The sequence below is a fragment of the Patagioenas fasciata genome, chromosome 2 (genome assembly GCF_037038585.1).
Source record: "Patagioenas fasciata isolate bPatFas1 chromosome 2, bPatFas1.hap1, whole genome shotgun sequence".
In the NCBI taxonomy this organism is placed as follows: Eukaryota; Metazoa; Chordata; class Aves; order Columbiformes; family Columbidae; genus Patagioenas; species Patagioenas fasciata.
In genome coordinates, this window is record NC_092521.1 from 163224236 (window position 1) to 163512593 (window position 288358).

Below are 288358 nucleotides of genomic sequence, written 5' to 3' on the forward strand. Positions count from 1 at the left end.
GATATTTCAGTATGACGTATTCAGCCAAAGCTGCCCTTAATAAATATACATGTACTTTTGATTCAGTCAAAATGTTTAATATAAAGTTGACCAAAACATTTGAATTTGGGACTTCATTCAGCTATTGAAAGAAAAGCATCTGATGGCTGGGCTTCTCTCATTAAAAATCAGGGAAAGTGAATCATTGTTAGCCAGCAATGAGCTGGAGACCTCCATGCTGAGAGATGGGGATGGAAAGAGAACAGGAGCCACAGCGTTTCTGGAGGGGACATCAACACGGCTGATAGCCCTGGACTGCCATGTCGCCTCTTCTGAAGCTTCCTGTGTCCTTTTGAGCCTAAAACACCAGTCATGAGCAACGCAGGACAGACTGCATCTGCCCCATGGCCAGAGGACATCAGTCGTCAGTGCTCTTTGGAAGGCATCTTGCAAAGAAAGGGGGAATCCTTGGCTGATTTCTCCCTCTTGGAGAGCTGGTTCTTGCCGAGCATGCAATCTTTATAGATACTCCAAGCGTCAGCAGAAAGCTAACTCCTGGAACTCACCCACTGCTTCTCACGCTGATTTGTGGCAGAAGATTACATTTGCTCTACATAAAAGCCTTTGCTTGTGCACAGCTGAATGATTACCCATTTTTAATGTGCTATGACAAGGACGACTGGGTCTTGAACCTTTTGGCCCTGCTGCAAGATCACTTTTAGCCTGCAGTGCAGTTTGAGTTTTCCTGCTGAGTGTGTCAGGAGACATACCAAGATTTCTTAGATGCCTCTTTGCTCTGAACAGAGGGACAGCTGCTGTTACGAGAGATGCCCAGAGCATCCTTTATGGATCAGCAGTAGTCATGCTGCACGCGGGGAGACAAGGAAAGCTGATTTACTGCTGAGTCAGATGCATTTGTCTCACTTTGGCCTTGGGTCCTGGGATGATGTTGCTGTCACTAGCAAGATGAGTTGTCACTAGCACAAGGAGCCTCCTGCCTCCCTCTGTGATCCCTTACAAACAAAAAGGAAAGAGATTTAGCAAGCAGGAAGCAAAGATAACAGCAAACCGCAATTATATCTTGGGTCACCAGCTGCTTGGGGCAGGTTTCTAGCCCAGCAGGTTTTCTCCCCAGGAGTGGCGACAGCAGTAGCCAGACCATGCTTTGCATTCCTTGTGGTCATCTTCTTGCAAGACAGCAGACATTTGAACTTCATCAATATTAGATTTTGTGGTCACCTTGTAATGCAAGTGTAATTGAGCCCTTTTGTGGTTTTGGCTTTATTAATGTTGCACTCATTTTTAGCGTATAAAACAACCTACCTTTTCCATCCTCTGAAAATGAAAACCATATTTTGGCTCAGACATGTATCGTCAGAAGCCCAGGATGGAGCTGTGGAGTCCTCTCCAGGTAAATCACTCTCAGAAATTCCTCCTGCAGCCCCGTGTTTCCATATACACACACACCCATACAGATTTGTTTTTCTGCTTTTATGTTTTACAGTATGATGAGATTGGTTAAACTTAGACCGAAAAAAAAAAAAACAGAAAACCCCAGACATTCATTCCACAAAGCCCTCAGTTCCTAGAAGCCTGCCAAGGAGAATGTATTCTCAAATGAGAATTTACCACACATTTTGGTGACTTGACAAGTCAACCAGGTTTCTCATCGGGACTGAACAGATGGAGAAGCAGCCTGTCTGGGAAAGTTCCTGGGTTGCTCTCCAGGTGTGTGAGCCCTTCGTCAGAGTGATTATTCCTATACCACCAAGTGAGAGACAGCCAGGCGCAGACCTCACTGCTGGCACACTATCTTCCAGAGTACAAAATTGCTCTTAAGTGCTGCACCACTTGCTCCCTGTGTGGTTTCTGGTAGTGGTAGCAGCTTGGTGGTGTCCTCAGGTCATCCCATGCCACCCATATTTAACCCCATGCACCATAACACAGCGCCCAATTTCTCATTGATTGTCTCCCATCAGCAACTGCCTGTTCTACCCACATTTCATTTCCCGACAGCTGTTTCCTCTCTCATAAGGTCTTGAAGCTTTAGTGGAGGCCGGTCTACCAGCAAGCCCTGATAGGTGAACAGTGGAAGATCCCTGTTCAAATCTGGGTTAATTTGCATCTCCCAAACATGTTTTTTAGGATTTAGACTGTCTAAGGACTGCTGCAGCTAACTGGGTTGGAAGGTGAGACCCTGCTCAGGCAGGTCAGAGTTTAGTCCTGCCATCCTAGTGAGCCTCTGGACAAGAAGAACAACCTTGGATTAATTTTGGTTGCCAGCGTGGGTGTAACCTGTATGAGTTGGAAACACTGCCCAAGATGTGGCCCATGCAGGTGAACAGACCTGCCTGGCTCACTGCTCCAAAAATAATGATGTCTGAGGTTTCATTGTGCTTACCTAAATCCTATAGCCAAAGTCAAACCAAACCAAACCAAACCAAACCAAACCAAACCAAACCAAACCAAACCAAACCACAACAGTCAGAAGTTAATGTGTATCTATATAAACAGGGAAATCAGTAGAAAACTAGCACTAGGAACCAGTGCAGGGAACCTCAGCAATTTTGCAGGGCTGAGGGAATGAAGCGTGTCTCATGCTGGATGTGAGGCAATGACTTGTACACAGTTGTATGGCAAGTGCTGTAAGCCAAGGGACGCTGGATTAATATCAAAGGAACTACCTTCTCATATCTTTTGTCAGTGACATGATGCCCTTAAGAAAATCTGCGTCTTGCAGGCAGGCCTGTCTGACCCCATTAGCTTGGGAGGGAGGTGAGCGTTTGGAATGGAAACTCTCATCCTGACTCTTTCGTAGACCAATAAGACAGAGCACCAAGGTGCAAACATCAGAGTGACTCATAGCAAGCTGAGCTGAAATACAGATGATATTGAAGCATTAATAACAGAATCTTTGCGCTGTGGCGTTTAGAAAACCAGCTTTAGTGACGGCAAAGCAGTGTAGAAAGCAGATTTAGAAGGTAAAGAAGCTGCTTTGTAGGACTGGAGAGCATGAAGTCTCTCTCCTTCAGTAAAGGGATTTATTTGCTGAGTAGGTGATAACATCAAACTGACATCCCTGGAGAGAGAGCATCCCTATTTAGGAGAGCGTCACGAGTATGTTTTGTCAGTCACTATGAAGGTATTTACATGCATTTAAGCCATGCAGTCAGCTGGTGTGAGAGTCAAAGCTCTCAAATTAGAGCTGGGTAAGGACCTTAAGCTTCAGGCTCCAGGGATTTGGACACAGCTCTGAGACCAGAACCATGGTACTTGCAACCATCAACTACTTACACCAAGAACAGAGAGAATTACAAAAGCTTATATTGCTAATTGCAAACATCATCAGATAAAGAGGTTACTACAGGTTTATGTTTTATCTCATTCTTTGCTCCCAGAAGCTGCCTTTAAATTTAGTTGGAGTTTGCTCCAGGACTGATTGCTAAGGAAGACACACCCTGGTTGCCTTCATGGAGGTGATAACATGTTTTTACTGAAAATACCCTGTTTTGCCCCACACTGGTTCTGAGCATGTGGACTAAATTCCTTTTGGAGGAAACTAAGTGGGGAGCATAAAGGGGTGTACTTTGCTCACCTTTCCCAATACATATTGCAACACTGAACTGATTTGAGAGGTGCAAGTCAGTGAGTCACCCCTCACTCCCCACGTCACGTACAACCTTATAAAGCAACAGCCCTACTACCCCGTTAGATTTGGACAGGGGCCACGTTTACCACCTTCTGTGGCCGGGGTAGCTCTTCACCTTCCCCCTGTCAGTGTCCAGGAGTGTTTCTATGCCAGACACTCCAAGAATGTCAAGGCCGACTAATCTTCAGGCTGATCTTCCCACCCTTCTGAGGGAGGCTGAGGTGTGAGGAGATCACAGCTGCTGGGTAGCAGGTTCGTGCTCTGGCCCCTGAAGCTGTTAAGTCCTTGAGACCCTACCCAAAAATAAGCTCCGCAGCCTTTGTGGATTATGATTCTCAGTGAATGCATACCATATGTGAAATGCAAGACCTCCTCATGGTACAAGAGCATGGGTCAACAGCGAGGTGACAGACTGGGGCTTTATCCTTGGTGGTCACACCTGACAGGCTTCCCCTTGCACCGTGTAATCCTGTTTCACTGAGGATGACTTCTCTTCAGCTACATCAAGGCAGCCCAATGACAGGCTTTGAATAGGATCAGAATCATAGAGTCGTTGAATCATAGAACAGTTTGGGTTGGAAGGCACCTTCAAAGCTCATCTAGTCCAACCCCCTGCAATGAGCAGGGACATCTTCACCCAGATGAGGTTGCTCAGAGCCCCATCCAGCCTGGCCTGGGATGTCTCAAAGGATGGGGCATCCACCAGCTCTCTGGGCAACTTGGGCCAGTGTGTACCATTCAGTGTAAAAAATTTCTTCCTTATGCCTAGCCTGAATCTCCCCTCCTTTAGTTTAAAATGGTCACCTCTTGTTCTATCGCAACAGGTCTCATCTTTCTTACAGGCCCCTTTTAAGTATGGAAAGGCAACAATAAGGTCTCCCTGGAACCTTCTCGTCTCCAGGCTGAACACCCCAACTCTCTCAGCCTGTCCTCATAGGAAATCCCACTTCACCCAGCTGAGCATTTCTTTTTCTGGTTAGCCACTAAAAGCTTGCAACGAAATGAAGACCTCTTCCCCAGAGCCCAGCAAGCCTCCATCTGTGAGAAGCTGGTTGGTTTCTCTGCTGGTCGCTGTTGTCTTCCCAGTGGAGAAAGTGGGATGAACTCATTTAGCCAGGCTCTATTGCAAATGCTGTTGCAAGGAACTCCATTTATATATATATATTGTTTTTGCCAGGCACACACTTCTGGAAAAAGGAATTCCACTATGGCAAAAACTTAGGCCTTAAACCAGGGCATTTTGGTTGTGGGTTTGGTATGGTATGGTTTGGTTTGGCTTGGCTTGGCTTGTTTAGTTTGTTTGTTTATTTTGGCTTTTTGTTTGTTTTTGTGTTTTGTTTTGGTTCTTTTAATCCTATACCACCATCCAGCTGTGCAGTGTGCCCTGTCATATGGAAAAGACAGAAACAGCCTGGCTGTTGAATATTACAGATTTAATATTACAGGCTCTGACAATGGGGAGAAAGAGGATTGAATCCAAGTCTCCCAGCACAGCACTGAGTTAAAAAAAGAAAAAGAAAAAAAAAAGAAGGGGGATCTTATTTCCTGTGGACATTTTTTAGCCCACCTCACCTTCTCTTTTGCCTTACTGCATCACAGTACTTTGTGATGCACTTTCTCGGGCGTGAATCCAACCGCTGGGGCCCCATGTGCAGGAGCACATCCAGATTGCTGCCCCTGCACCTCCCCGCTGAAGAGCCTGCCCAGCTAAACCCTGCAACATTTCTTTGGGGATAAAGGAATACCAGAGCTCCAGCCATGCAGGTGGGCAGTTGTCTGTGCTGTGCACACACGGAGGCATCTGTCATAGCCCTCTGAGCTGCTTGCATCTCTGCATCGCTGCTGATGCTATTGAGATGAACATCACCTATTGCAAGCAATTTACACTAATGTCACCACCACTGTGACACTGCTTAGCTTACCCTGTCGCCCACCCACTATTCAATAACTGCTCTTACCAAAGCAAATCAAATGTCTTGTGTACTCCTATCCCCTCACCTTGCTTCTCTCCTTTATTTTCTCAACTCTTTAAACTTTTGATGAGAAGCACTTAACAAAAGTGAGGTGAGGGAGAGAGGTACATGGGCCTCTTAGTCCTAAGGTGCATAGCCATTCTCCCAGCTCCTCATGGAAAGCAAGAAATACAATAACTTCAGCCTTGAGCATCTTCCCATTTGTTAGCAAAGGCTATCCAACAAAAATCCAGACAAATCTTGAAGCACCAGAACTAACAGCATCTGTTTTTTCTGTGTTTCATGCCATGGAATTGATGGTCCCTGGTGGTTAACAGGTGCAAATTAATTGTTCCCTCTACAAATTGAAGCAATTATAAGATCTGCCCTCTCTGTGAAAATGGTTTTTCTCTCCTTAAGATTCTTTTATAAAACATTTCCTTGTTGCTGAAGCCTAACAGTGGATATCTCCTCAGCCATTTTTTTCACAAAACTCATAGGAATTCAGTTATTTTTGAGACTCTCACCCCTCCATCAAAAAAGACTGAAACAGGACAGGGGGAAAGACACAGGCAGATGCCCATGGATGCTCTGAGCATGTAGCTTGTCTCCACAGAAAGCCAGACAAATCACAGAATCACAGAGTGGTTGGGGTTGGAAGGGACCTCTGGAGATCATCCAGTCCAACCCACCTGCTAAAGCAGGGTCACCAGAGCAGATCACACAGGAAGGTGTCCAGGTGGGTTTGAATGTCTGCAGAGAAGGAGACTCCACAGCCTCTCTGGGCAGCCTGGTCCAGGCTCTGGCACCTCAAAGGAAAGAAGTTTCTCCTCATATTCAGATGGAACCTCCCATGGTTCAGTCTGTGCCCATTGCCCCTCATCCTGTCATTGGGCACCACAGAACAGAGTCTGGTCCATGCTCTTGACACCCACCCTGAGATATTTATAAACATTGATGAGATCCCCTCTCAGCTTCTCTTCTCCAGGCTGAAGAGACTCAGCTCTCTCAGTATCTCCTCATAAGAAAGGTGCTCTAGGTCTCTCATCATCTTCATAGCCCTCCACTGGATTCTCTCTACTAATTCCTTGTCTTTCTTAAACTGGGGAGCCCAGAACTGGACATAGTGCCACCTTCCCTCCTTTGAGGGCTGATGCCACCATCCATCTTCCCCTTCTGGGCAAGGGACTTCTGTCTCCTAATGCTCAAGGAAAACAGTTATCTTCACCCTGTTTCAACCACAGCCTTCAGCGAAGGCCCTGCACATCTGCAGCACCTCAGCACAGCCCTTCTGAAGTACTTGTCATGGCTACAAAGCTCCCCCTGTGACATCCAGAACAACCCACCTTCAAACTGCAGCCAGTAAAAAAATAATATATTCCCAAAAAAGCACCTTTTAGAAATACTAGCTGTGCCACCCAAGCACTGCCATGCTCCACTGTGAGAAGATGAAAGTCCTTTACTCCTTGTTTTGTCTAGAAAAGGGCCTGGATATAGGAGACAACTTTGGGCATAGGGTCCACTTTTCCTTGTGTCTGGGCTGCAATTGCACAAATATTTTCTAAAAAGCCATGCCTGCCTGATGTAATGAGCTTTTCTCCTTCTCAGACATCACCAAGACAAACCGTGCTCCTGGTTTTATCCCGTAGGATTTAGTTGGTCCTCAAAAACAACCAAAATATTTCTTTGCACTCCAAGATGTCACTGAGGCCACCAAGGGCTGAATTTTCCTGTGTAGCACTGGGGCCCATGATTCCAGGTTTGTGTCCTCAGCATAAATCATTGTCAACTGCACTACTTGTCCCTGAGGTAAAACTCAAAATTATCTTGTGCTTGGTATGCAGGTGTGGGAAGATTAAAAATTAAGACAAATGTGAGAAACTGGAACACTTTATGAACAGTTTATGAAAAAAGGGTTGGCGACCTGTCTCCTGTAAGGGTAACTGCTAAATTCCCTTTGGCTTTAGAGTAACTGGGATTTCACAGAACACCCAGGTATTTTAAAACACAGGTACAAAGTTCAACTCACTTTTTCAGCACAGTAGAGCATTTTAACTCCTTTTAGGGCCTCTTTGCATGGTTTTATCATAACCGTCTCAGTCTTTGGTCTTTTTCTTTTAAAGCCCCACGTTTTATCCTAACATAGTTGTTAGAAAAACAGAAAGCTTGAAAATATGACCAGGACATACTATTGAAGTTTTGGGGAAATAAAATAAGAAACCCCCAAACAAGATACATTCCTTTCAAAATTAAAATCTTACTTTTTAGGCCTCTCTGGTGAAGTTTGAGCACCGTGCTGTGATTTACGGTGTTGTGTGGCATTCAATATAGTTATTTTCTAGGGGAAAAAGACCCCCCCGATGCCCTGGACTGGCAGGCATTCATGACCTGACATAAAGCCATGAGATTCCAGGGACAACAACGGTCTCAGAAACTTTGCGGCAGCAAAAGCACATGGGCCAGGAGCCGCTTGAAGTCCTGTTTGTCAGCTGGCTAAAATAGCTCGAGCGGAGGTGCTGACAAACCCATCCCCACACTGCAGCCCAACACCTCCAGCCCTCGCGGGGTTATCAGTGACGTTTGACTCCGAAGCATTTTTTTGCTCGCTGCCAATAGCTATTCCCTTTAGACTATGTGCTTTTGCATGCTTTCCCTTTGACACGGCTGCTATTTCTTTGCAATATGTAAACACTCAGAAGGATTTCCATGTTTGTTCTTTACCCAGCGCAGATGGACTTTCACAGCTCGCTGGGAGAATTGACGTGAAGAAGCAGCCGTTCCGCAAGCATTTGATTTGTTAACTTTTCTTTGGTGCTGTTCTCCTCTTTTCTCATGTTTTAAATCCGGTTGCACTCTTGTCGCAGCAACCCAGTACACAGCAGAAAAATGCGTTGCTGTTGTCAGAAACATGACACTTACTGTCATCCTACATGGGTGTCCTTTTAATACTGGAGCCCAGCGGAGGCTTCGCACTGCATAGCATTTATTTTTCATTTCTCCTCTCCCTACGGCAACTTTTGATGATGAATAAAATCCTCTCTGGATCTAAAGCGAGCTCCAATGTGTGGCTTTTTCTAAGAAAGCTGCCTGAGTTTGCCCGTGCTTCTGGAACTGTCTGTGCTAACTCGGACTTATTTCCAAAATGATCCTAGTGTTTAGTAAGACAGTTTGCATCAGAAGTAGAAAGGAACTGAACCCACTGAAAAAACCTCAAGATGAATCTGGAAATTGCAGGACCTGACTCTGAACTCACAGATTTCACACGGGTTTGATTTAATAGATCTGTGGCTTTGTAAAATCAACATAATTTGACTGATTTAAAAAAAACCCAAACCTATAAAAATTCGCATTAACTGAGGAGCCAGTCCTCCAGGTTCCTTGCCAAGGGCTGGAAAACAAGAAATTCCTTTGGCAAAAATGGTCAATATTATTTGATATATCATCTTGAAAAATGTGAAATCTGAAAGCCTGTAGAAACTTCCTCAGGATCTACATGAAAATAATGAAAGGTCTATAACCCAAAGCAGGCCCTAGCACAGTAATGGGAACACATGCATAGGAGTTAAGTTATTCTGACAAAAATCCACATGTAGAAATTCTCATAGTGCGGATTATGACCCAGGAATTCCTTCCCATGGGAATTCTGAACACAAATTCTAACAAGGAATTTCCTTAACTAACCTGAACAAGTCTCTATAGAGTTCTCTTTTCACCAAACTGCGCCTTCCAACCAAAAATATCTTGCTGAAAATTTTCCAGACAGATTTTTTCTATACACACAATTACTCAGAAGTCATATTATTATACGACACATCTTAGCAAATGCTAATTAAAAAAAAAAAAGTCTTTTGCACAAGTTGGACTTCCTCAGGTTAATGTAAAACATGACTATAAATTGATTTTAATAAATTAATTCAAAGGACTGAGTGGATTTTTTCAGTGCACTTAAAACCAGCTCGATTTTGTTCCATTTTAATATGATTAGGAACCTGCCATGTTTAAACAGAAATCAGAGCAATGAAATAGAGTAACAAAATTGGTGCTACCAGGGGTGAAGATAAGGACAATTCATTCAATGCTGATAAGAGCTAAGGGTTGTCTGCGTCCCTTCTGAAGCTCCTTCCTGGATTAAGACATGGTATGTGTTGAGAAGGATGCTACACTTTGTTTAATACGAATTTTAACAAATGACTAATATAATAATTAGTAGAAAGCAAATCAATATAATTAAACTGGAAAGACATTCATATTAGCATTAAGAAAATATCATTTATATATATATTTTTTATATATATATATATTTAGTCTCTAGGTGGGATCCCATTTTTCCAGTAAAACCCTTCCTCCTCCAGCTAATTCTGCTAGGCAAGTTGGGTTGAAATATCAATGCTGGGCTCATCCTGTAAGTTACTCTCTTTGAAGAGAAGCTTTAGAATCTGCTTCAAATCCGTCTGAAGTACCCCAAAATTATCCATCGATTTCAACAAGCTTTGGCTCAAGTCTTTAATGCCCTGTCGTTAGTCTTACAATGCAAGATGAACTGGAAGGGCTTTCATTGACAAACCTTCTAACAGAAGTTACCACGAATTTCCCAATCAAATGTGCTGAAAAAGAGTCAGACATATAATAACATAGATGTTGATAAAATAACCCCCCAAAAAAGGCACAGGAAATATTTGTTATCCTTATTTATTTAATAAAGAAACATAATAAACTTGAATTTTTCCAGGTACAAACAACTTAATATCTCCTATGATATTGGCTGATATTTTCCTTGCTCTTTTTGTAGCTTGAGTGATTCATGTGGTAGCCTTTATTGAACAAATCAGCAGAAAAAATGGTAGCACTCACCATGCTTATAGACAACGTGGGCCAACTATTGAGTTCGTGTCTTTAACTAGATCACTGCATTGGGAGGTTGTACCATTGCTTGATTCAGATCGGCATCTTCATTAATAAAGATCTGCAAGTGGGGTTATTTGACGTTTTTGAGGGGAGTTCTGCGCACCACACCAAGATACCATTCCCTCTTCAGCTCTAAAGAAATGTACCACAAAACAACAGAAAACCCAATAGAAACCCAACCTTACAGTTACAAAGGTTTTGAAAGTAATTTACAATTCAGTTTTAGAAAGTTGCTCTGTAAACATCTATAGTTAAGACCCTCTTTCAGGTTTTGGTTTTTTGGTTTTTTTTTTTCGTTTTTTTTTTTTTTTGCATCGTGGTTACTTTTTTCTTACAGGTTTTGGGTAGAAGACAGAATGGTTTGTAATTGCATCAGTACTATAGGGTCTCACAGCAATGATAACAAGATATTCAACACAAGGGTGAAACGACCAGAGGAAGAGCTCTTCTCTAATATAATCAGTGACCAGCTAATCATCCCATTACATCCTGTTCATTACTGGGTCTGACTTTTAGTATCACTCAAATATTTTCTAATACAAGTTGCAAATAATTAAAATATTCAAAACAGCATGATCAACACCACACTGCTGAGCACTGGCTGGCTTTTTCCAAGGGTTTTGAACAGTTTATATTGTATGTGGAAAAAATCAGATAAATGCCTTTTTTGTAGTATTTTTTCCCTCTTCTTTTATTCTAAAGCTTTGAAAGGAAAATAATGTTACCAGTTGTCAGCCAATAAATGCTTGTTCAGCAAGTAATGAATGTACTATTTTCTAATTAAACAGTTTCATTATAGGCAGCAGCTCAATGCTAATGTTCAATAAATCCCATTGAGAAGAAAACATTTTAATCAGTAAGTCGTGTCCTCTGAGTGTCAGCCACTCTATAAACTCACAAGATACATATATATGTATAGGTATAAGTATGTGTGTGTATATATATATATGCATATAAATATAAAAATCGCATACTCTTTCTGGGTGATATGTACAGTCAGAATAACATTACAGCATAAATACACAGGGAATCTGTATAAAGTTTCTCTAATTTGAGAAGCCTTGAGCATTTTTTTGGTGGGGTTAGGGGTGGGGAGGGAGGACAGAATAGTGTTTTCACTTTAAGGAACGAACAGCAGTTCCCTTAAGTTAGAATCTAATTACATACAAGATTTAAAGGCAACAAAATCCCTGGAGGAACAGCCCTATGTTATATACCATAGACATGGGGTTAAAAGGGCAAGAGAGCATGATCATAATAATACTTATATAGTACGTTTCATTCCCTTATAGCACTTTGCAACCAGAAAGTCTTACAACACTCCTGTGAGGTAGGTAAGTATTATTATTCCCATTTTACAGATGGGTAAACTGAGGCACAGATAGGTTAAATTATTTGCCTAAAAATCATGTAGTAAGAATTAGGAATAGACCCCAGGAATCCTGATGGCAAATCCTCTGAATTAACTGACAGACCACTCTCAAGTGAATGCCTGAGACACCTCTCAATGAATGGAGAGAATATATTAGCCCATATTTACACAGATACATCGTCATCCTTTTGACATGTTGCATTTACATATTCTGACTCGTTTAGAGGACAGATTAACAATGGCCATGGATAAACTTCACTGTAACATATAGCTTTAATTCTTGTTGTCAACTCCATGAGGATTTTGACTCCTTTACAACCTGGGATGTAACTAAATGTCCATGACAATACCCCTTAAATACATTCTCGATATCCTTGCTTCTCCAAGGTGAAAAGCACAATTATTCTTCCTTAAAGTGCAATGGCTCATTATAGAAATCTCAAGATTTTCTACAAAGTCCAACCAAACCCAAATACAGTCAGTCTAAAAGTGAAAAAGAACTTGTGTGTAATTACGGACTTGTCTCTGTATTCCAGAAATGCTTTCTCACATTTGATTGAGGCTGAAACTTTAAAAATAAATAATAACCTATGTTAGCACGTAAAGCCTCTAATACTTTCCTACAGCCACACACTCATCTTTCACCCCATTCTCATTTCTTTGGCCTGAAGCTGATGGATACATCAGCTGTAAATATTCCTTTGCCTTCAGGAATGAGGATACTTCCTTTTTCTACTAAATACTCTTTATTGGTTCCTGTATTTCTTCTCCTTCCCCAGTAATCTAACTATACTGTCTGAGAAAACAAATGGTGGACACCGAGTAGAAAGGATTCAAAACCTCAAAATTTACATATGGATCCAGAGGCAATTCCCCTCCCACCTTCTTGATCTCACTGTCGCAGCCGTTCTGCACAGCCCAGTCGGTGTTGTTTATATTATTACCATTAGTAGCAGTAGTATTTCTGGAGTAACGTTGATGCACAGTTTCCAATAAGGCTGCTTAGCTCAGTGTTCCTGGGGAAAATGTAACCTATCCCACTACCTTAACAGAAACTTTGCCAGTGTAGATGGTGCTTAGGAGCACGACACACAAACGTGATGCGCTATTTCTATGGTGAGTTTGATTGCGGTATTCAAAGCAGATTCTTGAAACATACTAAAAAATTAGTGCTTTTATTAACAGTTTTACAAACAGAATCCATTATTGTCTAGTTTCCTGAAGAACAAGCCATTTCTCTCATTATTTTGACATAATTTCCTTTTTTTTTAATTTTATTTTTTGTATTTCTGCTGATGAGCAGTTGCAAGTCCCAAGAGGGAGGGCTTACTGTAATAAACAGTTAAAATGTTGCTAATTTGATAATTTACTTTGCAAAAACTTTCTTCTTCAAATGATGGGGATCCCGCAAGTTCCTATTACCTTGACTCAGAGTTCATCATGAAGAATGTGAGGATCATTAATCTCCATGGAAAAAGAGACATCTTTTTTTATAAGTAAAAAAATATCAAATATAATAAATTTATGAAAGACCATTCACAACATACACAGTAAGTGTTACATTTTGCTACAGCAGCTGTGATATTTCTTTTTTCTTTAGAACGCAAGGTCATACATTGCCATAAGTAAACACACTAATATGAGTAAGACCTTAAATGAATGTATACAGCCAGGCTTTATCTGTGGATAGATATACACTGTGTTTACTGTTTTAAAGTCTAGCATATTCTTATTCACACCATTGATATAACAGCTATGACCCTGCAAAGATTCTTCCTGTGCATATGTAAATATAAATATTGAGCCAAGTCAAAAAGAGCAGAGTCAAAGGTTATATGACTTATTAGACTCCTGTAGGTAAGGGTAAAAACTCCGTTATTTCTTTTGCAACTAATGTTTAATAAGAAGGCTGCTTCAATCGTTGTGTAGTTACAGCATTACATTCTGTAAACAGTATTTTAAAGCATTCTAAACAAACATTTAAACAATTGATTCTTTATCCCTGTCTGGTGAGAGCAGACAGTCGATAGCCTCATCACTTTTGCTCGAGTCTGTCATCTTCAGCTGCAGATTATCACTTGTACCTCTGGTGACGCTGTCATAGGATGGAGGGAAAGATGTGGAGGACAGAGTTTCTGATTTGTCTATTGGCCTGCCATAGTTTTCGTTCATCATGAACGCAATGAGACCCTCCTTCTCGGGTGCATCATCCTCAAGGATGCTGCCGTCAAAAGTTCTGTGCCGGTACAAGTAAGATGCTTGCTTCATGGAGCGCCGAAACAAATGTCTCCTGTAGGCCCGTTGGATGACGATGGCAGAGACCTCTTCTTGTTTCCGTCTGAGAGTTGTTGTAATAGGTTCGTAAGAGATCTTAGACGGATTCGCTGCCATGAACTTTTCTTCCATCTGTATTTTAAGGGCATCCATCTCTCCAGATTCTCCTAGCACCCGTTTTGTAAAAGCAAACAAAATATCCAAGCAATGGATCCTATCTCCACTGACCATGGGCAAGTCCATTGCTATGAGTTTGATTTTGTTTGGTTTTGCTATGCGCAAAGGTTCTGACAGTGCATCTGCAAAGTCTGAAAGTGCAGAATACTCAATAAACTGAGTGGCTTCAGGGTCAAACTTCTCCCAGATTTCATAGAACATATCAAAATCATCCTCACTTAGAGGCTCTGTACTTTCCTCAGTGGCTACACTGAAGTTCTCTAAAATAATGGCTATATACATGTTTACAACAATGAGAAATGATATAATGATATAAGTAACAAAGAATAAAATCCCTATGGCAGGGCTCCCACAGTCTCCCTTCGAACCATTTGCATTCGGAAGGTTTGGGTCACAATACGGTGGTCCAGTGTTTAAAATAGGGTTGAGAAGACCATCCCAGCCAGCTGATGTTGTGATTTGGAAGAGACAGAGCATGCTGTTAGCAAAGGTTTGGAAGTTGAACATGTCATCAATCCCATGCTCCTTCTTAACATAGGCAAAGTTAGCCATGCCAAAAATGGCATAAATGAACATGACGAGAAAAAGCAAGAGTCCAATATTGAACAGAGCAGGTAGGGACATCATTAAGGCAAACAGGAGAGTTCGAATTCCTTTGGCTCCCCGGATGAGTCTTAAGATCCGGCCAATCCGAGCCAAGCGAATGACTCTGAAGAGTGTGGGAGAGAAGAAATATTTCTGGATGATGTCAGAAAGTACGGTGCCTTGAAAAGAGGCAAACAGAGAGTTAGTACAGGGAAAATAATCATAGAATGGTTTTGGTTGGATGGGACCTTAAAGATCATCTAGTTCCACCCCCCCTGCCATCGGCAGGGACACCTTTCACTAGATCGGGTTGCTCAAAGCCCCATCCAACCGGGCCTTGAACACTTCCAGGGATGGGGCACCCACAACTTATCTGGGCAGCCTGTTCCAGTGCCTTAGCAAGAATATCTTCCTTGTATCTAACCTAAATCTTATTTCTTTCAGTATGAAGACATTACCCCTTGTCCTGTCACTACATGCCCACTCATCTATTCCCTCCTTCAGAATAGGAACTGTATTGGAAGAGCCACATTTCCGAGTTCCTTCTGCTCACTGGATCAGTTGATCATCTTCCAGTTGCTACTTCAATGAAAACTCTTTTGGCAGGATTCAGATTCACATTTGACATGCATTTCTGTAACATCTAACATGTGATCTAGCGTTGGAGCTGCAGGACAGCATAAAGCACAAATTGACAATAAAACTACATGTCTCTGTTTCTTCCCTTGGCTGGATGAGGCTTCAGAGCTCCAGAGGCAACAGGACTGAAAACAGCCAGGCTCACTGCATCTGCCCAAACCTGCCCTGAAGGGCTGTTTCACACTGATGTAATAAAAAGTAAATAGCAAAACAACAGCAGTCTGCATGTGCCCTTTTCATGTGGCTTTTTTACTTCTCTTTGGCTGTTATGCAGAACTGGGGTTAAGTGCATGGTACCGGTTCTGGACAATGTTTTATCATTAGGAACCATTAAGTGTATGGTGAAATTAATAGTGTGGTATGATAAACCTCATAATTTCACTGATCACTCAAGTTATTGTTAGGCAGTATTATGTTTTATTATTTAAATATTAAAAAAAATATGGCTAGGATCTAATTCTCTGAGTTGAAAGTGTGTTTTATTGCATGAAGCCTTCAACTTTGTCTAATTAAATTTATGTCTGCCTTTTTAACTTCAGAGTTTGAGGGAAAATCTGGATTCGCCTACCTACGATAGACAGAATCACGACGACAAAGTCAAATATGTTCCAGCCATTGGTGAAGTAGTAGTGTCGCAGGGCCAGCATCTTGATGATGCACTCCCCAGTGAAGATGGCAACAAAAAGCATGTTGATTTTATGGAGGATGTTCACTTTTTCTTGACTTTGGTCATCTGTTTCCACCATCATGGTAACCATGTTAAGGCAGATGAGAATCATGATGGAGACATCAAAGATTTGTTTTGAGACGACATCAAAAAGAAAACCTTGATATTTGTTCTGGAGGAAAGGAGAAGATTCAGTTAGGAAATTTGAACGATGTCAAAATGATGACATTATTGTCTCCTGATTGATCAAAAAGTAGAAGAAAACAGGCAATGTACTGCTTCTGAATAGAACTTAATAAACATAGAGATGATGAGGAATGGTTGGATGATAGAGTTTTCAAGCCCATTTGATCCTAATGCTTCTTGAAACTACTGAAAAAAGACCTTGGACTGTGGCCATAAATTAATTCAATGCAGCCATGTGGCCACAGCCATGACTACGTATGTAAATTGGACTTTTAGTCAATATAGGAGAACAATTGAAATTTTGTACCACAGAGGTCACTGGACTTGCAAGCACTGTCGAAAATCAAAACATCTAAATACTAGGTGGCTTTCACCTGGAAACAGTCACTCTTCCTACGCTGGAAAGCTGAATTGCATTCATTCTATTAAATTAATATTCAGCTATTACACAGAGTTCAACTGAATGATGTCATTCTTACCAGTGGCCTTGGGATTGGCTTTTGAGGTTTCTTAGATCCCAGCTTCTTCATTGCATTATAATACTTTTTCTGTTCTTCTGTCATAAAGATATCCTGGCCACCTAAGTACAGGGTGAGAACAAAGCTATTATTTTTGATGAAAAGAGGTACACTGCCTCCATCCAAAATTCAGGGCTGTATCCTCTTCTGTTTTCTTATTTCCCTTTTCATGTAGCTTTCATCAAAATATCTAAGAAGGGTTTGATGAGATGCAGTGGTGGGAGCTGCTTTTTGCATGGAGGTGAAGAGCAGGAGACACAGAGCAGTTCAGGCACCGACAAGGAGCAAGACTCAGATTCTGTCGGTGCTCGAGGTAAGTCCAGTGTGAAAGGGGAAAATGTAAGAAGCTCAGTCCTTTGTTTAGAGCCTACAAAGCAGAGAGAAACACAGCTCTAAGGCCAGGTTGCTCCTCCGTGACCATGGCTACACCTTGGGGCAGGGAGGTGATGGGCTGAGAACAGGTTCCACTGCTTTTTGTGCAGAATCATAGAACAGTTTGGGTTGGAAGGGACCTCCAAAGCTCATCCAGTGCCACCCCTGCCATGAGCAGGGACATCTGCACCCAGATCAGGTTGCTCAGAGCCCCGTCAGCCTGGCCTGGGATGTCTCCAGGGATGGTTCATCCACCACCTCTCTGGGTAACCTGGGCCAGTGTTTCACCACCCTCAGTGTAAAAAATTTCTTCCTGTCTGGCCTGAATCTCCCCTCCTTTGGTTTAAAACCATCACCACTTGTACTATTGCAACAGGCCCTGCTGAAAAGTCTGTCCCCATCTTTCTTACAGGCCCCTTTGAAGCTCTGAAAGGCCACAATAATGTCTCCTCGGAGCCTTCTCTTCTCCAGGCTGAACATCGAACTCTCTCAGCCTGTCCTCATAGCAGAGCGGTTCCAGCCCTCTCATCACTTTTGTGGCCTGCTCTGGACCGGAGTATAATCCCCTGGCCTGGATCTTCAGGATGTTCATCCTGTGCAGGCATCAGCATCTGCTACAACTGTGCTTTTGCAAAAGCCCTGCAAGGCAGTTTCTGAGGCTGTTCTGTCAATGATAATCTCAAGGCTAATGTGGCAAAGCCACTGCTTATAAATCTATCCCTTGCCCTTATCTCTCCAGCAATCACAAAGTCATGTGTAGCATATGCTCTACTTATCTTTTTCTTTTGTTGGTTAAAATTGTCAATGATGACACCAATGAAGAGGTTCAATGTGAAGAAAGACCCGAAGATGATGAAAATCACAAAGTACAGGTACATGTATAAATTAGACTCCCATTCAGGCTGCTCCTCACACTGCAAAGGGAAAAGGCAAAATGCAAAAATGAGACCATCTCTGCAAATATCACAACATTAATGCAGTTTAAAGAAAACTGTCCATCAGCAATAAAGATTATGGAACAGGCTAAATAGTGTAACTCCCACTAGCAGTAGCAGAGTCAGCGCTCCATGGTCTCTGTTTGAAGTTTACTACTGGTATCTGTGATGCCACGGTCATTTCAGCTGCATTTCACAACACTGTCACAGAGATCACACTGTTTCCGAAAGTGCAGCTTCACAGTAAATCCTGTAAAATGTTCTCAGTCTGAACCCAGAACAGGAAGATAATTTTCTGATTATCCCTAACGTTATGTGAAGCGATAGTACTTATAAAAAGGGAAAGTACGATCACAGTATAATTAAATGCTACTTAAAAACTCTATATTGAGAGTCAGTGTGTTTAGAATTACAATTTTTCTTTTATGAAGGATGGAAATGAATAAAATTTTTTGTGGAAGGGCTGAGCAATGAAGTCCGGTAGCCTCAGATCACATAGACCACACTTGGCAAAAATGCTCAGATTTGCCCCACCAGCTCCAGGAATCTATCCAAGATGCTAGAAGTTCGCATTTCCCTGAATACCGTATTTTCTCATGGGTACCCATGTGTTCAGTTAGTAGCAGGGAGGATACACACACGTGTACATGTAGCACAAGAATACATCAACATCATGAGCCATGATACACAATGGTACTTCTTAGCTCCATGGGTGTCATGTGTGTTTTTCACCCCTTATTCCTCAATTTATGGCTTGCCTCCCTGTTATTCAATTCAGACTGCCTAATTCTCAATACCCAATGTAAGCTTGTTCCTTTAATATTACTAAAAGAGCCACAACACCTTCATCAATCAAGAAATAAAAAAACCAAACCAAACAAGAAAAACCCCAGAACAGAATTATGCATGATCTTGCAAGGGAAAAGCTCTTAATTTCAGGAAACTTGAAAGCTGAATGGAATGTAGAGTAGGAACCGGTTGTTAGCACAGGGCAGTCATCAGTACCCAGAGGTCCAGCACGTTTCAAGCCAGAGCTCAAGTTCACACCAGCCTCTTTCCCTGCCAGGAGATCCTCCACCCTCCTTGACTAGAGCTGATGGTTATGGACCAATGAGTTGCTGAAGGAGAAGATATAGTGGGGGTTGAGGGTGGAGATTATAAGAGAATGTAATTTAAACCCAGTGCTTTTAAAGAGGTTCTGGTTATCACAAATTAGATCCATGGAAAATACGGCAGTCAGTGGGGAAAGTGGAAGAAAGAGAGAGGACAATTCAGGTTTTTGACAGACTCAGTTTCACTCTGGAGGGGCCTCTTTGCTGGGAGTTTCGCAGTACAAATAGATAAATCAGCTGTGTAGAACTGAGAGCTGCATTTGTTTTAATCCCAGAGTCAGGATGCTTGAGTACCACCCGCTAACAAGGAAGATCCACAACTGCCTCAACAAGAGTAAGACGGGGACCGGGAACCTGCCTATATTTGGTTGCTGTTGTTAAACACGATGAGTGCTGCAAAAGTCAATGAAAAAGGAAATTACTAATTTCCTTGTAGTTACCTACCTCTCGTGAATCCACTGCTGCATACATAATGTCCATCCAACCTTTAAATGTGGCCTGAAAAACACCCCACAAAACACATAATTAAATATATTAAATAAGCATATATTGAAATTATGATATCACCTTTGCGACTAGTTTTCAAAATGCACTGTTGAGCATTTTCTTCACAGCTAATGAATTGCCTCTCTTTTAAAGCAACATGTATCCATGAGTTTATGTTCATTTAGACATTTAAAATCATTCCAGAATGGTTTTCTCTTAGATTCTCTCATTCATGTTTTCTGATTTTCTGCAGTTGTAGGGATAAACCAGAGCTTTTTAAAAGAGATTTTAAAAAGGAGAGAAAACATGGAAATTAAATCTTTGGAAGCTTCCACCTTAAGAAATTCAAATAATGAAGAAATACAGTTACATAAAACAACACAGATCACTGTCCTGCACAAGTCTCAGACCAGGTGAGATGGGTCCTATCCACATTGGGTGTTCACACTGATGGGCAGTGACCACACTGTAGGATCCCCCTGAAGCTTGGAACCTTCCCTCTTCTAAAAAGGGATTAATCAAGGCAATGATGTCAAAACCCAGGGAGATGCATAAATCTCAGCTGACTTGAAAGGAGCGAAGGCAATCAACACCTGCTGTGAGCCTGGCCCCGGAAACTCCGTCTGCTTTACTGTTCAGATTTCCTGAAATCAGGGTTTCTAATTATCATTTTTTAAATTGTTTAAACACGATGGGACTCCATAGAAGCCAGTGCCTTTTACTGGAACCTGCACTGGAGAAAGGTTAGTTTCTCCTAGGAGAAACATGCAGAAGTGATTTTTACTGTTCTGTAGCAAAACCATGACTCATTGGTCTCAATGTGTGTCTCTAATTAGACACAGCCTGATGCTCAACACACCTGGCATTAGGTTGGAATTTGGTCTAAGCCACATTACCTTTATATTAGTCCTCTGGGGTTGTTTCTTATTTGACTTCTGACCCATTTAGACTCATCCTGGGTTTAAAATCAGTGTGAGGAGATAATGTGGCATTTCTTAGATTTATTTATTTAATTGGATTTACACTAGCAGGCAGGAAAGATCCACGCCCAATTTTATTTTGAATCCTACTGACACTGAAGTTGAATTTTGTTGATTGTGTGCAGACATGCAATTCCAGATAAAGCTAATAGGAATTTGGCCAGTGGTTCCCAGGAGAAACCCAGGAATTTATGTTGAGCTTGGTACATCCAGCAGTTTTAGAAATGCTTCATTATACACTCTCTATTATTAAACTGAATCCTGGATGTAATGCTGCCTTCCCATTTCCCTCTGAATGCTACTGAGCCAAAGGGAAATATTGTATGAGAGGTCAACCGTCTTTCTCATGAAAATATTTATAAAATAAGGTTTGAAATGTTGCACTCATTTTTATCTACTGAGTAAAACAGATGAAGCCCTCAAAATCAGAACCTTTTGGAAAATCTGTTCCATGGTACTGTGTGTTAGGAAACACTTCAGATGTGAAGTGTTTACAGGAATGACCAGCAGTTTTATTGAAACAAACCATTATTTGAACCTGTTATACTGATCCTCCTTAATTGTTCTAATGTTTTCCTTTTTTCACTGTTCTCTTTCTGATGTGATTCAAGATTTTCTGATGTCATTACATTCGCTTGCAGCTTCCAGCTCAAAGTGCCATTCAGGAAGGGTGGACGGGATGAAACAAGAAATCCTTTTCCCTGTTCAGCAAAACAATATGATCCTACCCTGTACTCTTCTCCCACTTGGGAGGAAATCTTTTCTCTTGAGTAGCTATTTTACCCCTCGATATGTACGACAGACACAAGAGACTACTGCAAGGCACAGTGGTTTATAGCAATAACAGATGATGAAGTAATCTGACAAAAATAGATATTAAGAGAAGGAAGTATTGTGATTTTCTGTTTTTCCCAGTTGTCCAGAAGTAAGAGAATTAAAAATCCACTGGGCTTCTGGAAAGCTTCCCTAAGCACTTCATCTGCGGAGAGTAAAAGATACTGAGAATGAAAGAAATATAACACTAGGAAAAGAAATTATTTATCTGGAATTAGTAACCACTTACACTCTGGATAAGGAAGTGACAAAATCTTCATGGGAGTGTTCGTGATATTATCCAGCCTGGAAGCTAGCCAGAGAAACACCATTTTCTACTGAAATTGTCATGTGATGAGATTATCTACTGATAAACTCATCTCGGGATGGGATTACATTTTGTTATTTGACTGGTGGTTATAGCTGCAATGCAGTAAATTAGTGGGGAGGAGGACAGGTGGGATGGCACTAGCTACCCTCAAACTATTTATTGTATAACCAAGTGGTGCCTTAAAATTAAAAAAAAAAAAAAGCCTTTAAATCTACGAAGGGTTTTGTTTTGTTTTGTTTTCTAGAAAGGTACTGCAATAGTGCAATAAAAATGGCTGGTTATGATGGCATAAATACTTGTCTTTGCACTTCTGAAATTCTTCTTTAAGCATTACTATTGGTGACAGAAACTTCTAAAAGTTACGACAGAGCCACAACAGTACAGCCAAACTACACGTCTTCAAGTTGGCTGTGCTAACTCTACTGTCTGCCGGCCCTTCTGCTGAATTTTCACACTGAACATTTGTTTATTGTTTATTTTGCGTTAAGATGATTTGCGGGTGAGTGTTGGACCCACCGGAGACTCCAGAGGTCTGTGCTGTGCTGGGCATTGCCTCTGCTCCCCTGCATTTCCACCAGTAATTCCCCATGGAAATACTGCTTACTCCTGATCTTTGGACACATGGAGAAATCTACCCTGTTGCAATAATTTATCGTTTGTTCAGAAGCACAGATTTTTTACACATTTTGCATACACGGTGAAAGTAAAATCTAGCATTACACTTTAGAGAAGTGCAAGAGATCGTGTAACTCAGTAACCTTAGACACACACCGCTGTCTCATGACCATTTTGTAGCTGATTTATGAGCTCCATCATGACTTTGAACCTGGCATGAAAGGCTGATTTAACTCCACAGCTCCTGGTTGCTGTACTGGTCTACGAGATCTTCTGTTATCTTCCCATTCTTCATCTGGAATCTCAAACTTCCATTACATAGGACATATTAGATGTAAGTCTGTTCCTGGTTAAGGAGAACTCTTCCAAGCAAGCCAGATGCTGCATGAAGAGACCACTTGTTTTCTTGGTGTTCTTCAATAAATTGTAGAAATTTCGAGACATGTTGCAAAAAAAGTATGTGGAGGTAATCATAATGTGAAGGGAAGGATTACACAAGGGAAATGTGAAACTCCTACTGGAAATTTAAGATAATTGTTTGTTCAGCTCAAATACAGATTTATAGAACATAGGTGCTGTGATCTGCAAAGCAATTCTGGGAATATAGAAAAAGCATTACTGAAGCACTGGGTCGTAGCAATCATATTTTTCCTATCAGATTAGGGTGTTAAGGGTGTTAAATCCCCGGAAGAGTGAACCATCCTTCTTGCAAATTAAAAAGTCGTGATACTAAAGATATTTTCCTCCCTGTGAGTGAGGCATTTTTCATGCTCATAGAGTGGGCAGAGACTATGTCCTATTTCAGTAACCTGTTGAGAGGCAGCGCTTTTGTTAGTTGGACAAGCTTTAAACTTGACTGACCACTTCACAGGAATGTTTTTGCACACTCATTAATTCAAAGTGGCATCTTCAGAACAACGTGATGGATCCTAAACATGGTAGGAAAAGAGCACAGGGTATTTGGGGAAAGTTTCCTGCAGTTCTCAAACACGTTGTCAGAAAGTTTGCCTCTGGATAGTTGTAAGCCTTAAAGTTTCCACAGTACCAACTGTTCATTTATTTAAAGGATGCTGCTGAAGTGAAGACAGAACATTAGGTAGAAAAATTCATTTTATGTATTTCCGTTTAGACTTCCAGACGCATTCAGGCATCCAGAGGTAACTTCAGAGTCACTTAAAAAGTGTGTTGCACAGCAGCTGGAAATGTCAACAGTCAAAAGACAAGTCCCACTTAAGAGCTCATATTTTGGATCCTGGAGGGTTTTAACCAAAATGCTCATTTCATCACTGCTCTGTGCTGTTTCAATGTGCACGAAGATGCATCGATGTGTCTGTCTCTTTAGGAGAGCTGAGCTGTTAACTGATCCCCTGCAGTTCCTATGGTAGTTTGCTCATGAAACACGACTCCATATGGAGGACATTTGGCAAGGAGCACCGGTAACCAACACCCCTTGGCTGGAGTCTTGCAAAAGAGATCCAGATGTTTGGGCCCCTTCTCTGTGGGTGTCATCTTTACCCTTTATTGCCTAAGACTGTCGTTAGCAGCAGACATTAGAGCTCCAGGTGCAGGATGAAAGTTAAAATCAATCCTCTAATGACATTTGGCTTCTGCTCTTCCTCCTGGAAGAAGCCAGCACCTGCCATAGGAACTGAGCAAGGTTTTAGGAATCCCTCGTTTCCTGCCATCGTCAGTTTGTCCAGCCTGCACAGACTCTACATTTATGGCACTTATTTTGTACTTCTGCAGCTGGAAAACTGCTTCTTTGCTGCAGAATACAGAATCGCAAGTTTGAATGAAACCTGCAGGGCCATCAAGTCCATTTTCAGCTGGAAAACAGCAGCACTAGACCATCTATTCATAAACGTGCCATGATCCACCTTACAACCAGTTATGTTTCTGCTGCCACTACTGAACCCACCAGAAGGCAGTCCCACCTGTTGAACCAGCCAGTGTCACCTGTGTCAAGTGCCCAGGAACTGATGCTGCAGAACAGTAGAAGAGAGCACTTCAGGATACTCCTTAGACAACGCCAATTTAGGAAATGTTGCAGCTTTTCAGAAAGCTAGAGCGAGTCTTACAAAAGAAATGGTGATGGAATAAATACTACTCTGATGGAGTTTTTCCAGCAAACACACCAGGCATCTGTTATGCAGTAAGGGAGGAGATAAGAAGGTTCAGGTAAGGCGTGATAATTTAAACCTGGAAATTTTTGCTCAGCTAGATTGGATGTATAAATAAAAGACAAAGAAAGCACTATATAGAACAGGAAATCTAATTAAGGACATTCACAGTGAATTAATGTACCCTGCATGGGTGAGCTGAATACCATAATTACATGCAAAAGATAAAAGTCTTGCTCTCAGCAAGTTCAGCTTTGTGTCATGGAAAGAATGAAAAGTGATTGTGCCCATTCTAACCTTTCTGCTTTCCAGAGGGTATAAAAGCAAAGACTCAAAGGACAGTAGTCAGAAGATCTCAAACTCAAGTGTATGTATACCAGGAAAAGAATATATAGTGATAAGCATTTCTACAAGAAAGGAAAACTACTTGATGGAGCTATTTCCTGAGTCTGTGACAGAGGAAAAAAGATCTGGGAGAAAGCAAATTTGCATCACGGGAAGGAGAAGGGCCAGCAGATCTGATGGGGGACTGGTGGGAGGCTCATGCCCTCTTGGAAGGGCAGGCAAGGGTTTGGGGCAGTACCCTGCTGCATTGCAAGAGGTGGATGTCTATATGTGACAAGAGAATTGATCTCCCACCACGCAAGTTTTTATCTCAGAACCAAGGAATGCCATCACAGATGCTTCAAAAGAGTAGGTTTCCTGTCCAAGGATGTAGGACTTGTTTCACTCTGCGTACATAAAATCCAACACAGCAAACACTCCTAGAGCATATCCAGCCCTTGCCATCACCAGGTTTCAAAGCAAATTAGGCACAAAGGAAGCAAGCATAATCACCACTATTTTACATGAGGGCTCCATGGAACTGAAACACAATTTGTCTAAAAGCACTCAGCAGGCCAGCAACAGAGCCTGGTTGAGAAGATGGAGTCTCCTGTGGTTCCATCCATTAGGTTGTGCTGCATCATAAGTAAATATCAATGTATACAACCCGTTTATCCACATTTGCTGCTGAAAGAGGTTGTAAAAGTGGCTTTCTTCTGTCTTTATAGAACAATTATTGCTATCATCTTCATCCTCAACAGTCACTTCTCTGATACGCTCTCATGACCTTTCCAGAGAGACCAGGCTTTACAGAGTAACACCACTCTGATCACCACTATGTTTCATAGTTAGGTTCAAAATGACTAATTATGTTTAGCAGGTAGAAATCAGGTGAGGAACCATGAGAAGCACCAGTGTCCTTCCCAAACATCTCCGAGGAAGGTGAGCACAGGACTGTAAATTAAGATTCCTCTGTGATTCCAGCTTTAAGTAATAACTTCAGCTGAGTTACTGAAGATACAGTAACTTCACTTTTTCCCAGCAGGGTATAGTGAAATCCTGGCCAGTTCAGGAAGGCCAGTGCACTCTTTCTGCATGAACTGGATCATGACTTTTTGTTCCTGGAACTGAACTTTGCTCTGGATTACAATATTGACCAAATGATCTTTAATTCACTTCAATAGTCCAATTACCTCCCAGAGGACTACATTAGTGATGCACCAGAAACTCAAAACCAGAAGCTGCCATCAATATCTCTAGGCCAAATTGATATGCCAAATATGACTCTTTTACCCTGATGGGTAAGGCTGAAAAACCCAGACAAGCACAGAGGTTAACCTGAGCCTATAAGCTGATTATTTCAATTGGAACAAGCAACATTTGCCTATTAGTTCCCGGTGGTCACACTTACCACTTGTAGCAGAGCCAGGTACCCAGCACCAACATTATCAAAGTTAACTTTAACTTTCGTCCAGTAAAATGTGCCTGACACATTATAGAGTATACAGTCACTCATGTTGTTAATAATTTTAGGGTCTAAAGGCATATCTCCTTCTGTCTTATTAATGCACTTCCCAAACTTCCCAGCGAAGAGGTTCACTCCCATGATGCTAAAGATGAGCCAGAAGATGAGGCAGACAAGCAGAACATTCATGATGGAAGGGATGGCTCCCACGAGGGCATTGACAACCACCTGGGGTGAATCAGGAGAGAAAAAACAGAATTAATGTCAGCACTTACACAGACACTTCGCTAATGAGCTGTTGTGCACCCTCGATTAACTGGGCTGAACCCTCACATGGTGACAGGTGGATAAGTACTAACACTACCTTAGGAGCCAGACCACCATTAAAGGCTTCACACTTGATTATTTTTTCACTCTTGTAATTGAAGAGCTAATCTGTTGGCATCCCACCTATGGGATGATGTTTTTTCAAGTGGAATCTTTTAATGCAGGAGCAATCTGCGAAATCATCATGACCTCTCAGATCCTACTAGATAATACACTTCAGTAAAACCATCTCTAATAATCATATGATTAATTGGAAATGGCTGGGATTCATCACAGTGTCTCAAAATAGAGAAAAAGATTTCTGAAATCTTTTACTGAACTCAAGCTCTGTAGTTTTTGGGATGTGAACTCTAGCGGCGATAAATTTTGCTTATTTAAATAATAACTGATTGAAACATACTGTACTAAACCAACTTTGACTTTCTGTTTATTACACATGATTAAAAAAGTGAAGCCATTCGAATTTAACAACAAAAGCATTATTTTTCTCCATTACATCCTCTGCAGCTCCTACAGACCAACCCAGCAAGGGCTGTAAACCCCTGTGTAAAACCACAGATTTTCTGAGTGAAGAACGCTATGACAAAATGTAGTTTTCCCCTTTCTATGTCAGCCACTTGTTCTTGGGATTCACAGCTTTTGGAGATGCTGCCATTGCACACAGCCCAGGCAAAACTGCCCAGCAGCATTGCTGCAGACATGAGCCCCACTACATGGATTGCTCTCCATCTCTATCTCATGCTTGGAGATTAAAATCATAGGCAGACGCTAAGCTCTTCTCCTTCTACATTTCTGAAACGGAGACAAGGTGATATTGATCCATAAAAATTAAATTTTATTCAATTGTGAATGTGATTATGGAAAATGTCAGCTCTTGTTTTCTCTCGCATTAGTGTCCAATTTTCTGACAAGATAATAATGCAGCATTTGTTTCCCCATAATTTTTTTGCATTGCTGAGGAAGAAAAATACCCGGAAGAGTAAAATGGTTTTCATGCATGTAGAGCAGCAGCTTCATCTACAATATGTAATACAAAATTATGTAGATCTTTCAAAAGCCAGATTTATATTTTGTGCATTTATGAATGAAGCTAATTTTCACACAGGAAAAGCTCTTGACCATTTTTTTCTGTATAATCTTGTTCCTGATGACTTTTCAGTTTGTTTAAAGTTTGGTGGGGTTTTGTTTGTTTTGTTTTGGGTTTTTGTGTGTGTTTTGTTGTTTTTGTTTGTTTGGTTTTTGCTAATTTTATCTTTCAGTTCTGGATGTTAATAAATTCCTAACTTCGTTTTAAGACTGAATTTACAGTGTTAACCAAAATGCCACATCATTTCTAAATCAAGGGGTTATTTAGATATAGCCTCGGTCCTTGTCAAAGGGGGTTTTGCTTGCTGCTGTATGGGACAGTATTTTTGTTCCACTTTAATCCATGCAGCACAAAACCACTGCACTTATATTAGATTTGCCACTGAACTCAGTTCCAACCCGCAAGCCCTGTGACAGGACACAGACATCCAGGTTTCAGCACGGCCGTGCCCGCATCCTGCTTTTTTTCCTCCTGCTGAATTATGTTCAATGGCTTGTAGATAACAAAACACGACATGAGGCTGGAGCAAATCCTGTAACACTTCTCCGAATGAATTATTAACAGGGGGTTTCATTCTTCTCTCACTGCTTCTGCTCTTACACCAGCAGGATGCCATTTGGTCTGCTGGAAGGACTCTCGATTTTGCACTGAGACACGTGACAGGACTTAAAGACCTGAATACATAAAGGTAAGTTGTTATCATAAATTCATGTTAAAGTTCAGCTGCAAACCTTGCCAAGGAAAGAGCTGAATTTCTGCTGCATTTAGGAAAAGCAACATATATAGCCATGTAGAATAAAAGGTTTCATGCCTTTTGATTTCCACCCATGCCTTTATAGGTGAAACCATCTTCCAGGTGATTTCTTTAAGCATAGCTTAGAAACTGAGCCACACTTTACACTAATCCACAATGATGCAAACCTAGAGCTTGTGGCCCAAGTATAGATTTGGTGGCCTAGCTCTCCTGATCTCATGGGCCACTTTCTCAGCTAAACCTGATTCAGATTTTAAATCCAGAAATAGACTCTCACAATGTGTTAATCCTCCCTTGCTACAGCACAGCCCACCAGACTTTCCGCAGTAATGCCAGGCTGTACCTCCTAACCAAGCCTGGACATACCTTCTGCAAAAACATCTAATTTACATTGTCAAGATTCCAAATAACAGGCAAAAATTATTATTACTAGATAATCTATTCCTGGTTTCCTTTGCTCTCAGTGTTAGAAACAGGTGCTGTGTTTTTAGGCTGGATTTGTTGAACCTGAGGTACTACTTGTCTGGTGTTAGACCATCTTCTCCTATCATCCCTGTCTGCACTTTGTGTGAGTTACCACTGAACATTGCGTTGGGTAATTAAAAAACTAGAATTTCTTTCTAATGGTCATGGTTCCTTCAGATTTCTGATTAATGCTCATAGATCCCTGCAGAGACTTTCCCATTTGTAATACCCCAATTCCAGCAGTTTTGTGGAATTCCAGTATTGAAGCATTGCCCTCTCTCTCCGCTTGCTGAGTTACTTCCCTGCATATTGAGGGATTATATTAGTCGCCTCATTTATCAGAACTTCCCAAAAAACCTTCTGTCCTGTTGAACAGTCATTCCAACCCCTAAATCCTTCTCAGCTGCTGTTTTCCAAGAAACATCCCCCAGAGTGACCTACTTTCCTCCTCCTGAGGTGTACAGTGTCTGTGGTTTTATTAAAATGCATGTTGTACGATTGATCAATTTTTCACTGTGATCCACATCAGTCCGTATAAATCCCTTATCTGCAATACCACTTAGTACTCTGCTCGCTTTGTGTGCTGTCAGCAAAGATCTTACATTTTCTTCCAGATCCTGTTAAAGTCCAGATTAAGGACAGTTCTTATTCTGAAGAATCCCTTGCCCTGACACACTCATCACCAAATTTACAGTGTCATCACTGTTTACAATTACTTTTTGAGATCTATCACCCATTTTAAATTAAACTATTTTGGCTTGGTACAAAGCTCATGTTTTCATCACAGTGTTCTGTGGTATCAGATTCTTCTCTGAAATCTGAGGCTATTTTATCAGCACAGTTACCGTCATCAGCATAATTTGTAATCAAATCAAAGGACCATATCAGTTTTACAAGAACTATTCCCCTGAAATCATGCTAGCTAGCATTAATTATGCTATTTCTTCCCTGCATTTATCTTGTGGCAGCCTCACCATGACTTTGCCTGGGATCATTTTCACATTAAATGGTCTATCATCATCCCACTCCTCCTTTTGAAACACTCCAACAACCTCCCTTGTTGGGAAGAAACTTGCAGGGAAGTGGCACCTCTGAAATAATTCCCTGATGGACAACAAATGAGGAGACGTGGGAGATTTCATGATTTGGGACAGGCAGACCTAAGTTAATTTACTCTGGGCTCTAATATGGCCTGGGAAGTGGTGAGTGACACAGGGTGGTGGCACATGCATGGCACCCCCAGGCTCTACAGTAACTGTCAGGTGGGAGACTGGTCTTATGGGAGTATTTTTTTGGGACAGAAGGGCAGGAAGGCAACAGCTTAGATGTTTTTCGTAAAATTCTCATGGGATGGGAGCTGCTGAGACTTGTGTCAAACTCAGACAGGTCCAAGCTGGTTTGAAGACAGGGAAAGGACCAAATTCTGATGGTAAAAGGTCCTCTTGGTCATCCAAGCACAACTCTGTGCCTTTGCCTCAGGACCAGTCGTTTCCAAAATTTAGGTATGGCGTCAATGAAGTAAGTCTCTTACTGCAGTATAAATGAGAACTTTCTTGCCCATGTTTTAGCCATGCAGAGATCTTTCAGTTATTCAAGAAAAAGACATTATAATAGAGCAAACTATTATAATTTTCTTACTGTCAGTGTTTGCTTCTCGACATTATCATTATATAATCCATCACTGCGCTAGCGATTTTCCTGTGCATTTTGGAGCATATGAGCTCCTAATAATGAAAGGTCTAACTGTCCCTAGTTGTGTTATGTGTGGTTAGACAAACTAAAAATAAAATGATTTGATTTTCCAATAGCACGTATTCTCAATTACACTTTATCATGGTTTACAAGCTAATTCACTACCTCCAGTAGCTCAGAAAGACTGAATATATTTCAGCTGCAGCAAAGGTACAGGGAAGGAAAGGGGTGTTGAGTCAGGGACCAGGGAGACATACAAGTATGACCATGTTAGGAAGGAAATTTGCTGGGCTGATGTGTGTGTCTACACCACGTAGGATCTCCTCCAAGACATCCTCTTGCTATTCTCAGACAGGGATGGGGAATTTTCAGGCTATTTCTTTCCTATTTCAGCTTCACTTTTCTGATATGTTGTAGTAGTCTGCCCACTGCGTTTCAGGTTTGAATCCAATTTAGTTAAACTGATGCAAAGTCACGAGTGAACATTCTTATGTCATCTTAGAATACGTTAAAGGGTTTTCGCTTGAACTTGCAAATCCACCAGTAGAAGCTAAGCCTTCATAAGCCAGATTTAAATTGATTTGAGAGAGTCTGTGCACAAATCACTCTGGTAGTTAAACTAGTGCTGCTTTTGCCGATATCAACGTTTGCTCAATTTATGTATGTTTAATAAAGACTTGGAGTGAGGTCATAGAATCATTTTGGTTAGAAAAGACCTTTAAGATCATTGAGTCCAATCATTAACCTAACACTGACAAGTCTACCTCTAAACCATGTCCCTGAGAACCTCATCAGATGACATAGTGAGAGTGAGAGCTTTAATTAATGTCAGTAGTAAAACATCACCTTGTGCCAGCTGAGGATCTGCAGAGTTTTTTTTGTTTGTTGGGTTTTTTTTGTTTGTTTGTTTTTTTTTGGTGAATAATATTTGAAATATTTCCTGTGTTTACTGAAAAAGAGTGTGGTGAACAAAACAATTAAGTTTTGGTTGCCCAGATGAACAGAGCCTCTTGAATCTTTTTGTCTTAGTCTTAACACAGAGGAGAGCGGTCTGCAACTAGATTTGTTTGATCTTCATCCACAAAAATAATATGACTTAGATAATCACAAGGTCTGCGGGACAAAGACATAGATCCCTAATTCTGGTCATCCACACAACAGGGAAAGTATGGGTACAGGGTTTTCATAAGTTGCTCTATCAACATATTTCCTGGGTTATCACAGTTAAGCTCTTCTGCCTTTGGTCTGTCGTACTACAAGGGTACTGCAATAGACCAGTGACTTACTAGGAGCTCAGTGCATGAACTACACATTATAGTCGCTGATGATTCAGACAAAAATTTTGTCTACAGGAAATCTTTACCCTCAATATACTTCAATATGAAAGCTGTAGCATTTTTTATTGCCCTAGTAGAGAGATTTGGGATCATCATGTTTTATGTGCTTTATCTTGCTACACAATCTGCACAATTAGCATTAACCTCGGTTTGTACAGAACACAGTTGTCATCTGCAAGTCATGCATGGTGCAAGGAGTTAAATAAAGTGCTTAACTAAACCATAACTGATTAGTGTACCAGGTAGGTTTAACAAATAAACTTGTATGCTGTGTGAATACAGTCACGCCGGCAAAGGAATGAAGAAGGGAAAGAGGTGGGTGCCCAAGATGGAGCAACAAACACGAGCTACATGGCTTTAATGTAAATCCTGACATTCTGTATTAAAAATGCAATCTGTTCAAAGGAAAGATTTTATATAATCATTCATTTGCTTTCCCTATCTTTAGCATTTCTCATTTTTGCTTCAATTATTAGTGAAAAAGTCCTTAAGAACTTTCCTAGTCAGTGTCATTTTAATACATGTTGAAAGCAAGGAGCAAACTTGTAGCTTGGTTATTCCCCTGATACGCCTTATAATTGAGAAGTAATTGTTATTCAGATGCTTCCTCAGCCAAAAATCTGTTTTTTAAAGCACAATGTGACAAGTTAGGCAGCAGGATTAGTTTATCATTAAATCCACCAGAGGATAAAGCTCTAATGATACAATTGCAATCAAGACAAAGGAGGGATTTCTGATTTTGTTGTTTTGATACAGCATTATCATCCATTTCCTTTGGCAGACAGAATGAAGACAAAACCATGTGCAACTGTTCCCTGTTACATGCTTGATGTCACACAGTTGAGCTTTGATTGATGCTTTATCTGTTCTTACCCTCATCCCTTCGAATCGTGACAATGCTCTCAGAGGTCGCAGGGCTCGGAGGGTCCTGAGGGATTTAATGGGACCCATCTCAGAGTATCCAAGTGTATTGGCTATGAGGCTTATTAAAGAGACCTAGATGGAGACACAAAGAAAAATCCAATCTGTTAGTACAGTCCTGCCATTTGCGTTCCCTTCTGACTTTCCCTCCTGAAAAGAAACAGCTGGACAGTTGGAAACAGCTGGAACAGTGGGGGGAAAAAAAAAGGCGCCTTAAATGGAAACCATTAAATTAGACCAACACAGAAAAATAGGAAGTTTTTACATCTACACATACACAGAACTCTTACCAACTCATGAAATCTTTGTTACCACTTTAGCGTAAACTTTATAGAAAAAGAGACTTTCAAAGATGTTTTTCTTTTAACTAAGCACACAGAAATCCTCTTAATGTCAGGTTACACAAGGTGGGTGAGAAAAGAGATCACCATTACAAAACCCCCCTCGATGATGCTCTTGCTGTAGGTTTCCTGTACGCTCCTCAAGGTCTGTGTATCTTCCACTATTGAAAATATGATGATTCACGTAAGTGTTACAATTTAGGGCTTTCTGGCTAAAAGCATCTGTAAGATCTAACCACTTCCAGCAGAGATAAAAACAAGTAGGATTACCATTCAGTTACCAATATTAAACTTAGTGATTAGAAAGAAGTCTTCTAGATTGCTGATAGACATGACTTTGTACCATAGACTCTAAAAGAATGACGTGCATGACTCTCTGATTCTGAACTTTTTCACTTTTTCTGGTTTCTGCACAGCCTCCAAGGCAGAAAGAAATTTGACGGGTGTTCAACGTTGAGGTTCATACCTCTTAAAGACTATTTCTGTGAAATAAACTATCCATGTCCAAAACTGGAGGAAGCACGGAGGGGTTCCAATGCTCTTCCTGTTCTCAGAGCTTTTGTAGCTCCCAGCTGGTCAGAAATGTTAATGCCACCAGGCACAGGACTGCAGTCTGGATGAACTGAACGGCAGTGGAGGTTACAGGTGAGATTAAAAAACCCACAGAGCAATTGGGTTTTTCACGCCCAAATCTGTGTTCACAGCCTGAATTCTTATAGAACAGGGAGTGAGAGACAAACAGCTCTCGTGCCAATATGAATGTATTAAAAAGGGAACCAAAATAAATCACCACTTGTTATAAAATGTTATTTTCTTAGAAGAGAGAGACCTATGCATATTGCTCATCACAGATCCCTTACTCCCATCTTACTTTGGCTGTTTTCACAGTCTCGGTACTGGATTATCTCACACCTACTAATCATAGAATCATTTTGGTTGGAAGAGACCCTCAAGATCATTGAGTCCAACCATTAACCAACTTTGGCATTAAACCATGTCCCTAAGAACCTCTTCTACACATCTTTTAAATCCCTCCAGGGATGGTGACTCCAGCACTGCCCTGGGCAGCCTGTTCCAGTGCTTCACAATATGAGTGTGCAAACTTTGCCTGCAAGGAATGTGCTTTATTGACATTTTAAAGATAGAAACGAAGTCTAAACCTGGGGATTCTTCTACACTATAGAAAAAAGAGCTGCTTAATGTAGAAGGAAATTCCAGGCTCCCCCCATAAAGATAGTTAGCTCTAGTGGAAAATCTTCCTATTTATTTTAGGGTAGAATGATATTTCCTCTGAACCCCACTGTTGGCTGACCAGCCCAGTTTCACCCAGGAGGTTTGTGATAAAGCAGGATAAGATGAGCCTGGTTCCTAAGTCACAAGCTAATGTCCTCTATGGAGCGACCTTTCTCTTGAATATGCATTCATGTATGTACCAGCGCTGTCTGCACAGCTAAGCATCTTTGTAAATCTTGCTCAATTTGTTAAATTATTTACCTATTGATGGCTTTATTGTGGCATGTGGGTGACAGCAAGCCTAAGGGCAGGAGGTCTCAGAGACACCAGGCCTGGGCTGGACGCAGCGGGATGGATATCTGCTGGGATAGGACAGCCCGGATTGGCGGATGACAAAGTGGCGCAGAGGCTGACTGTCACATTTCAACATGTCACTCTTTAACAAGGTGTGACACAAACTCACCTCCCACATACAGACCCAGTAGCTGATGTGGAAGGAAGGTCTTAATAAACACTTCCATGTTTTAGTGGTGAATGTGCTATAAAAACGTCACAGTGGACAGGCAGACCAGAATTCAAGGTCTGATGTCTTAGGACCTTCAGACACTGGGCAGGTAAAAGTCACCAGTGAGGCCTTCACTTCCATCTCTAAAAGAACAGATCTGAACACATGACATGAGCACACCTAAGAAGTTATTTTAGCATAAGTAATGGTATAGGTGTGACATACATATATTCACTAGTAATGCTTCTTTCACCTAAATCCTGCTCAGTCAATGCTCACAGTTAAACATGAAAATTTGGGTTTGACTTCAAAACCATTTTAAACTCACTGATGCTTCCAAACCGAGGCAGCACCCATTTTCTGTCTTCCCTATTTCTTACCAGCCTTGATTATACCCTGTACTCTGAAGCTGCATTAACATGTAGTCCAAGGCCTTATCCTCTCATTCCCTCGCCCCATTGACTTGATGTTGCCTAAGTAAGGAGAAAGAGCTGATGCACTTGTCTAATAACAGCAAGCAAATGTGCAGCATACTTCTATACTAAAGCCATTCAATGAAGTAATCTTAAAACTGTAATATAATTGGCGCTATTGAGATATCATGATAGGAGTAACACTGTGGCACATACTTCTGTCTTTGGTAGAAAGTTTACTGCAGAAAATGGCCTTACCCCCTCAAAGCCTTGGAGCTCCCTATCCAGAAAGGCTGGAGGTATAGGAAAACCAGCTCTAAGATGGCATGCTCAGTGACAGGAACCAAGATCTCTACACTCATACATTTCAAGGGAAACTCATCATCTCTAAAATGAATGTAGAGATTTAAAAGAAAATTAATGAAATACAGAGCACCCAACACCCTTATTTGGTAGGTGTACCCACAATGACCGAAAGTCAGATGTTCTCAAGGTCTTCAGACTGCCTTGGTTCATGCATCTGCGTGCTTCCTCCCTCATCCCAGATTTATATTCTATAAATTGCCTTTCTCCCAAGGCAAAGGATGTTCTCTTCAAATCCTGGAAGGCCAGACTTCGGATCTGAGCGGGTTACCGTTTTCTTTAGAGTGTCGTGTCACCCTGAAACACATCACAGGTGCTCTTGTCCTCCTGACACAGATTTACACAGCATTAGATATCTCTTCAGAGGATTAGGACGCGAAGCTGTGTAATACTTGGCAATGATTTACAAGGCTGGAGTCAGAGCTGAGCTTAGGACAACTTGTTTAAATGCTCGGCTGTTGGTTTTGAAGGTATATCCGTCAAATTTTATTCATAGGAGATTTACTAACGCAGAGACTTGGCCATTTGGACTTGATTAAAAGTGACCCGGAAGGCTATTTTTAGGAAAAAAATCAAGCAGTTTTCAAAATCGGTGCTGACTGCCCCACATAACCACAGCAAAAGGTGAAGTCAGCTGTTTCTGTTATGTTCTTTTTCCCTGTTACAAGGCTGTGCAGCCCAGAGCTGCTCTGAGGTTCTACTTGGTGCTCTGCTTGGTATCAAAAACTTGCTGGCACCCAGAAAACACCTCCGGGGTCAAAATAACCTCCAGATTCTTAATATGGCACACGTTTCCAATCTTCTCTTTGTGAATAGTTTTTTAGGTTTTTAAGGAAAAAAACACCCCTAAAGACCAGGCAGCACTGGAACATTGTGGAAAGCAGGAGAATCCTAAGGATTCCTAAGCAGCTTTCAGAGGTTTCCATCTAAACTTTCCTTAATTAAGTAATAATGTCCTTTGTATTAGTTCGAGACTGTTCCTTATCCCCCTGACTTGCTGTTCAGTTGGTGCCTCTGAAGTGCCCGGCATGATGTCAATCACTGCGATTTGCCACCTAGCGTGAACCCCGGTGTACAATCTGGCCAGCAATGAGGGTCCCTAAGGTGGGGAGTGATTCTCATAAATCAGTGTAGTCAATCCCACCTCCACAGACATTGACGGCAAAATTCTCACCAATTGCACGGGTCAGGATTCCATTCACATGGCAGCTCTTCCCTTTTGCTTTACTCGGATCACGTCAGCACAGCCCAACAAGAGCTCAGCCTTAGCCTCTCAGTGACTTCCCAAAATTTATTCCACCCTGAAAGAGTGGAAACCCTGAAACAGTCAGGACTTGGTGCCCAGCTCAATGGTACAATTTCCCAGCAAAACTCAGGCTCCAGGCAAAGCCACATTGATGTTACCTACACCCCTTCCCTTCTTCTTGCTATCATAGACAGGCAGGGAGCGTTGAGTTCTCTCTGATCCTGGCATTTAGAGAAGTTTGTTGCCCCTGTTCCTTACTTTGTTTGCCCAGAAATAGTTTTTCTATAAATTTATATTTATCCATATATACCTAGATCCATCTATATAGATAATATATATAAAATATTCTATCTATACACTTGCATTTCTGGATTTCTATATTCCTACATGCAAGTTTATCTGTATAGATTTTACAGCGGTTTGTATGGCAGCTGGGTAAAGGGAGAGATAAAGGAAACCCACAGCTTTCATTTTAGCTTTTTCCATGTTATGCTCAGGAAAAAAACGTGATATTTTACATCTTATGAGTGCATTGAGCACTAGAAATCCCAATCATGGGGTTTACCAGGCCTGTGGCTGGTGTTCTGAAACCTCCTGTCATCTATGTGGTTTAGTGGCATTAGCAGCTCGGGTCTAGAGCGCTCCATTGCAAGATATTCATATGTGTTTCCAGGGCAAAATCAAGAAGAATCAATGAATTTAGATGACTAGAACACAGGCAATGCTCTCTGAAGAGAGGACAGCCTCACTGATAACTGTTCAGAGTTATCGCCTAATTTATTCTAGTGAGATTAATGCCTGAATTTCTGAATTATTTTGACAATCCACCACTACATTATATTTGACAAAAAAAATAATGTCTTCTCCAGGCAACAGGAACTTCTTTATCAGTAACTGCCACTTTTTTGTTTTACTAGTGGAAGATTGTCACTCTTGAGATGAGAAATAGGACTCATTTATTTGTACTCAGGTGTCACCCATCTAGTGTGAGGTCCCCAGTGTGCTCACGTGGGTGCTCACAGTAATTAATCAGTTAAGAGATGATACACAGCATTTTTTAACAATTAAAATTGTTCATTAAGAGCACACAGGGATAAAGTTATACAATAACTATATATGTTTTCGTTATCTGACAGTGACTTAAGAAATCCGGGTTGTAAACCAACAGAAACCCCAGTAAAGCTGTCAGAAGGGAATTTTAAGGCTGTAGAAAAACAGTTACAAAGTAGGAAGTGCAATAATGCAGCTCCCTTTCAGTACACACAGGGGAAATGGTCTTTAATCAAAAGATGACAGACTCCTTCTCACAAGGAGGTGTTGCATTTACAACTGTAGTGGGGTCCCTTCCTATATGCATGCATCCTAAAAGCATATCAGTAGCACGCATAGGCTCCCTGGCCATGAAATTATGCTGGCGGCATAATCCGAAGGGCACAGTTTTGGGGCAGTGCTTCACTTCAGGCTGACAGCGTTTCTCATAGCAAGGAGGTGGGTCTGAGCTGGAATTGAGGCCATTCCTCTCCTTTTTGTCTTTCTTTCCACCAGCCTAAAAGCACATCACAGTGAGCATCCGCTGGACTGAGCTGGAAGCAGACCTGAGCAGCACCATTCCAAGGCAGATGCTGCTCGGCATCAACATTTTGAATTAACCCCAGATTTCCACTGAGATGAATTAACAGCAGAGCCCAGAGAACAAGAAGTTCCACCGGGGCAATGGTAAAAAACCTCCTTGGCTGGTCATATAAATCCTAAAACCCATGAGAAAAATGAGAACAGCTCCTAAATGTCTGCCTGGTGTAGCAGACAGCTGTGAGCGATACCCTGCAAGCTGCTGTCTCTGGGAGAAGAAGAGACCTTCCCAGTTTGGGCAACAGCATATGCTTTATGCAGCTAGGGATTTCATCAAATTAACCTGCTTGTTCAAATTGGAGGGGATGGAGGCGGGGAAAAAAAAAAAGGACATTTGAAAAGGAACACAGCAGTTGGGTTGAAAGCTCTGGCCACTTATTAAAATAAGCAGTTTCTGCTAATGCAGGTCCCCGGTGCTTTCAAAAAGCTTTTTGTGTGCCCCAGGAACCACAGTCTCCCCCTCTCTAACTGTACTTTTTAAAAAAAAAAAATGAATAGTAAAAGAAAGAGAGCTTGGATCACTGTGGGTGCCTCTTCAGGCTGGTTTCTCCTATCCATTGCTGCCAAGGACAGCGTTACCCAAAGAGCTGATCTGCACAGCCGGAACAGCAGCCCGGCGTCTGTAAAAGCCAGGCCTGTGGTCCCAAGTTGCTCCCTTGATTTGAAAAGGAACAAAATTAGGTCTATACCCCAAATGCAAACTGGAAAAAACTACAGGGAAAGTGAAATCTGCAAATAAATTGAAATACATGGAACTTACTGCCACTCTGATATACTGTTGGGTGAAAAGGACTGGTAGGAAGGTTAGTATTCCCTTTAGCATCCACCATTTCTGAGCAGAGGTTTACTATAACGTTATTTTTAGAAAATATCTCTTTACCCTTTCACTCTGACATTGTATTTTCTGCCATATAGATGCCTCACTGTGTGATTGCACCTGCCAACCCAGAAATAAAGTTAAAGGAAGTTAAAGGAAGAGAGAGACTAAGGTGACCTAAACCAAATTCCCACCTCTGCTACCTATTTCCTTGAATCACAACCCTCATGTTCAGGTAAAGACTCCACACTGCTCTGGAGTTAGTCCATGGCATGGAGATGAAAGAGCGTCTGCAAATGAGTTAATGAAGAGCTTCCCTCACCGGCAGCCGAGTTCATTACTGCATGTGGAGCGCTCTTGTGTATTATAATACGATGGGCTACACGAGTGCCTACATTAATTATAAACAAAAATTATCTCCTGATGCTACTTCTTGTAACTCCGGTTAAAAAAGGCTTTTACATCATCCACTTATTTTTTTTTTCCTAGAACATTTCCTCTTGTTTTTATTTATTTATTTATTTATTTCCCCCATCTACTACTCAAACTAAGGCTGTGAAACTCTGTTAGTATTCCATCTTCTCAGCTTGTTTCCTGGTCCTCATGTCCATGCTTTTTGAGGCGGCGTTTCCTTTTCAGAGGGCAGCCTTGATGCAAACAGCATGTGCCACTCCTGTTGGCTTAAATGCTTTTGAATAAATCATTCCTGCATCCTAATTGCTTCCTGGCGGTTTCCAGAAGAACCTCTTTACGTCTTGCTGTTCTCTTAATCTGTCACCTCCTTTACACCTGCTCAGGCTTTTCTAACAACTCCAGTCAAATCCCAAGGCGGTTGGCTGCAAGTCAAGAATTAAACTTCAGCTAATTTCTGAGGGTGAGTCGAACGACCTGCTGCTGCGAGCTTACATCCAGCGAGACGGCAAACTGACTTATTGATTTGCAGCTTTCCCACCCCTACCCTTTCCAAATGGATTTTCAGCCTGTCTCAATTCACCTTTTCACTGCAAACAGACACCTTCACCAGACATCCGGGTCCCATTTATCAGCTCTGGGTAGGGATGGCAGAAGGATTGACTTTTGGGGAACACGTGACACTCCGTGATCAGCCAAATCTTGGCCAAGACCCGAAGTCTTTCTCCTTCTTGCAGTGGTGGCTGTGTGGGTGCAGCTGCCTTGAAAAGTCTGGTTTTTCTACTGAGATTTGGAGCAAAAGGATTTCTTCATCATCAACTACGTTCTGCTTCTCATCCAGATGCTGTGAGGAGATACCCTTGATTTAGGGCAGCTGAAGAGGAAAGATATTGTAGCCTTAAAAAGATCTCCAAACCCACCACACAATTCATCCCAGGGTACCTTCTTGATGCTGAATGCTGTTGCCAGGAGTAGATGGGAACATACTTGATTATAATTTATTATTTGAAGGTAGTGTTACAATGCCAGGGGTCTGCATAGTAATTACTGAGAGCACATTTCCCTGGGAGCTCAGCCCCATCGACTCTGCGCTTGTTTGGTTTCCACAAGGTGCTGTTCTGGATTGGGTCAGTTCCCTAAAGCATTGACTTAATCAGATGTTCCTAATCAATATGAAAAATACCAAGTCGATGTGGGAAATATGACAGCCTTAGCCTGAAAATCATCTCTGTTTAGTTGGATTTTTGAAGCTGATTGATCCTGGTGTTGTATTGCTAGGATGGAGAGGGACTCCAAATAATTATAGGTTCTGTGATTTCTGCCAGAAAGGACAATAGTACAAGCAGGAGTCCTACATACTACAAGTCCTCATCTTCATTTGCCTTAGCAGACCAAAGCCAGTCACACTAGGGCAAGAGGGCAGCAAAAAGTCTCTGCACCACTGGAGCTTTCAAGTTTCAACACAATTCCTTTGATCTCTCACTCCCCTAACAAAGAAACCCTGAACCCTCTACAAGCTGTATCCCTCCCTTCACTTCTTTCTTCCTCCTGCCACCAGTCTCTTGAGCAGCCCATGGCCATCCTGGACAGAGCTATAAGGGTGGTGGGAAGAGGTTTTGCTGTCTGCAACTGTTGGGGTTGCAAAGGTGCTGGTCATCAGGCAGAGCAATCATAGAACCATAGAATAGTTTGGGTTGAAGGGACATGCAAAGCTCATCCAGTGCCACCCCTGCCATGAGCAGGGACATCTTCACCAGCTCAGGTTGCTCAGAGCCCCGTCCAGCCTGGCCTGGGATGTCTGCAGGGATGGGGCATCCAACACCTCTCTGGGCAACCTGGGTCAGCGTTTCACCACCCTCGTTGTAAAAAATCTCTTTTTCATGTCCAGCCTGAATCTCCCCTCCTTTAGTTCAAAACTACTACCCCAGGAATTGTAGGACAACCCTTCTCTGTCCTTGCAGAGAGTGTGGGACTTTGTCTCCACTGTTAAAGAGAGCCTCCATCTCTGTCCCAGCTTTGGTCCTCCATGGAAGGAAGAACATCTCTGTATAAGGAATTTGGCTACTCCACTCACAGCAATGGAAAAGGTCAAGCAAACTACATGCAAGAGCTCAAGGTTTTATTCTTTATATTCTTTCCAAGCATATTCTACTAAAAATGGACATCGAAATGTGCTCTGTTGTCAAATAATAACTTCAAGAAATAAAAATGATTGGTAAACCTAGTTCAGCACAATCTGAGTTGAGAAGGGTTTTTTACATCACTTTTTAAAGTTGAAGTTCTCCCTCAGTAATTGAAATTCTTCAGTAATTGCTGTAATTCTTCATATTGCAACTGTTTAACAAGGTGTAGGCAAGCAATGAGCCACACTTACTGCTGGACTTTTCTCCTCACCTTCATTTACTGTCCCTTTTCCTCCAGCTCCAGCATGTTTTGTCCTGCTGTGCCTTGTCTGAAACTGAGCTTGCGTTTCCTCTTGGCAAAGCCCAGTTGCTCCTTTTAGCATCTATGCGGTAACTAACATGAGGTGCAAACCAAGATAAGACAAGACATTTGGATGTTTTTGCATGTGTTATGTTGAGATAAAGCATGGGGAGGCAGAGGGGAGATTTACGGCCTGCACTGACCTGCTAACACACAGTAAAACCACTTATCTTCATGTGGATTATTTTTTCCCGCTTATCCTGAATTAGGCAACATGTATTAAATGAGCTTTTTGTTTTTCTTTCTTTCTTTTCCCCAAACCAGGCTCTCTGACTTCTTGAGAGGGATTCTCTTTCCTATTAATTCTCTGAGAGGTTTCTGCCATCAGCACAGGCTCAGAAGACTGTGCACTGAAAATCTTCAAAAATCCCACATGAGCATTTGCTTCGAGGAACTGGAAGAAAACCAGTCAAAAAACGAGCTCTGAATTAATAGTATCCTGTCGTAACCTGCGGGTTTTTGATAACTTGCAGAGAGCACTAATAAATTCTCTCATAAGATGCTCCTGCAAGTGACAAGCTATATTATTTTTACTTTGCCTTGGCTGCATTTTTGTCATTCTGTTCCTGTGCACTTTTCTGAACAGAAAATTCGCATGCTTTTAGGATAATTTCCCAAGAATACAAATTGGATTTCAGTGCTGTTTGAGAACAACTCATTACAGCAGATTGTGTAATTACTGGTAAAGCAAACAGAAATCACCTTGCTAATCAACAGGGAATACAGATGGAAAAAACAATTAGCATAATCATAAGCCATCAATATTTACTTCACACAGCGAGTTTTTAATTGTCACTTAAAGACAATCCGACACAAAGGCATAATTTAATTCAATTCAATTTTCAACTGGGGATGGAAAGACTGGTTTAAATTGTTCATCTCAAACTCAAATATTATTATCTGCTTTTTAACTTGTCTAGCAGTGAAGTTTCCAAAGCAGAAATCTTAGAGCAAGTGCTTTCCAGGAAACTCTCTTGGAAAACATAATATCTGTATTTTTTAAGCATTCTTTGAGAGTGATGATGCGTGTAATGACTGAACATCCATGAGCAGTTCTCAAAGGACCAACAGGAATTTGGCAGCGGACAAGAAATTTGGCAAGCTGCTCAATGGGGAATACGGAGCTCTAGGTACAAACTCAGCCGCTCCAGGCAAACAGCAGAAACATGTTCTAACCATTCACAAGAGGTATGTGGGGGGAAACCTACGTATTATTCTACTTCCACAAAAGCATCTACAAGATCCTGCCTGCTGGACTTGTTGAATAACTCATCTGAGATGTCTGGTCTCCAAATCCATGGCTGAGCCTTGCTTGAACTATTTTGCAGACAGGTATGTTGCTTCAAGCTGTTGTGAGTCCCTGCCTCCAGGGCCACAGAGGTAAATGGAAAAATCTTTCTCCGTGGTGACTCAGCTGGAGAGAAACTGTTGGGGACATCAGGGCAAAAACTGAGAACTCGAGGTGACCGTCCCCTCCTCGCTGCAGCACGTAGCGTTAGGGCCCATTGCTGGAGATGGCTGAAGGGAAGGAGGCTGCCAGCATCTTTAAAAGAGCTTAAAATTGCTTAAAAAACCCACAGTTTTCACAGTTATCAAATCTTGAAAGATGAGACAATATTAGAGGGAACCTCATCTCCCTTCATCTCAAGTCAGTAAACAACAATCAGTTTTTATTAAGCCTGGATTGGGACTAACTTTTGGTCAATTAAACTGAACCCAAAAGCTGCAATGGAGATGGAGGATTTGTGATAATGGACTTTTATAAGCAGATGACATTAGTGCCCGCTTAAGAGGATTTTTCTGTGTATGCCACATGCAATGAAATTGGCTGTGACTTTTTTTCCTGAGCGTTCTTACTAACGAGTTAGAGACTTTACATCCCTTTCCTGAGAGCTTTCTCGTGACAGCTTCTGTAGGGTACCGGTCTCTCCCCTCTGCCTTCACTGCATGATCAGCAAGCGAAGAAGCTGTTGACTGCAACACCTCCAGTCTTTAAATGATGCTAAGCTCGAGATTGATGCCTTTCCCGAACTGACCACTGCGATGGAACAATCCATCCGCTGTCGGCAGAGACTGGGACATAGCTCAGGATTAATTGGCTGAAGCTCAAACTAGATAAGCTGAAGATAATGTTTATAGGTCAGAAGAAACAATTGAAAGGAACATCAAACACAACACCAGCATGCATGACTAGTGGAATTTATCTGTCTGTTGTTTTAAAACCCTGTCGCAGGACACGCCTGGTTGAAAGCAGCTTTCATAAACATTCATTCTGAATGCCATGTGCCTCCATCTCTGGCCAAGTTCAGGCTCCTTGTTTAATCTGCTTTGTACGGAGAGGTTTTGATCGCATGAACGCTTGGAAAATATCTGTTCTTTGTGAAAATATTTGCCTGTGCATCTTAGCAAAGAGGATTGTGCATAAACACCACTCCTGAAGGTGATATTGACGTCTGTCTACACTTCAGACACACTACACTCTCTGCTTTTCCCTCATTTTAAAAGAGTCATGGACTGGCTGCCCAGCACTCCAATTCACTTGCGTAGAGAAGATATAGTTGCAGTGTAGAAGGGGGTTACTTTTAGCAGTATATTTGCTATTCGCAGGGAGGTATCGTATAGATGTACATTAATGCTTTTTGTTCAGTATATCCAAGGTTCAACAGACATCTAAAGCATCTTTTCCAGGTGCCCTCAGTTGAAATGTGTTTTGTGGTTTGATTACTCTCAAAGAAATCTGTTGCGGTGTTGCTGGTAGGACTTTATTGTATTGAAACGTATTTAAAAGCACTCTCTTATGGTTTTGCTATACTAACACACTTCTATGAGATGCAGAGAAGCCCATTATGAGAGATCATCCTTTAGAGACTCTACATCCAGCAAAAATAGCTCCCAGTTTGTGGGTTACTGTGCATTTTGATGTTCAGGTTTTACAAGACAGAATCTTCATGGGTAATCCACAGTTGTGAGAAGGAGCCTTTGCTGTTCCACAGGCCAAAATCAGCGTCAAAGGTCTATCACCAGGCAGGGTAAGTACAAAAAACCAAACCAAGCAACAAAATCTGCAGCAATACACTCATACCCTCTCTGGGTTCACTTTCCATTTAGAAATAGTGAATACTTGCAAATTTGAGCTAGTTTTATGAATTATTCACAACAGAAAAAGGATTCTGAGTTGCATTTGTGCAATGAGAAAACACAGATGATAGATGGTTTCGCATGTCCAATAAAAAATCAACCATCGCAGCTTGAATTTTGAATACCGATACCAAACTCCTAATGAATAATTTGCAGATCAGGAATTTTTAAGTGAATAATTTTAAACAAATAAATTTTACAGAATCAGACAAGTGGTTCATCTGCTTCTTTTGGAGCAGCTAATTCACCCATTCACTCCCTTCTGCAGCTCAGTTGCAGTGATTTGGTTCTCAAAGGACCAAAAAGAAAATGTAAATTGAAGTAAAAAGTGTGCTGGAAAAAAGAAAGCATGTCACTTTGACAATTCAGAGTGGCAGGGTGTGTGAGCAATAGGGTTGGAGATCATCTGCTAAACCCACTAAAAATACAGTACTGGGTTCTCATAATCCGCACTGGGAGTGGGGCACAGGGAAAAGCTTTATTCATTGAGAACACTAAAAGGCAAGTGATTTCCTAGAGTCAGTTAATAAGTAAAATAACTCAAGGATGGAGCAACTTTTTGGCAAGATTGGGAGCCTGCAAAAACAACATTTAAATGTGGGTTAAGAAAATAAAAAACTGTAGGTCATTAAGAAGGCTCTGGGGTGGATTTGCTGGGGATAAGGGGAGAACCAGGGGCTTCTCGACCCCTTTCCCCGTAACGCTGCTTTATGTCATATGTGCTCGGGATGGGTGGCAGGGGAGGTGAAGCCCCTTTCCCCAGCCAACCTGTGGCTGCCTCTGAAATCCATCATCATACTCACAAACTTCACCATTAAAAAGCAAAGGTGGCTTAATTTGGGGGTTACACATTGACTTTGCATTCTCACATAGCGCCTGTTCCAAGGGGGTTTTTCACATGCAGGATAGGATTTAGTTTAGTTTCTGTTTTACTCTCTTTGCTATTAATTACATGTCATGCTATAAAGTACGTATTTCTAACAAGTGTGGAACTCATTTTGAACTGTGAATGATACAGCAGGGCTCCAAACTGTTTCACTGAATTCATAGTGCAAACTCTTGTTCCTATCAGGAAGACCCCTGCTTATAGTTGTAACAGTATCTGTCCCTCATCCAGCCCTTCTAGTCTTCAGAAGCTTATTAAAACAATAACTCCAATAACAAATACCTGAAAGTCAATATCCTACTTTAGGGGAGTCCTATTAGTCCCGTTCTACAGACTGAGAAACCAGGAAAGAAAAGCTATGTCACTCGACCTAAGCCACAGGGAGCACTGTTTTCAGGGTTGGGCTATAACTTAGGAACCAGTGGTTTCAAATTCTGTGGTTAGATAATTAAAACAGGCCTTCCTCTTCTGTTGAAGCTGATCTGTGAAAAATGAGTGCCTTCCCTTTAAGAGGTTTCCAAGCATGTATGCAAAGAAGAATTTATGACTTACAATTTATGTAAAGAACTTCCTTGTCATAAATCAATTTATTAAAGCTCTGGAGAAGCTTCCAAAGGCTCTGATCCAGCAGTGCACTTAAGACATGTCCATAACTTCAAACAAGTAAATCGTCCCATTGAAGTGCTTTCCTGGACTAGGGCCAAAGAAAGTGTAGCTGTCCCCTGAGTCTAGGTTCAGATGTAAAATGGGGAAAAATAATTTATCAAAAGTTTAAAAAGTTACAGTCATGGCAGAGCTCTGCGAGCCTTCCACATTAATACCTCAAGCTTATAAGAAATGGCCTCAGGGAGATAATTGCTTCCTTAGTGATAGGCTGTGATGAAATGTTAAACCCCGTCTGGATGGGGCTTGTCCAGGCTTTTGGCTGGCTTGTTTTTAGCCGGTTTTTCCTGAATTGGGCAGATCCCACATCCAGGCAATGTGAAACTTCAGAGGGGACACGCCTGGTACCAGCAACACTCAGAATCACAGTATGGTTGGGGTTGGAAGGGACCTCTGGAGATCATCCAGTCCAACCCACCTGCTAAAGCAGGTTCACCAGAGCAGGTCACACAGGAAGGTGTCCAGGTGGGTTTGAATATCTCCAGAGCAGGAGACTCCACAACCTCTCTGGGCAGCCTGGTCCAGGCTCTGGCACCTCACAGGAAAGAAGTTTCTCCTCATATTCAGCTGGAACCTCCTGTGTTTGTGCCCATTGCACCTCATCCTGTCATTGGGCACCACTGAACAGAGTCTGGCCCCTCCTCTTGACACCCACCCTGGAGATATTTATCAGCGTCCCCTCTCAGCTTCTCTTCTCCAGGCTGAAGAGACTCAGCTCTCTCAGTCTTTCGTGATAAGAAAGATGCTCCAGACTCCTCAACATCTTGTAGCTCTCTGCTGGACAATCCTGACACTCCTGGGGCATAAGCTCCCTTTTGTTGAACTATTATTCACTTTTAAGAACTACCCTCACAGAAGAGCTAAGCATTGTGATATTTCAAGGATTCAGAGTATTTTGTAAGGTTTTGTAATAGTGAAATCACTTGGACAAGAGGACTATTCACACCTTCTTCTGGACTCCTTCACTGATAAATACTTGGGAGACAGGACTGAACATACTGTTACGTGCCCCTGGCAGCCTCGCTGGGAAACTCCGCCAAGGACAGCTTCTCTAATCTGCTGAACGACTTGTGTGTCGAGGTCATGTGCGGAGCAGTCGGGCGAAATCGGACCTCATGCTGGCCGTGAGTGTGGAAGGAGATGTCAAATGCTAAAAGAGAGAGCGAGTTCCTCAGGACAAGAAGGGAATGTGACTCAAATTAGCAGGGTGACACCTCTGCATAAACAACACACAGTGATCTCTGCTCTGGCACGCTGACTTTTGGTGATGCATGGTTATATATCAATTCTGCAGATCTCCTTGGAGGTTTGCCTAAGGTTGTTGCTCAGAATGAGTGACAGCTGTCATTTTGCAAAAACAAAGCTGACGAACAACAGCTCGTTCCTATGCATTACAATAACCCAACACAAGAAGCATCATAGTTCCAAAATGATACTTACATCTACAATTAGGAAGTCAAGCCAGCACCAGGCATTGGTGAAATACTTCTTGAAGCCGTAAGCCACCCATTTCAGGAGCATTTCCAAGACAAAGATGTAAGTGAATATCTTGTCAGCATAATCCAGCATAGTTTTTATGTTCTTTCTGTCTTCAAGGTAAATATCTTCAAAAGCCTGGAAGTACAAAGAATTGATTAAAACCATCTTCTAAGCTGTGTTAGAAAGCATCAGTGCTGCACTTCAGGTGTACAGTATTATTTGATGGGACATCACATGCTGTCTGTGATTTCTGATATATCTTAATGTTACCATCAGAATGAGTGCATAGGCACAAATAGGACTGACCCTAACCTGAAAGAGACCTGTTCAGCTTTCCATTATAGTAGATCTATGCTCAGCTGTCTCTCTCTCCAACCTCTACTGATCCTTTGGGTGTAAGGGTTGCTCAAGCATCTTAAATTTGAAAACATGAATCTGTGAGCAGGGGCCACCCCAAGCAGCCCAAGGACATCCTGCCTCAGGTCCTGTCAGCTGTGCCACTGCTATTGGGACACCTCAGATGTCCCAGGTCATAGGACACCTGCTTTTAGGAGGCAGAACCCAACCTTTACATTTAGACAAATACATCATATTGCTAATGATAACAAATTGGGTTATTAACCTGCTTACGCCTGTGTTATAGAGGACCAGAGTTCCCTGGCTTCTGCTCAGCCATCACATTTCAGGTTGCTACAAATCTTCCTCAAGAAATGCTCATCATTATTCACTTAACATAACAATTATATTTTAAAGGTCAAGGGATCTATCTACCCATCTCATCTGTCTTTCTAATCTTATGCAGGGCATCATCAAAGGAAGTTCAGTATCTGTATCAAGTACAAGCAACTTAATAACCCCTTTAAAATATTAAAGTTATAAAACAATATGCCTACTAAAAGAAAACAAATATAATTGCCTCATATTTAGCTTTCACTTTATCATGTACATCAAATAAAATGCAGAATCCTAGTGTCAGGGTTGCATATATACATCCCGTTGCGGGGTTTCTAAGTCGAGCAGTGGTTATGATCTGCGTCCCCAGCTACTCCCGCGACTGTCATCACACAAACTGCTCTCATATCCCTGTAACCTGGATAACCCAAGCTTCGATATCTTACTCTCATCCCATTGCGTGACCCAGAGCACTTGGCAGCCAGAAACAACATAATTTGAGAGGGTCTGTGCTAATCGTCTTGATTATCTGTATTTACATATTTCAAGATCTGTAGCTACTTTCTGAGGAACTTCAAAAAGTTAGCAAACACCCAGTGCCTGGAGATAGAAGCAGCGTGTTACTTGTCACTCAAGCAGTCACACTGCTCTTTTGCCTGCCAAGGAACAGTAATTAAACTGACAAGAAAAGCTCTGGCAGCCCGTGCCAAAGCTTGTCCATTTGTCCCCACACTTTGGGGTGACGTTCTCACTGCAACTCGGTCTCCTATCTTGCCTTCAAAAATGATATTTCAAGAGTGTGAAAGAGCTGTTGGAGAAAGCCACATAAAACAATACACAGAGAGACTGGAGTTTATCACTTCTTGTAGGGGCTCACTCACTTTGTCAGATGACTTGCTGTACTTTGCAATTACTGCAAAAATAACAACAAACTTATTTATAGTGATTTCCTCCTCTCCCTCCTTTGCTCTCCCTATTTTCTTCTAGCTTGTCAAAAAGTACATAGTGTTTTGTCTACTAAAAGCACACTGTGAGTCAGAAAGCAGCTTAACAAAGGATGAAAATGATGCTACCTGCATGCCCCAGGTGCACTGTACTTATTACCCACACGACAAAGCTCTGACACTTTGCATATTTTGCATGGCGGCAACAGATGAAATCTTTGCATTACAAAACATCATTAAGGGTTATTTCTTCTGCTTTGTTTTGTGTGTTAAAAACGAATTAAACTGGATACCTGGAGTGTTATCTACAATTACTATTAAAACACAGGCTCCCAGTTTGGTTGCTTATTGGTTAAATGCAAAAGAAGGGGCTTTGGATTGTTTGCAGTAAACTATAGATATATTCTGGTGGTTAAACTACCACAGATGAATATATATTGGCTTTTAAACTCCCTTAAGAACTTAGCATGTCCCAGGGATGTAGACAGGTAAGCTCAGTTTTTGGAAGAGCTCATCGCAGAATAACAGAAAAAAACCCCATTGTGTGTTGCCTCTAATATCTCCAGTTAAAATACTGAAGCGCAGTGCTGGTATGTGAGAAAATGCAGCACAATTTACCATTATACAGAATTGCACTGGCTAAATTGAAAATTGCAATAAGTAAATGAAAGCATGCAATGAAAATTAAATGAGATTTATATAGCAGTGTTCAGTATCTAAGGCACTTCTAATTACACATGTAAAGAAATGTATTCATCTAAAGCATATTATAGCAAGCGACGTGCCCCCTTTAAAATGTGTTAAAAAATTAACATGCTGATTCTCAAGCTGGTGCAAGAACTGTCAAACTCCATTGATTTCAGCAAAGCTATGACAATTTTAAGCAGCCTATTATTTACCCAAGTTTTTCAGCCTCTTATTTTTCACAATAAAATAAAATCCCCTGGGAGAAATTTCAGCCCGTCCCTGGTGGACCTGGTGAACAGTCCATGCCTTTCCTTTTTGCATCAACATTTATGTATTTCCACCTTCTCGTCTCCCTGCAGAGACTTTATTTAAACTACATAAACTCAGTACTTGTGTGTTTTCCTCTCTTTTTTTAGGCCACTGGTAATTCGTGTTGCTCTCCTCTGGAGCTTCTTCAATTAGCCCTTGTCTTTCCCAAAGTGCAATGCCCAGAGCTGAAGCCAGTGCTCCAGCTGAGGCCTCCTTGATGCCAACTGGAGTGGAAGAACATGCTTATTTGTACAGCCCAGTGGGGTGTTTGGCTTTTGTGCGGTGCTGCGGTGTAGTTTACTCTATCCTGTTTGCTGCCTGTTCTCTCTCCAGCTCTTTTTAGTTAATCTGCTGCCTTAACAATCACCCTGCACCATGCCTTTCTGCCTGTGATTATTCCTGATGAGGTGAAGCAGGCATCTTTCTAAGATGATGTTCCTCTCACTGAGGGAGATTGATCTGTTTCGCTCAAGTTAACCCTGACCTCCAGAAATACATGGATAACCTGTCCAAATGTGGCACTGTCTGCAAATTTTGTAGGTGTCTTTCTTACTCCATCACAGACGAGAAGATCGGTGACCACCAGACCAAAGCCTGGAGAACTCTTGGTGTATCCCTTTGCCCCACGCCTGGATAAAAACCTGGGAGAAATCCCACCAACTAAGTGACATTCCTGACATGTAAATGAACAACATAAATACACACTGCCATTGCTACAAAGAGTTCAGGGCTGATGATACAGAGAGGGCGATCCCAGGACACAGTGGGGTCTCAGGAAGAGAGGATCCTTTATCAGAGTCCCGGGCAATGACCAACCAGCCTCCATACATACACACTCATAGGTGCAAGGAAGGTACGGTGTTTTAACCTAAGGTGTATTCAAAATATGACAGGCACCCACTAAATCGATGGGTAGCACTGATTCAGTGCCCCCTGCAACTTTATGATTTTGCTCTGCTGGTTACAAAATGCTCGAAAGGAAAAGAGCAAAGAAAAGAAAAGAAAAGCCATCCCTGGAGCATAATACAAGTCTCCAGATGAGAACTACCATGGTGCAGTCATGGGATGCTGCAGAAGTAACTCTGTGATACTTCCTCACACAGACTTCCTTAAGGATTTGCTTTTTAAAATGTGCACGTCATAATGTTACGTTATAACAAAAGGAAGTTTCCCAACCATATGGTAAAGCAGGTAAAGTCAGAAAAGCAGAAAACTCATTTTAGCCCTAAACATGCTTTGCTTTGAGAAATGATCAGTAAGAGCTCATAAGATCTTGGAGACAGCTAACTAGAGAACACTGTCTATGAGACCCATGTCCACTTCCAACCAGCTAGGAAATCGTGTTGTATTTACCAGCGCTCCGCTGCTCAGCAGGATCATGAATATGATAAACGTTTCAAACCAGTTGTGTTCCACGATTCTGTAGCAGGTTTTCCGCAGCCTCCACCAAATTTTGCCTGGAAATTTCGTGATGTCCACTAAACAGCACGGGAAGAATCGCACACACACTGAAAAGGAGAAAAACACAAACAAAGCAATTGTTAAAAAAGCCCTTTTAATGCACATAGCTGCAGTAAGGAGCTGCTAAATGACATTTCTTCTAGCAACAAACTATTGCATGGAGTCTTTCCTCCCCTGTTTTTCTCACCCATCTCTTCTAGTCTGCCTTCCATTTTCCCCCCTTACTCCTCTATTAAAAGACAGAAAATGACTTAAAATGTGTCCCAGTGATTTCTTCCAATGTTTTAATGATACAGAATACCTTGGCCATGAGTCACCAGTGCCCCAGGTTGATCACATTGTGTTAGCTGAGCTCAGGCAACACCCTTGATCAGGACTAATGACTCTAGCAGGGCATTACCAATAGTTTCCACACCCTTTTGAACGGAGGAAGGGTATTTTCTTGGTACTACAATACCACTACAAATACTGATTAAAAGTGGCAATCTTATGAAAGCAACATGAAGGGAAGATGTGTGACAGTGCGGATGGGACCAGTGTGCTGAAGAGACTCAAACAGCAAAAGTGGGAGCAGATTTTGATCTCTTGGACTCTCATGAGCTTAAACGAGGCATTAGAACAACTTTGGAAATATATTTAGACTGCTAAATTCTCTTTGGTGTCAGCAGAAATTTAGTTATCCAGTCCACAGCAGGTTTCCCAATGATGCTTCACAGCATTTTTTGACCTTGGTGACAAATACTGTGTAATAGCTGAATCTTGTGGTGGTAATGGAGACCACACAAGGATTTCTGATAGGCAAAACCATGGCCATTTTTAGTTTCCTTAGCAACACTTATTTAGTATAGTAAAAGCATATTGTCACTGGTAATAGACAGATCCATCTTTCCCATTTAAAAAAGCACCATGTGCATTGCCTTGTGCTGGGTAAGAACCTAAAATTGTGTGAGAGGACACCCTGGTAACCAGGACGTGTTCTTTTCCAGGCTGGCCATTCAGCCTTCTATTAGATATTTTGACTCAAATTTCACAACATTTACTGGTAAGAATGACCCTCAGGAAGTAGTTTATTTCTAAAAAGTAAGCTTATTGCCCAACATTCAATCCATGTATTTTATAGAAAGAGGCTTAGCTCTGGAGGTTTATCAGTCTCACCATGAGAAAAAAAATAATCACAGTCCAACTGCTTCCACAGCTGAAAGGTGTCCAAGATCACTGACATGTCTTGAAGCACACAACAGCTGTTTGGAAGCTACAGGAGAGGACATCTCACTATGGTGATGTAATGCAATGTTATTGCAAGTAGAAATAATGTTTAGGCGAGGAAGCTGGGGAAGGAAAGAGGGTGAGTGCCAAGGTTACGCTGGCAGTAGATGCTGCTAATTCAAGGTGGCGTAACTGAGGCTCTTGAGCTGCATGTGATATGTAAGGAGATAAACTGCTGCTCCTGGGATGCCGGGATTCCCAAGCAGCTGGACGTGGGGTTATGCTGGCAACAGGCTCTGCCAGGAGGAACAGACCTGGTAAGTCTGCTCTGGTCCTCCTGGTGTTTTCTGTTAGTTTTTATTATCCCAGATCCCTGTTATGGAGCAGCAGAACTGTAGGATGTTTCAAATGTCAACCACTCCCAGAGCTTCCCTTTCCCTCTCATTTCTGAGATTCTGTTTAGGTGTAGGCTCCTGGCTGTATGAGGTTTTTGTATGGGACTAACAGGACACTAAAATCAATTATGCAAAGGTAATGGGACAGCGACACATGTAACTAACTACCTGTTCCCTACATGCCTGTATCACACAGACCAACACCGGTTCTCAGTTTGCCATGGTATTCTGGAATTCAGAGAAATTCTGGGCTCAGCTGAAATATACTGAATTAATCGAAGTATTTGAGAAGAACATAATAGTAGGAGAAGATAGAAATGTAAGAATGAGCTCTCTGCCTCTTTGTAGGTCAGGTGCCACTCTGGCAAAGGCAAGTCTTATCCTTCCAAGCACTTCAATCCTAAACGCCAAAGAATCACGTCAAGTGATAAAAGGATATCATATTAATCACTACATTTTGCTAAAACCAGTACACTGCTCATAGATGGTCACATGTGTGATTTGGATATATTTTAGGAAATTGGTAAATGGAATAGACATTGGGGATGCAATACTGCATGGTACCAGGATCCCTGAGCCATAATAACATCATATGAGCTAACACATACAGCAGCTCTGTTTAGAGATGCCCATGCAGTACAGTCCCACCAGCATGACATGACTGAGGGGGTTATTAGTTGCATCTCTTAGCAGAGCTACCAGAAAACTCTTCCACTACTTCCCACCCCAGAACTTGTACGGTCATTACCTTCTTTCAGGTGTCTCGTCCACACTCTGTGCTGTCACACAGGTACGCTGGCCACCTCCTTGTCAACTCAGCTCTGATCAGGAAGACCAAAGTCTTGAGCTCACATCCCTCATTTGTCAATTCTAATGAGCAGGTTTTTCACTATGTAAGTGTGGATTTGTCCTGTTAGGCAGAAATCCCCCTTTTTACTGGAAGCTGGAAGGGCTATGATGTTGGTCAGGGCTACGAAGTTGGTGAAGGGTTTGGAGAAGAAGCCGTATGAGGAGCGGCTAAAATCACCTGGTTTGTTCAGCCTGGAGGAGACTGAGGGGAGAGCTCATGGTGGCTCCAGCTCCTCACAAGGGGAGGAGGAGGGGCAGGACTGAGCTCTTCTCTTTAGCGACCAATGACAGAATCCAAGGGAATGGCAGGAAGATGTGCTGGGGAGGTTTAGGTTGGACATGAGGAAAAGGTTCTTCACGCAGAGGGTGCTGGACACTGGAACAGGCTCCCCAGGGAGGTGTCACGGCCCCAAGCCTGACAGCGTTCAAGAAGAGACCGGACAACATCCTCAGATACATGGTGTGAACTGTGGGGTTGTCCTGTGCAGGGACAGGAGTTGGACTCCACGATCCTTGTAGGTCCCTTTGAACTCAGGACATTCTATGATTCTCTGATGATATGATATGATTCAGTTTTAGGTAGTCCTGCAAGGGACAGGGAGTTGTGCTCAATGATCCTTTCAACTTGAAATATTCTATGATTTTTCAATTCTGTGTTAGGTATCTGGTCTGCATCACTAACAGCCCTGACTTTAATCTAGCTGCAAGATACTAAACCCAAGCTGGCCTAGGCTTCAGTAGGCACCACCAGAGACGGTTCAGCTCTTCAGCATCTCCTGGGATGCTAGACTATCTCCATCATCTACAGACATCCTACGAAAAGTCCTCCAGCTTAAGCACCTCGGGGGGGCACCTGACATTAGGCTGGGTGAATCTGTTCCTTTGTGCCTTATAACTGCATAACCAGTGTCTGGGCTCAGCTAGTAACAGGCATGACGTGCTCTGTCATGCTCTTACAGAGTAGAAATGCTCTGTAAGTACAGTTGGAAAAGGTTAGGGTCTTCAGGGAAGTGGGTTTTCCCCATTGTAAGACAGCTGGATGAATCACTCCCCAGAGGAATCTGCCTCTTTCTTTCTGCTACACAGGGAGCCTATGTGACTACCTGAGCTCAGTCACAGCTAAAATTGGGGGATCACCTTCAAGTTAAACACTAATGAGCAGGGCACCGTGAGTTCCAAAGTCGCTTCATTTGTGACAGAAAATACTTAAAAATTATATAAACAGGCTATTGCTGATTCAGTCAGCTTCCATCTGATAATCTACAGGTATTTTTAAAGACAGAAAGCCAACTAGGACCACTAATGATATTTTTTTAATGCTCTTTGATGGCTTTCATGCAATTCCGATCTAAAAAAAAAGTAGTCCTGGTTACTGACAGTAATACCTTGAAAAATCCAAAATAGCTTCTCAGATGAGTCAGCCCAAAATCACAGCGCTATTAAATCCCATGCTTGTGATTGGTCTCAATTCAGAAATGTTTAGATCAGATTCTGATACAATTACTAATGTCAAGTAGTACTTTCGTGAATAATCATGCTGGTTGCATTTCAGATGAAATGCTATTTTTAACTATTCATAAATCAAACAGGAAAAAAAAAGAGAACTAAAAGAAAAAAAAGAAAACTGACCACAAATGAGACTTTTAATGTATTAGTAAAGATCTATTTCCATTTCAAATTTTCTGATTTCCCTCACTGACTGTTATTTCATATCTGTGCTTTTCTGGACTCTCTCGTAGCTCTGGTAGCCTACTGTTCTGGTAAGACTGACCCAAGCTTAAATGCTGAATTCGAGTTTCACAGAAGAAGTTTACCTGACCTTTGTCAGCATTCTAATAGTGGTTTTTTTCACTATTTTTTCCATTTCTGTGGAATTAGAATGTCAAAAACATTCCAATGTGTCTAAGGCATGATCTGGTGAGGGTCTGAGGAATCACAGCTCCAACTGGCTTCTATAACAAGACAGGTGGTCAGCAGAGCCTGGCTTCAGGTTTTGAAATCTACTTTATCCACATGAAGAAGACTATTCATTAACACCTATTAGCACAGCAAGTGTCAGGGCAGGAATAAACCCTTTGGCATTTCCTCTAAAAGCATTACTCACACTGCTTTGTCTAATAGGTTTGTGTTATCCCCCTGAAATCAATGGTAATAGGGAACGGGTTGTGCAGAAGAAGCTGACCGCCCTGTGATTTAGTCAGGACTTAGTTTTGCCACTGTAATTCATGTTGGGCTACATCTTTTTTGAGAGCGCACAGACTAATGTCCACCATGGCCTTTTGGGTAGTAGGTTACTGCTCAACAGAAACACAGAACAGCAGAAAAAGTCAATCCAAAAGGCTGAGTTATTTGCTGGTAAATCAGCGAAGCTGCATCAGTGGTCAACTTGGTCAAGAACAATGTCTGTTTTCAATTCTCATTTGAACATTATATACCATTTGTCATGAAACAGACATGTTTACCAATAAACCTTTCTAAATGCTTCCGTTTACCATTACATTATTTACCTTTTGTTTGTTTTTCATAACAAGGGACTTATTCCCTTCAGTCACTGGGGTGTCCTATAGGACAATCACAAATTACAGATTAAAATGTGTCCACTGCAGGTATGACACAGAAATCTCTTACTTGAGCATCTGCCTCAATGATAAGCAAGTCACTAGGAAAAAACAAAAAAGAGCCAAGAAGAGTTTAATTTACAGTGCATTTTGTGTAAATATTCCTTGGTTCCACATTCACAGTTTCTAGCCTGGTGCATCATTATAATCATGGAGTTGTTAGACTGGATTGCATTACCTTGGTGCATTGGGAAAAAAATTTCTTTGTAAATGTGGGAGCTATAATGCAAAACCTTCATCCTGCATGCATGATAGCCAAGACTATTGATTTCAGAATTATGACTAAAGACTTTACAAATGCTCTGCTTGGTCACACAAATACATACATTTACATTTACATAAAATTATTAAATATGTTTTGGATGGATTGGGCTGCTGATTCTCTTCAGTAAACCAGAAACATCAATTAATTTCTTCTGTACTGTGGTCCAGTAGATCTGGTACCTTACGCTCAAACTGCGGTAACTTTTTTACTACCTTTAAACAGGAGTTCTCAATTATTGGAACTTTCATTTTTAGAACAAAACAGTATTTTGCTTAGCTCTAAATGCTGCTTACAGCATTGCTTGGTTTGACACAAATACAGCTTCCTCAGCATAAACTCAAGCAGGTAGGTATTCATAATATGGTTTTAATATATATACACCTGCCAAGCTGGGTTTCTAATGACCAGTCTGGTTAGCTGTGTATGCTGAAGCAATAAAGCAAGCCTGGCTGTAGTCCCTTTGTAAGACCCTGGCTGTCTCCCCATGCTGGAGGGAACATTATTTCTGCAGACTCTCCTTATTTAACCCTTTTCTTGTCTTCTGGCCCCATTAACCCATTGACATGCATGGCTGCAGCTCTAAGGCGAACATGTAAAAGATTTGCCACCGCTTTCCCCAGAATTCAGGTACCTGAGACACACATGAAGATTTGAGCCTTTTCTTGTGTCATACAACCAGGTGCTGCCTAGAGAAAATCTGACAAATCCACAGTCTGCCAAGTGTTTTTACTCTTCCAAGGGCTTTGCAAAGGTACATTTCTTGTTTATTTGCTGCTCCTCAGAACACATCCTCTTGGAGGGCACTACAAATGACGGTGTGATGCCCTGAAGCAAAGGCAGTGGGCAACCTGGCCTGTCACCGATGTCAACCCTGCTTTGAGTAAGGGGGTGGACGAGTTGAAATGTGGAGGTCCTGGCCAACCTGAATCAACTTAATTGTGTACATGCAATAGGACTGTAGAAGTCTTCTGATGTCTGAAAATTGTATACAACAAAATACTAGCATGCCCTTCCTGTCGCAAAAATACAACCTATCTCAGGTACTATGGCTACAAGAAAAAGATACTTTTAAACTTGGTTTTGTTCCGTGATTTCTCTCTAGATGACAATTAACACACTTTGTTGGGTTGGGTTTGGTTTTACTCAGCTTTTAAACATCATCTGGTGATCGTCCCTGTAGCTTAGTTTAGATTTGTTCAGTTTAACGGTCTATTTTTGCCCCTCTTCACTTTTTTATTTCTAAGCAGCCGCTAAGTGTGGTTGGGGAGGGCATGACGCAGATCCCATCATTAATCAGAGTAACTTCACTTTAGCACATGGCATTTTCCAGCTGCGATAATTGCTCTTACACAGTCACATGAAAAATGGGTTTTGGGCGTCCTTTGTGTCACGAGTTGCGATCAACCGCGCGTTGAGCAAGGTAGCTCATTCTCGCACGAACATCTGATGATACTCCTTTGAAACCTTTGCCAGCGGGCTGTGTCCGGGGAATTACGCTTGAGGACATGGTGAAAACTTTCTCCTATTAGGGTCTGGGAGAGAGGAGCATGCTGGGGCCAGGGGGTTCTCTTTGGATGACCTTCTGTGAGACACAGAAGATAATGTCCAAACAGATAGCAAATTTTGATGGAGAGAACGCATACCAATAGAGGTAACAGGACTGGAGTGTTGCAAGGCATCTGGAGGAAAAAATACCCAAATAGCTTTCATTGGCTAGATGTTGCCTTCCCATCAAGTGGCAACAAGAATGATCTCTCCATTTCTATCAGTTTTTTTCCCAGCAATTACTTGCTAGCTGCCAGACCCATGACCCTACCTTGGCTTCACATTTCCCGACCAAAGAATATTCCCCGTTGACCCTAATCAAAGCTATTTTGAGATGATAACGAATTAATAAGTCTCCCCAAGAAAAAACAACCTATGGCTTATCTGGGTCACCCAAGTCCTGGAAAACTGTGACCTCAGCAAACTTTCAGTAACTATTTCAAGAACATGCATTATCTTCATTGCCTTTGTTATCTGAAAAAGGGGGCTGAATCCGGAACATATTTGTTCAGGACATAACCTGTGCTGGATGTGTTTAGAAATGTCATAGTTTGAATTTAGATAGCTGGTGACCTAATGGGGTGAAAACTTAACCCTTCCTCTCTCATTCCTCCTCTTCATCTCACCTAATCTCCTTCTTTCACAAATATTAGCTGGTTGTTCTCCCAAATATACAAAATATTGTTGTATCTATAAAAGGCCAGTAAAGGCAGCACTAGATAAACTTGCCCAGTGCATGCCCTTCAAAACTTCCATTTTACTATTGTATAAACTTGTCATATCTTTGCTAACTAGACTGTTTTTTCTTGGCTTGCTTGTTTTTTAACTAGACTGAACTTCATCAGGTTTAATTGCAATGGTGAGTTTGGCTAAAAAATACAGGAAAACACTTTGTTTCCTTGCATAAATAAAAACAAATATTAATGTCGTTTCAGTAAGAACCACCTGGACTTTCAGTTTATGGCACTTTGACTTGAAATTTTATGAGTGAACATTTGCATGTTAAGTTTACACATTTTTGCCAAATCCATGAGTAATGTGATCACATTTAGCCTACACGGTAGCCTCTGAAAAATCTGCACTGATATGTGCTGCACAAGAAGGCAGAGCAGATATGTTGGGGAGGACATCACCTGCAACTGCATCCCCAGTGCCCTGGGACACCCCACACTGAGCCAAGGGCTGGGAGCAGGTTTGCCTTCCATCCCTGGTCAAAGCTCAAGGCTCAGCTGGTCGTACCCCTGGAGAAAAAGAGAATACCCCGACTTGAATACACATCAGTGTAGAACCAGGAGAGATGAGGAATAAAGGGTGAAAGAGAGGAGATGCTCAGGGCGAAGGAAGCAGGAGCCAGCAGGGTGGGTGTAACCCAGGACAAACGTGGGGTTCAGCCCACACCACCTTTGTTTCTACATTTCTCTGATGTCAGGATGACGGGTGGCCTTCAAAACTGGCTTAATGCTTCCAGTGACCCATCTGGAAAAGCAGTGCTTGCTACCCTCTGTCCCACTGACAGCAGTGGAGAAGATCTGGAAAACTGGGTTGGTACTGATGTGGTCCTGCAGGATGGAGTTTCAGGCAGTTCTGGTTATTTTAAGACAGAGCAAATTACCGAGTGCTACTCCTCTGGGAATGAATCAGGGCCATGCACTGAATGAAGTGATGGGTTGCGGGATGTCTGCTTGTTTCTTTTAAAAATTGGAAGGTGATCATCTCCAAGCACAGTTTCACAATTTGTAAACTGGCATCTGTCTAGCATCAGTCTTACAGCACTGGCTTGTTTAAGCAATTATAATATAATTTCTCACTTTGCAGTGCACAACATAGATTGCTGCTCAGTAGCCTCATTAACAAATATATTGTGAAAGAATGAAAACACCAGATCTAATTTCTAAATGTTATTGTATGGGCCAGAATAGATATTCTATGCTTTCTTGCATCAACTGCCTTAATTTCTGGCTGCTGCTTTTAAGCAGAGCTGCCAAAAAAATGTTTAGATCCTAGGGACATTTGTAAGCCCTGCAGGGCTCCCTTACCTCATTCAATCATCTTTCTCACACATATAGAGATGCACATTTTTGCTGACTTCAGGGGCATTCATATACCCAGCAAATCATCTCTGTCTGATCTCATCTGAGCAGCTCTGTTTTTATTTATAATAATACTTGAATTTTCAAGGGAATATACTAACATTCAGCTAACCCTGTTTTTCCTAACCCAGATTTAAAGGAAAATGAGGGAACTGACTGAAATAATAGTTGGAATAAAACTCACTCTGAGAAGAAATAACTTAGGATGTTATTTACCTTATGGATTAAAATAGATCTTCTGATGCAGCTGTGTTTTAAACCTGTGTTTTGGAGCAGGTTGGTGTTAACAAATTGATAAAATTATGGTGTATTTCAGCATTAAGAGTGTTACGTAAATGTGAACTGATATCTAAAGTAAGTAAAATACCCTTTACATAGCACATCCCTGGTCAGATGAAAGTTACTGGACGTGCTAATCTTAACAGCCTTTAAAATAAATGGAAGACAGTCCCTGGGACCCATGAATGCTCCAGACAGTTTCTGCTAACTGTATATATACACTTAAGCAACAGAAACTTCCTGATCTAGTCAGTTCTCTACCAAATTTGACCATGCACACATATTAACAGGCAAAAATCTTCATTGGCCAAGTGAGAAAAATCAACACTTAAAAAAACCCAAACCCTTTATGGCACAAATTACGATTACAAAAAGCCCAGCACTTTAGAAGCTGCATAGCCTTTTGAGCATGCTTTTGGCGTATCTCACCTTGGAAATTCAAAGACTAATGATAGCAAGTGATTCTGAGTGTGCATTTGGAATATTACAGTATCTAAGTGCACCCCGTGAAATGCTACTGCAAGCAGGCAGAGCAATGTGGGGTGAAGGTGGAGAAATGTTCACTAAGAGGAGGCTTCTTGCCTCAGCACTGCAGTGAAATACAGAGGCCCTTACCTTCGGGGAAGCATTCTTCAGGCTCCATCAGCTCCTCAGCAAACTCAGGGATCTGCTCCAGCAGTTCTGCAGGATTTGTCAAATCCACTGTGCTGCCTTCAGAAAGACTGATTTCATCAAGCTTGTCGTCAACAAGAGCAAAGATGAGGAAAACAAATTGATCAATTGCCCCCAAGGAAGTAGCTGAGTTTTTATTCCACTAACCAATATCCCAGCTAAAGCCACCACAACAGAGACATCGCCATGCATTCCACATGATGCCCACTCCTTGAGTGACAGCTCTGCCTACGCTGCGGTGAGCTAACAGTTCAACAAGAACAACAAAACGTTAACACGTAAAACTTACTTTTTAGAACAAAAGAGAAGCAAACCGTATAAAGAGACTAAACAGCCATTGAATATTAATGGTAGGTGGAAGCTTGGAATGATGGAACCACTCACGATTTTAAGGCTTGTGCATCCTGAAGGCTCATACCTTCAGATGGGTTTGACCAGAAGTGAGACCTAGCTCCTGAAACGCTGAAGGATGAATCTGATGACCTGTGTTGTGTTCCTGTCCCTGGATCCTCATTCTTGAAGCTCCTCACCCATAGCTGATGGGTGAAACCTGCATCTTGTCAGCCAGGACCATACTCTGCTCCCTGCTGCCACAGCTTCTCCTCTGAGATGAACAGAAGTCCCTCTGTCACCAGGGCTTGGTCACACAATGCTACAGGCATAAATATTTGAGAGGGCTCTTCCACCTTCCTGACTTGTTCCCACCACATGATGTGACCCCTTGCCTTTTGGTCACACGCATCTGCTGTCAAGGTGACACAGCAGGAGGGACATGTGGCTTTTGAAAGCCTTCCAGAGGCTCTATCACTTGCCTGAAATATTTGATACCACCATCTTAGGTGCATTGTTTAAATTCAGTGTTTCTCGGATCCTCTGCAAAACGGGAACAAGAATATTCATGCTCCCCGAAGCATGGGTTGTCTTATCTATTTAGAGCAGGAACACTCAAGTAGATGTGGGTAAACATTTCTGGGAAATATATTATTCTAAAATTTTTTTAGCGGTTGAATTTGCTCTTAGAAGAGAAATGATGCATGATTAAATAACTCACCCAAATATGAAACAGAAAATTCATTTCAGGCCAAAACTTTCTTTTGAGAGAATCAAAACATTTTCTTTAGAAGAAAGTAGGATTTTTTCCCCATATTTTATTTTACTAGTCAAAATAAAATATTTCTATTTTATGTTAATCCAAAATTATATTTTACTTGATTATTCAGCTTGGCCACTGAAGTGAAAGATTTGCCGAGCCGTGCTCAGAGTTTGTTTCTGACTGTACTGGAGCACTATCTGGCATAACTGAACAACACCAAAGCTGGTATCTTCTATTGGCCATATTTGTTAACTGTCTTATTCTGTTCTCTGAGTACCTATCGGAATATTTTTGTGCTTTATCTTGCAATACTATTGTCTTCATTAAAAAAAAAAAAAAAAGGACAATAATACTTACCCATGCTTTTAAACACCCTGTGAGAGTTATATGAGAGATAGCATGTACACATAAAATATTGTTTTCATGAGGATGATGGTGATGGAGCTGGAGAATAGGTATATAGCTTTATATATTTATTATTAATGTGAAAATGGGCCCTCTGTTTTCCAGTATATACAGTCAATGCAAAATTTATAGCTGATTTCAGAGAAATGCTGAACCTGGGGTAAAATGGGAAAGATTGACCATTCCAGCAATGCTTGCAAGCAGGGATGGAAGCTACTTGTTTGCAATTAGCTGCAGCATCCAGAAGGTCATAGTCTTGGCTAGGGTTTTTAATGCTCTACTCAAAAGGACTGCAAACAATTGAGAAGAGACCTTTTAAAAACAGAGTTAGAACAGAAAGCACAGGTCAAAGTCATGGATAAAGCTTCTAAAAAATCCATATTCAGAGTGCAACTGCTGAACAGAGCCCATTTTCTACAGACTACCAACTGTATATGATGGCAGAAAAAAATGTCATACCAAGTTTTAGCACAGTCAGAACTTTCTGATACTGTTCATTAGAGAATGCATTTAGTCATTATCTGCTCTGTTATGAAGACGTCAAAACACAGATCACCAAAATAGTCCTAAATCATACACAGCTGTAGGATGTAGAAAATAGAGGTTCCAATGAGAAAAGAAGCCTTGTTGGATATAATTCTTACCAACAGACGGAAATGAAAGAAAAGTGTGAGAACAATGTCAGTTCAACAGCATTGTCAATGAGAGAGTTGAATTTAGCAGAGACAGGTTAGGAAATTCACAGAACACAGTATGGTGCAATTGTAATAGACTATGGGGAAAACATCTTAAAGAATCGAGAATTTTTGAGAGTTATTTATTGGGAAGAGTTTTCAGAAGATATTAGAATCCATTAGCATCAAAAGGGAGAGGAGGAACATGCAAGACAAAACAGGATTTCTTCTGGAAAGCTTTCAAGGAAGAAGAGGCAGCAAACATGGATTAGGAAAACACAGGACAAAGGTTTGAGGGTTCAAACTTAGACTAAAAAATGAACCATACATGTGAGAGGGGAGAGAAAGATTAGGAAAGCTTGTAGGTAAGAAGCAAAGGTTATTCTTTGCCAGAAAAGTTACAGGGATTAAGAAGGTTTTCATGAAATCAGTAATGGAAAGAAAAGAGCTAGAGACATAGTAACAATAGATGAGGGAGATGTAATTAATCAAAATTCAGTTGCCTGAGAAAATAAACTCTTTTTAAAAGAATCCCACAAGGCAATCAATAAAAAGAGGCACGGGGAAACCTGTTAGAATTCATACAAACTTAGGTAGGAAAAATATCTAGAAAGCCTGAAATGTGCAAATCAGCAGATCCAGACAAGGCACATTGCAGGGCAGAAAGGGATCCCATACACCAAGTTAACACACAATTAGCAATCAATAGTGAGTGCTCATGGAAAACTGGAAACAGCCCAGGAGAGCAGCAATAAGTAAACTGAGCTTAGAGAAGAGGAAAAAGGAACAATCATGGGAATCACAGATCACTAAATGCTCACTGTAGCCTGTGATTAAAGTAAATTAAATAAAGACTCAGAGGAGAAAAGGAGAGTGTTTGCTCAGAGTGAAACCTCATAGAGACGTAAAGGCAGCAAGGTTTTCCTGTATGCTAGGGGTACTGTGCGCAAATGGGGTGCAAAGAGGCCAAAAGAAAGCAAAAAAGGACAAATACTGAATCTCCAGTTTCTTGGAATGAGTGGAGGAAGTGTGCTAGGCAAAGATGACAGGATCTATCACAAGCCCCTTTGGGAGACCTCCCACTAGTACATAAATTCATGCTGCAAATAGTAGTTTTTTATGAGTTTCTGGGTGAAGTGGCTGTTTGAAGTACCCGGACAGGGCTTCCACAGCCACTGTTTGTGTCCGTAATAGTCGCAAATTGATTGAATTTTGGGGTTGTCATATGCAGGAGCAGGAGTTGGGCTCAGTGATCCTTGTGGGTCCCTTCTAAATCAGAATATTCTATGATTCTATCTGAATGGGTTTTTCAAAAATCCTTTAGTGGTGAGATACTGAAATCTCATTGAAAGTTGATGTTTGCTCAGGATTTAACTTTTATCACCCTTCCCCTCTCCCTCACCTCTGAAGATCACAGCCTTAAACTATCAAATTGACATATGATATATAAACCTTGAGAAAATATCTGGATATTACAGAAAAGACTACTTTTAAAATAAGTTGCAATTGGCTTGGATTCATCTGTTGCTGTGTGGAGAAAAGCCATCCTAAGGACCCAAATGTAACACAAAATCCGTCTTCAGAGGAGGAAATCTGTAAGGATTAAAGTCAGCAATACGTTGAGTAAAGATATGGGAGCACTGGCCGATATAATTCTCATGTTAGCTGATAATATTAGATCTGAGAGAGTATTGAAACTGAAGAAGCAGAAAGGAACAGAGAGGGGAAACATGGAGAGAATACAGCAAAATGCGACTTGACTCAAAACAGTGCAAATGAGAGAGTTCCAGGGAAATTTCAATAGAAATCCTGGGAAGTTAGAGTGATATTAAAAAATCAGACATGATTTTGTAGTGGATATGACATCACAGAAAACCTATATGAAAGCATCATGTCTAGGTAATGAGATACTATTTCCGCTCTTTACAGTTCTGTGGAAGTTGTATTTGGAATATTGTGCCTACTTCTTGGCAAAACAACTCCAGAAAGGAACAGTTGAGGGAGTTGCAAAGAAAGAGGTAAAAAAAAGTCAGACAAAGGGCACAGAGATACTCATTTAGAAGAAATAATGAAAGAAAAATGGTATGTGACTTCAAGGGGTAAGCCAGAGACAAAACAAAGCAAACAATATTCTGTTAAATTAAGTGATATCAACTCATAAAAATAAAAATATGGGTAAAATTGGTAAATGAGAGTAATGAAGTGGTACTTTAGAAGGGAAAAGAAGACAAAAGTGGGGGGCTGGTTATGAAGGCAACATACCTAGCCATGAGGTGTTTTTTTCTAAGCAAATGAACCGTTCCCTTTGGTAAATGGAGAAATCTAAGTTGCCTGATACATTTCAAGGTAGATTCCACAAAGCTGTACAAAATATTTTGTGGGGCATTGTTTTGGCAGTGCAATCAACCAGTTTGTCCTCTGAGGTCTTATCCACTCGTGACATCAAGGATTTTATTTCTACGGTGTCTTTCTGGTGATCTATATAGGATGAATTTTTAATCATATAATGTATCCTTTACTGACATCAACAGTGTTTTATTCAGAACAGATTCAATGCTTCCAGTTATCGACTGAATCACTCACAGCCCTGCCTCTTGGGCATACCAGATCTGTTAAGTTACTTCCTCGCAGTTGCTGGCTTTATTTGGCTAGTCGCAAGTTCTTGGGACATTCATCAAAAAGATGATTAGCATGTCCTCGTATGCCGGCACAAAGATTACTTCTCAATAGGAGGAGTGTAAGTATGTAACGTCCACACAAGATTTGGCCTTCAAAAATAGCATCCTTTGGCCTTTGCTCTTTCATGTTGGCATTCATAGCCTCATGCGAACTTCCGTTTGACTTCAAGTCATCCCTGGATTATTGCCATATTCCTCCACCTCTTTCTAAGCAGCCGCAAATAGAATCAATTATACTCTACTATAGAAAGGTGACACTTGTGTTCCAGGACCCTTTGAAAGTTGAGGGAGGAAATGAGGATTATTTCTTTATCACGATGTTGCTGAATATATCAAGGCTAGAATGTTCCTGATTTATCATGACATTTTGTTATAGCACTGAAAAAGGACATAGTTTTCCAGTCTCCATGTTAGGATCACAGGGTTTATTTATCTCAACAAGACACTTAAACGTGAAGGATACCTAATATCCTGAGAGAAAAATTCCTGAAATGGTCTTCTAATTCCTCCTATTTATAATGCTTTATCTCATTCTTGTAAAGTTTTGAGGTTCTTTGGTAAATGTATATACATTTTTTCCGCTGATACTGGGATATCAAATATTTGAGTCTCCTTCCTCTAAAGTTCAGGATCTTTTCTTGCTGAAGACGAAGTTCAATATGCCAAGAAGTATTTTGGCAAGGACAATTGCTCGTTAAAGAAATACTTCATGGCTTAGGGGATTTCTGGTTGCTATGGGTGGAATTTAGCTCACCTAAGTGAACAACTCATCTAGTTACCTTGGGTTCCCTTTGTAGTCAATGGCGAGAAAGAGGCACTTTTAGAAGATGATTCATCTGACCTAGTTTAAATGTTGCTTTCAGCCGGAGATGGGACACATTTGCCTAACTTCGTCGGCTGCAGATCCCCATTGACTATAAAGGGACCTCAGATGACAAGTTCAGATGCAGATGTCCACATTTAGTTCAGTAAATTCCACCCCATATGACAATATGAATCAGCAGGCCTGGAGAAGATGAGCTCTGGCTCTGTGATGTTTTCTGTGGTCCTGTCAAGATTTCTCCCCAGGATTGTTCCTGCTGGGCACAATCTTGCCACCAGTTTTATAGCAGAATTGGGAGAGGTGTGATGCATGTAAATACTATGTCACCCTTTCTCCTTAATTAGTTCAGTCCCCCAAAACCACAACTGGTTCCAATCTCAAGGAGCTATGGAGTTCCCCAAACTCCCAGGACATCACCCAAAACCTCCCGTTCCTACTTTCAAAATGAGAATCTGTGACTCTCTAATAACAAAAGGCAATCTTATGCCAATAGAACTCTAAATTTGGAAAAAAACCCAACAATTGATCAAGAAGGATACATGGAATTTAAAGTCTGGAGTCACTCAGTGTATGGTACAAAGATATGTAGTTTTGATATTCATGTTTATAAGGACAGCATAATATTACAAATCGAAAATAAATGTCAATGTGCAGACATTGAGAACCAGTGAGTGAATTGCACTTTGTCCATCATTGGCTGAATGATACCAAGGCTCAGTATTTAGTGTCTTCATGCCAGACACTTAAATTGTGGCACATTTCTTGGTTCTACGTGCTAACAGGAAAATAAATGGTAATCTGCAACAGACAGCAGATGCCCTCCAGTGAACTCGGTCAGCAGATGTCATTCTTAGAGCTACTTTACAGTGGAAAAACACATACATATTGGCTCCTAAAATAAGACAGTAACATTATAGAAGCTTTTGTGTTTTTTCAAAGTGTCTTGTCATCCCATCTCAATTTTCCAAGCTTTTCAATTATTTTTATGACAACAGAATCCTCTCTTTTCTTTACTAAAACTGTAATACCTACTACATACTATTGCTTTCCTACCACGGGACAAACATGTATTTTTTTTACAAGCTATAAATGCAACATAAATCAGTGACATGCACTACGGAGCTGGTGCAACAGATTGCATGCAGTATCAGGTAGGAAAGTTGTTTCTGTTACCTCTGTTTTCCCTACTGGAGGTGGTGGCTCAGCCTTCAACTGCTTATCCATGTGCAACTCATTGAACTCTTCACAAATCTCAGAGTTCTGACTCCGGACGCCTGGGCTTTGGCATCGCTGCCCCCTCAGCTGCAGCTGTTTGTCCTGCTGGAAATAATCCTAGATGGGTTTATTTTCTTTTTCTTTGGTAGCATGCTTATTTCTTAAGGAGATCTCCTCAGATAGAAGAGAAATAACCTGGACTATACTTGTCAGTGGATGACATCTTAAGGAAAATGGTAAGGAATAAGATAACACAGGCTTATGCTGTAACTGTTCAGCTTTAGCAATTGGATATGTCAAAATACCTGGCTGTACAAAATGGAAATACAGATAGGCCAACTTTTTTTTTCTTCTGAGCTCCTATTCAGCAAAACACTTAAGACTACTTTGCATCCACTGATGCCAACAGGACTTAACCACAGGTTGGAAGAAGAGCACATCCTTAAGTACTTCACTAAAAAGGGGAGAACTCTGGAATCAGAGCAATATTCTTTTTTTCCTGCAAACATGTCTAACTAGACCCAGTGCTTCCTAGTACAAATGGTGCCATTAAGTCCAGCTGCTTCTTCCTGGGGGGGTGATTATTGCTGCTGAACTCTCCAGAAGGACTAATGGCAGTAGAAAGAACGTTTGCAGGGTTGGTCCCTACATCTGGAGGCCCAGGTTCTCTGCTGGTGTAAATCAGTGTGGCTTTATTGATTCACCTAAGACAGGGATTTCTCTGAAAACTCCATAGCTCATCACAGCACTACAGTCGTTCATGCCATTACTAATGCTGCTACTAAAATATTGATAAAACCCAAGCCAGTTTCAAAGGGTTGTGCTGAATTGCTTACAGAAGGACTTCCATGCTGAGAAAAAAATTACAAGCATAACAGGATTTCAACAGTAATTATTTAAACCTATTTATCTTTGACTTGTCCACCCTTTTTTTTCTTCCCCCCCCCGGCTTGACCAGCATTTGACGTTACTAATGTATCAAGCGAGTTTCCCTTCCCCAGGGAGCAGCAGCCTACCTGCCTCACTTTTAGAGCCACATCACCACAGGAAGTCCCTCAAGAGCTACCAGGAGCAGAAAAACACTTTATTCCAAATATAACTATCCGAAAGAACAGATGACACAAAGGAAGCAGTTGGTTAAGCAAATTGCTCTCCGTGTAAATACTTTCAGGCTGTCAGGTTCGTACCAGTCCTTTCAAATGTCGTTCTGTGTTTCTAGCAAATTAATTTAAAATCAAATTACTTGTTTCCTGCTTCAGAGGGCATGTGGTCTAAAATATATTCTAACTTTAATAAATGAAATTATGCGTGTCCAAGCCTGTACTACCCTCCGCATAAGAATGTATTGCATACAATTTCTAGGCACAGTTTAGCACTGATCTTCGCAGGCCAGAGATTGCTCCATAATCATTAAGTTGCAGTTCTGTCCCTGTCAAGAAGCAACACTCTCTCAGGCATATCTTTGAAAACAGTGTAATATTCAGGAGAGAAGCTAACGTGGAAGGTACAGTATATACAAGTAAGGAGTAAAGTTCCCAGCCTTAAAAAGTCTTTTTTTTTTATTAAATGAAATGTGAATACAGCTTAGTACCAAGTAACCTTAATGGCATGATAGTGGTTGTAACACTAAAACAACAGAAACAATTGTTTCATCTTAAAAATGCAATGCAGTCTGAGGTGACATCTCAAATTCATTAATGCAGAAAGGTTGTACACTCAGAATTATTAGAAACTATGTAGTGTATGAGAACAGACTCTGTAACTCAGCTGATCTGACGAATATTCAAGTATAGTGCAAATTATTGCACTACACTTGAGTCAAATGTCAAACCTACAATAATTCTTTATTTACTAACCCTCTGTGTGGCACCTAGACTTAGCAACACTTTCCTAGAGCCTAAACTCCAAGAAACATGGACCCATCTGCTTCCCAGAAATCACAATTGCACAAGCTATCTGATAAGTTAACATTAATTAGAACTGATTAAATATATCCTGGTAGATTATCCAACGGGGATAACGTGCCTGTGCTCAGACGATGTGGTTCATCACCACGTGTTTTCAGACTTGTCCTTCAAATTTCTAAGGTGGGAGAAAATCTCTAAGACATATAAACGTTTCAAAAGGATCTGATTGCATAGATTGATCCCCAAAGGAGTGTTCGGGCATCAACTGCTGAGTTTTTTTCAAACAACTGAGGGCAGCCTTGGTAAGTCACTCTCATGGGATGCAACAGTCTAATTTGCAGCACATAGCACCTGAAGAACAGCACAGACCTGTCTGGGAAAAGGTGCATTTGTTTCATTTTGTTTAACTTTGGACTGTTTGCTTTTGTTCTGATTCCAGATGATTCATTCTTCTGGCAGCAATGGCAGCAGGTTTATCTCCTGTAAAGCTCCCCACCGTGGGTGGTTTATATAATTTGTTTTTAATTTTTGTATCAAGTGCCATGTTGCCAAGGTAATACACATTATGTTAATATTTATTGATTCAGTTGTTTTCATAATTTATAAAGTAAAATCATTCAGTGATACAAAAACTTCTTTGTGCATGCAAATGGAGGGTTGGGAGCCTGGGATAGACATCAGCTCCTTTAGACCACAAGCCAAAAGTTTGCTTCTCTCTCCTCTGATTTGGGCCTTAAAAAGAACTGATCTGCCAACATTGGACCAGCAATTAGCACATGGAGGAGGATGGACATGGTGTTGTCCCCTTGCATGCTGCAGGTCAGTTGTAGCAGCAGAAAAACAGCAACCAGATTGAAAATAGAGCATAATCTGGGTGACATCTCAAGTGTGTTTGTGCACGGACCCACGTACTTGTTTGCTGACACAAATAAGTACAAAGGCTCCACGCTGCGTTCTGCCTCTGAAAAGCACGGATCGGCTAATTGTTTCAGGCTCAAATGGGGATTAGTGCAAATGCCACTCGTTTGGAAAGAGGACTTGCTGTTGGCAAAACAAGACAAATGCCTGTCATCAGCACGGATTCACTTTATTCCTTCCCCATGGAAATACCATTTTTTTCCATCCTGTGCAAACAAATTTAGCAAGAGGATCCCAGGACCTGCCTTTTGGATGGCGAGAGCTCAAATGGGTTCTCCTGCTGCTTCATTCACTCTCTAGTTCATGACCCTGGCTTGTAACATTTGTTCCCTGATTCCCTGGCCACGGCTGTTGTGGGAAAGAAGATGTGCAAAGCCTTTGATACCAGGAAGCTTCCTCCCCAAAGCAGGTGGGGAGGCAAGGAATGGGAATTGGCCCTGGAGCCCTCCCTGCCTTGCAACTGTCACTGCAGAGCCAGCAAGCAAGGATGCAGCAGGATACATTCATTTTATGAGGTGGACAGGGCATCCCCTGCCTGTGGTGAGACGGTGCAAATGCAAACTGTCCCTTCCTAAATCCACGGTGCAATGGCAAGCTTCAATCCTATGTATCTTCTCTGCTTCCCACCACACTCGTGTACTTCTGTCTCCTTGAAAACCAATTTTGAGGCACTAATGGGATTTCAGGGATGTTCTGCAGTCACTTTCCAGGAATGAGGTGGTCAGGACATTTCCAGGTGCAGACTGAAAGGGTGGAGGCTTGTCCTGGTCCCCTCACATACAAGTCTGCACATACTTGGTCATACAGGTGGGACCCTGCTTTACCATGGGACGCTACCCATCAGAGGAAGCATCATCATCAGCAAGAATGCTGCAACAGAAATATTTCTGGTTTAGCCACTCAGAGATAACTGACACTATGAAACTGAGCCTCCTCAAAAAACGCAGCTCAAAAGAGCAGCAGTTAGTCTTTTAATAGATGACAACATATTTTAACCTGCAAATCTAGTTACAGCCAGTTTTCGGATGTCATAGTAGGAGTCTGAGGAGCTTTTCATGTAGAACAAACCCAGTTGAGCAGTGTGACACACACAGCTATTTGAGGCCTATTTACTCCGTAAAGGAATTGTTGATGTTTGTGTTCCTCCTTGCAGACAGCTATGGATTTAATAAAATTACCGTGCCTGGCAGCAACTGGCATCCTTTCTCAGCAACAGTTTGCATCTAGTAACTGGCACCCTTCCTCTGCGAAGAAGCCAAGAAGTAAATGATTGTGAAAACCGAACTGTTTATATCCTACCTCTACAGAAGTGGAGAAGCGAGCAGATTGCAATGCTGCTGAAATGCAGGGAACTTGCATTACTGCCTGGGTGGCACCTGTTTTGTGTGTAAACAGGAGACTACAGTCTGCAGAGCTGTTGGGCTGACAACTCTCAGATGTGCTGAATTGAGTCTTTCTGAGAAGCCTTGAAAAAATGTGGGCTAAAATGGGAGAGAAATTAATAACCATGAACCAGGGAAATGAACCATGGGTTCTTACTGCCAGAATAGATCATTTATGATCTTGTTTCTCCTCTTCCACAAATGAATGTAAAGCCTTGTAGCACCGATAAAAACAGTGGATTTATCTAGCTGCACATTAAGCACGAGAAGAGAAGTCACCAAATACACCAGGAAAATCCCCTTGCTTCCTCAATACAAGAAGTGGAAGATTTATATGACTTATTCTGCTAGGAATAAAAGAGGGCTGGTGTGCAGCTGTCAACTTTAAGTGTGCACATTTGAGAATCTCTCTATCCTGCTTTGAAGAATTGCTTCTGCAAAGCAGAGTTACTACTCCTGGGTTTAATAAGAAATCAGAGGAAGACCCGGAGCAATATCACATCACAGCACTAGGATCGCAGCTAAGACGTGGAGACTACTCACACCACACTACATTCCTTTACAAATCCATTTTATTAGCAGACTACAGCGTTTCCAAAACCGATATAAAGCACATGAAGCCCTACCTTAAGTCTGCAACACAGGAAGCATGTACATAAATCTGTAGATTCCTCAAAGAGGGTATGAAAACAGGCAAGGGAAAGTCTAAACCTGATTATTTGAGACTGGGCATTCCCACTCTCCATCCTGTGCCACCTAGTCCGCTATTCCACTTCAGCAGAAACAACCAGACATCAGACCAGAAATAGCCTGTAGATTTTCAGTTTTGCTCCTCTTAGCTACTCCTGCCAGCCTTTTCTCTTGCCATTCATCTGTGCAAAAGCCAGAAACAACCTGGTGCAAAGGGAGTAGTAAAAGGCAAGAATTAGAAAGTGCTGCTCACATTTGCTGTGTGACTACATCTGGATTTTTTTCTCTTTCTTGATGACCCAGACTTTATTGGGACCCAATTTGTTAAAGTACAAATCACTAACACATGCATGCAGAAGAGCAATGTTTGCAAAACAGGTTAAACACAATAGTCTCTGGGTCCAGAAACAGCACAAGCCTGTTCTCCATCTCCTGGTGAAGGCACCAGTAGATGAAATTATGCCCCTAACCTGGATGTCCAGAGGTCCCCAGGGAGTTTCCACTTAAGCTGTCAGAGTTAATGCCACTGTAGTTTGAACTTACACCTGTTTAGCCAAACACGGAACTTGGCCTCCTGATGGACTTCAGAAACACATTTTTTTCCCCTGAAAGCTGTAAGGTATTTGGAAGCAAAGTGCAGTACTTCTTATAAAATAAAATTGTGCACCTGTGAGTACTTAGCTGGATAAAAACACCAATATGTGGCCCTTAAAATTCAGAATGGCCAAAGCTAAGGCTGGCCAGAAACCAGAGCTGCTCAGCAGAGGCTGTTAAGAACAAAAACTCCCCTGGAACCAACCCTGGTATTTTTTTCCATTTTGAATAAAGGTGAACTGAAACTTTGCCTGACAAACATCATCACAGCCACTAACTGCTGGTCGCTGCACAAGGCCTGGATGCTTTGCCAAACATCATCCCTCAAGGAGGGAAACAGCAGTTCGGCGGTGCTACTTCTTGCATTAATCCAGAACATTATAAGCATTGAAACTCTGGCCACAGAGGAGCAAGGAACATTATTACTAATGCCCTCTGCCTTGCTGGCCTAAGATCTTTTCCCACACCAGGCAAACACACTGCCCATAATAAAACACAGATTCATTATTCCAAGGGTTGACTCTTAAAATTAGTCTAAGTGGGAAAACTTGGCAAAAAAGATGGACTGTCAAAGTTAATTTAGCCCGTTATCAATTCAATAGGCTTAAACAGGCAGTGCAAGTATTTCATAAGTGTTCATTGTTCAGAGTTCAAGCTAATACCTTCTGCTAAATTGCATTTTGAAGTTTAATCACACTCTGCTTTATGTTTCTTTTGGTAATTGGGATCTCTCCACAGTATAATGTGAAGAACTCAAACTAACGGGCTCCTCCGATATAAGTTTAAATTCTGGAAGTTTGCCTCAAAGTGCAGTGAGCGTGCCTGAAATAACCCGTTACCTTTCACCCAAATAAGGCATTAATATTTTGATCCTTAAGGAAATCTATTATTATAGGCAGTAGCAACAAAATAACCATTATTTTAAATTTTGTTATTTCAGACCATAATTAACAGGAATAATTTCAACCCCCCCAACACACACACACGCACTCACTGTCTCACTCAGCACAGGAGCTGCTGGGGAACTGGTTGCTGTTCATTTTGTCTAAAAATTTTAAATGTCGGCATTTTCTTTACCAAAGGGAGAAACAGTAAGAAATGCTCATTTCTAGGCAGCGTTTTGCTGCAGGGAGGGACATGGATACTGGGAAATGGCATCCACTAGGCTGTGACTGACGCGTAGGTCCCGGTCTGGGCACTTGTCCAAATGCATGTTGTCAAGTCTGCTATGCCTGATATCGGCTCTTTCAATGCCAGGCTTTTTTGTGTGTGTGTGTTAAATTCTCCCCCCTCTTTCTCTCCTCCATCAGCTCCCTGTGTTTCCTGCACCTCAGGCGTTATGCTATGGACAAATATATTTCCCTGCCACCGCGTCCTGAATAAGCATCCTAAAAACCTTTGTTCGCAGTGTGACTGTTCTAATCATGTCAGCAGGGACCTGACACAGTCTTCTCCTTCTGCCCCATCGTACTGAAATAAAACAAATGCGAGTATCTTTCTATGTGTAAACCCAAAGATTAAGACATTCAAATCTGGATAAAAATACAAGAATCTGTCCCTTCAGATTCAGAATGGCTAAGACTGGACAGACACCACAGCTGCTCAGCAGGGGCTGTTAACAGCAAAAACTCCCCAGGAACCATCCTGCCTTGGTCTTTTCTTTCATTTTGGATAAAAACGAACTAAAAACTTCACCAGACAAACATCATCACGGTCACTAACTGTGGCTTTAAATCTGCTGCTGTGGCTTACAGTCCTTTTTCTAATGGCTTTGCTGCTCTTCTTCTGAAAATGATAAATACAGAAATACTCTATTTTATTGCCCAAAACAAATAGAAAATAATTGAGTTCTACACAGTTTTCAGGAAACGCAAAGCAAAACATACAGTTTGAGAAGCAAGGAATCCAGGCAAGCCACATACCTAATAATAATGAAAAAGAACCCTGCTATCTTACTTCATGATCATAAAATATGGGCCCAAATAAAGCTGACAAAAAGGATGTTGTAAGATTTATTGCATGCTGCATGCATGTATACACATGGGCTCACTCTCCTGCCAGTAAGAACTGGGGAGTCATCAACTGACTTCAGAGGTATTTTATCCAGTTGCACTAAAAGAGAACGTGTCCCACAGACTGGAACTGAAAGCACATGGAATATAAATACTGTCTGAAAGGGCATTATGGTTCCTGACAATAAAGTATATTTCCTGCAGTAAAAGGTTGAAATTAATGTGCCCTGTCAAATAAACACATGACTTCATAGTATCGCTGATTTATAGACATCAGAATTATTGGGAGCATAAGACACTGCCACAAAAAATTTTATATCAAAATCTTTAAGCACTGCCATTTTCATAGCAATTTTCAATAATTTCAGCTACAGTTATGTCAACCTGGAATAATTCTATTGACTTTTACAGGATCACTTCAGGTTTAGGAGCAGGTCAGTAATGCACAGAAATTGTACAGTGAAATTTCCACTGTATACAAAGGAAACAGATGTGGGTCCAGATGCAGATGGTGAACTCTCTGTTACCTGAGACATTTCATCTTTTCTCTGCCTTACAAATGATGTATCACAGCTAAAATAAACTTAACAAGCTCTGTGCAGAAATTACTGGCTTTGACTCAGTGTTATGAGAGAGCTAAACCATGAAGATCCTAATGTTCCTCTCTGATCTCAAAATTATGAATCTCTTGCTGGTAGAAACATGCAAAACAAAAAAAGCCTATCAGAAATAGTTTTACCTTGTCAAATGAAATAAAATGAGTGGGTAATTCTGAAGTAAATATGGGGAAGAACAGAATAAAAGCTTGGGGGTTTGATTCAGTTTAGAGCAATATAGAAACTGTACCACTGAACAGAGACTGTGGTGGCAGTCAGCTCTGTCATTGACATGTACAGAGGCAGTCACTCCTTTAAAGTCTGGAAAACCGATTTTCGTGGCAAATGTAGTGGTGGAGCCCATGCAAGGGTATACATGAGGGAAGAACTGCCAACTGAGGATAAATTAAAAAATGGAATACGACTGAGAATGCATGGCGTGCTCTACAGCAATGAATAATCGCCCTGGGTGCAAAATCCAGGCAACTTGCACCCCTTGGGTCCTCTGTGCAGACCCAAACCTCTTGAAAAATCACAGCAGAGGTGCTGCTCTGCCTTGGGGGGATCTAGGAAGAGCACAGAGAAGTGCAGCTGTGCAGGTGGGAAACCCCGAGAGACGACAAAAGGCGTTATCCCCTTCCCACAGGCAATGTTCCCTGTCAGGTCACGGGAAGGCACAGCAGGCACAGCAACAACTCTCTGGTATTTAAGGATTTCAACAGCCATGGGTAAGCCTCGGGCAAGAGAGTGGGCAAGCCCTCCACCAGCTCTGAGGTCTCGGGATGGCACAAATGAGCCAGCTGGGGCTTGGCGGCTGCACACGGAAAGTCAGATCTCCCGTGGTGTGCGTGCCTGGTGCCGAGGATGGGGTAAGAAGCTGCAAAACGCTCCGTCCTACAGCAGGCAGCCAGCACTTTCCATATGACCCAATTAGCCACTCCGTCGGAACAAATCAATAATGGCATTTTCTGGAGACAAGCAGGCAAGTGCTGCTGGCTCGGCACTGCGCCGCATGTGAAAATACAAAGGTGTTATCTCTGCGGAAAGCAGCATCCGTGCCTGGCTTTGACACGGCAGAGATGGCGAATGCGAGATGTGACCAAGAGCCATCAGCCACCACAGCATGGATTTTCTTTTCTGTGGCACACTACAGTCAGCTCAACTCAAGGGCAGTGGTTCGAGTAAGGCAGAAGATGCAGTAATTAAATATAAGAAAGGGGAGAAAGCAATAACCACCCTGCTGGGCTGACTCAAACAACAAGGAAAATGTAGAGCCATTTTATGAGGTTGTACTAATGCATTTTGCAAACTGTAGGAACTCGTCAATGCAGGAAAGGATCCAGATCCCATGCATAAAGACCTGGACATTGTTGAAGCCTGCGGTAATAGAAATGAGACAGATTTCAATGGCAGAAGTGCAGGACACTGTACTTTGGAAACTCTTTGAGGACACCCGGAGTTACTCATTTGGAACCTCTTTTTAGTCTGTCACAGGATACCTCTGAATCACAAAGTGATGTTAGTGTGAAAAAGGCATACACTATTCTGGGCTAGACCTCTGGACACCTAGAAGGTTAAGCAATATTAAAGTAGGAATTTTGAAGATTTAAGCTTTGGACTTATATATCAAATGTAAATAGTGCAAACCCTTCTGATGTCTGAAATTTTCAACATAAATAAAGTGCAGGTAAACTCTGGTAGGATCCACTGCATCAGGTGGACTGGACTATGAGCAATGAATCATTCCATCACCTTACTGTCCCCATTATTTGTTTCTTACTCCTTCAGGAGACTGAAAGTTGATGTCACATACAAAAAGATGGTCTTTATAAGCAATTACAAGACACTCTACGGAGGTTCAAAAAATAAATTTGCACATTATAATCATCTAGGAAGCCACAATGAGAACCCAAAAGAGTCCTGAGAAGATGCAACATGCTGCTGTGGTTTCTGCTGAGATTTTGGGAGCTTTATTCCTGGTAGGACAACCCATATATAGGATGATACCTCTCAAAGACAAAGTAAAAAGGAAGACAGTTTTCATGTAATAGAAAGTTATTTGGACACTATGTCCAAAGTATGATCAGGTGGATGATAATTTTTGTTATGATTATTCTTGTTCTCATTCTACTGTTAAACTTCTCTTCAAATACTGAAAAAATCTTGTGTACTGACAGGGAAACACTTTCCATCACTACAAGCAGGGCAAGGAAGGGCTTTAGGTAAAGCCCTAAGTCATAATGTTGCAGTGACTGGCATCGACACCTGTCACACAATAGAGATTAATTAATGAAGTTCAAGGTGGTCCTTTCTCATCCTCACTCCTCTTCTGCCAGCTTCTTGCACCTGTCCTGACTTCTATTGTTCAGCTTTTTTCTGATCCTTTCACCATATGTGTGGGCTACAGGCACGTGCCTCCTGCCTCTCTGAGTCGGAAGAGCATCTCACTTGCATCTCAGTAATCAAAGGAGATTTAGAAGCTATCAGGTGGTCTCACTCCTTCGAGTGATGTGCCAATGACAGTGCCACAAATTGGGAGCTTTCAGGAAGACGGCTGCTGCCAGTGTAAGCTTTGATAATAGAAATGGCAGCTGAAATTTAAACTTAGACATTTCTATTACTCAGAGGAAACTGTGCAGTCACAAAAGGTTTTCTCATAATCTGAAATTTCAAACTGCTGCGTATAACACTGTGGAGCCCATTTCTCATAGCCACAATGGCTTAGAGTAGTTTTGTGACTTTCTGAGAAGAGCACAGCACTGGTACAGGACCTGTAAACTGAGCTGATCACCACCCTAAAATCCATCATTGGGATCAACAACTTCATGATTTTGCTTGAGAGCAGCCTCCCTTTATCCTCCTGAACACAACAGATGAGTCTGGACTGATGTGAGTGCATGATGAACAGAATATGGTCCAGGATCTTCAACTGACAGAGAAAGTGTAAAGGATGTGTAGGGACTGAGTAGATTTACCTAGCCTTGCACTTGCAAGGCATGAATACATAAACTCCCTATATATGCATCTCCTTTCTCCTCCTCTCTATCGCACCAAATCTCCTTGCAGGAGGAGGAAGGCAGGTTCTGGCAATGCTGCCAAAGGGCTGCAAAATTCTAGGTCAGCCAACAACTATAAAGTGAAGCAGGGTACATTGTCTTCTCCTGAGAAGTAAATATACATATCACACTCTCTTTGTACATGCTAAAATATTTAAATATGTAAAAATATGGATTATAATTAGGGGGAAGTTAGAATAGATTTGAATGTTTAGTGTAGCCTCGATAGTCCTTGTTTCGTTTCTGTGTGATGCCCTCCACACAAAAAGATACTTCACCGTAATTGTGCCCTTTCAGAGCAATCATGTAAATTTTGCTCTTGTTCATGTTGTTCTTCCTTTGCGAGCTCTGCCGTGGTTATTGTGGCCATCATGGAGGGAAGGAGGTGAGAACCCCCTCAGATTTGGGGCTTGCAGGGTTAAAGTGAGTGAATGGGGAAGTTTATTGCTCAGAGTCCCACAGGGCTGCCCTTGATACAAAGGTCAGCACGCTGTAATTCTCACAACTTGACATCCAGGGAACTGGGATTTCATGCTGACCTCCAGGTGCAATAACTTCTGCAGTAACCTTGACCAAGAGAGGGTTTTATTTTGTGGGTCCAGAGATCATAGATCATTGGAACGGGCACCATTAAAAATTGTAGATCTTCGAATCATTCAGGATTTGCTTTCTCATGGCTCTGCTCCTTATGGAGACTTTTACAGCTGTGCAAGTTTACCAGGGTTTTGCAGGAAAGCAAATGCAAAGCTCATCATGCAATTATAATTTCTGCTGTTATGCATCTTCCTATTTTTATTTAGTTATTATGCCAATGTATTTTGAGTCTTTGAGTTAGAACCCCCCCACATACACACATTTTCCTCTCTAGAAATTTGCACAGGGGAACAGCAGTGACCTGCAGCAGCTGTTTGTCAAAGCCTGGAAAACACTAGTGACAAAGCTAATTAATACATTCCACAACTCCACGCCTTCTATTTAATGCACACATTAGCAGTGAACTACATTATTTCACTTGCAATCCAAACATCTGGTGAAAATGTGACAATGTTAACCTAGCGCTTATTGAAAATTTTGTGAAAAGGTACAGCGTGAAGATGGAGTATTTTGGTTTACTTCTCCTACTTGGTTTAATTCTGAATCCTCAATGGTTGTATCATATATGATAATATTTCAATATTATAGAAATAATTTGAAGAACTTTTCTTAATATTTTAAAATCAACTTTTATTTACAATGTTCCATTTCACTAGAATGCCTACATTTCTACATCAGTTCTCTCCCTCATGACTCCAACAGATCTCACTAAAGGCCTAATTCCACACTTACTGTACAGAATAAAATAGATGACTACCTGTCCCATCTACTAGTATACATGCCAGCACCTGCATGGACACATTATGCAGCTAAATAGAAATCCACATCTCTATACTTTTAAGGTACCGTAAACTGTAAAAATCCCAAACCCTCCATGCTTTATGTTGCAGCTTAGCTTGCAATTGTGAACATTGCTATGTGAATACAGTGATACAACATACACACCTGTGCATACACACACTGACACACACATACAAGCGTCCAGACCTCACGGACACTTATGTGCAAAGTTTCAACAAACTTTTGCTTTGTACTGTGAAAGGAAAGCCTGAGAAATTTAAAGATTGTGACCCTCTGTCAGATGTAGCAGAAAGGTATAGATACCTTTAAAAGAAAAAACAAAAAAAGGAAAAAATAACCTCCAGAATTAAACACATTTACATGCTATTATACTCATTTACGCTACTCAGTATTTGCAGACCAGTTAATACTAAGAAACCCATCTGCTATATTTATGTTTCACTTTTCAAGTGTACGCTGCTTGTAGGTTTAATACAACGCTGGGAAAAGAAAATTACTTCAAGGAAAAAACAGGTATTAACCATGCTACCCACATTGATCCGCAGGTCATTTCAATAGAACTGTTCCTCAAATACGATACAAAACATCTCCTACAAGCATTTACCAAAACTTTTAGACTTCTTTTTTTGTTACCTAGGTGTCCATTTGGACAGCGGGACTTGATCATAGAGTTTTCTGACGCCTTACCCTTCAGCTCCCCAAGGAGATGGTCAATGTGTAAGACTTGCTGGTGAGCAGACAAATAAACACTGAAAGTATTTCCACCAAGAAGCAGGAGAAATTAACATTTATCAGTCAATTTGTGCCCATCTCCTGACAGAGACTCCTTCCTCAGGGTTTTTTTAGGACAGTTCTTAAGGACAGCTTTGCTTCAAAACTGTCTTCCCCTCAACCAAGAGATTGGGGATCCCTCCTGACAGCTGGATCCAAACAGCGGCTTTGATCCAGTGCCTGCTGAGCTCCACAGGTCTCAGCTGGACTCAGAGGATGCTGGATCAAGGCTGGAAAACATTAACTACCTACGGTGCATGAAGACGAGAGAAAAAGCTGTTAGAATGGGGAGAGGAGGAGAAGAAGAAAAAGAAAAGTGTGCCCATGAAGATTTTTCTTCTGCGCTTTACACCAATACTCTGAACCATACAGAATTTTTCAGCCTTTACTACTGAGTGCTCTGGGGAATATGAAAATCTGCAACGTCATACCAAAAAAAAAAGGCAAATAACTAATTTTTCTGTCTGAATACATACAATTACATATCTTCTCTCTTTCTCTGGTGTCTTGTCATATCAGCCTCCACTTCGCTCTATTTTTAAGAGAACTACCTGGCCCTCAACTCTTGCTGCACAAATCAAACAAAGCCATTGCCTATTTTTGCGCACTGAGAAAATTCCGTCATAGTCAGAGGACCTAAGATTTGTTCTGTAACATTCCCATGATTCAGCTGAAAATAAAAACACAGGCTCCTGTGTGGGAAAGGGTTTAATTGTTCTGGTTAGAAGATTTCATCTAGACAAGCACAAAGAATACCAAGGGAATGCCTCTTGTTGGAGACAGAATTTTGCTCTTAGATATGCACGTGTAACTTCTTCTGAAGTTAACAACATATCAAAGGCAGGATTAGGCCATAGGACATTTGCATCATGAGCCATGGATCCAGAGCAAGGGAGGGAACAAAAGCCATCTTAATAAGCTGCAACCAGCAAACATTTTAGTTGCCTACCTGCTCCATTTCCGTAAAGGTGCTTTGCTCCTCATCTTCCTCCTCAATATCCGACTCTCCCACAGCAATAGGAACACAAATTGAAAGGTCAGGATTGGTCATAAAATCATCGTTGTCTGTAATTCCTAGGTGTTTCTCCCCACTTTTAGTCATCCCATCCTCAGCGTGGTTCTCTTTGTGATTCTCCATGTCTTTGCCGAGCTCAGCAGTTGTGTGACTGTTCATGCAATTGTTAAGGGCACCTGTGTTCTGGGCAGCAAGCTTCATCATTGCCTTCTTTTCAGCCGTCGTCTTGGGGTGCCGGAGAACACTGCAGCAAAAATTCCATGTCGTGCGTTTCACATACTGAAGACCCCTGTTGATCCGAGCAAAAGCAAGCTGCAGGTTGTTCATCTCCCCATCCTCATCTGGTGCTGAGAGGTTGTCAGCGCTGAAAGAGCTTAGCAGCAAGGCCAGGAACAGGTTGAGCACCTGCAATGAATAAAGTTAAAAGGAAATCAATGACCCTTAATAAAGAAGGGCGAATGTTTGGTCTTGGAAGCAGAAGGGTCTGAGTCTCATCTCATCTGTGCCACTGTACCACCAGCATTTGTGGAACTATCTCTGATAACAGGTGGTTTCAGTAGGAAGAGGAGGTCTGCAGACATTTCTGAACACATTAATTTCAGGTGCAGAAATATAGCATAGGCAATAACACACTCTGACATTCCCTTTCCCCCTCCAAACTCCCAAAATATGAAAAAGGCCAAGCTTAGAAACAGAGTATGTGATAAAATTTTCATTGGAAGTTACATAGTAAAAATATTCTCATAAGCAGTGGTATTATGATTTTCCTGTAATTGCCAGTATTCCATCTTGGGAGAAAATCACTAATTGCAACATCAATTGACATTCAGAAAGGTACTGCTTACATGTAGAAAAGGACTGCAGGAAGAATGTTTCCGGCACCTTTTTGTTTTTTACTCAGTGTAAATCTTGTTATTTACATTTCATAGCATATAATATATATAGGGATCTGGACAAGCTCCAGAAGTGGACCCATGCAAACCTTATGATGTTCAATGAGGCCAAGTGCAAGGTCCTGCACATGGGTTGGGGCAAACTCTGGTATCAATACAGGTTGGGGATGAAGGGATTGAGAGCAGCCCTGTGGAGAAGGACTTGGGGGTTCTGGGGAATGAAAGACTGGACATGAGTTGGCAACTTCAGAACTGTTGACTGTTATTGGTAGTGCATGGCAAGATTAGACACAGCTACACATTTGGGTGACATATTTGATGATTTAAACCTCCTTCCCCGCCGCCCCCCTCATCCCCGCCCAGTAAATGTAATTATATCCAATAAATAAAAACAGCTTCTTCTAGAAGGCTATTCCTAGTAATACATCTTGAAGGCTGATCACCAGTTGCTGTCTATGGGACATTACACCTGCTCGTGGGCTGTGAAGGAATGAATTACAGCATTTGTGCTGGACAGACAAGGGCAAGAAGCTCACACTGGAGGTAGATGCCTGGAATGACGGGAATGAGGCAAAGGTGACTCAAACCCATATTAACTAAAATATATTTACTGAAAATGAACCAGGGCCAAATTGACTGGTATCAGCTCATCTTCTGCCTGTTCAAGGTGGGTGGGTGCCAGCTCTGTGATCTCCTGATACTACTAGAAATACTTGTTAGTCTCCTGGTTTCTGTCTTTCTGATAGTATTTTAAATGGATACAGTCTGTTAGATCAAAATAAATGGTATAAGTACTGCACCTTACCAAAGAGACAGAAGCTTTTGCTATCATCCCCCCACCCTGTTCTTCCTTACTTCAAATATTCAAAATACATGAGATGGAACTTTGAAAACCAGTCTGCTCTTAATCACTCTGGTGACAATGCATTTGAAGTGTCTTGTCAGTGCTGTTTAGTAAAGTACTCTTTGCAATCACCATGATTATAAATGAAAGCAGTTGGTAGCACAGCAGATGCCTGTGTCCGCTATGAACTACTGAATTACCTATTGCTGCACTGAGTACCACCCTGCTCTGAAGTACAGTGAGATTAAAGCTAATTGTTTCTTCGATGGTCCATCATACTGGAGTGTCACTGACAGCTTGTGTGGGTCTCCTCTTGATCATTGTGGTGGTCTGGGGTGAACCGATCTTTCATATCCCACTCGGAGGTATTGTACGTGGTGTTGTGTGATAGGTAGTTGAAAACCAGAGTAGTGGATATGCTACCAAGGAGGTGGGAGCCCATCGGTGAAGAAGTCACTGGTACAATCAGTTTAGCCATTTTCAACCAAGCTTGATAGAAGGATGGGCCCTCAGAGATAACCACATTGCTACAAGTGTCCTGAAAATCACCACGTGTGTATTGAAGAGACACTGCCCATGTCACCAGTACAGACAGAGCTTGCACTAAGCCACAGTGTGTGTCTCCTTCCCAGTAGCAACCTAGGGACATGGGAAGCAGCTGGAAGAAGGGAGATGAAAAATAAATCCAGAATAAATATCTTCTGAACTTTATAAGTTCAATTCAGTTACCTTAACAAAGGTGCCTATTGTTGTCTGAGGTTATCTGAGGCATCTGCACCAGACCTACAGGAGATGTATGTCCTCCTGTATCCCCAGCCATCATCCAACCAGGGCACAACAGGGTATTGCAGCAGGCAACAGACTGGCAGTGTTCAGGGAACTCAGTGACGTTTCAAGGATGGTACCTGCCTCCAGACTTCAACACCAAAGCTTGAGGGTCTAATGAGGAACTTAAGCCCTATTTTCATTAAAAGAAATTAAACATGTAGACAGTGGAGCCTGACCAAATACAGGTGGCTACGTTCAGGCTATGTACAGTTGCCAAAATGTAGTTATCGAGTGCTCACTGACCCAAGCATGTCCAAGTCATCCTGAGGAAACTGGCCCACACAACATAGTATTATGGGAGGTCAGTGCCTGCTGGGGAAACAGGATGGACACCTTATATTATCCCCAGTAGTGCTAGACAGAACTGAATCAAGCCCTAGACCTCTTCAGACTGTAGTGGTAACTCAGGCATCTCCTCCATTCATTAATACCTCCATGTGGACATCGAAATTCTGTTATCAGAAGCCGAATTTCATCCTGTATTTCATTAATTCTGCCATCCCCAGAATAACTTCTTTGCAGTTTCTTGATTTACTTTTCCATATTTATTTTGGATGTCAAACTACAGTTACATAAGTCTATCTAGATACACCTGCAGGTGTATATAATGGGTAGTAACATTCTTAGTGTTGTTATTTACCATGGATTATTAAAGCAATGTTGTTTGCTTCCCAGAAATGCAGCTGACATTTTGCACAAAAAGCTATTTGCACTTCATGCTTTTAGCCAAAAATAAATCTCAAATACCATTCCCTCCTTCCTTTGTGAGCAGGTAACCTCAGAGGTGTGTTGTTGGGCGTTCAAATAAAGAGAACTGTGGTATAAGCACTTTTTGTTTACTTATTCTCCCCCATTTCACTGTACACTGCATTTTCCAGAAAAATATATGCTCAACCCATGACACACCACATTTCCTGTAAAAGGTTACTAATAATATCCAGTCGTTCTGGTTGCTAACGCAATGCTTTCAGTTTAAATAAAAGCAAACTAAAGACTAATTCAGTTTTCAAAAAGCAATGGCAGATTTGTATGTCCATATGGATCCCCTTAAAAAGAAATCCACTTTCCCATGATATCGAGCAGTCAGTCTCTGAAAGCAAATCACTTTTTTGGTGCTTGAGGTTAGGAATCAAATGACAGAGACACTCAAAGAAACCCCAGCTCCTCCAGCATAATGATGTTAAGCATTTACCCTAATGACAGTACAGCATGCTTTGATGGGCTTCCTCACTTTTTCTTGCCTTTCCAAAGCTGGTGACACTGGTTATGCAGTTATAAGGCACAAAGGAACAGATTCACCCAGCCTAATGTCAGGTGCCTCCCTGAGGTGCTTAAGCTGGAGGACTTTTCGTAGGATGTCTGTAGATGATGGAGATAGTCTGGCATCCCAGGAGATGCTGAAGAGCTGAACCGTCTCTGGTGGTGCCTAGGCAGGGGCTGCCAGTGGAGGCTGCGACCCACATATACTGCCGTGGTGGTTTGCCTTCTCAACTCCTCAGCTCCATCACCTCCTTTTGTTTCGGTCATCACAGTGGAAAATTAGACAGTGTAATTTCAGATGACACCTTCTGGTCAAACCGTCTTTGAAAATACCTGTCTACAAACTCTGTTGCTGAAGTTAAAATACTTTTGGGTGGTGATTTTTTGAGTCACCATCCCTGGAGGTGTTTAAAAGATGTATAGATGAGATTCTTAGGGACATGGTTTAGTTCTAGAGTTAGGCTATCGTTGGACTTGATGATCTTGAGGTTCTTTTCTAACTAAAATGATTCTATGATTCTACCTTTAAACCATGCAACTACTCCTTAATTTCCTTTCCATTCTCATATTTACCTTGATTTGACAAAAATGGAAGGATATACACATTTATGTGTTTTAACCTTCCACCTGTTATTCAGTTAAACAGTGTCCAGCCCCTGCAGTCCTTCTACACTCCTGTGAATTGCTTCACTGATGCATTTGCTGCGTCAAATACGAGCTGAAAATCCACTGGAAAGTCCAAGGCCATTTCTGAGCAGACGGAAAATAATTCTGTACTTCATTTAGCTAGGAGCGAGCATGAAGCTGCACCTGCCCGAGTTCAATGGCAGGGTTAAGCCATCTCCAAAGTGAGGTCCTCAGCTACTGGTTCTGTTTGATTGCAGAGGATCACATTTTCAGGCAGGAGGTTCAGAAAGCAGAGCATACAGGAACTGTTCTCATGAGCTTGTAAACCCACAGGACCCTTCGAACATCTGGAGGTTCTCAGACTGCAGATGTGTGTTGTCATCTCCACTGCAGGAGATGGGAGGATAGGAAGGACAGTTGAGGGCACATATGAGGGACCTGCATCACCTCAAGATGCTTCCCTGTGGATGAGAAATCTCCTAGGAGCCAGCTAAGCAGGTTTTTCTATAACAACAGGGACCAGACCAGAAAACATGCCCTGTCGCTGAATTCTGTCATGCAAAAAAGCAAGCAGTTAAAACATATTGTATCCCTGTGGCAGCGAATTGTCACTTGTGTCACTCACCTGCATAGAAAAGCCCAGGCAGAGCAGCATGGTGAGGTACTTGGCAGAATCATCAAGGACTCTAATCTAATACTGGTTTGTTTTTTTTTTGTGGGGGGGAGGATAAAACAAAGCCCTACACCTCAACCTATTCAAACCCACTTCTCTGGCAGTTCTTGTTAGACACAGACTAGCAAGAAGCTCTTCAGGTATCTCCGACCAGCAGAAGAAACTGATTTTCTTCCTTACTATTTGTTTTCTGATGGCAGTGGACATCTGCACTGTTCTTTGCCCAGCACAGATGGGAAAGATGCAGTTTTCTCTTTGAAGACCTTGATGACTTCTAGCAAGCATAATACAATAATATCAACTATTTATTTTGTTTACTGTAGCAAAATCCATGAAGCTGCAAGGAGAAACTGCTCATAAAGGGGCTTTCACTGCATGAAGGAAGTGCGAGATTTAAGTTTAAGCCAGAGACCTACAGTAAGAGGTCATCTAGTCCATCTCTCTGATACTGGAGAATTATTTCCTTCCTTGGAAATATATTTTTGTACATTTTCATCCCAGGGCAAAATTTACCAAGAGAGAGTACTCCTGCAAAAAGCAATTTACATGATCTTTTTTTTCTGTGTTCCCTTTTTCTATTATTTCAGCTATTTGTGCTTGGTTAAGAAGCTTATATCCTCCCAGCCCAGTTTCTCTTGATCCTGTAGTCAATCTCATAATCCCATTCTCATGATATCTTAGTTTGTCGCTGTCAAAATGATCATGATACCACAAGCATGGAGTGTGGTCCTCGTGGCCAGGGGCAGGTGAGAGAGAACACAGGTTGGAGCAGGACTGATCTCCTTCATGTTTCTTGCCCAATATCAGTTAGGAAAACACATGGAAATGGGGATATGGATCTACTGTCCTGCAGCCAGACACATCCCCAAGTGGACTGTGTTTGACCCTACAAGGCAGGCTAGAATTTGTAGATGAGAGGTTTGTGGGGCACCATAGTACCAGTTTGTTCCAACAGGTATTTTTATCTACTCCATGTTAATCTGCTTGGTGAAATAACTGGTTTATCTGTTTAAATATAAATAACAGTATAAATAAATAAAATAATATAAATTAATAGAAACAATACAACAAATTCAGCTTATTTCCTATGTAAGATCTCTAAACTACCTAATGATGGTAATGAGAGAGGATGTTCTCCACAGGAAACAAAAATGGAAAGATGTGGTAGGAATAATTCTCTCATATGCAAATACAAAAATGGCTATAAATTCAGTGATTCCATGTAAATTATTTCAATTTTCACTCCTCACAGCTACCACATGCATTTCCCCTGCCCATGCAGAACAGCACTCGCAGAGATTGACCTTGAAAAGCTGAGCCTTGGGGCATGGCTGGCACTCACACTCCCTTTAGGGCAGACAAAGGCATCCAGGGTGCCCTTTACAGACAGGCCTGATCCAACCCATATGGCCAGAAGACCTTGAGCTCAACATGTTTCATCCTAAAAGTGATGGTTGCACCAGGTAAGACGAAACTAAGGAGTAAAAATGCCTTTTCTTGCCATTGACTGTGAAGAATATGTGGTATTTACCGTAAGGCCAAGAGTACTGCTGACCGTTCTCCACTGCTGGCATTGACATTCCTTTAACCTGGAAGTTTCAGCGGTCTCTTGTGCAGCCTGTGGTGTTGAAGCAGCGCCAGGCATAGAAGTGATAAAATCACAGAATCATTTTGGTTGGAAAAGACCCTTAAAGATCATTGAGTCCAACCATAACCTAAATTTAGCACTAAACCATGTCCCTAAGAACCTCATCTATGTGTCTTTTAAACCCCTCCAGGGATGGTGACTCCACCACTGCCCTGGGCAGCCTGTTCCAATGCCTGACAACCCTTTCCATGAAGAAATGTTTCCTAATGTCCAATCTAAACCCTCCCTGATGCTGGATGGCAGCCGTGCTCACCCATGTTCAATGATGTGTGCATGAGTGGGGGGGACAGTCACCCTATTTCTCACTTCAGAGTTTGAAGGGGTATGTATAATTAATGGGACAGATTACTTGGTGCTGTTCTCAACACTTTACATAGGAGTAAATCTCCTTGAGTAATGGGAGGGTAGATTAAGCCAATTAATTACACTTCAGAGCACCTTTGTGTCACATAGGAGTTTTCTGAGGTCACTTTAAGTTGCCATTCATCCCTCCCTGTTTTCAGCGGAGCTATAAAGCTGGACCAGCACCGGGGTATGTCAGACCTGACATGGGTACATCCTTTTGAGAGGGGGAGGCAGGCAAAGGGCATCACATCAACATTGCTCTTGCTGCCAGTCTGACATGCTGGACCACATGATGAAAATGCCTCTTCAGAGAGGAACGTCGAACTGAGATGGGAGTCTGATGCTTCACCAGCTCCTGTCTTGCAAGGACCAGCCGCCAGCCTCTGCCTCTCCTCACCCGCAGCTTCTGCAGCACCCCAAAAGCAGGCAGAACAAGGGGACTTATGTCATTGTCACTGTGAAACACAACCCATGACACTTCTCACCACAACCTGGTGGATCCCTCACATTGCCAAGTCTTTTTTTTACCCACCTGTGTTCATATATACATGTACACAAACCATACCACTCCAAGAGCTGGTCAAGAACTACTGAACTGAATTTAGATTTTTTTAGATGATGACTTTCAGTGCTTTTTGAAAGTAAGTCCCTTAAAAGTATCAGAGGGGGAGTCTCTGGAAACCAAGTACTTCCTGACCAGAAAGTCTTAGTCTTGAAGTCCTATATGAGAGGAGGGTGAGATGGTGAAGGGAGGCAGATAAATTCTTTCCACTACTGAAGCCACACCATAAAGCCAAACATGTTCCTGCATGTTTTTCTTCAGACATCAAAACAACACTAATTCACCAGCATAGTAAGAGCTTCATCAGAACTGTTGTGGACCTCTCAAACTACTGTCTGGACAGACAAAATGTGATATCAGTCATGTCCAGTTGTGAACCTCTCCCAGTAAGACAGCTGTATTAACAATGTTAAAGGCTCAACATACCCCAAAAGCACTAGAGAAACTATGGAAAGTTTATTAATTAGAAGCCAAGAGACAATTACCTTTGTGCTGAGTCAACATACGTGTTTAGCTGTCATGGTGATGAGGGTGTCAAGACAACTGGAGAGCAAGACACACTGTACAGGTTTGGGCTGACTGTACACACTTGAGAGTCTCCCAATAAGGAGTGAGAAACACCCGTATTATCCCTGGAATATTTTCACTACTCAAATGCAAACAATACCGCATCAGCTGCTCTACTCACTATTATGCAATGACTAGACACAAGAAAAAAAGTCACTAATTTTGGAAGTTTAAGCTCTGTGGTGTTTACCTAGAGACCAAACCAGCCCTGACCCTTTATGGCTGTGCTCACAGGAATAAAACTTTGTGGTCAAGGCAGAGCAGGATCCCTGGAATGATCCCTTTAAAACTCAGATACTACATGTTCCCTGAGAGGGGGACACCTGGCCATGACCGAAGTCTGTGTTTAGTTTTGTGCTCAGCCACCTACTGGTCATCATGTCCCTTGGGCCACCAGGACTGAAGATTAAGAGGTAATTCCCATTCACACATGGCATGAAACACCTGGGGAAAGGTAAAGGCCACAGAGAAATGAAAGGATAAAAAACCACAGAAAGAAAAACAGTGATAATGGCTATAGTAATGAATGACTTCCCTACATTCAATTTATTACACCAAAGCAAAATCAGTATGAGAGTAGGCTTGGAAACAAGAAAATTAAATCAGAGAGTCAAGAAATAATTAATATTAGTTTTCCTAGGTTTGCTATTACAACCCGGGCTTCATCACAGAATCACACTTTCATATTAAGTGAAATGGGAAAAAGACTCCTACTTAGTGAAAATTTGGGGTGTGTGTTTTGCAGGTGCAGATCCCTGGGAGGGCAGGACAGGGTGACAGAGCTTTCTGCCAGCTGGGAGGGCCTCTTTCAGGAAAGCTGCAAAATAGATTTCTGCTAGTAATTTTGCACACTACGGAATGTGCCTTCACAGCAGATGGCTGGGCTCGCAGCTTTCACACACCTCTGGTGGAGCACACAAGTGACTTAAGAGCAGGACAAAACTCTACCTTTCGGTAGCGAAACTTGGCAGAAGGGTTTACCAGCAGTGCTACTGGTTATACATCCAAAACAAGAGCCACTCTGTATTTGCAAGACTGACACATGTGCCTCCTTTCTGTCCTAAAAAGTGACCCATTTCCAAAGCCATGATTGGCTCCTGGCTCCCATGGAGCCCCCACTCAGCACCACGTCCCCTTTGGTCTCTGGTTTAGCTGTGGCTACTTCTGAAGGTTTCTTAGTTCCCAAAGCCTCAGGGAGATATCCTGGTTCTTTTTCAAGGATGGGAAGGAGGTGAATGTTCTCTCTTCCCACAGTGTATGTCTACAGGTAGAGCTGGTTCTGAGATGTGTTTTGCAGAGAAGCATCACTAAAATCAGAAGAAAAGCACTTCATAGAGGACTGGCTACCAGCATCCTTCAAGTCAAGTCTGTGCTCAACTGCATGATCAAAGCAAACTCTTCTTTCCAGGCATGATGACCTCATCTTTGACTACTTTCTTATATCAGGAAATACAAAAGATATTTTGCTGATGTGGAAATTTGAAAATTATTTTATTTACTAATTGTATTCTGCATGCCTGGCTGCAATCCCATGAAGTGGAGTTGTTTAAAATCTTCTGTAATGCAAGAGGGACATAAAATTGGGGAAACAAAGGAGAAAACTGGTGGTGTAAGTTGTCTGTAAGAGCATTTTTAGGAGTTCATGCTTACTGCCAGTCTGCTAGAGAGGAGAAAGGAATCGAGAGCTAGGCAGCTAGACCGTTTTACAATCTAAAAATTGCATCTACAGTAGTAAACAAAGACAAGCCAAGACCTGTTCTCCATCCCTGAGGGCAAGCAGCTGACCTCCCTTACCCCACTCCTCCCCCAGGCAGGTCTGTTGGTGGCTTCTGTCCCCAGACAGGGCTGTCCCCTGAATGCTCAGGCACCAGCTGTGACAGGGTGGCCCAGGGAATGTGCAAACCAAGAACAAGGAGGGATGCTCACAATGCTTGAGTTCATGCCCTGGCCAGTTCATAGATACAACCACCTGCCTGTGTTTTCAAGCAGAGAGACATCGGCAGGCATTTTGCGCTGGCTGAAACTACCAGAAATTGGATGGAATGACAATTAGATGTGGGACACCATAGATTACAGGAGAGGAGAAGGGACATGGAAGTCCTCCTGGAAGAAACACCCAGAGCGGAAGGGAAACAAACTGAGAGTAGAACTGCTTGAAAAATGTCCATCCTCAAAGACAAATATAAGTGCCTCTTTTTATCTCCATGAAAATTCAGCACAGAAAACATCAATGTTTTTAACAGTAGAGTCCAAACCCTGGTATCAGTTACCATGTACGCATTCACCCAAAAAATATGACTATGACCCACAGAAAGCAGAGCTTCTGTATGGAAAGTGGCTTGATCAAAAAATAAAACCATTTTTGCACTGAAATAATTACAAGAGTTTCAAAAGGCTTTGGGATAGAGACTTGAATTTTGCTTGTGTATTGGGAATTGTGAAGTCAAGATATACAATGAGATGGAGATCGGAGAAGATGTCATAGAAGGCAAAAAGCCAAAGCAATGTTGAAAGAGGAGGAGATTTGCTCAAGGCATAAGACTGGGAAGACTACAGCAGAGATATGTGGCAATGTCAAAGAGGGGATTACTATAATCAAGGCCAGAACTAACCAAAAAGAAAGAAAATACAGTTTAGGTAGAAGAAGAGTAAAGGAAGGGCAGATCTGGTCATATTCAATGAGAACTAATTTAAACAAGAGTCTGGCTAGGGAAGATCCAAACAAAACCCAGACAACTCGCACAGCGACATTAATGAAAAGAGACGCATTTAGTTGTACCTACCTTTGCACACTCTTGTCCATTTACATTTAACTCAATGTCTTCTAGACTTTTAATAACTACCTAGCTATTAGCAAGAACTCAACAACTGACAAAACTCCACTTACACTATTGACCAAGGACAGATGTAGTACAAAAAGTGGGCAGTATTTTACCCTGCTGATGTCTACTACATTAACAGGGCTGCAGGTTTTGTTTTGAAAAATCAGCTACTCTTCAGTCCCCAGACTATGACCAAATCTCAGCAAACAATACGCTAGTATCATCTTCACAAATAAAAATTATATATGTACATATACATATATATAGTGGATCCTATTAAAAATATTTCATCTTGTCAGCAGTTCATATAATGGAGTCAATGCTTAGGCAATATTTTTAGAGAAAAATCTCCGACCTGGAAACACAATTAGAACAAAAGGCATAAGGATGGTTTCCAAGGGGCAGGTTGATTGAACTAATGTATTAGCATTCCTCTTGCTCCATATTTCTAAATCATCTCACACCCATGCAAGTCAATGGGAGATAGTTTCATATTCCCTGATATATGTACCTACAGAAGACCACTAGTATTATGATCAGATTCCGTTCCCCTCTGATACACTCCAGTGACTCATTTATAGATCAAAAAGCAATACTTTTAATTCTACTGATGCAAATCTGCAACAAATGCCAAAATCTGTCACAGCTCACCAATGAATCTCATTTGGATTATTGTTTTTGGGAATTCTTTACTTCACAGATTTAAAAAGCGCCTTAGTCCAGTTTTTGTTGTCAGCCTCCTTTGAGCTGCATCAGAAACCGCTGCTCCTCTTCTGTACGCCAGGTTTTATTAGGGTTTTGGCTATTTGTATTTAAAAAGATTTACCCCTCTGTGGGTGGATATTGTAGGGAAAATTTGGCAGTTTTGAGTATATATTCAACATGGACACCATATAGTACCTTAAAACAGGAACCGAACACACTTGTCCCCTAATACAAGATGTGTGCTCGGATTTAGTCACCAAGTGCCAAGATTCGACTCTTCAGAAGAAAGAACTGAGCCTGTGGCAGGATACAGAAACTCATAAATCTGGAGTGACAGAAGGAAGCAGATTACTTTTTCGGAGTACATTTTGAATACAGTTTCTCCTCCCATCTTGTCTTTAAAGTAACTCATATGAGGATGAAAAGATTTCCATCTCTGCTAGGAGTCATCAGAGGCAACTGGACTGATTGACAGTTGGTGTCAGGATTTGTCTTTTTGATTCGTCACATGGTGCTATCTCTGTCTGGCGAACCTTCTATGATTGTTGAGGACGTTTAATAGATACAGCCAGATTTTTGGTCAAAAGCACCAGCTATCTGAGTGCTCTGCTTCCCAGACGCTGTTCAAGCAAGGATGGATAATGGGAAATACAAATAGCAAAATTTGCTTCGGGACACATGGACTATGCAGGTATCTGGCAGGAAAAATATGGAGAAGCGTGAAATGTGTTGGGGTTTAGCTACTTTCCTCTGAGGTTTGAATTCTCCAGTATCACACTAAATGTATCTGCTGCCAGCTGTAAGCATACATCAGTAGAAGAAAAAAGATGGTAACTTGTTGACAGTTGTTTTGATTCTATTTTGCTTGTGTCCCCAAATGTGCTTATTCATGTATTCTGGGCTGCTCTTCTGCAAAGCTGCACGTGACTCGAGAAAGAGAATTGGCCTCCCTTACATAAGTTCCCAAAGTTGATGAGACAGACTCAAATGACACTTCCACTTCTCGCTAAGGATCCCTTGGGCTGTCTGGCTACTTTCAGACCCTCTTAACTCTCCAGCCCCCATCTCCAGTATTCCCCCAGCTCTCATTATGGCTCCTGTAGCCTTCTGATGAGTCCTGCTCCTCGGCGCACTCTGCTCATCGCGTTGCAGATTTTGCGTGTCCTGACGATGACTGTTACTGACATGCCTATTCTCGCCTGTTTGTCATAGTGGCCTTCTCAGCTGATGCAACCAAAACACAAGCGCACATTTCCAGAATGTTGGGAACTGCTGAAAGAGCAGATAAAGCAAAGGCATCGAGGACACAAACATGGAGGGACAGAGAGAGCAGAGGGAAGGTAGCGCTCATTCAAAACTTAGGACAACCTGAACTTCTCGTTTAATCTCCTGTGGATGCGTATGTCCTTGAAAAACACCGTTCTTCCCCAGCTTTATACAGTTGTATCTTATTCCCTCTTCCTTCCACTGTGCAAGAAGTGGAACTGGTGGGCCCCAAGGAGTGCACCTGCTTGGTGGTAGAAGTATAAAGCTTGAGGACATAGACCTTTACTCTGGTTTGAGAAATTAGAAAAACCCTAAAACCCAGAATGTTTTAACTGATGTTTGTAATACCTTCTCCCCAAACTTGCTTTAATTTCCAGCAAGCAGATCTAACCTAATATTTGCAATTAGGAGGCACACCATATTTTAAAATAACCGTTCATTTATATTAATCACCAGATACAATACAAATACTACAATTCCCTCCAAGGAGATTAACCTTTATTCACAAAGTGGATGTCTTCAGTGGCCTCAATGAATAAGAGTATGTTTGGCATTAAAAGAACAAATAGTTACTTAATTCAGGGCAGCAAGTCTCATTACGACTCTTGAGTTGTACATTTCTCTAGGGATAGACAGTAACAACTAGGAAAACAGGACTTTGGTAGTTCTAGGTTTGTACATAATTTGAAAATAAGGAGATATCTGGGAAAGTGCTATCATGTCATCAGTGTTCCATTTTCATTAACTTATTGGTACAAGAATCTTAATGAATGAGGCCTCATTCCTTTGGGGTAAAGCAAGACTTAATCACCCTGTAAAAAGTTTCATGGGCTTGAAACGCCCTAGTGTAATGATTAATGTATTTTAAAATTGTCAGTCTTGATGTTGCTTCCCTCAGTGACAGTCCCTTCATGTTAGGCAGAAATACAAGTCTCATCTGAAGACCTCCTTTTACCATCATAATATGCTTTGGCCATCTGAGCTCTCTGAATGTGAAACTGTAATCCACTTTTACCTAGGCCTGTTATATGCCTAGGTATTTTACTATTACTTGTGATTTTACCACAAGGGACAGTGATAGCCCTCTATATCACTTTCATTTAAACAAAGAGAAAACCTGACACATCACCATAAACCTCTTTCAATCCTGGTTGTGATCTGCTGAGAAATTTGCAGTGATGGAGATGCATCAGTATTGGGTGAGACAGGACTTCACGGCTACTTCTACACTAATAGATTAAATGTGCCCAGGAACATTTTCCTGGCACTGGGGACAAATGTGAAAAGATCATCTTGCTCCATATTATTAAACTTCTTTGTACCCTGCACTGACCACAAACTTTCAGCTGGGATGGTTCCTTGCCTGTGAAACTCCTGTACAGTTGGCCAGCCAATGGATTCCCACAGGGTGGGCTACCAGTTCTCCTACACAGGTGGCCACATGCACTCTCGATTAGAGGTCATGGTGCTCGTGTAGTAGCACTCGATAATTAACTCTAGGGAATGGTTTATGTAAAAACAAAGACTCCATGCTGAAGACCACAAAATGCAAATAGCAGCCCCATCTTGCATGTTTATACTTCACAGCTACCTCTTGTGAATTCTGTTTTCTTGACTGCAAACACCAAACTAAAGGTAACATTAGCAAGTAAAGAAAAACAAACAAACAAAAAACCAAAACCCCGAAGTAAATAAATCTAATCAGAACTAAACATTTACCACATGCCTTTACTTTCTTAATGTTGAAAAAATAGTCAGGAAAGAAAACAGTTTATCTGGATAGACACAAATTTGAAGGCGTGCACAGAAACTGATTTTGCCTCACTGTAGGGTTACAGGCATAACTAGTAAATATTAGATAGCCACATGGAACTCAATGTCTCCTTATTTTACTTTGGGTCTGTCATTTAGGAAAATTATTCAGGACAAGAAATTGTTTTGATTTTTTTCTCACAGACTAAGCTCCATATATACTTGCTGTCACTTCTCTTCCCCACCCAAAAAAATCCTCCCCACTCCACATCTCCCAAGCCAGGATCCGTGCTAAACATCCTCTCACTCTTCTCCTCCTTCTAGAACATTTATTCCCACCCATGTTGTACTGGTGGTGCTCAGGACAACCTTCCAGCATCAGGGAGGGAGACTGTTGTGGAAGAACATGTTGAAGTGGAAATGCTAAGAAGTTATGCAGTGCTGACATTCCTCATAACTTCATTTCTTTCTTTCTCACCCTGCTGCAGAAGCATGCCTCTGTCAGAACAGATCTGGTCATATGTCATTTTATCAACAGATTTTGGCTGTTAAAGATCAAAATGATTATGAATGAGAACTAATGAGGATTTTTTGGCATCTAACTAGTTTAAGAATCCACAGATTTTAACCTGAGGGAGGTTTAGCAGCATTTTCCCAGAACATCTCTTCAAGGAACTGTCCTACACTGAGCTGTAGGAAAGGCATGTAGAGAGGAACAAACCTCTTTTTCCCAAGAACGCGACATTTCCAGATTTCCATGTGTCACAGTCACGGGTCATGATAAAACAGAAACAATATCCATTAAGGCTGCCTGAGATGTGGAAGTAGAATAGAAGGATGGATTCCAGGAGTATCTGTCTTTTTCAGATAGAAGTTTCCAGTATGTTTAACCAAAGTAGGTCACTTCAACTTTCATCCAAACCATGCTGAGCAGCTCTGCTGCTGGATACTCAAACTGGCATAAGACGACAAGACTGGAACATCCTCTTGGGTCACCAAGTCAAGCCTCCTCCTAACATTTCTTCACAAAGTAATCAAGCTCCATTTCACGTGCTGCTGGTTTGGGGCTTAGTCACTTTTGCTGGAAAATCCTCCTAAACAACCTCATAGTCAGGAACCTCCTTTCCAATCCCAGCCTAAAGGTACCTACAGTGATTTATACTCTGTCATTTTGGGATGTGCAGTATCCTGCAACTTAAATTGTTCTCCTCCTAGGCCTTGTTCTGCATTCCCCTCATCCCATACTGTGCTTTTCCCAATTAGTACTTAATCCTTCTTGAGCATCAGTCATTAATGTGGTGTATTGCACACTCAGTACTGCAGATCACTGTGCAACAGCATTCATGCTCTCCTTTCTCCTCTATAATTACCTTTCCTGATATGTATTAGAATCTTGTTCACTTCTTTAATGGGTGCAATGCATTGGTGTATTGGTACATCAAAACATTTTACTGGCTCAGTCAGCCAGGGTGTTATGTACATGAAGATACCTGTGGCTGAGTTTACCTCCCAAGACTTCAGGAACAGAAACAGGTACTTTTAGGGTCTATTTAATCTGATGTATTTCCGATGTCTTTTTAGGTAAGATATTTTGTGGCTTCACAAACTCCGTTAACCAGATCTGACTACAAAGGCATCTCAATGCAGTTATCTCAGATACAGATGTCCACAGTGGCTGATATGTTTACTTTTATTATCCTCTCAAACATTTGCTGTTGGTAACCTACTTGGCCATAGCATAAATTCTTAAATAGGGCTGAGTGCATAACCTTACACTTTGTATTGTGTAATTACATGCATCACACATTAATTCAATGATAATGTTGCATTATTTTGCATTAATTTTGCAATTCTTCCTATAGGATAGACTGATATGCTAGAAATTGGTGGTTCTTTATGCCTCTGTGTTATCAGAAAATGTCATTAATACTTTCCTGAATAAATAACATTTCCATGAACAGTAGACAAGAAAAAAAGCCTAGGACACATCCTAAGAGACCTCTTCCAGCGTTGTATTTCACCTTTCAGAAAAATTCTGAAGATGTCACTTCTGTGGTTACAGACTCTACGTCTTGGCATGTTTGTGACTCCAAGAGACAAAATCCACCATGGAAATGCAGCAGTGGATTACCAGCTTGTGGTGGATTGGGGAATGGTGGTGGATGTGCTGTGGAAGTACCAGGGATGTATGTAAATCAGAGGTGAGACAACCAGTGCAGAAACTCAGCCCTGAGGGTGAGTTAATCACTGCAGCTGTTAGCCTGGGGTAACACTGATGCTTTTTGGGTGCTGTTTATGTCACACACAGTCAAATCAGAGCATGAGCAAAGACAGTGAGTGCCCTTCTGCCCTGTGTCAAGTTGTCTTTCACTTGGTGGCACTTCGGGAGAAGCTGGTAGAAAACAAGCTTCATCTGGGAAATGCTTTTCCTGCATTCTTCTCTTGTGACAGGACACGGGATGATGGTTCTAAACTAAAGGAGGGGAAGAGTCAAGCTAGACACCAGGAAGAAATTTTTGACACTGAGGGTGGTGAAACACTGGCCCAGGTTGGACAGAGAGGTGGTGGATGCCCCATCCCTGGAGACATCCCAGGCCAGGCTGGACGGGGCTCTGAGCAACCTGAGCTGGTGAAGATGTCCCTGCTCATGGCAGGGGTGGCACTGGATGAGCTTTGGAGGTCCCTTCCAACCCAAACTATTCTGTGATTCTATGGGTAGCCAGCAGAAGAATAAAAGGGTGACTTTGTCAGTGTACGTAATGCACACACAATGAGGTTGCAAGGTTGTAGCTTCCATGATTGAGTGTCAGTTTTATTCATGCCCATGGTTAGCACTCATTACACTCATTACACACAATTATCCCCCCAGAAGTGGCTGTGTCATGCTCAATTCTCACATTGGTTGACCCGGCAGAGTAGGGGGCATCAGGAAGAGCCTCACTGCAAAAATCCCCCTTTATCTTCTTAATAATTCCTGTCTCAGTGACTTTCCTTATTAACCTCAGTAACATAAATGTACGTAGGAAATATTTTAAGTCCTTTACAAAACTTAACAGTAAGCATAATTATGCAGTTAGCAATTTCAGAAGCTCTTTCTTACAAATGAGGGAGAAACTATTTTATTATCTGTCTGATTTGGTTTTACCTTCCAAAGTGGCTTCAATGACTACAAAAATGCCTTCTTACAATAGTAGCACAGTATTATTGTGCAGAAGGCAGTTACACAGCACATAATTTTCCAACTATGCTGCAAAGTTGAGTTCTTTGAAGATGACTCAAATACCAGCTGACCGGCAATAAACATAGTTTCATGTGGCACTGTGCTGGTCCAAGACACCTTCAGGACACATGAATACAAACCAAAGATTTAAGATTTACTAAAATACCTTTCAACAGCTGGACTGGTCTAACATGAAATTGCCAAGGGCACTTACTAACTTTCCTAGCTTTTCTTCCACTATTCCTCTGAATTTATGTTACTGAAGCTTGGTGAGACCTGCAAACCACTTCACTGACCATACCGCAGAATCGCAGTGGTTTTAACTCTTCCAGCGCCAGTCTGCAGCCATAACTTTTACAGTAGTTCAAGAGCAGATCTGCTCTGTAACACACAGCCTTGCAGTTGGGAAAGTGACCACAGACAGTACCATAAGTACTGGCATATGTGACAGATAAAAGTATTTAATCTAGATGAGTGTGCAGATCTGCTACACGGAGAAAAATGCTGTAGGATTTCCTCCATGCTTTCAGAAACTAAGAAAGCATTCAGAATCCAAACGAGATACAACCTCAGGATAATGTTTTTTCTTATCAGAACTGACTCTTGAAATGCAGAGGAAGAACAAGGATCTCGGCAAGTTAAAAGAGAAACTCTGCTGGCACAGATTGCAACCCAGTTACAGGTGAAAGATTTAGCACTCACGTCTTCTAATTTTGAAGGGTTCATGGTGCTTTTTGGGTACTGGAAGTTTTGTATATGATGATATTCAGCAAAATAATTGAGTTCGGGAGTTCAATGCACTCTCAGTGAGGAAAGCAAGAATTGTGTTGATGCCAGAGGAATAAGGACCTTTTCTGTACCCGCTAATCAACCTCATGAAATCTCTGTGTAACACAGTTGACACAAGATGAGTCTCATGATTCAGAATCTGTTGTTCTTTTCACACCTATGAATCATTTCCTCTTCTTTTTTTTTCTTTTGAGTGATATACAGACAGTAATCATTGCTATTCACCAGTCACTGCTGCATGCTTACTGGCTGAAAAAGATAAAGCTGGCATTTTTGGTTTCAGCTGACCAGTAACTACAGCTTATCCAGGCTCAAAGAGGTTTTCAATATCTGCTTTTACACCTGAGACAGCCTTTTTGGAGCACTGACAGTTAGATAGGTGTAGATAATGTCAATGCAATCTCCGCTGAATCAGATTTCATATTTAGCAGAACTTACGCACATTGATGAGTGTTAATATCTAAGTGCATCAGATGTTGCAAATTCACATCTTTCAATAATCCATGAATATTTCAAATGTTAACATTTTCCCCAGAATTTACCACATCTTATTTTCAGGTTTCATTATCATACACAGAATCCATTGCTTAATGGTGGGAGAAGATAAATTTTCTGGATCACACGGTAAACTCTCCAACAAGATATGCAGAAATTAATAATTTGCCCCAACTCCTCTATTTACATTTATCTCCAAAAAAAATATATAGAAAGGGGAAGTTAGGGAAAAAAAACATATGTAATCTGCCACTTTCTGAGTAATCATAGTTTAACGTTTTGACTTGATATTAAAAAAAACCCCATGAAATATAATTTGCTTTTGCAATGTAACATTTCAGTGGAAACTGTTAAAATACAAATTAATGTTAACAAAACACTGTGCTCTGTTTTTCTACAAGATCTTTCAATAACTTTTCTACCCCAGCAGCTGAAAACCAAAACATTGGGCACATAACAACCACTAAATGCAATTGATAGCTAACCCAACCTTTTTTTTTTGTTTTTTTTTTAATAGCAGCATCTACTATTAAACAACTCACTACATAAACAGTGAGGCCATTAGAGCCACAATGTCAAAGATGCTCTGTAAGCTGAACAGGCAAAACATTGCCACAATGACTGCGAGCCAGCAAAGCGCTCCGTAAGATGTCAACAGGGAAATACAATTCAGTCTTAATAGGTTCAGAGCTTATGTAAGCCACGCTTATGGGATAATCTATTAAAAAGCCAAGTGAGCAAGTGACATTGCTGTAAACACAGCATGCAGCTCCCTAGAACATCCAGGATAAAGACATTCAGAACTCCACTCAAAGACACTGTGTTAGTTGTAAGGTTCATGTGTTCTGGACCAAAAATGAAGGGAAATAAAAATATCTCCCAAAACAGTGACAGCTAAGGTGATATTTACTTCTGTATAGAAAAGAGATTTGGAATCCCTTCAGCTCCACAAATGGTTCCAGATACAAATTAAGTATGACCGGCCCATATGCCTTTCTTCTAGTAAAACATGACTTCTTTCACAAAAAAATAGTAAGCCTGCATTCCTAATCAGTAATGAAATGCTACCGATTTTGTACTTGGATGTGAACAAGTTTCTCTGGGTGACAACTTGGTTCATCAAATTAAACCCATGGAGCAATGTGAGATTTGTCATTTCTGGATTAAAAAAACCAGTATATTTTCACACACCCAGCAGGAAATGTAGAAATAAAACATCTGGAGAACTCACCACCAGGTTTCCTATCACCATGACCAACAGGAAGACGAGAAGGCACAGCGGCTGCCCAGCTACTTCCATGCAGTCCCACATGGTCTCGATCCACTCCCCACACAAAATACGGAAGATGATGAGGAACGAGTGGAAGAAATCATTCATGTGCCACCGTGGCAAATTGCCAGTCGTGCTTATCTTCTTCACGTTGTCCATGTAGCTTTTCCCAAAAAGCTGCATTCCTACTACGGCAAAAATAAAGACGATGATGGCCAGCACAAGAGTGAGGTTTCCAAGGGCGCCCACCGAATTACCAATGATTTTAATGAGCGTATTTAAGGTCGGCCAGGACTTTGCCAATTTGAAGACTCGCAGCTGTGAACAAAACATAAACAACAGTGTCAGTTCACAAACGCAAGAGAAATTTCAGCTGATGAATTATTAAAGTGAGTGACACATGAAAGATGTTAAATGCCACAGTATGTGCGGTACAAGGTGATTTTAGCCGTACTTCCTGTTAACCCCACTACATCTATTAATAAAATATCAGTTCAGCTTCTTAGATGAGAATTAACCTTCCCAGAGCTATGCTCTGCCTTGTTAGACAGATGTGCTTTTAGAGGCTCGTTCCCCCAATATCACAGTGGGTAGAGGATGTAAGGAGGAAATCTCAGGTCTTAATATTCCCTTTTACGTTGCTTTTGTTTTTCAAATTAAACAGTCTGGCAGGCATTTGGGGCAAAGGGTTTAGGGTTAGATCCTACAATGAGAGAAGCAACTCCTCTGTGTTTCCAAGCAAGCTTCAGCCAGCTGCTATTAGCTGTTAGTTCCCAGGGTGAAAATCACCTCTGTGCTGAGGATCACGCAGTCTATGCACAACCCACGTCCCACTTAAAACCTATTTTAAGGATATAAATGGTTCCTAGCCGTTGTGTTGTGTTTTCAACTGAAGGCTTAATTTCAGCCCTATTGAATAGGGATTGCTCAAAAACTGACAGGAGACTCTCAGGACCTAGCAGCAGCGGTGAAAAATTAGCATTTTTCAATCAGTCCAGAGAATTTTAGGGCAAAAAAAGAATATATATTAAAAAAAAAAGGTCTTCCGCTAAATATAACCATAACGGCTTATTTTTCTGGTCTTCACAAATCGTGCAGCCATATCATGGCCAGAATGATTAGCATGGACATCCTGGTACATGAAGTGCAATGCAAATGTCAGGCTGGCAAGGAAACTACTTCTCTGTTCCAGTATGTCAACAGTCTCTCATTAATAGAATACCACTATCCCGGGCATAACAAAGAGGCTGACAGCTAAGGAGTTCCCAGGAAAGACAGATGCTATGTTATGCTGATCAGTTCTAGAAAAAAAAAATCATTCCGTGAATAATTCAAAGACATTTTCTTTTGACAACATGTAAAAGAATGGTGGCATGTTTATAACATAATATAGGAATAACAACTTCTAAAACAACAAGTTACTGGCTCTTGTATTTCTTGGGCTATCAATTATCTGCTGACTATGCTAACAGGTGTACAGGTATAAAATGGCAGATTTTTATTACAAATTGGAACTCAAACATTTTAAGTGTGCTACAAGTACCTGGCACAGATAGAAGGAATCAAATTATGTTCTCATTTACCCTGATGTAAATCTGGAACAATTCCAATTATCCCGCAGCCTATAATTAGTGTCATGTACTGTTCAAATTAAAGTCTTTATCGGCAGATTTGCTTTTAAGGAATTAGGTTGCATTCATGTCAGAGTTTATATGTAATAAAAGAAGGGGGGGTAAGAACAGAATAAGACCGTTACCAATCGAAAGGAGCGTAAAACAGACAGGTTTCCCATGCTGGACAAACCCAGTTCCATCAGGCTTAGTATAACAATTATGCTGTCAAAAATATTCCAGCCCTGCTGAAAATAGTAGTAGGGGTCAAGGGCAATTACTTTGAAGATCATTTCTGCTGTGAAAATCCCAGTGAAGACCTGCAGAAAGAAAATATGAAGTTAAAGTAACTTTTTAAGTACAGCTTCTTGCTTGCAGACTTTCCACTGGTACAGCTGAATACAGCAGAAAGCAAAAACACTCTAAAAGCAAATACTCTATTTTGTCATGACTGATTCTTTCTCCTTATTACAACTTTGTCTAGCCTTTTCACAATAATATTCAATACTGCCGTAAACTTACAATGACATCAAGCTCTGGTTTGGAACATCCATTTCCATCTCCTTCCACCACCTGAATAATCTCAGTGGTAGAAAATAAAATGTAAAGGTGTCTTTTATAAAGGTTAAATCTATTCATTTCACTGGAGAAACCCGAATTAATAGAGTGGGAGTGTTAAAGGGGTATTTGGGTTGTAGCGTACATGCTGTATTATCCTTTTTATTTTGTTATTATTATCAATACCAGAGCAACGCAAGCCTCCAGTCACTCTGAGGTTATTACTGGCAGCAAAGGTGATTATAAACTCTTCATTTGAGTCCTAGTCTTTTTTTAAGAATAGTCACGGCAATTTTCTTTACACAGTATCTTGGGAACATATTGCTTATTTATGACCCAGTTCAAATGCCGTATGGTGGAACTTCTAATTGGAACATTTTTCTTTAAAACAATGTATAAATATTACCTATGAGGCAGAGGGAGAGGGAAAGGGAAGGCTGCTGACAGCAATTTTAGTTTTAACATATTTCTGCAAAGTATCTCAGAGAATCAGCTCTTGTCCTTTCCCATGCCCTCCTTAAGTAACAGTTTAAATGCAGAACGCAAGGTTACAATCAACTTAAATTGACAAAATGTGGGCACCGAGTTCTCCATATACTGTTTTATTTTTGTTCCAAGGCCCAGTACAAGCTGCACAGAGCTTTATGTTTCTCAAAAATCATCTATTGTGCATTTGTATTAAAGCACGTGGTTTTCTGTGAAACAATCAACATTAATCCATTGTGTTGGTCAAAAGAGAGGGGAATCCAGAGCTCACATATAAGTAATATAGAGTCAAGAAGAAAAATTTTCCTTCCAATAAGCTGAATATTTGCAGCATTATCCCAGCAAAACCGATCGACTCTGAGCAACAAGAGATGAGAAACCCATTAAGACATGGAAATGAAAAGTTAAGATTATATAATTATGATATTATGGAATAAAAATACATTATCATAGCCTGCATTTGAGGTATGCTTGGCTTTACTCTGTAAAGCTTCAGGAACTAATTCTTCCAAGTGGACATTTTACACAATTGCTTGCGTAAAATATCTTTTCTTTCTCATCAGGAAAATGATACCTTGGACTGCAACAACACATTGGGATAAAACAACATCCAGTCACCATTTCATACCAAAAACCCAATGCAACAACCTGTCTCATGTTTCTCACTAGCCAACAATTTCTGAGTCATGGTGGTCAGAAGTACCAAAGATTCCCACTAGAATGCTCCAATTTCCCTTAGGACAGAGACCAAGACAAAACTGGATGTCTGGGAAATTGTATCCAAGGGACTGTCTTTAAAACCACGGTGCCACGCCGCGTGCATTATGCAACCATCTTGCTGAGAAATGACTCAGGAGGATCACTTTCTTTGCCTGAATCATTTTAATCAATAGCCTTGTGAGAAGGAAATGCCACAGTGAGACAGAAAAATGTCTGTGCCTTCCTGAAGGCATCAGGAACCGTGTACGTGTACCAGCTAAGTATTTCCAACAGCAGTTGTCGAATTGCCGGCACCTGGTACATGGCGACTTGTACTTGTACAAGTGGCTGGATACTCAATATGATAAAGGCTGGAAAGAAAACAAGTAACATCCCACTGGTGCTAAATATGCACTCTGTCTTAAAAAAAATCTTCTAGCATTTCAGCTACTTAAGCTCTAATTTTGCATAATGGTGCCTCAGTTTCTAAAGAAGAACAAAAACTGGGAGAATCTTCCTCTATCTACCTGTTTTTTAAGTGGTCGTACCATGTAGGCAGACAAACCATGTAGAGTTGTACATGTGCTTGTCAGGTCTTTTAATCTCATTTGAAAATGTTGGTTCCTGGAAGTGATGAACTAAAGGATTCTGAAGGCAGCAGGTGCCACATGAATTAGATGGACAACAGGAGTGGGAGATCTCCAATGTCTGGCAGCAAACCAAGACTCGCTCTCCAAGAAACTGAATCCATACTCCACTTTTGTTCTTTCCTTTCTCTCATAAACACTTGTTTCGAGGAAAAAATGGCAAAGATCTGCCCTTTTAAGTATTTCCCCCCCTCTTTAATCATCACTCGAAGAGGGTTAGATGCAACGGGAAGATGACAGACAGACGGCAATGGGGACAAAGGAGGGATCTGGCAGTCGGTGGCTTTGAGGGATGCAATCACCTGGCAGCCTGCCCTGGAGCTGGGACTCCCTTCCCTTTCATAGGAGATTGCAAAAAAAAAAAAAGTCAATTTTCATTAGAAATGACTTTGCAAAATCCTCCACAAAATGGAATTACCTTCCTCTGACCTGCTCTACCCGCAATCAATCCAGTTATGCAGGGGTTTAGCAAAGCTGGCGAAGGGGGAGCTGGGACAGACTGGTCTCTCACCAGCCCACCCTGCGATCTCGGGGGAAGGGGAGCCCTGTGCCACCAGTCTGCTACAAAAAAATGTATTAGCAAGCGGTTTTGCTTATTTTACACTTTAGCCTGAAGAAGAGAAATAGCTCTAGGCAGAAACTCACAGTGAGATTTCTTTTTTTCAACAATTTTGCAATTTTTTTTTTTGCAAAAATGTCTTTGCAGTTCCACTCCCTGCTCATTGTCCCTGTTCCCTTGTTGGCACCTGGCTCAGCCCTGCACAGCCCTGGCAGGTCTGCAGGAGTCACGTTGGCAGGAGGGATGCCAGGGCATAGAGTTTCACTGTCTGTGGTCTGCAAAGGGGGAAGCTGATCTGCCACAAGCAGAGCGAAGAGCAGACACATTTACTACCCAGAGTGCCAGAGGGGTGAAACAGCAGCATTGCCACCTGCTCTGATGGATACTGGGTCCCAAGGAGATTTTTAAAGTCATCTCAGAAGGCCACAAATTGTTGAGCAACAACCCCACAAATTGTTGAGCAACAGCTCTGCGCAAGGGCTGGCTGCAAAGGGGAGCCAGATGTGATCCTGCGAGATGACATTCTGAGCTGCCCTTGTCTACTGCTTCCCATGGAGAGCAAGAATGTAGGTCTGAATCAAGAAAGACCCAAACTGATTTTTACTTAATACAACAACAGAAGGAGATTTGCCATGACACAGCAGCTTAACAACGAGAAACTGGTCCCACAGCCCAAGAGAAAAGCCTCAGCCTGCTCAAGGAGGCTCAGAGGCAACATAACCAGGACCAGAATAAAGAAAAAAAATCCATTAGTGATGTACCACATATGCAAGGACTGATAGAAAAAGTCTAATTATTGCTACCTAAACCTGCCTGTGTAGGCTACTTCTCAATAAAGGCTGACATCTCATCTGTAGTGTCTCTGCATACTCCAGCTATAGTCGATGGTCACTACAGTCACTGGCCTTCAGGACACAGTTCACCTTACCTAAAAGTAAATGTCTTTAATACATCACAGTAATTGTGCCTTAAAATTGTCCATTACTCTCCATTGACTTTAAAGGGAAACAAAGACAACCAGCTCTGACAGAGCCTCCTACGCTGTAAATACCTAAAGGCAGGCAAAGCAAATCCCCCTTTGAGTTACCACAGCCTTGGCTTTTATAGAAATAAAGGGCTTTTCTCATCTCCACTATGAGCTTCTCAAATTCAAACTTAGCAGCGTCCACCTTCCATGGTACTCCAGACTTTCTTATGATCCCACAGGATCTCTGTCTCTACCTCTAGATTTTAGGGGCAACTCCACCACACCTTAGCTAGGTGAAATGTGCCTTTTCCAACATAGACTCTTCTAAAATTAAAAATAATTTAAACATTTAGTTTTAAAGCAGTAAAACACAGTAGCTTTTAAATATAACGTCAGAGAAAGACGATTAAAGAAAAAGCTTCTCTTAGGTTTCTTTAACGTAAAAGTCACTATTAGTCACCAAGAACTGCTTTACCAGAAATCCCAAATAAACCTCATTAACCTTTCTCTTATCTCATTTCCTTAAACAGATACAAACTAGATACCTATATCAGGAACAGCCCAGAAGCATGGCTTTAATAGTTGCTAATAACATCAGAATATGTTAGTTTAATAAAAATAGATCCTTTTCCTTCATTCATTTCTCTTTGCCCACAGAAAGAGGTGACTATGTGGACTTGCTTGACATATCATAGGCAAAGCAACGCTGACATAATATCAAAACAGGGTCTTCCCAAGCTGCAGCCAAAACTTTAAAAAGCAATTAAAACACTTCTCAGGCAGCACTACAGGTTCATGTTCACTTACCAGATTGCCTATGTAAAGCATGTGGTCAAACTCCTTCGTCATCTTGTAATGCTCCAAGGCCATGAAGAGCGTGTTCAGCACAATGCAAAGGGTGATGGTGAGGTCAGTAAACGGGTCCATTACCACGAACTTGACAAATTTCTTGATTAAAAGCCAAAGCGGGCAGCAATCCCAAATCAGAAATTTAACAGCAAAGTGGTTCCAGCACGGAGGACATTTCTGGTGTGATTCCTCAAGCTCTAAGTCACAAGCAGTAAAGTAACAGTCAATTCACACTGAGTTATATGACAAGAGAACACCTGAAATGACTCATAACATAAAGGAAGGCCCCTGAATTACCCTGAAGGATTTTTTTTAGGATAAAAATATTTCCCTCCTAACAGGCTGGGAAATTACACACGTTGGGGGTTTTGCCAGTTGACCTGCACTTAGCAGACAGTGAACTATTCTGAACGTAATAACCTTTTAAAAGTGTCACAACCAAAAAGGGAGAATCACACTAAATATATTAAGTCTAATATTATATATAGGCTTGGATTTTTACTCTGTTTTCCATTTTGGCAAACTCAAATGGATAAAACACACTATCTTCATTTAACTTAGATTAGAACATATTTTTTTAATTCCCAGGTCGTATTTTTGAAGTAACTTAAGTGATACCCTTTAAAGCAGTTAAGAGATGAAAGAGTTTAAATCCAATATTTAGAGCTCATTTAAATGTTTGAGAGCCAAAGCATCACCAGTTATCAATAGAGTTTCTGTTCTTGAGGTGCAATCCAAAAAGGCATTAAGCCTCTGATTTCTTCTGAGAGGGCCAGATACAAAACCAGGGGAGTGCATAATGCTGCTAAAGCTCCAATGAGCTTTTCAAAGGTGCTTTTAAATTATTACCTAAAATACAATTTTTATACGTTCATTTTATTGGAGCACAAAAGATGTGAAATAGCTTCATAAGTATAATTTGTGTTCAACGGTAAAAAAGAAAAGTCGAAAAAGACAGTTAATGGCTGAATAATAATGATTAGTGGAATTGCTTAATGCTTTCCTTTTCTGATTCCTTTATGGGTATGGAATGCTGTATAACGGTTTTAGTCTATATAATTAGAACCTGCACTGATAACAGGAAAACTTCAGCCAAGCCTGTTATTTCAGTCAGTCCATGAACAGCCTCCTTTCTCAAGCCAGGATGCATTTTCTCTGCATTTTCCTCCACTGGACAACAGAACTGTGGTATTAGGTGTCTTGTAGAAGGTTTCAAAATATCAGATGATGTCCTTCATGCACAGGTTTTGCACAGACATCTACACTGCTCCAAGATCTCTGCAAAACCAAACTGCTCCCGAGGAATAACTATGTCTTTCCAGGCTCCAAACAGAAGGTTTAGAGATAAGTGCCTCAAATGATGTGAGGACCATCCATACTCTGAACAATTTCAGTACAAAAACCTAATTTGGCACTTTTTTGGAAACCCACCTCAAAGTAATAGAGAATTTGGGGAAGCCACTTCCTAAAGGACTTCATTTTCCAGGTAAATCCAGAAGAACACATCTGTCTATGTCCGTACTCCTCATAATCACTTCTAAACAACCCTGCTGATTCCACTGTCATAAATTTTGCGCCCTTCGTGATGGACACACATCAGATGTGACACATTTCCCCGAGGCTGCACACTGGACACAAGCCCCTTTAAGTCCAGGTTGCTGCTAAAAGCGTAGATTCATCTCTCTCAGTGACATGTTATTTCTTGTCCGTTTGCCAGATTTTGTGCTCCTGGACCTTCTGCGTGAGCTGGTTCTGCTCACAGATCCAATTGAAAACCAATTGCTTGTACAGTCTAATCAAACTACAGGAACACAGCAAGGGGAGGAGGAAGGTGTGACTGTCTTCTTTCGGCCATGATGTGCCATTGAAGAAGTTTAAATCAATTAAGAACCCACATCCTTTCCTCACTACAGGGAACCTTTGGAAACCACAACAGATTTAATAGTTTTTGAAAGACACTTACAAAAGGAAAAGTAAACATAGACTCAACTGTTGTGGTTTTGTTTATTTTTCTGTTACTTTATATTGTTTAAAAAAAGATAAGAAAAACACAGTCAAAGTTTGTGTTGGAGGGATTTTTCCTTTCATTTTTGAATGGAAAAAAGCATAGGTCCTTCTTTGTCTGCAACACTTTGCAATGTCTGGGAAACACAGGCAAGTGATGAATGGCTGAGAGCAGAAATCAGGTAACCAAAGGCGAATGGATTTCTGGTCTGGCTGTTGTACACAATTTGGCACAAATCCTACAGCTATTATTATAGTTAAAGTCTGGGATAGCTTTTATTCTGATTTGATATTCTTCTTGTTAACAAGTATTGGATTTCAATGACTAATCAAAGTCTGGGAGATAGAAAACCTTTGATGAAGACCAAAAGAGTTTTCTTCTATATGAGGTTAAAAATGCACATCCTCTGAGTAACCCTAGGCTTGATGGTCTCTATTTCTGTGGCAAAAAGTAATAGAAAGCATAATTAAATAAATAAGCAGAAGTCCAGCTCAGGCATTTTAGGCATTCTAAACACATTACAAAGAAGCAAATCAATCACAAAGTTAATTGCTAAATACCTCACGGAAAATAAGTAAAACCTTTGCAGACTACATTAAACATTAAAGCGATTATTTACCTTTTAAGAATACAACTCGTTATTTATTTAAACATATATATATGTCTGTTTTGGCCACACTACTGTTGAATATAACCACAGGGGATGGTAAAAAGCTGAGGAAGAAGAAGGGCTTTGTGGTTAAACACTGGGCTGTGTCCAAAGACCTTGGTATAGTGCCTTTCTGCAAGACGTCTCCCAGAGAAGTCCTTCTGTCTTGCCTTCCTACTCATCAGTAGGCTGCAGGAGAATCCAAAATTTCTCTTGTTCCACGTTGTATTCTTGACAGATGTTTTTCTATACTCTTAGTTGCTCCCTCCTATCTTGTCTCAATTTACAGTCTAGACATGAGGAATTTTAAGAAGTTCTTTCATGCTGTATGGAAAGAGCCTAGAAACGTTATGTCTTGCTATAGGTTGTTGTCTTGCTATCAATAAATTTGTGAAAGGTAAATGGAAAGTTCCTGTGTATAGAAAGACAGGGAAGGGAAATCCTCCTGCATCTACTGAGAAGCCTAATGAGCAATGGAAACATTTGCTGTGAAATATTTGCATGGATAAATGGGTCCTTTGAGCACCCTTTAATTTCACGGTGGGATTCAAACTGTTGTGTCCCACTAGCTTCTCTGCATGAAGGAGACTTTCCTCCCCCACAACTTGGAAGTTCTGCACGTAGCTGGTGACTGCACACACCAGGCTCTGCACCAGCTCCAGAGAGACGAGACATAAATGTATGCGCAGTCACCCAAACAGTCATGTCCTCCACTGCCCTGTATCTTGGTTAGCCCCGTGTAAATTAAATGCCATGGGGGCACAAAACATTACCAGATCTGACTTTTTGATTATATGCCCAGCATTTTGTCAGAATTTTCACAAGTGCATGCATAAGATAGTGATTATATTGCTTTCCGTTACAGCTTCATCTGCAAGAACTATCTGCAATGCGTTCTCACAAAACAAGATTTCAATATTATCATCTTTTGTGTCACCCGTGTCTGCACGTCAAGGTGCGTATGGCTTTGAGTTGGGGAACTAAAGACGTGTCCTACCTTCCAGGGCACTGGTGATGATGCTGACAGCGCTCACCGCCCTCTGCCTCTGAAAGGGTTCGTCCGAGTGGTCCACCGATGGGCGGTGGGTCATTAAAAGCTGCTTCTTGCTTGCCTCGTCCGAGGGGGAGGTCTGTTTAAACGAACACATGGGATCAGCAGAATAAAAACTAGGCAGACATAGGGCAGCACTTTCAAAGTGGTCTAAGCATCTGAGAAGGTCTAAAGCTCACTGATTTCCCAATTAGACACATGCTGACAGGGTACCGCTTTTGAAAGTGGCACTTTGAGCCATTTTGGAAACTTTGCCCTGCCCTTTACCTTCATCTAAACAGGTGAAAGACGCAGGTGAAAATAAAGGGACGCTCTGGATGCTGGAGAAACAGCAGTGCTGCTTTGCCATGCTCTCAGCTTCTGAAAGAAGCCCTGCTTAATTACATTAATTATTTCATTACTTCTGAAATGTGTTAACTGTTTAATTATACCATTAGAAGAGGAAAAGAGGCATGGGTAACAGCTCCATTACAGGCCTTTGATACTGTACCAAGCAAACTGGCTCCTCAACACATGTTTTTTCTTGTTCTGTAACACTGCCAAATCTCAGGAACATATTGTCATTCTGGTGATCTTTGGTGTCATGGATTCTGCAGCTCTGTAATTAGGGGAGAATCTCAGCTGCTTTTTTCTCAGGAAACATAAAAAATAACCCAAACTCTCAAGTCCTCATGTTTCTCAAGTAAAAGCTTAAAAAAAACCCACAAAGAAATCAAATACCAGAAAAACAGAACTCCCGAATTGTCTTTATTTAATGTTTCATTTTAAATTAGCTTTATGCTTTTTGAAGGCTTGGGTTTCTGAGGTCAGAGAGAAACACGGTATAGCTGCAGTCACACACTGTATTAAGTACTTTATATTGTCAGCTCACAGGAGCAAGATGCCAAGACTTTTATTATTACGAGCTCCCACTTCATATGGAGACAAATCTTGCTCGTTTTAGTCTTCCAGCTCTCCCGTGGGTAGAAGGAAACGTGGTGGTTAAGATGTAAGGATCTGGGAAAGCCAAGTTTAAAACCATTTTCTGTCACAGACCTCCTGGTCAAGATAGTCAGACTCCCAAAATAAATGTTTCAACAGGCCCTGTCCTGCTTCTCCAAGAACACAGACTCTCAGGTCTGACACAGTATGTAAGCAAGAGATGCACTGCAGATAGATGGGTCCTGATGGTTCTTGAAATATAGCTCAAGGAAACGTGAAAGGAGAAGAGGTTCCTATGAAGATGGAAACGTGGTTCATAGAGATGTCAGAGTAGCTGCTTTTGGTTCACCACAGTCAAATGAGGTACAGGGATTGGACTCAGTCTTCTGGATCTCTCATCACTTGGGTTTGAAATGGCCCTAACCACACCAAGCAGCACCCAGGATGTCAACCAAGACCTGCCATGGGCAGCAGCTTCACAGCTCTGCTGTCCATGCCTGGGACGTGCACCCAGGGGGACTCAGGATCCCTCCTCTTCGCCATTTTTCTATCAAAACTGCTCTTCAAGAAAGGCAATTATGTGAGAACAGCAGGAGAAAAGCACAGAAGCTCTACGAGCTGTCTTTCTGCAGTGTGACCTCTTCAGGGCAGGGGACATCCTCTTGTCAGGTGGGTGCAAAGGACAAAGCCACTTGGGACACTGAAAACAGTCAGGATACTTGTTCCAGGTCACTTCAAAGTACTGCAGTTGAAAATATCAATCACTGCAAGACCACAGAAGATTAACTTTTAAAGCAAGCACTTAAAACATTAGCAAAGCCAGGAAAGCAGCAATACTCCTAAAGGGCTTTTTTTTTTTTTTTTTTTAAATAAAATGTTCTCTTTTGCTAACAATTGGCTCATTGTCCATTGAGTTACTGACAAGTCAACTCAACATGAGAGGTGTAATCAGAACCTATTCAAAGAGATTCCTACTTGTGCACAACATGACAAGAAAACACTCTCCCCTTGGCATAGGAGCTGGGGAAACCAGGAACAGTATTTCACATACATGAGTTCACTTGATTCCGTTCACCTCAAATACATTCCATTAAAAAAAAAAAACAAAAAAACAAACAAACAAAAAAAACCAAAGAAACAACAAATGTTTTATTAATTAAAAAAGCATCTACAAAATTGCATAATACTTTGCACTAGTTTGGAGTACATAACAAATACATGGGACTGAAAAGTAATAACTAGAGAAAGAGATAAAAGACATGAGGGAGATAAATTTCTAAGTAGAATAAACTAAAAAGGCAAAAGCAAAGAAAAAAGTAAAAAAAAAGCCAGATAAAAGCCCAATTATTCTAGTTCCCTTTGTCTGTAGCATGAATAAGAAAAACTCATATTTCAAATTCCTCTGGATCATCTAACTCATTTAAAACTGTACCATCTTCCCATCCTATCTGACGCAAAGCTTAGGACATACCAGTAGTGTGTCTTTCAACAATCTCATCCCCAGAACTACCAGTTCTACAAAGATATTATATTCCTATTGATGTATGCAGAAGTGGTTGCAGAAGTTATGGGTTGGTGGTCTTTATCTGAAAGTTACCTTTTACTCATAAATGCAAAGAGGATTCACGGCAGAGGTTAAATGTCTAAGGAAAAACATTCGCAGAGTCATACTTCCTATTTGTTTTGATTTAGCTAAACCAGGGTAAACAAAAAGTCTGAGTTAAACAGGTTTGGAATACCCTTCATAAAAAACACAGAATCATAGAATCATTTTAGTTGGATGAGACTCTCAAGGTCATCAAGTCCAACCATTAAACTAACTCTGGCACTAAACTGTGTCCCTAAGAACCTCATCTCTGTGTCTTTTAAACCCCTCCAGGGATGGTGACTCCACCACTGCCCTGGGCAGCCTGTTCCAATGCCTGAGAAAAATTTCCATGAAGAAATTTTTCTTAATATCCAATCTGAACCTCTTCTGCCAGGGAAATGATTTTTTTTTTCCCCTATGTTTGATGTTATATTCTCAATTCAAGTTTTGGAGTCACTCTATTTTTCTTTCCAGGCCAGCATCCTCTATCCTACCACCTGTGGCATGAGAAGTGGTCCCCAACACTTCAGGAGCTCCTGCTGGAGTCAAGGGGACTATTTGCAGTGTGCAAAGGGGTATTTCTGAAGGAGACGTGCATGGCTCCTTCTTTCCTTCATCTGTGGAGGGATGAGCTGGTGCAATTTGCTGCTGGACTGCATTCAGAGCTAACGATACCATGTGCGATTGACGGTCACCCACCCATCCCCGCCGGAGGGCAGAGCCCCATGCCCGCTGCTCCCTGCCAACGGCTCAGTACCATGAAACTTCATCCCCAGAGCCACACAACATCTAGCAGGCAATGTCAGGGTGTAAGAAACGCTCCTGTGCTCTTGCAGGAGGATGTGGTCTCTTTCCCAACAGAGCAGTAAATCTAGAATATCACACAGTCATCTTGCAATTTACTATAAAGTATTTTTTTCCAGGAAAGGAAGTTTCCATCCAGGTGAATCGCTTAAAGATTATTGAAGTTACTTATAGATATTCATGAGCTTTTGTTCTTTGTAAAAATAGTTATGTGACTTGGGGTTTTAATTATTTATTTTAGAACAGAGATAGCTAATAGTCACACAATGAACCAGCAGTTTTTGCACTCTGAGATAGAGAGCAATTCCAGGAACTGGACAAACAAGGCAGCATAAAGGCTATTACCATTACAGAGAGAATATACAAGGCTATTATCATTACAGAGAGAATATACACAGTCGTTCACCATACTTATATTTCTGTAGAAATTAAGCAAAAATAACAAGAGTCCCCACAGTTATGCAAGGAGTCTCCTTGGGATCCAGATGAGAAATCACAGTGGACTTAAACACAGGCACCTCCAGCAGGACAAGATTATTTGCGTTGCTCCCTGATTGACTGGAAATGTTTCTCCTTTGCATTAGCTAAATTCTATAGGGACAGATATACTATTCAGTCATTTACATGTAAATGAGAATGCATAAACTGCAGAATTATTTTCTTCTGAGCTATGTCAAAACTGTTATATGAAAATGGGCTTACACACATCAGCATTTTAAAGACCACATTTGGGAACTGGGACAGGTTTAATTTTCTCCGTACAGTAAAAATCTTTTCAAGCATAAAAAGAGGTGGACAGGGCACACCATGAACAATGGACCCAGTAAGGCACTAGCACAAATATTTAATGAGATTGAAGGTGATCACAATAGCGTACAACATTATAAAAGAGGCCATTTAATTTTGTGGATACTTGATTATTTGAAGAGATGCACTGTAAACTGAAACAGCTTGCAGTATTTGTGTCAAATCAGAATGATTTACACTTGGGATGTGCTGAAGTAAAATTCTAAATGAGCGGAAACCAGAGCCGTGGTGACAGCTCTCTGTGTGACAGTGGCAGAGGGCTAACCAGCTTTCGTCCATTTGACTTACTGGTGGCAAGTCTTGGATGACTTATTTTGTTGACCTTTTTCTGAGCATGGAAACTGCGAACACTTTGCCTTTTTCACCAGTCCCGTGGTAAAGCAAGAAGGGGAAAAAAGAAATTTTACCTTGAGGCAGTTTTAGGGTCAACAAGAAAATCTCCAGCCAATGTGGTCAGCAAAATGGTTTTATGCTTAGTGAGAAGAAGTCAAGGTCTTCCCCCCCACCCACCCCGAAAAAAGACTAGGAAAAAAAAATTATATAAAGGTAAGTTTCTAAATCCTTTTTTTGGGATGTCAATAAGCAGCCTGGCCCATCTTAAGGGCTCATCCCCCAGCAGTTTTCACTGCTGTCAATACTCGGCATTTCTGATTTCCTAAAATTGAAAAAAAATGTGCAGCCAAGAGAAAATTGAGGAAAGGTTGTAGGTGCAAGAGGGAGACCCCAGGTAACTCCAACCTCCACCTCGCTGCTCATCCCAAAGCCGTGTCACGGGTGGTCCAGCTCTGCTGCTGGGCCGATGAGCAGCTCTGGTGAGTGGGTGAGAACAAAGCGGTGGGGACCACCAGCCCACAGTCAGCTGTCCACCTGCAAACAACCTTCTCCTCAGTCTCATGTCCATTTTTCTGCCACTTCTAATCTCCAAAGTAATTAGAATGTCAGGCTAAACCAAAAGAACACTGTCATATCCTCAGAGAGTTACAGAAAGAGCTCCAGTTGGCTTTTGGAGACAAGAGAGCTGCCACATGTATTTTTTAATCCTCAAGATACTTTTGAAAACCACAGGTGACATCTTACTCATCCTCACCAGATCTCATAGATAAATTGAGCTCCAGGTAACAGCTCATTAACTTAATCCAATTGTGTTGAAACAGATCAATACCTTGTGAAGGGAGATGCTATTCTAACCTCTTGAATCACTAAGACACACCAAGACACAACAATACATAGCTACAAACAAATACTACAAGAATGTGCAGAAACTTCAGTTTGTAGTGTGCCCTGAAGTTACTTGCATAACATGCAAACTTTCTATAACTCCCGGTCCAGCAATCAGCAGGATCATAAAAAATGCATCATTTTTTCAAACCTCTCCGTCTCAAGTCAAGCCAGAAAAAAGTAGGACTTTAAGCACAATCACCAGGTCGTGCATGTGTCTTATTTACACTGGGTTAAGTCTGATGAATCAGCAACTGCACCACTTGAAAAAAGCAGGTAGGAGCACAGGACCAGCCCTGAACCAGTCCTCTGCAGGATACACCAAATATTTCCAGGACAGTAACTAGGATTTACCATGAGTTTCTTGGGACAAGCTCTCTGCACCACTTGGACTTGAACGCCTGTTATCCTTCACATACAGAAGAAGACTGTCTGACCCAGAGCCACCTTTGTGGAGGGTGTTTGCAGATCATACTTTGATACTGCACTATTTTGTTCTTCATATGACCTCAGAGGGCTTTCTATCTTGAACACTGCAGTGTAACCTTCTGTTCTGCCAAGGGCTGCTCCCCAACAACGCTGCCACCGCTCCTTGTGAGTGCTGTTATGTGTCATGGGAACACCAATAGGTGTGGCAAGTGTGCAGAGAAGCATGGGTTCTTTGGAAAAGGATAGGATGCCCCACCTTTTGCTCAGGCTGTGCACTGAAGGTTTTGGTGACTTGGCAGGACCACTCTGATGCAGAAGACTGCACAGATGGGTGCCATTTGACATCGACCATGCTGTCCACGGCCAGCAAGCCTGCTCACCAGTCACAGAATCACAGGCTGGTTGGGGTGGGAAGGGACCTCTGGAGATCATCCAGTCCAACCCACCTGCTAAAGCAGGGTCACCAGAGCAGATCACACAGGAAGGTGTACAGGTGGGTTTGAATGTCTCCAGAGAAGGAGACTCCACAACCTCTCTGGGCAGCCTGGGCCAGGCTCTGGCACCCTCAAAGTAAAGAAGTTTCTCCTCATATTCAGATGGAACCTCCTGTGGTTCAGCCTGTGCCCACTGCCCCTCGTACTGTTGTTGGGCACCACTGAAAAGAGACCGACCCTTCATTTCTTGTCCAGGGAAGATACAAGAGCCCAACTGGGTCCTTTTTCACCATGGGCTTACACTCGTATGAAATAAATAACAGTGGCAACGTCAGTGGGGTTAATGAGGAAACTTCAACTTTACCCTGCAACATCTTTCCTTCGCCTCCGCCAAACATATGAAGAGACTATGAAAGAAATCAGAGCTGCTAACAAATAACAAACCCAGCTTCAAGTTTTAACAAGAAAAAGGTGAAAATAGTCAAATGCTAAGCCCAGAAGCATGTTGCTTTATCTCTGAGCACACTGAGGTGTTGGATTTTTTGTTTCCTTTTGCCTGCACTCCACAGCTGAGGCTGCACACTTGTGCCCAGCACTTATGGTTCCTGTAGCGAATACATCTGTACCGTAACGGGCTCCTTGCCAATTAGCTTTTAACTCCAGCTCACATTTTCTGGATAGATTAGATACCAAACCTGTTTTGCAGAAGACACAACATCCTTCACATTGCATCACCGAGAGAGCATCTGTTACTATAGTGCCTGGGTGTTATTTCCTAGATGACCAGGGAACTGCCAAGTGAGCTCACCCACCCGGGCCATTCAATTTTCAACATCCATTTTTTAAAAAAGGCAGGAAGCTGGCAAACAAAAAGAAATGCCAGCAGAGCTCAAAGCCTCCCTGTCACCTCAGGGCCCAATCCTGGGAAATACCAATATTTGCTGTGAAAGCTTGAGTGCTCTCATGCTTTGTTAAGCTTTTTTTCTGACAGCTGGGAGAGCCTCAGCAGCCTGCAGAGCTGCCTTCCTTACAGAGAAAAGGGAAACATAACTGCTCATCTACTGAGGCCTTTCTATTTACAGATTATTTTTTTAACAGATGCACAAACTTTCTTCCACAGTTCCTTTAATGCACAGCTTTTTTACACCAAGTTAAGTGCAATAAAACCCTGCTATCTACAAATAGTTTTTCTTATGCTCAGCTGCCTAGAGATTGCTCTCAGGACTGATCTTCCTTGTCTGCAAGAGTAAAAACGGGAACACCCAAGCCCTAAAAGGACAAAGGTGTGAACATCTGAGAAAGTGGTAAGAGCCTCAAAGTTGTCAATAAAACTGGTAGTTCTCACACCACCCAGTTTCCCACACATGACATGGCAGCTCCTGTCAAGCGCAGTGTGACAATCTATTTGCAGGACTACAGGGAATGTCCAGATAGATGAGGAAAAAAATTAAAAACTTGAAAGGGAAGACTCTGCTTGGCTTTAAAGAAAAAGAAAACAACAACAAAACCTTCTCAATTTACTGATAATCTGACATCATGGCCAGGATCCATCTCACTCACCTTTCTCTTCAGGAAATACTTTGCCTAATACCTGTTAGAATCGCATTTGCTCATTTCCCCATCAATGTAACCTGGCTTTGACACCTTATTGCTCTGAGTGGGCTTCATATCACCTGACTTAACACATGTGCAATATGGAGTTATTTACCTTGTAGTTAAAGTGAACAGAAGGAGGCACTTTTAGGTAGATTATTCTGACACATTTCAGAACTCTAAGATGAAATAAATCCTGCCCACACTGACTGTAATGACTAGACCTCTACTGCTTTAAAGACTTTTGAGAATGATGAGCTCTAATGTAGATTATCTACATTAAAAGGATTAAGTCCCACCATATCAAACTGGCAACCTGTCCAAAGTGCCCTGCATGTGTAGCAGCTGTTTCCAAAACACCATCTCATGGTTTTCTAAGTAAAGTCACGCTTGGGTCCTAATGATATCAATTGCAATGGTTTTATTTACAGCCTTATTAAATATTTTGCAGCAGTGATGCTTTGCGACAAAGATCCTGGCAATCTGCAAAAGGTTTGAAGTTGTTGATCATCTGCTCATCTTTCCTGCGTGTTATTTGAACTGGATGCTAACCCCTTCTTGGATTTACCTTTGGACTGTAAGAACAGCCCTCCACGAGTAGCTACACAGAAGACCAGAGATTAGAGGCAAACAGCTAGCAACCAGTGGGAGAAAACAGTCTCTCAAGATGGTAAGACTCACACTGAATCATTTTAAAAATGTCATTTTCTAGCCACTGGACAATGTCAGATATTCAAACGTCAAAAGAAACCAACTTAAAAAATGTCCCTACAAGAAAAAATTATCAAACCCAAGATTTAGGTATTTGCCTCCAGCCAGCTCTGAAGAGTAAGTGTCACCAGAATTCATGAAGCTCTCTCGTGCAGCACTAGACACACGTTGCTGTGGGATTTAGCCCCTCGTCTTCCCACCCTGACTAGGATGCTCAGTCTGGGTTTCTCACTGCAGATCTCAAATCACGTATATCAATTACAGCAAACTCCAACAACATTCAGAAGGAAACAAGAGCGTGAATCACATACAAAAGTTATAAAGTACTCACCAGGTCGCCTGTCCCAGGCTTTTCCATAATAACTGGGGGGAGCAGTAACCCTGCAGGAGAAGTAGGGTCTGGGTTGAGTGCCCCGGTGCCTCCTCCTATCAGGGAAACCACACCATTGCAATCCACTGAGCTGTTCCTTTTGCCCGTCTGGGTGTAGTTGGGAGTAGTAGGGTGAGAACTATGGCTCACTTGACTTTGCACGCTCGGACGCCTCCCAGATCTTGGAATTAAGAGAGAGCCCCGGTGGCTTTCATTTTCCCCAGCAGTGCTGATCTCATCATCGGCAAAATCTGTTTCGGAGCCAGTGTCTCTGCCACGGAGTCGGAAACTGAATATGCTCCCGTGGCTGGTTCTGCGCTTCACCAAGTGTGCGCTGGGACCATAACTAAGGCCAAGGAGAGTCTAGAAACCCCCAGAAAGGAAAAAGGGGAAAGAGAAACAACATTTTGCAACATTTTTTTTTTTTTTCAGGAGCGAGGAAGGTCTGGAGAGAGCAGTAAGTTCCATTTTAAATCAAAAGCTTCAGAGAAAGACTTAATCACGTGTATCCAAACCTCCGCAAAGAGGTTGAATAGTCATTGCTAGCCATTAGGTATTTGTCTAGTAGTTGACAGTTAAAGATGTGCTAAAATAGGAGGGGTCAAGGAGGCATGTGCCTCGTAGCGTTAGACTTCCTTGGCTTCTAACTCCCCCCCATCTGATAAGTGCCGAAGGACCTGGGAAGACAGCACAAGGAGTGGAAGGCAGGAGCAGGGAAGGGGATCCAGCCCCGGTTTATCGCATTATCACACGTCTTCATAACAGCTGGGGAAGGAACATTGCAGTGGGAGAAGAAGAGATAAAGAAATAGGGCAGGAAATGAACTGCAGGGAAAATGAGAAGAAGAGGGAAGAAGAAGAAGCAGAATACGACGGAAGAAGGTGATAAAGGAAAAAAAGAAACAAAACAAAACAAAAAAACCAAAACAAGAACAAGAAGAGGGATATGATTTATTAGTTTGTAAAATTATTATCCCAATGCACATGGATGCTTTAAGGGGTAGGTAACCTCAGTACACAGCAGCTGCCCTCATACTTCAACATCAGCCTTGACGACCAACTCTGACATCAGCTACTGAGAGCGAAACTCTGACAGAGCATCAGCAAGACGTAGCCAAGGACTGAACACACCTAAACCCTGGCAGAGTAAAGAGGATGTTCAGAAAATGCATAAGGAATTCAAGTCTATCTCCTTCCCTTGTATGTTGAAGAGGAAATTATTGGAGTAAGAGCATTTAGGCAGAAAATTATTTTGATTTTTTGGCATGTACAGAATTTTCAGTTTCTTCAGGACTTTCTTGTGAGCCAGGTATATACGAAGAGAGGCCAGATCTCCACAGCACCCACAAAACAAAATGAAATCAGGCTTCATTTGAACTACAGTTTACAACACTGAGTTACGTAATGATGCTATTTTGTGACACTGGCACAGAGAAGAGTACAAAAAGCGGGCCCTTTTCTGACTAAAAACAACACATTTGGATTGCTACCAGATTTTAATTGGTCAAAAATTCATGCCTGGGTTTCCATGGCACAGTCGTTGAGACTGATTTCTGATGGCAACACACCTCCAGCTGCTCAGACAGCGTCTGAATGATGACTCAGCCTTGCTCCCTCCAACCATGCCAGACACAGCCTTTGCAGAGGATATTTACTACAGCTTTGAAATGTGCCTCCCATGTTTCTCATGCGTATGACATCCAGGGGCGAAAAGTGAAAACAAGTAATATTAATCTAAGAAACAAAGTGGCAATGCACAGCTCCAATCCATGGTCATTCTGGTATGTGGTGTCTTGAAGCACATCCAGAATAAAGCTAACGAGCAATTCTAGCTTTAACGAAGGTGTAATTTGTAACACGGCCCACTCAACCAATGAGATGACAACAATAACTGTTAGATTGAAAAATGCGTGTCGTTTACAGATATCCAGTTCTGTGTAAGATTTGTGAGCTGGGAGTCATTAATTGGTCACATTTAGTTACATCACTTACATGTTTTCTATGAGCTTTTTATGGCTGCCAAATACCCCTAAATTCACTGACAACAAAATGTAAAAGGACTTAGCCCATTACATGGCTATTCAACAAACCAAAATAAACTGATTTAAACTTTGCCCTCAGTTAAGCAAAGACTAATTATCTGCAGCTATTTATGATGATTTGATACATACAGCATGTGCAGATTCGTATTCATGCATGTCAGTAACATTTATATAAAACCCTATTTAACAAGTCTCACTCTTTTTTTCCTTGCAATAGAAAGTAGAAACAAGTGCCTCAAAGTTTTGACTTGAAGGCAACTAGCAAAGGAATATAAGCATTTTAATAATGCCTTTGTATAGCATTTAAAAAGCCCTCAGAGATAAGTTTCTTCCTTTTCTCCTGCTCTATTTTCTTTTCAAGATTTGCAGGTTTCTTCTAAGAATTTTTTATCTCTGGGAGGGATAGGATAGATATAATCAGATGAATGAAATTAAAGTAAGAAAATAAGCCAGACTGTGGGTAATCTTGAAGCAAAAAAAGGTTTAAAAAATGAAACAAAATATATTTGTAGGAATGTTTAATGGGCATTTTAAATTCATTTTGAAAATAAAGTGCTAATATGTTTCCTTCCACTGTTCTAACAGAGACTGTCTGCAGGTCAGTCATGATATTAAATATCTGATTCTTCTTTACAGCTGAAACTTTCAGCTTAATTGCCTGTTCAGAGCCTGGTCTATCCAGCAAAGTGCAGTGTGAAATAAGTGACATTTCAGATCATGGCTTACCATTCTCCTCTGACTATCATCATAGTCACACTTGGGATTCTTTTGGTCTTCCCCATACTCTTCTGTCCCCAAAGATTTCTTTTTCTTTCGCCTATTTCTTCTTTCCTTTGCATTTTTTGACGCTGAAGGTGACATTTCCAATGAACTAAGCGACATTGAATCAATTCCTTTAGCAGCTAGTGCCTAAAACAGAAGATGGTAAAAGGCATAAAATGTATTATTTGAGTTCAGGATGTCAGTGAGAACTAATAATTACTCTGCTCAACAATTATTTTTCATTCTAAGTTTTAAGGTTGTATAGGAGATAAATAAAAAATTCCAAGTGGTCGTTAATGATAAAACTATCTCACATAGAACAGAATCACAGAATAGTTTGTGTTGGAAGGGACCTTCAAAGCTCATCCAGTGCCACCCCTGCCATGAGCAGGGACATCTTCACCAGCTCAGGTTGCTCAGAGCCCTGTTCAGCCTGGCCTGGGATGTCTCCAGGGATGGTTCATCCACCACCTCTCTGGGCAACCTGGGATAGTGTTTTACCACCCTTGTTGTAAAAAATTTACTCCTCATGTCCAGCCTGAATCTGTCCTCTTTTAGTTTAAAACCATCACCCCTTGTCCTATCACAATAGGCTCTGCTAAAAAGTCTGTCCCCATCTTTCTTACAGGCCCCTTTTAAGTACATTAAGGCCAACATGGATGGAAACAGTGTTAATCTGTTTCTAACCTCTACCTTAAGGCATAGGAAAATAAAGAAGTAGTGAGACAGGTACAAATGCACAGGTCTGCCACCCTGATCCAACGATGGAGCATTAGGAACAGCTGCATAAAATAATGTGATTGACATGAAATTCACAACATGAAATTCAACATTTCATGAGAGGAGAAGCACACCTGCATGTGTATGCTGCTCACACAGTCTCTGATCTAACAATTTTGGTGCCAGTCAAAAAAAATCTCAAGCTGGGGAACCTCAGATGAAGCCCCCCCTGGATTTGAGCCCCTTGGACCGAGAGGGCTGGACGGGAGGGGAGCCAAGCTGGCTGCCAGGAGCTTTCCTCCCCTATCAATCGCTCACAGAGGGATGCTAGGAACAGCAGGCACTTCAGCTGGCACGCTTTTGTAAACACTTATCCCACGGAGCAGCACGGGCAGCGACGATCAGAGATGCAAAGAGAAAACTGCAGGCTTAACCGGAGATAAGGTGGACTTTGCTTTGCCATGTGCTTCGGTGCTGCGCTGGCTATCGGGCGGGATTGCTGCAGGAGCTGACTGATAACAGACCAGCTGCTAGAAACCCAGCAGAAGCCGAACATGAAAGCCTGAGCACACAAAGCCACAGCTTTGGAAGCAAATGAGCAACCAGGAGGAAGAATCGGTAGGTGCGGGGAGGACGCCACGGTCCACAACAACGTAAGGGGTCACCATCCTTGGTGCGGGCAGGAGCAGCGAGGGGGCTCTGAGCACAAAGCATGACGTCAGGTTTGGAGACGTTTGCTTCTCAGTGGCCTGCAGACAAGCCCATCTGCAGAGCCCCCAGCCGGAACATGTAAAGTGAGTGAATCACAAAAAAAAAGTCCCTCCAGGTTCCCAAGATCAGGAGAAACAGATGAATCCTCACCGCTATTGTCTGTAACCAACTAGAATCAAACAGGCAATCAGCTCTCCACAGTAAAATACTCCCTTCCTCCCACAAGCATCAGTCTAAGGAAAGTGAAGGCATTTAACAGTCGTGTAAAGAATCAATCATGTATTTCAAGGAGTAGCAGTAGCTCTATCAAGCTGAGAGCACAACAAAACTTAATTCCTGTGGGAAATATCTTTCACGAGCAAGCTGCTCGGAGCAGAGAGGAGCAGGGCTCAGACACCAGTCTAGGTTGTTCTTTTTCTTTCTTTCTTTATTTTTTTAAGTCAATTGATTTAATTGCTATGCTGAAGTGCTTTCTCTTCATGAAGATTCAGCAAGTCTTTTGGTGTTAAGTTCAGGATTAGGAATGTGTTAGACCAGTTGTATAAATTGACTGATAGTCCCCAAGCAGGCCTATCAGTTTTATTTGTGCACTCTTTATACTGCACAGTGTAAAAGCTGGTCTAAAGAGTTTTGGTTTCGCTTTCTGATTGCCATCATATTTTATTGATCTGGAAAATATTGTAGGTTGCGCTACTAAGCATGTTGTATGCTTACTGCAAAATAAACTAATTTTCAGTTTCTGAGTATTTTCTTACCTGTTCCTTGAATTCACAGAATCATAGAATCATTTTGGTTGGAAGAGACACCCTCAAGACCATAGAGTTCAACCATAACCTGACTCTAGTACTAAACCATGTTCATAAGAACCTCTTTTGGGTGTCTTTTAAACCCCTCCAGGGATGGTGACTCCACCACTGCCCTGGGCAGCCTGTTCCAATGCCTGACAACCCTTTCCAGGAAGAAACTCTTCCTAATATCCAATCTTAAACCCCCCCTGGTGCAACTGGAGGCCATTTCCTCTTGTCCTATCACTTGTCCCTTGGGAGAAGAAACCAACCCCCTCCATGCTCCAACCTCCTTTCAGGCAGTTCAGAGATCAGAAGGTCTCTGCTTATCTACACTTTCTGGTTGGGTTCCTCTGGCTGGATCATGTCTTGATTTTCTGGCATTGCAAGCCATAACCCACCACAGTAACTCCCAGGGGAAGAAAAGGAGTGTGGGATTTGGCATGTCTGTCAAAGATGGGTGGTGGTTGAAGGATGGAAGAAAAGCTTAGCTCAGATGAGCACTGACTATGCAGGAGACAGGACTTGAGGCAAGAACTTAGCAGTACAGTGAGAAAGTTAAAACCAAGATCTTGAAAAAGGCTTGCAGAGCACGATTAAAACTGACTAGAGATGACCAGAGTGAAACACTGGAGAAGGACATCTGAAAGCTGCAAGGTGCAGCTTGGTTCACCTTCCTGAGCCTGTTCTTCTTAGGGACATTGTTCAGTGCTAGAGCTAGGTTAGGTTATGGTTGTACTCGATGATCCTGAGGGTTTCTTCCAATTGAAATGATTCTGTGATTCCAGATGTTTAATTTGAAATATTAGGGGTTGATCTGCAGATTTACTGGGCTTCACTAGTGAACATGGTGGACGCTAGCTGTACTCCTATGTTTGCTTTCCATAGGTTAGAATAATTCTCCAGGAGTATTGCAAATACAAATGAGTATTTTTGAAGCACGCAGAGTCTGACCAGTGACAAGAGGCACTACAAAACCTCTGAGGACGGTAGTCATTTTGTCTTTGAAGCAGGCTTTGCATGCCTGAGTCGGGAAGTCTGCTCAAGCTGGCCTAAGGCTACAGAACAAATGATGAGAAAGTGAAGAGCTGCTCTTGAGTCATGCACTGTCCACCCTTTGTACTGAGCAAGGCAAATGATAGTATGGTCGGCTGAAGAAGGACTACGTTATAAAACATATAGACAAATGCAAACAATTTAGGTTTTCATGAGCAACCTTCAGTTTGACACGTTCTGACTTTCAGGGCTTAATGTTCCTTTTTTGTGTACATACAGGCTTAACTGAAATTAAAGCCTTCGAAAGGAAATTCTTAAATATCTTTAATTACAGCTGGGGCTACAGAAGTTGACTGTTATTAGGAAGAGCTCAGCTGGAGTCAAAATACATGAAAATTTGTATAAAATAGGTACAAGTTGGAGCTCAGTTTGCTCTCTTAGTTTAGGGCAGAAATTTACTCTTTTCAAAGTGCTTGTACATAGACTAAATTGCATTTATGTTACTTAAACTATCAAAGAAGACCTTTAAAAAGACTTAAACAATGTATAAGCCTCTACTAGCACTCTGTCAAGGGTAAATTGCATTTTCTGTTTTCTTTCCAAGGATTTAAATGGGCTGTGGATTAGGCCCTGAAGCCATGTGTACCCGAAAGAAAATTATGTATATTAGTTTCTATTGTGTATCAAGGATTTATTTGTGTCAACTACAGTGTTACATGTTATTTCAGACTAATTTTCTTATTGTCTTCTTGTTCATAGCATCTAAAATGTTCTCTTCAGCTGTTTAATGACAGCTTTCTACCCCACACAAGTGACAGGCAAATTAACTAGTGCTATTAAGGCTATATGGCTACATTCACCGTTTGGTCTCCCTGTTTTGTTTAAACTTAGGACATAACATTAAATCCACATCATTTGCATAATGTGCAAAGCTTCACCTCAAGATTTCCATGTTCACTTGTTTAGGTATGAAGTCCTACATGCTTTAAATGGGTTATTCTACATCTTCATCTTCATTATCGAACAGCTGGATATTCATGGCAGTTTGAATGAGACAATGAGGAAATGAATATGTGCTAAAGCGGTGGTGGAAGAAGTTCAGCTGGGGCTATGGTTGAGCTACCAGAGTACCTGTTCTGTGCTCAAATACAGGTGTAGTTTCAGGATCCTTTAAATGTCTTATATGCCAACCAACATAAATTCCTCTGCTGGCACACGTGGTACAGTTAAACCAATACAATTCTGGATACATAAACTGTAAATGGCCCCAATCCTAGCAGGAAAACCAGTGATTTTTCGTTTAGAAAGCACTGTAATAACTCTGCTTAGGACAATAAACATTAACCTGGTTTCAATCAATCTCTTAATTCAGTTATCACATAAAAATAAAATAAAGAGAATGTGAATCTCAAGGTACCATGCGTTCAAATTACCCAAGGCTAATCACGTCACATAGTTTACTGACCTCCTGCTCTTTCTTTAACATCTCCATGGCTTCCCGAAACTTTCTTTCCTTCTCCTCTGTTTCAGCAATAGTGGCTTGGTTCTGCTCTTCGTACGCCATGGCCACAACAGCCAGAATTAGGTTGACCAGATAAAATGAGCCCAGAAAGATGACCAGCATAAAAAAGAGCATGTAGATCTTCCCAGCAGATCTGAGAGTCTGGAAGCACAAAGGTAAAATCACTGACACTTGTTTACAATGTTTTTTAAACAAACAAACCCCACAAAACCAAAAAAATGCCATGTTTTTTAAACTTAGATTTACAATATAATTGAATTCAGCCTTTGTTACTAGCCCGAACAGAATCCCTTTGATGACAGATGACAACCCCATGCAAGGAAATAATCTTCTCAACAATAAATGTTTATACCTTAGTGAAAAATTATGTGCCTTGCAGTAAAATTCATTTCTAAAAGAAGAATGCTTTCCTCCTTTACCAAATATTTCTGCTGGTTTTCTTTGAGAACATATAATCTTACAATCAGTTGCAGGGAAAGCTTCCCCCAGATAGCTCAATCTATTTTTGTGCAGTGTATAGAAACTTTCCAAGCAGGATTCATGTTATATCCCTTCAGATGTCTACAATGTAGGTCCTTTACAGTCAATGGGGACAAAAAAAGGTAATTTTAGGGTGCAACTCGTCTGAAAGTTATTTAGACATCTGCCTCAGGATAAGAAGAACCAAACCTTGGGTGCTGTTGAGTATATTGCCTGGTTCTCCACCAGATTTATAGGCATAACTGGAGTCTAGGGCAACAAGCCAAGCTTATATTACAGATATGTCTCATGGTGTGTGACTTGATGGTGGTGATAGAAACCACTGTGTGATATTATAAGGTCAAATAATAAAAGGGACTGATGTTCACCCTTATTTGCCATGACAGTTTCAGCCTTCCAGAGTTGTACATGCAGCTTTGTGCCAAGTAAGTGAATACAGTTGCTTAAAGAATTTTCAGTTTCATTGTTCTACGATTTCTCAGAATGAAATTGTAAAACTGGCTACATGTGAAGTTGAAATCCCCTGTACCTTCAAAGATGTCTACCTGAGTATCTTGAGTAGTATCTATCAGCACTAACTCCCTTCATTTCCTTATGAGAATGCTGAAATTTTACAATTTTGAGATGTGGAAGTAAATCCTCAGTAGCTTTATGGGCAGAACATGTAATTTAGTAGCAAAATATCATATGTAGTTCTTCAGAGTTCACATACATTTCAGAAAAATATGTGCTAAAAGGAGCATAAATTGACCATAATGAAAAGTTTGCATCAGAGAAACTGAAAAGTACCAGGTAGTCTTGCCATCTGCTGAATTCCTGTTCATTACCATGCCTTGCAAAAACAGATATGCCAAGTACACAGGTGCTTTTCTAGTTGTTTTTTGAGCTGAGCTCAAAAAATTAGTTCATATTACACCAGCCACCAAAAAAAAAAAAATATATATATCATTAAGTGGTGATGTGGTGATCTTCACTGAGTGGTGATCTTTATTCAGATTCAGGTAAAATACATCTTTCTCTCAGTACCAACTTTTCCATTAACAATTGATGCTCCTTGTCCACAACGCACACAGTTTACAGTTTACCTAACAGCCAGCAATTCTTTCTTTAAGTATTGAATACATCATCTTGTTGTAGTTATATATTTATAACAGTAATAAAACAATCTCATACCTGTTGATAAAGGCGTTCCCAACAATCTTGAGTCATAAGACGAAACAAAGAGAGAAAGGCCCAGCCAAAAGTATCAAAGCTTGTGTAACCATGGTCGGGATTTTCCCCGGCCTTCAGACATATATATCCCTCAGGGCACGTGCTGCAAAACATAAAGGACAATACATGAAATGCATCATAAATGGCTTCAGCATGGAGAAACTGATTTCCAAGGGAACATATTGAATGCTCTTGGTTAAAAGCCCAAATGCTCAAAGGTAAATTCCTCCAGTAGGTGAAATACAGGAAACAGGTGGATGCCAACTGCACAATACCGAAGATCTTTGCAATTTTATTTTTTCTTTGATAGGATAAACTGGAAAACGGTAACCATAGCTTGAGCTGCAATGACAAATGAGCGCCTAACATTTCAGACACTTGGAATAGATCGGAATTAGGTGCCTAAGCAGGACTTAAACATGATTTTTCTTGGCACTTATTCCTAATTAAGAATTATAAATTTGGTGTCTCCTGTTACGGTGGTGGGTAATATTGTGAACAGTGAACCTGCTTTTCTGGTTACATCGCCTGACGCTGGCAGGATAACATCAGTCTGTGTCATCTGAGCACCTTCCTGATTTCTCCCTACGCCTGACCTTGTCCTCACCCCCCTCAAGGACTAAATCTTTAATCTAAGAAACCCTTTGTTCCACTCACCACCATAGTCTGAGGTCATGACATTTTTTTCCATTGCTGCCAGGAAAATGTACTTGCAGATTCACGTATTAAATGGCATGCAGATAGCCTGAATTTCACTGGCTCTCACTAAGCTTCAAGAGTTTTCACAAGTAATTGTCTAGCCCCATATACCAGAAAAGGAGAAGAATGCCATGTAGAAGAGGTGAAGAATTATTATGTATCATAGGAAGAGAATACGAGATCAAGGATGTTTTAAGTGCCCTGGAGCCCAACAGTTTTTGGGAATTTGTTAGGTGGGAAGCATCGAACTATCTGGAGCAGATCAGCAGAATTTGCAGTAATACCAGCTCCCTCTGTTCTCCTTGTGCTTCAGATCGAGATGGACACGGTACAATTTGTTGCAAATTCCAGCTGACACAACTAGGGATGGTTGGAATAAGAGGGATTGTGAAAGCACTTTGTCAGAGATCAGAGACACTGAGAGTAATCAACTTCCGGGCAGCATTTTGATAACAGCAATACCCTCTGCCCTGACAGATGGTGAGCTTGATGTTCTGCCTGTTGGACGGAGGAATCAAGGTTTCCTGAACTGCTTCCAGATAGGATGATTATTGTAATATCCAACCATTTTAGGCACTTCACTAGTAATGTAGAGCGTGTCCAATGTGTACAGTTTTTAGCTTTATTTCCCCCCCCCAGCAATAACCCATAGGCTGTTTCAACCACTGCTATTTTTTTTCCAAAGTAGAATACTGCCACAAATCAAAATGCATAGTGGTAACAGAAATATAATCATAGAATCATTTAGGTTGGAAGAGACCCTCAAGATCATCGAGTTCAACCATAACCTAACTCTGGCACTAAACCATGTCCCTAAGAACCTTGTCCAAACACCTTTTAAACCCCTCCAAGGATGGTGATTCCACCACTGCCCTGGGCAGCCTGTTCCGATGCCCAACAACCCTTTCGGTGAAGAATTTTTTCCTAATATGCAATATAAACCTCCCCTGATGCAACTTGAGGCCATTTCCTGTTGTCCTATCAGTTGCTAACTAATGCAACCTATCACTTGCTAAATAATTAAATGTAATTTCTGAAATGCCATCCCCCCAAAAGATTAACTCCTGAGAAAGCAGAGTACATCTCAGTATAAAAAATAAGTATTTTTTTTTTTTAAAGATTAGTTTTATCTTGATATAAATAAAATCTCTACAGCATTGGATAGCAACCCTGTATTGCATGTCAAGATGAGAATACATTGCTATGTTTTCAAGTCATACAGATCTACAGTGTCAGCCACCAACATCAGACATTCAACAACACTTTAAGAAGCTTAAGTTCATATCATTAGTCAAGCACAATTTTTTAAGTATGTCTGCTTTGAACAAAGAGAAAAGGAGTGCTGAAGCATCGCAAAATGTGTGCATATCCCTGTTTGCAGCAGTCTTCAGAAGAAGCAATAAAAATGAAAAAGAATAGTTGATGCTTAATGAATTAAATGTAACACAAAAGTGAGAATATAATAAGTCATTCTGTTGCCTTAGGTAAAGGCAAGTTAGTTTATACCAATTGAGAATGTAGACAATAGGAACTATATCTCACAAAGAAAGAAAAAGAGAGATGCTTCTAACCTTTTTCCCCGCCAGCCTACAAATGCCTCCTTCTAGAAGTTTCCTACTTTGACTACCTATTGTCTCCTGGCAAGAGCCACAGTTACATAAAAGTCACAGTAACATTACAGAGTTAGAAGAGCATCAAATGCAGAAATCTCAGCTTTCTTCCCCTAAAATATGCAGATGCACACTGAATCTCTGTTGTATATCCATGTCCTTTTTTGAGGCAGCTTTTTCACTCTATCTGCTGTCACTCTCTGCCTCAGATACACAAGATTTCTGCCTCTGATCCGCTGCTGCAGACTACGGTGCCCATGATGCGCTGCTGACACTCTTCAAGAGCTCCCAGAAATTGATCCTCTGGGTTTCTGAGAAGGAAAACCTTTCCGCTCGCTCGTGCTAAGACGTTGTGTCCAGACAGAACATGACCATTTTTGTAAAGCTCTTTTTCCTTTTGTCGTGAGAAAAGGACTGAACGCACACACTGTGCTTGGCTGGAAAATGAACGACCACGTCTAGAAGTGGATGGACTTTCCTTAGTCTTCCACGAAAGACCAATCCCAAGTGGTGCCAGTGAGCTGGTCCCACAGGTCATGTTTTAACGTTATTACTAATGGCTAAAACATCTGAACACGGCTGTGAGAAACTTGATGGTGATTCCTTTAATAGTGAACTTAATCCTAGGTGGGGCATTTGTTTGGAAATTAGGTTTCACCTAGAATAAATTACCTAAAATCTTACGCAAAATGGAAATTTTACCATTAATTCCAATACGAGAGAGACTTTCTTCTTAATCCCTTCACCATTTTGAACAAGAAAGTCTGAAGGAAAAGAGATATAAGAAGAATTGCACTTAGATGTATTTTCATAGGAACCTCTTGGCACCATGAGATTAGAGGCTAAAAAAAATCACTCTTAGGTTCACTGCCAATGCTCCTTCCTGGCAAAAATCTGTTTGGATGCAGAACAACATTAGAACAACTGCTCAAAGCACTTTATCACAATTCCTTAGAAAGCCCTAGGACACGGAAATGCAACTCCTCTGACTGTGAAAGTCAGCAGTGGTACCTCAGAATACAATTTTCTGTTTATAATACAGCTATTTTATCATGTTTCATTCTGTCTTTGTCTCTAAAACCTTTTCTGCTCAGCAATAGATTGCTGGTGTGGAAAGATTTGTCTGACTCTGCAGTGAGGGTACGCAGTTCTCTAATATTATGTTCAGGTGTAAGAGCATTCAAACGAGGTGTCTTCAGCACAAAAAGCATGAACTCCACCCCAAAAATGCTATTAATGTTAGCTCATATCCTTCTTACAGGGACTAGAGACACTTCAGACAAAATACCCTACTTTTCAAATCCGTATTCTTGCTTGCTGATTTTTGTAGCCATCAGAAGCGATAAACCATGGGGTGTGGGAACACCTTAAAAACACAGAGGGAAACAAAATGCTTCCTCCCAGAAAGCCACTCTACAGAAATTTAGGTGTAAGACTCTCACATGAGAATAATATTCTGCGACTGACACTGTTTCCTCTGAGGATTTTTTTTAAGGAGTCTCAAGATTTTGCTGAAGCATCTTTGATGTATAATACTAAGCCTTCCCCTTCAGATTTTTTAGTAAAATCTTTAGCTTCTTTTACCTCAGGGAAGCATTTCACAGGATTGCACTCTCCTCTTATGCATGAGGACGGACGACAGCAACAAGCTACATAAATATAACAACCTCCACGGGAGCCTCACAGGATGCCGTTCGATTGATCACAATAAAATTAGTGTCATTGATTTGGAAAAGTTAAAAGCATCAGTCTACCTACCTATCCGTCAGGCTGTAATCACCATTGTAAGCTGGCATTGGTACAGGAAATTAAAGAACATAAGAAACAGCTTTCTTTTAAATAACACAGATTGGGAATGCCAGAGAGTTGTAGCTGAGGGATATAATTACAAAATGCTCTCACTCCAGAGTTTAATCTAGGCAAGCCAAGTAACCTGCTGATCCAGACAGTAGTAGCCAATAGGGTTGTGAAATAAAAGAAGATTTGTAAAACCACCATGTGCTGGATTGTAACATTCAGCCCCTGAAAACACAAGGAGGGTGGTACATGTGTTACCAGGAGTCAGCGCCAAACAGCTGCTGATGTCAGCGGCAACATCTGCAAGGCAAAGGCTGCACTTTCAGTTGGTTCAGGTGGCAGACACATTTTGGCTTGCTACACCAAACAGCATATAAAAGCAGCAATAATAGGAGATACACTGCATACGACAGTCACACCAAAAGTTAAAACAAACAAACAAAACTACAAACAACCAACCACCAAACCCAAACAAAACTAAACCAAACAAAAATGCGATGAGGGTTCCTTAGTGTTCCTGCTTAGGTCACAGCTTAAGCCTAAGAATGCAGAAACCAAGCTGAAATGTTTATAGCTGATATCTTCAACATATGGTTTATTCCAGAAGAATGGGAACGATCCTGGTGACCACGATGGGGTTTCAAAGCCTGGTACTAAGAACTGAAAGGAGAGACAGTGCCCATGGCCTCCAAGGCTTGTTGATGTGCATGGTAGAGTCTTTTTCAGCCTGCCTCTTTGTATTAAATTCCTCAGGTCACAAAGGAAAGGCTTAGATCTCCTTTAGGTCACAGACCTGAGTGCTTTTTGCTGCTCTTCCTATGTTTTCTCACTTCCCTTGGCTTTGAGGGTGGAGACCAGCAGCCAAACAAGGAGTGAATATTGAGCAGTGGTTGGAGGGAAACGGATAAAGATCCTCAGACTAACATTTGCTGCTGCCTGACAAGATGAAACTACCTGTTCTGAAACAGGGCAATATTTTAAAAAACTGATGTTGTAAGGGTGACTGGGCACGTAGGAGCAAGGGGCTGAAAGGCAGCACCAAACCCAAAGCCAGGCATTGCTGTCAGCAGGTGCTCGGTCTGCCTGAAAGTCACAGGTCACTCTCCTTCTCTCTTCTTCTTTTCTTATATTAAAACCTAACCAAGGTTAGAGGGTCTGAATTACAATTTCCTACCAATTATAAACTCACAGGTTCAGAGCACCCGCTGACCTCTTTATGCCACAGACTTGCATCCACAAAAAGAAGTTTCAGATTCCTCACTGGTTGCTCATTCAGGTAGATGGAAAACCACTGGTTTCAGCCCGAGATGTCAGACCTCTCCATGCACACATGCCATCAGCGAGACGAAGAACCCTTCCGCTGCAAGGTTTCTTCTTTAGACTTCATGCTACAGCAAGGTAGGCAAACTCTCATTTCTTCTCACTCAATCCAGTGGCCCAACACCAGATCTTCTGTCTAACCCATCAAACAAAATGTAGGGCAATAATGTATCACCATAAACATAATGAAAGATTACTGCTTAATGAAGACTGTAGCCCACAGTCAGTCTGCTTCTCTCATGTGGCTGATGAGCTTGTTACAGCTTTGTCTAAAAGGTAATATTACCCATCCTTAAGAACTGAGTGGATTTATATTTAATCCCTACTCCTGCTACTTAACTAGAGACATGATCTTCCAAATGCACAACTGATCCCCAGGAGTGAGGACTGGTATTGTTGCCCCTAAGCCTGTATAATACATAAAGTTACGCCCATGGCCCCTGCAGCATCTTTCAGCATCTTACTTGCTTTGTAGTTTTTCTCAAACTCAAGTGAGAGTCTTTCTCATCATGAACAAATCATCCTCATTCTCATGACACTGTAACCAACACAGAATAGATGGACAAGTTTATGTGATTTACATCAAAACCTAGTTAAATTCATTTAATGTATGCTGTACAGTCTGAAGGTTGGTAATAAATTTGTTAATATCGCTTACTAATCTGCGATATAATTAGATTATTAGTGCTGGTAGTCTAAACAACACACTTAAATCTTTCCAAAATATCCTCACTTTGGTGACGTTTGAAGAATCATAGAATCATTTAGGTTGGAAAAGATCTTTACAATTGAGTCCAACTGTAAACTTAACTCTGGCACTAAACTGTGTCCCTAAGAACCTCATCTACGTGTCTTTTGAACCCCTCCAGGGATGGTGACTGCACCATTGCCCTGGGCAGCCTGAAAACCCTTTCCAGGAAAAAAGTTTTCCTAACATCCAATCAAACCCTCCCCTGGTGCAACTTGAGGCCATTTCCTCTTGTCCTGTCACCCCCTCCATGCTCCAAGCTCCTTTCAGGCAGTTCAGAGATCAGAAGGTCTCCCCTCAGCTCCTGTTCTCCAGCTGAACCCCCCAGGTCCCTCAGCTGCTCCCATCACACTTGTGCTCCAAACCCTTCCCCAGCTCCGTTCCCTTCTCTCAACTTGCTCCAGCACCTCAAGGTGTGAGGGGCCCAAAACTGAACACAAGATTCAAGGTGGGGCCTCACCAGTGCCCATTACAGGGGGACAGTCACTGCCCTGGTCCTGCTGGCCACACTATTCCTGACACAAGCCAGGATGTTTGCTTTCTTGACCACCTGGGCACACGCTGGCTCATGTACAGCCACTGTCGATCAACACCCCCACATCCTTTTCCCCCAGGCAGCTTTCCAACCACTCTTCCCCAAACCCGTAGCACTGCCTGCGATTGCTGAAGTCGCATGGGGTACTTGAAGAAGTCACATTTGAGAACTGTATTCCCTTTCAAACTACTCCACCAGCCTTTCCCACTCATCAGCCAGCTGTATCTCATCAAACCAAGTTGGTGAGAGTTATGAACACAGCAGTCTCACTAGGCACATGCCGAAGCTCCCCAGGAGCCCTTTCCCTGTGATGGACACATTCATGCAGCAAGTCAAACACACTCTGCCAGTTTAAAACCATTACTCCCTGTCTTATAGTAATAGGCCCTGCTAAAAAGTCTGTCCCCACCTTCCTTATCGGCCCCTTTTAAGTATTGAAAGGCTGCAATAAGGCCTCCCCGGAGCTTCTCTTCTCCAAGCTGAACACCCCAACTCTCTCAGCTTCCAGTCTCGGATCACTTCTATGGCTCTTCTGGCCCCTCTCCAACAGATCCATGTCTGTCCTGTGCTGTGACTGAGTCTGGGGCCTTCTGATATTAAGACAAAAAGCAATAATAACAAAAACAACAACAACAACAACAATAATAATAATAACAATAATAATAATAATACAAATTTAAGTTCTGGTAACTCGGAGCTGCAGTGGCCCTAACCGCCAGAAGCAGATTAAAAGAACCAACTGGGTGCATTACTCTCTGCTGCAGTTCCCCAATTTCCAGCACAGCTGGGGTTGTGTTAGTGGGCATGTTTGCTTGTAGACAGGGGACAAAGAGCTGTGGGAGAACATGCTGTTTGGCACGTTCTTCTGGCAGACACACACTGGTCCAGGCTCTCCGCCTGCTAAGGGCTGGGCAAGGGCTGCAGCACTGGGCTGCACAAGGTAACACCGGTGGAAGCATCTGATAAAAGCTCTGCTCCTCAGTACAGTGCGTGTTTCTCCTCTGCCCTTGAGGGGTGTGATAAGCCCTTGCAAGGGACTTTAAATCATTGCGTGGAGAATGCATAAAGGCAAAGGAATGTTATTACAGCTCGGAGAGACCCAAGTGCTGCATCGCTGGACATGCCGCAATGAGTATGCTGACAGTATGGTGGTGTGGAGAACCTACCATAAAAATGTTGCTTTTCATACTCATGGTGACTATGAAAACAGGCATCTGATGCAATTACATGTGTTGGTTTTAATTAGCTTAGTAAAATGCCACAACAGAAAAGGAAACAAAGCTTTTTTCTGATGATACTTTAGAAGTAGGACTTGCTCAAAAACTTTGAGAAGTGTTACACCACATGGTCTTTCCTTCATTCCTTGTATGCAATAAGCTCAGTGACAGCAGAATTTACCAAACCATACAGAACCTTGTCCCATACTGTACATTATTTTAATGTACCCTGTTAAGAAAAATCAAGGTCATAGTGAGGATAAAGGTAGCTAAAGTTTCTATAGCAACAGTTACCAGGATGCAGTTGCCAAAGGTGCTTTCTTGATGCATCCTGAAGTATCTTTACTGGCTGCTTTTCCTTCCTTTTCACTAGACTTTTTGGTAATATCAGTACCGACATGATGCAAATGTGCTTTCATTGTCAGTATCATCTCATAGACTATTCCTGCCCACGAGCTGAATATACAGGACATATCATGTGAAATGGAAAGAAAAAATTAAGCAGTCTGACCTTGAGATCCAAAGGGGACACAACTGACTTAAAACATCTACACTTTTCTGAAAAGCCAGCTCCCTGTTGTAGTTGCAAGTGAAAAAGTGAAAATAACAAAGATAAACTTCTCTTTTTTCTGCTTGTTTACCTTGTACATTGATAGCATCTTGTCTGTCTTTCTCCTAATAGACAAATTTCTTTGCTGTTTCTATTGCTCTTCCAAGCCTTCAGGCAGAAGGGTAAGAAAAAACAGCAGTTTAAGCACAGCAGAAAAAATATCCTTGCGAAATAACAACAGGATAAAAGTGGAGATGCTTTAGAACTGAAATATATCTTGCTTTTCCATGGACCAATAACTCCACGCTGCTGCAGCCCACATACGTCTTTACTATGTGGGGAAGCACAGGACTTTGCGGTATTGGTCCTCTCATCAAAGTGAACGGCCGATAGTCATGGAGAAGGAGCAAGCTGAAACTGCATGGCTGATGTGGAGCAGGTTGGTGCAGCTGACGTGAAATGGTTCCCACAGCCCACTCGCTGGGAAACGTGGTCTGGTGCTCGCAGTTGGGTGATGGCTGGTAGAGGCACTGCTGGTGTGCTCTAGTGAGATGGCTCGTTGGATCTGAAGGTGGTATCAGGATGGCATCTCCTCCTGACAGCAGTGCCCTTGGAGATTCCCTCTCTTCTTGCCTGGGGCCAGGCACAAAGGTCCTGCATTTGTCCTTGCTCTAGGTCCCTGAACACACCCTCAAGCATTGCATCCAACTATGAGCCTTCCCTTTGGCACTGTCACCATAAATACTCATCTATGGATATGTGGTAGCTTTGCCTTCAAGGGTCACTTTCACACAGTAGGGTGGATGCCTTCAAAAGAACTACGATGCCCAGCTATAGGAAGTGTATGGTGTTGCTTACTGTCATCTGCCCTTCTGCAGCCCTTGCAAACCATAGTCCACTTGATGCTAAGACTGGATTACATGAAGGCTAGAAGAGACTTCAGCTTCTGCTCCTAGCTAAGATCCAGCACAATTTAATTATTGTGCTGGATCTCTTCTGGACCTTCCTCAGGGCTAAAATAAGGTGTTCAAAATTGGATAAGCTACTACACAGGGAAATAAATTGAAAAACAATATTATAGAATTTGTAATCCCTTTGAAAATCAGACTGTCTATAGGAGCTTTCTCCATTTATTTTAACCAAATCAAATACAAGAAGCTAAAATCGCAAAGAGAACCAATTTGGACAAATCCCAGTGCAGCCATGTCCAAAAGAACAACCAAATCTAACCCTGAAACACATCTAGGAACATGTATTGTTCTGCAAATACACTATATTTTCTTTGTTAAAAGAGCTTTGCTGTTAGCTTTGCTTCCAGTGTCCAACCAATCCGTGACACACATCTCAGAGCAGAAAATTTTTCCATTAATGTAGCACCCTGAATGTGCCTGTTGTGAAACACCGAGTATGCATCACTAGCATTCACTTTGAGTCAAAGAACATCTTTGATCACAATCATTTTATTTCTTCCTACTCCAAACATTACTTCTTGTTTCCATTAGACTCTGTTCTTCGTAAATACAAAGAAAAGTCTTGCAGCACATCAAGGGGGAAAATGCAGCTGGATAAAAAAAAAAAAAAAATGAAAAAGACACAAAAGTTCTATTTGATTAACTGAAGAAACATCAAATTTCAGGCATTGTGAAGAAAGTTTCTGAGGCATCACACGGGAAATCCCACAAACAGGTGAGTCCTTGTGCAACCAAGAAAAATGCCATCTCCCTATTATTTCTACCATGTCTCTGCAACATGATTTTTAAAGTAGCTCCGTGAGGTTGCTCGAGCCTACATAAAGACATAAACAAATGTTTTCTCTTCCAACTACCAGTTAAAGTACTAGAGCTATGTTTGCTGCTGCTGAGCGACATACATCCATTCAAATCCCTCCTGGACTAGAATCAATATTAGCTAGATCCATTACCTCCTGTTTTATTGGCAGTTTGGGTGCTTTTTCAGAAAACACTCCCTCCTAGTAATGTAATAAAGCCCCCACCTTGGAGATAATTAGGTTGTCTGAGATATAGCATCCACTGACGATCATTTCCCTGCTGATTTTGGCCTGCTGCTCCAGCTCAAGTTGCAGTCTCCATCACTACCTGTTCTTACATCAGACCATCTGAGTCTCATCACCTAATAATTGCCATAGTAGATTTAGATTTTTTTTTTTTTTTTACTCTGCTATAATAACAGCAACCAGCCAAACCTCAGAGTGTCATTAACATGCTTTTAAAAATGCACTAAAATGGCTTTGTCAATTATCTCGAGATTTAATATCCCAGCCACAACACAGATATCCCTCACTCTAACAACAAATCCCTCCAGGAGTGCACACATGACACCACCTTCCCCACGTTTCCTTTGGGTCCTCAGTGCACCCCAGAGGCTGATAATGTCAAGCTCCAAATTGGGAGCATAAACACACTGCAAAAATGCTGTGAACATCCAGACATTGCCTTGCCATCTGTCTTTCCTGATCCCCCTTCCTGATGCCTTGATGGGTTCCCAACTCAAGCATCCACATGCGTCATTAATTTCTGTACTAATAGACATGGGAAAACCACAGTGTGATTCATCCACTCACTCTTAACTCACCTCCCCTGATCCTGTGGTACAACTTGTCCTAAAAGGTCCCATGCATTCAGATTCTATGTTTTACTATTGAATGTACCTGGTCTTGGCTTTGACCATTGAAGGATGAGAGAAAACAAATCCCACTCTGTTAGATACGTCAGCCCGTAAATTATGGTCTCTTTTAACAGGTGGGAATACATGACTTTGCAGGTCCCCTGAGGCCTTAAGATCATCTTCCTAATTATCTTCATGTCTTTAAACAAAGGGATGAGTGTCAGGAACTCCCAGCAAATTATAGCAGACGAGACAACACTCTCTAGTCCTGAGCTAAAAAACAGTGTAAAGTAGGAGTATTTATTCCACATTTTTAGGCATTTAATTCCAAACCTTACCCAGTGGTATTAAATACTTAACTAAAATAACAAGAGGCTAAGGAAAAACAAACTGATGCACAAAGAGAAAGTCACTGTCCCTTAATGGCACAAACACTGATCGTTTTTAATGTATTTATGAAAGCAAGCACTCAGATTCTAAATACGGGGGTGGCATTTTCCTCCTCTTATGCACAAGAGTTGGAATTTCTCCCCTGGCTGTTTCAGGCTGTGACTCTATCGTGGGCACAGCACCTCCCTTGGAGGCTTTCTCCAGTCATGGCTTTTTGCTGACACACTCCGATTTATTGACTTTCTAGGCAAGAAAACAAGAGTGGTTTTGCTAATATGCTTTGCTAGAACCCAACCCTTAAAACCATACTAGCTACTAGCTAGATACTCTGTGGATATTGGATCAGTATTTAACTTTCCACCATTTGGGCAATTCCATAGCAGTAGTCCCTAAGCTATGCCTCACAATCTATAATCTAATCAACATTTTTGAAATCATTTATGACCTTAGCAGCCAGCCACCACAATAGTTCAAATCATCAAGGACAATAATGTATTATGTTTAATGATGTGCAAAATATTGTTGCTGTGCAGAACACTTCTTCCTCAATATTATTGCCTATTGGCTAGCAAAGGCCAAAGTCCACAAGCACAGGTAGATTGCCAGATCCTGGGATCCCCAGGAAACATCCCAGTAGTCTTGGAGTCCAGCCCAAGCCTGGATAAATGCAATGTATTACAATCAACAAAGCATTTAATTACTGAATGCTGACATTGTACCTTCCTTGGAACAACCAAAGAGGAAATCATGGCCCTCTGCCCAAGGAGCTTACAGGCTAAATTAGACTGGCAATACAGATCAGTCATGCCAGACATGGAGAGGGAAAGCTGACACTTCAACTTTCCCTTTGTTTTATGTAAATATAGATGTAATGTAGATATAGATGGTGTCAGCTGAAAGTCAAGTGTCTCTCTCCAGGACCCCATGGGTTTTATTGCCCTCCTGTCCACAAGCAAGTTTGTAGGTCCTAACAGCCTACAGTCTCAGCATGGTTTACAATCTCCTCTGACCGCACAAGATACCATCTCTCTCCATCCCATCTAAAGTCTTCTGTTTCCATCGAGATCATGAGAACCTGTCAAATAAAATCACACAGGCAGTGCACTTAGACCCTGAGGACTGGATGCAGGAGGAACTGCCAGCATCCACAGATTGTAGAGATTTGAATGAAGTCCTTGATCATAGAATGGTTTGGGTCAGAAGGCACCTTAAAGACCAGTTCCAAACCCATTTCTATGGCTAGGGACACCTTCCACTTGCTCAAAGCCCCATCCAGCCTGACCTTGAACACTGCCAGGGATGGGGCATCCACAACTTATCTGGGCAGCCTGTTCCAGGGCCTCACCACCCTCATGGTGAAGAATTTTTTCCTTATATCCAATCTAAATCTGCCTTCTTCCAGGTTAAAGCAATTACCCCTTGTCCTATCGCTACACACCCTTGTAAAAAGCCCCTCTCAGGCTTTTCTAAAGGTCTCCTTTAGGTACTGGAAGGCTGCCATAAGGTCTCCCCAGAGCCTTCTCTTTTCCAGGCTGAACAACTGTAACTCTCTCAGCCCGTCTTCATAGCAGAGATGTTCCAGCCCTCCGTTCATCTTCATGGCCTCCTCTGGATTCACTCCAACAAGTCCATGTCCTTCTTATGCCGGGGGCCCCTTTTATCCAGAATAAGTTAGTATACCACAGGAATTATTCTGGATCTCTTCACTGTCTACGCTATAAGAAAATCAAACATGTGTACTCTATAAACATATCACGTACAAATGTAGAACACAACTCAAAACTGAGTACCTTCCCATTTCCAAAGCATGTTATTTTGGGGACCAGCATTTGTTGATTTGTTTATCTTCCTTTGCCAAAAGCCAAGAATTCATCATCAGTCTAAATCCCTCCAGCTTTTCTGTTTCCATTCCTCTTTCATTTCCTTTAAAATACTCTCCACTCTTACTTACTTTTCACTATTTTTACTTTTCACTATTTTTACTCTTAAACTTATTGAAAAAGAACTGTAATAAGGCCCCTAAAGATTTTAGACCTGAATAAGTGACACACGCAAACTTCTTTTCCCTGCAGTTCAGAAAATTGTATTACTACGCAAAATATTGCCATTATCCTCTCTCCTATTACGACTGACACAAGGAAATTGAAATATATACTTGATGCTGGTGAGAAGTGGACAGAATTGAAGGAAAACATAGGAAAAAAAAATATAAGGCAACAAAACCATACCAGAAGTGAAGGTATTTTTAAAGCACTTACCCAGCATCAGTGCTATTGCCACACAGTAACACATCCTCTGTACCATTTTTTATGAAATAGTTCACTGCAACAGAAACAGAGAAATGGCTTTTTAACAAGTACATTCTGGGAACTATAACATTCACAAATATCATCCACCAACCAGCATCTTCAATTGGCACAGTAATTGAAATATGAAAGGCATGCTTTTGTTTTGTTTTTCTAATTTTAACTTGTATAAATTATAAAAAAAAATACATTTTTTTCAAAGCTCTTCAAGCACTTGCTGCTTGTATTTTAAAATGACCAGTTTAATAAGGTGGCAGTAGGGCTGTGGGCAATGTTTGTAGGAAACATCACCCAGCCATGTCCCTGGCTGTTTTAAGAATGTTGTTACTGAATTCAGTATAGCACTATATAGTGAAACTCAACCATAAGCTTGCCCACAACTTTTAGACGCCACACTGACGAGAGACATACTAATTGAAGTTTGTGATAGAAATTCCTGTCTCGTAGGTTAACACTGCAACCAGCTATAAGTCAAAATGTAACAATACTAACGAAGCGGCCCACTCCTTCAATCTGGTGGATTCTGCTCAGCATAGAAAACATACGTTATAAAGCAAAAGAAACACAGAAATACAACCTGTTAAAGAACAAACAAGGAAGTATTCATAAAGACCAATATTTATCAACACAGTCATCTGTAATGGTCATGGAGACAGACACTTCTCAAGGGAGACTCAGAGGAGTAAGCTAAATGCAAGTGCTTTGGATCATTCCCTGATTGACTATCAGTGAGGCTTAAGGAACTTAGCATCCCCAGGCTAATGAGAGCCTTTGTGTACACACTCCCTCTTCTATCCCCAGCCAACAAACTCTAAAATTCCGAGAAACAGAACAGGAGGCCAACTTCTTCTCAAAAGAGTAATCAAAACTGGTTTTCCAGAGAGAATCTGAAGAAAAGAGATGTTCTAAGGAGCATCTCTAAAACTCGTGTGGTAGAATGGATAAAAGCATTGATCTAGAAACATAAATGTGAAACAAAGACAGCAGACGACTGACGGAGGGCAGACACACTAGTGTGCTTTGCTGCAGCAGAGAGGACGTGTTTCCCTGTTGACATGACACACGGTGGTGGCAGCCTTGCAGATGATGCTCAGAAGAGGTTCTCCATTCCAGGCCAAGTCTCTGTTGTGAAATGCTTTAAAAATCAAGAGTGACAGCTTATCTAGGCAGGCTATGCAAAGAATGCTCAATGGCTCAAGCCACCGAACAGATGTGCTGTGGCTTTCTCAGTAAAGCTGTGAGCAGTGGAAAAGCCGTGCCCTGCTGCATGCCAAGAGGGAATTACTGCCCATGAGCTTGTGGTTATGAGAGCACATGATGGTGTTCACAAGTTATCGGAGCATATATCCAAGCTCAGACTGTATGTTTTTCCACTTTGTCTTACATGTGGGCTTTCTGCAGAAACATCTCAACTGACAGCAATACCCAGATATTCATTACAGTTAAAGATCTGTGATCAGTCACCACAAATAGGAGAAGGATGCTGTGTATTCCCTCTCCTTTCACCCTCCAATTCTGCTGGTAAAAGACTTCTGCTTTTCTCAGGACAGATGGTACCTTATTTGGGGTACATAGTGACACAAACCCGTCAAGACTTTGGGGTATGGAGGAAATAGGGCACAACCTTGAGATAAGAGACAGACAAACAACTGCAGAGGTTCTGCAACTTGTTATGAAGTGGCCACTGCACGGGGTACCCTGAGCTTGACAAATATGCACAGCTCCCTGGGATTTGCAACTTTGCATGCTGCAAATGCTAAAACCAGGAGGACCATAGATCTGTCACTGTGTGTTGATCAGTTTCTTTGAGGGATGAAGCTCTGGAGCACAGTGTTGGTTGAAGACTGAACGAACACCTCCTGGTCAACCAAATCAGAAAATGAGAACAATGTGAGAGCACAGAAGGAGGAAAAGGAGATTCTGTGTACAAACAAGAAATTTAAAGCCTCAAGAACAGAAAAAAATTCTGATGTCTACTGTTGACAAACACGTAACATTCCTAAAACAAGCAACAGGGGAGGTGCCGAAGAGTGGTAAGAAACGCATGTTGAGGAACCAGTGCGTAGATGCTGCTGGGAGGGGGTGATTTCACCACTGAGTCTGCAACTGCACAGCAGAATGTCACAGCTACCGTGCCAAACCTCAGCCTGGGGAAAAGCTGAATTGCTGAGTCTCTACTGATAAATGAAGAGGGGATTAGAGTATTATACCCAAGGAGACAAATTGCTGTATTATCAAAAATGCGCACAACAATCAATTTGTCATTCAAAGCAAGCTGATTTGGATTTTGATCAAGCGCGCTGGGCAGTCGGAGGTCTTTAAGAAGCAAACAGTCATCACTCTTGCTTTTAAAAACAAACCACCTTGGGATCATATTAACCTATGGCCTCGGCTTTCCATCAGTTAACTCTAACATGGACAAAAAACATAAAACTCCTTTTTCATTTATTGTAGGATTTTCTCTCTGAAACACAAACTGCTCAAACTGATCAACACCACCTGAAAAACACAATGACATTTTCATTGTTTTGGAAGATTATATTGTTTTGTTAGTTTTTTCACTGAAAAACTTCTGCAGGTCAGCGGGAAACAACTTAGGAAAATGAAAATGGAAAACAAAACTGAAAAAACTTTGTATTAGGTGGGTTTTTTTTTTTCAATTTTTAAAGTAAAATCAAGCCAAATCAATGATGTTTGCGTGCCTATGTGTGTGTGTACACATAGTGTTTATGCAACATGCCACTCTTTGCAAATGAAATTATCATAAATTTTTCTACTGGCTTTACCACGATGTTGATGTCACAGTTATGGTGTATACAATGCCTTTTAGGAACTTTCTACAGGTATTTCCAGAGTAAGGTAACTACTTGATCATATTAAAAGAATTTGAAAAAATAAGTCAGAAAAACACTGGCTTCACATCAGTTTCTGGTCAGTCGCACATTATTTACTCCTTTGTTTCCAGATAAACTAATCTATTTTTCAGTAATACAAGACATTTCTCGTCAGTACTCAGCAGTCAAGAATTCAACAGAAGTATGTTTTCTAATAACCACGTTATCTTCAAAACAAACACACATTTGTTCCCGAGCCTTAGAAATATATAGAGACCCTGTATCTCCAGTGCTTAATATCACTTGTGCTATGTTGTTTCTATTGCCGTTAAATAGGTGTATGATGAATCCATAAGTTGGTGTCATCTTCCCAGGTCTTCTGTTTTAGAGGTGCCAAGTTCAGTAAAGTAATCCTGCAAAGTGAGTGCTCACAAGCAGCTTTTTACCTTGTAAGAGAAGGACAGTGAAACGAGGGCAACTGCTTCAAAGTGGCTCAAGCATCAGTAAAAGTAAAGATTTGGCCCAAATCTACAACCTTTTCTGGGTATGATGGAGCTCACAGTACCAGAACCTCACTGCAGCTCTTACTTGTGCCAGGTAGATAGAAAGAAGTAGAGGTTTAACTTCATCTACTATGGGTCACATCTCCCTTGGCACTGACATTAACACACCTGTAGTATCAAAGAGTGAACACTCCTCTAATGAATTTCTGTGTTTTGAGGAAAGGATTAGTAATAAATATTACTCAGCATAGTTGTTACTAACATTATTATCTGGTAGGGACTACTGGTGTTTGTCTTGCGATGTGACACAAAGCCCAGAGAGCAAAATGTCATGACTATGGAGCCAAGTAACATCTGATCTTTCCCATCACCAACAAGTGGACCTTAAACTAAACACAGCCCAGGAAATAATGTTCACTAATCCAGCTCTCCCTTACATTTACATCAGCCCAGAGTAATTCAATCTCTCCAACATCCTCAGACCTCCGGGCTTTCCAGGGACACCAAGAAGCTTGGTAGGAGCCCTAACGATCACTGGTCCCTTAAAAATTAGATCTGCAACATCATTAGGAAGATGAAAATATATCACCTTATTTTTTCCCTTGATAACACCAAGAGCTAGATAGAAAGAGGAATAACAGGCACAGACTGAAGCACAGGAGGTTCCATCTGAATATGAGGGGAAACTTCTTTTCTTTGAGGTCCCAGAGCCTGGACCAGGCTGCCCAGAGAGGTTATGGAGTCTCCTTCACTGGAGACATTCAAACCCACCTGGACACCTTCCTGTGTGATCTGCTCTGGTGAACCTGCTTTAGCAGGTGGTTTGGACTGGATGATCGCCAGAGGTCCCTTCCCACCCCAACCACTCTGTGATTCTATGAGCTGCTGTGTCTCCACAAGCCCATGCTCTGCATTCTATACTGCTCAAATCACACAACATTAACCCTACTTTTAAAGTTGCTGTATGCAAGTAGAGAAGAAATACACACATTCCTCTCGACTATTCTTGCACTGTCTTCCTTCCAAAGTCAATTCTCATGGTTCTCATGATTTCTGCTGTTTGATTCTACACTTATTCAGATTTGTCACTATCTTTCAGATTTCTGCATTGCAATTCTGACAGAGCAAACATTCACAATGGCTCCAGCTTATACTTTGCACACCTACATTTCACACCACTGAGCAGAAAGCCAGTGGGGTGTGTAGAGCTGCAGGGTAGAAGTCCTTCTCATTTCTATGCTAAGGAAAAGTTTCCAGTTCAGAAAAATGGAAAAGGTTAGAGTCAGCTTCGAAAACACGGTTTCTGAATCCAGCTTCTGTTCCTCCTTCAAAGACTCAATTGAAATTATATTTTGCCGTTTCTTACAATAAATTCATTCCAATTTGAAAGGAAAAAAACCAAACAACCATATTTTACCACACTTGCATAAAGAGCAGCATTAAAATATCATTAGTCACTACCCAGAGCAGAGTCCTCTGGCTGACTTTCTAACAAAAACTTCAGAGAGGTGTCTGTTATCTCAGACTATTTATTGCAGCCACACGGGTGCTGGTTGGAGGTTTTCTCCCAGCACTACAGCTGGCACAGAGCACTGACAGTCACCAAACGTCCTGATTCCATATTTAAAACGCAATTCAGAGAGCCCCACCACCTTACAGTTGTGATACATGACACAGAATCAAAATAGATAACACCCCCCTCCTCGCCCTTCGGCCCACCGGCACAAACACACTGTACCTCCTGGTAATACATAATAATTAAAATAAATCCTTGCTGCACTTGCTGTGTGCACACTGTGTCACATACGGTGAAGTCCCTAATAAATGAAATTGAGTTTGAAGATGAAAAACATGCCTCACAAAAGCGATGGAACAGGCTGTATTAAGGGTATTATTAGGGAAGAATGCTTGAGAATAAACAGCACTGCCAGTTAGTTCTTTCCTGCTAAGAGGGGTTGCAAATAATTATAATAATCAGGTGCTCTCCTGTTGTTCACCCCATGACAAGGGATCAGACTGTCCTCTGCCTCCCCTGGCATTTGCTACTGCCAGACCTTCTGCTGGGTTTCACAGGCTCTTCTCTCCCTCTTTCCTCTCCTTTCTTCCCATCCTTCCCTCCCTCTTCCCCTGGGCACTTGCTCCTGTCCAGCTCTCTGCCACCACCTTGCCCCATAACTACCTCAGAGGACATTTTCCAACCTTCAGTTAAAAAGGAAGAGTTAATTGTGAGGTTGGTTGGGTGGGTAGAGGGGCAGAGTACAAGCAGACAACTTTTTTTCAGGATCTTGTATCTTTATAGGGTGGTGAAACACTGTCCCAGGTTGCCCGGAGAGGTGGTGGATGAACCATCCCTGGAGACATCCCAGGCCAGGCTGGACGGGGCTCTGAGCAACCTGAGCTGGTGAAGATGTCCCTGCTCATGGCAGGGGTGGCACTGGATGAGCTTTGGAGGTCCCTTCCAACTCAAACTACTCTGTGATTCTACATTATCCAGTATTGGGTTATATGTGTATTTAGGGTAACTATATCCCTGAATTCAGGGGCTGCCCTGGGCATCAGCTGTCCTGCAGGACATATAGAAGGGTTGAGATCATAGAACACCATACAACAAGGTGCTGGAAGGAAAGTGGTCTTCTTATGCTGAAGTGTCTCTGGCAGACACCTGTCTGTCTATCCCCCTATGCCTGACACCAGCCAAAGAAGCAATTTCCCAACCAGGGCTCAGCAGTCACCATAGCACAGAAAAGAATGTGTCCAATTTTGACAGTACAGCTTTTTCTCCTCTTTGAGAAAAAGCCACTAAAAATATCAATCAAGCCCTTCGTTAGATGATTCCTGCGCATTAGGAAGAGGCTCTGAAAGCCTCCAAGATCTGCAGCACCTGGTTCATGCTGTCTGTGTGGTCCAAGGGAAGGAAAAGCACATCAGGAGCATTTGGAGCCGTGGACCAGAGGGGAAGAGAGAATTTAGATGTTGTCAAATTGTTTTGGAGACCACACCAACTCCATGACCATCCCAAGGAAGACAAGACAGGAGATGATGACTAGTAATAATTACACATGCTTGCTTTTAAACATCTTCAGATAGCCTCCTTCCATGTCTCTGTGTCTGACCAGGCACACAGCCCCATGCTCTTAGAGATGTAGGCTGCATAGCACGTAACTAAAAGCATGGTTAGTACCACTTGTTTAGACATACACTCTACATGAATAGGCAGCAAAATGCTTAAGTGTGCTCTCTGGACATTTTGTAGAGGTTTTTGCCTTTTGGTGGTGTTTTGTTTTTGTTTGGTTGGTTGGTTGGTTGTTTTCCAAAGTGTTTCACACAAAGGAATTAAAATCAAAAGCTGCTGCAAGGGTTGAATGCATTTTTTGATTACAGATGCCAGAAAACAGAATACTCCTGCTTGTACTGTGATAAAGAAAACAAACGAACTGGATCAAAAATGACTAAGAGACAGAACACAAAAGTTAAGATGAAAAGTCAATGTGCGATATCTCTGAAGGCTAGCAGAAGGCTGTATCTGCATCACTTTATTACATTTTCAAGTACAAAGGATAGAGAGGGTGAGCAGAAAGGTGACAAATCTACTATACACAGTATTTTCCAGGTAAATCAAGTCCAAGGCCAGGACTGAATGAGGAACACTAAAGAGGCCTATCCACTAATAAAAAATAAAAGAGTGGAGAAATGCAAAGTGAGATATTGTGTTGTCAGCATGTGAAGTAAACAGTGAAAGACAAAACCCATCCATAATCTTGTCAAGTTTTAAATTCCCTGTATCAATTCAGGTATAGATATAGAATACTTTTAGGGATTCTTCACCAACACTTTATGTAAAGTGAAGCTGTGACCAAAGGAGACTGTAGTATTGAGGGGCAGGAGGAACAGGATGGATAAAGGAAACAACCCATAAACCAGCAGCTTGTCTCATCCAGAGGACAGACCACAGCATTGCTTTCCACAGGGTAACTGCTGGACTGGAGGGTACTGAGAAGAGGGTATTGAGAATGACTGGTAGAAGTTTAAGATAAAGAGCAATTGAAAAATTTGAGATCTTTTACGTTAAAAAAGAGGTGACTATTAGAGTTCCGGTCACAGAACATGATGAAAATGTTTTTTGCCCTAAGAAAATTGAGGGGGAAGTGGAAAGGAAAAAAAAAAAAATCAAAACTAAAGATAAAGGAAATATTTTTCAGTACACTTGCCATTTCAACTGCAGACGTTACTGCTGCAGGCTGCCCCTGTGGCCAAAACATTCAAAGAGAGATTAGTTGCTTATGTAGATAAGGATATCCAGAGTTATAACAGTTCATGTTAATAGAAATTTAGAAAAATATCTATAATCCAGGGTGTATGAATTTCTTCTGGAACACGTGGGGCTGCTCTGTGCCAAAGACAGATGTTGTAGGTATAACCAAGGCCAGACTGAGCCTGGCAATTCCCACATTTTATCTCCACTTCACTTGAGTGAATTCAGTGTTGATGAAAAGCAGCAGGAGTAAAGATTTCCTTACATATTCCTTAAAACCAGCGCAATAAGGGAAAGCAGCAACGCAAGCCCTCCTCTGCCGGTGGGTTCATGGTGTGCCTGGGCTGATGGTTGAGAGTTAAAAGCCGAAGCTCCCTCTTCCCTTTGCAAGGCACATTATTGCTGAACCTGGACCAACCAGAAGTCTCTGGAGAGGCCCCAAAGGGCATAGGCGAGGTCATTTCAAATGCACATCACTGTGCAAGTCAAGTACTACATTGGTTTGGTAGTTGATGAACAATTCAAAGGTGGAGGAAAACTCTGACAATGTTCAGTCTGAATCTTCCGTGGCAGATCTTTCCTCTAGCATCTCTCTCCTTTCTGTGAGCAGCAATGCAGTGATGAAAGCAAAAGAAATGTACCTGAGGGACAAATCTTCCTGTTTTACAAACTGTTCCAAGATAAGACACCACAAGGCAAAAAAAATGCCACTGAATGGCTGGAGAAAAAAAAAAAGGGGGCAAGTATTGGATACAACAGTACCAATTCCTATGCTTTTCTGATCCTTGTACTTTTTTTGCTGGGCCTTTCTTTTTCTATTTAGCTTAAAACATTGAAGCGCACAGATGCAATACTCATGTTAGTAACACATCAGAGCATTAATGTTTGAGCATTTATGAAGCTATTTGTCAAAAGATCCACAGCACCTGAACAAAGCCACAATATTTACAGTTAATGGTGGAGTAACGTGAATAGATTCCACGCTGACAAGCACAGTCTGAAAGCCCAGAGAGGTTCTTTGTCTTAATCATTGGTTCACATACAATCATACATAATAAAACACCTATTCCAGTCTCAACCTGATTTATCGCTTCCCTCTTTCCTCCCACCTCCATAATTACTCATCAAACACTCACTGTCTTCTATTACCACCTCAGAAAACACCTCAAACACTTCAGCTCTCCCCAAACTCACTACATTTATTATCTGATTCGAACATCATTAGTTTCTACACAGTTCTCATACAGTTTCAGAATATCTGTTCATACAGTTCCATTTCAGCAGTTCTAAAAGTAAAAATGAAGCAGTTCATCAGGCAGAGCTAACAATCAGGCACAAAACTTGGAGAAGATGTATATATGTACACACGCATATATTTCTAAATATTCAGAGACATATGCCTCAGCATTCATGCCTGTTTGCATCACCAATGCGTTACACCTAGGGCATCAAAGAGAAGGTGGTGAAAAGTCTCTAGAAATATTTCATACTGTCTAATGGTCTGGAACCACTCCTGATTTATCAGCTCCAAGCAGCCAGACCGGTTCTGATTGCATTCACACCCTGTGCAAAAACAGTCTGTGAGCCCTTCTCAAGTACCAAGACCATTATTTGAATGGATATCACATCAACCACAGAATCACAGAATGACTAGGGTTGGAAGGGACCTCTGGAGATCATCCAGTCCAACCCACCTGCTAAAGCAGGGTCACCAGAGCAGATCACACAGGAAGGTGTCCAGGTGGGTTTGAATGTCTCCAGAGAAGGAGACTCCACAACCTCCCTGGGCAGCCTGGGCCAGGCTCTGGCACCTCAAACTCAAGAAGTTTCTCCTCATATTCAGATGGAACCTCCTGTGCTTCAGTCTGGGCCCGTTGCCCCTCCTCCTGTCACTGGGCACCACTGAATAGAGTCTGGTCCATCCTCTTGACACCCACCCTTGAGATATTTACAAACATTGATGAGATCCCCTCTCAGCTTAATTCCTCCAGGCTGAACAGCCCCAGCTCTCTCAGTCTTTCCTCATAAACAAGATGCTTCAGACCCCTCATCATCTTCATAGCCTCTGCTGGACTCTCTCCAGTAATTCCTTGTCCTTCTTAAACTGGGAAGCCCAGAACTGGCCACAGAACTCCAGATATGGCCTCACCCGCGCAGTGTACAGCAGGAGGAACAACCTCCCTCAACCTGCTGGTCACACTCTTCCTAAGTTGATTCCTCTCAGTAAAAGGTTAATAAAGCTTAAACATTTTTATTTTTTTTTTTAATTCAATATCTTAGAGTTAATTAAAAAATTTACAGGGTTTTATTTTACCTTAAAGATACTGATTGTGAGAGAAAACATTGACGAGAACCCTTCAGAGTGTCTCTAAGTAAGGTATTTAGTTTAAAAAATAAAAGAAAATACTGGAGTTTCAGACTATCATTTCAAAAGTGATTTTATAATAATTTTACTATATTGTTAAGGTTTTTTCTGAAGTGGTTTTCTTATGCATTGTTCAGCACTTCCATTGAGCTCTGCTCTACAAAAGAACACACTATTTAAACTGGGACTTCTACTTACTACTTACTGACTAGTCAATAATCCATTTTAGTAATGGAATACATAAATGACATTAAAGATTCTACAATCATCAGCCATGTGAATCAACTACACTGAGTCCCTTGGTATGTCTAAGCCAGTGACATATCTGACATCATTTACCTTTCAATCCACTCTGACTCACACATTCATAAAGCTTCACTTCATCAAATACATCTTTAATTTAAACACCACAACCTAAGACATGCTTTCAAGCATGCTATTTGGAGCTGCTTTCCTAGAAATCTTTATAAATATTGGAATTAAGATAACTGACAGCTCAATAACTTTGATATTGATATATTGATCACATAATTTTCATAATGCTGTGGATGTAAACTATCACTATTTTCTACTTTTTTTCCAATTCATTTTTATATATGAGCACTGCTGCATCTACAACTTCAGATTCCCAGGTTTGTTATTACTCATGTCTAAAAATAATCCTCCTTGGGCTTATTGATTGCAGTCCCTTACCCAATCTAGAATTCACAGTGGAGAAATCATTATTTACCATAGTCAGTGTTTTCCCAGGTGAATGAGCTGTGTCTCCATTTTAACTTTACCACTGGCACTTGACATAAAGAGTTTTTTAGCCCGATTCTATCTAATGCTCAACTGTCCCCCATCTCATACTCCATTCATACAGGATAAGAACAGTCCTATGGAAGAGGCTGGGAGACCAGATGAGTGACTTCTGTCTTTATCTTCCTTCTCCCCCTCCCTAGGTTTGCACTGGTAAGCATTACTCATGGAAGGCAAAACCAAACTAGAATAACTCTTCTGATAAGACTTCTTCTTAGAGGCTGGTGTGTAAATTGTAAAGACCTAGAGTCATTTAAATTGGTAGAAAGAACAGAAAAACCCTCCTGTTCATCACAAGGCACATGTGCTCACCAAAAAGCAAATTTTCAACCTGTATCTCTGCTGTGAGTTGAGGAGAGACTATGCAGATGTCTTACTTTACCAATACTGTTGTGCCCAGTAGAACTAAGTCAAGAAACCACCTGCAGTAGCTCAGATGAAGATTCTTTCATAGAAATAGCTTTTAATGAGAATGCCAAGAAACTGCCCTTATTGACAGTCTGATCAGGAACATTCAGTGTCATTTTTGTATGCTAGAACTCAGTGATTAGTGAAAATAAATGGAAGAGATCTCTCAGTGTGATTTTTCCCCTGAGCCCCCATGCTGGGAAAAACAAGTGAAAGTGTTGGGTGGATAGGTAGGAGATCTTTATACCTGATGGGATTTAGTTTATATGATCGTCAGGAGGAGAAAACCCAACAACTCACAAAAACAGGAGCAACCTTGCAATGCAGGATTGACAAGTTCATGCAAGAAAGATTAAGTAACAGAAAAGGGCCTAAAAGGGGAGGTGGTGAGGGCTGACCGCTAATAGATCTATTATGCACAGAAATGGACCAAATATTTAACAGATTTAGGAAAAAAATACTTTTCTTCTGCCACTAGAATTCCTTTCACCACCAGTACTGGTGCTGTTACGCTGCCTTTAGTGGTGGTGGAGGCAGGAACATGGGTACAGAGGCGCTGGGAAGCACCTGCACCACCAGCCAAGATGGTTGTGGTGACCACAGAGGTAGAAGAGGTGTGCCTAAGGGCAGGAGCTCCTGAACCCTGGGGGCATGGTGGGTATTTCCTCAAGGATCAACCAAAACTCAAGCGTTACCACATATCTGTGGTTAAGCCAACGATGATGCAAATGAAATTTACAAATTGACTTGTTTCCCCTCATCCATAAAATCAATACAAGAGGATTAAGGAGTCAGATGAGAAAAATTTCCTGCCTGGAGGTAAAAGAAGATAAAATTAAAAGAAAAAAAAGCAGAGATGAAGCTATCCCAGGTCTTCTACAAAACCAAAATGTCTCCTGTACCGAGTGGCTGTGGTACACAGCTGTCTCAAGCTAAAAGGGGCTCTGAAAGACTGAAAACTGAGTTCACATCATGACTATATCTGTCAGTTATTTCCTCTGCAGCACCAGGCGATCCTTCACTGTATTACCCTTTTAAGGGGTTCTACTCTTTTTTTTGTTTTCCCATTCATGCAAAAGAGGCTCAAGGGCACAAGAGGAGGCTGATGCCATTTCAGAGGCTCCCTGCTGTCCTTTAAAACATTAAAAACTCTCTCAGATAATCCAGAGCAAAATTTTGTTCTCCAAGAGAGCAGAACTGGCATATTACCCCTTCTTCGTGTCCTGATGAATAGAATTAACAATTAATTTTTCCAATTCTGTTTTTGAGTGTTTTTCACTCCCTTATTTCTTCACATCCTTTAAAACAAACAAAAAAGTATTATGAATCTCTGACAATATTTCTGTTTTCTTTTTAGATTAGTATCCCTGCTCCAAACTGACTCAGCCACATTGGTTTTGAAGTCTCCAAAGAGCTTCTGTAATTGTCTGTGCTCCCTTTGAGTGAACTCTACTTTCTCAACATGTTGGCCAATTTTCTCCTCTAGTTCTTCTTCAAAATAAACACTGACACTACTCTGTTTCTTAATACATTCCTCTTTTTATCTAATTTGGTCTGCCTACACTTTAATCTAACTGTATGTATTGCTTAATTCCCTGCAGCACTTGAAATTCAGACTGTTATTAAATTGTGGTCAGTACTACTTTGTTAAACAGTCACTTCATTTCACCATAATACTTACGCAAAATGAAATATAAAGCACTATCCCATCTAGTTACAAAATGAGCCAGTCCTTCCATTTCTGAATTACTTTAGTGCAATAGTCAACATTAAATGAAAATGCTACTTAATATTGTTCTCTCCAACCTAATAGTTAAGCCACCTCCTCCGGCATTTCAAGAACACTTCATAATTCTTATTCAGAAGTCAGTATATTTTTCCTGTAAATCTACTTTCCTTCTAGTTGTTCAGTGGCTGGCTGAACTGACTCAGTGCTTCAACTCTATTTTTGTTCATCCTCCATAACTAACATCTGTTTGCTATAATGAACCGTGTCTTTATTTTCAGATATTGTGAAAACATAAACATTCACTGATGTTATTCTTACTTACTATTAATGTCACATACTCATACTTTAATTCACTTTAATCCATTACCTCACCAAGTTGATTATCTTTGTAACAGGTAGATCTCCTTTAGTGATAACAACTATATTTTCACAACCATATTAACCATTTCTGGATTTACTAAATGGATTTATGGGAGCGTCTCTCCTTCTCCCCATATCAGGACCACACAAATAAATTTGGTCATGGCATGCTGGAGCAGCTGTACAATTCCTCCCATTTAAAACAATGCTGCAGCTGGCCCTGACATTAACTAGATATTTTTTTTGAGAGAGAGAGACCATCCAGTGGTACATTTACCCTATTCCATTCCTAGAGAGCCAGACTATCTTCACAGCTTCACTTCATCCCTTCACCTTTATTGCAGGGCTTTATACTTCCAGCATCACTATTTTATCTCTCAATGCCTCTATGAAAGAAGGAGAGCATCACCTCACAGAGTTGTCAGTTATCTGTGGGTGGAGGAGCCGTGAAGAGCTTTAATCCACCACAGGTGCAGAGACATCTTTGGTAGCTCCTCAAGCACTCAGCTCCAAGCTGGAAGCACGGAGAGAATGGGTGGGAAAACAAGCCAGCAGGCCATCACCAGACAGCATAGGTTCAATGCGTTTTTTATTGCTCTGGCACAGAGATATTTCCACATTTCAGCTGACAACAGGGCAATACTGAGGTGACACATAAATGGATGGTCAGGGCTAGTCCCAAAGATGACCCCCATTCAGCCAGAGCTTCATGAGCCACCATTCCTTAATGCTGCATCAACCACATCATACACTAAAGACACCAACGCTGAGGTTTTTATACTCCTTGAATATGACCTTCCTAACACGACTTCCTTCCAGGAACAGAGGACACAGGAATTCACCAGTGAGGAATGGTGGGACTGCCCTTGGCCCAGTCTCTGGACCATGTAGCCTGGCTAAAGACATGTACCATGCTGAGAAGCCAGCAGATGTTGGGGCAACCTTATGCCAGGCATCCAACTGAGCCCTGGGTCAAGCCAGGCAACTGCAAGGAGTCACGTTTATGGTTTTTATAGTGCAGATGGCTGGAGATATATGAATTATGGACTGTAGGATCCACATAGTCAGAGCAGAAGTACCCCATGACACTAGTGACCAACCAAACCAGTACTTTCCAAGCAAATTTCCAGTTAATGAGCTATGTGGTTCGTTCTCCTCCTCAAAACAAATAAAATACCAGAAGTCACTGGTCACAAGTTCCTACCAATGCATGTCACTCTGGCTGCTTCATTCTCTCAAGAGCATCATTGAATAATTTCAGATGTGACCCACGTCCATTGCAATTGGTGTGGGTCCTCTGGTGACACAAGGGGTTTTGGAGGAGCAACAGCTGGGCCACTTGTTTACATTCTGAATTTTATTTACATGAAATGCTTTTTTTTTTTTTAAATGTTAATAAATTAGTTCAGTGAACCTATTTCATTGTAATTCAAAGTACAGAAGACTGTAGAGTATTAAAAATTGCTTTGGCCTAGAAACAAGCCTTTTGATAATAAACATCAGAGCACCAGATACTGCAGAATGGCCCAACCCAGATAACGAGTTAAGGCCCTAATAGCATAAGATTTCCTTAAAAAAATGCCCTTGGGATTTTTCAGATTAATAAATACTGAATTGCTCTGCTTCGCTTTTCGATTTTTTAAGACTCTTAATTCAAATGTTTAAGTTTTTCTAGAAAATGTAAAAGCTATAAATTATCTTAAAGAAACAGCATGCAAACAAGACCCACACTCTGAGATGAAATTTTCACGTGACTGCCTGACTCCAGGAAAGAGATTTTTAAGAAAAATGTCATGAGACACCCTAGAACTGTGAAAATCATCAATGATGTGCCAAGGACCTTAGTCTATATCATTAGAAAGCACTAGAAATACTTTTAGCATGAACTGTGGAGGCACCACAAAGATCAGAAAATGCTAACTAGGTCTTTTGAAACCACATTAACATAATGAAGAGCAAGTAGTCACGTAATGCTGCATTTGGTGATTCACATACCGACTTCGCTAAAAAAACAACAACAACAAACAAAACAACCCAAAGAAACACCAACCAAACCAAACTAATAAAGAAAAAACACCCTGTCAACCCAAACAAGCAAAAAGCAGACAACAAGGTAAAGAGTTTACCTGGATCACTAAGAAATTCCTCTGAGGTGTTCCACATCCTACCGTCCAAGTACAACGTGCCATTGGTGAAGTTAAACTTGGTGTAGTCCCTGACACACTTGTGTCGCAAGTTGCCCATGAAGAGCTGGAGGCCTATGAGGGCAAAGACACTCAAGCAGAAAACGGTCAGGATCATCACATCAGCAAGTTTCTTAACAGACTGGATGAGTGCCCCTACAATGGTCTTCAGTCCTAGGGAGATAAAAGCCAAGAGTTTATAGACTTACAGGCTTAAATGTGTCTGTAGACAGCTGCTTTTCAAGATTAAATATCTCCATGGAAGTGAAATTTGAAAGGGTTTCTACTATGCGTTTGTAACTGGACAGCAGAAATGAGAGACAAGTCATCACTATGAACATTTAGTTTTGCCTACTTTTATCTGGACAAAAGTCTTGGTAATACTCTTACACAAACACTGACTTAAAAATGGAAGGAAAGAACTGGATGGAGGAACAGTGAGATACGAAAATATTCCTGGATAAAGAAAATATGGAGTGTCTTTTATATTTTCATGAGCTGAAGTAAAGGTTGTAAAGCCTAAATCCTACTGAATTTTCAGAATGTGAATTAGTTTTAAATCACTCAGGTGACTCTGATAACTTTATCCCTCACATAAACAGATGAAGAGGTACAGAAATGTTATTTATTCCCTGGTTATTTTACATATTTTAGTGCCAAATCCAGCTCGCTGTCCTCATATGAACAATTCCTCTGCCTTCATTTGCTTAAGACAACATAAATTTGGGATTAGAAATAAGCTAAATAATACGGGCAATCAAATAAATCCAGCAGAAACTATTCGAGGAAAACAACCCGAGTCTTCAACAATACCTGGGCAAAGTTAATAATTTTGTAACATACTGCCAATGCAGATAAATCGTTTTATTACAAACACCAAAGCCTCGGGTCACACAAATCAGCTTCTCCTGTGTTATTTCACCCTGTAACACCAGCTTCAGTTTATTATTCTACAAATATACAGATATAAATAAGTATACTGTTTTCACAAAAGATATTGCTTGCTTTTGAAGTGTTCCTGCAGATCAGCACAATTTGAACCGATTGAACATTACATGAACACGATAAAACCACTCTTCTCAAAAAAAGACCCTTCTAAACCTGTGTGCTGTAGTAGGACGTTAATATCAGCTGCACGAGGGTAGTAATCTTGCTGGGTCTCTTACTATTTATATTTCATTAATACTCAATAAGTAGTAATCAGTGCTTCTGATAATCAGTGCCACCACTATGGCAGCAGTAAGAGAAATTCAGTTAAACGGAGAAAAGAAAATGCAAAGAGGAAACAGGAGGAATCCTCCTGGGCAATTCTCACAAGCATGTTGATTTGCTCACTGAATATGATCACACACATTAATTCTCAGTTCCCTGGAATTCTACCTCAAGAGTTTGGCAGTCACAAAAGCTGAGCTAGTGCTGTATAATTTAAAATAATATCAAAATGTACTGGAGGACTCATAGGAAGTCAAAATGAGATATTGTTCTTGTTTAAAGTTCTGCAGTTCAAGTAAGGGGAAATCATAGTTCCTCAATAGAGGATGAGCTGCCAGAGTGGCCAACAGGTCCAGCAGCCTAAAATATTCTACTCCTGCATAGGGTATTGCCATTAGGTTAAATTGTGACTGATATTAATGGATATTAAATGGCCATTTAACCAGAAGGGACTGACCCATTAGGTGTGGGTAGCCCCTTTCTCCCCTGAATTCTTCGTTTGCGTCTTTTAAGCTAGTTTGTGTCATGGTAAAGAGGGAGAGGTTAGACAGCTCCCTGCTCTAATAAAAAATAAAGCAAAAAAATATTGCAGCACAAACATTAAGCAAAACCTGGATTTTCATGCTACCTGCACCCCTCACTAGAATGAGATTTTACAAATCTGTTCAGGTACCTAGGAAAAGGCCAGCTTTGGACTTTTGAGTTCATTTATAGATTTGGTTACCTATTTTCATGCCTAAATAAAAAGTATAACTCTGCTGATAATCTAGTATTGTGTGAAATTAGTTCTAAAGGATTTCCTGCACTTTCACCCTTATCCAGTGTTAAGAATGTAAGACCTTTAAGAGAGTCAAGTCTCAAACAAGTAGTGAGGTGGGAAAAACAAATACAATCTGTAAATGAAATAGAATATTTTCTTAATTCTATTTAATATTCTGAAATAGTTTTGATTATTCAAAATCAATAGATTTGATTCTCATCACTGGCTGTCCTTTGAAAGCATAGACGTTTCTTCACTGAAGCTGGTGAAACTTCGGAAGCCCAAATGCAAACTGAGTCTTAAAAAAGGGATAAAAGCCAAACCACAACTTCTTTTAATTCAGGAGCCTCGGTGGAATCCCTCTAGCACATTTATTTGTTTGTAATACAAATTCAAGCTTGGACGCTGCATTTGTATCATCAAGTACAGTAATTAATCTTTCTTACATGGACAAGGACAACGGGAATCCTAATGTGAACAGAGATAATATTAGAAAAACAAGACCTACAAAATCCTCATCACCAATAAATTTTATCTGTTTCAAAAATCAAGCCCCAGTATTGTTAATTTCAAGGTCATTTAATGAAACATTTTTTTCTCAGTTTACTTACTGGGGTTTTAAATAGAATAGATATTCTATACTATTAGTTTTAAAAGTTCATTCCTTGCAGGTATCAAATAATTTCTTTGTGAAAGGGCTTTCTGCTTTACTTTTTTTTTCTGTAGTTGTTTTTTTGTTGTTGTTTAGTTTCAATAGCATACAGGCTTCTGAACATTTTAAGAAGAGAATGTTTTAGTAATACAATTGGTGTAATTAAAAGCTTTTAAAAACAACTTGTGCTCTGCCTCCTGAACCTTTCTTAAAACTTTCCAGGAAAACCAATCAATCAAACTGTTTTTTGTTTTTTTTCCTCACCATTTAAATACAAAATTTGCCCAGAAAATTAACTACCATCCATCAAGTTTCTTGGCACAACTCACTGCTAAGCAAAGTGTTTAAATCACCATACATTTAAACTTTCTGTGCCTCATAAATGGAAGGGCTGAGGGAAAATAAGGACATTCAGAACCTCTCGCAGGTGCTCTGCATTTCTCTGAATCAATCCTATGTTTGTAAAAACAATGCTAAATGTATTCAAATTCAGAGCACTGTTAAATCTTCTAGATAAATAATCCTCCTTTGAAATAATGCCAATGAGAGCACTGCAATATAGCTTAATAGAAGAGACTATTTACGGGACATTAAAGGCATTTACTTAATTCTTGCAAGTCAAACATTGAAACAGGCAGCATGCAGAAAAAACTGAGGATCTGATCCAAAGTTGAGTAACATCTACACCTGTTAATGACAACGGGTCTATAGATTACTCCCTATGGAATAATCAATACAGCTTTTTCCTGAATCACTGAATTCTTTCCACACTTCTGGGCCAAATCCTGCTTGCGTGACATGAACACCACCACAGCATCCAAAGTCAGTGGAATGGGGACTGTAGAGGCAGCCTGACATCTGCAGAAAGCAAGAAGGATTTGGCCCAAACAATCCTGTTAATACACGTAGAAAATAATACATTCAGAGGTTAATCAAATAATCAGTTTCCAAATGCAAACGAGAAACCATAAAAAAAAATGCAAGCAACACCAAACAATGAGCAATGGCAAGGTCTCACAACACCATCCATTCCTCCCACGAGATGTGAGAAAGTATTAGTGTAATTCAGTATGACATCTATACCAGATGTTGGCAATCACCTGTAGAACATCAGACACTTTCATGCACAGGCTGGAAATGAGCAGGAAGAAGGAAAAATAGAGAGTTGTGACTTGCAGCATGATTGTCCCCATCTAGCCTACCCCTTCTTATGAGGATACATGTGTCTTGCAAATGTCTGCACTAGTCACATGCATGTAGGGAGAGAAGATTTCACTTTTGACTAATGTATTTTGTCATTAGCTAATGACACGTGGGGCAGCAAAAAGTTTAATAGCGTGCTTGCAAACTTGAATGGTTGTCAGCATTCCTGCAGACCATCATTGCATGGAAATGTGATTGTCAGGCCAGTTTCCAAGGAAAACATAAATATGTCATGTATTTCTCACCTCTGGGATAGTTACATCTTGAGTTAAGTGATTTACCCACCAGAAGAATGACATTTATCTCTCTGCAGGAGAACTTCCGTGAGATTGAAGCAATGAACAGGGTTCAGTCTCCTCCACACAGTTTTAATTCTTGTGCTCCAAGCTCTGTTCTGGCTATCAGTAAAGTACTGGATAACATTCACAGCACTATTTATAGCCTATAGACTCACACTAACTTAAACGGGAGCTGGATCAGGCCCCAAAGTGCCTTGGACCAATTTTCTATGAGGTCACCTTTCGCAGGTATCCTGTCATTTGATGTGAGATGTTCGTGATGTACATGCCTGTTCCACAAAGGGCAGCAGAGCTTCTCTGGATACACGTACTTTACAAAATCCTGGTCATAATGATGGCCCGCATTTTGTAGGTTTTTGGTGGGGAGGTATAGGAGGGTTACCTCAGGGTTTTACATTACCTCAATTAGTAGTTACCAAAAAATGCTGGTGTTTTCCATGCAGGTAAAACATGTTTTGAGACCCTTTATTGTTCTGGGAAGGGTTCCTATCAAGCACACTGGGACTTGGATACGTTGGTAATGGGAGACAAGTGAGTGACTTCAGTGGGTTATTCAGCTGCTGACCATGTTCCTATCTAGATTGAAAATGAACAAATCCAGTTGCCGTAGCAATGTGCAAGACGCTAAGTAATAAATAAAATCACTGAGAGTTAAAGGTTTTATGCTCCTATAGAGAAAATGTTAACTGTTTCTAAGAATCTCAACAGAATGGATATGTGAAAAAAATGAATAACTTTTTTCTTTTAATGAGGCTGGATAAACATATATCCAGCTCTTGTACACAGCTCATGTTCTCCCAGTATCATCAGCAACTGGAAAATAGAAAGAAACAGGTGTGTTTAGCGCAGAAAAGGGAAAATTGAGGGAACCTGTGAAGGTCCTCTGGCATGTTAAGGGCTGCCACAGAGGGTAAGGCCTGATGTCCTGTCTGTCAGGTAAAAAATAATGAGCTGATAATGCACTAGGAGAGACTGAGGCTAGGTAGGGGTCTGGATTCAGAGATAGGACCTGCAGGTGATCCATGGCCCTGGGGAGCAGGAGATGCTGGCGTGATGGCCACCAAACCGAGCCCCAGATCTCCAGTGAGCGGGAAGCACACAGCTTGCTGGTAAACACTAATATTTGGGGCGCCAAATACGCATCTGAACCTGTCCTCCCAGGGCAAATCTTCTAATGGCAAAAGTAACGAGGTGCTGGAACAGACTGTTCAGGAAGACCATGAGGCTTCCACCTTTGAAGGATTGTTAGAATAAGTCAGGTAATAAATATCAGACCAGGACTGAGCTGTCCTAAATACAGCCTTAGGCCAGGGGAACAGACTCCGAGAATTTGGGAGATCTTTCTAAGTCCCGTAAATGTCCCTGTGCCTGCATGTGCACTTAGAGCAAAGCACTGAAGGCAGGTGAGATTTTTAAAAGCACTAATTGTGAGCTTTACCGACTCCCTGTGGAGTCAATAGTGAAACTCATTGATTTCCAGTGGAGCAGAACGCCTTTGAAAACCAGCCTCTAAGTGCTTTGCTGGACTGAAGCCTTATACTGTGCAGGACTTGGCCCCTTACTTTCGGTAAACAATTTCACTGAGCACGCTGAGTCCAAGTACGTTTGTGCAAACAGAACTACCTGATAGAAAAGTGGGATCAATTTTATTAAGGAAAAGCTTAGGTATTTGCAAAGGAGAATCCACCACTGCATTCTTCACCTTAGGTGTAAAAGGAAGCAGAAATAACAGCCTCCTTTGACTCTCCCTAGTACTTGAACCCAAAATCTCATGGAACACATTAGTGTTCATCATATTTTCACTTTTATTGTGGAAAAATATTTCATCTCAGCGTAAGCCTGTGTTATCATTAAAAACTCAGACTGATCTCCAAATAAACCACAGCATCATGGTCAATATTTCTTTTAAAATACATGTGTCTAACTGAAAAATGAACCAACTCCTCTGAAATTATCTGCTAACATTAAAAACAAAAATAACTCTGTTCTACAGGCAGCTTGCTGTTCCTTAGCAATTTGTAGCTCTCCACATCTGTAATTTAAACAGGGCACAGGTAATCTTGACAATAAAATCTAAGGCCAGATGATATATTAGTATATCTTCATGCAGTTATGTCAGGAAATAATTTAGTTACTTGTACCTAAAGATGCAGTTATCAAAAAAACTAATCAAATAGTCAGTCAGAAATAAAAGAGAGAATGTGAGTTATTATGTATCACTGTAATAAATAATACTCCTAATTTTTTTTTAATCTATTAACCAATGGAACAGTTCTGGTTTCAACATCACTGAGGGTCTTTGGTGTATTAAAAAAAAATCTGAATCTCAGTACTCCTTTTCTACTCAAAAACTAGCCAAAATTTATCAATTGATAATTGAGAGGGCAGCATAAAATTGCTATATATATATATATATAACTCAGCAAAATTGACAAGCTCTGCTTTGAAGAGGCTCAAGCTTGAGACACGATGGAAGGCGAATGGTGTCCCCTGGAGATGTCTGCCCCTCCAAGTTAGTTTTTAAATTGCTAGCAAAGGAAGTGAGGAAACTCCAGTTTTCTTTCTGATTAGCCACGACTATCCCACATGATCTGTTAAACTGTGCTCAACTTTCTGTTTCCCAAGGGAAAAAAAAAAAAAATCCTTTCTCAATGGATATACAATTAGAGAACACTGAGCAAATCCTCTCTGATAAGAGATCATTCTTTTTAAAGACAAAAATTAAGACAGAAACTGAGTTCAAGGAATACCAGACAAAATAAATTATCCTAAATTAATCTTTAAAAGTTATATTTTGACACACTTTTCCAATGAAAAGTAACTTGCTCTTTCAATAATTTCACCGATTTTCATCACTTTAATGTTGGAATGAGGGAGTAAGCCTTAGACCCGCGTTTTACTAACATATAAGTTCCAGAATTCCTGTTTCTAGTTTATACTCCATGTGAATGTTGTCCATAAAAGTTTACACCATGGAATTTATTTAGATCTGTATTACAGTGTGGATGTACATAATATGATAGATGGAAAATCCTTTCTAACCTTAAAGAGCTGTGCGTGAGAATCTGAGCAGTTCTCTCCATGTTTAGAGTATTTTTGACACGTAATTGCCAACATCTGTTCAGGTTTATCACTGATAGGATCTACCATGCATGGATTTTGCTATCTTCTCTACCTTGTCATGCAGGTTGGAGATGTTAAACACTGAGGCTGAATGAGACCTGTCCATAGATAATGCTTGGCAAGAAATTGTCCTCAATGGACTCCTCTTTGCATAAGTTACTTAATAGCAAACGTCATTTAATATTTTAAGAAACAGTAATAGATTAGATAAAAAGCTATGAAAAACTAGCTTATTTCACTACCAGATCTGTAGTAAAACACTGATCTTTCAGTTTGTTTTTTTTTTGGGGGGGGGGGGGAGGGTAGCAGGGAATCATATCCTTGAAAATGTGAGAAGACAGGAGCTGCTGAAATGCTGAACCTACCAAAATCAATGATGAAACATTTTCTAATCTTTTCAGGGTCTGAAATTTAAATAGTGTTTCTGTCACATGCAAATGATAAACACCATGACAAATTAGGCTATGCCTGCAGTCTTGAAACCTCAGCTCATAGCACAGATATAGATTCTTCTATCGATGTGCTTTTAAACACGAATATGCATTTTGAGGTCATTAACCTTCCATTTTTAAAAATCAATATCTGAAGATTTTAAAAGTTTCATTGCCATTTTCTTACAGATCATGAATGAGTACTTTGTGTATGTGATTCATGAGCCATGGTATACCGCCGTTCTTACAGCAGCACTCGTCTTAGTGAAGTCTGCAATTCTGGAGGCACTCTAACTTCTTCTGCCCACAAAAACAGTATTGGAAAAACATATGAAAAATGTATTCTATTGACAGGTCACATTCCCTACATTCCTCCATTTCCTGATCAGCATCTATGGTTAAGTCATTTGTAATTACTGTGTTTACTACTGGAAATGGCATGTAGGCTTCAACTGCAGCCGGAGTGTTTAACCTGATTTTCACCTGAAATGACTGAGATTGTTTTCAGCGCCCGCAGCACTCTGAACGTTCGTAAGGCTGAGACATTGCCCAGGTCCACAAATTCAGTTATGTATCTGTAACAAGGGAAAGTCACACACAGACAATGACAAAACACCAGCAAAAAAAAAACAACAGTCAAAGGGACAAAGAGAGACAGAGAAAGAATCACTTGTAGCTGAGAGCCAAAACATAAGGATCAGAGCTTCTTACCTGGAATTACTGAAATAGTTTTTAAAGCTCTCAATACCCTGAAAGTCCGAAGAGGTGAAACACTGCCTACATTCACAAATTCTCCTACATACCTGTAGAATTAAGTCACAGTTATTTGGAATTATACAATAGAGGATGAGACTAGTCTGAATGAAGAATACATTCATAAACAGCAGGAGTGAATGCAGTCGAATGAGAGGTGCATCCACTTTCCATGCTGTTCTTTAATGCCATTTGTCATGGTTTTTTTTCATAATTCATGTTATTTCAAATGGCTCTTGAACTATTAAACTTATCTAACAGGCATCAATTCTTTAAAACTACTGGGTGAATTTGTTATCATGCTGTTCAGCAATAAATACTTAGAAGATTTTACCATCATGTAGTATAACAAAAATTCTTTATGTTTTAGGACACATTAAGAGTTATTTTGCTACTCTGAAAAAAAAATAAAAGCTTCAAATAACCAAGTAATTTTTACATAATAGCTTCTGCAAACTGCATATAGGACAACATGGGAAAATATCAGTGCAAACATTTCTACTGCGTTATTTATTCTAAGATTCTCTACACTGTGGTAAAGCAAAACTTGGTTTCAAGAATTGCTTACAATTTTATTTTGTTTTGTACATAAAAAAACATGCCTTTTGGCTGCAGGAGTATGGATTTTGAAAGAATATGATTGCGATCCTACTAAAAACTACTTATGATTAAAATACCAACCCCAGTTCTTCACTGCCTATTTTGTTCATCATGGAGAACCATGCAACATCTGAGCAAAACGCTCCCAGAAGGGTCAGTTATGGAATGAGTTTGGCATTATCAGCATTACACAAAATTATTTCCTCCAAGTCAGTATACAGTAGAAGAAAAGTCACCACTGTATCGTCAGAACAAAAAACCTCTTGGACCATTTGACTATTAAATTGCTATTAAATTTCATTTGCATATTCTGCCCCTTTAAGGCATTTGTTTTTATATGTCAAGGGAAAAAAAAAACTCACCTGGTTATTTTACAAAGTCTGTTTAAGTGGATTTTGTGCAAAGGTCTCTGGGGAGGACAAAGCATCCTCTTCATATCTACTAATCCAGATTATAGCCTGAAAGAGCAATATTGCTTCTCTTTTTCATAATCTCATAGAGGAGCCTGGGCAAAGCTTTACCTGTTTGGTAATTCCTCCCCAGGTTTACCCAGCGCTTTTCTCCCAAGCTAGGAATATGGTTTTGCTGCCCAGAGATTTGTAAAAACACATTAATAATATGTGAACAGCATATGAAGTGAAGACTACTACTGCTCGTTCACAATACTTAATTAAGATTTATTTTGGCCATTTCTTGGATGAAAACGCAGCAGACCAGACTAAGTAGCAACTGGAACTCCCATCCTGAATTTTCCTGTTAGCCATCTTACCATTTTTAAGGTTTTGCCAGGGAACATCCCACCCAGAGTTGCAGTTGCCTCTTCCTCACGTGTTTGGGAAAGTACTTGCTTGTCTGGGATGGAGTGACCTAAACAGGGGCAGTTTTGTAATCTCCCCTGAACCCATTTATGGCCCCACAGATGGTCACAAGCCACGGTTGCGTCTCTTAGCACAAGGAGGAAAACCCTGGAGACCTGTGGCACCAGTTAATCTCTATTGTGGTATTTAAAACTACTCTCTGAAACCCAATCTGTGCTGCTTCTGCCTCAAAGAGGAGGTAAGAAGTTATTTAGCAATAAATGTAAAGCAAGTGACAGTCATTCTACTGTAACACCCACTACTGAAAGAATCCAATCTTCCTTCACCTCAAAACCCTTGGTCCATCTAGATCTCATGGCCCCTTATCAGGCTTTCTCATTTTGAACCCTCCTGCCATCTTTGTTTCCAGATCCAGAAATACCACTAGACTCACACTAGCTACTAGCAAAGACAACACCGGAGCTACCTGTATAATCACTCTGACTTTAAATTACTTGCAAACTGGATTTATATGAAAGATAAATCACATCAGAATAGAGTCCATTATCCAGCGCTCTGTGCTATCCACTGCTTGCATACTTAGGAAGGAGGTTTCGTTGTATGTGTTAAGATCATATTACAGTCAGATTTAACTCTCTCACTGCTGCCTGTGAGCTCATGGAAACACTTTCTTATTTCTCTTCTATTCCAGAATTCAAATTATTTTTCTCTTCTAAGAATGTTAGTACAATAAGTTTTAAAGAAAAATAGGAATGGATGCTGGTTCTGAAGAGTGCAGACACTGCTATAATTTTATACTGAGAAGCTTGATTTTTCACATAGACACACTGAATCATTTCAGTTGGAAGAGACCCTCAGGATCATCGAGTCCAACCATAACCTAACTCTAGCACTAAATCGCATCCCTAAGAACCTTGTCTAAACACCTGTTTTAAGGATCTTCTAACCAGGAGATGAAATATCATTTGGAAAGAAAATGGAAATGCAGCTAGGAAAGAAAGCACAGACACCCAGCCCTCTCAGCCTTAAAGAAGTTTTCAGGAATCCTTCGGCTGGAGCACTGAGTGCCCATTCAAGTCTAGAAGAATTAAAAAAGCAGAACAACGTCTAAGCCCACAACCTCTGGGCACCAGACTCTGTTTTTTACCTGCAGGGAATGAGTTCACCTCTGGCCAACTGTCCATTCCCAAGATCTGTGCAAACCTTCATGTCTCTTCAGCTCCCTAAACCCAAAACACTCAGAGATAAGGCAGATCATTTAGAAGATATCCAGACCTTGCCCTGCACTGAACGTTCAGACTTGAATTTCAGTGACAGGAAATAAGATGCTCCCAGAGCACTTCTGCAGAACCAGGGGTGATACCCCAACCTCTGTCTGAGCAGAGAAGATGAAGTGCAACAGATGCATTGTCAAGGTTTCAAGCTGTGGCTCATTGTCCTTTTCTGTGCGCCTTTCTACCTCACTGCCAAAAGCCTCCTTCCCTGTAGAACTGAGGGAACCCATGCACAGAAGCCCTCCATGTTGTCCTGAGTTCAGACACCTGCAAATAAACTCACATCCTAACTCACAAACAGGTGCTTATTGCCACCTGTCCGATGGACAGGAAACCAGGCAGGTGACACTTTTGTTGTTCTGTCCTGCCTCTCAACGTTGCAGGAGAATTGAACTTAGCACTGCTTGGGGAAAAGTTTATCTGAGAAAAATACCTGTTTGCTGACCTCCAAAAGCTCCTCCCCATCTGTGTTGCATTTTTTTTTAAAGGCTTATGATGCCCAGATGTCAGTTCAGCCAAGTCCACAGGAATGCAGTAACAGATACCAGGATCTGGCCTAAGGCTGGCTTTGATCCAAAGCCTACTAAAATAAATGGGAGGCTTCCCAATTAATTCCACATAGGTTTTACACATCTTCATGCTGGTCTTCTGCTAAATGCTGCTAACAATCATAGAATCATGGAATTTCTCAAGTTGGAAGGAACCCAAAAGGATCATCAAGTCCAACTCCCTGCTCCTCACAGAACTACCTAAAACTAAATCATATGACTAAGAGCATCATCCAGACTCTCTTTAGGTAATTGGTCCTGATTCCTGCAGCCTACCAGAGTTTTTCCAACAACTTCAGTGGCCCTCACTGGTGTTTGAACTAAGTTCAATTGAACATTGTTTACCAATTTTGGTTCCGTTCAAATGTCACAGGCCTAGAAGTTCAGCTCAAATGTCAGTGTTTGTATCTCACCTGAGGCTGTGAATGATGAGGTTTAAAGAGGGCAGTGAGAACTAAACTAAAACCAGAACATAACATAGGTATCACTAAGCAGAAAATACAGAGAGATCAAATGAAATCCTTCTACAATTAGGAAATGGGGCTTTTCAGAGCTTCTCTATTAACTTCCACTTCAGGATAACGTGTGCTCTTCATGTGGTTTTCCTCTCTTTGACTATGAAGAAAATCTGGATTTCTAGCTCAGCTGGAGATACCGATGGTGTCAGACATCTGCTTTTGGCCGGAGCTTGGCCTGACCCTGTGTCTGCTGTGAGTGTTGGCTGACTGCTCCCCTACCCTATGTATTTTTAGCTGTCTAGATGCCACAAATCCATCAGCATCTCCATAGCACAAGAACCCCTCATGTCCTGAGTGAACTCTAACAATCTAGGTAAAACTATACAGCTGAAGGGGAATGTCATCTTGGGGCCAGATTTCTATTTCCAAGAGATACTTAACAAGTTTCAGAGGCCTTTAAATTAATGCTCTATTGTAGGAAAATAGTAATTACTTTCAGGGTGAAGAGGATTTATGAAGTGAAGAACAGAAAAACAGCTTTGGTGCTGTTAGAGACAGGTAAAGTATAAATAGGGATTTAAATACATGGGTACTCAGTCACATAACACTTACTCTTCAGGGGTCTGAATGTTCCCAAAACTACATTAGATAGGCAAGTATTATTAAAGATACTTTACAAACAGCTCTCTCTGTGGAGCATAGAGAAAGTAAATAATTTCCCCCTAATAATCTAGTGAATTGAAAGAACAGAACTGAGAATTCCTCTGACTTCTTCCTCTGAAACTACTCAGGAAAAAAACCCCTCCATCCTAATGCACTTCAGCATTTTCTCATTTTCAGTACAGTTTGAGTGGAAAAAAAATAAAATAAGAGAACAGCTAGGTATTTTTTTAAGTTCTATTGTATATTGCGGTCTTGAAAAATATAGAGGAGTGCTACTTACGCCATAACAATAACACTGAAATCCAGCCAGTTCCACGGGTCTCGAAGGAAGGTGAATTCTGTCATGCAAAATCCTCTCGCCAGTATTTTTATCAATGACTCAAAAGTGTAAATGCCAGTGAAAGTGTACCTGGGGAACAAAGCAGCCAAGATAAGCAAGGACATTAACAAGTGGGAAATGGCAAGAACAGCAGAAGCACAGTCAACCCAATCCTACTTGTTTGAGACAGTCCTGCCCTTCTCGTTGGGGTTGTTCACCTGAATCATGATGAGCAGCTTCATGTGTGGACCAAGGAATATGTAAGAAATGGGAAAGTACTAATGACAGAGGGAGGATAATTTTCTCCATAGGGAATACCTTGATGAAGCCCCACTCAGGCATGAATACTACATTTCTAAGCTGTGCTATGGGACTTCTGAAGCTCTGCCTGTAACTGCCAGTTAAAGAGGAATGGATTATGCCACATTCCTCATTGTTTCTCTGATTTGAAGGAGGGAGGTTGTTTCATTCATACCTCTCATCTCTTCCTGCTCAGAACATTCTGAAGGACAGTGAGTTGAAAACAAAAGTCACCACTTGGTTTTATTAGCTAAAAAGGGTATTCTTTCCCTAGTGTTCCACTATCCACAGGAAATCACGCCAGCCCTCGGAATTAAACAACAGAATGCTCTCACTGAAAAAGAGGAAAACAACTCCCATCCGAATACTACACGTAGTAATTTTGACCTTCTTGACAGTAAAAGAGACACGAGGGCGTTTTTTTTCCTTAGGAAGATAAGCTGTTTACTACTGACAGCCTCTTTACTGTGATGATCTTGGATAGAACATACATCTCACCTTTTGTAGTAAACATGATACTTGTCATAAAATTTAGTAAATGCTCTATGGAGGACAGTAATGTATCTGACCTATAACATTCAGATCTGTATTCATTCAGGGCTCTACCTACCATTAGAGACATACCTCAGGGCATACAACACCTATTTTTAAATGTTTCTACCCAAGACAGCTATTCTAGGTCATATCTTAACCAAAATAATAAATGTTTAGTATCCACCACTGGCACTCCCTACCCCTTTTCTCCAATTGAAGATGCAGATGATACCAAAGCCGTTAGAGACAAACACACACCTAAAATCCCACAGAACATAAATCTCGTAAGTCAGGATGTCAGGGTTTTCACTAGAAACACTAGCCTGGGTTTTCTGTTCAGCCCCTAAACACCAGTAGCTATGATGGTGCCATCACACGCAGAAAAAAAATAAGAGTTGGGATTCCTGTTTAGCAAAAACAAAAGGTGTAAGCAAATAAAGTTGATAATATCAAGAACTTATGCACTATACATAAAAAGGAAAGGTTTTCTCTTAGATGTATCCCACTGATCTGCAAGTGGGCACACATACAGGTAGTGGCAAATCTCACGCCCTGCTGCCACCATGTCACACAGCAGAGCTCACTACATACATTATAAAACCTCAGCATGCTCCATCTTAAAGCATTGATCAGCAGGACTAGTTTTGTGCAACAGTGAGCATTAAAAATTTCTCACATCTCTTCTCTGACCATACACCTATGTATTACCCTCTGTCTGATTTTTCCTGGCTCCTGTTTAGTTTTGCTCTGATATTTCAAATATAGGTCACTCATGTGACAGTCTCTTTAAGCATGTGTATTTAGTAATACATGCAGAAAACCCCTGCAAAGAACTAGAAAAAATACTTAATGGTACATAAGCTCATTAAAATGATAAAGCACTTGTATTTATTCAGCATGTCAGATGGTTTAATTGATTGTATAATCATCATCTAATTCTAAATGGATCGGGCAAAGTCCTCCAGGAATTGAACAGCTTCTTTAACAGCAGAAATCAGGATTAAAAAAAAAAAAAATGTGGTAAATTGAATTTATTTCTTTTTCCAAAATAGAAAATGTTTTAAAGGAAGATCTAGGACAAATATTTGCACAAGGTTACTCCTGTATCCCCTGTGAGTCTCTGGAACAGCAGAACAAAATGGATTAAATGTCTCTTTTCCAAATCCAATATTAATCAATTTGAATTACAGTTCACTGGGTTATTTTGCTCCTTGAAAGTACTTGTCTTTGATTTCATTCTCTGCACTTGAGGAGGAAAAGCTGAGAGGTATGAGGGGACATAGGAAGGGAAACATGGAAGGGAAAATATTTACTCCATCCTACATGGGTCCATTTGCATTTCTGCTCTAAGTTTCTTGGATGCCCCAACTTGGTGCACTGATAACATCACCCACATTCTCCTGACTATGGAAGACACAACAAGGACTTGGGTGTTTTCCTTCAGCATGTTCAAATTCCCAGCTGTAGACCTAATTTTGACACACATGGGTGAGATGTCCATGAATACATCATGGCTATGGTTATGTGTGACAGTTTTCAATAAGAAAAGGACAACGTGAGGGGAAAAGGAAAGTCACAGACATACTTGAGGATAGTACACTATACAGAAATACATGAAACATCCTGGGATTAGGATGTTATTGTGATCAGATGAAATATTTAGTTCAGCACTACCTATAATTAGTAATTTATGGCCTAGAAGAAGTGCCCTGCATGATTTTATGAAACCCAAAATAAGGGCACTTTACTGTCTTTCCTCACAGCCCTGAGTAGACCAACCACCAGGCTATGGAGCAGCAGATGGCTGTGTTTATCATATGTCAGTCAGAAATAAAAAGTGTGTTCTGATTGGTTCAATGAGCCAAAATAATTGTTTAATGCACTGTACGTTGATTAGCTTGTGCATCTGGTATCTGTTTCTAACAGGAATATTTTAAAGCAACTTAAAGAAATGGAATGGGTTTTCTGAAGCCCGCCAGTCTCCCTTAATATAAAAATATAATAATAACTAAGGAAAAAATAAAAAGCCAAACCAAACCAAACCCTTCAACTGATATCTTTGCTATTTTTTCTGAAGGTCTGAAAGCTATAAAGACATTAATAGAAGTGTTCTCAGACAATTTTATGCTTGCTCATAAGTATTATGCCTACCACTGATTACAGGCGAACAGTTCTCATGACACGCTCAGTCCAAAAGAAACTTGTCTCCAGTAAGTTTCAATTTAAGGACAGAACTATGTACACCCAGGAAGTATTTTCTGAAATAATTCAATTTAAACTCCATCAGCCTATTCTAATGTGTCGGACCACTGAATCTCTTGCATGGGAACTGTGGAAGTCTGGACAGTTTCAAATTGAGTTCTTCTCATATGTGATTTCATTCAGAGGTAGCAGAGCAGGTGCATTTAGCATTTAGTATGAGCTTGGTAGTCTAAAAATTGTTAGTTGACTTAGTAAGGGAGTTTTCATAAACAAGAAACACCTGGCAAAATACTTTGTCAGGACAGATGCTATGGTCAGTGTTAATGGAAAGAAATTAGACAACAGCAAAGCAAATAAAAAGGAAAACGTAACAAATGGAAGAGGAAGGACGAGATAAAGACAGGGCAGCTGTAAAATAGCAAGGATACTTACTCAACATATTTATTCCATGACGGAGTCTCTGATTGTGCCATGAATACGCAATTCGTTAAAATAGTGCACATAATAAACATACTGAACAATGTAAATAACTGAGTTAAGGAAAACAACACATATAAGACTTCATAAACTTTTGTCATTTCACACAAGATGTGACAGCTTACTCATAATTTGCACAATGCTTAAAAAGCACTATAGACATTTCTTTTAAAGTGCATGAGGAAACAAATAATCATAAAAAAATGATGAAATCTTCCCTGTTTTATTTTTTTTTGCCTGCATCTTTTACACATAACTTTATACAGCAAACAAACATACTGACTCTGCAGTCTTCTGAAAACACAATACCCCAAATTTACAGCTGTGTTGGTCAGATGACAGCATGCGTAGGTGCACAACTTTGCATGAAAAGAGGGATTAGTCTCATTTAAGTATCTACAGAAAAACCTGTGTCTGCAAATCCCCATTATTTTGCATCCTGAAATATTTCTGAGGCAGTAGGGTAAGTTATAAATCCAGTCTTTGTAATCTCTCTAATGGGTTTGAGGTCTCGCTTTCAGTATAAAGTTTCACCAAAAGCTAATATGGGTTTCAGAGCACTGATTTTAAGGCTTGGTCTGCAAACTCTCCTGGCAAATACAGAGTCTTGTTCTGCAAAGCCAACTGCCTCAGCTGAGGCACCAGTTTTCCTTAATTGGAGACTAAAATGAACCTCCCAAGTGTATAGTCCATGCACTTAGCTGCTAAGCTGAGGCCATAAATATGAAAAGGAGCACCCTAAACCAAATTCCTGAAATTGAAAACATAGTCCATTGAACTGCTGTCCTAAAATCACATGCCTCTTTCTGTAAAAAAAAAAAAAAATGGCAAAACATGAAAGGATTCTCCTGCATAAATAAAAGGTCGTGTACTACTGGAGAAAGTTTAACTGATTAAGTGGAGAGAAGATAAGGCAAACAGCCTACACCTCAGTCAATAGGTTGGAACCCATCTCAAGGAAGAACAGTAGAATACAAATGTAAATTTCTTTCGCTTTCTTCAGGAAAAAAAAATCAAAGTGTGGGGTTTTTTGTTTCACCCCTCTAGTGATCTCATTGGTGGTGATTTTTGTTTAAGAATAGCGATCAAGGAATATAATTAAAAGGTATGTTCTGAAATGTTTCTACAAAAATTGTCCTTTCACAGAGCCAAAATCTCTGCTGAATACAGAGCGGAATGTTTTCCGATGGGCCACATAAGCAAATATGAGGTTAAATTGGTAGTAACCAACCTGCCTATTCCCCAGCTCCATTGCAGAAGGTAGTAATTGAACTCAAAGGGACTGCTGAGCTCACAAAATTTTCCACTTCTGGGGCCAACACCTCCTGCTGAAGGACTGGGAAGGAGATCAGATATCGAGCCACATTTTCTCAAGTCAGCCTGAGATGCATATCCAAAAGGTGTGTTCATCTGGCTAACACAATTACGTTGTAAGCTTACCATCAAATGCTATGAAAGCAACAACTGTAAAACAGAGGGGTATCTTTAGGCCAAGCCAAAATAAATTTTGTCCTCCAACTGAATTCCAAGCAAGGAAATCCCTCTATAACCACCCATTTTAGAACCACTGGTCTGATTTATACATCCTTGTTTTCTTGTGCTACGAGCTGAATCTAACAGCTTTCCCAGATTCTCCTTCATAGGCAGGTGTCATCGCCTTCTTATTGAAACACCAAAGAGAATATACCAGAGAATAGAGGTTGAAAAATGTAAGGGATCAGCTTTGGGACATCAAATGCACTGTGAATTCAAATAGTTTCATGACCAAGCTGAAAATTAAACAGAACAAAAAAAGACAGAAACATTTCAGCTGGTTATGCACCGAAGTCAGAGACCTGCGTTGAAAGAAAGAAAACGGAAATTCCTACAGAATGAAAATTAGCATTCCTTCCTGAATTCTAACGCAATTGTTTGCATTAGAAAAAGTCTGTGATGAGGATCTACTCAGAAACAACAAAGTAAAGGAGATGAAATTGAGATAATCTATATTAGTATCATCATCTGCTGCCTATCTTAGAACTGCTGTAAATTCCAGTTTTTGAAAGTGTACTGATCCATGAGTTGGCATGGCTAACTCATCCAGAAGCATCAGTTGGACTCTGTTATGGATCACAAACCCAATATAATAAGCTAATCAGGTTCCTTTCTGCAATTAATTAAACCTATTATTTCAAATTTGAAGTTATAGAGTAGGCTTTAAGCAAACTGATTATAAAAGTTATACAATTTAACTTTTGGCACAAAGATATTGAGTGAAACACAGCATACTTCTATTCTAGACTTCATTATGATGGATAATTGTTAATTAGCAGACTGAATACTAGAAGCTCTTTAAGTGATCGTTGCCAAATTACATGTAATACATGCAAGCAAAGGTTAGTCCCAATCAATAGTACATATAATTGCTGTTTCACAAGGTCTTATTTTCTCTTACAGAGGAAAGTGTGTAAAATCAGATGGGAGGAAAGTTGCAAGCAGAAACTATGAACTAGAAATTCTTTAAGTTTTTGTTTGCTTGTTTGTTTGTTGTTTTGATGGGCCAGAATCCATAATTCTAGCATTCAGGCAAGTAATTTTGTCCAAAACCCCATTCTGGATCAGTGACAAACTGAGAGCAACTATCAACAATACCTAGAAAAACTAGGAATAGCAACTGCTATGGATTTTATACAGGGCAGCAAACTGCTTGGAGGATGGTCCTTGGCTTGCAGACAAGAACAATGAAGAGGAGTCTCTTAAGCATATGGTATTCAATGAAGTGTTAGTAGTGGTTTAATCTTATTTATTTACTATCTCCATCTATTAATATGTTAATAATAGCTAATAATGATGTAGAAGTCAAAAAGTGTTCATCCAGTGGGATGCAGACCTACACTGCCCATGTCCTCTGTGACAGAAATAGACCAGGACCTTGTTCTGGGCAGCCACCTGGGCCATGGTCCCTTCTTGAGGCCTCCTAGACTCTGAAGAGAAGATATAACTAGAAGAGGTTTAGAGGTATGTTGCTCATCGAAATAATTCACATTACCAGTAGGTCACAGATGTTTTTTCCCTTGGAAGGGTCTATTTTTGAATGAGTAAACCAGTGAGGTGTGGCTAGATGAGCAGGGAACAGATAGGATCAATCCTGCCTGAAGTCTCAGAGGAAGAACTCCATATACAGCTAAGTAACCAAGAAACATGACCCCCAAAGCTTCTATATAGGTTGGTTTTACTCCACCCTCTCTATTCTGTTCTACTGTTGGCCTTCAAGGTACACTCAATGGCTGGAAATGGAAATATGGCATCTACTAGAGAAGTTGCTTCCGACACTTATGTGACAGGGCACCATTTGTTAATGCTCTTTTTCAGCTTCTGCCCAGGGGAAAATAAAGACTGCTTGATTACACTCACGCAAGACAACAGATCTGATTCCCAGATTCGTGTCTGTGATATTATCTGCTTGAGTACTCGCCAATTCAGGCTCCTTTCTGCCTGGGATATCGACTGCCTGCTCAGCCAGTTGGCCTTTGTGTTTCAGGTTGATGTGAAAGGACTTTATCGACAGAAAACAAATCAGTGCCTGATGCAGGAACTTCACCGCTGTTTCACTGGGACTGGAGCTGTTGCCTCCTGCCTGTGCTTGCCAAAGATTGAGCCGCTGGATTTCCTGACGTTATCAACACAAGGTGATAACCTGGGTCTTTCTGGAACTAAAATGCTGCCTGCATTTTGACCTTCCACTCCCAAAATTTTACACCTCTTATTGACCATATTTCTGCTCCTGACATATCTTTCAAATTCACTCCTCTGTACTCTTTATCTTTCAAAGTAACGTGAGAAGATTTCTTGCATACTTGGTTGACTGATACCAAGAGCATGTAGTTCCTGTGTACTACACACACCTGTGATGTCTTGGCTTCACTAGTCAGCATAGAATAAAGTGAGCAGAAGATAAAAGAGACCTTCAAAGCTGTAGCAAATATTCACAGATAGATGCCTTTTTCTAAGAAGCTCAGTTTTCAAATTCTTCTCTTAGTCATACCTGTGCAAATTCATTGACCTCAATTAACTTCAGCAAGGCTGTGCTGATGTAACTGTGCTTCTTGCATGCATAACCTGGTCCATAAGCAAATCTCTCTGCAAAATTCTATGGTAATACACTGCACTTAGTAACCATACTAGTGTCTTGGCTCATAACGCATATTCATTTTTGCACAGAGTTATTGTTACTAGACGCTTCACCTTTTTTTTCTCTTACTACCTATATTTTTTTTTCCCACTACGTGAATTTTTCCCCACGGGGAATCTTGCTTCTTTCTCTACTGTTTCCCCTGAAATTTGATAATAAACCTACAACTCTAAGATGCTACCTGATCAGTACTAGTTCTCTCTGGTGGCCATGAGCGTTGCAGATGGGGGATTTCCATCACTAAACCATTACACGATCATCACAGCAGCACATGGAGTCTTTGAATTATCACTGCCAGGTCTCCCATGTGCACTGCAGAGAAAGAACGCAACTCATGAAGAAGGTGTGTTTTTAGTAATGTTCACACAAAGCTGAACACTTGGGTCAGTTCGGTCTTCCAGAGAGATGTGACTATGTCAGAATACAATGTTTCTGTGGCCACATTAAAAAAAGAGAGAGCATAAGAAAAAAAATCAGTTCTGAGGCAGTTCAAATTTAAATTCCATCTGCATACGATGCCACAGAGTCTCATGGGAGAAGTTGCTTAAGAGCTCAATAGCAAAGCTCTCCATCAGCACAGGTTTCTCCAGGTGTGCTCCAGCCTCCTGGTTCCCTTCCTTTCTGAGGTTCAACAGCCAGTTTCTTCCACTGACTCTTTACCAAACACCTTCACACCTTCTAGTCCTGAGTAAACTCACCAAGACTCTCCAGTGCAGTTCACATTATCTGAAGCCAGCAGTATAATATGGTAGTTTTCACAGCTCACATAACAATATAAAACAAAACAAAAATCCAAGTGCATTTCTGCTCGTGCAAGCAAATTCAGCCAAAAGATTTAAAACAGCTTAATGAAATCAAATGGTTTCTGACTTCCATCCATCTGTGTTTCAAAACCAGATAAAATACACAAGGAGGGAAATCAACAGAAAGGATATGAATGTACCAAAATTTTAATTGCTGCTCTTCTGATTGGATGGAAAGGACTAAGTATATACAAGGCAGGAGTGGCACTAAATCGAAAGATTGTCTTCCCTTTGTTCAGTACTATAAATGTCTGGAAAACAAAACAGAAAATGAGAACATTCAGTATTTGCATTTATGCTCAGTTTTTCCCAGCCCACGTCTCATTGGGAAATTCCTGCCTGTATCTCATACTCCTTCCCCACTCCCTCCCAAGAACCCCAAATTCCTTTTCACTCAAGTGAAAAGTTTTGTCTAAGACCCTCTCATTGGACCTGTTGCCTGTCCTATTACAATATCCCAACTATTTTTAATTCCTTCACTCCTTACAGGGTCCTGTGCCGTAACTCCCATCACAGGGCTGGAAGGAGAGTGGGATCACCTTTAAAAATAAAACAGTTATCTGGAGACTAAAATGTACTGGAGGGACTTTTATGATGCTCTTCTTCCCAGGTGCTGGGAACCTTACTGTGTTGTTACCCAATCTTTCCTACCTTGAGCACTTTGTTTCTCTCAGTCAATGCCTGTTGTTTCACCAAGTAAGAAGCTGCACAGGTCACAGCTCCGCAGCAGAACCTGACCTTGGCACTCAGGTCATCGCACTCAGGTTAACATGGGCAGACAAACTGATACTCCAAGTTATCTTATATCCAAAGCAAAAGTGAATTGGATGCTGGTCCAATTTACAGAGCTCTGAAGATGCCCCACTATGCATGGAGGAACTAATATTCACTCAGGGACAACATCAGGACACTCAATAGATAAACTATAAGCAACTCACCCTCCTTGAGCCTAGGACTTTCATGACAGTAAAGCTGCAAATCTATATCTTCCTGCTTGTGCCTTGGAATAACCACCAAATTTCAAGGTAAGTTAATTCTGGCCCTTCCAGGTAAGTAATCTGTTTGCCCCTATCCTTCACTAGGCATTCATTGCACCTGTTCCTACACTGCTTTAATAGAAGTATTATCATGATCATATGGATTTATTATTTACAGGAAATAACACAGCAAAAATCAGAATACCAGTACCTGAAAGAACTGGAAGCTGCCTAAAAAATACACTGCGTTTTGAAGCTTTCTTTTGTTCCCTTTGTTGCAAAATGTTTGCAAAGGCGAATGAACCGTAGTAAGCAACCAGCCCAGCTTGGCTGTCAACAGTCTTTTGACAGAAGCTGTTTGTGCTGTTGTGGCTTTGGTCCAGCCTGCACGTGATTCCTCATCAGGTGATGCTCACTTGGGGTGAACCTCACCCTCCCGTAAAGCAGCAGCATTGCACAAGCTGCTCACGTCTCCCTTCAGCTCTATTTTGGTCATCTTAAATGAAGCTGAACTACCCCTCAGCAGGCAAAGAACCACCGCTCTCCAGGAACAGTTGTGGAGGTGTCTCCTGCTCTTGTGTAGAGTGCTAGCACAAGGCTCAAGTCACCCAGAAGTCCTTCACATTAAGGGGCTTAAGAGATAACCAGACCTGTGAAGAGTCAAGGCTCATGCAGTAGGCAAGATAGGGTAGATAAAAACCTCTGCTTCAGTTAGCTCAGCTACTTCTCTGCTCTTTTCAGACACTGTGTATTCATACCCAAGGTTATCAAAACACACCCAAATTTTAATTATGTTTTTTATCCCTCTCTGGCCCCCTGCTTAGATGTTTTCTGGGAGCCTTTCTTGTGACAAAACTCTGATCCTTAGTCTGGAAAAAAACATTTTTACAGGCTGTAAAAAGATAACAACCAGAGCCCTCAAAATAGAGACGGTGTTTATGCTTTAGCAAAAGCAAAGGAGGTCTGGTTGGTGCTCACCTTACGATCATTGTAGAAAGGGTCAAGGTCCTCCAATGGCTCTCCAATGAGCTCTGGAGGAACAGTCCCATAGATATCCGGCAGCTTCTTGCAAGCTTGCAAATCAAACTGAGGCTGAGGTTTCTCCTCTTCGCCCAGCTGCTCTCTATATTCCTGCTTTGCATTCCTTGCAAGCTTCTCCGCAATTCGTTTCTCAATAGCAGCCAAGGATTCAGGCGTGAACCGGTGGAAGCTGTTAGTACCCGGTGGTAACAAGAAGTCAGCCATCTTTTCATCCTGCTTTGTCTTTACTGGTCTTTACTCCTACTACTGGAAACAGCTGAAACAAGAAGTACCAAGGGTTAGTGACAGAAGCAAAGCAAGAAGAACAAAGCCATCAGAATTAAAAACCCAACCAACCAACACAAACCAAATAACTTGTTGGCTATCTATTATCAGGAACCCCTTCATCTATTTTCATGTGGTTAGTAGAACATCAAGGAAAACAGAAAGGACTGAAACTGGAATTCGAAGCAGGAATCACTCATTATCAGAGCTAAAAAGACTTTGTAGATAGACTGAAGTATCCTTATGTTTTTCAGTCACTTGGGATCCTAAATCCAAACTAAGGAGTAACTCAAGATTCACACAAGCTTAAGCTTCATTGAAAGCCACAGTAATTTGGATTCCTAACTCATTTTTGAAAATGCAGCTCTGGGAGTGGATGAACAATGTGCCTAACATGACTGCAAGGCAGATTTAAATCAGCCCATCTTCGCCCACATGATGCAAACTCTAAAAATGCCCCAGCTGTTCTATTCCAAATTTAAAGAGCAAAGAAGGGTCAAGTTCAGATTCTTAAATCACATAGAAATTCTTTATAATCTCTGTCTTAGGCTTCTGCAACATAATTTTTATTTTCCTTTGGGATAGGAAATACCATCTTCAAGATATCTGTCAAGACTTTTAGGCATTTTCTTCTCCTCCACACCCTACAATCTGAAGGATGTTGGAAGCCCAACTCTGCCTCCCAAAGCCCTGGGACCTTGATGAGAGCTCTCCAAGCTTCTGAGATGCTGAATAACCACAGCTGCCAGTTCACCACATCTGAAAACCAGGCCTCTTCAACCAATACCAGTTTGAAAACCTAACCCAAACCAGAGAGGTCTGACCATCCTGGGTTGATGGTGCTTCACTCCAAACACTTCCAATTCTCACCTGAACAAAAACAAGTGAGAATTGCCACATCTCTTCAACTTACATGAATTAAGCCAAGCATGAAAAACACAACAGAACAAAACACCTTCTTCTCTCTGCTCTAAACAACATGGATAGCTGTAAAAACTAATGTAAAATTACTGTATGAAAAGGGATGAAGCTTATCCCTGTTCTAGTAGCCTGCACAAATCCACCAAGTTCACTGAAGCCGTATTTACCAATTTAAGAGTGACTTTAGTGGCATGTTTTTTCCAACAAGAGATGCCCTCACCATGCAACAATTAAGACTAATTTCACAGAAGAAATACAGCCCATGTTTTTTCACCACCACCAGACCATGCATACTGAATCAGAATATAAGCTGATGACAAACAAAATAGTAGATTTTGAGGTGAGCTGTCCTGTTGCGTTCATCGATGTGTATAGGATACAGTTCTTTGTTCAGCTGCGATTGTTGTTTTCTCCTTTCAGATGGTATTTGTCTATTTAGAGTGGATAGATCCAGATAGTTTGTTTCTATTAGACTCTGCGATGACAGCATTTTTGTTAGCAAACAAGACTTTAACTGGACTCTGCATGACAAATAGCATATTTATTGACTCAATTTATTTAAGTACTCTTTCAAATAACCACTGTTTTTCCTATTCTGTCTTTGTTTACAAATGAATTCACTAAATTGTCATTGATCACAGCCTATCATACAGGAATGATATGCTGGAGCTTGTACATTATACTCTGCTTTACTGCGTGTCTGAACAAGCATGGCTAAAATGAATTAGCCCCCCTCGAGTTTGTGTATTCTGACATTCTTCTTTATTTAGATTTATTCTCTTCCCTTCTCCCCCCACATCATTTGTTTTATTCCCTTCCTCCTGAAAAACACGAAATTAGAAGCTTTCCTGCAAACTGAGTTTTCTTATGCTGAACGCTTTATGACTCAGCACCAGTGCAAGCAACTAGAATTTCGCTTTCTATAAATGACATCAGTACAGGTGGTCAGAGAATTCTCAGTTTTCCTGTCATTTCAGTTTTTGTTTCTTCACAGTGAAACCTGTTTCCATGCTGAAAAGGACAACAAAAACCAGTGGCTGGTCAGTACTTTTGGAAGGGCACAGACTAGGTCTCTAAACTGGAGAGGAGATCATTGTGGGCTGTTAGTTGAGGTCTAGAAAATCATAAGCACTGTGAAGATGGCAAATGGGGAATGATTGTTTGTTCTCCTAATAAAACAATGGAAAACCTTCAAATGAAATCACAGAGCAGCAGGTTTGAAACAACTACTGAAGCCACTTCCCACATGGTGCAGAGTTAGCCTGTGAAACCTGTTGGCTGCAAATGGCAAGGATTCGCAAAGCCACCAGACAAATTCAAGGGTGAAAGATCTATTAATGGTTTTGAACACAAAAATGCTGTTTCTGACAGAGAAAATCCCCTAGCTGCAGAACCTGGGCACATGCAAGAAAGACTACTTATGATATCCCTAGTTTAACACTCTTCCTAGGCTACCAGTCTGGAAAAACCCGTCATCTGATCTTATGTCCTTTTGTCCTCGTGTCCTAATGCCAACACAAGACAGGCTATGCTTCTTGGGCAAGGGCTCAATCTGCCTGCCAGGTCATAGAATTATAGACTCATAGAACAGTTTGGGTTGGAAGGGACCTTCAAAGCTCACCTAGTCCAACAAGATCAGGTTGCTCAGAGCCCCGTCCAGCCTGGCCCAGGGATGTCTCCGGGGATGGGGCATCCACCACCTCTCTGGGAAACCTACGACAGGGTTTCACCACCCTCACTGTAAAAAGTTTCTTCCTCATGCCTGACCTGAATCTCCCCTCCTTTAGTTTAAAACCATCACCCCTTGTCCTGTCACAACAGGCCATGCTAAAATTCTGTCCACACCTTTCTTACAGGCCTCTTTTAAGTACTGAAAGGACGCAATAAGGTCTCCCCAGAGCTTCTCTTCTCCAGCTGAACACCCCAACTCTCTCAGCCTGACTCTCTCAGCCTGTCCTCCCAGCAGAGCTGTTCCAGCCTCAGATCATTCCTGTGGCTCCTCTGGCCCCTCTCGAAGAGGTCCATGTCTTCCCTGTGCTGAGGAACCAGAGCTGGACACAGCACTCCGGGTAGGGTTTATGGCTGACCTGAGCTTATACAGACACAGAAGCACACAGAGAACTAAAGTTAATACCCCTGTACATCTGCAGGTGCTCAAGATCCACACTGCACCAACTACCTGCTTCTAGTACTTCAGAGCACAGGTGGGCTGAGTCACTGCCTCCAACCTACATTCCCTGTACTGGAAAGGTGGTGGAAGCCACCTCTGCACTACCTTCTCCTTATAGCTGAACTGGAGGCACGGCCATATAGCATGAGGGACACCAAGTACCTTCCTGAGATGATAAGAGAATGTGTGGAATGTCTCTGCTAAGTGCCACAGTTTTCATGGGTGTTGCTTGATCTCAAAAACTTAATCTTCACTAGGATGTTCAGCATCCTTCTCAGACTTTCTTCAAGACTTCTTAAAGAAACTATTCTGGCAGCAGTGGAATTAAACAAACAAAAAAAACCCAACCAACCAAACAAAAAAAACCCACAAACAAAAAAGGATAGGGAATGGTGAGAGACACAAAATAGCCAGAAAAAACTAATCAAAATGAGAAGTTGGGGGGTTTTTGTTTGTTGTTGGTTTTTTGTGTGTTTGGTATTTTTTTTCTCTAGTGCTTAAAGCTTTCTCTTATTAGAAAGTTGAATCAACTTCAAACTGGTGAAACCAGATCTTTTCAATCTTATTTGTTAATTCCAGAAAGACAGCTGCCTAGGAACAACTGGAAAATCCTACATAAACTTAGAGTTCTGTTACTATTTTGTTTACTTTTCCAACAGACTTACAACTGAAAAATCTTGGCATGTGTTGTGCTCATATTGTATACAAGTTTAAGTTCCAAGTTTTAGTATATATATTTAGCCTAATTCTTTTTCAATTTCATATGCTTTCAGGAAATGGACAAGATAATTTCATGGACCCTTTCTATGTCTAATTTATTTTAATCTATTAATTGCAAGCATTTCTACAAATAGCCAGGGTTAGCCCAGATGTTTCTTAAAAGGGTAAAAAAGCACCACAACTTACAAAGGAAAATCATCAATGACTGAATCAAAGAGCTGGAATGCCATTTCTTAAGAGATAATACCTGTTGTGACTCACATTTTACAATATAAGCCTGGATTTTTCCATTCCTCTTGGGGATATTTTTGAAGTGCAAGTCTTCAAACACATTGTTTCTGTGATATCACCATGCACAGAATGAATGTTTCCCTCTTGCTTTGTCTTTGTTAAATTCAGTTAACATCGGTTCTTGCTGATAAAAATGTACTGGTTATGTAAACAAAATGTGCATATAAAAATAAAGCCCCAAGATGCATATTTCCTATGGCATGGCAAGAAGTGAGAACAGTACAAACAAATAAGCTAGCTATTTATTCACAAGGATAAATGTCATATTCCATTGCAGTTTTAGCCTTGCTGTCACAAGCTTCAGCCACCCCAGCTCAAAAGACCTTTCAGGTTCTCAATACATGACCTGCATGCCCTACGAGCCTTTATTTGACTCCCTGTGGATGGGTGACCATCATCCAAAAGGCCACTATGGGTAATAGGTGGTGTAAATATTGGGAAAGTGGGTCTCGCTCACCTCAAGCTGGCTGTCCTTCTCTTGCATGGGCTTTGTGGACTCAGACTACCACTCTGGTGCCTACCAGCATCATGGACCAAGATGCTTGAAGAACAGTGTAGAATTCTTTGCCTGACATAGTATCAAGGACATGCATGCATACATTTCAGACATTTGGCAATGGTGAAAAAGGAGCCAAACTTGAAGATCAACAATGTGAATGTGGCACTCACAGGCCAATGGTTAGATACCATCAGACATGCTCATCTGAAATAGGATTGTATTCATTCAACCCTACTGATTTCCATGATGCCACTCAAGAGTCTACCACAGGCTAAGTAGATGGATGACAGCCTGTAGCATCACGTGTGTTTCCCCTGTGATTGTAGTAGATCTACAGCATAAAAAATAATAATCAGCAGTCCTAAATTCTCCTTTTATTTAAGAAATGTTTGTGACTAAATATAGACTTTGCATTCCTACTGCTGTGGTAACACAGTCATGAGGATGGGTTTATTCTAAATTTTTGAGACTACATGGAACACAGTCATCTTTTTCCCCCCCCTCTTTTCCATAACATCTCTTTGGCATTTTTTTTTGACCTGCAGAGCACTGCAAAACATGAGAATAATAGGCTAGGGAAATACAGAACACTATGATGACATATCTAATTTAATGTTACTGGCCTAGATTCACAAATCCTCATGCATAAATTTACACATACACACAAACATTTTATCATGTTTAAAAAGACTACCCGGGGATATGGGACTGCATGGAAGTTTTATTCCAGGCATGAAGTAATGATTTCATGGAGAATTCCTGGTTTTAACTGATATCAAATAAAGACCTTCTACATGAAGAAACAAAAATCAAGAGGTTAAAGGAGTCTAGGAGACTTACACACTCTTCATAATTTTCCTGACAACCAACAGCCAAACTTTTGAGACTTAATTCACTTGTATTTATACCACACTTCAATTCCACAGCTATGAGGTGTCATGGGAAATTCTCTTTTAACTGAAAAATTTCAGTTGCTGTTAATACACATTCTGAGGGTCTGTGTGCTCACATCAAAACAAGGGGGAACTAAATAATACACAGTCCTTGAAATGTTACACAGCACACTCATTACTTCTGCTTAAACTGTTATCTAGTTTGTTTCTTTTTTCCAACAGGCATAATTTTGTCAAGCCCATAAACAATGATTTTTTTGTAGCACACGTTCCTAACACATATAATCAGCCAGATCTCCAGCTGGCGTAAATCAGCAGAGCTCTACCCATCCCAGGGAGGTCACGGCAGCTGGGGAAGTGATCTATTAGCACCGGGAATATTTGGATAGAAATGCTTTCTTTAAAGAAAGTACTTTCACACTGGAGCACAAACACCAGAGAGTGTGTAACTGAGGTTTTAAAGTAATGACCTAGAAGGTAACCAAGCTTGCAGGGAGCTGGAAAACCCCAGGGTTTTTTTTCCACAATGTGTAAAGGCAATCTGTAAATGCTTCTTCATCCAGGGATATCTTGATGGGTGAGTTCAGAGTTGAAGTGCAAAAGACAGGTGCTGGAGACACCAACACCTGGTGGGGACCAGGGAGGATCCTGTGGCTGGCCTGCAGTGGAAAAGTTCTCTCTTCCACAAAAATCTGATGGAAAAAGGCTGCAATGTTTAGCTCTTGAAGGAGATCTCCTAAGAAAAGCACAGCATGGAAATCAGCCCCCGTCTGATGCAGGAGGAGCTGTGAGACAGAGTTCCTCTTGCTGCCCGCGTCACGAGGCAACCCTGCAGGTTGATATGACATCGCGTAACACAGATTTCCTAAAATGAGCCCTGTTTGTTCACCATGCATGCTGACCAGGGGCAGAAGTAAACACGAGAACTCATCACGTTCATATCGTTGGGGAAAATAACACCCCCACAAAGTCTCCAAACCAAAACCTCAGAGTCGCTGAGCCATGAGCCTTTCATCACAATCAGGTCTGTCTATAATGTATCTTCTTTTAAATCCAGTTTAATCAGTTTTGCTGGCATTCTGACATTACCAAGGACTTATTGATAAGATAAAGTCTTCAGAAAGCTAACATGTGCGAAAAGAAAATGAATTCAGAAGATTTCATCCTGATACTGAAACAGTATTTGGGGATGACAAATGTTATGCCAAGAATTAAATGCTGGCACTAAGTCTTCTCTTATGATAAAATATATATTTTAAGTGTGCTAAAAATATTCTGCTTTCTTTGCAGGTGTTTTTATTTCAAATTATACTGCAACCAAATGACATAAATAAGCAAGAGGGAAGCAGCACATTATAGTTACCAGTGTGCATCTTTATATTTTGCTGAAAATTATAATTCTCTGCACCTAACAGGTTTTCAGATCTATTTTTATTAACTAGAGATTCACCTCAGAGTTATTTTACTGTAAACTACCCAGCCTTCAGATGCAGGGAAACATTTCTCCTTTGCTACTTTAAACCTACAGAGTTTGCAAAGAGCCACCAAGAAAGAGGAATGTTTTCAGCTCAGGATGCAGTCACTAGCTTTTGAACATGAAGTCAGAAATCTACAGGAGGAATCCATGTTATGCCAAGTATCATACACACTACTCACACCATGAGGTGCTTTGAATGCCCACATGAATAAAATATGTCAAATCTGGTCCATTTTATTCACGGAGTGTTTTATAAGGACATTCTAACGGATATAGGACGTTGTAAAACAGCTATTAGAACATATTCTGAAGCCGTTATGGGACAGTTATACTGCTGAAAGATGGCAGGTTTTATTCTGGCCACCAAAAGCTTTGCTATATGCTTCCAGAGAAGAGGGAGACACGGCTGGAAAGCTGTCTGATGTATTACCACTAAGTTATAAGTAGAGCATCACTGATCTCCCCGCCCCCCCCATCTAAGTTATGGAGACATATTTCATCGGCAGGGAAAACCAACAGACTTATAAAAGCCATGAGCAGAACTGGCATGTTTACATTAAAAAAGATGGATGAAACTCTGTAAGTAAAGCCAGCACCTCTTTCACAATTTTAGCACTGAACTAACAGACAAACATGACATAACAACTGAACTGCGTTATTCACAGTAAACAGAACAATATAGGTTTTCCTTCTTTCAGGTGAGAGAAACAAAAAGAGACAGTGGTGAAGGGTCAAGAAAATACTAGATGTGAAAGGCTGGGACAGACAAACGCAAATTACGAAGCATTAAACTGTGAGAGGTAGCAGGTCCCCTTTCAACATCCTGCAAATACAAAGTGAGACAGCAGGTCCTGCCAAGTCTGCAGTATTGGAAGCACTTTGCTCCATGACCACCATCCTTCATGGAACTCCACCCCACCTGCAAACCTACCCCCAGCTTCCCATCCCTCTCCACCTCTATCCCTTTCCTAGACACTCACCAAGAAAATGATCTTGCCCTCCCACTCACTTTATTCCAAGTCGACATTACCCATCCACAAACCTCTCTCTGTCTACAATGATAACCCTCAAGTGAGTACTGCATCCAGTTCTGGAGCCCTCAGGTACAGGACAGACATGGACCTGTTGGAGAGGGGCCAGAGGAGGCCACCAAAATGACCAGAGCAATGGAACACCTATTCTATGAAGACAGGCTGAGAGAGTTGAGTTGTTCAACCTGGAGAAGAGAAGCTCCAGGGAGACCTTGTTGTGGCTTAAAAGCGGCCTCTAACAAAGATGGGGACAGACATTTTATCAGGGCCTGTTGTGATAGGACAAGGGGTGATGGTTTTAAACTAAAGCGGAGAAGATTTACACTAGATAGAAGGAAAGAATTTTTCTCACAATGAGGGTGGTGAAACTCCGGCCCAGGTTGCCCAGAGAGGTGGTGGATGCCCCATCCCTGGAGACATCCCAGGCCAGGCTGGACGGGGCTCTGAGCAACCTGAGCTGGTGAAGATGTCCCTGCTCATGGCAGGGGTGGCACTGGATGAGCTTGGGAGGCCCCTTCCAACCCAAATGATTTTATGATTCTATGACATTCACACCAATCCTATGTGATTTTGGCACAGCTACTTTATTTTTTCCTGTGTCCCATGAAATGCATCAGTATCCCTCATGGTAAGTTCACCTGGACAAGGATGCATAGTCCCTATCTATGGTTTTAGATGGTGTTCAGTGCTACGATATGCAGGCCTTTTCAGCAGTTTTGCAATAAAACACACCAGAGAAAAAACAGAAGGCACAGATTTAGAAGTGCACTGGCAAAATTACCCTGCTCAGTAATGGAAATAGAGACTCACAAAGGACAAATTGAACAAGGATCCTATCAGCGAGTAGCTGGTCACTGCTTGCTGGGGTATATTAAAGATTCGATTCATTATTTAGTGCATTGTAAATTTGACAATACCATTTGGATAAAGCTAGTGGATCTTCCACTTGATGGAAGAGAATTCCCTCCCTGAGAGAAAAAGATTACTGCTGTCCAAAAGGGAGGGATATTCTGCCCGTTTGCAATTGAAAACTGACATGGTTCGGTTGCCAAGTTTAGGAATCAGAGTTAAGAGCTTACATGGGCTCTGGGGGTGCAATCCTCAGCTCACGTCAGTCAAGGGGAATATTTTGTGTGACAGCAATAGGCGGTGGGTCAGACCCCTGGCTCCAGAGAGACAGAATTATTTCACTTCTGTCATTCCTTTAAAATACGTTTACTCCAGAAACTCAACGTAGCTTCATGGAAAAGATGCAATGGATGCTGGTGCCAACTGACAGCGATTTGATTTGGATTACATAATACTCTAAACCATTATGTAAATGAGGCCGACAAAGGCAAGGAGGCAAAGAAGCCAGGGATTTTTCATTGTGTTTGGTTTTGTTGTTGGGGTTCTTTTCGGTTTTTGTTGTTTGTTTTTTTAAATCAACCAAGTAACCTTTAACGGTAGCACCAAGATTGCCGCTTTTTAGCTACTACATTTTGCTGGCAGGTTAGCTAAATTAAACTTTATCTCTCCTGACATTAACCAAAACCTAAAGTTCATCTGAGCAAAATGATGGGAAGCATCTAAAGAGTGGTGAGCGTGGATGATTTTAGAGGTATGAGTGAGTCACATCACCAGGAGTGGTTTTGGCTATGACCCACTGATGTTAATGAGACTTACGCTTCTGAGAACCCTGTGGATCTCCTGAATATTCCTCCCCTTTTCCCCTGTATAATTTCCTCATCTTTTTACATGAAAGATTTTTTCCGAGTAAATAACACATTGCACAAACTTTTTTCTTTTTTTTCCAAAAGTCATGACATTTTCTGTTAATTAGCAATAATATAATCATCCAAATGAAACTGCTGGGGATACTGCATTTACTAACAAGCTACATCCAAATATCCGTTTATGTGTCAACAGTGCATGCTTGAGTGGTTGGTAATACTCAATTGGGCTTGAGGCACAATGCACTGGAAGCATACAATAATGGCCTAATATTGCAAACCCTGTTGTGGATTCTTGCTTAATTTAGCTTATGGGACCACACAGTCAATGAATAAACCAGAAAATAATACATCAAGTAGCCTGTGAAAGAGGAACATCTGATGATGGTATCAATGCAGGACATTTTCTAAATGGAAAATATAGTAGATCCAGAATTTGTGAACTTGTTTGCACTTCATGAAAGAAAAAACACTATTCCTAAAAATAACTTTGTTACTAATAGCAGTGATAAACAGAAATTACACCAAGAAATCACCAAATATCTTGACCCTAATCCCTTCCTATGGCCAGGGTTCTTTCTATGCTAGAGGCCTTCAATAATATATGAAAATTGGCAGCAAGGTAACAGTGCCCAAGAGACATTGGGTCTATGAGGTATAATAGCACCTGCTCTGGTAAGGTTCTAAAATGATACAGAAGTTACTCTGCTTCTTGAACATTCCAAAAATTTGACAAGAAAAGGGAAGATTTTTGTTACATCTCTTGTTATCTGCCACATGAGGGGCTAATAATACATGTACTGCTTGCTCCTCTGTACATTCACCTCTATCCTTACCCATCCTGCAGTATAGTTTCTCAGCTTAGACAGGACAAATAATATATTCTAGAAAATTTTAACTAAAAAAATAATATCTATTTGATATGTAACTCCTGTGAAGTAGCCTCATACACAGGATAGAATGAACCAACAAAAATTTAGCTTCTCTGATGCCTTGAAACAGATTAGCCAAACCAGAGAAAGGTGGCATGTCAGACGTTCAGGGAAAAGTAAGCACTGCTAGGACATGAGTCATCTCTACTGTTTTTCTTGTCTACTTCAGTGAGATAAAACCATGCTTTAGACCCTAGCAAAGGTCTTGATGATTCAATTTGTTTATTAGGACACCTAAATTTAGGTGTTGATATGCATCTGTAGGTACCTGTGAACTGGATGTCTATACTTGCATGACTGGTTTTCTATGACAGAGCAGGGATATCCAGACTGAAATCTGTCCCCTCTCCCCAAAATTCAGATCATTATGGAATATGATGCAACGTATGCATTATGTGTTAGCTTTTCTTCTGCGTCTATCTTCTCCGAAAAAAAAGGGACCAACTACCTCTACATGCATCATGGTAAAGACACAAGTCATCATCCCAGTGGGTGGCAAACTCTTAACAATTCTACAAGAGCTTTCCAGTGCCCACAATTGCTTTATAATGTTAAGTACAGATCTTCAGCTTCGACAGACTGCATACATTTAATTAGTAAATGACAACCACGTTGTTGCCAGAAACATGATCACCCAGGTTATCCTGATGCTCTCAGACCCGCCCTGGATGCACAAATCTAGAATAGTATTTTCTTCTACAAATTAAAGAGATGTTTGAGATCTGAATTGTGCAATTACATGGAAAAATGTTATTTTGAGCTAATATTTTTAAAAGTAGAGTGAAATACAGACTAGTGGCATCCATTACTCCTAGAGGACCACAATGAAACAACTTGAAAAAGACCTGAAAATGCGCATCTGCCCTAGTTCACAGTCAATTTCTTACTCCAGTCTTGGGCTTGTCTTGCAGAACAAAAGCAAAACAAGGGGGATAGCACAGTTCCTCCCTTCCCATGCAAGCATTTGTTCTGGCTCCAAAATACGCTTCCCAGTGCTACATCCCTTCCAAAAATATTCCCAAAACTTGTAGTGCTAACTCCAGAAAAGCTGTCTGGGATCCAAGTACTCTACTGCCAAAGAAGAGAGAAATCTCGCTGGAGGAAGGAAAAGAAAAATTTGGGTGGCATTTCACATATTCCCCTTGTCCACATCTCCAGGATACATTTCACACTCTGTAAGGGACTAATGACCATCCTTTACATAGGACAGCTGTATATTAGGTCCCCCTTACCTAATAATTATCTGTGGTGGGTTAGCCCAATATGAGCAGCTTGGTGGGCACCTGGCAGCCAGACATGGTTAATCCACCACACTGTTCTTTGAGAAAACTGCTTCTCACTTGTTCTCCAAGTCAGTGAGATGCAGAGAAGTTAAAGGTGATGTTCTGGAAGTAAATGGTCACAGCAGACCAGACTGCAGCCTTGGTCTACGGTGTGACTTCTCCCTCCCCTTACCATCCCCCAAAGGGATGGAGCTGGCAAAGAGAGCTCTGTAAAATGCTGTGACGAAACACAAAGGAAAGCCAGCCCTTAGGTCCAAGCAAGAACATCTGGCTGGAAAGATCAGACCATTAAAAGCATTACTGATACTCTCAATTCTTACAACTTATAATATTCCCAGGTGAATCTAAATTAAATTGAAGGTTCACATTAAGAATGTAATGGGAAATCCCATTTTGCATGCTTAACATTTACTCTCACAGGGGCTAACAAGAATAAGATAGCCCAGGATTGAGTTCTGCTGATATATCGTAACTCACTTCTTACACATCCAAAGCAGAAACACATCTCCATGCCTGGTCTATTTGTGTCTATTATTTAGGTATGGCCTGTCAGCACAGACATCACTAAGTCCATTTTACCCAATAAACAGTATAATGAACCCAAGAACTGACGCGCTTTGCCTTCTGTTGGCTGGTATAGATAAGTAGCAGAGATACATGCCCTGGTCTTCAAGGGTTTCTGGTGTGGCTAGTGATGCCATCAGCTCTGGCCATCTTGTATCTCACTCATTGCCATCTTCTTCCTGTCCTGGAAAACAAAATCTGGGTCCATCTTTCCAAAACTGCTCCCAAACCCAGGGCCAAGACTGTTCACCACACTGACCTTGCTGCTCCTGCTCCTTCTCACATCTCCATCTTCATGCGGATGCTCTGACTTAAACTAACATTACTACAAAACAAATAGAAATACTTTACTGTGCATGGCTAAAAACAGAATTGCAATCATCTATGCTTCCGTTACTTTAAAACTAAATTTATCAAGAGATTATTCTTCCATGAGGTTTAGCACATGAGAAGTCTTATGTTTTAAAGTTCAATCATTTCACAGTTATTTATGAGCAGAAAATCTTATGGATTAATTTTATAAAGAAGCACAACCAGCTTGGGGATCAGATGATCTTCTGGTGTAAATGGTCAGAATGAGTCTTCAGCCCACTGAGATGGTTTTTGGCTGTCTATATTGCTTCCTATGTTCACAGATAACGTGTAGCTGAGCACCAATAAGATAATATATAAGGGTTACAATTCTCTTTCAGAAAAATCTTCCAAGTAACAGCTAAGACTCCTACGACTGCAGAAGGAGAGAGAAGAAAACATATAATTCTCTGGGGTTTTTTATTAGTTTAGTTTCTACATTAGACAGTTCTTTGAGTGCAATTGATTTTGTAGTTTCCGCTAAAGTTTCCAATTAATCATCCTCCCTCTTTGTGAGGATGTTTTACACAAAAACAGGAGACAGGAAAACATTTTAAAATAGGAAAATGTGCTTATAAAACCACAACACGGGCATGGATATGCAGAAGTGCAGCTTCTATATGAAACCACCCTTTCGAGAGGATGGGGGAGCAGAGTTGCCTGCCGTATGTAACAGCTGACTGCAAATTTCCTATTGAAACTCTATTTCTATAGAAAAATGCTTTTCCAATAAGAGAAGCATTTCAGTGAAGAGCATCTACTTTGAGACACAAATTTCTTTGTAAAACAGAGAAGCCTCCAAACTGAAAAGGGAACAGATTTCTCAGGGAAAAATCATAAAGAAAGAACTCTCTCTCCAAGAATGATGGGAAACAGACCAGAAATCACCCTAATCACATCCCATTGCTGTTTCTCCCACTGGCTTGACATCCCTGTGTTTGTGTTTTTGAAGTATAAGAAAAAAACGGGAACTTCACACAGTCATTTTGATGTCGCTATAAAAATGTATTTTAAAATTACTCAGTTTTGACCAGACAAATGACTTTTCTCTAAATCACAAAGCAACAAAGGTGACAATATATATTCAAAACCAGGAAAACATTCTTTTCTTCTAGAAATCATCATTATAATCTCATACAAGCCTGAAACTCTTGACTGAGGACAAGGATCTTTTGGAGATTTGAATGAGTAACAACAGGATTATTATCAAAATAAATAAAAGATGAGCAAGCTGCCACTTAAGCTATGGATTTCCCACTGCAACAGCTTCAAAACTTTCTTGAAACACAACAAATATATTAAAAAAAAAAAAAAAGAAGGCAGACGATAAAGCTCTAACTGATAGCATGAAAACAACAAGCACTTTGATTCAGATTAATAAATAATGATGGCGTGTTATCCAGGAAACAGCACAATGCCAAGTCTGTTTGATCTCAGACCAACTGTTGGGTAAAAGTATTCTGAAATGCTCTCTTGGGCAAACGGGCCAGTTGCATCTCATCTTTGGGACTTTGGTTATTTAAATGGGGCTTTCATTAAAAGAAGGAATTCCATCCTAGAAAAATATTACAACGTCACCTTCCTAAGGGCAAACCCCAGCCTTACCTGGCTCACTGTGGGCTGGGGTCTAAGGAGTCAGGGAGCTTGGAGCATCCACTGTTTTTGCCTTCCTACCTCCTAAATCAAGAAGGAAGCAATGGGAAAAGGAAAAAAGGAGGAGGAGGCTTGCAAGCACTATCCCCTGCATTTGATGGCTGCTCCCAAAAAACAAACATTCTCCCTGCAGCTCCCACAGCCCACACCAAGAGCTACAAAGCCCCAGGACCATCTCTTCCCCTTGGCCCTGCACAGTAAGGACCATTACCCTCATTTTATGCCTGGGAACACACACTAGTCTGGCTTAGGTGCACAGAGATGTTGAACACTCAGTGTCATAGCACAGGGAGTGGACAACAAAACTGGTGGTGGTGGAAGTACATCCTCAGCATTCCTGGAGCCTTCTCCCAATAGAAGTGACTGAGACAGGATATGATTTGAGGAAGGTTTCTGGATGGACCAGTGAGAAACTCTTCCATGGCTCCAGCTGCTCTATCACCCCCTCTGTTTCACACCGTGGCTCCAAGGCTGAGTCCAACCCTTACATGACATCCCAAGGCTGGCAGATGAGTTCATTGCAGCTCACTTCCAGATGGCAGAAAGTGCTGCCTTCCCCAAGGTCAGTCTGCTACAACCCACCTTCCCTCCCAAGAAAACTCTGTCACCTCTCAGGCTAGCATTTCCATTTCACAACTGACTCTCTTACAGGAGAGTTATCTCCCCATCCTTCTCAAAATATCTAACAAAACCTCTATGTTTACGAACACGCATTGCCCAGACAGGCGTTTCTAGACTTGTTCACGTTTTTCAGCATAGTCATTCCTCCCATGAAATACTCCACTGGACACATGGCTCTGTCCCTACAAACAGGGCTTTGGCAGTCTGAGAGCTCAGCTGAAAAAAACCCCAAGCACTAACACAGGAAGCATAAAAAAATCTGATAAATGCTCCAAAGCTTCAGATTCCAATAAAAATACCAACTATAACAACTGCCAAGAATTATGACTGTATGACATTACATCCATCTCCTTGCTCTTATTAAAAAGCAAGCATGGGTATCTGATGTGCAGATGGGCAGTACCACACAATCTGCTCTGCTCCCAAGTCTGTGTTTTAATGGATGCTCATAGGTTGTCACAAAGCAAAAGTTGTGACAACTGTGACAACTCTGCAAAAAGCTGCTTTTAGGGTTCGCTGTAGTAAATGGACAAAAGTGATTCTGGACTTATGGTCAACTTTTGTATGCTGTGATGTGAAATGTCTTCCAATCTGTTTCCTACTATAAAAACTCTACAGGACTCTGACCACTAGTTCTAAATAGAGGAAAGTAATTTGCACAATTTTTGCAATGGAAAGTTAATATTTTTGGAAAATGCAAATCTGACGAGCTCCCTTTTGCCTCCAGCACATGAGAAGTGACAAGGTAAGATCCAGAGCAACGAGATCACTGAGACACTCCACACTAATCTGGAGAGATCAGCTCTAGCAAGATGAGGGTTGTTTTACATTCATAATCCCTGATTTTACAAAGTACCAGTTTAAGGCAGTTGGTGTTGGGTGTAGAGTTACTGAGATCTTTGCATCATCACACCAGTAACACTTGTCCTCCATACTCAGAGCTAATAACAGTGATGTTTTGGAGACTGTGAACATGGAACTGATTTTAGTCCATTAAAAACTTTTGGTAGTACTAGCTGCAGCCCTGAGCTGTAAGAAAAATATTCTATGACTTTCTACTAATAGTCCTGATCTATCTATACACAAATTTCCAAAACTACACCAGATCCAAGGTGGAATAGATGGGCAAACAGGGATACAGAAAGAGTTGCAGGCAGGATCAGGTTTAAATTTGGCATTCTCTAAAAACACCACCGGTGTTAATGTGCTGTGGGGTCCACAATAAAGACATACTGTCAGCGTCAGTTTGCATTCCCAAACTTCACTGCTGGAAATGTACTTCAGTCATGTTTGCTCTCACTCTGAGTAGCAGCACTATGGGTCTTTGAAAATACTCAGATTTTGCCCTTGCTTTTATGCATATTGGTGCACTTCTTAACAGAAATACGGCAGCATAATTTATTAGAAGTGATGGTATTTTGATCTGTGACCATCAATAAGTCTGTGGCCTTCAAACCAAACACTTTTATCAAGACATCCATTGAACTGGAAGCAGCATTAGAGAAGAGACAGCTAACTCAGCGTTAATCAAGGCTTTCTGTTCTTCCAGTATCTGAATATTGCCATCAGGCTTTCTGATAATACCAAACCCCTGACAATTCCAGGCAATCACACACTGATTTATTAAGGTGGTCACATAAACAGGTGACTTGTGATACCGCACTGCAAGGATAACTCTGCAGATTGACGGTTAACATAATCATTTCTAGGGCCGTGCACAGGGTTCGGTGTTCACATCAGATTTTGCATGTCAAGATTCAGGAAACTCTGCAAATAAACATGATCATCTAGTCACAAATTTGTCTCGCTCTACCAGCAACAGAAATTAGAGAAGGTACAGTATCCATTTGGAGAACAGCCCAGTCTCCAGAACAAGCCCTTTAGTCATCTAGTGAAAATCACCAGTATAACTAGCATGTTTGCTTCTCTGCCTGACCAAAAGATTCTACACAGCTACAGTTCCAGCTAAAACTTTATCTTAACCAGAATCTACAGGCTTTTAAATCTGGAGCTCAGATCGCAGATGTGTTGGCCAGCTATAAGAACAGCATCTCCATCACTGCTCTGCACAAAGAAATTGCAAGTCTGGCTCTTTCCACCTTTCTTAATATTTATGCATCTGGTCTGGCAGCATCCATCATCGGGGTTGCCTTAGTAGGTGCCCCAGAGGGATGAAATAATAGCAATTGCAAAATGAGACACAAGACGAATGGAAATAAAGAGGGTGGAAGGGAGTTAGTATCAGGAGTCTTTTAGAGTCAGGTTATATGAGGCTATATCTCTTGCAGCACAGGAAGAGAAAACACCACCACAAATTAGCAACAAAGGAAAACAATGAGTCTGAGCTGGTTTCAGGGGGGGTTTCAGGTGGGAGAAGCATTTGGCAGAACCTTATACAGAATACACATTGCCTGTGTAGATGCATAAAGTACTTTGCAAGGCATTTTGTGGCCTCTAGGAATGGGCAGTGACCCCCACTTGTGAACAGCACAGCGCACACCCAACTCTCCCATAAACCAATCCAACAAAAACAGGGGCAGAAGTTCTCTATTCTCAACTGCCTGGAGAGCAAACTGCCGAAAGGCAGCAGCTCTGTGGCCCACAGGAGAAGAGGAAACGTCAGACTTCAGCTGGGAAACTGCTTTCTGACACTCAACTATTTCCAGAGCTTTTTTGTGGCTGTGCTGGGAAATTGTGGGGTTTCCCCCCAGCTGCACACCCAATGCAGCCATAAAGGCAGCTTGAACCCTTCTGGACAGCAAGGTAACAGATAACGACCCTTTTGAGCACAGTGCTTCATTACTAAAACCAGATTAAGTCCCTCCTTCCAGATTTCTCCAAGGTATTCAGAAAAGGTTCTTCACCCAGAGGGTGCTGGACACTGGAACAGGCTCCCCAGGGAGATGTCACAGCCCCAAGCCTGACAGTGTTCAAGAAGTGATTGGACAATGCCCTCAGACACATGATGTGAATTTTGGGGTTGTCCTATGGAAGGATAGGAGTTGGACTCTATGATCCTTGTGGGTCCCTTCAAACTCGCGACATTCTATAATTCTAAGAAGAAACTTGGCTGAATTTCTGCTGCATTGTCAGTGGCTTCAGATTAACAGAAACAACAAATCTAATTACTAATCTGAAGACTAGGCATGATAACAAGCATTCCTGCCCAGCTGAGGAGGAAAGGCAGGGATGGATTTTTAAGTGTGCACAAAATTTTTTGAGCCTCTGAACAGAAGCCCAGCCCCAAAAATTCCTGTTGCTATTTTTCATTCTTCGACAGTAGCACCCAGAAGCCCCAAATAAATCTACTTTGCAGCTGGATAAACACACTGTGGATTGAATGAATGGCAGGAAGGTGTGAAGTTATTTGCCCCTTCCACCAGTGAAATGAAGGGTACCCCAGGTCTCCCAGTCTTTGCCCAGCAGCCCATCCTCTGCCTCCTCATGCAAGAAGTGCAGCTGCACCATGAACTGTGGTGAGACACACTCAGAAGGTCTGAAAGCCCAATAAAGCACCAGATAAAACCTTTCCCTTCACAGGTGTGAACTTCATCTGGTGTCTATCACTTCAAACAACCATGCAGTCCACCAGGTCATCCAAATTCCTTCAAAGAGAGTTCAAAGCATTGATTTTGGGCCATAAAACCTCCCTGAGTGTGCTCAGAAGCTACTAAACCCCCAGCACTACAGGTGCAGGGGAATCAGGCAGTTTCTCCAGGCTCTTGTCTGGAGCTCATTCCCCATCTTGCTCTAGAAAGCTGCCTCCCGAGCCCCAGCAATGCTCAGAGCCCAGGCATGTTGTGAGGGCTGAGGCGACAGGGATGTCAGAGGAGGAGGGAGGGAGGGAGGAGCGCTGGAGCCCAGCTGGCTCGCTGGATTTGTGTGCGTGGGCGGCAGGTTCATGAGCAGCTATTCCTTTTATTTCTGGATTTGTGTGTCTGCTTGAAAATTTGCACCAGCTCTGCTATATAAACAGGAACACAGGAGGTTGGGCTGGAAATGCCAAGATAACCCAGAACCCCAAATCTTAGCCTCACACCTTTCTTTCACATTTCAAACTCCACCTCCCAGAAGATGTCTTTATTTATCCTGAAATTCATTTCCAAGTCATAATGCCTTCACAGGCTTTAACTGTTTGGTTCTTTCTTTTCTTTCAACTGAGGCTGAGTTTCATGCCAGCACCCTTCTCTATGCAGACACAGGAACTGTACACAATGATCCTTATCGATCCCTTCCAACTCAGGACATTCTATGATTCTAAACCCAAACCCTTTCTGACACTCCTCCTAGATCATGGGATCATGACTAACAGAGTTAGCTCTAAAACGTGCATGACGATCAAAGGGTCATCAGCTTTGCTGTACATGCAAAGTAGCAACCTCTGAACTAGAGACCAAGCACAGCACCCTCATGGGCTTCCCCACCTCCCAGAGTTTATAAAAGTTGATTTATAGACTGAATTGGCAGCATCTAGACAGCAAGATGTTGCCAATTGTGGAAGGTGCCGCTCAAATATATATTTGGGGCTGATATGAGCACAGCCTCATATCCATACTCATCTAAAATATCTCAATGTTCACATTTAGACTGAGCAGAAGCAGCAAAGTCCTCATCAGGTGCTCAAGTACACAGAATGACCAACCTGTTCATGTGTCTTACAGCCCCTCAACAAACAGTGTCTAGTCTACGGGGCTTGTCTCCGGGCACCTAAATTCTGTTTTGGGCAAAGGGGTTGTGGGTAACCTGGAGCCACTCCTCACACACACACGTGACAAACTTCAGTTGCTGAGACAGAAACAATCAATTCCACATCAATGGGATGAGCACATTCAGTACTACAGGTGTAATGTAAATAAACAGAGGAAAGGACAGAGGCATGTCTGCATGTGCTGCATCACTTGTTTGTAAATACTCAAAGCTTCCAGTATTAACTACTGCAGAGGCTAAAAAACCCCAGGATGTACAGAGAACATCGCAGGCATCTTTGCACTAGATTTTTTTTTTCCTTTTTAGCCTAGTTTTCTGAGGAAACAGGCTTATCTGATCATGCTGTCTGTCTTTTAATCCCCTCTAATAACTTTGAATCCATTGGCCAATTTCAACCACACTTGAGACGGAAGTAGGCATTTCAGATACACTAAACACCCAGTCATCCTCTAGAAATGAAGAGCTAAGTAAAATAAACCAATGGTAGTTAGTGCCCCCACTATAGCGTAGCTCTAACCCCTTATCTATTCTGAGAGATGGCAGTCAGCATGTCCATCACTTTACGGATGCAAACAAATCCTCAATAAGCCATAGCACACATTGTCGCTTACCCCCAAATGTGGTCAGGAAGATACTATGGGCTTGGAATCATAGAATCATTTTGGGTTGGAAGAGACCCTCAAGATCATTTAGTCCAACCATAACCTGACTCTGGCACTAAACCATGTCCTTAAGAACCCTGAAGACAAGTTAAAGACAAAAGAATTAGGTCTATAAGAAACAATACTGAATGAGTTTTGCTGCTCACAAAGCAACAGGAGCTTTATTTTTCCTGTTTTAGGATAATAGCCTTAAAAAAGCAGAATCAGTGCAGTTGTGCAGGGATTAATATCGTGGTATCCTCTTTTATCCTCTTACACCTTGAAACAGTAAAGTCTAAAACTTAGCTCCTGAAGAAAGAGGAGGAAACCGACAGTGATAATGTGAATCAATCCCTTAAATTAGCACCATGCAGAATAGTGACACCATGACAGACGTTCAGCCTCCTTGGCTGCATTCAGTCCTCATTTTGGGTCAGGGGTAATAACTTCATGCAAAGCCTCTGACCAGGGCAGCAAAGTGGCAGAGAAAGACTCCAGCAGGAGCTTGATTGTTGGGCTGAAACCCTGCTCTCCTGAGAGCAGCATATGGTACACGAGATCTGCAAAAGCAGCCTCTGAATTTACACATACTTTTAGCTTTATTTCTCTGACTACATGCACCACATTGTAGATCTACACCTAGAAACAGGACCTTGGTATCTTAACAAGAGATCTTGTGCATGCATGCACAATGTGCTGGAAGCCAGTTTTAATCCAAGAGCAGAAATACGCTCCCAAACTCATGTGCCCATGCAAACGGATGCAAACAAGCACAGGACTAACAGGACTTTTTCCTACATGGTAAGTTCAATGTGTTTCAAAGCTTCCACCAAAAAAAATATCTAGCTCAGCTGCTATATATCATGAGAAATGGCTGATGGTCCCAGTACCCTGGCAGACTGCCTGGCTACCAGCTGTGGTCTGATTTCTAACCCTGCTAAAAACAGAGGTCTGCCAGTGGACACAGTGCCACAAAAAGCACAGAAGACAGAGCCTGCCTTCAGATCTGCCTGCAAAACTGCTGCCGTGGTCAACGAGATGCACACGAAGCTGTGGGCAATGCTTTAGGCAGTTGGACTCACTTCACTATGGCTAGCAGTGATTGAGCATCTTGGAAGTCAGTAGGAAAACTCAAGCCTGGGTTCTGCCTGGAGGGCAAGTCCAAAGGACTCCAGACTGGCCTGTGGCCAGACAGAAAGGAGTGTTTAACTGGGTGCCTATAAGAGGCATTTCAGACATTCCCATAAAAATGCCATTTCCATGTAAGTCCTACACAGGCAGGCTTGCTCTGCTCCTCTCCCAGTCAAGGAATGCAGCAATTATGTCCACAACAGGAGGTCATCTTCCCACTCAACAGCCAAGATGCTCTGCCATCGGTCAAGCTCTGGTTCTAGAAGGAGCTCTCACCTCAAAATCAGTGCCTGACAGGTAACCCAGAGCTGCTGGATTTGAAAATTGAAAGGACAGGGTACAATTGAGGTGCCTGGGAGACAAAACTGGACTCGGTGGAATTGGATTTTTGTGGGTTGGTTAGTGGACACCTAAAAGATCAATTGCCGTGGACTCTAGGTAGCTTGTGCTCTGTTCCTCTCCTTACCTTGTAAGCACTTTCCCAGGCAGCCTGTAAACACACTTCTGATATACTAAACCACAGCTATTAACAACCCTGTGATTTTCAAGGCCACATCTGCTGTACCTATCTCTAGGGTTCAGGATTTACTGCCCACGTGTCCTTCAAGTCTTGTCTTGAAGGCAACCTCAAAGCTGCCGTCAGAAAGCAAGGCAGTATGATCTTTTTTCCCCAGAGGACAGTTCATCTAATTGCTCTTTCCTCATTACTCCCATCTCTGTATTCCTTTATCTTGTGAACAGGTTTGTTCAGGTCAAGACGCTGAGAAAATTCTGGGTCACAAAGTTGCATACACCTTGGTTATAGTTCCACCATGAAAGCCAATGACACGCTATTTTAGAATCCTTTTCCAAAAGGTGCAGCTCACTTATCTACCTGTTCATGCAGTTCCTGGAACAGACAGGAACCTTGATGAAAGCCAGGTGATTTTACCTCAAAAATCATAAATTAGAGTGATGTCCAGCAGAGAACTACCTTCAAGTGCTTTCAACAAGAGTAATGGGGGCTTTCTGCTTCCACACCTTACCCTTTGTGGCATATGTCCTTTGGGTCATTTGCAACATGGGGTATTATTTCTGTCTGTGCTATATAGGAGCACCTTTCTTTTGTTTCAAAAGACTGTACATAACCTTTATAAAATGAAGTTCTCACCAAGTTCATTCACGCCTCTGCAATTTCAAGGTTGCACTATTGCAACACACTCAACTTGGGGCTACATTTAAGACTGTTTTGTCAAGAATGTAGCCAACTGCAATGTGAAGCTGCCTGCTTTCTGAACAAACAAGACCACCTGAGTACATTACACATGGGATATGTGCACACCTGACTGCTAATTCGCTCCCATGTGTCATTCAGTGTGAAAGTCCTCAGCAACAAGCTCAAAGACAGACCTGAGCTCCAGCTGTACCGCTGCTCTGATGCAACTCTATGATGGAGCTAAGCTGTGTCTGTAGGGCAGATCCTACCTCTGGAATTCAGTCATATTGGGAAAAACATCTCACCTCCATCCTGCTGGAGTTCAGAGTAAGATAAATAATGTCCCTCCATTTACTGCTGAATGTGGGTTTCTCCTTAATCTCTGAGCTGCTGTTTGGGATCTGAAGACAGCTCCTGCTTTGCTCTGCATAGTCCTAGAATAAAGATTGGTCCTGTGTTAACTACAGTAGAGCAAACCTCAGATGTAGGGCAATACATGTCTTTTAAGTACTCCCAGCAAAACAGTAGATAATACTGACACTTGAGGCTTGACCAACACCCAGTTCAGAGGAGGTGGGAAACAAAGTGTGACCCCAACTCATGTCTCCATTTCCCCTGCTTGCTAAACAACAGTGTATCTGCACAGCCGGTAACTGGTGCCCAGCTTACGTGCCAACAGGAGCTGCAGCTATGTTCACTGGTTTATTGCTAATGCAACAAATAGCCTTGGGTGCGCAGTATTTGTTGTGACAAGCTGGAAGAAGTCCATGCATCAGATGATGAAGTTGTTCTTGCTACTAGCAGGTACCATTGTCTTTTCTGCTGAACTAGCAGCACATGTTCTTCTCGTTTTGCTCTTAAATATTTCCCCTTTCTGACTACTTTTTAAATATTTTACAGATGTTGTATGCTCATGGCTAAGCTGTCCAACACATTCTCAGCAGTTTCGTTGAGTCTGCATATTCAGAGTCTATGCAGAGTTAGAACCAGGGTTAGAGCTACTCATGCCGCACTTTGAAAGTTCTGTTATTCCTACAGCACGATCTCAACATGCACAGCAAATTTCATGCAGAAAAGAAAACAAGCAGGCTCCTATAGAGGCCTATTTTGAGGACTGAAGAGCAGCATAGACCTTGGCTGAAAATCTCAGCATCCCTGAAGACGAGGGTTTTTTGTGTTTGATCACCCAAACAACACATTTTAGCTCTCCTACTTCAGCAAAGCAAAAGGTAAGAGCACAGTCTAGGTTCATATGGCACAAGTGCAGAGACAGAAGGACCTCTCCAGGCAATCATAGAATCATAGCGTAGTTTGCTACTTCGGTAACAAAGAAGAGCTCTTTAGATTTTCAGAATACAAAGTCCATATGGGTTACTCAGCCATAAAAGCCACCATTTACCAAAAGAAGTTTTTCTCAATCTTTATTTAAACATTTCAGAAAGAAACTAGTCTCACAATCAAGATGTTATTGCCTCAATCTGCATTTTAAGCAAGGACAAAGAAAAAAATAATATGGGAAAGTATTCCAAAAGCAAAATGCTATTAATTGTCAAGAAATCATGAAAAGCACAATAAACCTCATGTTCACTTTGGCAATTTGAAGGTGAAGAATGAAAACAAAACATATATATATATATATAAAAGCTAACACCACCAAAACAGACAAAATATAATTTATATTACTAAATATACCACTGCAGTAAATGTTTAAAGGGCTACAGAGAACATTAAGACATTTTGCCATGGGAACAATCGTAAGACAGAGGGTAGTCCTGGTGATGGGTCAGAAGAAATGGGAATCTTTCCCTCACCAGCACTCTCTGCGTGTTCCTCCACCTTCCTCTGCCTCATCCTTCCCCTCACAGCTGCAGGCTCAACCTTCTGGAGGAAGAAGATGGGATGAAGTAGAGCAGCTATGTCTGCAGGACTCCTGAGTTCAGCAGCCTGGGGAAAGGTGGGTCCAAGAAACCTTATTGTGGCCTTTCAGTACCTGAAAGGGGCCAATAAGAAAGATGTGGACAGACTTCAGCAGGGCCTGTTGGTGACAGGACAAGGGGTGATGGTTTTAAACTAAAGGAGGGAAGATTCAGGCCAGAAATGAGAAAGAAATTTTGTACACTGAGGGTGGTGAGACCCTGTCCCAGGATGCCCAGAGAGGTGGTGGATGCCCCATCCCTGGAGACATCCCAGGCCAGGCTGGACGGGGCTCTGAGCAACCTGAGCTGGTGAAGATGTCCCTGCTCATGGCAGGGGTGGCACTGGATGAGCTTTGGAGGTCCCTTCCAACCCAAACTATTTTTCCATGTTATTATCTTTGTCCAATTCTAATTCAGATGCTGTCAAGTTTCCCATTAGCAGCAGTGGGGGATGTCTCACTGCTCACCACATCCACTGCACACACAAGCAGAGTCCTCAATGGAGCAAAAAGAAATCTGTGGCTTCATGCAGTGCTGGAAACCACGGAGGCGTCCATTCCTCCACCCCTCCCTGGCATCCCCCAGTACTCCAGACTGCAGCATAAGGTAGGACAGGCTGCTGGCCTAATTCCCCAATCCTCCCAGTCCACAGCAGTACTATAAACCAGCTTTCCCAGCGCAGGGGATCGTGTCACGCTGAGCACACCTAGGTCACGCAGTGCAGAGCCCTGTTAGAGATCCCTGGACCAGCTCCAAATGAGTAAAAGCATCCATAGCACATAATACAGCAGCACACAATGAGAGTAGGTCAGGTCCTAGAAGCAATAAAACCACATTAGCAGCCTGTAAAACTATGCTAAGTAGCCTCTCTGGTTGTGCCCTGAAAAAAAAAATAGCCTCCTCTGGTAGCTCTTTATGCAACCACTTACATGAGTGCCTGTGATTTTTTAGGTGCACAGCAAAAGCTCTTGGGGCATGGAGTGTCCCCTGGGCATGGTGGGATAGTGAGGGATGGTGTGGACTCTTGACAGCTCATGCAATCAGCCACAGAGAGATGCTGCTGTGCTTGCAGCAGAGCTTCCTTGCTACCTGCAAGGTGCACAGGGCAAGAGGCTTTGGGGCACTGGAAGGAGCGGTGAGGGCACTCCTCTGACCAAGAGTACAGAAAACCCGCTGCTTCTGAAGACGATGACATTTGAATCCAAAAATAAGGTTTAAAAATTCTTAAAACTAAAAATACTCTACTTCCCCAGTAAAGCCAGTGAAGCACAGCTTTCCCACAAAGTCAACTTCATCATTCTTCTTCACATTTATTATTAATATTTATTATTGCTCTCAGGGTATATAGGAAAGGTAGTTGGTCCCTGCCAGAGGGTGCTTAAATTCTTTACACATAACCCATGTTTCTTCCAAGAGACACCATACTACAGCTGACACAAGGATGAAAGGAAACCCAGAGATTGCACTTTTGTTACATGTTTTTCCAGCAAATAACTGATTAAAGTTTGCATTCCAAGTTCAGCTACGCTGTAGGCCTATGAAAAAAATCTTCTAATTTGAAAGTCATTTTCCTCCCCTGCATCTAGGACAATCAGCAGCATGAAGCATACACTAATAATAAATAAATATGCATCAGCCCAGAGTTCATGTGCAGTCAAAACCAGGAGGCCTTGCGCCTCTCACTAAATTATGCTGATATTGGTGGGTTTGAAAGACTTGAGTTCTGGTACTTTCAGTAAATGGAAGAAAAACTCACACGGCTTGCAGGGGTTCAACTGTGATTTGGGAAGTTATTGCTCCTCCTCATAACCCTTGGTGTTTGGCTTATTGATCCACTGCTTGTAGATCACCTCCCAGCTTGGTCTTTCCCACCAAGCAGAGGACTTCTCCTGAAGTCCTGGGTATTTCAGCCCAGCAAGAGCATGCTGAGGTCACTGACTGTCCCAACGATGCTTTTCGTTGCCATGTCCAGCTTAATATTAAGAGAGGAGCAATTTACTGCTTGGCTATAGAAAAAGAAACTAGCTGTAGGCTGATGACTGTGTTTTTGACCCTGGTATCATTTTCCCAAGTCCTAGTTATATGTGGGCTGTCAGCAGAAACACAGAAGATGGTGGCATGATATTGCAAGCACATTTTATGGGGGGAAAAAGAGCATATTTGCAGTTACCACCATGTGATAGGATGTGGGAGCACAGATCAGACTGCTCTGTACTAACAGCTAGGGGCTTGTAGCCCTCCTTACTCTGTCCTTTATTAACAGGAATGCATCAAGGCTTGGTGATGCAAAGCAGATCTGTTTTGCTGAGGCTTTTTGAAGAGGAAGGATTTCACCTTTAATAAGATGTTGGGGACTTTTCCTAGTTCTCTCTCCAAATACCAGCTGCATTATCCTTCAAATCCCATGTTGACCACATAGTACAGAGACTATACAGTCACTCAGTCACTCTCCCTGAGCACTGAAGGGCTCAAAAAAGTTTCTACCTTCTATCCCATGTCAACCAAAATGTCTTGCATGTTGCAAGGAAATGCTGCACACACTCCATAGTGCTACATGCTTAAAGAAAAAAGATAAAATGAAGTCAAGAATAAGACACATAGCTCTATTGTCTGTGATAGAGTACAAAGAGAGTGAGAAAAGTTTATATAGAGACATTTCTGGTCTTTTTAAGCACAAGAAGGAACTTTTCAAACACATAAGGAACAAAATGTATCCTGTAAGTACTGTCAGGCGCAACAGCACAGAAAGAGCAGAAGTGTTCAATACATGTTTCTGTTCTGTACTTGGGAAAAATCTATGCAATAGAGCAATCGTATGCTGAGAATGACATTCTTTCCAATTTGAGAGCGATAAGGAACTACAATATACACCAGCCTCTTTAGCTAGGCTTTTTAAATCAAAAAGTCAGGATAATTGCACCCTAGAGTTACTACAGACATGGCCAAGATGTACTCTGAATATCAATGTTGCTTTCCTATGTATTGGGACACTGTTGTACAGCACCAGAAGAAAACCATGGCTGTGGCAGTATTTTAAATCTTCCTGTTTATCCATATGAGTGACTGTTTGCTTCCCTGCTTTCTGGGCAAAAAAGCAGAATAGCTGATGCAGGCTTTGGTTAATCAGGGCTCAAAGGACAGTAATATAATTTGGTGGGAACATTACCCCTGTAGAGCATTTCAGGTTTGATGTCCACAATGCAAGGGTTATGATGATAAATTAGAAAGGTTTAGGGAAGTATCACTAAGGACAGTTAGGGGCTGGAAAACAGGCTGGAAAGAGCTCAATCATACCAAAGAGAAAGTAAAGGGATGAATTAATCACTGTACCAGCACCCTTGGACAAACACAGCTACAACAATACTGCTACTCCACGTATTACACGGTGCTTTGCAGTCTGTCAGACTAAGATAGAAAAAAAATGCAGGGACTAGGAACTGGAACAAAAGAAATATAAATTAGGTACAACGTGCACACTTTTAAGGAAATTATTTAATCATGGTCTACCAAAGATTGCAGATTTACCAAAGGCTGAAGGATGGAAAATCCATCCCTCTCATTTCCTCTTTTCTGGACGGAATACGCTGTAGATCAAACAATAATAATTATGAGGAGCCCTCTAACATTCTGGAGGCAGAGTAGATGATCACAGTTTTACTTTACAAATTTATCGTCTCTAAATTATGGGGTTGAGCCTCAATTTTATAGCTTAAAAAAAAAAGTATCTACATATGTTGGTAATTTTTTTTCCCCATCCCACTACCAAATGAACAGAAAGGCACAAGTCAATATCATACACTTGGGCTTCAAAACACCATACAACACAGTGTGCACATAGCTCTGTTATAAAATGTGATGGGAGGGACAACAAAGATATCCAGTTAAAAATAAACAGATGCAACGGTGAAAAACAAACATCACCGCAAATCTAGAGAGGCTCAGGGTCCCTTGCCAGCAGAAAGACGGCTCAAATCCCCCGTTTCTGCTCCAGCGCCTGGTGCAGCCCGGCTGCTGTCGGGGCTGCGTTAGAGACAGGCGCTCGTCGCCCCACGACATTGCCTCCTTGGCACCCAGCCTGCCAGGGAGTGGGAGATAGTCAGCCTAAAAATAGGCTGTCCTCTGGTTTGGCTCTCCCTCCGTCCCCCCGTGAAGGCACGGGGTTGGCGGTCCAGGAAAAAAAAAATATATCCAGAAAAGCAGCAGCCTCGGTGGATGAAGCCGGGTGGTATTTTTGGAGATGGGGGAACGGGATGAGGCGCTATGGGGGTGACGTCGAGCATCACACAGGGGGTCCCTGCCTGACCTCCTGCTTCTGGGGCGGAGTGATTTCCACCACCTCTATGAGGGGAGCTGCAGCCTTAAGCCCCCAGCCCGAGTGGAGGTTTGGGGACAGAGCAGAGTCACAAAGCCCGTCCCTGCCCCCCGGATGCTGTCCCCAGCTGATCCACAACCAAAGTAAAACAGCTGAGCTTGGCTCTTGTGGCAGCTCCCGCCTTGTTCCCCACTCAGAAACTCTCTCCAGCCATCCCATCATCCTGTGGAGGCCTTTGCTTCAATGGCCTGTGCAATTTCTGGTTCAAGGAACCAACATTTTCAGGCAGAAAAGCCTCACAGGACAGTTTTTAATAGGAATTTCATTGACATTGAAGATCCTCGTAGGACTTTGATGAACACTTGAACTTTTGTCTGACATTTAAGTGTCTAAAACTCTGTATGAAGCCCAAATTAAGAGATCTTACACTCTGCTATTGATGCTTTCTCTCATATGCAGCTCTACTAAGCTCCTGAACATCAGTAACATTTCAGAAAGCATTGGTTCTGCTTTTAACTGGATACAACAAGTCAAAAAATCAATTAGAGATTGATCCCAATTCTGCTTTTTAAAATTTATTTTTAGCGTGCAGTTCAGTAACAAAAGTGAAGGACTGCAATCAATGAAGCTAACTTGCTTTTTAGCAAAGCCGTTGCCTAGATTATGAGACATTTCACAAAGTTTCCCAAGATCATAAAAGCAACTGTGTAAACAGCGTCACTTATTGAACTCTGCGGAGTGCTCTAACAGCAAGACTGATGGGTAAGCTGATACACTGTGTAGTTGCTATATGTGATAATTTCCCATGCTAATCGCAGTTTTCATGCTCTTTAACATTATAGGAACCTCCTGAAAGAAAACACGTACCAGGGAACCACCCAAAGCTGGCCATGACCAAAAATTTAGCTTTCAAAATGGCACTGGGAAGAACATATCCAACCTATTTTACATATACAGACCTAAATATGTGAGGTGCTGGTTTTTGAGTTCTGCTTTGGTCCTGCAAATCACTTTGAGTATTCCACCGCCACAATTTAAAATGGTGTCCTGCATTCCAGGTAAGATCCTGGTCCACTGAAGTGAGAGAAGAAAATGCCCTTGCAAGAGCATTCATCCACATGTCACTGCTCAGCTTGCTTCCTGACTGAGCAGGAATTTGGGTTAGCATCAGGGAGGGATAACTTGGCAGACTCACAAAATTTAAGGCACTGTTATTCCTTGGCCACCCCCAAGGACCATCTCACCATAAACACAGTAGAGCTGCCACAATCCCCACCTTGGAAAATGAATCTATCAACCATGGGGCTGATGGGGCTGGTTGCTGGTGGCTGTACAGCTGTGCAGTGCCCATCAGCAGCATTCACTGCTTTACAAAGCTGCCATCTGCCCGCGGTTAAAAGGCTGAAAATGAAAGAGCCCAAGGGGTGTACATGTGTGCATGGGATGAGGAACCTTCCTGAAAGGGCTCACCCACACACAGGATAATACCCTGTGCATTTTGGGGAATGAAAGCTTCTGTAGCTGATGAGAACAATGTTGATGGTCACAGAATCATAGAATCATTCCAGTTGGAAGAGACCCTCAAGATCATAGAGTCCAACTATAACCTAACTCTAGTACTAAACCATGTCTGTAAGAACCTCATCTACGCACCTTTCAAACACCTCCAGGGATGGTGACTCCAAAGCATGGAAATTGTCCCTTCAAAGTATGTTTTAGAACACCTTCCTCCTGGTCCTGGCAGTCAAGCAGCCCTCCAAAATCACCTCTCTAACTGACAAAGTACCTCAGCTAGGCCACCCACTGCAAACCAAATCGTGGCCACCTGCCCTTATATACAATTTTCAGCACTGGGTGTGCATTGGGCTGTGTTTTCCCTGGTTCCTTGTGACCTTTAAAACTCCAGAGTAATGATGCATGAAATTCCCTCCTGCTCCTTTCCTCCTAGAGACTTGGCCAGCAAGGATCCTGCAGAGAACTGGCCAGAGCTCATTAGGTGCTTCTGCACTGGATCTGCCTGTGACAACCTCGTGATGGTTCCCAGCCTTGTGCCGCCAGGATTTATTGTTTGGGGTCAGAAGATCCTGTTTCTATTTATCAAAAAAAAAAAAAAAACACACAAACAAAGGCAACCAGGACACACGCATGTCAGCCCTCTAGCAGGATGCTGAAGAAAATATGCCAATTATTAGCTCAGAAAGCACACCTGCCCATAAACACCCTACGCAATATATAAGGGGAAAAAAAACCACAAACATTTTGAGCTGCAACCGACTGCAGAGAGTGGGTTTGTTTGATCAGGGAAGGCAAAAGCTGCTGCAGAGCGGGGTGAGGAGGCTCTTGGCCACCTCCACGCTCCTTTGATCCCAGGGCCATGCTGGCTGCGGGCCAGTCCCCGCTGTGGGCTGTGTTAATCTGCGCTGGCCACGGGTCCCTCCCGGGAGGCTCGGTGGCAGCTGGGGATTACTGGGGTCAGGGACACCCTCCATTTTCCCTTCCTCATATCATTCACAGTGATGGTGAGAGCAAGGGCTGGGGGAGAAATGGCTGCAGACTCGTTGCAAGGGGGTACACACGTAGTGGGGATCCTCAGCGCATCCCCTGCTGCCTCCCTGCTTCTTGCAATAGCTGGGCACTCATGTTGCGTCTGACTCCAAAGATACACCAGTTACCATCAAAATGGGGAGTATGAGACTGGAGGAGCTGGAAATTGCATTTTCAATATCCCTGCTTAATCCCAATTAGTTTTTATATATATATATATATATGCATCTATAAATAAAACACATTTCAATATATATTTACGGTAATTAATCCATATCTGATGCACATAATTGGGCAGCGATGCCAACGCAGTCAAACGTCCCCCACATACACAGGGAGTCAGCTGTGATAGTGTGTGGGGCAGGGTTAGAGCAGAAGGACCACGGTCCTCGGGGACATCATCTTTGTCCCTCTTTCACCTCCTCCAGCCTTTTGACAGGACCACAGGCTCTCATGTCTGGGGACACCTTTGGTCCCTGACACCTGCTCCTCAGCAGATAGAACATGCAGACCTGTCCACAGCCTTCTGAAGCCAACAGGGATCTTTGGTGGGTCTGGATCAGACACTAAATCCATATGATGGAGTCTTTTCAGATGTGGTTTCAAAAGGGGGTGAAATCCCAGGGCTTTGTTTCCAAGTTCACTTAAAAATTACACAATTATAACCTCCACCTGGCATTACCTGATGCCACAAGCCTGGCTGATGTAGGTTAAGCACTCACTGGCCTAACAATGAGATACTAAACATAAAATGCAATACAATATAGTATAACATAATAAAAACTCTGAACAACCCACATTACTTAAGTAATCTGCTTCCCTATGGATCTCATTGTTGTTTAGTATGTGACTGAGTCACCCTACAGTCACTTTCTTATGTATGACATTCCTTTGAGTCTCTCTACTCTCTATCCAGGAACATCATTTGGCAACGCTTGCAAAACCCTTGCAAAACCTTTTAGTCCTGAACCTCTGCGTCAAATTGTCCAGTGAGTTACAAAGCTATGGGATAAGACAGATGAGTAATGAGAACAACGATAAAAACAGCCTTTGGGAAACTGAGCAACAAAATATTATTTTGTATGCCTGGTCTAATGAATGACTAAATACATAGAAAATTAAAATTTCCTGTGCAACAAAGTAATTATGCTATTCCCTACTTACATTTAACCAATCGGAACACTAAAGGGACACAAAAGACATTACATCTGGCATAACAGTTAATCAAAAAACACCTAAAAGGCAACTTCAGAAAATTCCAGGGAGGAAATTATGTTTCAAAGCATAATGCCAGATCCAAAGAAGTCAAAAGGAGCTTTACCACTGGCTTCTGGATCAGGCCCTTAAAATAGTTCTGGACATGTTCCAGAAAACTTATTTCAGTTATATTTAAGCTCTGTGCTTTTCAGCTATTCAGTAATTTTCACTGTTAAAACTGTCCAGGGGACCCTTATGCTCACAAACAAGCCCTCCACCTCCCTTATGTTGCTTTTACGTTGATGCTGCATCACTGACTTCAATAAACAGTCTCCTGATTCACCCCGTTATGAGACAGTGAGCAGAATTAGGCACCAGAGATGTGTCTAAAAGCCTTGGTTTCAGGTTCTGAACATCACTTTAGCTAATTAATAAAAGAAAACCACAGCCCAGAATCTTTCAGTGCTTTCAGACCATAACCTCATATCCAGTCACTTGCTCTGTTCTCAGGAGTCTAGTTCCCAGGACTTTTTTTTTTAATTATTGTTGTTGTTATTATTTTGGGGGTCTTTTTTGTCATTTACCATATTTCTTTAAAAAAAGGCAACGTGTGACTTAATGCAGTGTTTCTAGGTCCTTTTGGGCCTGCCCTGAGGAGCAGCTGAAAAGCAAAGAGCTTCACTGCATCCTGACTATTCAGCTCACAACACACAGAGTAAGACCTGCCAGCCCAGCACCACTCAGGTTTCACAAAACGGAGAAAACCTGGAGGAATATTTTAACTAAAAGAACAGTTTTTCACAAATTGAGGAGGACCATGGTCCTCTGGGTCCTTTGTGCCTCTTTCATTTCCTCCAGCCTTTTGACAGGACCATAGGCTCTCTCATGTCTGGGGACACCCTTGGTCCCCAACTCCCGACACCTGCTCCTCAGCAGACAGAACGTGCAGACCTGTCCACAGCCTCCTGAAGCCAACAGGGATCTTCGGTGGGTCTGGATCAGGCACTAATTCATGTGATGGAGTCTCTTCAGTTGTGGTTTCGTAGCTATAGGAGAAAGTAGGTTCTCCAAGCCATCCTGGGCAGCCAGGGCATCTGGACACCCTGCAGATATTTGTACAGACACAGTGTGGTCACAGCAAAACTTTTGGGCATCATCAAGTTTAGGCAACTTCACAGAAAAACAAAATCCATGTAATTCAAGCAAAATTTCCACTAAGGGCAAAGAAACCCAACAACTCCAAGACTTTCCTAGGAAAGTTTCCACCCCAATTTCATCACCCCATGAAGAATTCAGAGCCTCGATTCAAAACTGCCCAAACCCAGCAGGAAGAGAAGCACAGTGGAACTATGGGACATCTGTTCTAGACCAAAGTACTGAAGTACTTCCTTAGCTAAAGTACTACTAGAAGTATCAAGAAAAGATGGGACAAGGAGGGAAAAGCAGAGAGAGGATTTATTCTGTCTTCCCATATTCATATGATGATTCCTTTTTTTTCCTTTAGTTATGACGTATGGTTTCATAACAACTATTTACTTTTCTCTCTTTATCTAACAGCTGTCTGCTGAAAAAGAAGGAAAAATAAACTAAACATCTTAAAAATGAGAGAAACTATTCATATGCAATATATAATTGCATGCTATATTTAAATCTTCATACATTATATTTCAAATTATATTTAGTTTCAACAGGAGGGGAAAAAAAATGCCCCTTACTTTCTAAAATTAGCAACAGAATTTGTATATTGTCTTCAAATACAACCCCTCTTCCTCAGAAACTTTTGCCAAGGAATAATTAATGGAGACAGGAAATCTGACTACATCAGATGTATTTTGACATTGGCCCACTAGCTGTCACCTACAGCAAAAAAAAAGTTAAAAGAACGAATATACAACAACAGGGAAGTCCTCGGAGAAAGGACTGCGTAAATCTGGATTAGCTACACCAGAGACAAACAAATCGATCTGGATTTATGTCAGCGGAGCCTAGAACAGGATTCATCCCTCTGTTTGATGGATGCAGGGAAGAAAAGAGCTACGAGGACTTGGGCAAACCGGGGGAAGTTTTTCTATGCGCTGCAACTCCAGAGGGGTTATTTCCCGAGTGACACACAGCACACGCCAGCAGCAAACCCTGCGCTGACATGAATGAGAATTACACGCACGCATTGAAGGAGATCAGAACTCTCGACGTGCCACACTGTTGAAAAGAGATAAAGGAGCAAAAAGAAATAAAATAAATTCTTAAGATACTTGCAGTGCTTTCCAGACCCCTTTTGCTGCAGACACCGCTGGCGATGTCTCTGGCCCCTCCAGCAGCACGGGAGCCGCACGTAGCTCGATGTCGGAAGCTGGAAATCGGGTTGGGGAGGCAATGGAGACGACGTGCTCAGCCCCGGGGAGGGAGAGAGGGCGGCTGCGTCACGCCGTGGCACTGGCTGTACTAATATGGGGCCAGAAATCCTCGTCCGGAAGGAAAGGACAATCCCTGTAACACGAGAGCACGAAGCGGGGAGCAGACACACAACCTCGGGGGGCTTTGGAGGGATTAGGACTTCCCCAGGGCAAGAGGATGGGACCGTCGGCTGCAAGTGACATGGCAGGGAGAGGAAGAGGCTTTGGTGCAAGGGGGTCCCTTCCCCACAGCACCCAGCTCCATTAAACGTGGCATAATTGCTCTGTTACAGTCAGGTAGGTATTTCAAAGAGGTTTTAGTGTGACTTTATAATTGTGCATTATGTAACAGCTACTAACATGTCAGGCCTCGGACAACACTAAGTGCCCATCTACAGGTCAGGCTGTAATAATACTTCAATGATGCATTTCAGAGCTGTTGAGTCTGGGATGAAACTTTTTCATTGTTTGCCTCTCCACCTCCATCCCCATCCAGGGGATTCAGCAGCATCTCCAGCTACTTGCAGAGCTTCCTCCCTCTGACATTTCTCTCCACACACCCATGCCCACTGTTGGTGGCTACATCACCGGGGAAAAAAAAACATTTCATCACAGAGCTTTATACGATTATGAGGATTATTTTTGTTGTTTATTTAATCATCACTCTTTAAAGTGCGTGTTTTCCAGGATTTCCCATGGGCAGTGTCTGCCCTTGCGCAGACCGGCAGCAGAGATGCTCCTCGGAGGACTGAAATGGGCTGGCAGCGGGGCATAAAATCTGAGCTGGCTCCTACGAGGGTGAATTTCTGCTCACTGAAAATAACTAGAAGTGATCCCTCTGTGCTGGCCTGTTTCTTATTACCCAGGACCAAGATTATCTAAACCTGGAGCCGTGATGAATGCACAGCTTGTTGGACCCAGCGTGCCGTAAGCTGGACAGGAGAAATGGTGGTGTATTCAGCCACCGAGACACTAACAAAACTGTTTGTTTATTTGGATAAAGTGACCACTTCGTTATGATAAGAAAAAGAATCTTGAAAAAAAAATCACTTCAGAAATAATACAATCTGTGAGAATGGAATTTGACCTAAAAAGTTAATATCTAATCTATCTCCAGCTAATGAGTCTTGAAAGAATTTGTCCATGGGAAAGTTTTTCCATAACTTCTTATCATATAGATTTTTCTATTTTCTCTAAAAATAACAAACCAAAATCTACCCACAACTCCCCCCTCCTAAGATCCCCTTCAAAACCCCAAAACCTGCCTTATTGTTCAAAACCAGCATGCAAATGCCGTGAATATTGAGAGGGACTCCTTGCTTCTAACACATATCGCTTACTCGTGTCCACAGTCTGCATTCAGCTACCTAACTTTTATACACTTAAACATGAATCTGATGTCAGTAAGACTTTTGAAATATCCAATACTAATACTGGAGATGGATTAAAATGAGTAACGCACAACCTACAGATGACGTTCAAGTGATAACTTGGATGCAGAACGGTTTTGGTACCTTAGGAATTCAGCAAGCTTTAAAAGGAATCTATAACCTGTTGGTAAGGCTCTCTAGCCTTGCAGTAAAAAGCCTCTTTGGCAGAAGTTTAGTGAACCAGGAAAGTTCAAGGGAAAAGATGAAATAAATAATCTGGGAAAGAATGGACTTATTTTAAGATGAAAAATAAAATCTTCTCATTTTAAAATTAAATTTTAAAAAGGCAAAGGGAAAACTCAGAGCTCAACAGAATTGTTAATTTCTCTGTTTGTTTTGGTACAATATTATTTGATGTGTGATATATCTACATTTAAAAAGCTCTTGCAATATTATGATAAAACTTAAAAGACCCAAGCCATTTGTGTAATGCAGAATTGTGTCTTTAAAAGGCTTTGTTCATCACAAAGAGCAGGGAGGCATGTTTTTGCCATGAAAGATAAGGGATCTTTTGATAGTGACAAAAATTTTACACACAAAAGATTCACAAGGTGACCTCCTTGTGGGAGGCCAAGCCACACATCCTCAAAGGCAGGCGTGTTAGAAGAGAGGAAATTTTTGTGGTTCATTTGCCATCTTTCCTGGCAATAAACCTCAGTGAACTGGGACTGGTAAGAAACATGAAATGGAGGGGAACAAACGGCACTCGTTACAGCTGATATTCCATGCATTTAACAAAACCAGTGTGTCCACTCCATCCCCAGCCTGCTTAGGGACTGGGATGGGGGATAACTTGGGTAAACACCTCATTTTTCTCCCAGGCTGAGATTTGGGATCTCACCCACTGCAACTGGGCAGCCCACAGCTGGGCCAGTAACACCATCCCAGGATGAGTGGGGAAATAAATAAGGAAATGTTATTCATTAAAGGAAAATAAGGTACATTTACAGCTAAACTTAAATGAAGTCACTGTCTGTATAAAGAAGCAAAAGGATACTCCACAGCAAACTTTCTGAACTACCTGGATCTCTTAAGTGACACAAAATCCAAAAGAAGGAGAGAGGGGTTAGGGACATTTCAGTTCTGGAAAAGTTTTTCTTTCCTCATTATTAGTAGCTCTAATTACTTTGAAAGAAGAGCAATGAGATAAATCCTGCAGAGCCAGAAATGTGACCTGATTTCCTTCCTGATTTAGAAACCGGCACTTTGCAAGAGAAACCCAAAGAGACAGAGCCAGGTCAAAGTGGGCCCATCAGTTTGGTTTGCAAAGTAAATAATAAACCAAAATCAATAGTAATATAACCAGGATTTTCTTTCGATAGATGTTCATAAGGACAATGCTATTTAAAAGATAAATTAAACACTGCTTTATGTGAAGTGTTTGCAGTCATACATGACACCATGGAAGAAATATTCACTATAAGCAAACAGGAATATACCCAACCAACTTCATGTATTTTCCTCCAGGTTAGAGAGTAGAAGTTAAAAGCAATGACAGAATTTCAAATATAAATTGCTTCATACTATGATTAAGGCCCTACATCAAGACAGCATGTAAACACAAAGCAGAGAAGTGTGATGCTTAAGATTGATGCTGCTTCTGTGATACCCAAGTTTTATTTAACAGAACCAAGAAATTACTTGTTGTCACCTTTTAACTATCAGAGTTATAATTTTCCAAAGTAATTCTTGAGGACGACTGCAGACAACTTACAAGGTAGCAATTTACAGGAAGAAGTGAGCACCCACTCTCTGAAAACCACAGGTCTCTTCTATGTTTTTCAAACTGAGCTTCCAAAATCTAAGACATCTGAAGTGATAACAGATAATAAACTGTTCCTTCAGAAAAGCATAACCAGGATGTCTGAACAGCCACCAACATGATTTAATATGCAACCCCAAAATGTTCTTTCCTCACACACATGCACAGAGCATTCCGAGAAGAGAGACAGAGAGAAAAAGAAAGAGGAGAAGAGAGACAGAGAGAGAAAAAAAGAGAAGAGATACAGAGAGAAAAAGAAAGAGAAGGGGGAAGAGATCAATCCCTGCCTAATAACATAAAATGTATTTTGTTTTAAGAAATTAAAACTAGCTATATTTCATAAATCTCACCTGCCCATTAGGATGTCATTTCTCATCAGTACATTTTTAAATATAATTTTCACAACTCTTTTAAATCAAAACACAGCAACTACCCAATGCTTATCTGTAGTCTGTAAAATCCTGGGAGGTGTTTGCTGGTGCCACAGGTGTTAGTCCCTCATAGCGAGAACAGAAGCCAGTTTCTGATTCAAGCCAGGAACACAACACTTTCAACTCTGCTGCAGTTTTAAAGTCTGTACCCGTAAGCTGTCACTCGCAGTCAGGAAGCCTCATGGTCTACATACACCGTTCATGGTCAAGGAATTTAGGCTACATACCTAATGATGCAACTGCATACCTTTGTGATCTCTGACAAATGATTGAGAGTATGAAACAACATCAGTTCTTTACCATACTGTACAGAGTTTTTGCATGCTTTAAATCTGCAGGACTCCTCACAGCATAAACTACTTTTCCATGCAAACATGGGCATTAGAATCTGACCCTCTGCATTTGTAAAGCCCTCTAAGAGTCTCAAGCCGTAGTACAAAGCTGTTTTGGTTTTGCTTAAGAATGAATTCAGAATGAGTGTTGATAACTGAGAAAAACAATGAAAAACATCAAACTTCAGTCATATACAAGTTAAGTAACATATTCATCTACAATTATTTCTGGCGATACTGTGATCTGCCTCATACCAAAGGTTACATAAACTCCGCTACTTAAGGCTGAGACCTTTTGGCACATTAATCTAAAAATATCACAACTTTCAGGACAGACTTTCACTGCTTAAATGTTGAGACGCTTGCCCCCCAAAAATACATGCTTTTTTTTTTCCTTAAGGACCCTCTTTTTCTGAAGCTGTCAACTGTGTTTACCATGTGAAACAGCTACACCAGAAGAAAAGAATAACTACTAAATAAATCAGTGGACATCACTCCAATCCCATTTACATCATTCCCATACTGTCCTGACACTGGGTTCCCCTTAACTTTTTAGGAACCAGGTATCTCATCAGAAGCAGCGCACCCAAACCGATAGCAGCGACACTCTCAAAAACCATCACTTTCTCAGTCTGATAGAATAAGAGGGTTTCACTCCTCACTGCCTTGCAGCTCTGACCTTTCCAATTCTTTGCCACCAAAAGCTTATAGGATCTGCCGGATCCATCTGCAGCTCCACCTGCCCTGCTTTCCCACGCCAAAAGGACGGATCAAATATACGTGTCTGAAAACACATCCCTGCTTTCTCTTCATACCACCCGGGGTGGGGGGGGGTACACCCCCTCACACGCTGGTTTCAATGAGAAGAAGCCTCCAAGCCTACTATTGCAAAGCCCCGAAATTCTGGGAAATCACAGCAAAATGCACTTCAGCACCTTGGACAGGACACATGAAGGGGAAAAAATAAATAAATAAAATAAAATCACCGAAATCAGCCCATCAGCCCCAAAAGTGCTGCGCCTGGATGTGACCCTCTAGGACAAATCTGCGGGCCTGTTTATTTTTAGTATTGACAAATCCTCTTTGAATCGCCACGTTTATTCCACCACCCGCCCTGTATTTCGGGAAGAGCTGCTTGCCAGCCCCGTGGTGGGAGAAATTGGGGCCACTTGCTCCAGATCTGACACCCATCTGCGGGATCAGCAGCTGCCCCAGTTGCGACTGGAAAGGCTCACCTCAAGCACTCGCAAAGCTCAGCTCATCCTCCCCAGGCAAAACAAGACCTGTTGCTGTAGGTGTGTGCGGCTTGTGCATTTCTCCGCTTTCTAGAAGCTCATCTGCACCTCCTCACCCAAATATCCAGGAAAAATAAAACTGAAAGGTCAGATTTATTCCCGTCGCAACCACACTTTGGTTGCATAAGTTTTGCTCTAATATAGCTTTCATTCTCTCTTACATTGCTCCCAGTATATCATTGTTTCCCTCCCGGGGCTGCCTCCATAAAATAATGATCCCCTTGCCAGAGTGCAGAACAGTTCTCCCCCTTTTACTTTTATTTGCATAAACCAAGTCAACTTTTTAAATTTGTGCCAGTAAAAACTCCAAATGTCATAAGCAGGGCTATTCTACGAACAGCTTTGAAGTGAGTGGTGCTGTTAAGATGTATTCTTAAAATACGTCATTTCTTACAACAAGTAATGCCAGTAATATTCTCATGATACAGGAAAACGATACAATTTCCCTGCCATCACAGAAATACCCATTCTAGTTCATTTTCTCCCTTCAAAACGTGCCACTGAATTGCCACTCGAACATATCTGACACCACATGACAACGAACCAAACAACTTGCAGTCTATTTTCTGTTTTGTTATTTCTTTCCGGCACTTCTGGGCACGGAAGCAAAATGGAAACTAGAACGGTTCTCCACCAGGGTTACCCTTCAACAGCAAAATATGTATCAGTCCATATGCTCAGCTTTTACGCCCCGTCTCAAGCTTCTCTGAGCCAACTTCTCTCTCTTCCAGCCCCGGCAGCCTCCCCGCCACCCTGCCCGGACGGGACCGCTCCTCTCACCTCGAAGCAAAGTTTGGGGAAGAGAAAACCCCGGCTCTATCAATTCCTCCACCGCGATACGCTCGGAACCAGGCATCTTTTCGGCTTCATTTTTTTTTTCTTTTTTTTTTTTTTTTTAATTATTGACAAGCAAACAAACAAACAAAAAAAAAAAGAGAAACTTACATTGCTTTATTTAATTTTTCCTGCTAAACCAAGGGTCCCAGAGCCACTTCATTGTATCCACAGAGTTTTAGTCCCCGAGCGGTGCCGTCCCGCGGGCAGGGCCCGGTTGCCGGCCGCATGGTTCGGAGCCGCCGCGCCGGCTCTGCGGCTGCCGCGGGAGCGGAGCCCCGGCCGGGCGGCGGGGGCGGGCGGGGACCGGGGGGGGACGGACGGGGAGGGAGGAGGGAGGGAGGCACCGCCCGCCCCTCCGAGCCCAGCCGGGCCCGCAGCGACCCCTGCCGCCGGTGGGGGGGCCGGGGAGGGGGATGCGGGGGTGGGGAGGGAGGAGGAGGAAAATGAGGAGGAGGAGGGAGGGGGAAGGATGGGAGGTGGGGAAGAAGAGACCTTATTGCATTATCGGTACTTAAAAGGGGCCCATAAGAAAGATGGGTACAGACTATTTAGAAGGGTGTGTTGCAACAGGACAAGGGGCGATGGTTTTAAACTAAGGAAGTGGAGATTCAGGCCGGACATGAGAAATTTTTGACACTGAAGGTGGTGAAACACTGGCCCAGGTTGCCCAGAGAGGTGGTGGATGCCCCATCCCTGGAGACATCCCAGGCCAGGCTGGACAGGGCTCTGAGGGTGAAGATGTCCCTGCTCATGGCAGGGGTTGGACTGGATGAGCTTTGGAGGCCTCTTCCAACCCCAACTATTCTATGATTCTAAGAGGGATGGGGAAAGATAGACGATAGGGAGGAAGAAAGGATGAGGATGATAGCAGGATGGGGAAGAAGGATAGGCAGGGGTGTGGAAGGTAAAATGAGGGAAGACTGGTGGGCACGAAGGAGGGATGGGGAAAGCTAGGAAGAAAGGAGGGATAGGGAAGAGAAGGATGGAAGGGAAGGCAGAGTGGAAAAGAAAGCAGGAGAGGGAATAAAGGTGGCAAGGTGGGACAAAGAAGACTGGGGAGAAAGGTGGGAGAGGGAAGAAGCAGTGATGGAGCTGCAGTGAAAGCTGGAGGTTGCCACAGTGCAGGGGGGCTGGAGAGAGGGTTCAACCAGAGGCAAGGGAAGAGGTGCTGGGAAGCAGGACAGGGCAAGGTATCCCCAGCATGCAGGGGAAGGGGACAGGCATGAACAATGCCAAAGCCAGACCCCCTGCTCACCCCCATAGACCATGGAACCCAAAGCCTCCTGCAGCTGCCTGCCCCAAGTGCTTTAGGCCTGGGTCACACAGGGCAGCAACCCCAGTGAGCAGGAACAGCAGCTTTTACTGAAATTAAGCTGCCCAGAAATGACTGGGAAGGTCACAGATGGGTATTTACAGGTGGAGAGAGGAGTGGTGAGATTTTGCTGGCAATATTGAAGTATCCAGGATGGTAAAAGTGGAGGAAACTTCTAAAGAACTGGTAAAAGACCAAAATACTGATCAAGATAAAACAGGGCATATGAGAAGAGACGGACATCACTTCACTGGCTCAGTGATGGGCTATGAAGTGGCTGTTACCACTACAGAAAGAGAGATTTGAGCTGTAATAAACACTCCTGTGAAAGCATCTCAGGGCTTGGTAGTGATCAAAGAAAGCAAGTGCTGGGACAGGAGCAGATCATGTAGGGGAAACTGAAGAGCTACAAAACAGTCTGTAAAAAAGAGCAGCAGCAGTACCAAGAAGGTGGATGGAGAGCAGATGCCAACTGGAAAACAAGTTAATACACCAAGAAGTTATCTGTGAGAAATTAAAAGTATGCGAAGTCTCAGTACTGGAAAAGCAGAAAATGCAGAAGTGGGAGGAGGTGGAGAGAGGGAGCTGAGAAGAAGGGGTAAGGGTCAGAAACTGGAAATCAAAGACCACAAATGAAGGGAGATGGAGAGGAATGAAGACTGGGAAAGGCAGAAGGGGATGGACGTGAGCTCCCCGGTGGGAAAACAGCCTCTGAAAGCCTAGAGCAGTGCAGAGGCGCAGCATGATGTGCAAGGTAGGAGACTGAAGGAAGACAAAGCCTCGGGGATTTAATCACTCAGCGTGAAGCTGAATGGTGGCTGTGCAAAGGGAATGATGTTCTCACGAGGACCCAAAGTGCACAGAGAACAAACACATCTTCAACACCAGAAAGGCAAACTCTGAATCCTTGGCAGCTTGGCCCCTGCCATTGAATGCCTACCGCTGTGCCAGCACATCTCTGCAGGACATCTCTACCTTACAAGAGGAGAAGCTTTTACTTTTTTTCCCCCAGCAGAGTTTAATTGATTTCCAACACTATTTTAAGTTCAACCAGAAAAAGGAATTCACACACCAGAGCAAAAATGCAGTGTAGCAATTGCTGCTGGCCTGAACCCAGTGGAAATCTTCCACACTGGGATGGCCAAGGTATGGTCCCACCATGGAGATGCTTTCAGCACCCAGAAACACCCCCAGCTCTGGGTCCAGCGTCACTGTTGGGGGCTCAGACCTGTACAGTCTCATACCCGGAGCAATGCTGTATGTCACTTCTGAAAGTGGTGCTTCTTCCCTGAAATCACCCAAACCGATTAAAAATACTATAACAGAGGAGCCAGGCTTGTGCAGAGAGAGGACAGTTGAATCTATTGCTTCTTTCTTTGGAGGAGGGGTTAATTAACAGACTCCCTTGGCTATGGCATAATGCTCTCTGTGCTGATGACAGGTGAAGACTTATGTTTTCGGGCTGATTTACACATGTATGCGTTAGAAGGAATTTTTGTTTTGGGAAACCCTTGGCTGTTCCTTCAGAAAACAGAGCTTGTCTCTGCAGCTTGATGTTACACAGACACTGCTGGAGGTTTGACTTCAAATCAGGAACTTCATTTGACTTCTGAAAGTAAATATTTTAGTGTCTTCCATCCTGTTCTTGCTCCACTCACAATCTGTGAATGAAGATCCTCATTTCTGTCCTCCCTCCTTCCTTAGTAATGTCAGCAGATTTAGTGTCACAACCAGCTGTTACAAAGGAACCCCAAAAGTGAATTTTAGGCAGACAACAGGTTCCAAAACCAGACTTTATCCCACACAGAAAAGTGTAGCAAATAAACAGACTAGAAACAGGGTTTATACAACCATTTAGCACTCTGACAACATAAAATACAGGTTGGGATATCATTTGAGATTATTGGGGTACAACAACATAAGAATAATGAGGATCTACAACATACAATCATACACTCACAAGAAACAAAGCCAGAGGCTTCTCACTCCAAGGTACCCACAAGAAATAATCACTTGCCTGGTTAGGCAAGGACTCATTCAAGGATATATCCAGGAGATAACCACTAACCACAGGAGGAGGTGAGAGCACTCAGTCCTGGGAAGTCTCCTTAGGTGGCATCCCAGTCTAAGGGGAGGGCTCCAGTTCACAGACCCACTGCTTCAAGAAGACCACTCCAAGGTGGTCTCCAGTGGGGACACTATTTTATAGCCTGGTCAGATCTGGCTGTGGGCATTACAACATGGGCCAGAAGCTTCTCAGCTCCTCCCAGCACCTCCCTTGTTGAGGACCATGTCAATTGACTGATGGCCCCACCCCTCCCGCCCCCCAGCTGGTGGAGGTGAAGTCACCCTGCCCGGGGTAGGGGAGATGTGACCATCAGCACCTTGCTGCCACCCTTGATGTGTATATTGGGACAGGCACAACGGGGCACAGAAGGTGCTAAAAAAGCCATCAACTGCCCTAATGAGTGCTGCAGATCTCAGAGGGGGTGCAAACACCACACCAGGGAAAGGAGCAGAAAGTCCACAAGCTTTCACTCAATGTCCCATCCACTGTCCCACCTCGTCTCTCTTTCGCAGTCTGTAATATGTAATGCTACCCTAAATTTTCAGCTCTTCTGCTTGTTGATGGAGGGACAAAATAAACTAAACCCTGATGAAGCATCAGGAAAACATGTCTGTTTCACTTGTCTTTTGAAATTGAGAAACTATTCCTAATACTAGCAAATCCTCATTCCTGGGATAATGTAATCAGCTCAGTCTGAACCCGGCTTATAGAAAACACAGAGCAATATTCACAAAGGAAATAAATAAGATGAATAAAAGGTAGGAAGGAGGACAGGAAGGGAAATCTACCTGTCAAATTTATTCCATGCCAGGAGCAGAATGGAGGGTGGTTCCCATTTGCTACCCTCTAGTTCAACTCATAGTCCAGAAAAACGTCTTCCCCCATTTTTCAGTTCAAATATGTACATGTTATTTGGATTTTTTCTTCTAAATTGCCTTCGAGTACTGCTTCAGAAGCTACAGAAACATAACCCAGGAGCATATGCTGAAGGCAGCACTTCAGGCATGGGTTGTGAGTCCGTGCAGCATCGAACTCATACAGCAAGCAGGAGCATCCTTGGCACAGGAGCAACTTATAATGCAAACACTAATCATAAAGCAACTACGTTAACTGGAACCCTATAGACAGACTGAAAAAAAAAAATCTATTAAATATGTGCTGCCTTGCCAAAAAAGTCTTGCATTCTGCAAGAAACATTCAGGTAATGCTGGCTTACCGAATGTCTGAGAAAGTTCAGGCGAGTCAGCTGAAACCCAATAAATGTGCATGTCAGATGGAAGTAAGTACCAGCAGCAAAATAAATACTATGCAGGAGATCAGTTATGTCATCTTCCTATTCACTTCTTTCCAAAAACATACCTTTTTCCCCACAAAGCAATCACTGCTTTCTTAAAGGTATTATAGACAGCAGTGCTGGTTGCAAAGAGCCATTTATTCTTCCAAGATGTTTATAAAGGCTCTCTTTCATCCCATATACCTACACATTTGTTGCCACCTTTTTTAAGGAAACAAAGAAATCTAAAACTGCAGTTCTTGAAACTGTGGGAGTTTTAGAAGACACTCTTTGTTTTCCTTTTTTTTTCCTTGCAAAACTTCATTTGGCAAAACAACAACAAAAAACGTATTTTTATTCAAAATTTGAAAGGTTCTTCCCTGCCCTCCCACCTGCTGGTGCTCAGTGAAGGGCTTTTTGATTTCCACAGACCCTGGCTTTCTAGAAAGCCTTTTACTACCTGGGCTAAGTGGTGTGAGAAGCCTCTTTAGCACAAGGTGCCATGAGGTTGTCGCACCCAAACCTCAGTTTAGCCAATACTTCCCTCTACTGGGAAAGAACAATATTGCCATTTGTTGTAATTCACTTTGAAATAAAGGGAGACAGCAGGAGAAGAAGGGTTTTCCTATCTAAAAATGATGGGAGATTTAAGGTGTGTGGGATGAAGAAAGGGTTCAGCATTAACAACACGCTGCTGATTTATTTGCTGGGTTAAAGGGTTTTAGCCACCCCATATGGACCTCCTCCCCTTCAATGAGGATCCCCCACAAGCTCCCCAGCCCCATTGCAAGCAAATGGAGCAAACCTGCAGGGCACCAGGGATGGTGCTAAAGCTTCATTGTATAACGTTGTCCAGGATCTAGGCTTGTTTCTCTCTCTGCAATAAGAGCCCTGATTTCTTCTCATCCCCTCACTTCAATTTCAATAAGCAAAGAGACCATGACATAAACCCAGCTGCTGTGTCAGAATACATCTGTATCAGTCTTCAGCTTGCATCTTTTAATTAAGTGTATCATCCTCATGGAGCATCTCTCATCAAGCATCCATGGGGAAATCCTGTAACGCCTGGCTAAATTGCTACATTTGTTCAATCAGACTCGAAGTTATAATCCTAAAGTGAGCCAATCTAATTTAATTGGGAAAAAAAAAAGAAGAAATTACAGGCAGGCGGTGCCTCTGTCAACGAATGTGTCCAAGTGTGAAGGAAGCATTCAGTGCCCTGATAGGCATATAACAGCTTACACCATTAAAGTAAAATTTATTCTGTCTCCTTGAGATGGCTTGCCCTCAAATACTCCACCCCAAATTAGTCCACTCGTGTCTCACCAGAATATAGCTGTGTTTTAATTTAGAAAGGGATGAAGGTTGTGCAGTGCTGAATTATGCCCCATTACCGCGCTCTTGCCGCCTGTGGACAGCACAAATATTTGGTGATTAAGCCATTCAGAGAGCAGAGAAATGCTCCTTTGCTAAGTGAGGAGAGCGTTTACATGGGGTTTAGTGATTAGCCGTGTCAGAAACGCAGAGCCTGGCTTTCCAGCAAAGTTTTCTGTTCCTCCCATGTCCCCTGCATCATAACAAGTTGCATGCTGGATGAATTTCTGACACCCAGAATTGCAAAATTCACCTTGCATGAACTTTCTTTTGCTGACTTCCCCCAGCAAGTTATCAACCCACCCACCTCCTTTCCCAGATATTTAAAGCCTCCTGCAAGGGAGGAATCACACACTGAATCTTTGCACAGTGACCAAGAAATAGAAATATATTCCCCTGCTCTTGGGGTCAAAAGCACAAACTCATGACACTGAAGCTGCTTTACTCTCGCAACATCCCTAGCACAGAACACCATTATGTCTCCAGTGGCTTTGAGGAGCAGTAAGACTTGGTCCACAGAGGGACACCAAGAGAGTTCCTTGGTGTAGCTGGACTTCAGATGCCCTGGGGAGATGTTTTAGGGGGAGTTTTGGCTAGTGTCTCCATAGGGGAAGGGCTTCAAAGCAGACCAAAGAGAAGTTAACCCTTTCTAGAAAAACTTCCACATAGAGTCTAAAGTATCTAAAAATATTGGTGCCTTGACGATGCTGCAAGATCGACGAGCGATGATATAAACAAAAATCACATTTGATTTGTCACAAATCACACTTGCTGTGCGCTTTCCTTTCCTTGCACAGGCACTTTGAGCAAATCCTTGCCTTACTTCTATCTCTAGAGCCACCTGTTGCACATTATACAGAGGATCTCCAATGTATCTCACTAATGTTTCCAGGCTGAAACTAATACTGGCTTGTCCTTTGCAATTTCATTATGTTAAAGATACTGAAAAAAAAAAACAAAACAAATCTCTAAGAGTCAGAGAAAGTTGGTTGGTTGGTTTTGGTCAAACAGTACCTGCAATCCTGGAGCTAGAAATGTGCCTTCAGGTGTACCATGGAGGCACAGCTGATGAGAAGACTCCCACTGGATGGAAATTCAACATGATAAAGAAAAAACATTTTGTATTTAGTGCCATGATCCCTCTTCTTTCTTCCATTGCTGTCCAGTACACCCTCCCTCCTCCATTTTAACACTAATTAAAGTCAAGCTTCCTTCCAGTACATTTATTTCATATTTTACAAGAATCATGAATCTTTTTTTTAATTTGAATCTCCTAATTAATTATAATGCCTATTAGTTTGCATTCAGACACTGTCACTTCAATTTCTGGGAAGCACTTGGAGTAAAAAGACCCAGTGTAGCTAACCAATAAAGACCACAATGTGTTTCAGCATGGAAACAAACCTGCAGACTTCCTGGATTGGTCTAGGCCTAGTGATGCTCACATGGGCCAGATCCCAAGCAAACTGTGGTCTCAAGTGGTTAAGTGACTCAAGAGATTCTGAGAAAAGCTTGACAAATGAGGGAAATTAATCTAACCTATCCACCCATTCCTTTTCTGGCAGGGTTTCCTGTAAGGTTTCTACATCATCTTTATCCTTCAGTGACCTTTTTCTGATGCTCATCACCAATGTTTTCATACTTATTAAGTTACAAATCAGGGGTTTGCAGGCTGCAGGGCTTTGATTGCCTATGTTATTTTGCTTGCAAAAGTCTACAGTCTACCAGATCACTTCTTGCTGGTCACGTTTCCTTAGCACACCTGCTCTTCCATCCATTTCCAACCCAAGTCTACTGCAACAGCACAGAGATGTGACAACAGAGCCTTTCCTTCTGAAAGAGGAAGAAATTACTGAATTCAGGAACTGTCACAGAATCACAGAATGTTAGGGATTGGAAGGGACCTCGTTAGCATTTTTTCAGCATCTTCAACTTGAGCATCTTAAGGAGTCCCAGGTGGACACAGGGCTTGCCCTCAAGCTCTTTCATTGTAATACTCCTTATCCTGAAGAACTGTGTTCAGCTCTGGGGTCCCCAACATAAGAAGGACATGAATCTGTTGGAGCAAGTCCAGAGGAGGGTCATAAAGATGGTCAGAAGGCTGGAGCGCCTTCCTATGAGGACAGGCTGAGAGAGTTGGGGTTGTTCAGTCTGGAGAAGAGAAGACTCCAGGGAGAGTTTAGAGCAGCCTTCCAGTACATAAAGGAGACCTACAAGAATAATGGAGAAAGACTTTCCACAAGCACTTGTACTGACAGGACAAAGGGTATTGGCTATAAACTGAAAGAGGTTAAATTTAGATTATATATAAGGAAAAAAATATTCACCATGAGGGTGGTGAGGCACTGGAACAGGCTGCCCAGATAAGTTGTGGATGCCCCATTCCTGGAAGTGTTCAAGGCCATGTTGGACGGGGCTTTGAGCAACCTGGTTTAGTGGAAGGTGCCCCTGCCTATGGCAGGGGGTTTGTAACTAGATTATCTTTAAGGTCCTTTCCAACAAAACCATTCTGTGGTTCCATGACACTGCATGTACATGGGAAACTTGTCTGAGCCCTGTTGCCTTCAAGGACTGCTCTCATTACTGTTGGTACCCATTCTCCTGGTGGAATGAAGGCACAAGGAGGATGGGTGACCAACAAAACCCTGGGTGGAAGGTTATAAGTAGAAAAGGATTGAGTGACAAGTAGGCACTTCACAAACTGGTGGTTGTGTTGGGCTGACCCATTCCCTACTTGGGGAATACAAAAGGGACCAGCGAGACCAAAAACCAGGAGAAACTTCCAGGCGCAGAACTCAATCCATTGAGCGAATGCTACACAACCAGAAATAATTACCAAATATGTGCACCGGCTGCCTGTTGCTTGAGTGAATATCGAGTCAAGTACTTGCTCTCACACTTCTCTTTGGGGTTTCTCCTTTTCTGCTCTGTCTGCCTGTTTGCAAACACAGTCTGCAAACATCTCACCCCTCTCCCATTTACTCTGATTTGCAACTTGTACTTCCATCAGGTACCACCACCAATTCCCTCCCCATCTTCCTTTTCCCAGCAAGCAATTTTTAGACCAAGATATTGAGACGAAGCTATAGTCTCTACAAGCAGATCCTCTGGCACAAATCACCTGTAACTAACATAATAAACCAGCCTGCCACTCACAGTAACAAGAAAGTGCAGGAATAAGACAGCGTTCAACCAGGATGTGGTTTCTAATGCAACAGGCCCAGCTACTTGCTGGGATAAACTGCAGTGAAGTCATCAGGTCCTCCAAGCATCTGGAAATTTACCCTGTTAAAAATCAAGGAATCCTTTGAATCCTTCTGGTTTGCCTCTTTGGAGAAGACTTTAAATAAAGCTATAATTGCTCAAGGGTCTCAGCTTTTCATACTTCATTCTTAATGCAATATCCTACTTCTGACAAATGGAGCCTTTGAGAACTGTACTGCCCATGACTAGAAATCTAGCATTAAAGCCCATCAACACTGAACAACCACATTTTGCTTTGCAAGCTGACCCCCTCCGAGTGCAGCGTCAGATCCTTGCTGGATATTGAATGCTCTCCTCAGCATCAAGCAAAGTCCATTTTCTTTTTTCTCTGCAGAGTTTGAGTGCTCTCTCAGTTTTTTTAAGTTGTTATTAATTTTTCCTTTCATCCATTTTCAAGCATTGATTTGGGGGTGACTTTAAATGGGACATGACTGGCGCTTCTGCCAGGTATTTTGGAAGGAATTGCTGTCCTCGACACAAACACAACCAGCCACAGACAATAACACAAAATCCTAACAATTAACTCTGGTATCCAAAAAGAGTTGGATGATTGCAAGAGTGGTCTCTATGGGCATTCAGGAGTCCAACAGAAAGGATAAATGCTGGAGAAGCACTTCCCACTACCTGACACTTCATATTTTGCTTTTTCTAATGGATTTTCACTTTTTTTTTTTTCTGCACTCATGTTAATGTCAAAAGAATAGGGAAAAGCACCACCAAATCAAATGGGCTTCAAACACTAGGTTCAAATGTATGGCTTCAAGGAAAAACTGAAGTAGAAATATACGTAGAAGGCAGGTACCAACTTTTGATTTGATTTGCCCCATTTTTCTTACAAGTGGGTTCACATTTTAGTGTTTTTGTACAACACACTGACACAGTAACTCACTCATGACAGTCCCTAAGAACATCCCACCATTCTATAGTCTCAGTGCACATCCCAAGTTTACTATCCAACATAAAGACAAGCAGATCTATGAAACCCAGCCTGTACAACAGATCAAGAGTTTCATTTATAAGCAAACAAAAGCAGTAATTTCTTCAAAAACAAACAAGTAGGCTGAACACTGCAAGTGCCCATGTTTTGAATGCCTAGCTCCAGTAATATCCCCAGCAAGGACTCCTCTGAGAAATTCAGCACAAATGTCTCTCCCAGCTCTATTACCTCCTTAAGATACAGAGGCATAACTGGTTTAGGGCTAGAATCATAGAATAGTTTGGGTTGGAAGGGACCTTCAAAGGTCATCTAGTCTGATCCCCTGCAATGAGCAGGGACATCTTCACCCAGATCAGGTTGCTAATGTAGCAGAAGAAACCCAGAGACTGAAACAAAGTGGGGATACTCACTAGATGAAGCAGATTCAGCCTATTACTGAGTCCAGGACTTTCTCCCAGAACTGTGATTGTTCAGTACACCCATCAGAGGTTGGTATTTCACAAGGTTTGTGCATTTTTTTTTTTCTAATCTTGTGTGAGTTATAGCAGGATTCATGCACTCCCATTAAGGTGTCTAAGTGTTAGACACGTCCAAATAAGTGATACCATGTCTCCCCTTAGAAGTGTCAGTGTGGAGATACATGTGATTTTTCTGTCATTTTGCTGTCTGTAACAGCTGCCATACTTCAGAATTGTCTTAGGTTGAGAAAAAGGTGGAGATAGTCCTGAACAAAGCACAGTGCCTGAAGGTGTACTCCAGAAAGCAACGACAGGAAGAGGGATGGTGCCCAAGGAACTGTACTGTAATGAGTTTATTTGTCTGAAGTTGTGTGAAGTAGATGTTGGGAGTGATGTCAGCTAATGGACTGGTGAGACTTGCACGAAAAGAGGAAAAAATTGATTTTAAGGAAGTCTGCAGAATTTAAGTAACAAGAGGATAAAACAGTATTTGCTAAAAGGCTTGGTAATGCGCATAAGGCTGGCTTAGAACACAGTTTAACTAAAAACGGGGAAAAAAATCTGGATTGTTTCTAATGTAAACATTTTCTATTAGTTTGTCTCATGACTGACCAAGAAGAACAAAAAAATCCTACCCCAAATCCCCAAGCCTCCATAAAATCATCATGAACTACAACAAAGTTAATAGACAAGGTCCTCAGTTGATATAAGTGGGCTCAATACCATCAAATTATACCCATTGAGGGCCTAACTCAGGAATTGCTTGAAGAAGTGAAAAGTGAGTAAAAGTTCCTCAGACAGATTAAAAATGAATGAACAGCTGCAATTAACTTATTTCTGGGTGATGGTGGGTGTCACTATAATTTTTCTTACTACTGTGCTGCAGCCTCAATGAAAGAGGGAACTAATTGCCACATGAACCTAAACATCCACCAGCTGCCTTTTCCCTGAAAAAAAAAAAAGACTCAAAAATAAGTCTCCAAAAACTTTAGGGGAGAACAGGGCAGGAAAAAAGTTATTCTGGAAAGAAAGTAATCAAATCCAGTAAGATCTTTGCCCTTAGATAAATGAGGTGTGATAAATTAAAGTTTTATTTTGCACCTGCTACATACAATGCAGATGGGGATGGGTGCAGAGCACCAAGGAGGGGCTATTTGCAGCATCTTTCCCATCCCACCAACATCTGTGGAGGAGCCCACATATTTAAGTTTACATCAAGCATCCTGCGACCTGGCTAGGGAATCTGACAAATGCACTTGCAGAAGATTTGCCTGTATAGAAACCCAAGAGTGCAATACAAGATGGTCAAAGGTGGTGGGAAGAACGGTGTGAAGGAAAACAGTGACAAACTCACCTCCACCAGCCTCCACTGGCTGCTCACCATCAGAGGTGGCAGCAGTGCTCACTGATGCATTTTGCAGCAGGGCCCAAAACAGCTATATCTGGTGGCTGTTGTAGTTTCAGTTGTCTTCCCAATTTGTAGCACAGGTTTATCCGGTCCTGCACAGGGCTTTTCCATGGGATTTGATTCTAATTGCACAGACACCCTTAGCTCAGGAGTGAATCACATTTTTCAAGAGCGTAGTAGTGGTCACTCTTGCTTGCTATTAGCAAACATGGTTGCATGAAAGGGAGAGTTTTGGCATCCTCCACTTTAATTAAGCATTTTGATCCTGCGATCAATGCCAACAAACACAGTGTGTGCTATATGATACGTGATCCAGTGAAACACTAAAACTATGCTTTGTTAGTATCATAGCAGGACACACTGGCGAGGCTGCCCTACAGTTGGGTATCAATGGAAATGCTGTCATTGCATTACACACATTTTAGCACCACTTCCTGAATCCAATTATCTGACAAGGTCACTTGTCTCTTCTGGCATTCCCGAGATACACGTGGCAGGGGACAGCTTCTGTGTTGAACCCTGTGATCTCATATCACATCAGACTCACAGTTATTGCTTCAGAATAAAGCTGCAATTTACGCAGTGAGGAGAAACTTTGAAAATATGACTTGAACCTCATGGAAGTAAATGACCTGCCAAAAAGCATGAGCCCGAGGTGAGAACTGCATCATGCCTGTTACTGAGAGACAAACTCTGGACCTTGCTGCTCCAGGGACTCTCTCAACCAACAGTGGGTTTAGCCATTGAGAACTGACAAACCAGAACAAGGGAACAGATTTGAGATCTTCCCCTTGTATTTTTTAGGGGTGGGGGAATGTAGAAATTGTGTGAGGATACATTTGAGGATCACCTACCAGAATGACCTAAAATTTAACTAACCAATGCTGTCCACATCAGGTGTCATGGAGACAACCCAAAAATCAATTTAAGCAGACAACAAGCTCCAAATAGACTTTATTCTAACCAGAGCTGTTTAGCAGAAAACCAATTACAAATGGAATTTATTTAAAATTATTCAGTATTCCAACAATGTTAAAAAAACCCCACAGGTTCAGACACCCGACAGAAGCTCAGTTACTACACAACCGACTCAAATCTCAAGGCATCAGATCCCAAAACTCTAAAGTGATGATTCAAAATACACATCTTCCCACTCTGTGTCGAAGTGAGGACCCTCAAGGGTACTCAGATCACTTACAAGTTCGACAAGGCATCTCAATCCCAAGGGAATGTTCCCTAGATGGCCAGTCTAAGGAGGAGAGTCTTCAACTGCAGACCCACTGCTCCGAGGAAGACCAAATCAACAGGGTTCTCAGGTAGGCTCCATTTATACTCTAGTTGAACCCAAGCTGCGGTCATTTATGGTAGCGGTCCAGAAACTTCTCTCAAACAAGGCATCGCATTGGTCTTTCAACCAAGGGAGCGCACATGACCACAGTAGTCCAACAGCCTACAAGTTTCTGGTGCTTTCAGGTGGAGGGGAGAATGTATCTGCCACATCAAGAAAGATGTTTCCTTTCAAAATTCAGTGTTTATTTAAGGAACAAAATGTGAACTAAGCCAACCATTTCCAAGTCACTAATCTTATGCTGGCCTTGGTTGAATTTTCTCTTTTTAGATATGTGGAAACATACAATAGTTTGATTTCCCCTTTAGGTTAAATTGACATAGGCTGAAGCCACCACCAGAGCAGTAAGCAAGCCTGTTTGCTTCTACTCAGGATGGTGCCAGTGGACATCTGTTTTCTGGGCTGACTCAGGCTCATCCTGGCCCCTCTCACAGCACAGGGTCATTTCCTCCTACCAGGGAGTTTGACACAAGAATAAATTATCAAGGTACTCCATCGCTCACCATGGGTAGGTAGGTCACCTCCTTGAGATCCTGCCTCTCACAGAAGCTCACATTTTACCCAAAATCACCCATTGAACCCATCCAAGGCTTCTTCCAGCTGCTAGTCCTCAAACCATTTTTTTCCTCCCCCCAAAAGTGCACTCAGCTCTCCCACAACTTACCTTGACAGAGCTGAGACACACTTCTCACAGATATTCACCTCTATCCGGAGCAATCAACTCCTCCAATCTTTCCCCAATCCACCTTGCCCCGATCTTTTATACCTTTCAGCTGGCTCCTGATGGCTGAACGGATTAACCCCTTCCCTGCCACATCTGGTAAAGCTTCTGACAGTTGTTTTCTGCTCTTCAGCTCCCAGGAGAGGGAAGATTGGCTGCATACTATCATGGCTATAATGACCACAACAGGCAGCAGCTAGAGTGTTGGTGGGTCAGATACAGGAAGACGCAGAAAAGAGCCAAAAGATTGATTGACGAGAAAAATGCATGTGTGAGATGTTTTAAGAGGTCATTCCACTCACATTACAATAATAAATACAGCGGCAATAGTGAATAAACACCTTCATTGAACAAAACTATCATGTACTAAAAGACTTATTCATGTAGCATTAAAGGTATATCAAGAACCAGTAGCTTGAAGCTGAAGTCAAGCTAATTTAAATGAAAAGGTAGGCTTGTGATTTTAAGGGTGAGGCTAATTAACTCAAACAAATCACCAGGGGGCAGACATTCCCCTTGATGTCTTCAGGTCAAGAGCTGTAACTCCAGCTGAACAACTTGTTTTAGTCAAATGCAGTCCAACACTCACCTGCAAGACATTTATCAGCTTTTGAGCTTGTTTCTCCAGTTTCTTTCAGTGCTAACATGACAGAGCTGTAACATAGTGACCTGCTCTAAGGTCAGTTGGTTTGCACTTGTACTATCCAAAAGCAGAGCCTCTGGATCTGCTTTTCATATCAGCTTGCACAAACCTCAGTTTACTACCTGTCCAACACTCTTCTGCATCTATTTATCTGCAGTTACATTAACATGTGTCCTGCACATGACTTTGTGAGCAGGCCAGCCTGCTGTGCTACACCCTATAACCTCCTGCAAAAGTTACTTTGTATTTTTTGCAGGAAAATCTCTTTCCACCTTCCAGTGTCACTGTCCCAACACACGAGGTCTCAGTTAGGGACCACCTCAATCGACTGGATGGGATAAGCAAGCACATTTTGGATGTCTGGATTAAATCTCTTTCCACCTTCTGGTGTCACTGTCCCAACTCACGAGGTCTCATTTAGGGACCATCTCAATCAACTGGATGGGATGAGCAAGCACATTTTGGATGTCTGGATTTTCTTGTTCTGGAACAACTTGTGCTTTGAGACCAATAGGGTATGGATGACAAAATTTTTATGTGCGTTTTCCAGGTTTTCTCAGTGCTTGAGGCTTGGCCCATAGCCATAGGATCATGGAAAGCTTCTACAGAGAAAATTCACCACATGGGAGCTGCATCCCTCCTATAAACTCTGGAAGAAGGGTGAATGACACAGGCTGTATTCAAAATAAGCATTGCTCAATGATCTGTTTTAACCCTCATGGACATTTGTTCCCATCTCAGCAACAGCCACATCTCTCCTCTCAACTTTCATTTTGCAGGATTAAACAAGCTACGATCCCAGGCTTCTTTCTGAAGCCTTTCTAATCTTCTGTCTATCATGGAAGTCCTTTAATTCTTGTTTGATTTGTATGAATTTTTCTTGAGCATCATTTACAAACGCATTCATGGATGCAGATGTGACCTCATCTGTGCCTGCCCATTGCATTAGTACATCCTGCACTCCATGGACTGTCTCTCAGCTGACAGATCTTCACTCACATTTCTCTATTTAATTAAATCACATTATGCATCACAACTATTCTATTTCAGTAATTTACCCAGCTCTTCACAGTGCTCTGCTTTTTCCATCATCTGGTAGCAAATGTCTCCATCTGGCCCCCAGTAGAGAATTTCACTTTCTGCACTACAGTATTTTGTCTATCAGAATACCTGTAGATAAGGTCTACTATGTTCTTCCTTCTTACTTGTCCCAGAGACAACCCAAAAAGTTCCAAACAGACCAAAAGCCAACAAGCTCCAAACAGACTTTATTCTAACCAGATCTGTTTAGCAGAAATCAACTACAAATGAGGTTCATTCAAAAATATTCAGCACTCCAATAACTTTATACAACACAGGTTCAGATACCAGTTAGGAGTTTAATTACTATATGACTAACTCAAGGAGATCAGATCCCAAAACTCTAGAGTAATGATTCAAAAATACACATCTTCCGACTCTGCGTCAAAGCAAGGACTCTCAAGAGTACTCAGATGATCTCTTACCAGGTTGGCAAGGTGTCTCAGTCCACAGGGAATGTTCCATAGATGGTGTCCCAATCTAATAAGGAGAGTCTTCAACTACACACTCACTGCTCCAAGGAAGATCAACTCAACATGGGTTGCTGCTGGGCTCCATTTAAAAGCTCAGCTGAATCCAAGCTGTGGTCATTTATGGTAGTGGTCCAGAAACTTCTCTCAATCAAGGCATTTCATTGGTCAAGGGCCCTGTCTGTCAACCAAGGGGCATGTGCTTGGCCATAGTGGTCCATCAGCCTAGAAGTTTCTGTTGCTTTTGGGGCAGGGGGAAACAGAGTGCATCTGCCACAGTAGTAAAGAGATTTGAAGCCTATTTTATTCTACTTTCCACTATCTTCCTAGTCTTTCATTATGTCCCCTTCAAAAATGTGTTCCATAGCCATGGAACACAGTTCAGATCAGCAAATCTCTGATTGCTTGAATTTCTTCTTGCTTTCTCATCAAATACAAGTATGATATTTGGGTGGGCTTTTGGGGATTTTTTCTTTCTTTCCTGCTACCTTTCTTGATTCAACAGATTCTCACAAAATCCTTACTGTTAGATTTGCAGTTTTATGTGCCAGTTCTCAACAGTATTTTTGAATAGGGTAGCCCCTATTCTGGCCCCTGACTCCATTGCTTTAATTCCTATTTGTGTTCATCTGTGGATGGACTCAAATTTCTGTTTCATATTCCTATTCATGGTCAAATTCTCTTTGAAAATTATCACTCATTTCATTTTCTGAACTATAAACTGCAGCTTTCTTTTAGCACAACCCTTTATCCCACTCTCTCTAAGCTCTCTGATTGCTGCTAATATTCCTTTTTAAGGCAGTTATTTATTTCTTTAGGTTTTGATCTCTGCAGTTGAGATAAACGCCCCAACTTTTTTTGCACTTTGACTATGTCATTTTGATATAAAACCACTAGGAGGAAGCATTCAACAAGTTTCACTGTCCTGTTGCAGATCTCAGCCTTAATTTTATGAGGTTTAGAGAGTTGTGAGCAGGAGCCAAGGATCACAGATCCCCTTGACAGTGCCATGCAACATAATCCCTTGAAGAAACAAGTAACTACTCACCTTTTGGCAAGACTGGCTCCTCTGCCTCTGCTGCAATGTCACTTCATGACTCCATTCTCCGAAGAATACAAGCAACTTCTATTTTCCAGGGTAATGTTTTTCCTGACTATTCTGTTTGTCCTTTAAGCATTTTTCTCCCTAATTTTTATTTTCCCACCTGCTTTATTTTCTGAGAGTTATGATGCATCCTCTCAGCTGTTATTTCTAGGCTGCACAAACTAAACTTGAATCTCTTTTCGTAATATACATCGTTATTCATTCTAGTACTGCATCTCTGCACTTGATCCAGTTTTAATTCACAACTGTTGAACTGCAAAGATATCTGGCAAATGAGAGGAAAATCTTCTCTTTGCTTTAAAGTGCAATAGGGGTTTCGTACCACACAGCTCCATTGATTTGACCAAGAGCTGAAAAACACTGAAGTAAATTATCAGCATGGTACCATTGATAATTATAATCTCAGTGGTAAAGTCATGCTAGCTTATGCTTTTTGCTGAAAAAAATAGCTTTTTATTGGTTAATTCCACATAGTCCTTTTAAAAACTTTTTTCTTTAAATCTTTTGACTGGTGTGCAAATATTCCAGGCATTTCAATTACTTTGATTTCCTGTGAAAAATATGTGTGCTTTAGGTAGTGAAATCAAACCTACTAAAGAGTGATACCATTGTTCTGATATTCTCATATCTTTCATTTCTATATTTGTTGTGCTACATCATTATCAAAGGAACAGATAAAAACATAACCTTATTGAGCTGGTGTTGCTCATGGGCTGTCAGAGAGAAGAGCTCTCAGCCTTCATGGTTGTGTTGTCTCTATCAATAACCTCTTTAAAAATGCAACACTTTGGGGTAAAATTTGTAAGTGATGCATAGATTATGGAAGAGGCAATGAAGAGAGCGGGCTGTTAATGCAATTAATAGTGGTTAAAAGGAGGTTGACACATAAAACTTTTTTCAGGAAAACCAAAAAGGGCAATAATACATCTGGAAACAAGACTGTAGGCCACTCAGCCATCACAAGAAACTAGGATTTTAGTATGGACATTGGTAGGATCAGTAGCTAGCAGGACTAGGGCAGTGATCATCCCCCTGTGCTCGGTGCTGGTGAGGCCACACCTCAAATCCCATGTTCAGTTTTGGGGCCTTCACAGCAAGAAAGACACTGAGGTGCAAGAGAGAGTTCAGAGAAGAGCAATGGAGCTAGTGAAGAGTCTGGAGCACAAGTGTGATGGAAGCAGCTGAGGGACCTGGGGGCTTCAGCCAGGAGAACAGGAGCTGAGGGGAGACCTTCTGATCTCTGAACTGCCCGAAAGGAGGTTGGAGCATGGAGGGGGTTGGACTCTTCTCTCAAATAACAGATGATAGAATGAGAGGAAATGACATCAAGTTACACCAGGAGAGTTTAGATTGTATATTAGGAAAAAGTTCTTCCCAGAAAGCACTGTCAGGCACTGGAACAGGCTGCCCAGGGCAGTGGTAGAGTCACCATAAAATATGTGTAGATGAGGTTCTTAGGGGGATGGTTTTGTGATGGACTTGATGTTGTTAGGTTAACAGTTGGACTTGATGATCTTGAAGGTCTTTTCCAACCAAAAATGGTTCTATGTTTCTAAAATTAAGAGGGTTTAGAGGAGAACCAGAGGGATTAAAGAACATGCCAAGAGGCTTAGCTTCACCGAAACAGTAACACCTTTACTTAGAAGGGTTTCTTCAGAAAGCAAAATTCACCCTGGGGAGTACTTGTCATTTTTTGCACCAATAAACAGTTCACTGAAGGTACTAAATGGTCTTTTGCATTCATTCTCCTATACTGATACAGCTCTGAGTCATCTTCAGGATGGCCTTCCCAGGCAGATGGACTTCAGAAAGCCTTGTATGTATCTGACTCTCAATTAACTATTCTTACAATCAAAAATACCCTGTCCTGGCACACAAACTGGTAAAAACGAGTTGCATAACCTTTAGGTATGGATGTGTTTAAATACATAATCTCTCAAGAGGGTGCTCCGTGCACACCCAGATTGATGAGAATCGCTTGTGTGGCCCATTACTTCTTCTTGATGGACCCTACACATCATGAGAAGCAGACCTTGGGCAGGCTGGACCTGGGAAACACCATCTCACAACTGCCATGTAGTCAATTTGTAAGTTGTGGTGAGTGACAAACTGGGTGTTTCAAAAATCATTTTAGCTATGAAAAGCCATTTAACTTTATTAATTATTTTTAGTTATTAGTTTTATTTTTTAATCTGAAGGAATAGAGTGCCCTGGGTTGCAACGGCACAGAGCTGTTGACTTCTCTGGTATAAAGCAGATTGACTACGCATCTATCTTAAAATTTGAGGGAGTATTAGTCAAAACTAATAAAAAATGGCTATGAAAAGCTAAGAGAATGCCACATAGGAAATTAAAATGTAAAGGTATTATAAATGTTATTTATTTGCAGCCATTGTTCAGACAGTATTAACTGAAAACAGTCTCATTATTAAGGTGTAATTTACTATTCACAATAAAAGAGAATTTCTGTCCAAAGAGCTCACAATCTGAAGAGGTGAAAAAAACAGAAGAGGAAAATGGCACAAGACAGGACATACAACTGCAACTGTAGAGCAAGGGTGTTGAAGAGAGGAGTTGCAAGCAGAGGGTACAGCAGGTCACCCTCAGTTGCAAAATCCATTTTCCTTTCTGTGTGAAATCAGCACGGAGGGGAAATCACACACGAGCCATGACAGAACCTGCCAACCCCAACAGCGATCACAAAGCTACAACCTTGCAACAAAGAAAAACATAGAGCATCTTATGCTGACTTGCATGTCACATGTTTGAAGATAAATAAGAAATTAAAATGTCAAAGGTAATTTATGACTGTGTCTGGTGCGTGACAGAGGATAACACAACATCGTTAGATAGTAAAGTGCATCAGCTGAAAGCATCTCCAAAATACTGGTACAAAGGTCAAAAGATGGAGTGTTGTTTGGGCATGTGTTTTTCTGAGAGGAACCCCAAGATAGTAAGGACACGAAGAAAGATAAAGACCTTTATGAGGAAAATGTGATGAAAAGAACGAGAGAGCATGTGCACATGTAGCTTCATGAGAATTAGAGTTTATGATTACATCCTTAGTCTTACATTAACCCCAAATGTTTCAACCCAGATATCCTAACTCTCCACATTTGGTTTCTTCTAATCTTTGCAGTATAAAGAAAACTGGTCCTCCCCTCAGAGAAGCACAGGCAGAAGGGGGAAAGGCTCCTACCACTGATGGGACACATCTCTCTTAAGTCAAGGCCTCACTCCATGGCCATGGATGACGTTCACCACCATGACCAAGGGCAGCTCTGATGGGGCTCTCCAGCTTGGGTTTCTGATGTGTAAGGGAGTCATTGAAGTGATGCTGCCAATTTTCCCACAGTGGGAATACTTATTTGTGTCTCTCTTCCCTACCACAACTGGAGGAATGAACTTGAGTACAAAACATAACCGTTGTGTGAAGTTTGAGGAAGATATGTAATAAACACTGTTGTTTATGGAGTGACTGATAGACACACGGCATGGTTGCCTTTGCCTCTCTGCCAGAGGAAACCAGATTAAAAAAAAATAATCCTCATGGACAAAATAGAAAGCAAGATTTTGCTTATTTGAGTAAAACCTCTGGAATACTGAGAGTTGTATTTATTATTTCATTAAACTACAGTAACACAACTACAATAGCATACATGCCATGACTTATTCTGTAAATCGACCATATCGGAAGAAGTCCACTACACTGTGGCATATCTGTGGATCATGCAGTGGCTATGTTTGTGGTACATCAGTACTCAAAACATTAAAAAAAATCAGCAGCCATTTGCTTAACAGATTTATAATGAGATTATCAGTTAGGAATGGAGTAACAGTAAATTTTAGCTCCTTTCCCTTCATCAGTTTATCTTAACATTGACATTCTTTCCTATTCTCTGGTAGATCTGTTGTCACTTGGACTTTTCTCCACTTCTTGCACCAGGGATAATGTCAGCAGATGTTACCTATCACTGCTGTGAACACACAGCAGCACCCAGGTACCATGGGACCCGCTTTGCATTGGGGTGCCCTTGGTCAAAACAGATCCAAAACCTTTCATAGCTTTTGTCTCTGCACATGTAAATATTGAACAAAACTGAATATAGAAGAGTCAAAGATTACAATTTAGCAGCTACCACAGTGATCATGCCTGACTGTGGCTAACTGATCATGATCAACAAACTTTGTTTAGTAGGGAGGCTGCCTCAGCTGACATGAATTTTCAACATCAGTTTCTGTGAACATTTTAAAATATTCTTTATAACATTGTCACTGATGAACTATTTAGCATCTGAAGATTGCTGATTACCTGTAATTTCTTCATTCTCAACCATGAGATTGCCACTACTGGCTCTTGTGACACTATCATATGATGGAGGAATGGATACTGAGGACAAAGTGTCAGACTTGTCAGGACTCTTATCATACTTTTTACCCATCATAGATGCAATAAGTCCTTCCTTTTCTGGAGCAGCATCTCGAAGAGTGTCAATACTGCAAGTTCTGTGATGGTGCAGGTAAGAAGCCTGCTTTACACAGCGCAGGAGCAAATGACTCCTGTAGGCACGCTGGATGACAGTGGCAGAAGCTTCCTCTTGTCTGTGTCTGAGTGTAGTAGAGATTGGCTCATAGGAATTTTTGGATGGATTGGCAGCCATGAACTTCTCCTCCATTTGTACTTTCAGAGCATCCATCTCCCCAGAATCTCCTAACACTCGTTTGGTAAAAGCAAACAAGATATCCAGGCAGTGGATCCTGTCTCCGCTGACCATAGGCAGGTCCATTGCTATGAGTTCAACTTTGTTTGGCTTTGGTACCCGTAAAGGTTCAGCCAGAGCATCTGCAAAGTCCGAAAGCGCAGAGAAAGTTATAAACTGAGTTGCCTCAGGATCAAACTTCTCCCAGATTTCATAAAATATGTCAAAGTCATCTTCCCCTAAAGGTTCTGTACTTTCCTCAGTAGCAACATTGAAGTTCTCCAGAATAACAGCTATGTACATATTTACAACAATGAGAAATGATATGATGATATAACTTACAAAATAAATAATACCTATGGCAGGTTTACCACATTCACCTATAGTACCATTTAGGTTTGGATCACAGTATGGTGGCCCAGTGTTTAAAATAGGACTGAGAAGACCATCCCAGCCAGCTGACGTGGTGATTTGGAAGAGACAGAGCATGCTGTTAGCAAAGGTCTGAAAGTTGAACATATCGTCAATGCCAGCTTCCATCTTCACGTAGGCAAAGTTAGCCATGCCGAAAATAGAATAAATGAACATGATCAGAAAAAGCAAGAGGCCAATGTTAAATAGAGCAGGTAGGGACATCATTAATGCAAAAAGCAGAGTTCGAATTCCTTTGGCAGCCCGGATGAGTCTCAGTATTCGTCCAATCCGAGCCAAGCGAATGACCCTGAAGAGTGTAGGTGGTAGGAAATGTTCAAATGCTTTACCAATGCCAGCAAGCAGTAAGGCTAAAATGAAAAAGATAACAACTGGTTAGAATATCACATTTCTGTTTAACTAGTAGTAGGACTATAGTATCTGTACAGATGAAAAATTTCTGATGTGAGTCTGCTAAGACCCTAGCAGAATAACCTTTAATAGAATTTAAAGCTCAAAAATGAGCTGTAGAAATCAGCAATTACAAACCACGTTCTTCAGCCACCAGAAGATAGGACCCATTGCACTAAGAATGGCAAGCATCTTTCTGTGCTGTTTTCAACTTCAAATATCCATATCAATCAAGACTTGTTGACTTGTTTTCTTTGACAATGGTTGCATGAATACTTCAGTGAGTGTAGGTTGTGTATTTACCTTCTAAATTTGACTTCAAATACTAACACTGCAAAACCAAACTAAGAAAACAAGATATAATAACAGTCTCATGGTCATAATTTAAGTAGTATAGTCAAGAGATGTATGTAAAACCGGTGACGAACATAGAAGTTTTGCATGCCACTGTACAATGGCATTTAGTTCATCCAGGGACATAGCTACACTTGGGTGTCATTTTATCATTATTTTGCATAAAAAAAATCACAGATCTAGTAGCACTAGAAGAGAATTGGCTTTTCTAGGTTTAGATGTTTTGATACATTTTTCTGGATATCCACTACAGGAACTTAATTTCTCAAGGAAGAGCTATAATCTCACTGCCACCAAAATGTAACTCAAGCTGGAGAAACAAAATACTTTTCTTCACCCAAATGCCTTCTGCTATTTTGGCAGTACTGGCCCTAGGAAAGGTTAAATTGCCAGGAGAGCTCTATTCCATTCTTCCTTTGCACTCCCTTCAAAGAAAAGCTAACACATTGGTGGTGGTGTTTTCTATTTTGTCACACCCTTATTTTCAATCAGCTGTGCCTGTGTTTCCAGGAACTGAATTCTACAGCCTATAATCTAATTCCAGCCTTCATATTCTCTCTATATTTCAATTCACTGTTACAAACACAGATGACAAAACCCAGCAATTTTCATCTGATTGAAGATTTCTTAGTTGCCCCTAAACTTGTAACAATGGAAATTATCACATAATGTGGCAGTGGTATGATGGGTTATTAATTCTGTCTTTCAGACTAGAAAAATACAACCTAAAGAACCATTATAAAACATTTTACTTAACATAGTCTACATTTAAAAAATATATATTTCTATCAAAAGAATATAGTAAATATTTTTTAAATCTTATTTAATATTATTTTAATAATATGGAGAGGTTTTAGATCATGTAGTTTTCCTCAACAATTTATAGTATTATGATTTCCAGTTCAACATTCATTTGCAGCTACAAAATTTTATCTATTTTTTTTTTTTCCTGACAAGAATAATAATTTACTAAAGAATACACCAAACCAATTTTACTTACCAATAAGTGACATGATCACAACAACTAAGTCAAATATGTTCCAGGCATTTGAGAAGTAGTACTGCCGCAGAGCCACCAATTTCAGTACACATTCCGCAGTAAAAACAGTAACGAAGAGTATATTGATTTTGTTAAGGACTTCAGTCTTTGTGAGACTTTGGTCATAGGTTTCTACCATCATGGAGACCATGTTAAGGCAGATGAGAACCATGATGACAATATCAAAGGCTTGGCATGTTACAATGTCAAAAAGGAACCCTTGGTATCTGTTCTAGAGGAAAAAAGAAACACATCTAGTATCAGTTATAGAAGTGGGGAGTACTCATCTGTACATGTTTCCATCAGCTCCAATTTTTATGGTGAAAAGATATTCAACTATAATGAAGTCATAGGAGTTTAAGAAAGACAGAATATAAAAATGACATTAAAAATGCCTTCAGAGCACTAAGCATCAATGTGAAGACAGTATAAATATTTCGTATGCAATATGTAATCATATGCACTTTTCAGTAAATTAAATTGCACTTTTGGAAGGCATTTTCTCTTTGAAGAACTCAGACAGTTTTACCAGTGGTCTTGGAATAGGTTTTTGAGGTTTTTTGGATCCCAATTTTTTCATTGCACTGTAGTATTTTCTCTGTTCTTCTGTCATAAAGATGTCTTCCCCACCTAAGTATATAAAGAAATGTCACTTATTTGGTGAGAAAGCAACACTATTGCACTAAAGCAACACTCCTTGCTGTTCACATCTTACTAGCACTAGCCCTTTTCGTAATTTGTATCCAAAAAACCAGAGTGGCACAAACCATAAATTCACAGACAAAAGTCCTGGCTAGCTCAGAAAGCAAAAAATAAAGGATCTAGTGAAAACCTGGATAGGAACAACGCTTTCCCTGGCTTCCCACCTCCTGTTCTTGTTGAATATTCAAAATACTCATCAGAGCATCCATCCCAAAGCATTTTCTAAGTAATGAGTCTCATGCTGTGCTTAGTGCCAAAAAAACCAAGGAACAAAATTGTAAGCGGCTGCAGAGAAGTCATCATTGCCTTTGAAATGCTGGGAATGAGCTGGGTATTCAGGTTACAGGAGAAAAGAAAGGAGGAAGAACTTCACCCTGGGTGTTACTTCTGCTGATTTAATTACTAATGCTCTTGTAAATGCCAATAGAAATTTTAGATTCTGTGCACAGCAAGGACCATGTTCTGTAGAGACAGCATTGCTTGAGTTACAGTGGGTGCCATGGAGCACAACCAATATACTTATCTTTTTCTTTTGTTGATTGAAATTGTCAATAATAACACCAACAAAGAGATTCAGGGTAAAGAAAGATCCGAAGATGATGAAGTTCACGAAGTAGAGATACATAAACACATTGTGCTCCATTTGCGGCTGCTCATCTTTCTTCAGGGAGGAGAAGCAACACAAAAAATTATCAGCAACAACATGGGTCCAATTTAGAGTAATATTCATATTGTAAATCACTTCACAAATTGATTCCAGGGGATTTACAGCTCTTCTGCTAATTCTGACAAAATAGGTGTATTTTAACACAACCAATAATGAATAACACAAAATATTATATGTATACCAGATCTCCGTCAACGATACAGGGCACTTGTAGGTGAATTCACATGGAGACCTTACACTAGACATAACTGCATTTAGGTGAGTGGATCTGGAGTTGAATCCCACTCCGTATTACAACAGATTAGGATACTATGAGTCACTCACAAAAGAAATGTTTACATCGCCTGATAAAAATAATTACTGGAAAGATTTCCACAAACAGCACTTATAAAAGTGCAAAAATCATAATGCTTTTGTAGAAAGCAATAGCATTAACAAAAAATATGGTTTGAAGATAGCGACTGACCTCTCGTGAATCTACTGCAGCATACATGATGTCCATCCATCCTTTAAAAGTTGCCTAGAATGAGAGATTATGGAAAATGTGTTGAAATTTCAGGGTAAAATCACAGAATCACAGACTGTTAGGGATTGGAAGGGACCTCGAAAGCTCATCCAGTGCAATCCCCCCGCCGGAGCAGGAACACCCAGCTGAGGTTCCACAGGAAGGTGTCCAGGCGGGTTTGAATGTCTGCAGAGAAGGAGACTCCACAACCTCCCTGGGCAGCCTGGGCCAGGCTCTGCCACCCTCACTGAGAAGTTTCTTCTCAAATTTAAATTGAACCTCCCGTGTTCCAGTTTATACCCATTCTGTCTTCACATCATTTGCAATATCCAAATGACACTGGCTGGAGTAAGAGCCTTTGGTATGGTCACACACACTGCACCAAGCTCTGACTTCAGGTAAACATGCCCCTGCTGCATGTCTGGCATTCTCAGCCTCATCAAGATGTGGAAACTTGCTAAGGTGGGACAGAATATATTGCCCTAGGATGCTGACAGGGCAAACCTTCACTAGCATGACTCCTGAAGGCCTTACAACCCTTACGGCTGAAAAAAAAAATCTCTATTACACAAGATTAGTTTGGTATTTTCCCCAGATTTTCATCTGAGACTGACTCCAGCACTCAAACTCATGAAGCTGCTGGAGGCTGAAACAGCACTTGTCCACCTGGAAAATCACAGTGGGATCTAATTTGTCCCCGTATTTCCATACTGGTCTTTTCCATCACCCACAGAGATGAGTTGGGAGCTGACAGGAAGTCAAACCCATCTGACGTGGTGCTGGCTAGTGAAGGCGAGCAGCACTTACCACCTGAAGAAGAGCCAGGTAGCCAGAGCCAACATTATCAAAGTTGACTTTAACATTGACCCAGAATATTTTTCCTGAGGTATTAGACTTTTTACAGTCCATTATGTCATTGATTGAATCATCTAATACTGAATCTTCTTCTGTCAGATTGACACATTTCCCAAACTTCCCAGCAAAGAGGTTCACTCCCATGATGCTGAAGATGAGCCAGAAGATGAGGCAGACAAGCAGAACATTCATGATGGAAGGGATGGCTCCCACGAGAGCATTGACAACCACCTTGGATGAAATGGGAGAGGAAAAATACGCTTAAACAAAGATGACCTCAAGCTTCTGCTGCAATAAGCAGTCATTTAGTCATCTCAGCAAAAATAAACCAAATGTTTTCCATGTAAATACTAGTCACAGCTGGCATGGGTATCTTGAACAAAGATTCGAAGGTATCTCTTAGACTTTCAAAGGAATAGTTGGTATTTTGGGGCCACTGTGAGACACTACCACATAAGTATACTACAGCGTGAGTCCCTCCTCTTCTGATGACTATCCATGGGTTTTGGAGTGGGGGATGTCCTGTTTGTGTGTTTCAAACTTTTATAACATAAAATTTCTGGACAATTTGTCCATAAGCACTAGTGCAGAGGATTGGATTATTAAGACTGTAGAAAGTAGTTTTTAAAAGGACCAGTAACAACTCTCCTCTAGTATTTTGCTAGATCTATTATTTTTAGTCGATTATGATTGTGTTTGGGGGTCTATAACCATGAGCTGAGTATTTTTCTGTGCTAGGTGCTGAACAATCACAGAAAATGTCCATGTAGGTTTTAAGTGCATGCTAAGACATGACAGATTGCTTCATAACATGGGGCAGGGAATGGAAACAATGAGAAAATAACTTTGAGTTTCACAGTGAAGATGGTGAACTCAGCAGTCAGGTTGCAGAGAAGAACTTGATGGACCAGAAGAAAAATGAAAGAGCTTTGTGAAGGCCACAAACATTCTCTACAGCAAGACCGAAAGTAAAATTGTACTTGTTTCAAAACTGATTCCAGGCACAGAAATTTTGACATTAAATTAATAAACAGAATGTATTAATTTCTCTCCACCTTCACAGTGACGAGGATGTGATTTGTAATTACAGTCACATCCAGCAGTTTCACGCTGTTCCAGATGCTGCTTTGATGGAAAAAGGCAGCAAATATTCTAGAGATAAACACTCCTGCTCTTTGAAATAAAATGTCTATTTGGAAATATAATTTGAACAAAGTACCTCTTAACAGTCTAACACCTTTGTAAATCAATCCAGTAGAAACTTGCAAAATGGAGGTGATTCTTTCCTTTGAGTTAGCTTGACATCAGATTTCAAAAATGAGAATTGTGCTCACAGTAAAAATAGAGAATAAATACTACCTCAGTGAGACAGGAACACAAGAATGACTGAGCAGGAGCAGAACAAAGTTCTACCTAGTCTAATTTTAGGTTCAATAGCACTAGGATTGATCACTCGAGGAAAGTCTATAAGTAACAGCCAAGTACAGAAGAGTGCAGCAAAGGTGCCTTTTCAAAATTAATTTTATAAGTCCTAAACTGAACTTGAGATAGACCTGTGAACTTCATAAAGACACAGTCATGGGCTATGAAACTATTACACGCTAATTAGTACTGGCAGGGTTTAATTCGTAGTCAGTCTTACCCTCATCCCCTCGAATCGTGACAATGCTCTTAAGGGTCTCAGAGCTCGGAGAGTCCTAAGAGATTTCACGGCCTCAAATGTACTGCCTAAGAGGTTTATTAAAGAGGCCTGAATGGGAAGACAAAAGAAAGTATTAGCAACATTCTGACATATTTTTCCTTTACTGCTGTTAAAAAAAAAGAACTAACAAAACACCCACATCTACCCATATTTTCAATGCCTGGAGTGCAATTTCCTGAGACCATAATTTAAGGAGTGAGAATACTGTCTTATCTTCATATCCAGAAAACAGTCAGTGATTCTGCTACTGCCTCCTGTGTCAGGAGTCACATAGAAATGCCAAAGGCAGAACTTACAGCCACAATAAAGAAATCCAGCCAGCACCAGACATTGGTGAAATACTTTTTGAAGCCATAAGCCACCCATTTCAGGAGCATCTCCAGAACAAAGATGAAAGTGAACAGTTTGTCAAGAAATGCCAATATCATTTTAATTCTTTTCCTCTCATTTATGTGGATGTCTTCAAACGCCTGAAATCATAATATATAGATAAATGGCAAAAGTTAGAGATGAGCTTTTTAAAATGAAAGTTTATCATCATTAAGACCTCTTAATTATTTGATATGTGTTTTACACAGATCTAAACCTGGGCTTTTACTCAAATCTATGTCAGCTGATAAAACTGTAATTCTCCTCGTCCCTTCTCTTTCTTTTTCTGTGTCTAGTACACCCCATGGACACACGCATCATACACACCTAGGAGGAGAGTATAAACTTAGAATCACAGAATAGTTTGGGTTGGAAGGGATCTCCCAAGCTCATCCAGTGCCACCCCTGCCATGAGCAGGGACATCTTCACCAGCTCAGGTTGCTCAGAGCCCTGTCCAGCCTGGCCTGGGATGTCTCCAGGGATGGTTCATCCACCACCTCTCTGGGCAACCTGGGCCAGGCTCTCACCACCCTCAGTGTAAAAAATTTCTTCTTGAAATGAATTTCTAAAAATATACTTTGAAGAGGACCAAGTACTATTTTTTTTAAGTATTAAGAGTAGTTTATTTGTATTAATCACAAAAAATCTACCTCAAACTGTGAAAGAACTTCCAGAGAAAGCCAGAAATACCCAGTATACGGTCAGAATAAAAATGGATTCTGAGAACTGCATATTTTAAACATTTTTCACTCTCTCTCATCATTTGAAATAATATGAACAATAAATTTGCATTAATTACAGTAGTGAAAAAATGACTGCTATCTGAAGCCTCTTCTTTTTTCTCCTGTTGAGTTCAAAGGTATTCACTATGTCTTCTGCTAAAAACGACTTATCTGAGTGCAAAATAAAGCTAAAATGCTTCTAAATAAATAGATAAAATTGCGCTACACTAACCAGGGCTCCACTGCTCAGAAGAATCATGAATATAATAAAGGATTCAAACCAGGAGTGTTCAACAATCTGGTAACAGGTTTTTCTCAGATTCCACCATGTTTCTCCTCCAAACTTTATGGCACTTCCCACATAACAATGAAAGTATCGAACACAAGCTGGAAATGAGACACAACAATGAAAGTATGGAATGAATGTACATGCAGATGAAGGGTTGCTCAAGAGACTTCTTGCAAACCGCATCGTTGTTTTTTTTAAATGTCTTGCCATGAGAAAATAAAGCAAAGCAAAACAAAACAAACAAAAAACAAAAACAAAACCTCAAAATATTTAATTTTGTTTGTTTGTCTTGTAAGTCTTATTTTTATACATATGAAGTAGGTAGAGGCCCTTTGGACAACTTTCCATTGTTTCAAGATATTTCTGAGACACTGGACTCACAAAACTCCAGGACCATGGGAAGAGACTTGATGCTACAAAAGCTTTTCTCAGTTTCTGCACGGTTTGGAGAGCACAGACAAGATACCCTGGAACAAAAAGTCTTGGAGACAGAGAAGGTAAACTGTTGCTTTCAATACTGCAGAATTATATCCTGCCTTGCAGGGCATATTCATTTATTTATTTGCTTCTGAAAGTATGGAGTTACTGATTTAATATCATATAACCTGAAAGAATGTTATATTCTAGCCAACACATAGGGACCATGAAATAAGACATCTCCTTTCAAGCTCACCAAATTACTTCTTAAAACAGGCCATGACATCAGGACCACCTAACATTTCCTGACCACCTCGTTACAAAACCTTGGCGTTTATTACTTATTAATTTTGCCAAAACATTTTGCTAATATTTTCCTTGATGTGTGCTCTATGCTAATTCATGTTTCCATTATAGCAAAAATTTCAATCAGAAGGCTTCTGTCATTTCCAAGAGTGAAAAAAATAATGTATGTATGTCATATATATATATATATATGATGTCTTATACACATATGATATATTGCCATATTTATAACTCATATATATAATAGAACATAATATATGCAAAACCTCTGATTATCTTTCAATAATCCCAGTTTCCCCAGTAATGTGGATCTGGGATTTAAAATGAGGTAGGGAATGGCACTTGCAGAAAATAGGGACGTTTTTTGTGCAGAAATCTGTGTTAGGTACAGATTTGCTGCATCTTCAGTGAGTTCTCCAATGGTTTGGCCACAGTAGGCACAGTCCAGCCTGGAACTACAGACCACAAACAAGACATTTCACATTTCTTCTCTGGAGCAGGGAAAGATAAAAGAGAAAAAAATAAAATAAAATTTAAAAATCTTTATTTATTTTGTTCTTATGGTTGTACTAGCAAAACCTGACATCAATAAAGTAGTTTTGAAAAAGACCCTGTAGCTCAGAACTCTGATATCTGTATTATTAATGCAGTATTTGTGGATGTGTTTTTCTGGAGAAAACAAACTGCAATGAAGGTACAGTCTATCTCCCTCTGGATTTATGATGTATAACATAACAGTAAAAATACATATATTATTACTACACAGAGAATACTTTCCATTCAGGCACAACACCCCTCTAGCTTCAAATAATTCCTATATGCTTCATTGTTATTGACTGAATCCTTAAACTGTGCGCTAGAAGTTTCATTGGCCCAAAAAGGGCACAATACTCAAAAAAACCCCACAAAAACAGAATAGAAGAAAACGTAGGACCTGAGTCAAAATGGTCATGGTCAGCCAGGCTGACTGGGTGAGCAAAGAGCAAGTTGGAGTACCAGCAAGAATTTAATATAACACACTTTGATAAAATGAGCCTATAAACTGACCTGACCTGGTTTGTTCTCTCACAACTCATACAGAGAGCGCCGTGATTACCCCTGGCTGTCAGTAGTGACAGTTATTTGAGAAAAATCTCAAGAGCTATTTCTTTGCATTTTATGGAAACTGCATACTGTTACATATGTTAGGATAGGAACAATTTCTAAAAGTACTCCACACATCTCATAACAACTAGTAAAGGTAAATGTTGTATGATGACTGGAGAGAGAATTCCCAGATTATCATCCTGTAGAAATTCAACTGCATCCTAGCAGCTTCTCTCTGCTTTTCTTCACTCCTTTGTTTCTTATAGAGATTGTTCATGAAATGCTGTTCAAGGAATAATACTTTGCATCAGTGTAAATGTTTAACAAATCTGGTGTGCCAAACACCTTGTTCCAGGGGCCATTGTCAGATGAGATCTGATCACATAGACTTCTCTTATGTTAATCCCCGAAATGTTACCTTGATGTTGTCCGATGGAGCGAAATTCGTTTCACTTCACTACAATAATCTCATATTTTAGGGTTGGGTCTATGCCACTACCCAGGTTCCAGATAGAAGCAACTGGCTTTAAAGGAAAAGGAGTTGATTTTTCAGGTGCCACAATCTATCTGTTGACTAGAGAGGGACAATGATTTGGACAATTTTTATCATTTCCAGATAACTAAAATTAGCTGAAAATAATCTCACCCAATTGGTTCAGCACCCCTAGAGAACCAAGTCTTGTTCTGACTCTTCTCACTTCCCAGTAGCGAAACCACGAGAGCCTTACCTTCTGGAAAACATTTTTCTGGAGTCTTGAAGTCTTCAGCAAACTCTGGAATCTGCCTCAAAAGATCTTCAGGGTTTGTCAGATCCACGGTGCTGCCTTCAGAAGAGCTGACACTGTCAAACTACCGAGCAAAATAAGATCAGGTATTGATTCTTTCTACGTTCAGCTCCAAATGAATAAGTTCATCCATATACAAATAAGATTCAAAATTTAAACTTGGCTAATATTTCAAGTGGTGTCGGTAATGGAACAAACTTTGTGATTTTAGAAGTGTATGAGTTTTGAGTACCAATCAAAATAGGGCCAAATCTGTAGAATGACAATATCTATCTACATTAACCAGATTTAGCTGCCTAATAAGCTGGTAAATTGAAGAGCTTTTGAATTGCTTATAACTATATGCAGTCCTCAAAGCGGAATGAACTACTTGGGTTAAAACCATGGCATTGTAGAAAGCTGCACTCAAACAGGAAAACCAGATAAATATACCTGGTATTGTATGAGGAACTAAGCACCCCTGACAGTATTTATGAAGCAGAAATTGGAATTGCATTGCATATTCTCCAATTACAAAGCTTTTCGCTGTCCTATTACACTGAATATAATATATGATGAGTCAGCAGTGTGTTACAAATTACTTTATGCTTTTGTTCTTTTATATTTGTGTGTTGCTGTCTGTTACTTTTTTAATGTATTCTTTATTCAAAATTATTCTAAAAAGATTTCTAATAAATAACTATTATGTTTAATGTCATAGTGAGAAACTCAACTAAAGTATTACATTTCTTGAAAAAGATACTTAGGACACAGTCAGACTTGCTGGAATCTCCCACTTGTATGTGGAAGTGTATCTTTTTATGTCTTTTTTTTCCTCCTCTCCTGTTTTTTGCAGACTCAGATTTCAATAAATGGAAAGTAACACAGAGAATTTTATGAATTATTTATTTGAATTGAATTATTTTGTATTTCTTCCATTTCTAAACACTCTCTTACCTATACATACATTTTTCTTAAACATCGATAGCTAGAAACCCAACACAGCTTCGATTTCATTCACATAATTCTGGCACCTTCATTAACCAGCCCGATCGGCTACTGCAAGCTCAGAGCTGCTGCTCCCACTAAATTCCAGCAAAACCTTGAACAGAAATATACCTGTGCTCGACCATTTTTGGAAAGTCAATACCGTAGGAAAAAAAAATAGTTACTTCGTTTTGCTCTGATGATGATGGTTCAAGCTTCCTGTCCTTTCCGAGATAAAGCACACTGAAATCTTCAGAGGAAAATCCCGATCCTTTGCTCCAGCTTCCTGAAGTTTTCCCTCTTTCTCCCCTTTGCCTCAGGTGATTTTCATCCTGAAAATAATCTGTGGATTAGAGGGGGTTTCTTTTCTCTTTCGAAGGGTGGACAAGTTGGAAGGGAAAGAAAGATAAGATATGCATTTAATTCAAAGCGAGTCTTTCCATACAAAAAACATAAGGTATGATCATTTTGGGTCTCTGATTTTACTTAAGGATAGAGAAAGGGAATTTTTCCTGACGGACATGCAACAAACTAAGGAATTAGTACTTTAGTGAACTAGTCAAAAGTTAAGATAGAATTTATGCATAAGTATTAAGAAAGAAACCTAAGGTGGGAAATTCTGAGACCAGAACGGCATTCTTCTGTGGTTAAAATACAACTAAAAAATTCAGAGAATGCAAAGAAATAGGATAATATATGCTATTGTATAAGAAACATGACCTTAACAGAGTAGCTCCATACTTAATCCTTCTAAAAATTACTACCTAGTACACACAGCAAGGACAAATACAAATTAACCAGAGTTATAACCTTGTATTATGAGTCTATGATAATGTTCTTTCTGCAGAACATTTTTGTTGTGCCATGTAAATAATGCCAAAATAGTTGGCATTATTTGCATAACTGTTTACGTAGAAATTACAAGTTCACCAAGGAATGGCACAGTTATCTAAGGGCTATATAATTACCTGTGTGTAATACAATGTGTCAGCTACAAATCCCTGCAGCAAACCCAACAATTTATGGTCTTCCTTTTGAGACCATGAGAGACTCTTGATTTTTAAAAGGCTCCAAGTGATAATTTACCCTCCACTCTAAATACTCATATTTTTGGTTCTGGTTCAAAATGTGGTAATTCTCTGGAAATGGGTCAACATATACCTCCGTGTTCTGCTAGAGACAGTCTTCTACCATATATGCATCCCTCAATGTATGTGTATACATATATACACGGTTCCAACACAAATAAAGAAATGTATTACCTGTTTGCTGTATTCTATGTCTGTAAATGTGCTCAGATTATCATCATCTTCAAAACCCTCACTTGTATTCTCTGCTTCAGCAATAGGGACACAAACAAATATATTGGGGTTGGTAATAAAGTCTTCAAGATTTGAGCATTTGTCCGCATTTTTCTCAGCCCACTCATTATTGTAATTCTCTTTACAATTTTGTGTTTCTTCACGCTTGAACCTAAGTGAGTTCTGCGCAGTCAACTTCATTTTCTTCCTCTGTGCTTTCTTTATATGCTTGAGCTTTCCACAACAGGTATCCCACATAACACTCTTCATATAGTGAAACCCCTTGTGAATCCGAGCAAAGGCAATCCTAAGATTGTTCATCTCTCCGTCATCCTCTGCTGTCTGGAGAGAGTCCGTACTGAAGGAATTGAGCAGCAGTGCAATGAAAAGGTTGAGAACCTGAAAGACATTGAAACAATAATAACAAAATTAAAATTTAGGAGAGTACCTTTCAGAAATCTAAATTCTAATTTTGCAGAAGAGAGATACTATCAAAGTTCAGTCTTACTGAGCAAGCAAAAGCAAGGTAATAATGAAATGACTATGACTGATCACATTATGGTTGAAGAAATAAACTCTCTCAGAAAATCTGATGTTCCCATGAGCTTCTTCCATAAAATGTTATTTGAAGTGGTAGCTAAAACAGATTTTTGCATGCCAAATACAGTATTTGGTCAAAACAACTTTTTGAATGTTATAGTAGTAATAAAAGCTATGATCATGACTTGTTGGTTTAATAATATCTCTTCCTTCTTCAAACTACAATTAAATGAGACCTCCACGGAGCTACTTCCAAAATCCTACATGAGATCAGATTCAGGCCAGACTATTCCATTAAATATGCAACCCTGTCACAAAAATAAAGAAAAATCAAGAGAAGCTCAAAGTGAGGTTTTAATTTAAATAGAAGAATTTATAAACTTCACTCTTTTTTTTTTATTTTCTAAGGGAATGGGAGAATTTTTTAATTTTTTCTAATGTTGCCATATGGAATGGAAGCTATGTATCTTAATTTTTACGGTGTCAGAACTGGGAAGATATCACCCCTGAGTCACTGAGGACCCCAGTCAGTGGAGAACATTAGCCCTCCAGAGACCAGTTCATCCCATCTGTCTTAGTTATTGACCTTCAGTTGGAACAAATCTCACTCTTGGATACCTTTCTGTTTCCTTTGATACTAAGAAAGCCTAAACAAGGAGTGTAGGCTAAGCACTTAATTGTTCGACAGTTAACGTTAAGCGATATGAATATCTCTCACAGCATTTCATCCCTGAAATCAATCATTGCATTGTAGAACAGCTGGGACTTTAAACCTGTGTATTCTGGGTCCATCCAAAGAACAGGTATTTCCTGTAAAGGACTGCTCAAACTTCATTATTTTTAGCAGTTTCTTAAATTAAGGGAAAACTAGTATATGAATGATACTAAGAATGACATGGTAAACAAAGCTACTAACAAAAGATATTTACGATTCAGGCAGAAATGAGGGAACAGGACCGAGAAGGCAGCCTGTCCCTGGGTTGAGTTTGCCATAGCAGGATCTAGCTCTTGGGTGTAAATGTACTTAGAGATTATCAAAGAAAATCCTGATTTCAGTGATAGGACCATAGGTTCTGTCATTTGCTGATAAAGAATTCAATACATGGGATCTTAAAAACCAACCAAACAAAAAAACAACAAAACCAAAACCACAGATTTTAATTTACAGATGGACTTCAGCACTTAGCTCCACTAATTCAAGCAGGTAAGCCATAAGCCTTACTGGTTATTTACATCCAAATCCCAAAATATGAAGAAACATAGTTGCCTGTATTATATTTACTGCAAAGATATTAGTTGTCGCATTGCCACGTGAAAAGATCAAGTGAAGCTGCGTGTAGAGCACACAAATTGTGAAAAGATGGACAGCATCTCAAAAGTGAAAGGCAAGAGAGGTTTTTGCAGACCATAACATGCACAGATAACTCTTTCACCTATGTTTCGGGAAACTGTTCTTTTTTGACAAAACGGCAATTAAGTAGATTCTGCCATAGATGGGATAAAGAGAAGAAAATTCTGGAAAACTCACCACTAAATTTCCTATCACCATGACCATCAGAAAGACAAGAAGGCACAGTGGTGGTCCAGCGACAACCATGCAGTCCCACATGGTTTCAATCCATTCTCCACACAGAATTCGGAAAATGACAAGGAATGAGTGGTAAAAGTCCATCATGTGCCAGCGTGGGTTGCCATTTTTGGTTATTTTATGGCTGTTCTCCCAATAGCTTCTCCCAAAAAGTTGCACCCCTACTATAGCGAAAATGAAAATGATGATTGCCAGGACGAGGGTCAGATTACTTAACGCTCCCAGAGAGTTGCCAATTATTTTAATTAGGGTGTTTAAAGTTGGCCAGGACTTCGCCAGCTTGAAAACCCTTAGCTGTGTAAAAATATAAAACATAATGTTAAATGTCGGTAGAAATAGCCCATCTTTTCACCATTCAATTCTTGCAAAAACTATTTTACAGATATTCTGAACTATTCCAGCAATATAATATTTGTGACACCATGACACTAGTACTATTTCAAGTATTTATAGGTTTTTAAAATTATTTTTTTTTTACTGGGCAAATTGTATAGGACCAGACTACAGGTATTATATAGGACCCTGGTAAGTGTTTGACCCATACATGCAAGGATCCATACAATGCGTTTGATATAGACTATGATGCTTGATTTGCATGTAACACAAAGTACCAAACCTGGGAGACCGGCTGCTATATTACTATAAAATGGCTCTATCTTTTGGTGAAGTAACCTAAATTGGTTCACAGAATACAATATGCATACCTCAACATCATTTCACGTCTTTTTTAAGCATTGAGGGGTTTTTTTCTATATTTATACTTCAGCACTTTATTGTGTGTGTTTCTTGTACTAGATTTTATTTTTGACCCCACTTTTATAACTTGTCTACTCTGTAATATTTTTTCCTCTGAATATTTCCTTGTACATTCAAGAGGAATATATATCTCACTGAACTCTAATATCACAGGGAGTTTAAGACTGTGTTTCCTATTCCTAGTGCCAAAAGGTGCCAGGGGTCAGGGGAAATAATTTTCTGCAGAAAACAGAAATATTTTCTATTTATTCGCAACATAATGCTTTATACAATTGAGTAAGCATGAGGCATTACCAGTCTGAAGGATCGTAAAACCGTGAAGGTTCCTCCTCTTTGCCTTCCTTTCTTGCCTTTGTATCTGGGTAAACTTAGTTCAATTAAACTCAAGGTGACAATTACACTGTCAAAAATATTCCAGTGCTGCTGAAAATAATAATAAGGATCTAGAGCAATGATTTTTAAGACCATTTCTGCAGTGAAGATTCCTGTAAAAACCTGTGGCAAAGAAACAGTAGCATCAGCCCAAAAGTTGCTGTGAATTTCGGTCCTTTTCCCGTAAATAAACAACTATGCATGGACAGGTCAACAAAACCCATTTTTATGAACTCCTAATGCACTTTCAGTTAAAACAGAAGGACTGTTTTCTGATTTCTGAGGAGTGTGTTAGAAATACATCAAAAAAACCTGGGATTTGTCCATATTAGAAATTTAGAGTTTATAAATGCAGAGTCTGCTAATCTTTAGTTTTTACAGTTACTCTTGATGTCTCAAGTAAAAACACCCATCAATCAATCCCTGGTATAAAATGTCACATAGTTGAGAATTTGCTTACCAAGTTGCCTACTTTAAGCATAAATTTAAACTCTTCTGACATATTATTGTGCTCAAGTGCCATGAACAAAGTATTCACCACAATGCAAACTGTGATGGTGAGATCAATAAAAGGATCCTTTATGAAAGCAGCCACTTTTTTCTTGATTCTCAACCAAAGCGGACAACAGTCCCAAATTAGATACTTCAAAGCAAAATCTTTCAGGCATGGTGGGCATCTCCGCTGGGATTCCTCAAGTTCTAAATGCAAAAAAACCCCAATATGATGAAATAGTTATCACTGAGCAAGACAACTAAATAATAACTTCAAGTACTCAAAAGGCCACAGAAGAAAAAGGAAACCCCACATTTCACACAGAGTCCCGAAGCTTCCCCGTACTTCCTACCATTCATGTAGTCCCTACGTCTGCTAATAAACACAAAGATAAAATTCAGAGAATACCGGATTCAAAATTCACTTAGTTCAAAAGACTTTGTGTCAGATTTTATTTGTGTTCGACTCAAACTTGTGCTATAATCATCTGGCTAAATACAGATGTTTACGATGCAGAGGCCACATCGCAGCCTGTCGCACCAGAAGGTCTTTATAGTCAATATAGCAGCTAAGACACTTCTCACCTTGTCCTTACATAGATGTATAGGACACTGGGTCTATCACACCCAACATCTGTCTCCTTTGACTCTCAAGGGAGTCCAGAGAGTCAAGGTCAGCTGTGGATATTCTGGTTTTAGCAGAGGCAAATCCAAACCACAGTGCATTAAATTTGGCCTTAGGCCACTTCTGCTGGAAACTGCTGATGTAAGTTGCCATACCTCTATATTTTCTATAGGTAAACATGGAATATAAGCTGTTTCTTCCTTCATCATGAATATTAATGGTTCCTCCAAAATGTTTTTGACCCTGCTGAAGTCCTATGCAAATTCATTGACGAACTGGAGCTTACTTAAAGCTAAATAAAAGCACAGCAGGAATTACTGGTAATCTGAGTTTTGAGGGCCTGAAAATTTTTCAAAGATCAGATGAACCAATGAAAAAAAAAAAACCAAAAACCAAAGGCAAACCTTCCTCATCCTCGTCTCCTGGTCCAGAAAACAACTAAAAAATTTGGTGTGAAACTTTTCAGAAATTGCAACAAAACTGTCAGTCAGCATAACAGTCAATGACAACCCCCCACCCCCAGTTCACCTGTAAAGGTAAGTTAAAAGAATAAAATAGTGAGGTTAAGTATTCAAAATCCAGAAGTTCCTATAATCTTATTGTTAGGTTCTGCATGCCTGTGTCTCTGCCACTGACACATCGCCAGTCACAGTGTCAGGAGGAGAAGACAATATCCCAGTCCTGCACCTCAGATGCCAGAGAAACTCCTTCCACCCACTCGCACTCCTATCCCCATCACTGTTCTACAAAACGAGATCATACGATAGGTGAATGTTGTGTTCCAGTACATGAACACTGTGTGATAATGTGTTTGTTGGTTTTTATTTTTTTCAAAGAGCCAAATTAACGACAAAATTTCTAACTACACACCTACACGTCTCTGTTAACCTTTAGGAAGCATATTGACATTTTGGTTTTTCATACTAGCGTTACCTTAGGACTGAAAAAAGCACAATGAGGAAGCACTTACCCTCCAAGACACTGGTAATTATACTGACTGCACTTAGTGCCCTTTGTCTCTGAAGTGCCTCATTAAAGTGCTCCACTGACAGACGAGGAGGCAAGTGCATCATGCTGCTCTCATCATTTACAGCTGGCTGCTTAAAGAGGGAAACATAATTAGGGAGATACCACAGGAATAAAATTAAGTAGGAAGTGATGATGGGTAACTATGAAATTTAATAGGAATGATGACACACAGCCAAATAAATGTACCTTTATACAAGAAGTAATAAATGTTGAGACTGAAGGTCATAATCTTCAGTAATCATGCTGCAGTAAATGGATCCTGCAAGCACGTAATAGCAACAAGGCAAGCACAAACCTTGGAAATAAGTGTATGAGGGGAAGTAAGCCTAGGAAAGATTCCAGATACTAATGGAAAAGGAAAGATGAGGAATAAACTGGTAGAAAAGCATCTCTGCCCACTTGGGGATCTTGCAGACAAAGCTTCTGCATGATGCTAAAGGTGCTGTGAAGGAGGAAGAAATTATAGGTACTGTTTAAAATTACGCCCTGGACAAGGCGTAGAATAAAAAGATTCTTTGGTGACTTTTAATTCCAGCGCTAGGAACCTTCAAAAGTGTGTTAGCACAGGTTGTGTAAAGCAGAAAACCAGGGTTTATAACAGGAACAGTGAAGCAATGAACTCTAGTTTTTGGAAACTCATCAGAATATTAAAAACCACTTTCTACTGACGACTTATAAACTCCCTATGTCAGTATACATAATTTCACATCACTCTTTCCATTTCACTGAAACCCTTAAGACAAGAAAACCCCACCATTTATGAAGAAAACATAATATAAAGTATATACTTCATATATTTTACTTACCATATCACCCTTTCTTGGGTCTTCCTCTACCGGGGGAAGCATTACTCCTTCTGAAGACACCAGGTCCAGGCTGTGCACCTTGCTGGTTCCTCCTCCCATCACTGAGATCACCCCATTGCAGTCGTCCGTGTTACCTCTCTTGCTGCTTTGCCCACAGTTTGGGGTACCAGGGCGAGAGCTGTGGCTCATTTGGCTTTGGACACTGGAGCGTCTTCCCATCTGCGTGACCGACAGCGACCGACGCTGGATGTCGTGTTCCCCAGCACTGCGGGTCTCCTCAACACCAAAATCCATCCTGGAATCAATTTCTAAAGCGGGTGTTTGGAAATTAAACACGCTCCCGTGGCTAAGCCTGCGCCTCTCCTGGTTTGTGTTGGGACCATACACCAGGCCAAGGAAAGACTAAAAGCCCAGGAAAAAAGGAATAAAGAGAGAATGGCATAATATCATAGATAAAATTTTGGGGAAGCAATAGATGTCTAGAGTTTCAGCACATTTTCTATCAATGATTGCAACTCCAAAACCTTTATTTCCTTTAAATTTTTCAAGAAGGATTATGCTTCAATTTTGAAGGGCTGATAATAAAATCCTATCAGCTGTAGCAGCTGATTTTGTGATAATCTTTAAAGTAAGAAATTTTTAACAGAGAATGATGGCAGAAAAGGTAAATTCTAATAGTCATTCACATTTTTTCTATTTCTCAGTCTTATGGAAAGTGTATTTTAACTGTTAGAACTTTCCTTCCATCCTTTGTTTAGAATATTTCCTTTTCAAAATAATTTTTACATATAATTCAACCTTATCCCAAAGGGTTGTTTATTTTAAAGACTTAAGAGTGATCAGTGTTTGTAATAGGATTTGGTTGGTGCTTTCTAGCAATTTATTTTAATATTAAAATTGGAAAAGCTGTAAGTATCTCAGATTCAGACAATAGATTACCAACTTTCGTTGAATGTCTGTGGACTGTGACTTGGGGAATTGTTGTTCTTCTTCATTATCTTCTATCCCCAAGGACTTATTTCTCTTTTTCCTATTGCTTCTCTCTTTCATTTCTTTGGTAGACAGAGAAGAGGCTCCAAAGGAGCTAATTGACAGGATATCAATTCCTTTAAGTGCCAATGACTGAAATTTAAACAAAAACATGGATGATATTTTGGCTGGATACTTCAAATATAAGCGGAAAGAAAACACTTCTGTGCTCTATATTATTTCCTCTTGATAAGCTGTGTTTCACAAAACTCATTAAAAATCTTCCAACAACACTGAAAGAAAGAGGAGAGAATTTTGCCAACATATGGAGGACTGAACAATTTGCTATTTGCAGTAAGTTACATGATCACATGTATTGGGCCTGCCAGAGGCAAAATAATTACATTATAACTCCTATTCCTCCATATGGCAGATTTGCTTACAATAAAAATACTCAGTTTGAAAATAATACTGTAGAACATATCCTTTTCCCCAAAATAAATGCTAGAACAGCATTAAAATTCTGTCTTTTCATTGGAGATCCTTGGGACTATATTCACGCTGTGGCTGACTTTCATTTCCATACTGAATTTAGGACAATGTTTTCAAAACACAGGAGTATTTTGTTCCAGAAGCTTCTAAGCTATTTAAGTTACCAAGAGACTCTTCATTCAACTACAATGTTTTGCCTCAGATGTTAATGCAGTCGATCAATGGAACTACTGTATATTTCTCTGTTCAACTGTCCACAATGATAAATGAAGAAAAATTTAAAAACAACTACATTTTCTTTTGGAAACAGATAGCTGACAGAATTTTGCATTTTCAATATTTTAAAATACTATTTTCAAAACTTTGAAATATATTTTTCTTACAGTAACAGCAGCCTTAGATGCTCATTATCCACAAAAAAAAATTAATTCACAGGAAAAATACACAGCTGAACAAGGAATTGCTCCTGTAGCTCTTGGAATCACTGCTTTCTCTAAGTTCTCACTTGCTCCTCTTCCCACAAATGACTACTGTATACACCTGTATACAAGGAGTAACGCTTTTTCTTATGTGTCTGACAACAAAGCACTGAGACTAAAGCTTGCAAGGGAATAATTTATGTACCTCCTGCTCCTTCTGTAATAATTCCATGGCTTCCCGAAATTTCTTTTCCTTTGCCTCCGTTTCAGCAATGGTGGCCTTGTTCTGATCTTCATATGCCATTGTCACTACAGCCAGAGTCAAGTTGACTAGATAAAATGAGCCCAGAAAGATCACCAGCATGAAGAAGAGCATATACACCTTCCCAGAAGCTCTGAGGGTCTGTAAGCAACACACCCCAGAGATAAAAATTACCATAAAAAATACAAAATAGGCTTTCAGTGTGTCTCTGAAATTCTTTATAAGCATTCAGCTTCCCAGACGCAATGCTTTGGGAAGCTTAAATGGAAATACACCTTCCTTGGCCCTCTTCTCCTTCCTCCTACAACATCACCTGTGAATCACTGATCTCATACCCCATAAGGACAACTGATGAAGCATTGTTGTATTTTTGGAGGATAATACAGGACTTTTTTAGCACTTTTTTTTAAGTCCCTAAACCAGCAGTGTGAGAGGCCTGTTGTTGGGAAGCTCTTCAGCATCCCTTTCCTAGGAGTCTCAGCTTGTGGGAAGGGAGAAGGGAAGATGTGGGCTTGATGACTTGCAGCTCCTGCTTTTATTTGAGTTTTCTTGTCCTCGCTACACATTTTCTGCCTCAGCTTTTGCTCTCCCTGGAAAATCAGCCCTGAATTACACACAAAGTTGGTACCTGTTGGTACAGACGCTCCCAGTAGTCCTGGGTCATCAGGCGGAATAAGGAAAGAAAAGCCCAGCCAAACGTATCGAAACTAGTGAAATCGTAATCAGGATTTGGTCCGATTTTCAAGCATATATAATCTGGAGGACAGACCCTAGAAGTAATAATAAAAAGTGGAGCTCTTTTAACCATGCACATTTCAAGGAACACTTCAGCTCATGTGAGATCTCTGATTATTATTCAGTTCTGCATTTCATTAGATCGCAAACCAATTTTCTACTCTGGGTAGTATTGGCTGGAAAGTGGGATGGAGAAAGCAGCACCCACAACCCAACAGCAAAGGAAGAAGATGGATCACCAACCCAGGACAATCCCTTCTTTACCAGCCCTCATCCCCGGCCCCTCACTGCAAAGCAGCCACATTGTCCCCCGTGCGCAAACCTGCCCTCCAAAATCCGTGTTCTGTTTTTCTAGTTTAACACTCCTGAGCCTTTACAGAGAGGAGGGCATCTGTCCTATGATATATCAGATCCTTCGTGTTTTCAGTTCTCTCATACATCTATAGGGAAGAGAAAGACAGCACTTCTGGAAGGGCTCAAAGGATTTGGAACCTGAATAAGCCAATTGCAGGTTCATGTTTCATTCTCTGAAAGTATGAAATTGTCTGACTGTTTACTGCATTTTCTTGTGTGCGTTCCTGTTTCTGCATTCAAGGAAAGCCTGGAATTTTTGCTTTTGTCTCTTATGACTGAGCTAATCCAGAAGCACTGAGGCAGAGAAAACTTCCAAACAAGAAATATTCATACATGCACTTACCCAGCACCAACACCGCATAGCAAAATATCTGAGGTGCCCTCTTTCTTAGCAAAGTATACTATAAAAAAGGGGAAACAAAATTAAAAACAAAGCACTTTCTAGCCTCAATCCTTTAATATGAGCAGTGATGAGTAACCTGTAAGTAGATGTGCACACACAGACACAAGTTTCCCATGCTCACAGTAACACCAGATTGCAAGATGTCCTGTACTCATGTATAGACATGCACATGTGTATACACAAATTTCAGACCGAAGGCAGTCTTTAAAACACAATTTTTAAAAATATATTTTCTTTGGCCACATCTGCATAAAGGAAATGAAGAATTGGAAGGCACAGTCTCAAGCACAGTCCCTGGTGTGGTAATAATTACCACAAATTCTGGCAGTTTTAGCCTGTAGCAATTAACCCTCTCCAGGGCAGCATATAACCATCATTTGGGGTTGCACGGACCAGTTCTGTTTCTTAAGATCAATAACAGAAAAACCCTGCTTTGAGGAGGGATAAAAGAACATTTGGCTGTGTGGATGTCCATTATGCCACATCACTGCTCTGCTGAGCCGAGCAGCAGGTCCTAACCCTTCTCAGCTGAGAAATACAGATTTCTCCATTAGGATGCTGGAGCTGTGTGATTTTTGACCTCCTCCTCTGTTTCTCTTAGCAGGAGTTACTCTGATGCATGAGCAAGCAGCAGACTGAAAGTGATCACTTCACTGCTAATAGCTAATTAACCCCATTAAAGTATGGGTTTGCTATCCCAGGTGCAAGGAAGGTCTCATGTATTCACCGTGCTTCCCAAACCTCACTTGTGCTTATCAGGTAAGATAGCAAGATTCAAAGCCAGGAGGAAGCTTTAGTATCAGCTGTACCATACCATATAAATACACCATAAAGGAATGAGTCGCTATCTGGGTTACTTTCCATCCATTTTTTTTAAGAAGATTCAGCAACTGAACTTCAGGGAATCATAACAACAACATGGAGTTCTCCATGTTGGGGATGGGAATGTCACACAGTCAGGACCTTAAAGACGTACAAAGCAGCCCATAAAACATATACAAAATTAAATTAATAGAACACTGGTCTTACAGTGCTCTAAGTTCTAAATCCTGTATGAAAGTCACCTTCTAGCTTTCATTTAACGTATCTGAGCCCTCCTATTCCTTTTGCCACCGTTGCAAATCACACTGCACGCGAGATGCGTGGCATAGGATGTGAACAAGACAAAGTTTGTGAAGAAACACAGATTTTTAATTTCTTGAGCCCTACTTTCTCCAGGCAATTGCCTTTATACACCTGCAATGTTCTGCATTAAAAAAGAGAAAAATATATTTTTGTTTCCTGTTTCTTCAGCACAGAAAATTAGTGTTTTTAGCTAAAGTTTGCCACCTACATGGCATCTTGTGTACTCTAGTCACTGCCTGGTTTCTTTTGAAATTTGCTTTCACTTAGGATTTTTGCAGTATTCTGTATATATGAATGACTTATGCATGGTTTTTGGTAGGTACAAGAATGCCTTTTAAATTGTATTTTCTCAAAAGCCTTCATACAAAGACTTTGTCCCCCTGGACTATGAAGTTATTAAAGAAATCCTGCCTGAACAAATCTTCCACACGGAGTGTATACAAACAGCAATCCTGTGTGGATTTTCTATGTATTTCAACATTTCCCCTGGCAGAATGCTTTTCTCCCTATATAACTGCTGCTGTTTCTGAACTTGCCAGTGGAGATTTTCTTCAGTGATGAAGACTTCTTCGTATTTCTGGCACAGACATTGTTCACTTTGAGTGTATTTTTTTCATTGTATATTGAGGCTTTTCCTTTAGCACAAGGCTTTTCCTTTCTGAAATGCATCTAACAGCTGCTGTTCCTCTGTGGACACTTTGGTGCATTTTCAGATCTCTGCTCTATGCTTCCATCACCAGCCTCAGTCAAGACACATACATAAAAGATGTATGTTGTATATATCTTATAAAAGACATGAGATACATATGACACAAAGAGGAAAGTAACTTTCCTCTGTTTCTAGCTGAATAGTAATTACTGGGCAGCAAAATGAAGATGTATGGAGTATTCAGCATATAATAAAAGGCGAACTTTGGGGAATTACAGCAGAGAATGAGCTAATGTGTGTTTCAGTTATTGTCATAACATTCTGGGAAACAGCTGGATGTTACTGGAAAATTTGGGAGTGCTATTTCTTATAATGAAAGGAAGGGATACATCCCTGGATGCCTGCAAGCTGCTCTGCCACTCTGAAGGCCATTATCACATAGTTACTCATCAAAATATCAATCATCAAAACATCAGTAACATTTACAGCAGTGGTTATATATGCACGCGTAGGTGTCTATACTGTCATCTAAAAAATAATTCAGGGGAAAAGTTACCTGTGTCATTAGCAAACATTTCATAGGATTCATAGGTTTTGTTATAGATTTTTCTGGCCTCTGTAGAGTTGCTGATGCACTTTTGTCTTAGATTGCCCTTAAAAAGCTGGAGGCCTATGAGGGCAAAGACACTCAGGCAGAAAACAGTCAGGATCATCACATTGGCGAGTTTCTTAACAGACTGGATAAGTGCCCCTACAATGATTTTGAGTCCTAGGAAAATAATATATAAAGGAAAAGCAGGATGGAAAACTGAGATTCACACATCACACTTGATTAGAGTTAATACAACGTAAAGCCACCAAAGCACCAAAATTGCTAGATGATACATGGCAAATATATTTGCAATGCAAGTATAGCTTTGTTGTGAGAGTGATTAATATAAGAACAATATTTTTTTCCTCATTTGATTGACCCTACAATTCCAGATGTTCCTTTAATCCGTATTAAATATTTAGCCAAGGATGAGGAACCAGAGGTAGTCTAGTTTTTCTTATACAGAAAGAGTAATATGCATAATTCAAAAGTGTTTCCAACACTGCTAATCTGTGAAGAAACTGGAAACACTGAAAACAATAATGACTATGGTCAAAAAGACCAGAAAGTAAAGACAGAGGCAACCTACTTGTTCTTAATTTGTATTTTGTCATAAGAAATAAAATCCATTGGCTTTATACCTAAGGGAAAAGTGAAAAAGAAACCCTTTTCCCAGGCATGAGGTCAGATGATTAATAATAAAGTCCATTCAGTCACCAGAGGTGGTTCTGTTGAACACATAGACCAGCTAGAAGAACATTCTGTAAAACTGATATTATAAAGTGTTAACAAAATCTTTAAAAGCCTGACAAAAATAAATTAAATACAAGATTGTTTCTGATGCTTGATTTATTCTGGTTGGGCCAGGTGAACCGAGACACTGTTTGTGTCCACAAACTCAGCCATGTCTGCAACCAATGAAAGATACAGGAGAAAAAAGAAAGCAAGCCCCAGGATTTTTATTGGACCAAAAAATCAGAAAATATTCAGCAAATAGAGTTTCTTACCTGGGACTACTGAAATGGTTTTTAAAGCTCTCAGAACCCTGAAAGTCCGAAGGACTGACACACTCCCCAACTTACTAAATGCTCCCACATACCTGTAAAGTCAGAGTATGATATGTCAAGTGATTGAATGGAGTAAAGACAGCAATTATTTTAAATATTCATAAACTACATATCAAGGATTTGTCTGAAGACTTCTAAAATAGAAACTCCTTTCCTGATTATTAGGTAGTTCTTGGCTTGTGCATGGTTGCTTTTTTGTCAGTATCTTAAAATATCATGCATTTAAAATACAATCAAAGATAATGCTCAAAATTATTCAATTCAGGCTGAAATGCTAACTGAACTGGCCTGATCTCCCTTCTGTAGCTGCACCTATACAGTATAAAAGTTTTCTAATTACTGCAAATTGAAGCTCAAATTATGATTTGTGGAGATAAAGACCTCAAATTTAATCCACCGCTCTGGTGCCTATACACATCGCTCTCTTTTCATGCTTACACTTTCATTCGCAGGATCAGTATATCTGTGTTTGACAGTTCAGCTATTAAGTTTAACTGATTGAAATGCACCGGTTCATGTACATTCACCACAGAGTTTATCTTGCTCTGCACAATTCTATTCCCTTCTTGAAAGGCTCACACATTTTTTGTACAGTGAGGCAAAGAGTCAATGTCCTATGTAGTTTCAGATGCAATTAGGACCCACAGAGTTTGGTGTGGGCTTTTTGTTTGCTTATTTTTTCTACTGCAAACACCCTTTTGCACCACAGCAACAAGAACTTCAAACACAGACTGGAAACGCAGGCAATCCATATTTTGTACGTCCCCACTTACGCCATAACAATAACACTGAAATCCAGCCAGTTCCACGGATCTCGAAGGAAAGTGAATTCATTTAGACAGAATCCTCTTGCCAATATTTTTATCAATGATTCAAAAGTGTAAATGCCGGTGAAAGTAAATCTAAGGAAGGGAGAAAAGCGCCAAAGGAAAATAGCGGTATTAGCAATTAACAGAAGAGACACAGCAAATTTACTGTCTAGGCCAATAAACAAAGCCAATACTGCAGAAGCAATGGCAAGATTGCAGCTGTTTTCAGTGCATTCTGTCAGTATCTGACTGATACAGTAGTTAAATGCAATCTGGACATGGCTATTAACGTGCACACTTGTGACAATTTTTTTTGGCATTCAACAATTATTTTCAGACTCTTTCATGTGAGTCTCCATAATTTAAAAAGCACAAAACTTCTAGCTACTTGGTAAAATAAAGATCAACATGTGTATCTTCCTCTGGTTTCAACCGGCCAAGCGAATGTGGGATATGCTGTGTTATTTACTTTAGACATGCAGCATCCATTTCTGTGCAGAATGTTTAAAACCCTTAGAGAAACACAAAGTACAGGATTTTCAATTTAAGATGGCAATTATTCTTATTAATGGAAAATTATCAGTAAAAGCTCTTCTGGACTTGGTGAGTGCACTTATCATTTCAACAAGGCAGCGATCTCCCTACAGGATTCAAAAGGCATTCATTTGGCAGTCAGCAAACGCACTAAGAGATTATATGGATGTAGTGGTTCCCTTTTCATTTGGAAAGAAGTATTCTGAAATTATTGTTGAAATGCATCTGGACAGTAGTTTTGATGCCAAGAGCAGATAAAACTCTTATCCAACCTTTAATGCTGTCATAGGTAGTGAGGTATTTCAGCATCTTCTGGAGAGATGTATATTAATACCATGTAGTGTCTTGTTCCTGCTTGCATGAGGATTTGCCATTCCCAGCTCTTTCAGTGTCACGTATCATGAGACAGTCAGAAACAATTCCAGAGCTATTTTTAAAATTAAATATTTTGGAATCTCTTCCTTTGGATTAGGTGTTAGAATTGTCAGGGTTCATATGTTAATGTTTTTTTATGCCAAACAGAAAAAAAGTGAGATCTGAAATATTCTTAAAAGAAATAAAAACATGGGATTATCCATCTTAAATGTGGCTGTAAAGGCATGGATTTATTGTGATTTTATGTTGCAAGTGTTGGCAGCGCTGAAGATAAGCGCTTTGCTTCTCAAGAGTGTCCTGCAGGCCGGGAGCTTCCGACAGAATGTTTTATTAGAGCAAATAGCAAACATTTCAATATTATTAAAAAGTATTTTAAAAGACAGCAGCTCTTGATGCGCTTCATCAGCATCAGCAACAATGGGAAATGTTTCTGGAAAAAGAGAAAATAACTACTAAGTTGCTTCAGAAAGTGGGATAATGAACTGGAAGGCTGGTACAGTAATGAAGGTAGTTCAACAGTGGAACTTAATTTACACTCAGTCTCTCCTGTAACTCCACTATCATTGAAGCTATTGAGTTTTGAGACAAAAACACTCCCTCAAAGAAAAAAGAAATAAAAATACAAAGTTCTAACACAAGTGACTTTTCTTCTAAATCGCCTGTAAACTACAAGTGGAGTCCTTCAGGGATCCATACTGGGACCAGTACTGTTCAATATCTTGATCAATGACATAGATGGTGAGACAGAGTCCACCCTCAGCAACTTGGGTTGAGTGGTGTGGCTGACATGCCTGAAGGATGGGACGTCATTCAGAGAGACCTGGACAAGCTTGAGAAGTGGGCACATGTGAACCTCATGAGGTTCAACAAGGTCAAGTGCAAGGTCCTGCACGTGGGTTGGGGCAAACTCCAGTATCAATACAGGCTGGGTATGAAGGGATTGAGAGCAGCCCTGTGGAGAAGGACTTGGGGGTGCTGGGGGATGAAAGACTGGACATGAGCTGGCAATGTGCACTTGCAGCCCAGAAGGCCAATTGTATCTTGGGTTGCATCAAAAGGAGTGTGGCCAGCAGATTGAGGGAGGTGATTCTACCTCTCTGCTCTGCTCTGGTGAGATCCCCCCACAGTGCTGGTCCAGCTCTGGGGTCCTCAGTACAGGACAGACATGGACCTTTTTGAAGGTTGCTTCCAACCCAAACCATCCTATGATTCTAGGTCAAATGAAGGTTGGAAGACATACCAATAATTCAATATAACTACAGAATTAAAAACATACGTACCCACAGATACTTACTCAACATACTTGCTCCATGAAGGAGATGAAGAAGACTTAGCAGACTCAGTCAGAGCCATAAATACACAATTAGTTGTAATAGTGCACATAATAAAATAAGTGAACAATGTGAGTCACAGGAGTGAAGGCAAAGAATATGACATTGATTTAGAGATGTAACTAGATATTTTATCAGTCATAGATGTAGTATCTAGTTTTTAGTTTAAAGTGTATGTAAGAACAGCATGCACATGGATTTGCTGATTTTGAGTAAAATGAGTTGACAATACACTACCATTGCTATTCGTGCCATCTGGACTTCTGTATGGGCCAGAAATTTGCTGTGCAAAGCATTGCAAACTTTGCAAAAGGATCCCAAAACACAAAGTGTGGGAGAATTGATAGATTTTTAGTTTCATTTTATAGCATAAAAGTTAAAAACATGCCCGAGGTCACACAGGTGAAGCCCAAACCTTACTCTAAATCGGTAAAGCTGTACTCTTCTGAAGGGACAGTGTGAAGGCCATCAGGATAATTGCAGGTGTCTCAAAGGACATGAGATGCCCATGTTTAGCCACCTCTTGGAGTTGCCCAGCTGCTCTCTAGGACCTTTGGACTACAGGGTATGAACAGGAATTTGGGAATCTATCTCACATGTAGACACCTAAGCTACAGCACTCAGCTCTGGAGCTGAAGCTCATGCCTTGTGTCCTACCACATGTTTTGGCAATCCAGAAGGTAAATGTCCATGGGAAAGACATCCAGCCTTTCCATCATCCATCCTCTCCATCTTCATGAAAACCTCTAGCTCTAGGCATGGTCAAATTGTCACAAACCCAGGACCTGGATCACTAGTGTTGAAATGTCAGTAGCAGCCAACTTGCTGCCCAGGGAAGGTCTCATATGAGAAGCATCACTCCTCTGGGGATGTCTGTACCCTGCTATGAGGACAACTTCAGGCCCATTGCAGCTCACTCAGCAGGAGAGGGCTGGAAAATCCACACAGGGACACCACAGACTCAGCACTGGGCCTGATTCCACCCTTAATCGACCGCTTTATTACTCCCTAGAGCCAAATTAGAGCAAAACAATAGTGATTCCTGTCCCCCAGATTTGACATTTGAGGTGGGATCTATATTATCTTTATATTCCAAGGGCATTTCATGCAACAGCATCCCTGAAATTTTCACTTTCATATCTCTAGGATATTTACATTTTTAATCTGATTTCCTAATGAAAGTAAATTTGCGTAATTTTTATTTCCATGTGTTTTCATGTGTCCCCCCTATCTCAGCCTATTTTTCTTAAAATTGGCCAACGGCTAATCAGCTTTGGCACATTCCTGCAATTTGAGTAAACAGAAGAGAATAGAGAACTTATTAGTCTTAAGGGGAAAGGCTTCAGCATGATATATTTTTTTGAGGCAGCAGGTAATCCACATCAGAGATCATTCTCAAAACACGAATCTGTAGAAAATTAGGCTTCAGTACCCACAGTCTACACAAAACTATTTATTTCTAAGTAGCACAAGAGCATAAGACAATAAAAGTTTCCAAGGTAATTCATGATCAGAAGTAATCTGGAGTGAAGCAAAGACTAGATTTGCTCAATGCTCTAAAATATAAAAGCACAGGATTACACAGGTTTTTGTAACAAAAGAGAGCAAATGAAACAAAAAAAAAGGATATGAATGTACTAAAATTTTAATTGCTGTTCTTCGGATTGGGTGGAAAGGACTGAGGATCCATAAGGCACGTGTAGCAGTAAATCTGAAGATTGTTTTCTGTTTGTTTAGCACTATGAAAACCTTTAAAGAAATAAAGAAACGAAGTTTTCAGGAAAATGAACAGAAGCATTTATACTATATCCTGTTGTATCAGTGATGAGCAAGAACTTGTTGTTACCTTTGATCTGTTAAAATGGGAAGACTCTTTGTAATACTTGACTATCCTTTCATCAAAAACTGATTAAAGAGTCAATGCCTATTAACTATCAAGTTGAAAAAAAAACCAAACATCCTCAGTGTGAACTTTCTTTTTGAACCTTAAGACTTGTAAAGAGTTGTGTGAAGAACTAATCTTGCTTGTGACTTTTTTCTTAAAATAAATTGAACCTCTCATTGAGTCAAGATACACATGGGTGGAAGGAAGAATTGCAGCCTTTATCATTATTTGCTATTGTTGATAGTGATCCTCTAGCTCTAAGACTGTAGGGTTTAGTTCAAATTATTAACTATTTCTGAAGAAATAAGCTCAATTTCTGATGGATTTTTTCCCATTTCTCTGTTCTTTATTGAAATCAGATTCTTCAATGCTTCATAACTAGAATATAGAAATTTAATAAGTAGGCAAACGTTTTGAAATAATTTATATACTTAGATGATAATTTATTATACATGTAAATGAAGCATAAGTATTGAGACAAAGAGGAACACATTGTCTCAAACCCTAAAATTAAAGAAAATCTGCAAAATTACTATAATTTCTTGTAGATCTGACTCAAAACCTCCTTTTCTTTCATCCATTTTATTTTTCTGCTTCTATTCTGATTCAAATGTTAATGAAGTTCCTATTATTTAATGCCTATAATTCAAAATTAAGGTTTTTTAAAGAGGGTTACAGCATGTCATTCAGCTGTGCCAACTGCCTGTATTATTATAACCTAGAAAGGGACAATAATTTTTCCAAAGGGATGTAAGCAAAACTGTTGGGTAGATCATTCACATAAACAATTCTTATCAACACAATAAACCAAATTAAAATCCAAGCATCTTGATTGGCTCTAACCTTACTATCTTTGTAGTATGGGTCGATATCCTCCAGTGGTTCCCCAATGAGGTCTGGAGGAGGATTTCCATAGAGAGCTGGTAGCTTCTGGAAAGCTTTTAGGTCAAGTTGAGGACGTGGTTTCTCCTCAGGTTTCTGGTCTATGGTATTTCTTTGGCAGTTCCTCTTGGCAGCAATTCTCTTTTTGATAGCAGCCAAGGATTCATGAGTGAATTTATGGAAGTTGTTGGTACCAGGTAGTAAGAACTCAGCCATTTTTCATTCTTTTCCTATCACTGTCTCTGTCCAAATAATGGAAACAAGTAGAAAGGAAGTCAAATAACACCAAAACAGGTAATTTATGAAATTTAAGCAATTGGTTGCCCATACATGCCTAACAACATCAACTTTCTGAGCCATCAGATTCTAAAAGGAAAAAAAAAAAAAAAGATATGATCAATACCTTTTTCAGTGAGATGTCTGTTCAATATATTTTTTTAAATACGTATATCTGATAGGTTGTGGGCAGACCTCTATAAACTCCAGAGTGTATTTAGAGCATCCAATTTAAGAAACCTGTTATTCTAAATGCTCTTGAGCTGTTCAGAAAAAGCCTAAGATGCTGGTTTAACCCATTATTTGGAAATGCAACAGTAAAACCCACCAATCTGTAACAACATCATATATGTGCAAGCTGCATCTGCAACAGAAGGACCAAGTATTAAATAAGCTAGTGCAGATGTAAATACTCAGAAGAAGAATCCTTCCTGGTGATGTCAGCATAGGAACAAGCAGTGTCTAAGTATCAAAAGCAGAAGGTTTAACTCCTCACCCAGAGTTAACATTGACTGAAACACTGACAATGATCAGGCACAAAGTTGATATTTTATGCCTGCTTGTCAGAACAACAAAAGTGAGACTATACCAGAAAAATATTTTGCACTATTTTATGGAGAATCTTGGTCAAGTATTGGATATGACCCATTCAACTAAACGCTACTCGAGTCCATACTTTGGCAGTACAGTGAATCCAACCTTCTCCTTGAACGCTGTGAAAGGCTTCAAAGCAAGACCTTGAAGTGCAGGTGTATCAACAGTGAGAAAGCTGAAAATCATACACAGAGTAAGGTGATCCAGATCTGTATCCTTGTGCTAAACTCACATGAAAGCTCTCTAAGGAGATTCCTGTAAAATATTTTCTTTGATCATGATCTCTAGGAAGAGACTATTGATTCATTGCAGAGGCACGGAGCTACTGAGCCAGTAGAGCGCCACATCCAGGCTGTGAAATGATCCCACATGGTCGAGGACTTAGAATTGTAGATCATTTCCGCTGGAAGAGACCCTCAGGATTATTGAGTCTGACCATAATTTAACTTTGGCACTAAACCATGTCCCTAAGAACCTCATGTAAACACCTTTTAAGCCCCTCCAGGGATGGTGACTCCACCACTGCCCTGGGCAGCCTGTTCCAATGCCTGACAACCCTTTCCAGGAAGAATTTTTCCCAACATCCAATCTAAACCTCCCCTGGTGCAACTTGAGGCCATTTCCTCTCATCCTATCACTTGTTCCTTGGGAGAAGAGACCAACCCCCTCCATGCTACAACCTCCTTTCAGGTAGTTGTAGGCAGCAATATCATCTCAAGAGGCTTTGTTTTACTGAAAATATATAACTTCACCCTCTATGTGCTGACACCCTGTATCTTTCACTGCTGTGCAACACCATTTCATTTCTCCCCAGACACAACATGATTTCAGTTGTCCTCACATCACTGAACTGTAGGAAACCATTGCTCTGAGAACAACAGCTGGAGGCCAGTGACAAGCTAGCTGCAGTGAATTCTCTTCATTTTCGCAGCCTGCCTGCCTGTTCTATTTTAAAAGCACATAAAATTATAAATATGAAAAGTAATCCTTGCTTCCAGCACAAAATAGCAACATTTCTGGGAGAAAAATGAAACATTCAGACAAGAATACTCATTCTTTTATGCTTTTCAAGATCAAGCTAACAGTCTGGAATCTGTGTGCAGTATTATAAGAAAAATGAAAACCATACCATCCACTCCCAAATTTTTAAGACTTCAGCTAGCCAAAGTGGTATTTGTTTTGTTGATGCTCAAACTAATTTAGATGTTGTGGTATCAGTAATGAGAGCTGTGAATGATGCATGAAATGACACAATTTCTGTGCAATGCACGGAGGGAATACAATAATTACTTTTTTCTGCTTTGTGCCAAATCATCTAAACATACCCATTCCTCCACATGGCACTTCCAGTAAAACGTCTACTCGATCTCAAAAGTTCACCATTTACATTCTGAGTTCATTGCACGTTTATTTGTGGTTTTCTCTCCCCTCTTCCATGAATCCATCTTTCAAATCCCAGAAAAGAAACTTAGCCACAGCATTCTCCCTCAAGACTGTTAGAAGGTAGAGCAAAATCTAGGAAGACAAGATGTTGCTGGCCAAAGGCAAGGATGGGGGAACAGGAGAAATTGTGAGGACATGTAGAGGCTTCAGGTCCTTGGCCAGAGCTGGAAACAAGGAAGGGGAGACATTCCTGGTGCAGGTGGTTTTACAAATTGCTCCACAGGTGAACGAACATTAAGGAAAGGAAAAAACAACTCTTGTGCTTGCTGTCTCACACACCATTAGCAAAGTTTCCATTGACAGCAGCTGCAAGACGTAGAGCAGAAGACTAAAGTACACTTCTTATTCATGGGCAATTCTGGGCTGCTCAGCCTAGCCCTGAATAATTATTAATAAATGATTGTTGGAAATGGAGTAATCCGGGAAAAGTGCATTCCTGATCCATTCAAGCATCTTTAATAATATCCCCAGAATAATTTCTGTTACTCATAGTCTCAGGGAGGATTGCATACAAAGCACAGCTGATATGTATTCAGTTTTGTACATGACTAGTGCTAGATTTAGTAACTTGACCAAAAGAAGTAAAAAGTGTTAATGCAAAACCATTTTTGCCCTTGATGTCACAAAAGCAACAAAGTACTATCTTTGCCTTGTCTCATGACTTGAAATATTTACTAAAGAGTGTGACGTTTAATATCTATTTAAAATGAGAAGTTTTCCTATCCTTTGACTTACTGATAGGCCAGAGAAAGCTGAACGAAATCAACATGACTGAAGAATAATAAAAAGAAAACAAAAAAACCCAAATACATTTAGTATTTGCTCTTTCAGCTACCAAACATATTTCCTATGAGTTATTTCTCAATACCAAAGTGTGTAACTAGGTAGCTTTCTGAAGTAAGGCTGCTTTCTTCCATTCCTCTTTAGGAATATTCATTGTGACAGACTAGGAAACAAGGTTATTGTCAAAGATGTTTCCTTTCCTTTTCTTACTGTTACAATTGCCCTAATTCAATCCTCAGTTAATGAATAACAGTTGTTCTCAATTACTTCATTTCCCTGCTTCATGATTTACTATGGAAAGAGGTGAAAACATGTTGACGATTAGTGTGATCAGCATGACCAGAGTGATTAGTATGATCAGGGTGGCCAGGATTAACTAATTACAGGTTTGATATTTTTTTTCTTTACCTGAGATGATTGAAATTATTGTCTATTAAAACTATCACTTCGATTTAAAAAGGCTTTCATAATGTACAGGAATTCTCTCTTAAGCAATTGGAGTAACAGTTGTGAAGACTGTGTGTGAAAAGTCTCGTCCTATTGGAACAACTGAAATGTTATTGTCTTCTGTATAGTTAATTTTTGTACACTCTTTTTCATCTTATTCAGTGATAATATCCAATGCCTGGAGGAGCAAATTTAGGGAATCTAGACTGATCCAGCTGTTTTTGTCTCCAGCAATTATTTCAGGAGCCAAGAACATCGATATGGACCTTGGAAAGACATGCCAACTGCTCCACCCAAAGTTAGTACATCTGACTTTCCAGCAGATAAGACATCTCCCTACAACTGACTGAGGAAAAGTTCCATTAACTGCAGTTCAAAACTTCTGTAGAACTGTTCCATTCTTTACTCAAAAACTTCTCTGTATATTGAGGCAGATGATTTGATCAAACCAAACTGACATCATCATAATGATCTTTAAAACATGTATGTGATTTTTTTTATCATAGAATAATTCAGGTTGTGAGAGAACTCAGGAGGTCTCTAGTTTAACCTACTTCTCATTATAGATCAGTCATGAGGTCAGGGCTTCATCCAGGCACCTGGACACATTCTCGTGTGATCTGCTCTGGGTGAACCTGCCAACCCCAACCACTCTGTGATTCTGTAATAAATCCCACTCTTTCCATCTGGGATGGAAAGCACTGGGGAATCAAGGTAGTAAACAGTGTGGAGATTCACAGAGACCTGATAAAGTCTTTTAGCATTCATCCAGAAACCCCTTTTGGGTGTCTTTGACCTCGCTGCAGACATCTCAGAGACACCCACATCTGCACTAGCTCTCCTGAGACACCTTTTCACATTTCTTTCAGGGTGAAATGAATCACACCTCAGACTGCCAGTGCTTACAGCTGATGACCTAAGATGCCTCAAGTGAGATGCGATAAATTCAGCTTTTTTATCCATTAGGTCTACTCCTCTGACTGTCTCAACTAATGGACAGCAGCTAAATTTCCAAAGATTAGTAATTCTACAATCAGTGCTAGGACTGGACAAACATCATTAGTCACCAGCAGACTGTGAACATATAAATATTCTAGGATTGTCTTATATTACATTGCTTCCTTAATGACTACTTACAGGACAAGCTTTCTTAGCAATTAGTGAAGCGTTAAGTCACATTTTACATCATAAGGGTGGACTAAATTTCAGCTACTTTGCTATAATAAATAATTCAAATCCAGGAATTGGAAGCGCTTGAGCAGTCAATTGACAAGTTGTCAGGTGGCCAGTTGCAAGCACGGAGACTCTGTGAAACTCTGTGTCAGCACAGGAATCTGAGAGAAAAGAACTCAAAAGCTTTTAATGACCATAGACTAGTACGTTGGTGTAGGAGTTAGGGTCAGTTAGATATAACCAGCATAGTTATTAGCATAAGCCCATGAACTTCAACTGGTAGTTTTGGTATGCTCAAGGAAACAGCCAAACCATAGAAACAACCTGTTGGACATCAAGAAGTGCAAAATTGTTCAGAAGTGGCCAGAATAAGATTGTGAGCACCACAAATCCAGCGATGACCCTGCAGTTTGAACCGACTGATCATCAACAAGGGATTCCCTACCCAGCCCTGTAACTCAGGATAGTGAGGTTGACCAGAGGACAAAGAAAGACTGGTGGGAAAGTCCATGATCCAACACCAGAATTCAGGACCATCTCTCCAATCTATGAGGAATTCAGGGAGTGGAGAAGACTCCAGGTGACCCCATGCTGCAGGACTATGGATGGCATGGCTGGAGCTGCAGTACAGGAAAGTCATATAATGCATAAAATTGCTTATATCTGTGATTAAAATGTGTTGGTATCCAAGTCCATTGACACTCAACACTATAGTCCTATAGAGTGACAAATTGCATAGAGATCTGAGAAAAAAATATCCTTCCTATGCTGCTACTGAGAAGATCAACCGGTTGTTGGACAGAGATGCCAGGGCAATAAAGCTTAGGTGTGGAGTTCTAAAAAACCAAGAATAACAGGCAGGTTAGGACTCAGCCCTCTTCTAACTTGAATACTATGTGTGCTTAAAAAAACCCTGAGTGAAATGACGGATATCTTGATTTAGAAGTGTCGTACTGAGAAATACCAGCTGCTCTGGGAGCAGCTTTGAGAAACATGGCAAGAGGGCGTGCATTTCTCATTTTTCAGCCCTGTAAAGTGGGGTAGAAGTGGAAGAAAAGGAGAAGGAGGAAGAGAAATCCATTCATCGGCTGGGTCCTGCCAAGGGGACAACAGTGGAAGGAGGGAGCATGTGCTGCAGGCTGCATTTAGCAGCCAGGAGAGTGAAAAGTGTGAATTCTAACCACATATTCTCTATAGCGCTGGGCTGAACCATCTGCACATTTTATGGATATTCAAGCTTTGCCGCAAACAGATGGCAATTGAATTATCTTCACCCTCAAGGAATGAGAACTAAGCTCTCACTACCTCAGATCTGCAAGAGGCTAAGGGCGTCTATGTAAGAGTTCCTGAGTTCCTGCAATTTTATTCAGATGTCATCACTAAATGGTAACTTGAGTTTCTTTATATTTGAGATTCAGGGGTCTAAAGGCCAGACTGCCAATACGTCAGATTTTTTTCTTGCCACATGTGAGCAGTATTTCAAATGTGGTTAACGTGTTAATAAACTTTTAGCTTGTATTAGTATGACTTCATTACAACAAATGAAAGCTGTAGAAACTTATTGAAATACATGAATTGGATTTTGGACTGTTACCATTAACAGAGTGCACTAAATGCACTAGAAGTATCACAGATTTGCCATTTTGTAGTTTGGAAGATTGCTTTTAACATGTCCATTGTGATACAGAAAGGTCTTTTAGCAGCTGACTATATGCTTTGGAGGCCAAAACCTTAGATACAGTGTAAGAGAAAGATTTTTCCCCAAGATCAAAACAAAAGTCAAATAGTCCATGAAATAATACCTGACAAAAAAACCCCTGTTAATAAAATACAATAAGAAAACATTTACTGTGCAAGTTTACAAAAACAAACAAACAAAAAAAACCCCAAACCTTATCTTCAGTACACAATCTAAATTTTTACTTTGATTACCAGAAGTTTGGTGATTCACAAATTGCACGAAATTTTCAAGTTACATGAAATTTTGTCTGCCACAGTTTTCTACACAGGAACATTTTTCTAAATAAATTAAAATATATCTAATCAGAAGCCACTTCTGAACAACGCATTTGCATTAGTTATGTCATTTCATGATGCCATTTAATAATAACGTAGCACCTAATGTCATTATTAGGTTGCTCACTTTCCAGAATTAACTTTACCATTTTCTCTTTTCCTCCAATGAACTTTTCTCCATCGGCAAAGAAAATATTCTCTGGTTAAGACAATTAGAAAGAAAACAAAAATGTAATACTACACAAAATCAAAACCTATGAAACATGGTAAAGGAGGAGAACTGGTACCATGGCAGTAACCTCTTGAGGAACTGGTTCTGTCAGATCTCTTTACTGGTGACCTCCACAGCTTATCATTGTAATGAAACATCTTTGTATAATGTACAGATCTACTCCACTTAAAATCACTTCTCTAGAGGTTTACCTGTTGTCTCTGTGGTCAACTGAATGTGTGTACCCCACTCTTAGCAGGTAAAAGCCATTGAAACGGCTTCAAATGCAAACCTGAAACATTTAATC

The 288358-nt window shown here is 41.1% G+C and overlaps 2 protein-coding genes across 9 annotated transcripts; both read right to left on the minus strand.

Annotated features, from left to right (window-relative positions):
* Positions 1-10253: 10253 nt before the first annotated feature.
* On the minus strand, positions 10254-227239 carry SCN5A (sodium voltage-gated channel alpha subunit 5). Of its 8 annotated transcripts, XM_071805348.1 has the most exons (28): positions 227077-227239; positions 185401-185719; positions 183578-183696; positions 178427-178516; positions 174920-175048; positions 170237-170328; positions 161789-162019; positions 146363-146426; positions 132575-132716; positions 130865-131062; positions 126152-126334; positions 123346-123747; positions 114456-114588; positions 110763-111001; positions 106186-106359; positions 104391-104747; positions 83798-84268; positions 69486-69644; positions 62583-62703; positions 52613-52767; positions 48609-48782; positions 32992-33114; positions 26403-26684; positions 19767-19820; positions 18052-18189; positions 16865-16969; positions 16101-16371; positions 10254-15072 (listed from the first exon to the last, which is right to left on the minus strand). In XM_071805348.1, the coding sequence occupies exons 2-28, from the start codon at positions 185665-185667 to the stop codon at positions 13838-13840; spliced, it is 6108 nt and encodes a 2035-aa protein (XP_071661449.1). In that variant the 5' UTR covers positions 185668-185719; positions 227077-227239; the 3' UTR covers positions 10254-13837. The 8 variants fall into 8 exon arrangements, with proteins under 8 accessions (XP_071661449.1, XP_071661445.1, XP_071661444.1 ...); XM_071805344.1 differs by lacking the exons at positions 170237-170328; positions 183578-183696; positions 185401-185719; positions 227077-227239 and adding an exon at positions 170009-170100 and having other exon boundaries at positions 69486-69629; positions 178427-178511; XM_071805343.1 differs by lacking the exons at positions 170237-170328; positions 183578-183696; positions 185401-185719; positions 227077-227239 and adding an exon at positions 170009-170100 and having other exon boundaries at positions 69486-69632; positions 178427-178511.
* A 21473-nt stretch (positions 227240-248712) lies between these two features.
* LOC136097489 (sodium channel protein type 5 subunit alpha-like) lies at positions 248713-281324 on the minus strand. The gene is made up of 28 exons (XM_065829861.1): positions 281070-281324; positions 279972-280090; positions 278305-278412; positions 276066-276194; positions 275233-275324; positions 274190-274402; positions 271800-271857; positions 270996-271137; positions 270311-270508; positions 269165-269347; positions 268226-268627; positions 267361-267490; positions 265734-265972; positions 265196-265396; positions 264086-264439; positions 261987-262416; positions 260902-261059; positions 259694-259814; positions 257100-257254; positions 256072-256245; positions 255716-255823; positions 254026-254304; positions 253180-253233; positions 252566-252707; positions 251874-251974; positions 251302-251576; positions 249988-250022; positions 248713-249884 (listed from the first exon to the last, which is right to left on the minus strand). The coding sequence occupies exons 1-28, from the start codon at positions 281322-281324 to the stop codon at positions 248713-248715; spliced, it is 6027 nt and encodes a 2008-aa protein (XP_065685933.1).
* Positions 281325-288358: the final 7034 nt, after the last annotated feature.

What these genes read in the sequence shown, in the direction of transcription:
- SCN5A (XM_071805348.1), bottom strand. Translation starts at nt 185,667, where the DNA reads ATGGCTGACTTCTTGTTACCACCGGGTACTAACAGCTTCCACCGGTTC. An exon ending in GGAATTTCTTAGTGATCCAG is followed by an intron (nt 146,427 to 161,788) that starts GTAAACTCTTTA and finishes TTTCTGTTGCAG; the next exon opens with TGAACTATTTCATAAAAAAT. An exon ending in CTCCAGTAGGGAAAACAGAG is followed by an intron (nt 62,704 to 69,485) that starts GTAACAGAAACA and finishes GTTGACGACAAG; the next exon opens with CTTGATGAAATCAGTCTTTC.
- LOC136097489 (XM_065829861.1), bottom strand. Translation starts at nt 281,324, where the DNA reads ATGGCTGAGTTCTTACTACCTGGTACCAACAACTTCCATAAATTCACT. An exon ending in ACCCAAGAAAGGGTGATATG is followed by an intron (nt 267,491 to 268,225) that starts GTAAGTAAAATA and finishes TCCCTCTTTAAG; the next exon opens with CAGCCAGCTGTAAATGATGA. An exon ending in CTGCAGTAGATTCACGAGAG is followed by an intron (nt 252,708 to 253,179) that starts GTCAGTCGCTAT and finishes TCCTCCCTGAAG; the next exon opens with AAAGATGAGCAGCCGCAAAT.